We start from the raw sequence: 283,195 nt of genomic DNA on the forward strand, positions 1-283,195 counted from the left end.
TTTGTGACGGACGACACTCACGGAGGCTGTGGAGTCCTGACCGCGCATGCGCATTGCTTCGGCCAGTAGTCGAACAAATTCACAAAACATCATTTTAGCATGAAAAAAAAAGTTAACCGCTAAGAAATAACGGGATCAATCGGTTCAGGTGATGTTGACATAAATTATTTTATAAAATAAGATCCTATTTAAGAGCAACGTTGTAGTCAGAGTCAGACGCAAACTCCTTTCTACAAGTTTATTGAACTACAACACAGCGACTCACGTACAACACAGCGTTGTGACCTAAATATATATTTATATATATACAGAGATTCATCAGGGTGAAGTCACAGAAATCATGTCGACGCTACAGTATAGGCATACAGGAACCAAACCAAACAAATATTGGAGATTTCTCTGAACAGAGTTTACAAGTGCCGCTAACTTACTTTTTTTTTTTTTTATTATGTACTGGCACACGTTTTACTTACAAGATTAACAATATAAAGCACATTTTCAGATGTGAAGAAATGGGAGAGTGGAGCAGCAGAAGAGAGTAAAGCCCTCGATCTCCTCACCTTCAGGTTTATTTCACTGGAATATTAAAATTATAAAGTGTTGCAGGGACCATCAAGTCATAACTTGATGCTTCTTGAGTGTCAAATAATGATGTCAGGACAGATGAAAGCATGAGAGGAGGATGGTGCCGCATGACAGTGTTAAGCCCTGAGATGTTCTCTACCACCAGCGTGTGAATAACAACATCAAATCCTTTTTTTGCTTGAGAAAGAATTTAAAAATATGACTGCTGAAATACAAACCAGAATGACTCTATTTACAGCTCCGATTTCTGGAATGAATATTATTTTATCGCAATGAATAAAATGTTTTTAAAAAATGAAGTGCATCATTTATAGGTGCCTGTTGATTCTGACTGAAAAGCATTTATTTATGGTTATTATTAACTTTATTTCATGTAGAAATGGTAGATATCTGCAACATAGCAAGAGCTTCCTCAGGCCGACACAAATGTGCTGTTATCAGGAATTAAACTCCGACACTTATTCTTCGATCCTGACTGGCTGATCAGGATGTCCTTCAGAAGGATAAGAGCGTGACTGGACGCCCAGACTGCTGGCAGGTCAGTTGGGAGCCAGTCTTGGTTTCACACTGACAACACATCTGTGGGCCTGAAGTCCCCTTGTAAGTGTCTGGAACACCTTCAGTGCAGCCATTTTGTTTGTTCAATAACAAAGGATTTGTGTTCCACAGTGAGCTTCTTAAAACATGTTTCACCTCATCATTGCGCCTGACTATAAACTCTGATTGTTTCAGAACAGCGTGTCACCAGTGACTCATTTTTGGGGAGGTTAGTAAAAACTCCCACTGGACAACATGAGAAATGTAAACACATGACAACATACTAGTATGTTTGCAGTAATGCAGGGAGCTAGAATGATAAAAGTATCAAATAACTCTCACTGTAGTCGGTTCAAAAAAGAGAAGCGTCTCTCTAACATCTGTCCAAGTCAGTCAGTGGCTTCCACCAGGAGCATTCCTGGAGTCATGCAAAGATTTGAAAGCAAAGCCGCCTGGAGACATGCATGCGGCGCATGGGTCTTCTGTTGCAAGCTGGCGTTACACACGACGTGCTTCAGTCATGACAGAGGAGGAGGTCACGTCTGTCCAAAGCGTGTCATCAACATGAAGAAGAGGTGAGCGGGGATGACGGATGCGCCGACACACAGAGGCGCCGCTCTAGTGTGCCATCAGAGCTCGAGTCGAGGGGATTAAAATTCAGCCGAGATTTGTTACTTTAAATGAGTAGAGCAAACCTGAGGGGAAGGAGGAGGGAGCTTCATCTAGCGTGGGAACTACGAGGCTACAGACGGCGACGGGGAGACAGGCTGCATGCAGAGGTGTGGACAGATACAGTGGTTGGTCATCTCCTAGAAGAGACAGGGGAGAATGTTAGTCACCTGTGTCCCAAGCAAATCCTGCCAGAAATGTGTGGCGCTCGAACACACTGTGTTGCTTACCAAGCTATTAACTCGCGGCGGACTCCTGCTGAATGATGTACTGTCTGTTTGAGTCATCCACCTCGCTGCCACAGTGAACGTCACTCCTGTTCAAATGAACAGCAGGAGAATAACACCTGAATCTGAGGCAAGTCATACATTAAAAGAGATCGGCTCTGAGTTGAGCTCAACTGTCCGAAAGAGAACTTGAAATCAGTTCCCACCTGTTGTCATTGATGTCTCTTGTTTCAGTGATGCTGTTTCCTGTGAGGCATAAAAACATCTTATTTAATAGGGAGCTGGACTTTAACTTTTGCTATTGAGTCGATTCATGACCGCTCACCATTGTCAATATTGAGAGGGTAGGACTCCAGTATGTCCCCGTTGTATCTGCCTGCTCTGTAGCCGAGCGCTGTGGATACTCTGAAGGTTGAAAAAAAATAAAACAGTGAGCACTTTTTAAACTTCAGATATGCAAAGCTGGTGACGGACAAGTGAACTCACGTGTTGCTCTGCACAGAGTTTGGACTGCAGTTGACGCTGGCTGCGCTTTGGTGCACGCTGCTCTGGAAGAGGGCGTTGCTGTAGGTGTTGCCTTGCTCAGTGGCACGGATGTAGGCGTAGAAGGGGTTGGTGGGAGAGCAGACGGGCATCTGCTTCGGTCTCACTGGCTTGGCTGCGGTAAAGCAGTTTAAACACGACCGACAGGTTGAACACGGACATGTGAGTATTTACCGATCTGTGCCGCATGCGGGCGCCTCATGGCACTCTTTGCCCTCATGGCGTCCTTGATGCGGTCCACCTCCTGCTGGTAGCGGCGGCGGTCCATCATGGCGCCTTCTTTGGCGTCCCTCAGTGCAGTCTCCAGGGCCTTAACTCTCTCAGCAGTAGACCGAAGACGTTTCTCCAACTTTGGAAGCTCACAACGCAGATCTGCATTGTCACGAACCAGCTGGACGACAGGGTCGCCGATTATGACCGCCCAAAATAAACACTTCATTCTGACGCCGCTGTTTATGTACTCACCTGCTTGTGAACCTTTGTAAGTTGGTCAAGGTTATTCTCAAGAAAGGAAATCTTCTGCTTCTGGGTGCTAGACCCCCCGCTATCATCAGGTTCCATTTCGGAACTCTGCGCAGGCACCACATGGATACCACCTTAACTTTAGCTCTAAAAAAAAGATTGTTTTCGTTCGCTCAAAGAGACTTACTTTTTTAACCCGCGACGTGAGGTCTTGAACGAACAGCTTGCGCAGGTTGTGGAGGGTCTGGAGTTCGCGGGCCTGAGCGAAACAATTCAACGTTTTGAGAGGTGGAAGGGCAGGTAAATGAAAAGACACAGGAGGGGAGTATTACTTACGACAGTCTCCTCCAGACCCTTCAAGTCCTGTTTGGTCTGCTCGTGGCGTTCGTGCAGGAATCTGACAAAAAAAAAAATATGTAAGGTGAAAGGGCGTTTGTGGATTCTACAACAAACCACCCTCTACTTACGAGAGCTCCTCCAGGCGCTCGCTCTTGGTGCTGTCCTGACTCTTCAGGCGTTCATAGTCAGCTCGGACCTGGGCCAGCTCCAGCTCCAGTTTGGAGTTACGACTGGAGCACAGCAAAACAAGTCAGTTCAGGAATGTAATGGAAGAAAAATGTGACATGAACGTCAACATCACAACGGTTCTTTGTGGTGACTGACTCAGTGAGGTCGTCGATGATCCTCTGCTTCTCGTTGATCTCATCCCGCAGGCGTGCAAGCTGCTTGTGATGGAGGCCACGGTGAGACTCCCCCTGCTGGCGAGTCACCTTCTGCAAGAGAGGACAGATGTTAGTGTGGTGATACAAACAGCACGAACTGGATGCTCTGACCTTGACATTTCCATCTTCAGTCTCTCCCTTCTCTCCCTCCTTCTCCTCCAGCATGGAATTATCTAGAAGGAGAGATGAGCGAGCCTTAGAGGAGGCTGAGAGAGACGGTGCGTATTAGTGTTACCCTGCTCCTGGAGCTTGGCCAGCTCCTCACTCAGGGAGTCATGACTCTCCTCCAGCAGCCTCTTCTTGTGCTCCACACTCTGCATGTACTCGGTCAGAGAGCGGATCTTCGCCTCATGCTGGGTCGAAAACAAGCACCACATGAATCAGATCTGTTTTTAAGAACAGTTTCTGAGTTTCGATGAGTCCAATCTGACCTGAGAGATGAGGAGCTGGCAGGAGGAGAGTTCCCGTCCAGTCTCCTCCATCTTGCGGTGGCACTCCAGCTGCATGTTCTCCAGCTGCCTGCAGCGCTTCACCATGCTCTTCACCTCTGACTTGATCTTGCTGATGTAGAGACGGGCCACCGTGAACTCCTCCTCGATGGCTCCGCTGATCTCCACCGGCTGAGGAGCGAGGAAGAATCGAGGCTCAACAAAACCCCACTGCAGGCCATTTCGCTGTTTCTTTCAGTCTGTGCTCACCAGCTTGAGTTCACCATTGCCCACGATGGAGCTGAACTCGCTCAGGTCCCTCATCAACCCGTTAAGCACGTCGGCGATGCGCTTCCTTTGCTGACCGCTCACTTCCTGCATGCGAGACAGCTCCGCCTCCAACTCCATCAGACTCGCCTGACAGACAGAAATGTTGTTCTTACTCTCTTGCATTTGACACAGGACATATATGTTTCTTCACACTATAAGTTCAAACTAAAATATTTACTTGAAATTTAAATAATTTCAGAGGAATCCTCTTGTGTATTTTAGATAGAAAAGTACAAATGTATGTACAAAAGGACATACATTTTTTAGTAAATAGTTCAACTTTCTGACACCTAGAAAGTTAGTGAGTAAAATCGTCTCGACTGATAGGTATTGCAGCGTTGATGAAAACCGTGTCCTAAATTTCAGAGGCCACTAGATGGCGCTCTTGTCTGGTGCGGTTTCATTGAATTCGTGGTTTGTCGAAATATTTTTTACAGCAGACAGCGCCCTCTTGTGGCCTCTGGACACTGCGTCACCTCACCAACCCACCTCTAGGGGGCCTCCCAGACCTCTTGGGGAGCCACATGATGAACACTCACATTCCTGGCCTACACCCGTTCTCCTGCACTCACCATCTTTTGGGCCAGTTGGTCAGCCAGGAGCTGGTTTTGCAGGCCCTTCTCCTCCACCTCCTGGCTCTTCTGGTCATAATTGATGGCCAGCTCCTCCAGCGCTTGCAGCACCTCCTTCACCTCAGCCTTGGCGCAGTCGCTCTCCACCTGCAGCCGACCAAGCTCCGCCTGGACCTTGTCTCCATCGCCGCGGGAGGAGGCCAGCAGCTGAGGAGAATCGGCGTGTGTGAAAAAAAATCCAGATGGGTTGCAGTTTGCAAGTGGACTCACCTCATCCTGGTCCAGCATCTGCTGCTTCAGCTTCTCCACCAGCTGACACTGCAGATTAATCTCATCATCCTGAAGCAGACAGAATCCAAATCAGGTGTTCACCCTGTCACTTCAGAGCTCCATTCATATCCAACCTTGTCATCCAGCTGCTTGTACAGCTTGCGGATCTCCTCCTCGTACTTCTGCCGCTCCTCCTCAGAGATGCGGACCACGATGGAGGAGTTGTCGTTGTCCAAAATGGGACGCTCCTCGGTGGTCTCGTAGCGGGTCACGATCTCGGCCTGAGTCCGCTCGGTCTCAGGAACCTCCTCTCCTGTTAGCAAAACGGGTCAGCACAGAGAGCTTTGAAATGATCAGGGAAACTCACCGTTCCTCCAGCGGTTGAGTTCAGCCTCCAGCTTTTGGATGGTCTCCTTCATGGTCTTGTTCTTCTCCTTCTCCTTCTCGTACTTCCTCTTCCACTGCTCGGCAGTCAGCTCCAGGTTGATGGAGGCAGTGTTCCTGATGGTCTTCGCACTGTGAAGGTCAGAGAGACCCGAGTTTGTATCGATCTTAAAACACCTGTTCTTGTCTATATCATTTACCGCTGTCCAAACATCAGAGTGGACTTGGTTTCAGTTTCATTGTAGCTGGACGGGGAGCAACAGATGAACATGGTGGTGCGACAGTTTCCACCCAGAGAGTCCTGCAGGATCCGGGTCATCTTGCTGTCACGGTACGGGACATGGGTTTTCTGTCACGCAGGGATGAATTTGAGGCAGAGGTGAGTGAGAAATAAAGGTAGAGGACAGCGCCCCCTGTCGGATTGGCAAACTCTTCCCTATTTTTCACTCACAGTTCCTTCAGCCAGAGCAGAGATGACGTTCCCCAGCGCGGACAGAGACTTGTTGATGTTCTTGGCCTCGTCCAGAACCGCTCCAGCAGCGCCGGTCTTACTGACCTGGGATGGTACGATGCAGAGGTCAGAGAGGAGAGCTTCATTCACCCGGCGCGTCACCCACCTTCTCACTGCCAGCCAGATCCACCAGGTAGAGCTTCCCACAGAGCTTCTGCTCCGTCTCCACGTGCTCCTGCTTGATGTTGATCAGGAAGATGCTGTGGCTGCGGGAGCTGTGCTCGTTCATGTCTGGAGGAACATACATTATTATTATAAATTCAAGTAAAGAAAACACTTCTATATTCACAATAAATGAATAACTGTGGAAACAAATGAGCCATAAATGTGGGACTAAATACTGAACATTATTCATTATTGTGTCTGTTTATTTATTTATTATTATTTATACATATTTTTATTTGTGATGTAATCCATAATTTATTGTCACATATATTTCCTCATGAATTTGAAACATGCTGTGTTTCTACAGTCATAAAATATGTAAAAAGACTTAGTTACATTTAAAATGAAAACAAAACTCAACACATTGTTTCAGTTTGCTTAAAAGTAATTATTATTATTATTATTGTTATTCCTAATCTAAAACTGCGCTGTCATCCCACATCTCAAGGTACTTATCCACCTATTTCACCTGGAACAAAACGTTCGGGTGCCCTGAAAAGGATATCTGAGTGTCCCATTAGTGGAACAACCGCACCACCTGAGTCAGCAGGAATCACACGGGACAGGAAACAGACCCGACTGACCAAACCATAAATCGATGAGTCAGCACTTCACATTATAAGCCGCCCATACTCCCTTCAAAATAAAGAATTTTGCTTCACTTATGACTTACGCTGGTCAAAATATATGGCAAGCTGGAGAACAGTTGCTGACAAATTCATCTTTAATAATTCAAGTGGACATTCTCGGCGGGACAGGAATCGCCCTGGGGCGAGCTGTGAGGTTTAAAGTAGGCCAGAGAGTTATTTTACCGTCCCGGCTGCTCTCAGATCAGAATCATAATTCTCGACAACATCCCGACTTTCATCTTCACTGAATGGCGGATCAGTAATTCTAAAATCTCAGGAGGGATTACTTGCTTTGTCCACATTAAAATATGAAATGTTTACATCATGGTCACAAGTTTATTTGCTTATTTCTTGACAAAAACGAGGCAAAATAAAGCTGTGAATTGTCAATTTAGATTTGACTGGAATGGCATCTGTATAACAGCAGGCCTTATAATATTTCATGAGAATACAGAGCTTAGCATGAAAGCATCATGATGCAAATATTACATAACAAGAGAGGCTGCAGTCACGCTGCACAGGAGTCTTTTGTACGACAGTGCCTGGATTACATTTTAATTTTAAATATTCAATGTATACTGAAGAACAAATGTTGTGAATAAGGAGTACAAATGTTTAATAAATACTTATTGCCAATCATATTCTAAATGCAGTGAGGTCAAACTGGCAGCAGGTGGCAGTAGCGTCACGCAGCCCCAAAAAGAGAGACTCAAAGAAGAGGCCAGCAGCAAGGAATGAGTGAGAAAACTGGTGGAGATAATAATTCACAATAACTCACTGGTCACAGCAACATGGCGGTTGGCTTTGCCCTCGTCGATGACATCCATGACCTCGTCGGGACTGGAGACAAAACGCTCAGTGCATCCCTGAGGGAAGACCAGGAGTCAGAGTTGCGGATGAACGAGAGCAAAAAGGCTCCTGAAGTGGTCACCCACCTTCACGTACGGAACCCTGTTCTTGTCCTCGTGGACGGACAGGTTGGTCTTGGTCACTGAAAGTGAAACAGTGATGGTTTAAAGAGTCTCACAAGAGATAACATGAATAAAAATAACATCCACAAACCGTCCAGCAGGTCACGGATTTTGTCCATGTAGATTTCAAAGTAGGAAACCTTGGGGTGGGGGGAGGACACAAAATCAGGATGTTGTTGACAGTGTGGTCGAAAAGTTTCAAGTACCTTGATGTGGAACTCAAGGTTTTCATCCATGGCAAAGATGTGGTTGAAAATGTCCTCAGCGATACGAGGGATGATGCCCATCTGGTGCGGGTCGTGCAGTTTACCCTGAGAGACAAAGAATGACGTGAGGCTGGAGTCTTTGTTTGGTAGCAGTGCGAGTGCTGTACCTCCATGGTGTGAGTTTTCCCAGAGGACGTTTGTCCGTACGCAAAGATGGTGCCATTGTAACCTCCAAGGACATCTGACACACACAACACACAAAACATCAGCGCCTGCCTGTTTCCACTTCCCATTGAGTTGCCGTACCTTTGACAATCTGCTTGGCGCAAGTGTTGTACACCTGCTCCTGGGTGGTGTTGGTGGGAAAGACGCGGTCGAACGCGTAGGACCGCCCCTGCAGACACACACAGCCAACCCCTTCAACATCCTGACGCCAAAGTCCACTATTGCACAGCGATAACAATCTAAATATGACATGCAATATCAGAAAATTCAAATTGAATTTATAGAGGTACATCAACCAGATCGGTTTCAGGAAATGAGCTCAAATGCTGTGATGTAATCTTTACATTGCAGACAGTGAGTCATCATTTGTCACCCTGTATTACTGCTTGGTCATCATTCAGCCGGGGTCAATAGATAAACTGGGCTTCAGAACTTATTTTGGCTGCTACTGTTCAGGTTGGAATTGAGATCACGGCTGTTTTTATTCCTCAACATTTCCAGTCATAACAGCATAAAATTAAATATTAAAAACCTTGTAAATTCAAGTAAAGAAAACACTTCTATATTCACAATAAATGAATAACTCTGGAAAAAATGAGCCATAAATGTGGGAATAAATACCAAGTCTATTTATTTCTGGAAAGTATTTTTTATTAACGATAAAATTTTTAGGCTATTATTTGATTTCATACTCTACAAAATTATTGGCTCATCCATAATATATTCTCACATATATTTCCGAATGAATTTGGAAGATGCTGTGTTTCTATAGTCATAAAATATGTAAAAAAAAAAAAAAGTGAGGAAAAATGTTATGAGGACCTTGGAACTTTTTTTCAGTTTGCTTGAAAGTAATGCACATATTTGTCATCTTTATCATATTTTGTCACCAATAAATTCAAATACTGTTTGAGTTTTGAGGCAATAGCGGCGGTTACACATGTACTGAGAAGTGCAAGTCCTCTCGACTACACAACAAAGATGTTGCCAGAAGATGAAGCGTGTAATGCCATTAGCAAAGTGAGTCATGGACTGGCCGACAGCGAGATTTACTACATGGTGGTCCGGGTAGGGGGTGAGGGGCGGACATGACACGCGGGGGAGAGGAAGAACCAAAAAAGAGGGACGGTCCAAATGGGATGAGAGGAGAAAGCAGGTCAGCCGCTGTGGATTATTGATCATCCCGGCCTGCAGTTAGTGAGCTCAGATTCAGAGTGGACAGACTGGTGACACACTCAGACAGACAGATGAAGGTCAGGATGATCTCCTCTGCCTCTTCATCTTCACTTTACGAGACACGCACACAGGGTGTTTCCAGATGAAAACGCTCACGCTCTTGTGTTGTGTTTTGCCGCGTTGCAAAACAAAATCAATTGAGTCTAGTCACCAAATGGGAGTCATGTTTCTCCCACACCGACCATCCACGTTCCATCCTGAGAAGGTCATTTTAAGGCAAAAATAAAAGCAAAGAAAATACAACAAGGCAACATACTGGACAGTGCAAGCAGACCTTTCTAAAACTCAATGTCTTCTGTCACTAAAGCAAACATTACGCACAATAATATTGTTTATATCAAGCCTGAGGAAGCTCAAAATGAATGAAAGTGTGGCTTATTTATATCCAAGCCAGCTGATGATTTATTGATAAGGGCCTGCAGGAACAACGGAGGACTCACCCCGAGAGTGACCGTGTCGTCCCCCTGGAACTTGGGCAGAAACAGATCCCCGCGGAGGATCTCGGACTGGTTCAGTGGTCGGAAGCGACACAGCACTTTAATGTTGCATTCGGCTGGGACGTCGGCCATTGCGCAGATTGACGAAGAGGAGGATGAAGGATGCTGCTGCGAGGAGAGACGCTGCTCGGCCTGGACTCAGGAACGCGACGAGGAAAAAAAAAGGCTTCTTCGTCGGGAATGTTGTTTTATACGATTTAGGCGCGAGCTCCACGCAAAAATGGACGCCGTTGGGTGTCGCAGTGAAGGCCGGCGGGTTCAACGAGCGGTGAGAATTCGAGGAAAAGATCGTCTACATCATTGAAATAACCTACTGGGACTTAACTGAGGCGGTCCTGCGGCGTTTCGGGAGACTGTCCGTCGGTTCGGTTGGTGTTTTTGCGCGTGAAGGTGAGATGCTGCTGGAAGGACAGTCAGGAAATAGCTGTTTCGGGTACCGCAGCGCCCCCTGTCGTCTGGTCCAGGAAGGGCGTGGTCAGCACTCTTCAGAGTGGTACCCAGCTCAGCATCCACAAAGTGCTGCGTCATATCCGATCGCAACAGCGATGAGAAGCAGCAGCCTGCCCTCGGTGATGACGTCACGGCCGCCCATCCTGAAAACACACGTCGCCAACCATTTTTAAAGGAGCAGTCGAGACAGATTATAAACAGTGTTTGGTGGGAAAATCATGTAAAAACATCCCGTTTTTTTGTGTCTGAAACGACATGCTTTTTAACATCAGCTTTATTTTTCTTATTCTATCAACTTCTAATTTTATATAGCATATATAATATATATAGTATATATAATATATATAGTACTCAAATGATATATACTAATTCTATTGGATTTTATGTGAAAATGCAATAGAATTGGTATATATGTCTTTATTTTTATTCTTTTTTTTATCTTGCATGTTTGTTTGAGTGACATTCCATGTTGCATACTCTCTCTGTTTCTTTATTCCTCTTATTTTGAGCAGGAGTTGAGGATGTAACAAAAAGCAATTTCCCCATCGGATAAATAAAGTGATTCTGATATATAGATATATGACCCAATGTTTTTTTAGGTTATGTTCGGTTAGGTAACTTTATTGTCAAATATTCTACAGTACCAGACATATAGCATGGATGAAATATCTCAGAACAGAATGTTTTTAATCTACTTGACAATTGCAAGCATGTACTTCATAAATAAACACCTGAAGCAATAATTGAGAATGACAGCAGCCAGCAACCTTTTTTTTGTAAATAGTTTAATTTTAAATAAAAAAAGACTCCCATATAAAAAAAGAACGCTACAGGTCACAATTTTAACCATCTTTTTTTTTTTTTTAAACAGAAGTATTGAAACAAGGGGGCAGAATGAGAAAAATACTTGAGTTACAATTCCCAGAAAAATTCACAATTTGTTTTCTCATCTTTCTCTCTAACCATATAAAATCAAAATAAACACATTGACTGTACATATGTACACATTTCCACATGTAGAAATTGCATAATCTTCTTTTGTTTATTTTTTAAAATACAGCTAGAGGTGCCAGCACTCTTGGGCAGGGCAGTGTGTGGGGAGACAAGAGGGAGGATTTTTACGCCGAATGCACAGTATCACACACACACACGCTGAACAGATCCACTCAAGACCTCAGTGCTCTCTGTCTTTTTGCCGTGCAAAAACTAACGTTGCACACAGGTGGGTTTCCTGATTTATAACATCTTAAGTTCATGTCAATTTATTCCACCGGCATATTCGCATGACAAGGAATCAAATTGGCTTGTGTCGTGTAAAAGTTATCCCTCAGTTTTGTTCCATTTGAAAACATGAGAACCTCTTTTTTTTCCCAAATATTCCTGTGACTGCAGATAACCATTCATCCTCAAACAGACAGTGTCTTGTTCATTAAATACATTTAATTCGACTAAACCACAGTGAGGGGCTCAGAGATAGCGCTCTTCTTCTAGTTACATACACACATTAGTCACACACATTAAACACACTTGCAACTGAGAGCATCGTTCAAGTAGGTGGGCTTCATTCGGACTCACAGTGGCACACTGATGAGAAGAAAACAGTACTCTTGTTTTGTTAACACACAGAATCGTCCTAACACCAAGCATCAAGCAACCATGATGTCAACTAGAGAACTAAGAGATGACCCTAACTGAAAAAGTATCCACACCATACTTTGTATAAATTAATTTTGACTAGATCTCTCCTAAGATTTTCCTTAACAGTGGAAGCCATGACAAAAGCGGATGGCGTCAGTATATTAGTGCAGTTGGATTAGGGTGGAAAAAAGGGGTTAAATAAAGAAGGTCTAAACAGTGGCAAAGCAGAGGCACGTCTCCATGCCTCGGCCCACCCGTCACTGTCGCTGCGATCTGGCTCCTCGTCTCCTCCGGCCACGGACGGACCTCTCCGGCTTCAGCAGGGCAGTCTGCGGCACAAGTCAGCTATTACTCATTTCAGTTTAGTACCATACAAATCTAAAGTGCCCTCTTAAAAGCAACAATATATTAGACATGTCATAAAGAGAGTGAACTGCATTTACTTTGCTGTTACTTTTTTTGGGCTCATTTCACCGCGGTCAAACTCACATACTTACCGTTGCCTTGGTTTCCTCCAGCGTGGCAGCATCCAGGTCTCTGAAATCTTCCAACACGTTCTGTAACCTAGACCACGAAACATATCATCAAGACCATACTTTTGAACGTAGACAGAAAAACGAAATATTAAAGGAAATTCTTTAAAAAGCCAACTGACGTCTGCTTCCTTTTCCTTCCCCTTCTGGCTCCACCCACAGCTCCAGCGTCATCCTTGGGTACAACAACACAAAATAAATAATGAACAACTTCAACTGTGACAAATACTGGAGTAACAACTGCGATACACATACTCGTTCCTGTTCTCTGTGCAGCAATATCTCTGACATTTCTTCGGTGGGCATCCCACTACAACTGTCCCTGGGCTGAAGGTATCCTGACTGTGGAGGGTGTCCCTGTCTGTCCGCTCCTGCCACATAGGGGCACACGGCTGAAGCAGGTCCAGCGTAGTCTGTTTTAGCCTCCTCGAAGAATATGGGAGGTAATGGGGGATCGGGATGAGTGTGACCTTCCTCTATGACCTGCTTTCGTTGCAAGGGCGTAATAGCTCCCTCTTCGCTGGGCTTGGGGGTGCCCTGGGCAGGAGAGTGGGCAGCCGCCTCTAGACTCAAACGGGACAAGTCTGGGTTTCGTAGTGAACAGGCCAGTCGCGGGCTTAGCGAGACGGGTGCGCTCGCCTGAGGCATAACAGAGGCCGGTGTTGACGGGGCGTGATTCTTGAATGGGAACGGAACCGGTGGTAAGGCACAGAAGGGGGAAGTTGGGTCAGATGGTCCAGTGTCGCCACCGTCTTCCTCCTCTTTCGCATTGACTTGAAGAAAAGAGGTATAAATCGTGTCCATGAAAGAAGTGTAGGGGTCGATGACAGTCCTGCCTCCGGGAGCTTGCTGTGGGGAGGGAGTGTGTTTGGGGGTTGAAGCAGGGCTGGGATGGGCCTCAGAGGACAACTCCATGGCTGGAATGTCTTCGTGCGGGGTCGGACTTGGCGTCTCCTGCAACGTCGCACTCTTCTCAGCCTCGGAGGGCGGCGAAAGGTTGAGCTGGAAAGTGAAAAACCGGACGCGATTTAGGATGACAGAGGCGCTGAAATACTACTCCTCATGAACAACACCTTTTAGTTAAAGTCAAACACTCTTAGTTATATTTTTTGACACTGATGTAAACCACACACCTGGATGTTGTTGAGTAGGTTGATGGCTCCATCAGGACCGTGCAGCAGAGGCATGCCCAGAGCTGGATTGGGGGGTAGAAGGATGGAGCCCGCTCCAATGCCCATGATGTTGTGAAGGCCGGTGAGGCCAGATGGATCTCCTGAAACAATCATTTCTTATTTTTCTTTACAAATACTAACCTCATAACCAAAATACTAAGTAACATTTTGCTGTGGGAATTTACCTAAAAGGGCAGGATTAAGCAAAGTGGGCAGAAACTGTTGAAGGATGGGGTTGTCTTTGCTTTGGATAGACAGAGGGATGAGGGTGTCAACACCGGCGTCAGAATGCACCTGTGGGTTACATCAACAACTGTAAACAATCACACATGAAATGCATGTTGCAGTCACTGATATAGTCAGTGCATAGGATGAACACCTCGCATACTAAAAGAAAAGGCTGGATAATCTGTTTTTCTTCTGATCCATCGACAGACACAGGGAAAAAGTACAGTATAAAGGAAAGAATAGATGAAAAAGAGTCAAGGATCTAGCAGCTAGGTTTCTGGTAAAATAGGAATAAGCTAACAGGAGGTGGGAGCCTACCTGAGGTTGGGTATGTTGGGTTTGCTGTGCGGTAACTAAGTGGGTGTGGGGAGGTGGGTGGAGTTCAGCTGAGTTGAGGGCAGCTGTAAGTAGAGCAGGGTTGAGGGGCAGGAAGGTTGCAGGGTGAGGAAGAGCAGCAGGGAATAGCAGAGACTGCAGAGCTTGGATGGAGCCCTCGGCTCCAGGAGGAATCGGCAGGAGCCCCGGTGGCAGCTCCAAGAGCCCAGGGCCGGGCAACGCTGTCGGGTCAAGAAGTCCTGAGGCCTTTTCGAAGTTGAGGCTCTCTAACGTAGAGATGTGCTGCGGCGGCTGGAGAGGAACTTCCAAGCTGACCTGGTTCAGCTGACTCAGCCCGGTTAGCGGTAACATCGCACCCTGCTGCTGCAACAGGGACGCCATGAGCAACGCCTGCAGGTTTTGTTTTTCTGGAAGCCCTAAATCGCCGTCTTGTCCAGTGGAGGAAGTGGAGACTGGGGTTGGGATTGGGTTCAGTAGGCCTAGGAGGTTCAGGGGCAGCTCTCCCTGCACACTGTTCAACATGGGCAGCAATGGAAAGAGAGGGCTGTTGTGCAATAGCGGCTGCTTCTGTTGATCTGGATTCTGCTGTTGGACATCCTGCTGCTGAAGCACGATTTGCTCCGGCTGCTCTGCAAGATTCTGGGGAGACTGCGGGGTGGAATTGGTGGAAGCCAACTGCGCATGCTGTCCACAGAGCAACAAGCCCCCCAAGTGTAACGAAGCCAGGATAGTGGGGTCCAATATGGATGGGAGGCCGCCTGTGGACGACAGCAACTGAAGCAGTTGTTCTTGATTCATAAACGGGAAAGCTTCAGCCAGATGTAACGTGGTAGCTGACTCCGCCATCTCTGAAGATGACGGAGGGCTGTGGTTATTTTCAAGAAGAGAAGAGTCTGTGTTTTCGGTAGCAGAATCCTTTTCCTCCATTCCTCTGTGCTCCTCTGCTTCTACAATGTAACAAGATATCTGGACTTACTAACCACACAAAGAAACACACGCAACACTGTAACTTAAGGAGTAACGCATAACAAAAGTCTTACCAGGAAGTGGGTCTCCTTGTGCATCTACTGCATGTCCACAAGTGTTGCCTTCCTCTTGGGGCGCCGCAGAAGTGGCTGCTAAAAGAGCAAGGACGTGATTGCTAAGATCCAGGGGCTTGGGGGAGGTTGATAGTGTCATAGAAACGCAGTCCTGAGTGATGCTCGGTTGTTGTTGTGAGTACTGAGGCGAGCTGCTCCGGCAAATCCCTGCCACCACACTGTCCACCGGTGACCCGAAGTGAGCCTGGGACGCAGGGTCGATCGCTGGAATGTGATTTTCAGTTTGTTGAGGGGTTTCTTGGAGAGTCTGAGTCGTCGACAGAGACGGGGTGCTACAGTCCAACGCAACATTTGAGTAGGGCTGCAGTGCAGGACCAGGAGAGCGGCCATGTTGGGGACTAAAATTAGCTGAGTGACACTGGGCTTGAGGCTGAACCGCTCCAAACTCTGGGACAGGTGAGGACATTTGAGGTGCAACCAAGCATTGGGGAGTAGTGTCGTCCGGTTGCCTTGGTGACTGAGTCTGGCTGTTAACTTTACAGGGAGGATTTGCAGGTGGAGGCGATGAGTTGGCACTCTGTTTATTAGTGTGTCCGTCCTCTTGTGACAAAGGTATTGGCAGAGCTGAAGCAGAATTCGATGCCGAGGCCTGAGCATTCTGTACACTCAGTAAGTGTAACAGCGCGGATAATGGCTGAGTGGGAGGATCCAAGCCGAGAGGTATAGCGGGGTGACTTGTAGTGAAATCCAAGGCTTCATTCTGGCGATGTCTGGAAAGGTGTGCTGTCTGCCGCGTGTGAACCAGGCCAAGAGTTCTACCAGAGCGTGGCTGATTTTCTAACACGTCCGTGCTCTGACCCAGCACATCTGAGGTAGAGGAGGGATGTGCTACAGGAGGTGAGGCAGAGGATGAAAGGTTGATAACACTTGAGGAGGCAGCGCCTCCTGGTGGGGTCTTCCTGGGCCCGTTGGCGAGCTGCTGAGTGTTTCTGGTTATTGCGAGCATTGTTGGAGATCGCCGATGCCTCTTCCTGTGCAGTGCGCTGCGCTCTACTGAAGAGGGTAAGTCGGGCAGGGAAGGAGCTAAAGACGGGGCTATGGACTGGGATGTAGGGAAGAGAACTGAGGATACTGATGCGAGGGAGGGATGGTGAGCTCTAGCTTGAACTACAGGGGAAGGAAGTTGGCTATTAAGTAAAGTGCTGTTTACCTTTGTGGACTGCTGCTGCTGAGTCTCTTTCAATTCCTCAGTGGAAGTGGAAGCGCTCTCTTGGTTGTTTGCCACATTTGAACCTTGGACCTGGTTTAGCTGATGAGCCAGCTGGGCCTTTGCAGCTGCTGACAGAAGGCTACTCGCAGGAAAAGACGCCGGGTGTGGTGGCTTGCTCTGGTGACCGTGGTGGTTCTGAAATGGCCCCAGAGGTGAACTACATCCTGCTGCAGAGGTTGAAACGAAGCTGTGCAGTCCTGTGCTAGGGATCGGACTCGCTGTGCTCTTTAACGTTTTGAGAGAGAGAGCGTGGGGGTTAGCACTACTTTGGTTGCTGAGGAAGGTGTTAGTGGGGATCAGAAGGTGGTTGCTAGTGCTAATGTTGTTCTTAAACTGCTCCAAAACCTCTTCCAGCTTGTACTTTGGGAAGTGGGAGTTGGGATTCGAGGAAGAGCTAAGCGGGGGTTGTGGGGAAGAAGACGTGGACTTCCTTCTGTGCCTCAAATTACTTGCCAGCAGTCCATCTCCAGCCATCACAGGAGTCGAGCCTTGATCTGAGAGAGGAGAGGGTGAGGATGACGGATGTCGTGACCGCTGGTGTGGAGATGCGCAGTTCACATTATGAACAGACGGAGACAGGGAAGGAGAAAGAGATGAAGGGGAGCCTCCAATAATAACACCACGTGGGTGATGTGCTGCAGCTGGCTGTCCAGTGCCTCCACTCCCAGCGGGTACAGGAGGAGGTGAAGCATGGAGTCTAGACCGAGGAGAGCTGGGGACTTCAGGGGTTTTGGACGTTCTATGACACTGACTGACATTTTGAGGGGTGGGATTGCGTTGGGATCTCTGGGAAAAACAGTGTGCTGGGAGTGAGGAACTGGAGGACGAGGAGGAAGGGAGAGAAAAGGGAGGATGTTGAAGTCTTTTTAAAGCCTCTAGCGGGTGGTGAGCGCTTGTGTCGGTGTGAATGCCAGGGGAAGAGCCGTTGTAGGGGTAAACAAACTGCTGCGGGGATTTGGGACTGGCCACAGGGTTCGGATGCAGGTTGTTTTGTGTCCGGGATGGTTTGGGAAGTGGTTTCGAATGGCAAATTCCTCTGCCTTCTTCTTCTCCTTTAATATGTGTCCTCTTTGGGTTACAGCTATCCACGACAATGCCAGGTTCTGAAAGTGCAGTCAAACAAGAAAAACCATTATTCATTCACTTGATCGCTACAACATGCCACAGCAGTGAGGAAAAACATCATGTTAAATCCACTTCAAACCAGTCTTTGTGAGACATAGACAACAGCACAGATACCTGGATGGTGAACGTTGGCAAAGGGCAGTTGTGACGCCTGCATACTTCGACAGAGAGCAGCCATGGCTACAACTTTCCTGCGATGGTTACACAATTTGGTCATGTCCTGCTCCGCTTTGCTTAGGGGCTGGTTGTGCTGCTCTACTTTAACTCCCACAGTGAAGTTAAAAACCTAAGGCAGAAAATGAAAGGAATAAACCCATGATACTTTCACATTAATACAATGTCACAAGTAATCCACTAAAAAGTAATTTTTTTAAACTTAGAAACATACCTTATGAATGATTAGTGGACACTCAAGACCACATTTGCAAGTGCCATCAGATAAGAGGTAGGTCTTCACCTCGTCCAGAGAAGAAAGGGCAGTACCATTTGGACTGAGGGGAGAAGGGAACAACAACACTTTCAACACACAATAATGATCAGAATAGTTACGCTTCAGACTGAGAATCACTTAAACCACATCCAGAACAAAAATATGGCAGTTCAACACAGAATGTAAAAATTATTTTGCACCGATATTTTAAGATTCTTGTGCTGTTTATTGAAGTATCTTTGGGATTAATGCTGCAGAAAATGAAATGGCACGATGGAGTAGTCCAATGCAAGAAGTACACAGCCAGCATTCATCCATTCTATTCACTGTCCAGCATGAAAATTCAATCGAACAGACAGTGTGACTGTCCTGGAATAAAGAAAACCAACCCGGAATTCAAGTCTAATATCAACACACAAGAGTGTGTAGAAAACAAACCCACAACTATATGACTGAATAAGAGCATCTTCATTGGTTCAGGATGACTAAGCTTGGCAGGTCATCTTCCAAGTAACAATGAAAAACTTGACCTCAATCTCAACACATCCAGGTGTGGTTTCTGTGATCAGATTAAAATATGTATTGTGCGTCACACTGGTTAACTAAAGTGTGCTTACAGATAACCAATACGCAACCTGAAGCTTTAGATGTCCCAATGTGTTTTGTCCGTCGGTATATTGGGGGAAAAAAACCTACCTGACATAGACCACTTGAACACCTTCCACTCTCCTCTGCCAGCCAATAGGGACATGTATTGCAGCAGCATGAACTCCATCCTTGTCCCTACTGCCGGTCTCACTGCCTCCCATCATTTTGATGTTGCAGCCTTCCAGCACCTTAGAATTTTCAGAATATGAATATGAGCAAAGTGGCTGCAACTACGCCTGAAGTTTGGGGAAAAGAGATATGAGTTCATAATGTTTGTCTGATACTATGTCAGTCCCTGATAAACAATGTCCACATCATTGAACGTAGTATGCTGCAAATAAATAATCAAAATTTACAATAAATCCTATGTGGATATGCATAGCTCAGAGGTAACGTTTGCTCTTGTTTATTTCTTACAGAACAGATTGGAAAACAACTGAATCCCAACAAGTTTAATTCTGTGCTAATGCAGAACAAGCCAGGTTAAAGTGACTGCAGCTGCACAACGCCTGACAATATTTGCAGTAATAACAGCATAAGAGAAGGAAAAAAAATTCTTGACACATTGACATACCTTGTCATCTTTGGGAAGCCAGGCTCTGTTTTGGCTATTGTATCAACTGTCTTGTGTACATGCTGATGGGTATGAAGCACACAGACTGCCAGCAAAAAACTGACTCGATGCCTCGTGGCGAAACCACCCGATGTAGTGAAGATCCGAGGGCGACTCCTCGAGTTATATTTGTTTAGCTCACATGTGAGATGAAGCAGGCAATGGAGAGAACCTGGAAAAGCAATGAAAGCTTAGTTTAGCAAACGACAGATCATAACTTACAAGCATAAATGCAAATATTACGCAGTTGAATTGAGGCAGACTCTCACTGAAGGCATCAAAACTAGGAATAAATTTTGTAGAAATAACTTAAAACTTTGCGTAATTTGGACTGTTTTTGTGCTACATAATTCTATATATCCTGCTTCATATAATTGATGTCTATAGTATGCAGAACGTCGCAAAAATACAACACTGAGTGAGGATATTCAAACGTTTACCAGGCAGTGTATATCATTAAAATGATGTATGCGTTATGATGACATAATCGCAATGCATAACAGTGGCATGTAACAGCTGCTAACAACAGTTTAACAGTAAATTTAAACGGAATACTGCAATACATTTGAGCTGCACATTATTATATATTGTTAACCTTAAAGGCAGGTGGTATGAACATGTTGTAGCCTTAAAAATCTTGGTGGAATATCTGCTTTCTATAGTCACTGGTGCCTCCGCCTTTCACGTTTTCATGGAGTCCTAGGCTTTTTCAGAAACCACAAGAGGCACATTTGGTGAAAACTCACTCCGACTCATGACCTCCGCAGATGTAACCATGTCCGAATAAATAAAAGCTGGCAGCTAACAGCTAAGCTAACCGCTAGGCTACTTGGTCGTGACAGCTGTCAGGCGCACAAAACACTCCGATGCACAACTCATACGAGTCACGCACAACACTGCTTACTTCAAAAGTACACGAATCCCGCACGGGGCTGTGGCGTGTGTGCGTGCTGACGGCTATTCTGCGACGCTGCGGCTCACGGCCGGGATAAAACCAATGTTTCTTGGCTGCAGGACCTTCAGTGTTGGCGAAGTTTTGGACTCGCGGGAGAATCAAGTTAGCAGGCGAGCTAACGGAGTAGCCAGGCACCGCTGAGAAACGCACAATAGATCGCCGGTTTATGAACTACAGCCAAGTGTATTAAAGCACAGCACAGGCCGCCATCGTCACCTTTACGAGGGGTTTAATCACAAAGGGCCTCATTTTGCTGCGCGTCTGATCTCGGCTAACGCTACGTGCTAGGCTAGTGGAGCTAACGTTTACTTGCTTCTGAAGAGTCCCAACAAGAGTCCCGCTCCAGGGCCACAGTTACCCGACTGCTGTTCTGGTCTCCGCAGGGCGAATCCGTAACGCGTTCGTGTCAATCCCGACAACCATTACGCCCAGTGTAGTCCAAAATTCACAGTTGCGGACTATATTTTTCTTAAAGAATCCGAGCAAAAAAAAAATAATGGAGTTTTCCCCGGGCGCATGCGCAGAAGGCGCACGGGTGTACCTTTGTAGTTCTTCAGACAGACGTGAGAGCGGAGCAAGACAGAGGACATGACCGTGACATCACAGCTGCGCGCCGATACCGATCAATATCGCTTCTCGTGTGCGATCAAACTCATCACTCGCTGTTGTGTATGTTTTTTCCGAAATGTATTGTGTGTCGCAGGGCGCTTTGAAGAGCAGTCATCTTGCCTGTGGCCCGATTTATCCCCTCATACTTTAGTGTTACATAATGTGGGAAAGATGTCCTCCGAGGATGTTATGTAATTCTCTGCCTCTGTGTGGGTTCAGGGTATTATGAATTATGTGCGAAACTAAATGTAGTATTTCGAGTGTGTGTAAAAAAAAAACAAAAAAACGCATTACAAGCATTGCAATGCAGAACTGGAATGGCCTTTTTTATTATTATTTTTTCATGTTCAGTGTTATGATAAGGTTGAAATAAACCCAGCAACAACATAAATGAAAGTATTTTTTCATCCTTAAATATAAAAGGCAACTATTTAACAATTCCTACCTTCAATCTCTGTACTTACAATGTTGTGTTTAAAGGCTGTCTTAGTGTAACTTTCAACAAGGGACCTCACCTCCCATCCTCCAGCACCTCCTCACCATGTGTTCAAAAAACCTTAAAAAAAAAACCCCAATTTTCTCTCAGATAAATACAACAGTGATACACAATCTTAGTTATTTAAACCAAAAAGAAGTTCAAAATATGACTGTGCCCGTCCACAAACAGCAAACCAAAGCTTCATTTTGTGTGTTAAAGTGGGTTAAGGTGCGAACATGTTCCAAGGATAGAGGGTGGATCTGATTTCCCCTGGTCATCGCTGCCATGCCGGAGTTCACCAGCTGTCCCAAACAGTCAGGCTGACAGAGCAGCCCTCAGCATGGCACGCGCATAAACACTTCCACAAACCAAACACAGTTGCACTCGCAAACAGAGACGCTCAAACTCCGAACTGGAAATCACCGCCAAAACACTCTGAAACGGGACTATAATTCCGACCAAATCGGAGGTGAGGCCTCGAGATCTGGAAGATCCAGATCCACTGACCTACAAAGCTCCAGTCGCCACCAACAGGGAAGCCAATTCACGCTGGCCTGAACAGGTACCGTTTACATCTCACTGGTCCTCAAGTTTGATGTTTTATTAAAGCTTGACAAAGCAACACTTGCAGACCTTAACACTGGTATATTTTATTTGTTCGGTGCTGTCCTTAGTCGCGCTCCTGATGTCCTTACAGACAGAAGAACCCAAATTTAGCAGCGATGAGATTCAATTTCAACAACCGAGAATAGTCTAGTGAGCACTGCGCTGAGTGCTGTTGCTTTCTGTTTAGACGTGAGAGATGCCCATCTTCTTCATTGTGTTCCACAATGTATACATAGGATGTATGTGTCTCACTGAAAGCCCTGCCTCTTTCTTGTTTATTTTCATAGCTACAAAGTCAAATCCTTGATTTTTTTAAACCTCTACTGCTCTGAAAACCATGTAATGTTCCACTGTATTAAAGCAATGAAGTCAGCATGCGAAGTAAAAGAACCTTCAGAGCGCTTCTCGATTCATATACAAGATATCTTTAGACTATATTGGCTTGAACTGAATCAAAACAAGACTGTCAACAGCCTCACATGCTGACAAATATATATATTATCTGCTAAATGTAACCACAACTGTCTTTCTAGGAGCACCCCTGCTGAAATACTTCCACTAACAACATGGACCAGTGAGTATATTTTCAGCTGTACTGCTGTTTATCTATGTATTGCAAGACCTGGCAGTGCAGGTCACCATCATCTGTCTTTATTGAAGAACATTTGAAAATAATACAGTACACAGAGCCACACTGAAATACACCTAAAATATTCCGATGATGTATTTATATAGTGTATTTGTACTTCATATAGTGAAACTGTTCAGATATATGCAGACTTCAGGTAAGTTTTTCCATTTTTAAACAGTTCAGATGGAGAGACTACATCGCTGCTCTAAACATTCAGCGCTTGTTCTTTTTTTTGCGGAGCAGTAATAGAACTATCGAAGGGGCAAATATTGAGCTTCTCTTCAGTCTCACTGCACAAACCCATGCAGCTCAAACTTTAAACTTTGTGGAGTTTGATTTGAAGATATTGAACATTCCTGCAGAACTCTGCCTCACCGGTGGCTTTTTTTTTTCCCCTTCAAATGTCTTCGTGGCAGGGAGGATGACAAAAACTCGGTGGATATTCATGACAACCCGCCGGCTCCTGACAACGTAGTGCGGGAGGACGGAGACACAGTGAGTGACAGGACCACGTCGACCCCCCACCGGTCTCAAGAACCATTCCCAGGCGGTTTAAAATAGCCACCAGCTGGGGCAAAGCCTGACAGAAAGAGATGCGCCTTGAATAACAAACTTTACCTCGCAGAGTAAAAACATCTAGAGTTAAAGCCGAGGCATATATTGGGAGAAGTGAATACAGGTGGAAGTACATTCTTTTGGTCTGTGTATTGCAGGTCTACTTCATATATGAGGAGGAGGTGGAGGTGGAGGAGAAGGAACCAGAGCCTCCTCCTGAGCCCGTCGTGCTTGTTAATGACAAACCCCACAAGTTCAAGGACCACTACTGCAAGAAACCGAAGTTCTGCGACGTCTGTGCGCGAATGATTGTCTGTAGGTGGCGCAGCTGGCGGGCGTTTTGGAGTGACTTGAGCGGCTGTGTGATCGTTTTTTGACTTTCTTTCAGTGAACAACAAATTTGCATTGAGGTGTAAAAATTGTAAGACCAACATCCACCACTCCTGTCAGTCCTACGTTGAATTCCAGAAGTGTTTTGGTAAAATAGTAAGTTTTTTTATATACTTAAGTGTACCAGGTGTGTCTTGGGTTCACTTTATTTTTTATTGTAGCCACCTGGATTTCGGCGGGCGTACAGCTCCCCTCTGTACGGCAGTGACCAACCAGATCCGAGTGAGTCAAAATCGAAGTGCTACACTACACAACTGTATTAAAGCATCAACTATTTGACTAATATCCAGATAACCCAAACCGGAATGACCCCGTCTTCGACACGCTGCGGGTCGGAGTCATAATGGCGAACAAGGAGCGCAAAAAGAACGAGAACGACAAGAAAAACGTGAGCCGTTTCTTTCGTCTTCAAGCTCATTCAAACCTAAGGAAGAGTGAAATGCATTATGATATTGTGCCAGATGATGATGATGATGGAGGAGGAGGAAGAAGAGAATCAGCAGCCCAAAGAGAATGAGGATGGGGGAGAAGGTACGTGAGATTGTAAGTGAGACGTTCAATTTTAATAAAGATATGCGGATGACTCGCGCAGGGAAGCCGGACGATAAAAAGGAGAAAGGAGGGGAAAAGGCAGATGACAAGGTATCTGAAGCTGAAGCCTATTCAGTAGCTTGTGGGATCACTAGGTTCACGCTTGTGTTGTTTACTGACCAACAGAGCAAAGGAACCTTCTCCCAGTCCCACTACTACCTGGCCTTGTACCGCTTCAAAGCCATAGAGAAGGATGACCTCGACTTTCAGTACGTTCAGGTTAAAAAAGTTGAATGAAGCTTATTGGTATTAAAACACTGTTGTGGGTTTCAGCCCCGGTGACCGGATCACAGTTCTGGATGACTCCAATGAAGAGTGGTGGAGGGTGAGCTTTTTCCTTCCACTCTTTATGTCTTACAACAAGTTTAGCCGTCGACATAAATGCAGCTTCCATGAGCTTAAAGTTGACTACAGTCGGTTTTTCCTCTTATGAACTCAACAACTCCAGGGAAAAATGGGTGAGAAGACTGGCTACTTCCCCACAAACTACCTCATCAAAGTGCGAGCAGCAGAGCGGGTTTTCAAGGTGACTCGCTCATTTGTGGGGAACAGAGAGATGGGACAAATAACCCTGAAGAAAGATCAGGTAACTCCACCCAAACTCACGCATGAAAGCAGCCGCTGCATACACGGCAACGTGCTTTGTATTGCAGATCGTGGTGAAGAAAGGAGACGAGAAAGGTGGCTATCTGAAAGTCAGCACAGGGCGAAAGCTGGGCTATTTTCCAGCTGACCTGCTGCAGGAGATCACGGTGGTTTGAACAGAAGCGATCGGCGAGCAGTAAAAAGCTGGAGCTCTTTGCCGATTTCATTTGTGCCTTTGACAGTGCTGCTGTCAGTGCAGAAGTTTTCCTAGAAAAGGGAAATAAATAGAATGAATAAAAGCATCAAATGTAGAAACATAAATAACACTGTATAAGACAGTTGAACAAAAAAACCCCTGCCACATAATAAAGAATGTTTTATAGAAACGTTTAGTTTTAGCTTGTTCATATTTATATTTTAAATAACAAAGGGTGCCAAAGCCATCTACTTTTTACTGTGCATTTCCCAATGTAGGAAGTCGAAATGAATGAGACCATATGTTGCACTTAGAGATTTTTTATTTTTATTTCAAATGTCATAGTTTATTGTGTTGAGATTTACGCTATTTCACTCCCTAGAAACATGTACAGAATTTCCATAAGCAGTCCGACTACATAAGGAAGATTTACTGCCACCTAGCGGTCAAAGTGCAGTAACCTTACAATTAGATTTTTGAGATTTGAAAACTAAACTGCCGCAAAAAAATAAATGTTAAAAGGGAACATTTATCCACTCACTATACTCATCTTGAAAATGTAAACGTTCCTACGTAACAATTCAATTTTGTATATACACAATCACTATGTATTTTCATTTCCCTCAATAAAACTCAAAAAATGCAAGCTCTACTTCAGCATCACAAAGGTGTGTTGTACGTCCGGAATATTGAAAGTGACTTCAACAGCTTCTATATATGGCAGAGCAGGGTGCATCATTGAACAGGGTTGCAGGTTTGATTCTCAGTTTGGAGCGAACCTGAGCTTGAATCCTCCCTGTGGCAGCATGAGTCTCCACCAGGCACTCCGCTTTCCTCCCACACAGAGGTTGACTGATGAGTGTGCACCCTGCCTCGCACCCCAACCCGCCTGGACAAACTAGAGAAAAGAGGAAGACAATAATGAGTGAACAACTCTTAGTCCAACCCTCCCCAACGTTAGACTCTATCCAAGAGCCAACTTGTCAGTAGATTCATTCCAACCCCCAGAGAGAGGCCTTGTCATCTTGTCAGCCTCCCTGTGGCTAAAGGAGAAGGGACATCCAGGAGAGCTGTCAAATGGTGAGCGGAACCTGGACTGGGTAGATGAGCAATAATAAGACCCGGCTCAAGCAGGATGGCGAGCAGGGATCGCTTTGTCTGGCCTGAGGAAACACTTTTCAACCTCTAAATAAATGGTTTGTTGTGGCAGTGATTATGGCACATCTGAAACCTTTTTGCAGGTGTTTTTTTTTTTTTTTGAATAGCTGTTAGTCGGAGAGAGAGGGAGCGAGAGACAGGGAGGGAGGAAGCAAGAGAGAGAGCGAGAGGAAGTATCACTTCAGTTTAGGATTCCTTCCTCGCTGCAGCTTCTTTTCTTCCGAGTGTTATATCTCCCGACTCTTCGCATGGATATCTGCGGCCGCATTTGTCACACGATGAGGACTTTGAGTTTCAACTTGGTGATCACTTTTCTCTATTTACTCTCCTCGTCTGTAAGTATTTCACCCGATAACCAAGCAGGATTTTTTTTCGCCTTATTTCTGAGATGATTGACGCTGCTTCTGGCTTTACAACTGCTTTTCGTGTCACTATATGATTTATTTTTATGATTCCACATCACCTCAGGTCGCACAATCCATCATCAGGTCTGGAGAAATATTATTTTAAGCACTAATTCCAATATGATTTTTTTCTAAGTGGTTGCAGCGCTGCATAAGAAGCTTTCAATCATTTGTAGCAGCATAAAGGTTTTTCTTCGACAGAACCCACCCTGAAATCACAGACCAACTACAGGCAGATGATGCGGAGAACATTGTGGCATTTCTTTAGATCAGACCGGGGCAAAGCCAGGGGCCGTATGTGGCCCTGTAAAAGAATAAATCTGGCCCTCAAGAGGTCAGTGTGAAACTCATCATGCAGAAATATATATAGCGCTCATCCGCTCCTCTTCTATTCTTCATGTAGAAAATGTATTTGTTTAAAGACATCAGACTTTAGACATCTTTGCCATTTTGCTAAGTTAGCTACATTAAAATAAATATACCTTCATGCAAGTATTTAAGTCAGTATTTTAAGTATTTTGAGTCCCCTGAAATAAATAAAGAAATATTGATTTTAAAAAACCCTGCATACTGATGCTCACATGTCAGACGTTTACCAAGATAGTTACTACTTTCAGACAAATAATATATTATTTGGATCCATTGATTTTTGCCTAAAAATGTTAAATTCAATCTCAAGTTTTTGGCAGTCTTCTTCCTTATTGAGTCCTTATTTACTTCAATAAAAACATGGAAGTGAATCATTAAGCCTCGGTCTCTGAAGAGGAAACAAAGTTTAGTCTCTGCAGAAGATATGAGCAACACTTCCTGCGTAACTGGTTCGATAAAAACCCTGCAGGATACAGGTTTTGTTGACTCAGACAAAAACAAACCTAACCGTCTTCAGATTTATTCTAAAAACATTTCAAGTCACCAATGAGACATGTGCGTCCACATGTTTTAAGTCCAGCTCTTACTGATGTCCTATGAATAAGGGCAGTGGTCTGGTTTCTCCGGGTGTTTCTCTCGTGTTGCAGGTGTTTTGCTCGCATCCACTTCAGCTCGGTTGCAGTCGCTGTCGGCATCTTGACACACAGCCTGTGACATGGTTGTCACACAGCGGGCTCCAATTAGGGACAGTGAGAAAAGCACACAGTTGAGGATTTGGATGAGTAACAATGAGCACAGCTGGAGTCAGGCGAAGGCGATTGAGACACAGGCACCCAGCGCTGTGCTGGGTGAGAGTTGATGAGAATTCCACTTGTTGGTGAGAGATAATGATATCCAGCGGGGTGTGATCATTCAGCCACCTTCAGCTGAGGAACCCTGCGCTGCCAAAACTTGGCTCAAAAATGCCCTATCAGAATTCATTTTATTGGAGTTGCAGCAGGAAGCATTTCCGAAGGCTCTTATGTTAGAGGTCATTTAGCTTCAAGTCATTGCTCATAAAACGTCCATCACTCTGCTTCACAGTCATCAACGAGACCTGCGGAACCTCCTACTCACTGTTTTCAACAGACTCCTTAACTACACTTACATAAGCAAAAGTCTTTTTTAAATGGAATTGTGCAACGGTTTGAATTCGCTGGAGTCATGCAGCTCATCCACCGTTGCCATCCAGATGATGTTGATCTGGACTTATGAAACTCCTCCTGACTTCCACCCATCACTGCGCCATCAGCAAACATCACGGTCCACGGAGACTCCGCCCACAACTCGTCTCCAAGCATCACTCCTGCAGCACCACAGTCTCGCGTCATGACTCCATATAGCTGCTCACAGACAAATGGAACATCCAATTGCCGTCGTGATAATATTGCAGAAACCATCTCTTTGATGCGCCGTTTAGCCGCAGCATATCGATGAACAAGTTGAGCCAAAAGTCTCTAAACAACCGCAGCAAATTATAATGTGCCCGGCATCAAGAGTTACAAGTCCTTGCCCGGAGGTAATAACCTATTGATCACACTTCCATGTTCCTCTCCGTCAGAGGATGAGGTGCATGAAAGTGTAATTATTTCCATTGATTCGCTTCTTTTTATATATCACAACAGCAGTGAAATTGTCCTTCAATGGGCGGCGTCCTGAACTGGCTCCGGGCTGCAATTTCTTGACGTGTTTGTTGCTACGTCTGGAGAACCGCGCCTCGCTCCTCACCTTGTATATAAACCAATAAGACGGACTACATACGTGGAAGTACTTTAAGTTTTGTCACGGCAGCGTGCAGTCAGCGTTTTTCTGGAATTCTAAACAAAGCTGAGTCAGTTGAGGCAAAAATAAGCCTCTGGCTGTGAGTGTTGAGGGTGTTACCGCACTAATGCAACAAGCCAACACTGAAAATTGTGAGTGTGTGTTCTTTAATGCTGCTGGATAGACTGCAGCTTTTGGACCTTCAGTGTCTCCTACTTTTGGAGTTCTCAAGTTGCAACCCAGAATGTGGCTCCAGGGCCACATAATGTTCTCCAGCTCCTTGTTTGGGCTCATGAATTACATCTACATTTTGCCACCCTCAGGTCCAAGACAGTCCGACACTTTCTCACTTGCAAAACCAACCAGTTGGTGAAGATGAACAAGCTGCTGGAGCTTCACTGAAAGTCAAATACTTCACGAAAGACCTGCAAGTCATTTCCACAAAGCAGAAAACTCCAGCCTATGGCACCCTGGGGCCGTACGGGTGGCCTCAGAACTTCTCTCAGGCTCTGGATCAGTACCTGAATAGCCCACCCTTGAAGTCAAAACCCCACGTCAAAACCTCCCCGAAGGCGAAGAAGATCCTCGGGTGGGGCGACTTCTATTTCAATGTGAAAACAGTCAAGTTTAGTCTGCTGGTGACTGGGAAGATCGTGGACCATATCAACGGCACCTTCAGCGTCTACTTCCGCCACAACTCCTCACGTCTAGGCAACATATCAGTTAGCATTGTCCCGCCATCCAAAGCCGTGGGTTGGGACTTCCTGGATCCTACTGGTGACGCCATTCCCTCACAGTCCACGGTCTTGGTTCCGGATCTAACCTCCTCATCGATCCCTGTAGAGAAGCAGCAGCAAGACGTGATGACCGAACTCAACTGCCGCGTCGAGTACCAGAGAACCAACCGGTCCAAAAAAACCAAGCCCTGCCTGTACGACCCGAGTCAGACCTGCTACACGGAAAACACTCAGACTCAAGCCGCCTGGATCTGCGCCAAACCATTTAAGGTCATATGCATCTTCATCGCCTTCACCGGCACCGACTACAGGCTGGTGCAGAAGGTCTGCCCGGACCACAACTTTCAGACGGACCAGAACCAGCAGCACTTTGGCTGAAACTGAAACTGAAATCCATCCTTCCATTCCAAGTCATTTCACCCTCATCTCCGTGCAGTTTTTGAACCTCATGCGTGTAAATGTTTGAAGCCAAATATCTTTTTTGCAGTAGCTTTGCTTGACTGACAATCTCCTTTGGAAAAAATGGCGGTGGTAAAGTTCACCAGGGACACAGACTGCGCATGTCCCGGCTTCTCTCCACTATCAGAGCTAACCTTTTGCTCCCTGAGAAGGTTCCTGTTGATCCAGCTGTCAGACATGATCTCTTTGCGGCACTCAGTGCGGGTGAGTATTCCTAATATTACACACCATACCTCAAAACGCACCAGGAGAAATTCGCTTTACGCTCTGTTTCGGTGAACCACACTGTCGTATATTCCACTCTCAAAAGCGTTTGTCTAATAGCTGTTGTTATCTGAGTCTGTCAAAGGAGAAAATTCTACCTCTATTGTGCCTCACAGCTTTTTTTTCCCAGGCGGTTGTAAGAATTAAAATACCAGAGAGAAGGAAAAGATGAAAGGAAATGCGTCGACGTATGTACACGACGCAACAATAATCTCAGTATTTGGGCAAAGTAGCACACAAGTTACGCAACAGCAGGTTTCAACAAACAAGTCCCTGATAAGTAAGTCACTGTGTGTCGGTCCAGCCCACGTTTTACTTTTCATGTTGGAGGATTTCTGAAGCAGCTGCATTTTTTGAATTCACTTGCTTTCATTTAATGGATTGTTAGAACATCAAAAGGCACATTTCTTCAACTCCCTTGTTTCCAAACCTCCCCCCTCATGCAACGTATTATAATTTGGGGTGATGAAAGTGTTTTCTCTACGGCGCGTTCTTCGTAATGTTTTCAAAAGACACCGGGGGAGTAATCTTGGACAACAACAACAACAACAAAAAAACAGAATCCTTGCGCCCAGTCAGTGTGTAGCTGCATCAGATCTTGCACAGCACACAAGTCTGTCTGCTGCTTAAAACAATTGTGTCTCTCCACCAAACCTGGCAGCCTCTCCTCCTCCGGGCCTCGGGATGTTTGGGGCGACAGGTGACAGCTTGGTACAGCAGCACCAGCGCTGGAGGGTGGAGGGGCCAGGAGAGTTTGGCCCAGGACGACCCAGAAATGTGGAGCCTCCTTCAGCAGGAGAAGGACAGACAGTGCAGAGGACTGGAGCTCATCGCATCAGAGGTAGAGTGGATCTCTCCCCTAACATGACCAGCCGAGTCATTTCGTGGCTCAAGAAACTTCTAAAAAATGGATGTTTATGGACAGGGATTTGAGGTCACGTGTGAAAAACAAGCCATAAGAGTGCTCATTTTAGACAGTTCTATTGCTCCAGATTCTGTACAGCAGGCGCAAAACGGATCAATTGCAAGGACTTAGAGGTCAGAGTTGTGTAAACGCAGTACTCTTTACTTCTTTTATAAGCTTAAACTGAACATTTTTTCTGTCTAGAACAATGTTTTTCAACCTTTTTCTAGCCACAGCACCCTTGGTTCATTGAAAAAAAAATTCCGTGGCTCACCACCGAAGGTACCTCAGCCAAAGTCCACTTGTGCTTAAAGTCCGATAGAAAATCCCTTTTCAATAGTGAAAAACTGTAGCTACTGACACTCGCTTGTTATTTTACCAGGCTACTTGCAGAAACAAATGGCAGAAAATGTATTTGTTTCAAATGTGTCCAGAAAGCAGTGGGCAATTTGGCAAAATATATCATGATTTATTTATTTCTTTACTTACTTTAAATCACTGTTTGGATTTTATCACTTCTCTTTTGCATGATTTTATTGTAGCTTCGAGTTTCCAGACAAATCCTTACCATTCTTTGCCTGAACTTGCTTCATAAAAACAATGATTCTTTCTCTCTTTACATTTTGGGGCGCATTTATTTTGTTGTGCATTTAGTTTGTCGACAACTTTTAGATCACAAAGCAAACTTTGACAGTCCATGAGTGTCAAAGTTTTGAAGTGAGACGTCACATTAGCCGTTAGCTCTGCGGTGCAGACAGTCTTTGGCATCACGGGTCCGACAAGGATCCCTCCCTCCCTCCCTCCATGGTTCTGTGGTGAAAGTGTGTGGTCAAGTTAGAGGTGCATCAGCTTTAAAAGCAGCTGGAAGTTGCGCATGTGAGCGGCTTCTTGGCTGTGAGTGTGTGGGAAGAGGAGCGCCGCGCACCACAGCAGCGCTGCTTTGACTGACAGACAGATCAGCACATCAACACACTGGAGCTCTACAGTAGAGTGTACAGAAAGAGTGCGAGCGAATCCATGTGATCTCCTCACCTTGGTCTCCACACCTCAACACCTTCTAACTGTCACGATTTAATGGCATCATATCGCCCACCTCTATCTAGGAACTGGATCATTTTTCCACAGCACACTAAAAATGCTGGTCTAGAAGACCTTTAACCTTTTCTAGACATCATCCAAGATCCCACTTTATGAAATATTAATCTCCAAGGTTCACTGAATAAGCAAGACAAGTACATTTTATCCAAGAAACACTGGAGTTTAAAGGGAGATGTGAAGAGTCATGAGAGCTGCTCATCTCACCTGCCTCAAACATGAGCAGGAAAAAGCTGGAGTCCCACGACGATGGTTAGAAAAACTAACCAGCACTTACACGTCACCTTCCAAGTGGGGAAAAATATAGATATTCAGGAGGGGAGACCGGAATCACATCACTGCAGGTCAAATGGTTCGATGTCGCACCTCAAGATTTGATCCTTGAAAAAGAGAACACAAGTAGAAAAGTCAGTTTCTAAAACTGAGAAAGAAAAATGGAGTGATTTGAATAAACGACAAAAATAGCTCTGGAGTCAGCGAGGTTAGACTGAAAGAGATACAGAGCAGCTTGGCTGAAGTACGCGGGGGATTAACATTTTAAAGGAGGTGTATTTGAAAGAGGTCAGACGGTTAATTCCTGCTTGAGCTTTTTTAGCATGACCTGTGCAATGTTGTGGGTTTGCTCACCATCCAGTGTGTAGATCCGATGCTGCCGCTACTTCGCATCTCCTGACTGTATTTCCTGTCGAGCAGATTCTCTCTCACCTCTCACAACTCCAGACTCAATATCATGGGTAAAATCTCTCATTTTTGAAATCTACAGTGACAATAAGTGACTTTGATCCAAAAGATCTGTCAGTCAAACACCACTGCAGGCTGACTCCCAGAGGAGAGGCTTTTTTTTGCCCCTTTCTTCCGCTGCGTTCAAATGATCCCATTAGCTCTCCTGCTTATTTCATTGCCACTGATCTTCATAGATCTTATCCTTCGAGAGAACAGGAGGAGCTATTGTGTACCTAGTTGTGAGAAGTGTCATGTCACACTGGAGACTGATTCAGATTGAGGTTTTCCTTCAACAGTGACAGGTTTGCCATCATGACAGTGTCTTCGCATGATGAAACAAGTCGGAGTGACTTAAAGAGTGAAGCAGATAAAACAGTTTTATAAATACTTCTTTGCGCAGCTCATTCTTCCACCATCTGACATATCTCATTCGTTCAGCTAAAACCCACCAGCTGTTCATGAAGTCAATACATTTAGAATGAAAAAAAGAGTCAGAGATGTCTCCTGTGGACAGGAGGTGTCGAAGTATCTCGCTCAGGTGCAGGTTATTTTGGGATGTTGACATTATTCGGAGCAGGATCACGGCGTGCGTCTGTGGCTCTGGAGCTTGACAACATGTTTGCTTGTCCTGTCAGAACTTCTGCAGTCGTGCGGCTCTGGAGGCGCAGGGCTCCTGCCTCAACAACAAGTACTCGGAGGGATACCCGGGACAAAGGTAATGAGACAGGCGCACTTAAACCAGACTCCCGGTTGTTATTTCAGAAGCTTCCACATCCATCTCCAGTGACCACCTCTCACAAACATCTCCACCCTGCCTGCATTCTCTCCTTCGCCTCCCTCCATCCTGAATGTCCCAAACATTTGTGTATATTCCAGGTACTACGGCGGTGCGGAGATCGTGGATCAGATTGAGCTGCTGTGTCAGAAGAGAGCGCTTGCTACTTTCAACCTGGACCCAAGCCAGTGGGGCGTCAACGTCCAGCCATATTCCGGATCTCCGGCCAACTTCGCAGCGTACACCTCTGTCCTGAAGCCTCACGATCGCATCATGGGACTGGATCTCCCGGACGGTGGACAGTAAGGACTTCAACTCACTCACGTCAAGCGGCTTCCAGTGAGGGTCCCATGACCACAGATAAACGCAAGCATTAATCCTTGTTCTGACAAGTCCATGGACAGGGGTGGAAGTATTTATGGGTATTAACGTCAGAAGGGATTTAAGTAAACACACGGCTCGGGAGTCGTCACAAGAATTCCACTTTACCTGGATATTCATTTCATATAACAAAGTCAGGCAGCCTCGGCGAACCTGCTCTTGGTTGAAGATAAACAGTGTGTGGTTCTGATGTTCAGCCTCACTCATGGCTACATGACAGACGCCAAGAGAATCTCCGCCACCTCCATCTACTTTGAATCCATGCCTTACAAACTGGACGTGAGTCACCGTGATTCCTCAGTGGGAGACTCAAATGTGAATATCTAACTGACCGTTTTTTTTTTTTTTTTTGGCAGCCACAAACCGGGCTGATCGACTACGAGCAGCTGGAGAAGACCGCCCGGCTCTTCAGACCCAGACTCATCATTGCAGGAACCAGCGCTTACGCCCGCCTCATCGACTACGCTCGCATGAAGAAGGTGATTCATGAGCGCAGCTTTGAGATCTATGAAATATAAATGTCAACTGTCTCTCAGCTGTGTGAAGAGATGAACGCCTACCTGCTGGCAGACATGGCTCACATCAGTGGCCTGGTGGCAGCAGGGGCCGTTCCCTCCCCGTTCCTCCATGCGGACCTGGTTACTACCACGACTCACAAGTCCCTGCGTGGAGCAAGGTACGCGCTGAAAATACAGACTCCAAATACAGTCTGGAACAGGTACATACTAGCGTGTTCTCCGCAGAGCTGGCCTCATCTTCTTCCGTAAAGGCGTGCGATCTGTGGACAAAAAAGGCCGGGAGGTGATGTACGACCTCCAGGATCGGGTGAACTTCGCCGTCTTCCCATCTCTGCAGGGAGGACCTCACAACCACGCCATCGCAGGGGTGGCGGTTGCGCTCAAACAGGTGAACTCCAAACCGGAATGGGATGAATTAAACAATGCATAAAACATGAGGAGCCATGAGGAGGGCCGACTCACAAGACGCGGCGTCGTGTCTCCGCAGGCTTCCACTCCCATGTTCAAGCAGTACATCAATCAAGTGCTGCTGAACGCCAAGACCATGGCGGACGCCCTGCTGAAGAAAGGCTACACACTAGTGTCAGGTGCTTGCGACGCGAGAAACCAGCAAAGCAATCATTGTTTTATTCTGAATCTGACTTTGAATTTCAATTGAGAACACGTGTTTGTTTCACTCAAAACATTTCTGGCTCACATTTTTTCCCCATTTAAATCCACTGTAAAACAGTTCCTCTCTCTGCAGGTGGAACGGACAACCACCTGGTCCTGGTTGACCTGCGTCCTCGCGGGATGGACGGCGCCAGGGCAGAGCGGGTCCTGGAGTTGGTGTCCATCACTGCCAACAAGAACACCTGCCCCGGCGACAGGAGCGCGATGACTCCTGGAGGACTCCGGCTCGGTACTGACGCCAGTGAAGTCAGACTTCAGTGTCGGCCGATTGATTATTCTTTCATGAAGACCCATGAATGGAGGCTGAATCTGTCAACCAGTCTTCCTCCCTATGTGAAGTCTGTCTCCTCTCTTTGTGCATCCGACTCTGTGATGTGTCTGTTTTCCTTTCGTCTGTCTTGTGCGTCTTTGTCTGTGTGTCAGGGATTCTATACCACTCCCCGATTCTCCACTAAGTTTATATGCAGTGAAGGCTGCGCTGTGTTTATTTCCTCACTGAGCTTTGTTTATTTCGTTGTTCACTCACTTAGAGACGAGAGTGTTGCTGATACCGACAAACAAACTTTTTCGATAGAAATGTAGGTCTTAATTCTTTCAATTCTGCAACTCTCCCTTGTCATACACAAACTTGAACTTTCTGGACTTCTATATTTCCACGAGAGATGAACAGAGGTGAAGAAGAGAATGCAGGGTGAAATGGACAGGTGGGCAAAAGAAATAGTAGAGGGTGGAGAAAAATTTAAGGACGTGTAAGAAGGAGTGCACAAGTTGTTGGAGATGGAGAGACCATACGGATGCACACAATAAGTTTCGTTTTCTTTTTCATGAAAGTATGGAGGGCTAAATGTTTGTCTCTGCTGTCTTTCAGGAGCCCCAGCTTTAACCTCCCGACAGTTCAAAGAACCAGACTTTGAGAAAGTGGTGGACTTCATTGATGAAGGAATTCAGATCGCACTGGACGTAAAGAAGAAAACAGGCGAGTGAATGCCTTCAGTAAGTTTGGAACAATGTTTTTATGACTCTACCTTTCGTCCATACCTCTCCAGGAAACTTGTCAAGCTTTAAATCTTTCCTGCTGGAGGACGCCGGGACTATGTCACGCATTGCAGAGCTCCGCCAGCGGGTGGAGCTGTTTGCAAGGCCCTTCCCCATGCCAGGATTCTCAGACCACTAGCCCAGCCCCTCCTCAACACGGGGCAAGCAGGTGGCACTACATCAACATTCATCTGGACAGCGTTGTCATGGAAACAATCTTTACTCTCAGGTGGAGACCAGCAACAAAGAACACTCTACTCATGAATGTGCTCTCCGAGACCATTGGGATTAAAAACGATGACCATTGTTTACCGTTGTAACACTGGAAACGCCACTCTTCGCCTGCAGATTTAACTTGATGTATGACTTGACAGCGGTCTCAAGAGTCTTCAGCCAGGCCTGGCTTCCCTTCTAGGGGCCTTATTACCATCAAGCTTTGTTGAGATCCCAGTCGTCTGGGAAAACTCAAAAGCCTGGCTTTCTCAATTGAAACCAGGACCGACTCTTTAGTTTCCCAGTTGGCTTGACTCAACAAGACAAACAAGGTCAAAACACGTGTGCCATTTACAATGAAGTTACTACCAAAAAAACGCAGAAAACCTTTTCTTTATGTTCAAGTCAATTCATTTCCTCACTTTAAATTGTGTTTACTGTGACATGTTTATGGTCTTAAATAAAGAGTGATTCATCCGAGTTCCAGCGAAATTGATGGAAGAATGAAGGAGCGATGGTGGTGCCACAAACAATGTATTACAGACGTAACAAATGACAGAATCCAACCACAATGTATGGAGATAATCTGCCTTAACTGGCCATTGAAAACATGCTGTTCCTCCTTGCACAGATTCTCCTTCTCACCCTTTATTTCCCAGCAACTAAGAGCTTCCTCTGACCCTCATTCCCCGCACCAAAAATGCTTCATATTTTAGGTCTTATTTTCTGAACAAAATAATCTATCTCAGTTCTATTTCTCCCAATGAGCGAGAAGGAAATGTGTCCAGCTGAAAGGTCAAGATAAACAAACAAGCAGCAACACACGTCCACAGAGATGCTAGACAATAAAACAACTCCTCTCCTATAAGTTCATAGCACTTTCCCATGACCTCCTGGCGGGCGGGTTTTAAAATCCTTCAGGGAGAGGACATCAGTTGAATGTGCGACTAGTCTGTTATTTTACATTCATGCGTCAGAGAATTATGAAGAATCCAAAAATAACAGGGTGGAATATTCCTCCTACATCGAAACAAAATCCCATTTTCCATGTTGAAGGTTGACACGGAGACATAGTGCGGTAGAAAGGTGTCAGTGATTCTTTGTGTGTGGGACTATAGACTTCAGTCGTGATGGAGGACAATGAGCCACATGTCCTGTTGAGTGACAAGTGTTTTCAGTCGGTGGAAAGAGATCGTATCATGAAAGCTGCTGAGATTTTTAAGGAACACAGATCTTCTATTCTCTGTTGAGTGAAAAAGCAAAACACACGAAGGACACAAGACTCCCGTTTCAGACATCATTGTGTATTTGTTGCATACAAGTGAGGATGTATAAATACTTGTTATGTTTCAGCAAGAATCCAAGCTGGTCACTTCAGAAGTCTGGCCCTTCCTTCTTTAGGTTCTTGTAGTCAGTGCTGATGGAGACAAGCTGCGGGAGCAGGAAGATGCTGGTGAGTCATTTTTACAGTGGCTCATCTCAGGAGTTACTTCCACTACCTTGTACTGGTATGTCGGGTCAAGTTTATTCCATGGCTCAGGGTTGCTGGACTTGTTCCAGCTGGAGGAGAAAGAGAGGAATACAGAAGGTGGCTGGTGATCTGGAAGTTCAGGTGTCTTCACTGCTGTTCAGTCAGAAGAGATTTGTGCCCAGTTTGTTATCTTTTCCAGGGCGAGTTAACAAGCCTCACTACAGAACAGTGATGAAAAGGAGACAGTCATATGAGCTCTCCTTCCATCCTGTTGTTGTTAGAAGTGCAGATCAACAAGCCCATCAGCGGGTGGTGAGGCAGGAGAGCAGGAAGAGGAGCCGTGTTGTTCCACACGTCCTCGCAGCTGCTTCATCAATGCAACTTATCTCATTAGTTTCAAGGTGCGACCACATCTTACAAGAGGGATGAAAGTGTGCAGGAGGGGTCTTGTTGGCTTCATCTGTCGGGAACCACGGCACCGACATCAAGCCACTCCAGAGTAGCAGGATGTCTGGTTTTGCTCTTCCACTTCAATGGCACAGAGAAGGTGCAGCGCTCTTGGAGCAACCTCAGTACGGGAAAATATAAATACATGTACCTCCTTCCTCATTCAAAAGCTCAAAAATTTAGCTATATATATATATATATATATATATATATATACAAAATATTTTTATTGTAATATAAATATATATCTCAAAGTCTGTTACAGTTAAAATATTAGTGTTATTTGAGGGTGAAATGTTGGGCTCTTACGTAACGTGGGGTCCTTTGGCCAGTCGGATCAGATACAAAGTGGCTCCGCCCATTCCCAGACAGATGAAGAAGAACTGGGGGATGAGCTGGAGGGAGACGTGACATTTCAATTTTGAGGAAAATCAAAGCAAAAGAAGCAAACATCGTGACGATTATGACCGCTGTCAGCGACGTCAACAGGCTTTAAAAGAGAAACTCAATACAGTGGTGCCTCGGTTTTCGAACGTCTCGGAATTTGAACAAAAATTTCAAGATTTTTTTGCTGTGGATTTCGAACGAAAATCCAGAACTGGAACGCCCCCGAAAAAAGCCAGAAGCAACATAACGCGCGCGGACCGATCAGCTGACCCATGACGTGCTTTGTCATTGTGTATAACGCAGCCTGTGTATGCAGACGTGTCCCGTTAGCTACATTTACTGACTGTTTTTTCTTCATATTGAGGTGTAAAACCTTTCCTGTCTCCGCACTGGACCCTGGTAGAGTGTCACAGGGGAGGTGCAGAGTTTGATGTCCTGTTGTGGGCTGGAGCTGGGACAGGGATGAGGCGAGTCTGGGGCAGAGCGTGACTTGGTTTATGACTTTGTCACAGCCAAACTGCACAGAAGCGCACATTCAGAGCTGGACACGCACCGGGCACCTCTTCCCTTCTGGAGAGACGTCACTCACTCGGCAACCCCTCCCACATGCAGCGGCCACACACATAGAGGAACAGCGCACCTGCAGCAGACACTCTACATTCACTCCTACAAAAGACTATTTTAAGGCTTGGAACGCATTAGTTCTTTTTCCATTCATTGTAATGGGAAAAATCGATTCAGATTTCGAACAAATCGCTTCTCGAACGGCCGTCTGGAACGGACTGTGGTCGAGAACCGAGGTACCACTGTACTCAATTTCGGTAGGAAAAATGCAGTAGAAGGAGGGAAAAAAATTGCAAGTACAGTGTTGAACAAGAGTAGTGATGTTTTTAGTTAATATCTGATCACATGATCACTACAACGCTTCTTCTAATGGAAGGATTTCATTCTTTTGCTACTTCTGGCAACTTAAACAAAATGAAATAAACAAGTTCAAATGAATCTAAAGTGACAGGCGCTTGAGTGAAACCTCATTGCACGCCATCAGAGACAGAAAGAAGAGGTCTATTTTTAAGATCCTAACTTCTTGTCAGCAGCTTTAATTTGATCATTCAGTCTTATAAAGTCTCCCTGCAGTTTCTCCTCCTTCCTCTCCATGCGTCCCTCCATCAGGATGATCAACCCCCGTCACCGACTCTCTCTGGGATTTCCTCCCCGCCGCTTCAGACTTTATCTCCCGGGAGTTGAATGATGAGCAGGAAGAGGTGTGGTGTGACAGTCGAGCTGCATGAAAACACTGAAATGATCCTGTCCCCTGCAGGGACGACTCCCCAATGTGGTTTTTTTATGCCGCCATGACACTTTGTCAGCTTGGATGGCAGGGCTGTGTTTGGGCTTCATTTCAAATGGGCCGCAGCCTTGGAGTTAACACGCGCAGCTAATAAGATTAATTCGACAGAATTAGACTTCGGACTGTTCCATGAGCTGAAAAACACTTCAGGTCTGGCAAGTCCGGTGCCAGCACTGTCTGGAAAGTGCCCCAGGAAAAGGTGGCCATCAAGACGCCTCAAGTAAAAATGTTATCTTATGTTTTCACCGGATTTTACCGTGTAAGCACAGTATTTTTTTGGTTCAATTTTCTTTTAATGTCAATGTTTGCAGTGCTATTATTTTGCGAATATTTTATGCACAAAATGAATGAAAAGTAGGCGCAAGTTGAAGGTTAAAAATATCCATCAAACTCACCCCAGGGTGTTTTTTGGCGTGCTCCACCGCTGTCCGGAATATCATTGCTCCAGATTATCTTGGAATGAGCGGTGAGAATGGGACCTGCGGCGCCACAGACGGACCTGTTGCACTCAGAGGGGAGGAGGGAGGAGCGGGGCGGAGGAACATTTCCGTCTGACTACTGCTCCCTGTCTTCCTTCGTTGGTCAGTGAACTCCACACTCTTGACTCGCGATGATGTTTTGGGAAATGTCCACAAGATCCTCAGGTCTGATGTTTCAATCTGCATCTCACGGCACGTTATGTAAGCGAAGGGAGTTTCTCTGTCCCGTTTCCTTCGCTCAGCCTGTCTGACTGTTTGGCCATTTGGGAGCTAAAAGGAGGAAATGGGAACAAATACAAACATGCCGTCCTTTTCAATCTCTCCTGAGAATACTTCAAACCTCAACATCAGCTCGGCTACACTGCTGGTCAACACGTAGAGCCGAGGGAGGGAGCGGCACTACGATGATGTTAGTGGGAACAAAAGAGGAGAAAACAAACAAAAACTGTCCAACTAAACAAGTGGCTGCTTGCGTAAACAAAGTGTCATTCAAACCCAAGATTACGGGATGTTATGCAGCACAAAATCATGGAGCAGTTTAGGTTTATTCGTGCAGCTCTGTGCTTTACAGAGGCTTGAAAATGCTCTTCAATCTTCATCAACTCAAGGGTCAAGACGGACGACTGATGGCAGCAGTCCAAATAAGTGGCTGCTTAAACTGACTCGCCAGGATGACATCCATTCCAACTGCTGCTTATTGACCAAGTCGCTCTCTTTAACATTCAAGACAGACTTATACTCAAGAGCTCAAAAGAATTCAGGACCTACAAGCGCCCAATATCCGTCCACCATCTAGAACAACAAGCTATGAAGTGAAGAGCAAAGCGCCTTGTTATTCAAGATTCCCCACTGACCTGACCACACACCCTTTTCCCTCTTTCGCATTTGTTATTCTTCGTTTTTCTCCCATGCACCCTTTCAGTTCTCTTCCTCCCCGTCTTCTGCAGCAATATCTCCTCTGGTCCTCATAAGTCACCTTTGGAACCTTTGTAAGAGCAGGAGTTCCTGGTCCACTGATCCCACTGATGCACAAGACACGTGGCAGCTAGGATGAGAACAACAACAACAAACATGGAGGAATCCCTGAACAAAAGCAAACAGATGCTTTTGTTTGCTTTTGTTCAGGGATTCCTCCATGTTTGTTGTTGTTGTTCTCTCCAAGGTCTCATCATTTTCATGACAAATTCATTGGCGGTGATCCCGGTGATCGGCAGCATCCCGAGAAATGAATTCTCTAGAAGCAAGTTTTGAATATAAAATACAGACGATGACTGACTCAGAGATTGAGTAAGTCCGCCAATAAAATATTTAAATTAACCCGAAAACACATTGTGGTGAGGACTGACCCTTTCCCAGTCACTATGACAACGGCACATTCGGGATATTTAAAAACTGTGGAAGCAGGGACGAGGCAAAACAAGTCATTACTTCTCAGGTTATTATTGTTCTAATGATGAAGACTGGTGACAGCTGTGAGTCGCACAGAGAGGCACAAGTCAAATAAGACCATCTAAAGTGCTCAAGCTCTCGGATCCGCCACAAGGTGATCTGGTCCCTCCTGCTCAAACCCAGTTGATCCAAACCTGGCCTGCACTCGGACGCATGGCTGGTTAAAAATAAGACGCCATGGTGACTGTAATAACTGCCTTCTTTCAAGCTTGGACTGGACAAATATTCCCAACAAAACCGCTTCAAAACAAATTGAAATGCTTGTCTTCTTGCCAGCGGTGAGCAACAGCAAGCAACGCTTTTAAGTGTCGTGCAATTTCAAAGATCCATTTTGTCGAAGTGGCTGTGCGACACATGGGTAATTGGTAGAACCCCGCAGAAATGAAGCGGTTGCCATAGAAATAATTCATGTTTCCACATAAAAGCTGCCTTTGTTGGGCCCCTTTTAATTCCTCTTGTTAAAAAACTGAGCTAAACACTCACCGGCCACATCCCTGTTTCACCCATGATCAGGTGCCTGAGTGTGTGCTCAGCCTCATCTGGCCCGCAGCTTTGACTCCATCGAATAAAAGCAGCGCCCTGTGGAACAATAGAACAATAGAGGGGTTTAAATACTCAACAAGTCACGATGACACGCAGGTGTACGGTTAACTTCTATTTCACGGTGATCTAGTGGAAAGTATAAGAACATGACGTTTGTATTTTCGAAGTGATTTAATATATGACATTTGTAACATTATAAGTGAAGGTTGAGGACAATACTGAGCCAACTTTTTAGTCGTTCAACCTTGAAATGATGTAGTATAAACATGTATTTATTTTCCTCCGGCTTTTCAAATACGATTTTTTTATGATGAGGAAATAATTGATTTAGATTCCCCTTTATTTGTCTTAAATCTTTCATCGAGAAGTTGAAGTGTTCGTCTAAAATAATGGAAAAACCGAAAGTAAAAGGAAAGACGTGGTACTGAGGCGCGTGAAATTGAGTTCTGACTTCCACTGGACCAATGAGTTGGATTTTCTGAAACAAAATAAACAAACGGCTCATGCAAACCCTGTTAAACGGTCTATCACTCTCCCAGATCAAGTCCTGGTCAGAGCTTTCGGGTCGGCTCCAGTTTTACTTTTGCTTCACCATTGCGTCTCTGCTGGTGCTGCTGGGTCTCACCACTTCCAACATCAACAAGCAGCTGGACACTGGTATCTCAGAGGAGGACAACCTTGCTGTGTCTCTCATCCAACTGGTTGGAATTTGTGAGTGTTGCACTTGTGTTTTCCAGTCACTCTCATGATAGAGTTAAACTAGTCAACAGTAGCAGCCCTTGTAAGAGCTGCTTATCTTTATGATAAAGGTCAGCAGCGGCTACGATTGTGGACTCCTTTCATCGACTAGACTCAGGAAATGTTCATCATAATAAATGTTGTCATTGCAGTCATACAGTCTCTCTGGAAACTGCTCGATGACGAAACCTATTAGTGGACTTTGTATCCACCATCATTTTTCTGTTTATATAAACATGTATTTATTTTCCTCCGGCTTTTCAAATACGATTTTTTTATGATGAGGAAAAAATTGGATTCGATTCCCCTTTATTTGTCTGAAATCTTTCATCGAGAAGTTGAAGTGTTCGTCTAAAGTAATGGAAAAACCGAAAGTAAAAGGAAAGACGTGGTACTGAGGCGCACCGCTAGATGGCAGCAGTGTCACAAGTGGAAGTGCACTGAGACTTAGACTTTCTTTATTGTCATTGCACAAAACATATCACTCTATTATGGCAACGACATTTCGGTCTGAGGCTTCCGGTTTCCAAAAACTATACGTCCAAAATAAAAAAATATCAGATAACTACTAACAAAAAAATAAATACATAAATAAAATTGAAGATTGAAAATAAAGAGTGAAGCAGTCAAGTGACAGCTCAAAAAGAACGATGAGCTGAGTGAAGAAAATAAACAATTTCCCACGAAAATGTAAGATTGAGGACTAGTGATGGGTAAGTTAAGCCTTATGAAGCACTAGGGCTTACCGGACAATCGTGCCGAAAAAGGTACGAAGCGTTAAAAGGTCAGTGGCGGTCACATCTGGTGAACGACTGAAGTCATCGCAACCTCTCAAGAACAGCCTTTTGCACATTTGGATCTTATACAATATGCAAAAGCACTTGAAAAAGTAATTTATTGAAAACAACAAGTCATCTAAAATCGTCTGTTTGTCGGCTAAACAAAATTTTGAGAAGATCGCTAAAAAAAAATGACAAAAAAACTCTCCAAACCAGAACAAAAAAAAAACTCTCAGTGAGTTTTCTCAGTGAGAGTTTTTCCATGAGGCTGTTGCTTCAAGTGGTGAAGATGGCTTCACGAAGGGCATCAACTGTCTGGGACTGATGGCCATTTTCATGAACTTCCCTTGCCATCCATCTCCAAATGTTCTCTGTAGGATTTAAGTCAGAGCAACATGCAGGATGGTCCAAAAGAGTGATGTTATTCTCTCTGGAGAAGTCCTTGGTCAAGCGAACATTGTGAACTGCAGCGTTGTCCTGTTGAGACACCAGGCTGTTACCCCAGGGTCGAGGGCCCGTGGCAACAGTTGCACATAACCAGCCGCTGTTTGACGTCCCTCCACCACCTGAAGCTCCAGTGAATGACCATGATGGACCCCCTGAGGAAACATCTCAGGTGGGATCTCCTTGTCACGCCAGTAACGTTGGAAGCCATCTGGTCTTTCTCATCAGAGAATAAAACTTATTTCCACCTTTCAATGTCCCATTTTGCGCTCCCTGGCAAAGTCTGAAGGCGGTTTTGTGGCGTTGAAGGAGACATGGTCTTTGAATTTGCTTTTGGTTTTTGAAACCCTTTTCCTGCAGATGCCGTCTGGTGGTTATTGCGCAGCAGTCGGTACCAGTCAGAGCCCAAATTTGGGTCGAGGACCGCCCTGTGTTTTGACGGACAGCCGATCGGATCCTCCCACTCAACGCCGGTGTCATTTTTTTGGGTCTACCACTTGACTTCTTTTGTTCCATAATGCTCAGGATCTTTCAAAAAATGTCTTGCAGTATCCAACCTCAGCAGCAATGGTCCAGCCACATTTAAGAAGAGAAAGCTTCTTCACTTCAGCCATCAGGAGGACATGATGGACATGACAGTGCCTGACAGAAACTGAGAATTTTGAGCAGATTTTGGCTTTTATAGCCTGTGGTCTTACACTTTTGATCAGGTGTGAATATAGGTCCACTCTTCCACAGTAGCAGCCCTTGCAAGAGTCGCTTATCTTTAGGGCAAAAGTCAGCAGCGGCTACGATTGTGGAATCCTTTCATCGACTGGTAGCTGTTACATAAAACATGACCACACTCTAGGGATGGGCGATATGCATAAAAAAATGATCCTGATAAATTTCAGCGATAACAGTAACTGAATGCAATGAGCCAAAGACGTGCACCGACAGACTATGAGCCAATGAAAACCCTAGAAACATTTTGAACCAATGAAGAGCGAAACAGTGCAGCAATGAAGTTCAAAGTTTCCAACATCACCGATCACGTGACGCTGACATTTTTATAATCCATAGTTCGAATCACTCCGCATCAGGATGAGCCACACAAGCTCCAAAGCCTCGGGATCATTTGCCTGTCACTGTCAAGGACCAAAACCTTGTGTAACTCATGACAAAATGGACGAGACAAGGTTAGTTGTTTGATGGACCTTCTGAAATAATACGTGTGGCTTAGTTGGTTAACCATGTTATTTCAACCACAAGCCTTCACCAGCACCAAAACGGACCTCCGCAGTTCCACAGTGCTCATGGTCAACCTAAGAGATTCTCCAAAACATCATAGTAAATATGTACACATCCACATTCAATACGCATTCAGTTACTTTGAAATGACACATGAAATTGAGTTCTGACTTCCACTGGACCAATGAGTTGGATTTTCTGAAACAAAAGAGGACATTTCCGTGTCTTCCGGCTTTCATTTTGCATGACGAACACTGGCTTTACGCACGCACTGTGGAATTGCGGAGTTTCGTTTCGGTGCAGGCTTGACTCAGGTAACCTACCGGTACTTCTGTCTTTGATGTGTTACTAAATGAAACTTCCTTCAATTCACTGTATAAAATTAGCAACTGGTCGACCAAACATCTTAACGGGAAGAAATAATATCATTTAAATGATCTTTTCCCAGTCCACTGCTTGGTTACCGGGCTGACGTGGGTCCAGCGATTCCTTCTCCCAACCTGAGACCCAGACACCAAGAGCTAATCCCGACACCATGTGGGCCGGTGAGAAGACCAGATAAGTAATAAACAAACAGCTCATGCAAACCCTGTTAAACAGTCTATCACTCTCCCAGATCAAGTCCTGGTCAGAGCTTTCGGGTCGGCTCCAGTTTTACTTTTGCTTCACCATTGCATCTCTGCTGGTGCTGCTGGGTCTCACCATTGCAAGCATCAACAAGCAGCTGGACACTGGTATCTCAGAGGAGGACAACCTTGCTGTGTCTCTCATCCAACTGGTTGGAATTTGTGAGTGTCGCACTTGTGTTTTCCAGTCACTCTCATGATAGAGTTCAACTAGTCAACAGTAGCAGCCCTTGTAAGAGCTGCTTATCTTTATGATAAAGGTCAGCAGCGGCTACGATTGTGGACTCCTTTCATCGACTAGACTCAGGAAATGTTCATCATAATAAATGTTGTCATTGCAGACATACAGTCTCTCTGGAAACTGCTCGATGACGAAACCCATTAGTGGACTTGGTATCCACCATCATTTTTCTGTTTTTGTTTAAATATAATAGCTAACCAGATGAGAGATTCAAAGTTTCATATCTCTCATAGAACCCTGTTGTATCTGACAGGCTGCTCTGCCAGCTTTATTTAGGGGTTAAATTGAGTATCTGTATCTCATGTCGACTAACACAGTTAACATTGACTGTGGACGTCACAATTCTGCATCTCACGTTAAATTCGATAAACACACGACGGACTCGCTGCATTGGACTTGTATAAATGAACATGATGAGACTTCGACGGCGCGGCGCGCACTACAGCTGTGAAGCGTTTGAGAGCCGACACCGGCGTGTGAGAGTTGTGGAGAGTGTGGTGGACTTTGGTTCACTATCGTAGTTTCAACCTTATTTTTAATGCAGGGAACCTTTGATAGTGACACTGGTTGACTCTGAGTCTCTGGATCCCTGTTTATTTTATTAGATGGAGTGGTCCTCATCGGTACTCTGCCTTTGTTCACATCAACACATGCAGGTCTCCTGCAGCGCTGGCGCCTTGGCCAAACACCCTGGTTTAAACAGTTGGATGTTGGACGGAGCTCCGCTCCAGTACTGGGACGGCGTCCTCTTCCGCGTCCCCATTAGGGTTCATCGCGGACACACTCTCACAGGCAGCGCTAATGCTACGACCCAGCATCAGTTAGGGACCATCAACAAATTCTAAAGCGCTCAAAGTATGAGTGAAATCTTCAATAGAGCAATGGAAAACAAGCATTTTAGGAGAGAGATTTGTGAAAAGGTTTTTCATCACACGAGACAAAGGACTGACAGTTTGTATCATGAGTTGGAGACTAGAATATGACTCAATGGTCATTTCTTCACATGATTTCTAATATATCTCCATCTCATAAAACAAACACAGAGACTCAGTCGACCAGCGCCGTCTTCAAAAGTTTCCTGCACCACGTCACAATCTCGTCTTATTCACGTATGCAGGTCCAATGGAGCGAGTGAGCCGTGTGTTTATCGACATGCAGAATTGTCATCGGGGAAATTTATGGCGGTCTATCGTGTACCATCAGTTATTGCCCATCCCTACCACGCTCCAAGTTTATTGTTGTTCTGACAGAAGTCTCCTAATGTTGCATTGGTCAAGCTGACAGTCACCAGGTAAGTGTCACACTTCATGCTACACTGTTGGTGGTAATAACCAACACCACTGCCCCTGTCTGTCAAGATGAAATAAAAGCCAAGAGCAAATATTCTGAAACTACACACAGCTGCTTTCATACATTTAAAGCATTTCAGTCAATATCCAAACATGCTAAGGGAATTGCAATCGTAAATCGACCTCTCAAAAAACTCTTCTATAGGAACACACATTCACAAACCTTTAGTCAGCATTTGTTGTAAAATGTTTGAGTATAGCAAGTACTGTGTGCAGATAGGTCTGGTTTTTTTTCTATCACAGTGTTCTGCATCTATTACATCGTCCGAGGCATCCTGCAGGACAACAGGCAGGAGCTGCTCAAGTTTTTGCTGAGTGTGTTGGTGCTGATGGTTCGGTCAGTGGTCAACTACTGTGAGCTAAAACCTCAGGGAAAGACGGACCTTCTGGTAGGTTCATTGTACGATATCTTCAAAATGCACACACACGCACGCACACACACACACGCACCACGGTTCGCGACCACAATCCGTTCCGTTCTGTGCAGTTTGGCTGTGACAAAGTCATAAACCAAGTAACTTAGCTCCAGCCCACAACAGGACATCAAACCCTGGAGTGGTCCAGCGCTCCAGCCTCGGAGGTGTGGAGAGCGAGCACCTCCCCTGTGACACTCTACCACGGTCCAGTGTGGAGACAGGACAGGTTTGACACCTCAATATGAAGACAAAACAGTCAGTAAATGTAGCTAACGGGACACGTCTGCATACAGAGGCTGCGTTATACACAATAACAAAGCAGGTCGTGGGTCAGCTGATCGGTCCGCGCACGTTATGGTTTTTCCAGCTTTTTCGGGGGCGTTCGAGTTCTGGATTTTGGTTCGAAATCAGAAGCCAAAAAAATCTCTAAATTTCTGTTCGAACTCCGATTTGTTTGAATTCCGAGACGTTCGAAAACCGAGGTACGTGTGTGTGTGTGTGTGTGTGTGTACAGGCCTACAACCATACTCATGCGATTTGAGAATCAAGATGACCTTTGACCTTCTGAGAGAGCAACCAGGGAGGTCCTTTATGAGTGACATGAGTATGATGACCATCAGCCTTGTAATTATGGAGCTATTACAAATATGCACGAAAATATGATGACAATATTTGTTGTTTTTTTAAAGGCACGATTTGTGAGCATCATGATTTTTGGCGTCATCCACCTGGTCTGCAGCACTCTGCTCATCCGTACGCCAGGCATGATGGCGTTCCGAGTCAGTGGAGCGCTGAAGATTCTTCAGGACCAGTACTTCCTGCTCAACCGGTGCTTCTCGCTGGTGACTTTTGACCTGCAGGCTCAGGTGAGAATGCGGCCGGAAGACAGCGTGGGATCCGCAGTTGAAGTGGCTGTAAAAGCACTTCGCAATGTGGACGCAAAGATTGTGACACTGTGAATAGACCACAGAAAGTCGCTGTTCTGAACGTTGCAGTTGTCCTTATGCATTCTGCTGACCACGTCGGACCCCAGCGACAGGACCAAGAACCACATCATCCTGGGAGTGGGAGTGTTCTGGGCCTGTCTGACCGCTGGGGTGGGAGCTGTCGGAGTGAGTCACACGAATAATGACAGTCAGAACACCCACACAGGGTCACACCATGTGGAATAATTTAGACACCATCATGAAGAAAAGTACACACAACTTACCGTCACGTCCAAATTTGTGTCATGGGTTTCAGGTTCTGAGAGAGTCAAAGCTGCTGGTTGTGGTCTTCATGGTCCAGAACCTTCCTCAGGCGGCCTTCTTTGTTTACGTCATGTGCGAGGTCAGTCGAACATAGACAAATATGTGAAGGAGTGGGTCCACCATTAATGTGAATGTGTGGCTGCAGATTGTGGATAAATGGCACAAGGACACAGCTGATACTCTGTGGGCAGCTGCCGTCACTGAGGCGACCATCTCACTCGTTGTCAAACTGGTTTTGATCTGGAGTCTGGTCAGACTGGTCAAGAGTTTTGGTCAAGGCCTCCGAGAGAGAAGTGAGTGTCGGCGTTCGTCTTCTGACCCTCACGAGAATCCAGGTTTAACTCTGATCTCTTTTGACCCACAGTGTCAGCGCCGGGAAGAGCTCCAGCAGACGGATGATGTCACTGAATGTTTAACACTGTGTTTCTCTTCCTAGAGGAACAACTTGTCTCCTTGTTCAGTTTTTTTCGGTTTTATCTTGATGTTGGTTGAAGTGTGTCCTACCCCAGATCAAGAATTATATACAAATCTTTACAAAATGTGGTATGAATGATTGCTATTCGCACAGAGAATAAAAGTTGTCATGTGTGAGTGATGTCCTGGCATCACCTGATCGGAGTAAAATCAGCATCACAAAACCCCTTTTCTCCTCATCGCAAAGAATTGTGAAAGAACTGGACACTTCTGTCAGGTAGGAGTTGATACTTTTTACTGTAGTACTGTAATCTTTACTTCACACGTCAAGAGTGGGCTGCTCAAGTTTAAGTATATTAGCAGTTGGAAGTTGGAGCGACATGCAGATGAACAAGGGGCTGTTAGAGCGCGGCAAGTCTCCTCACCAACCTTCCACAAAGAGTGTAGTCTGAGTCAGGCTCACCTTCTACGAATGCTTGACTAGGTCCTGCACAAGGGCCAAAAGGGTAGGGTTCACAAGATGGCGTCCAACGTGGGGCTCGAGCTGCACAGACTAGTTTTATGGACAGTGAAAGACTCTCCAGGTGCAAACACCCGGAGTGAGGTTTGCAGATTAAAAAAAGAACTCCCAACAGGCCATGCAGAACTGTTTACCCAACAAAAGGCCACAGCTGAATAACTGCTACTGGAATACAGGAGCTGCATGTGGTGAGATCGACCTTGTGCTACTTTCCAGCAAAGCACAGAAGCACTTTTGGGGCTTATCCAACAAATTCACCTCCAAATTATCGTGGTGGACAACAATTCTGGGTGGATCCCAAGTTTGAACTTTGGCTCAACAACACTTTCACCTGGGTGTGGGCGACGAACCTCACTCACTTTCGAGCGAGTTCCACTTGATTCTACGATGCGGACGGTTTGGTGGGTCCTACGAACTCTGAGTTATACAAAACGGAAACATGTTCATGTCCACTTTGTTCCAATGGAGGGTGGCAGCGATAAGGGGCTGATCATGCAGCAAGTCATACAAAAAAATCCCAGATATGTCGAAACACATACTGAAATTAATTCATGCAGGTTTTGAAAATAAAATACATGTCCTGAACGAATGTCAGAAATACAGTAAATCCATCAATAAAATATTTAAATTCATCCAAAACACATTGAGGTGAGGACTGACACTTTCCCAGTCACTATGACAACGGCACATTCGGGATATTTAAAAACTGTGGAAGCAGGGACGAGGCAAAACAAGTCATTAATTCTCAGGTTATTATTGTTCTAATCATGAAGACTGGTGACAGCTGTGAGTCACACAGAGAGACACAAGTCAAATAAGACCATCTAAAGTGCTCAAGACTGACTGGAGCTCTTGTATCTACCACAAAGTGATCTGGTCACGTCGCTGTTCCTGCTGACCTGCAGCTCAAACCTGCATTCGGACACACGGCTGGTTAAAAATAATGGATCCATGCATCTTTAGGCTGTGTCCCATCTCTCACCCTAACATTCGTTTTTGACACCAACACTCGGTGTTGCACGTTCGCGTGTAAGTGTAGTGTGTCCCAATACTCCTCAGAGCGAGGGCACTTGCCATTCACCACTTGAAATGGTCCCTTCAAACTGAGGGGGCTGGTGGGAATATGAAGTCTGGATAGATTTCCAGGATACCAAAGTGCTTTCTTTAAAAGCAAAGTTGGATCAGACAACAGGGAGAGTTGAGTCGTGAAGACGACTCTTCCGTTTGTTGACTTTCTCTGGTATCACACGTTAGCGAGCCAAATGCTCGACCGTGTCCGACAACATGAACAATACAACATGTATGTACAGCAGTATGTTTTCATGTCTTCTTAACAAACAACAGTGGGCTAGCATCCAGGCTAATGTTAGCATCCTCATACAGTGGTGCCTCGGTTTTCGAATGTCCCGGACTTTGAACAAATCGGAGTCCGAACAAAAAGTTCGAGATTTTTTTGCTTCTGATTTTGAATGAAAATCCAGAACTCGAACGCCCATGGAAAAAGCTGGAAAAACCATAACGTGCACGGACCGATCAGCTGACCCACGACCCGCTTTGTTATTGTGTATAACGCAGCCTCTGTATGCAGACGTGTCCCGTTAGCTACATTTACTGACTGTTTTTTCTTCATATTGAGGTGTAAAACCTTTCCTCTCACCACTGGACCCTGGTAGAGTGTCACAGGGGAGGTGCTGGAGCGCGGGCTCCAGGGTTTGATGTCCTGTTGTGGGCTGGAGCTGGGACAGGGATGAGGCGAGTCTGGGACAGAGCGTGACTTGGTTTATGACTTTGTCACAGCCAAACTGCACAGAAGCGCACATTCAGAGCTGGACACGCACCGGGCACCTCTTCACTTCTGGAGAGACGTCACTCACTCGGCAACCCCTCCCACATGCAGCGGCCACACACATAGAGGAACAGCGCACCTGCAGCAGACACTCTACATTCACTCCTACAAAAGACTATTTTAAGGCTTGGAGCGCATTAGTTCTTTTTCCATTCATTGTAATGGGAAAAATCGATTCAGATTTCAAACAAATCGCTTCTCAAACGGCCGCCTGTTCCAGCGGTGAGCAACAGCAAGCAAGGCTTTTAAATGTTTGCAATTTCAAAGATCCATTTTGTCGAAGTGGCTGTGCGACACATGGTTCATTGGTAGAACCCCACAGAAATGAAGCGGTTGCCATAGAAATGATTCTTGTTTCCACATAAAAGCTGCCTTTGTTGGGCCCCTTTTAATTCCTCTTGTTAAAAAACTGAGCTAAACACTCACCGGCCACATCCCTGTTTCACCCATGATCAGGTGCCTGAGTGTGTGCTCGGCCTCATCTGGCCCGCAGCTTTGACTCCATCAAATAAAAGCAATGTGGACTGAAGCATTAAAATGACTGACGCGACGATTAAAGAACAATGGAGGATTTTAAAAACTCAACAAGTCACGATGAAATGCAGGTGCTCCATTAACTTCTATCTGATGGCGACATCTAGTGGTGAGCATGAGAACATGACGTTTGTATTTTGTGAGCGCTCGATTTAAATACATCACATTTCTAACATCACAACTAGCGGTTAAGGACAATACTGAGCCAACCTCAATGCAATGATATGACATATTTTATATATATATATATATACATTTTTTTTATAATAATAATCGTTCAAAAATGATGCATTGAATTTATTTTCCTCTGGCTTTTAATTTCCGATTATTGCAGCAGTATAATTATGAGGGAATACTTTGATTTGATTCCTTTTTATTCGTCTTAATTGTTTCATTGAGAAATTGAAGCGTTCAGCGAAAAAACGGAGGAAAAAGGACAGACGGCAGTATCGAGTCGCACCGCTAGATGGCAGCAGCGGCCAACGAAACAAAACAAAGTGACCTCCCTCGACGTCGTCGAGCAAGAAGTGTCACAAGTGGAAGTGAAGCAGTCAAGTGACAGCTCGAACAGAACGATGAGCTGAGTGAAGAAAAGCAACAATATCCAACGAAAATGTAAGATCAAGGACCAAAAGCTCGTGTAGCTCGTGACAAAATGGACGAGACAAGGTTAGTTATTTGATGTGACTTCTTAAACAGGTTGTGTGGCTTAGTTATTTATCAACCACAAGCCTTGACATACTTCTGTTTTTCATGTGTTACTCAAGAGGCAAATTGAACTTCCTTCAATTCACTGTATCAAAGTGGCAAACTGGTCAACCAAACATCTTACTGGGTAGAAATAATGTTGTTTCATGATGATCATTTTATTATTTAAATGATCTTTTCCCAGTCCACTGCTTGGTTACCGGGCTGACGTGGGTCCAGCGATTCCCTCTCCCAACCTGAGACCCAGACACCAAGAGCTAATCCCGACACCATGTGGGCCGGTGAGAAGACCAGACAAGTAAAAAAACAAATGGCTCATGCAAAAAGTGTTAAACAGTCTATCACTCTCCCAGATCAAGTCCTGGTCAGAGCTTTCGTGTCGGCTCAAGTTTTACTTTTGCTTCACCATTGCATCTCTGCTGGTGCTGCTGGGTCTCACCATTGCAAGCATCAACATGCAGCAGCTGGATCCTGGTATCTCAGAGGAGGACAACCTTGCTGTGTCTCTCATCCAACTGGTTGGAATTTGTGAGTGTCGCACTTGTGTTTTCCATCATAGAGTCCAACTATTCCACAGTATCAGCCCTTGTAAGGGCGGCTTATCTTTATGGCAAAAGTCAGCAGCGGCTATGATCGTAGCTGTCACATGGTAAAACATGACCACAGACACACACATACACACACACAAGTTTATTATTGTCGTCTCTGTTCCAACGGAAGTGTTTTGGTCTCCTCATGTAGCATTTGTCAAGCTGACAGTCATGAGTTAAGTGTCACACTTCACGCTCCACTGTTGGTAGTAATAACCAACCACACTTAGACTTAGACTTTCTTTATTATCATTGCACAAAAACATATCACTGTATTATGGCAACGACATTTCGGTCTGAGGCCTCCGGTTTTATAGTTTCAAAAACTATATGTCCTATAATATGCAAAATGAGCTTCTATTGGAACCCACTTTCACAAACCTTTCGTCAGCATTTGTTGTAAAATGTTATTTGAGTCTACTGTTTTGTTTTTTGTTTTGTTCTATGGCAGTGTTCTGCATCTATTACATCGGCCGAGGCATCCTGCAGGACAACAGGCAGGAGCTGCTCAAGTTTTTGCTGAGTGTGTTGGTGCTGATGGTTCGGTCGGTGGTCAACTTCTGCGTGTTAACTCCTCAGGGAAAGAAGGAGCTTCTGGTAGGTGTGGTCGCCGACGAGCTCATGCATGAGGAAGGGTGACTGGGAGTCACGTGGTTGGCTCAGTGAAAGGGCTTCATCCAATTCGCAAATTCAGCAACCGCGAGCTCATGAATTTCAAAACTCATGTTTGGAAATTGCGTGTTCAGCTGTCATGAACACACCCAGAGGGCACCAGCTATTCTTCCCCACGGCCTCGTCGGTGCTCAGAAACATTTCAGCGACATAAAGAAAAGCCAAAACACTCACCACGACGCTGAATTTCCTCAAACAAACGCCATTTTTCCTTCAGAAAACTCTGCTTGCTCTCGTCCGACTGCTCTCAAAACGTTTCTTGAAAAGACGAATGTGAAGTTTTCCTCCGACAGAGCCACTTTTTCCTCCTCCGTTCGCCATTGCGGGTGTCACAGAATGTAAACTTAAAGCGTGTAAACAACTTGGCGCCCGCCAACTAACCAATCAGATGACGTCACAATTAAGCGCCGACGTCACGATGCCACTGCAAAAAATAAAATAATAATAAAAATAAATATATAGAATAATATTTAATTATATATATATATATATATATATATATGTATATATATATATATATATATATATAAATGTGTGTGTGTGTCAGCGCTTTTGGTCGGCAAGCAGAGAAAGCGTTAGGTCCGTATTTCACCACTAGATGGCAGCAGAGCGCAAGTGTACGCGACGTAAGCAGAATATACTTTTAAATGTTCAGGGTGGGTTTATTTATTGTTTTATTAACAACGTGTCTATTAGAGTAGCATGTTTTACAAATAAAGTTAGGCTGACCTTTAACATTTAACATCCCCATATTTTCTGTGTTAATATACGATACTAAGTTGTGTTTTTTTTTTTTAAAGGTACGATTTGTGTGCATCATGAGTTTGGGCGTCGCCCACCTGGTCTGCAGCACTCTACTCATCTGCACGCCAAACATGATGGCGTTCCGAGTGGGCGGAGCGCTGGAGAGTCTGCAGGACCAGTACTTCCTGCTCAACCGGTGCTTCTCGCTGGTGACTTTTGACCTGCAGGCTCAGGTGAGAATGCGGCCGGGATCCGTGCTACAGTTGAAGTGGCTGTAAAAGCACTTCGCAATATGGACGCAAAGATTGTGACACTGTGAACAGACCACAGAAAGTTGCTGTTCTGAACGTTGCAGTTGTCCTTGTGCATTCTGCTGACCACGTCGGACCCCAGCATTACGACCCAGAACAGCATCATCCTGGGAGTGGGAGTGTTCTGGGCCTGTCTGACCGCTGGGGTGGGAGCTGTCGGCGTGAGTCACACGAATAATGACAGTCAGAACACCCACACAGGGTCACACCATGTGGAATAATTTAGACACCATCATGAAGAAAAGTACACACAACTTACCGTCACGTTCAAATTTGTGTCATGGATTTCAGGTTCTGAGAGAGTCAAAGCTGCTGGTTGTGGTCTTCATGGTCCAGAACCTTCCTCAGGCGGCCTTCTTTGCTTACCTCATGTACACGGTCAGTCGAACATGAACAAATACGTGAAGGAGAGAGTCCACCGTTAATGTGAATGTGTGGCTACAGATTGTGGTCAAATGGCACAAGGACACCTCTTTCACTCTGGAAGCAGCAGCGGTCACCGGGGCGACCATCTCACTGGTCATCAAACTGGTTTTGATCTGGAGTCTGGTCAGACTGGTCAAGAGTTTTGGTCAAGGCCTCCGAGAGAGAAGTGAGTGTCGGCATTTGTCTTCAGATTCAAGGTTTAGCTCTGATCTCTGTTGACCCACAGTGTCAGCGCCGGGATGAGCTCCAGCAGACGGATGATGTCTAACACTGCGTGTGCCTTTCAAGAGGAACAAGTTTTACAAGTTTCTCCTTGTTCAGAGAATTTATTTTTAACTTACCCAGCATATTGTCTTCACAGAACCTTCTCACTGCTGAGCATCTTTTAAGGACTGTTTTTAAATAAACAAAACACCCTACATTAGTTTTGGTCACTTTGGTCACACACACACACACACACACACATATCCTAAAATGATCACTCCCATCTGGATCATTGTTTCCATCGCTTCTTCCTCAGCTAGTTTGTACTTTGTGAAGCAAAATAATAGAGTTAGTGTCAAAGCAGAAGTGTACACTTCACACTTCCTGTTTTGATTATGACATCGGTAAGAATCACTGCCCTTTTCACATATATTACAGGCAGTGAGGGGAAAAATGAAGTTGCGGTGACACACTGTAAACAAGCAAAACAAGTTTGTGAAAAAAAAAAGTAGCAAACAGTTTATTGGTAAACTGGTTCTGAGACATATCTTACAAAAACAGATTCGGAGGAATGATTGTTTCGAGATGTTGGTCCATTTTCAGCGATTCATAATATTTACACAAGGACAGAAAGTTTGATACAAAACTACAACTATGGCTTCCAGAAGTCTCCTGCCAAAAAAACAGACTGATGAAGCTCGGGAATCTGGTTTCAAATTTCATGATGTAAACGTCTCCTTCCGGATAGATGCAGAGACTAAGGCACGAGTGTCTGAATCAACCATTATTCTCAGATTAAAGTGCATCTGAAACTGAAAAAAGAGACATTCCCGCCACCGAGAAGAGACTTGAGTTCAGCTGTTCCTTCTCATCTTTGTGCTCCGTGAACATCCAAATTTAAAGTTTGACCTGACAGACGTTCCCTCCTTTAAAGCATGATTCAACTTTATAATATTTCTCGAGTGTAGTGCAACAAAGCTGTTTTTAAGGTCATAAATACGCCTGTTTCATGATATAAAAAGGCTGGCAGTTTCTTTCTTAGTCACGCTTGTCCACATAAATCTTGTTACCAAATAACAAAACTCTTATATACACCGACATTTACACTAGTCAACTATGAGAACACAGCGTTCTGAGTCTTGGGTATAAAATGTACTTTCGGGGGAGCGGGCGTTTCGGCAGCTTCTTCAGTGACATCACGGACGGTACGTGACTCAGAAGTGACCTGTGGAGATCTAATCCTAGCCTTCATCCCCGCCTGCTACTTCTGCTCTGGTTTGGGATGCTGCGGTGATAAGACATGGCCTGAGGGTTCCTGAGAGAGTCGTGGCTCAAATGAGAGACGCACAACAGCGACGACAGTCAATCTGGATTCCTTAAATTACAGGTGTCGGCTTGACAGTCAAGAGGAGGGTTCGGTGACGCGAGTGATCACTTAAACACGCACTCACAGTCCCAGTTGTACTTAAATGATCTTAAGTAGAGCGTCTTTTTGATGGTCCGAGGTTCTGCTCCCGTCTGATCGATTTCAGACTTTTTTTGAGCTGATAAAAATCTCTGTGTAGTTTCATTTCATGTCGACAGAGATTCTAAAATGAGTCATGACACTCTCGGCAGTGTCATGTGACGCAGCCAACACCGCTAAAAACGAAACACTCCACTGACATTGCAGACAGAATGGCACGGAAGTGGCATCGAGGGACTCAGAAGTCGTCGTCCTCGGAGCTCATGCAGTTCTGCTTTTTCCTCACGTTCCAGTGTAAACAGCGGGCCAGGCTCTCGAACCAGTCGTTGACCGGGTCCCGTAAACAGATGGAAGGAACGGGGAAGCAGGAAGTGGTGATGGTGATGCTGTAATGGCCGAGGGGCCAAGAAAAAAAAAGAGGAAAGCGAACCTCAGGTGTTGTCGAGAACAAAAGTGGCGACAGAAACGCAACTTCCTCATGAAGCAACCAGATTGACTAACTGCAGGGTTTCCAGAAGATAATCTGAGGCTGAGTGACGGCTAATAAGGTTAGGTAACAGGACAAGTGGCTTGTCATAGGAGAGACATCTTCGTGAAAATGTTGACCGACCTGTCTCCATGGGAGATCTCCTGTCGTCCTCGGCCGTCAAACGACACCCAGGCGGTGTTCCTGGCATCACAGGAGAGCATGATCTGAGGAGGAGGAGGCTTTGTTAGGGGAGAGTTCAGAGTCGCCTCCATGAGCCTGTACAGATACTCCAGCAAGTAGGAGCGTGGAGTCACATTGACGCCAAAATTGAAGCGCTCAATGTGACTGTTTTAGTTTGTGATTTCAAGCATTTGCATCTTGAACACTTGCAGCGAGTAAATGAATAAAAAAATCAGTCTATGTGTTTCTCTTGCAAGGAACTTTGCACATTGACTTCAAAGTGCGTGCATCACTCCAGCATCATTTTACTGACACGCATAAAGGGTTAAAATCCCCAGACGGTTTGCGACACTCGAGATCTGAATCTTTTATGTCCTGGCTATGAACCATGACTTACCCGGAGCTCCACTCCAGCAGGGACCACGATGGGTCTGAAGGACAGCGAGTGTGGGCAGATGGGAGTGATCATGATGGCGGGAACGTTGGGATGGATCATGGAAGCTCCGGCGGCGACTGCGTACGCTGTGCTTCCCGTCGGCGTAGACACAATCACACCTAATGGCCCAACGGACATTTCACATTTGAATATTAAGATGAAGAGCAAACTATTTAGATGGGGTGGAGCCGTTCATATTCATCACACTGTCAAACCACCAAGCAACAGTGGTGAACAAAACAATGTGAAGACACTGCTGAACACCAAGACAGTTCCAGCTCCGCCCTGCTAACGTGAGGGTGTGACTCACCGTCTCCCTGCACAGTAGTGATGAGATGACCGTCCAGGAACAGGTCCACATTCGAGAGGTACGACGAGGGGCCTCTGTCCACCACCACCTCGTTCAGCACCTGAAACAGGAGGCGTTTCGTCAAACAGTCCATGTCAATGTGGATATTTCACTGTGTTTTGGGGGACAGAATGACAGACCGTGTTTCAGCTTTGACAGGAACCTACCTGGTAGTTGATAGCTTTGTGACTCTCAATGTCTCCGTTGGTCATGATGATTCCCTTCTCATCCACCCGAGGCTTCTTCTCCCAGTTCTCCTTCTGCACTCGGACCTTGAGGCGGCTGCGCAGGATGATGCCAGCGTTACCTGCGATCCAGACATATTAATGCAACGTGAGAATTCCTCAGTGAGACTGTCATGTGCAGATGTGCTCCAAGCCTAAATACCTTCAATAACTTGAGTAACCTGAGACTGGTAGGTGTCGAAACTGAAAGGGGTGAGGAAGCCAAGCGAGCCCAGGTGAAAGGCCATGACTGGAGGTACGCTGTCCTGGAGCAGCAACAACAGCACACACAGTGAAAACACTTCTCTCCACATCGCCGGACTTGAGTGGACACTTGTCACGCCTGCTGGATACCTGGAAAAGTGAAGAGGCGTACAGCAAGGTGCCGTCGCCACCAAGGCAGATGATGAAGTCGACACGATTGGAGATGTCATCCAGATCTGAAAGCAGAGGAACGCTTAATAAGACTCAATGTTTTCTTGTTCAAGAATCCTCAGCATGGAACCCTAGAGCCTCAATGGAGAAGCTTCTTCAGTGAAAACGTCCTGATTTTACCTTCTCTGAAGGTGCAAAACTTTTTCGTAATGGCCGCAAAGTTATCATCAGCAGACATTGCAGGGTCGTCCAGAACCTTCTTCTCCACGTAAACAATCATGTTTTTGACCTACAGGCAAAAGCAAAAAAAAAATTCACAAGCTGTGCCGCCATTTCACTCAAGCAAACTCCCAACACTTCTGCCTCACCTCGGTGAGAAATATGCAGAGCTCTTTGAAAGGCTCCAGCAGAGCAGCTTCTCGGATCTTCTTGATGACAAGGACACTTTTTGGAGGCTTGTTCCATGTTAGTCTTTGGCTGGCCGGGTCCTGGATGTGCCTGGACACGACCAAGGCAGTGTGAACAAACCACAACACTTGTTTTTGTGGCCAGCTGTGTCAGACTTTGAGCGGCGTCATCACAAATAGGTTTCAGTTTGACATATACAGGATGAGTGTTAAGGCTCCAACACAGGACAAGCAACAGCTACTTAAACCCTGTCAACAATGAGTCACACGATTAAGTCTGCTGAGTTTTGCACGCCTCTCCAAAATGAACCATAAATAACATACACAAGATAAGCGCCTGACATGAACTCTGACACTGTAGCAAAACCAGATGAGACAATAGTGGTCATAATTGATCAAACAGTCTCTGATAGGTTTGGTTTTGTTCTTATGCTCACCAGGAAATATCAGCCTTTAAAACACTATATAGTTAAACACTTTTGAGCTACTTTAACTTGAACTCATCGAGAGACTTTTAGCGATTTTATTTCCAGTTTCTGCCTGATATAGCGGTGACACAAGCAAACCCCTGTTTTGGGGTACCGTTAAGGGTGTGATCAAAACACAGGGTCAAGAAATAAGGCCGACCCATTTGATTCTGAAGTCGAGCACTGTGGTCGACCGGAGTCCAAACAGAAGACTGAACAGTAACTTGCCAGTGGAATCAGGTCCACGGTTATTCAACAAAGTCTGTCGACGTAAGTTAGTCACAGTTTCAGTACTTATGGCAATGAAATGTATTTCAAAAAAAATAGTTGCACAAGATTTTATGGGATGACATTTTGGTTGAAATACCTCCCCAGTGTGCCAAGCACATTATAAGTCGTCTTATATAGTGCAATAATAGAAACAAAAGACTGAACTTTGGCGCCGGTGTTTGAGCTAAGTCTGTTTACAGTTTGGAGTTTTAATAATTGTCACTGCAACCTTCCTTTCTCGACCTCATGTTAGATGTTTACACTCTGGTTTATTTCAACAAGAACAACAAATAAAGAAAAACGACTACAGGAATAAATGATAAGATAAAAAAAGTAATAACATGTAATGATAGAAACATAAATCTATCACTTGCAGGACCAGATTAAAGTGCCATAAACATTCTAGCCCTGGAGGTCACATGATCTGCAGCAACATGCTTCTGCTCGTGCCCTGGGGGAGAGTTCAAATTGAAAGAATTGAATTTGTCATCGCTGTAATTTAAAAACTAGGACGAGTACAGCATGACGACAGGTGACAATGAGGTGAAAAAAAAAACAAGATGGAAGCTGAAACTGCTCAGACTTAACAACCTAAACATTAAACTTCGTCCCACTTCCTGTAGCTGCTGTAATAAACCTCAGCGTTGCCACACATGCTGCGAGTGAGTATCGCCACAACTCTGTTAGGAATCGTCTGAATACAACCTGAAACAGTACGAACCAAAACATCATTAGCATTTGAAGGGGGGGGGGCAAACCTTGATCTAGTCAGAGCCGGTTTCACTCTGGGCACCGGTTACTTTCATCATGATCCTAGATCATCTCACAACATCTCATTGCTTTCACAACTTCAAATCTTTCCAACCTGACATGAACTTTGAGTCTGACATTTGGCCCAGCCACCAGTAGAAGAAGAAACTGCTCACCATTTCCAGACTTTGTTCTCATTAGGGTTTCCAGGAACCTGCTGCATCACATTGAATTTCATGATTGACGGTGAGCTCAGGTGGATCGATCCAGCTGACAACCTCTTCAAGTGTCGCACATTTTAGTCGGCTGAGGAACCTTTGAAGGTTGACGCTGGCGCAGGACTATATTTGTCGGATGGAAGACTTAACACTAAACCGTCCTGCAGCATTCTGCTGCTGGATTACAGCACCGCCACTTATCTGAAGGCTGGCCTCAGCTCCCGCCCACTCAGCCCAGCAGAACACACCCACTCTGAGAACGGCTTTCCTCCCAAACACTGGTGTGACAAGTTAAACAACAACTGATCGTTCCTGCAGCATTCCGCCCAAATCTAGCCTTAGCTAAAGGCACTTTTTCGAGGAAACTCAGTAGACAAGAGACTCAGCTCATTGTCATCAACCCTGTCATTTATCATTTTTATGTGCAAAATAAACCTGACTCATCCGATCCCTCTTGTCAGCATAAGGAAGTCCAGAGGATGAAAGCACGTGTCCATATTTGATGTGAATATTCAGCTTCATGAATCTTGAGTAACTATAGAATGATTATATTATGATTATAAAGGAGCGCAGTGTTGCGCTCCGTGAAATTTGACATTTACCGGAACATCTGCTTCTGGAAGCTGATTTGAAACACATGACGCCACAAACTGCATCGTCACATTGACAAAACCAAAATGATTTTGTAATCCATAGGAATAGTCGGAAAGACAGCTGTATTTTTATGTCAAGAAAATGTCTTGCATCAATATTTAAATCATTTTTCTGGCTACAAAACTATTCTGAAACATGAGCAATTAATGAATAAGGAAAAGAGAAACTTTATGGAGACAAAGCTCCTCTCATTCCTGAAGGAAGTCCTCCAACAAAATATAAGGAAACACGGTTCTTTGAAGAAGATGATTCTGGGAGATGACTATAAAAACCAACTATTCTCTGAGGCCAGAGGAAAACCTCAGTGGGGCATGGTGTTGATCTGTACTACACTTGAAGATTATACAAGACCTCCCTTCACACAATGTCCCACGTCACAGAGATGACGATAATAGCAAGACAATGTCACGATGACAAGTGATAAATGCGAAATTGTTTGTCTGAAAAGTCTGATAACAGTGTAACTGGGCCATTCTCTTTTATGGAGCAACACAACAACAAATTTGTTTCTCAACACATTGTTCCACTAAAAAGGATGCTACTTCATGATAACAAAACATTAAAAACGCAAGGAAAAATTAAAGCCTTATTCCAGTTCTGTTGCATTAACGGACTGCAACAACAGCACAACTATTTCAGGTTACTATAACAAGGAAACAACGCTCACTTACATGACCGCTTGAGGATTCTTCAGCATGCACGCCTTGGGACCAAATGTTGTCACAGGGCTCGGTCCATGAAGAGACTTGGTCCTCCTTTGAAAGAGAATAATGAAGAATGAAGTAATCTTGATGGGAAAACCCGGGAGCAGCATGTTGTCCCTCGTATAACTGATTTAAAAAAGGGACTTTTTTAAATTATTCCAATGTTTCATTCATATTGAAGTTCACATATTTGCTGTGATTATGATTTGATATTACATACTTGAATTCCACGATTCATACGACACATTTACTTTAAACTGCACTGGGGTTACCAGTGTAGAAACATGAACATGTTTTTGGGACAATATACTTCGTCAAAGTAAAAGTAAATTACAAAATCTTTAAAGTCAAAGTAAAGCTAAATTCTTCTGAACTCAGTGATGATTGCAATATTTGGGGAAAAACCAGCAGAGGCGTATTTGAGCCACCACTGACAACCCCACACTGGATGCAATTTCACTTCCTCTTCAGTGCCTGCTCAATTTGAGCGCGAAGTCTTAACTTCCTGGAACTTCAGATGATGGCCTCTTGCCTTACATACTGTAAATCCTCCGTCCCACTTGCATTAGCTCTTGTGTGGTGTCTCATGCCAGCAGTGGCTGGTACCAGGTAAACTTAAACCGATACGCCTGTGCACACACAAACAATGGGTGAGGTGATGTTTCTGGAACCAATAGAGAGGCTTTGAAAAAGAGTGATCCGCCGAGTCCATTTTTTTCTCGCTCCTCAGATGCCTATTGTGCTGTTCTGCCTTGTGGAATTACGTCACTGAGCCACAGAGATAGAGAGATTGCGCATTTTAGGGTTGGGTTGATAGTCTTCTCTTCTCTCTAAAGGTCATTTGAAAAGGAAGTCAACTTTGGCACAAAGACAGCTCTGTGTAGCAGCATTACGTTGCTTGCACCGCATTCCATTAAAAATGTATCGTCAATGCTATGACTAATATTTGTATCTAACATTTGTTTTGAAGCTTTTGATCTCTGAAGAACCAATGACAAAGGTCATGAGCAGACTGTGTGGGAGCATGTAGCAATACGTTGGTACACAATGTTGCTCAAGTTTTTGAATTGTCTCCTTGTGCCAAGTTTCATGTTCTTGCTTCTAATATGACGCTCAAGGCCTTGACGCCTCCAGACACGAGAGTGACATGATGTTCACGCCAAGCAGGTGCAAACATGTCGATGAACTCCATGGCCTACTTTCCAGCAGTCACATACATGACGGTGATGACAGGACATAAAATGAACCAGACAAGACAACTTGAAAAACTGCATAACTCCAAGATCATAAAACTCACATTACACCCTAATTTTGAAATCTCTTGCAGCCCCACTGAGTCCACACAAGTTTCTGAGAATGAAAATACATACTTGACTGGAAACATTGGTTTGTAATGTGACGTCTGTTTGTATAGGAGGATAAGATATTGAATCATTATCACAATTATCATTTACCACTTATCCAATTTAGGATGACTAAGAGGGTGTTTCATTGTTTTATTTAAACACTGCACGGAGCTTTAACTGCAATGGTAAAACGGCTGTCACATTGTAGCTCAGCATAAAGTTGTAAGACAGCATTGTAGGGAAAGTTATCGGTGATGCAGCAGGGTAAAGAATGAGAGAAGACAACAGTGTATTGTACTTGCAATAACCAAACGTTTGGAGAAGGTAAAACATATTGCATTGTTACGGCTCCAGGAAACAGAATATCACACCCAGTCTTAAATGACGGATTTTTCAGAAGAGAAAAGAGAAACAGAACTCTAGCTACCTGTATTCAGATGAACCGCTGGCCGAGGAGGTGCTCAGGCTTCGGGCCTTTCTGTTACGTCGAGCGAGGCCGCGGATGCCATCGTCTCCTCCGTCACAACAGCAGAAAGGAGGAACGTCCAACCTCACTTCATCTCCCGCATCCATCTCACACAGCAGGGCTCACGGAGACACTAGCAGAGTTAATGAGGATGAAGTCAAATGTTTGTTCGCTGAATTATTTAGATCCATGGCTGTTTGTATACAGCTTATCTGCTCACTCAGCCAGTTTAACTTATGGAAGGAAACATAAAGGCCACACTACAATAAATATGTCAATACAAAAAGGGATCCATTGCAAAAAAAGATTTCAAAAATCACAATACAAAATAGGTTATATGATCCTATCATAACTCATGAGTTTCCTCCGCAGGGTGGCTGGGTGCACCCTTAGAGATAGGGTGAGGAGTTTGGTCATCCGGGAGGAGCTCGGGGTGGAGCCGCTACTCCTCCACATCCAGAGGAACCAGCTGAGGTGGCTCGGGCATCTGATCCGGATGCCCCCTGGACGCCTCCCTGGGGAGGTGTTCCGGGCATGTCCTACCGGGAGGAGACCCCGGGGAAGACCCAGTACTCGCCGGAGAGATGATGTCTCCGGTCTGGCCTGGGAACGCCTCGGGATCCCCCGGGAAGAGCTGGAGGAGGTTTGTGCGGATCGGGAAGTTTGGGCTTCCTTGCTCCGAATGCTGCCTCCGCGACCCGACCCCGGATAAGCGGCAGGTGAAGGTGAAGGTGAATTCTATCATACTTAATAACTATGTGAGGATCACCTAATAGAACAGCAAATATCAGTGCAAAAGAGTTGACATTTATTATGAGAGGCAAAACATTTTCACAAAAACATGGTCTAAAGCCATTACTTGTCAAACTGGACGTGAAGTATTGAGCGTTTAGTCGTGCAGAAACACACCGTTCACCTTTGCAATGTTTAAACAAATCCATAAATCCTTAGTGTTGTAATGCTGTGACAGTATTGATACTGCATTGAACGGAAACCAAGGCAAGTAGTGACGGGCAGGAGAAATATGATTTCAAGGCAGTAACATGATAAGCGGTCAGCTGCAGTGACAGGCGATGCTTATCACAATGAAAAGCAAAAATCCCTCCTGACATTGGGTTGAGCACTGTGTCCTCACCAGTCAGCTGTCACTTGCCTGCTACCATGGTTTGATGGACATTACACGGCGATTTGTACATTTGGACACAAAACCAAACCGCTTCAGACAGCATTTCAAACAGGCGTGAAAGCAGCAGTTACACAGAAGACAACGCATGTGAAAAAGCGACTGGAACCCAAAACAAAAAAATATACTGTAACCTGTAAGCAGGGTCATGTGACCAACTAATGGGTTTAAGTGTGTCAAATAAAACACACCACAGACGATGTGTTAACCGACAGACCCTTCCTTCCGTCTGTGTCAATCATATAACCGGTTAAGTTTGTCCAGAAAGCTCCACGAAAAAGCTAAAAATAGGCTAATACAACACGAGCTAATCCAGCTAATGTGAGCTACTTAGCGAGCCGCAAAGCTATTAGCCTCACACAGTTGAAACAAAGCGTTTCTCCAACGATTTTTACCTGTCATTCACACTGTTACACTGGACGGGAGGGAAGCAGAGTGCAGCGTTCAGCCGCGACGTTGGTGTTTGGCCGTTAATTCATGACGAAATGAAGTTACGACATGTTTCTTCTGACAAGTCAAGTTAGCACACCGCTTCCTCATAGCGCTCAGCCAATGGGAAGCAGCTATTGCGAAGACGTCATGTTGGGCGAGCAATGAAAACGACCCACCCGCCTCTGGAGCGTTATTTCCAATATGAGGTCAAAATAAAGTTTTATTCGCTTCAGAATATCGACTACAAAACGTACCGTCATAAAATATTTAATGCGAGAACTTGGCCTGAACTTTAAGCAGTCAATATTTAAATGCAAACAGCGTGTAAATGTATTTTATTTCTGGATTCATTCATAGTAAAAGCAAACAACAAGTGCATGGTTATACAGAGGAGCCAAGCTGAATTAACTGTGGATAAGAAATTGTTTATTTGACTTGAACATAATTACAAGAAACCATACAGTCTGCAACATTCTAGCTTCAGTGGGAACCACTCTAAGTGAATCACACTCAACACAGCAGGTCATCTCAAACTGCTTTTTATTACATCTTAAATAACAGTACATTTTAATATAGTTTCTATCTTGCATCCAGCTTTCGGTTGTACACTGACTGACTTTAAAATTAAATACAAAAGGTGAAAGGGGGAGAGTGGGGGTGCAGAGCTCTACAGTTATTTGATGGAGAAAGAGAAAAAAAGGGAATTTAATTAACGTTTTAATTTCATTTATTTTGCCAACTCCAGGCCTAACGCACAATTACAGCACAGTTTTTTTTGTACAGAATGTCGCAGAGAAAAGAACAGAATGGAAAATTTCACTACTGCTAAAGAAAGAGCGTCTTTGTTTACAAGGAAAGGGGAACAACAGAAAATTCTGCCATTCAGATGCTGCAATATTTTTTTTTCTCTTTTTTTTATTATTTAAGGACAGAAAAGAACCTGTTATAAAATGTTTTTTTGTAAGTGGAATCTTTGTTTGCTACAGTAGGAATGAAAATGTATTTGTTCCATCGTGTGTGTTCAGGTGAATGAATACATGTGTGTACGCGAGTTTTATTAGTGGAATCCCTCCTAGGTATGGACCAAGTAACCATTTGATGTCGCAGGGTTTCGCTCCTCGAGTGCATAGCTTTGACGTTTGAGTTGAATCATGTATGCACAGAGTAGCCAAAACAAAAAGGGAATAAAAGAAGAGGAAAAAAAAGAAAAGAAAAAAAATATAAATATCATTGTATTGATATATTCAACAGGTTATTTTCTTAAAGGAAAACATCAAAGGACTTAATTCCATATAGACCTTTTTAAGCAATTCTACAGCATGCGATTCTAAGAGATAACCCACCCATGGCAGACAACCAAAATCTTTTTTTTCCGTTTTTAACTTAAAAAGTTTCAATATCATTATTTTCAAACATTGATTTATACAACATATCATTCACAGAGTAGTAACTGCATTTCCAAGCACGGAATGGGCACCTCTGTTGGAGAGAAAAGTCCGCATTACAACCGGGCTGAAGTGGTGGCACTGCTGACCCACTTTCACCGGTCCCGACCTCGGTCAACAGAATTTAGGAAAACGAAACTAAAGGAGGAAAATAATGCAGTAAAAAGAAGTGGAAGGAGGGATGAATGGTGGTCCAAAGGGTTAATCTTTATATTAGTCTAGACTGCGGCCAGACGAATAGGTGTAAGAATGATTAAAATCATTTCTGTTTTTTGTTTTAGAAACAAGCATTCATTATCATAAACAGCATGTGCTTGGTTAGTTTACGTTTTTTTTTTCTTTCGACATTATTCTATATATGCAAACTTTAATTTTTGTGCAAACAAAGATTTGTGGACTACACTGGAAAAAAAAAAAAGAAAACAAAAGTCATAGGACTAAATGTACAGAAGGAGCAGAAGTGGCTTGAGGACTCCCTGTTGAAGCAAAATTCTCTCCTTTAGTTCTCCCATGGGATAAAGCCGATTTCTCTTTTGAATGACTCGATCTGGAGCGTATGTTTCCGTGATCAACTTAAAACATTCTTAAAATGGGTAAAGACCAGGATATAAAACGAAGCTTCCGTCCTTATTTTTACATCGTCTGACAGCTGCTGGACATTTCGTGGACAAAAAGGAAAACGGAGATGGACGAACGCTGCGGCGGTGTTACGACCTTCGCTGGAACCTGGAAGCGATGCGCTGGGACCAACTGTCAGGGGCCACAGGGTGACTTTCTCACATACTACGATACCTGACCTAAGTCATGGGAGGAATGCACTTTTTGTTACATCTCAATTCCATTTTTATAGTTTTAGATCCTTACGATTTTTAGTTTTATGTAGCTGAATGAGTGACAGACAGTTGTGCTCTTTTAAATGAGGAGGATGGGAGAGAGAAAGAAAGAGAGAGGAATAGATAGAGACAGAGAGAAAGATCGTTTTTGCCCTTGACGGTTTGCGGGGGGAACTTTGAGTCAGTATCATGGTATTTTTTTGAAGAGATTGGATATGCAATAAAATTGAACATTGTGATGTTGGAATGGTCTTCCACTCAACTTTGGAGTCCAGGCGCCACCTGAGGAGAGAGACGGTTGTAATCAGATCAGATTCTCCATCCAAAAAAGGAATTAAATCTAAAGCTTCGGTTGACAAAATCATGCAACATTACAACAAAAACGTTAGACTAACAGTCCACAAACAATGTAATTACATGAGCACAAAATACATAAATTCCGCACTTGCTTGATCAACCGCCAGATGGCAGCAACAACACCTTCCTGGTGGTGCTATATTAAGACAAGCCTAGAGAGGGTGCTCTTGAGACGCTTCATCCATTATTCACCTTCAGACACTAGTTCCAGATCTTGAGGAAGCTGTCCCAGGACCCTGTCGCCACCGCCATGCCGTCATCGGTTACACCCAAGCAGCTCACCCGGTTGTCATGACCAGCCAGAACGCCTGCGAGACAGATAATGTTCAGCAACGAAAACATCCCATGAAATCCCCCTAGAAATTCCCAAATAAGAAAATACAGTCAAGTTTGGCCCCATAGTGCACGATGAAAAAGATGCGGAAAGATACTAGCATACCCACTGATGCAGTGAGCAAGCCGGTGTGAATTTGAAATGGCTTCCGTGCTAAAGGACCTCCTCTGATCCCTGTCCTACCAGCAAGTCAATAACTGTTAAGTATTCATGCCTCCACGAGGGATGATCTTTGCAGGTGCAGGGAGCCAGCTGTCCTCCCCGATGAAATGTGACATTCACACTTGCCCACAAACATACCAGCTACACTGGATAACATACTTGTTACTAACTAATCGTATTTAAAACAGTATCTTTATCCATATCAAGTCAGAGTTCTCAGCATGAAGGAAATGACATGTACAAGTGGAAAAGGAGGTCGGATAGTGATAGTGTTTGATAGCAGATGACCTTTGAAGACACTCCTTCACATCACTAGAAGAGCAACATGGCTCACCTGCACGGTCAGCCTTCAAAGTATCCCAGACATTACAGTTGAAGTCGTCATAACCGGCCAGCAGGAGTCGTCCACTCTTCGAGAAAGCGACGGAGGTGATGCCACAGATGATGTTGTCATGCGAGTAAACCATGAGTTCCTGGTCGGCGCGCAGGTCGAACAGCCGACAGGTGGCATCATCAGAGCCCGTGGCAAAGGCGTTGCCATTGGGGAAGAACTGCAACAGGACCGGAGACATGTCAGTCAGCCTGCTCCATTGGAGCAACATGAAGTTCAGAACAGTTACAGAAGAACCCCAATACTTACACAGATGGCATTGATGTCTGACTCGTGCCCGGTGAAGGTCTGTCGGCACATTCCTTCTCTGATATCCCAGAGCTTGGCGGAGGCATCGCAGGCTCCGGAGACAAACAGCCTGGTGTCAGGTGCCAGAGAGAGACTCATGACGTCACCAGTGTGACCAGCAAAGGTGGTTGTCTGTTGACCGGTCTCAATGTCCCAAAGAGCACTTTGAAAGAGGAAAAGAAACGAGTGAAACCACATGAAACACTCACTCAAAACGCTCAATGAACTAAAGATTTTACTTTACGACACAATAATTACAATGATTTCTGATCATTGGGAAACTTTAATTCCTTAACTAAATATCCAACTGTTAAACTTATGGCTATAACTGGTCCACTTAAAAGGAGGTGGTGTGGAGGTGTGGTTCTTCTGCTGCACTGTGATGCATTGGCTGCAGCTCCAAAACTCACCAGGTGGTGTCTCCAGAGCTGGTGACAATCTGATTATCATCCAGGAAACGACAACAGGAAAGATACCCTGAAAAACGACAAGAAAAGAAGATAAATATTACTTTCAGGACGCACTCATGTATTCTTATTGGCAGTTTTAGAAAAGACCATGTGATCTTTCTCAGTAGCCAGAGAAGCTCACACCACCCTTTTTTCTTAGCTAAAATGCTGACACACTTCCTGCACCATGTGACTGATCAGATGCATGCTTCTTGGCTTCAAGCGCAACTGTCCTATTTGGGTTTGTGCTGAAGGTCCAGCCTTTTTTTTAAAAGGCAAAGACCATGTGATAGACTTGTCTGCGGCTAAAATGGAATATTTAGGCTTATTGAAACCATTGTCAGCAACAGTGCAACACAAGGCTGACTACTCGACTTTGATGGTACATATTTTTATGCGTCGAGATTTACACTTAAGCTAGCGCTTCAATGCAACAAAATGAGCGAGAAACCTCGAGTCAGGAACGGTGGAGCTCACCTGTGTGTCCAGCCAGCTCGCGGCTGACGCGCACATTTCCCTCACGAGTCTTCAGATTGTAAATGGAGCAGATGTTGTCCAAGCCTCCACAAGCCACATAGTTCCCAGAAGGAGCATAGGCGCAGGTCATGACCCAAGATGAGCGCAGCGGGATAGCATGGACCTGGAAGAAGAAAAAACAAACTTAATTTAAACCACTAAACAAGATGCAAAACCACACTTGTTCCAGAAGCTCTGTCCCAGGCAAAGTTCAGGCCCCAAACTAAGCCCCCCCACTACCACTGACTGCATGAAAGCTGAATTTAATTGCCGCAAGCTGCATTCATTGACCACATTATTTTGTCAACAGCATTTTATTTTACCTTGTTTGTGGTGTAGCTGTCCCAAATAATAAGTTTTCCATCCTGGGAGGCGCTGACCAGAAGCCTGAGGAGTAAACAGAGTTAGGAATGTTATTCCACTGTATCATAATACCTTTGAATGTTTCTTCCAAAGAGAAGCTAAATTTCCTTTCTATTCATCAACTCCAGTGTTGAGCTTGGAGTTTACAGCACGACATTTCACAACTGGAGCAGTAACAGCCACAGTTGCCCAACGTCGCCCTTGCCAGTAAAACTTCTAAAATAAAAATGTCAAAATAACGCTGCTGTGAATGGCTAGTTTTGACTTTGAATTTGCTCAAGAATGTGGTGCTTTGACCATCATGTTTCACTTTCCTCCATTTTGGGAGCCTGACTGGCTGACTTTATTTTACAGAGGAATCCCTTGACATAATTACATTTCCTCATTTAAAGCTAGTGTGACCTGAGCTAGAGTGACCCACTAGACTGGTGAACCTGGCAGGAGTAACCACAGCGCTGGTCCCAATGCACTGTGGTGCAGGGGTAGATGGGACACATGGCAGTCAGCTGGGAAAAATGCACGTCTTAACTACCGAGCTGTGAGGAGAGCACCCACATGACTACTCTATCTGTGATGAGCTGGAAGCTGACCTAAATACAACTACACTGTGTTACAGAAACAGTTTACCTGCCAGACTAAGAACACACAACTTCATTATCATGAACAAATAATATCTTATTTACATACATTGTCCCTCAATTCACCTTCTCTTTTAAGTGACATTTATTGGAATCGACATACATGGTCAAATCACTTCCTTTTTCGTAAGCTTCCCGATATCGCTCTGTTTCAAATCCATTACTTCATATTACAAGGTCATTTGCTTTTTTACGAGCCAAAAGTGGGTCGCTATCACAAAAAGAAAAACTATCAATCGAGACAATAACATGTTGAAAAAAAAATAAATGCAGCATTTAACTCATCATTCACATCCAAGAGAAATAATAATCTTCCTCACAGCTCATCTTCTAAGCTAAATGGTGGAGCAAATTATTTCAATGGAAAAAAATATTAATAGTTGGCTCGTGCAAAACCAGATTGCATGGAAAGAGTAAAGAAAGTATGTCCAGAGAATACGCACACTCATGTATTAAAAACAAAAGCGAGACCACCAGAGAAACTTTGGGAAAGGACTGAGAGAAAAGTGGCAAGCACAAAGGCAGTTGCTTTTAATCCCATTTCCGGTGTGTGTGGAGGGCGAGGGCAATAAGGGATGAAATATTTAGATAATAGAATGGAGCTCAATGAGATTACCTAGAATCAGTGCCCCAGTGCATGGCGTAGATTTTAGCCAGATGTCCCCTCAGTGTCCGTCTAGTGCGCATCTGAATTCGGCCGACGGGGTCGATGTTGGCTGTGATCTGAGCAGCAAGAGGAGAGGAAGTCATTTAATGTTCGTCAACTTATTTTAGATCAGAATGAGAAGATGAAAAAATACACAAATGTTTGCACATGAGGGGTAAGGTTGAAATCCGTGAGCGTCTCACCTGTGACAGCGTTGCATCTGCACATGCTTTCCTGGCATCCTGGCAAAAAACAAACAAATTGCTCAGAAACTACATGACTAAATGGAAAACCAAGTGAATTCTTTGCAGATCCTTACTCTGATCTGGTTCTTGAGCTGCTCAGCCTCCTGGCGTAGCTGATCCAGTTCACTCATTTTCCTCTGCTAATGGTCTCCTTCACTCCACGGCGTAGACTCTGTTCTGGAAAAGACAACAGAAATATTCATGACTCCATCACGCATTTTGAAAACAGGAACCCAGGATAAAAACAATCTAGTTTCAGTAAATCGCCATCGAACAGAGGCTACAGAGCTCAAGGTATCCTCCAGACAAGTCTAAATACAAGCATAAATAGTTTCCCTTCAACGGTGGACAAACATCTGGCTACATCACCTTCAAATACCAGTTATCTTCCCGACGCGCAGCTCAAATGCGAAATCTTCAGATATCACCCGAGCGGCAGACTGGACGGCAACTCTGGGCGACTTTTTGGAAGACAAATGGAAAACCTGCTTTGGACAGGTGAGGGAGGCGAGTGAAGACGCCGACGCTGCTCAGGCCTCTGGACTCTAACACTCGCCTCCAATGTCATTCCCGTAATCCTGGGACACAGTTGATTCAGCTCCTCCAGCCAAATCCGGTTAAGACAAAACCTGCTGATGATCCTCAAAGCAGTGGCTATCCCGCTGACCCCAATCCTTTGGTTAACACCTTCACTTTCAACAAGTGAAAGCTATTTCCATTCATCTAAAATATGAAGGTACAAAACAGGAAAACTGCTCCACAAGTCTGACAGAATTTGACTAGTCAAGAGGGAACAGAAGACCTTCTGTCCACCAAGAAAGAAACAAATATCTGGTGTTCGATCACCCCAATATGAGCTTCCTAGTGTTTTGTTATCATTTACCAGGCAGTTTGTCTTAGTCTAGCAACAGATGCTTAGTCCAAGGGAAAGCGACATCAACATATAGTGCGGCAAATACCAAATATCTGATTCAAATATCTGCAACTTCAACATCTCCGAAAGGCTCGTCTGTTTCTCAGTGAAAATTAAACCTCATGGACAGTTCCAACAGACACGAAGGTGAGTGAAGGTAAGTCTCGATATTGAACCAATGGCTTGGAATCAACTTGTGTTTTCACACATGCTGCATTAAAGCCTCGGCATGATAGCATGTAGAAAAACTGTGCAGTGGTTGCCAACTGGTTTTACAAGTCTCTCAGCAGCCACAGTATGACCGTCAACCCCGCACACAGGAATGTTCACACTTGTTGACCCAGTAATGTTTTGCAGAACGGCTCGAACTCATGCAGCCCATGACTTCTTGTGCCTGTCCACGAACGTCTCCAGAACAATTCTATCACAGGAGCCACTGAATCCTTTATATATATGATAATAATGATCCTTTTCCATCTTAGCAGCATTGAGTTGTGTCTCCAACAGCCAGATTGACTCGGATTTAAAGCAAATTAAAAATTACAGATCGCACAGACAAAGAAAACGTGGGAGTTGAATGTGCTTTTGAATAATATTAGCGTTAGTAGCATGAATCAGAGGGCTCTTTCTTCCCTCTCTTTACTGCTGGTGGGAGTGTTGAAACCGATGGCAGCCCCACAGAAAAAGCTTCGACTTTGCAGCCTTCTTCCTCTCTCTCTCTGCCTGCTATTTTTAGAGAGGTGGTGGGGGAGGAGGAGAATGGAGGAGGGAAGAAAGCAGACATTTTCCAGCCACTCCTATCAGCTGCAACATCTCAAGCACAACACAGTGACAAGGAGAGAGGAAGTGTGACTTGACCGCACTTCAGCTCACAACAGCATTCTTCCTTCTCAATCGACCAAAACCATAGTTTAAAAAAATGGGGATCATTTCAGTTTCAAATAATTCACTACGAAACAAACAAAAAAAATTCATCATCTTCTTGGATTTAAAGGGCGGAATGACAGGAGACCACATGATTATGACATGAGAAACCTCAGACAATGAGATGTCCTAGTCCACAAGAGGATAGAGGCAGCAGAGGCAGGCTGGAGGACAGAGCCAGATTAAACTAATGAGAGTGAACAAGCAGAGGACAATTGGGAGGGGAGCTTCTAATTAGCCCCTAGGTGGAGTGGAGGAAGGTAATGGAGACAGAGACGCGCACAGGTTCGGTTCCTATTGTCCCTTAGCATGAGGCCCATAACCGGCACTTATGTGATCACCCCGACTCAAAACAGGCCCTTGTTTTCAGAGCACGTCGATGAGAGGTCACCCTAGTCCACACTGCTACTTCATACTTAATACAGCAACTGCTTTTGAACAGCTAGTGAAGTTTTACTTGCTCCGACAGCCATATTCCCAGAAAGAAAATTATAAGCCATGTTTCCTGCAGGCCCGTATTTAATAGTGAGGCAAGGGCGGTGCCAGTTTATGATATTTCCTGTTTGCGCCAGCACGTGCGAGGTCAGTGTGAAAGAATGGCCCATTTTGGTGACTGCAAAAGGGACGTAATTCGATGGTGTTAAGGGAACTACTTTCTTAAGAGAGTTGAAAATATGACAAGGCTCTGGACCAGTCAGCCACTGAAAAACACCGACATACAAACCATGTACGCGAACTGCTTTACGCTGACACCAAGAAACACCACACCGCTGAAGTTGTGCTCCGCTGCTTTGGCTTTGTTCAAGGTTTTAAGGCAGGGGTCTCAAACTGATCCACAATGGAGCAGCAGCGGCTGCAGGTTTTCGTTCCAACACATCATGCACTACAGGTGAAGCTGAAACAAGCAGCACTGGACTCAAACAACTGTTTACAGTCTTCAGACGCTGGTTGGAATGAAAACCTGCACCCACTGTGGCCCTTTGAGGACCAGTGTGAGACCCATGAGCAAAAGTGCAAAGTGAAAAAAAAAAATATTTTAACAAAAACATTCGGCTGTAAAATTAGAAAGACATGACAGCATGTCAAGGTACTTTGACTTATGGATCAGATGGGCACCGACTAACTAACACCGTCTACTGGCACCAACAACCATGCCCAGCTATTCTTGATATTACAAGGCTGCTGTATGTGATCACTTCTCTATTAACGGAAACCACAGGAGAGATTTTGCTGAAGTAACTAAGAATTTAAGCCCAAAATATGACATAATATGGGCGGTATCCCGAAGCTAAGGTGGCTAATGCAAGTCTATCAAGGGGACAAGACAGCGATGCTTCTTTTTGTGAAGAAAAAACATCGTCATACATTAAATTCTAACACTTTGGTTGTTGTCGTCATTGGTTGTTTGGTTATTGTTTCCATTTTGCACATCATATTTGATCTTATTTTTTCTTTCATCTCAATTCCAGATTCATATATGAGCATTTTGTGGCAAAAAAAAGAAAGGGAGCAGCAGTAGAGGAATCGATAACTAACAGCCCCCAGCCTCCAGAACAGCTGCTGAACTCTGATTCAAACCAGTTGTCTAACTGGTCCAGGTGACCAGTCAATTGAACATAATCAAATGAAGGCGTCTAACACTGACTCCACTGGACGCAACAGCAAGCAGCCTCCACCTTGACAGAAGGAAGGGTTGCATCTCTGGAGCAGGAAGGTGTTCTTTCTCTGGTAGGCCAGTGTGCGTACTATAGAAATACTCATCGCTACCTTGCTTCGACAAACACCACCACAGTGTGAGTGAGTGGTGGAGAATGGGCAGTGTCTCACGCCTCTTGTTCTGTTGTGTCCGTGACCTGAAGACTGCGCTGCCAGTTTAATTTTGGGGTTAAGTTGTGCTGTCACTGGTATCAAACTAGCTTCATTGTGGTCTTTTGCAAAGGCGGCAACACTGCGGGAAACCCGGCATGTGCTGCTACGACCCAAACAGTGCTGATCGCATGCAGGTGTCAATGGAGAGCATGGCATGCACTTCTGTTTATTGAACTTATTGTGAGATACTACATTGCCATAGTAGGGATTGTTTTCATTGATAAATTGTGTACAACAAGTTATTGCAGTAACTGCTACTGTTTACCTTTCAGGTTATGGTTTAGTTTTTTTTCTTTTTTTGCCATTTACGTTCAAGTGACAACTTGGGAGTCACAATTCTAAACATCAAAAACATGTTCTACTAAAATGCACTTTTTGAAAATGGATTGAAATACATATTGCGAGCACCAACAAGATCAGGGCTTCATATTTTAGCAGACAACATTCCTGTTGTGTCTTCAAAATAGTTAAAGAATATTTAGATTCTTAGTTTTAGGTACTGAGGGTTATTATTTGAAGGTGTTCCTCAAGAATACAGTGAAGAAAACAATCATCCTGATTCAGGGGTAAAAACAGGAGGCTCCTCCTCCTCCTCCTCCTCTTGGTGTGGCTAACATTTCCATAGAAATGCGTGCAATATTTAAAAGGCATCCTGGTTCTTCTGCCCTGAATTTCACTCACCAGAGTGAGGCCAATGGAAACCACTCGGGCGTGGAAACCCACCGCGTTCACTACTCACCAACGAGAATCTCAGTAAACCAATCGTGTTGTGTCAAATTTTTCTGGACCACCCTTTCTCCCGATTAATCGTGGGTGGACCGGTGAGTGATGGGGGTCCACCTAAGTGCTTGTGGGAAGCGATGCGTGGTAAAATGCAGCTTAAACACAACGAGGTCAGAGAGATAGATGGAACAAGGGGGCTAGTGATGCACAGCAAGGAGACAGAAGAAGATGGCTTAGAGACATATCTTAAAAGCTCGATCTAATGCAGCTCACTTTGTCACAGAAGCGCAGACACAGGACAAAGCTTAGTGGCAAACTTATAGCACAATATTGAAAGACCAAGTGAAAATAAAACAGGAAGTCTGCAATAACATGATGCTGGAGAGATACTCCATCAGAGCACCACATTATCCTGAGAAGTTAAGGGAATGAAGATTGTTTTATTAAAGGCCAAATGCAACTGTCATTATTGAAGATATTTTGAAAATACATGTGAAAATGTAACGGAAATGTGTGAGACCTTTTTACTAATGTAAAATAAAAAAAAAAAAAGTTACGATGCATCAAACTACAGAGAAGGGGAGAATATAAAAGCAAGCGCACCTCCAGCAATAAGCATTTAGTTCATCTTAAGTCCACAAAAAAAGCTTGTGTTTCGCACAGACATTTCTATTCATCCACTCCCAGCAATATTCTTTGGTGACATTTAGGCTGAGACAAAAACATCCCTTTGCGTCAGCCTAGTTTTCACATGGAGCAGAAGTAAAACACAGTGTTTTTAGCACAGCCATATTGAACATACAGCAACACAGTACTGATTTATGTTCTGTAAGAAGATACTGTGACCAACTTCACAGCATTGGAAACTGAGCTATAACTTGATGTGGATTCTGTGAATGGGCAGGGATAAAGATGTCTGCAGGACGCCTTGAATGGCCATAGAATACAAATATAGAGTGGTTGAAGTGAAAGGTGACCAACAATCATCTTTCACTGCAACCAAATAGAGTATGTTTACTAGTCTTGCAAAGAAGCACTGAATTGAGAATGAAAAGCCTCAGGGTCAATAACCCATTTTGTTCCATTGAAAGTAGAGCAAAATCCCCAGGCAACCATGAGTGTGCAGAATCTGACACACTTCTGATCATGATCTTCTGCTTGACATTTTCCCCCCCTACAAGTAGGACCATGTAAAAGTGTTTCTCAATTTCTGTGAATCTCATTTTTCCCCTTTTGGGGCAGCTTCAGTTGTTAGTTGGAAGGTTTTCCCCGTTTAAAAAATGAGGGATGAAGGTTTTGCTCCACTTTCTATTGCACGGCTCACAGAAAACTTCAAATTAACTGACTGCATTTTTTTCACAAAAGACACTCCCTTTTATTTTCTCCACTGGAGTCTGGGGAAGAGTGTAGAGAGCCACGTGGTATCCAGCCTCCCCTTCAGCGCAAGTGATCTGGGCTCTCTCGTGTTTTTACAATGTAGCCTGTGCTTGTCAGCGAATCTTTCAGTTTGGTTACAGTTTCTTCAAATCAGTGAACTCTGAAGGTGGGGGGTGTAAATAAAGTACGTGCTGACGGTCTGGGTGCTGACAGGCTAACTATTTAGGCAAAGCAGATTTCATTAAAGCAACAGCAAATCCTCCACTGACGTGTCAGAGAGAAAGGAATGGCCAAAGGAACTCACAGCACTGGGAAGAGGTGCATCATTCACAAGAGTTTGCACTGGAATCCTCTTTGTTTTTGGCTTGTAAACAAATAAATTAGAGTTAGGAGAGGCACTGGTTTCTCTCTACAGCAACGTAACAAGTGATGTAGCGACATGTCGTTGGCATGACATGCGACATGCCGAACCTCACATGGCATCCGCCTGCTTTCCCTCCAAACATCACCTCAGCATGAATATGGGTTAAGGCTTTTAGCGAGGATCTTGAGACAGGGCGCTGAGATGTGAACAGCGGGCTTTCCCAAAAACAAATATGGTGCCCGCGATGGCAATGCAATGGGTTTATGACGAATGGGCAAATGTCCATCCAAAGTCAGTGAAAGTACCAGGAAGAACCAACATCTCCACAGCCTACTTGCTGAAAGCCCGAAGAATGTGCTCAGATTTTAACCACATCGAACAATGTGGAGTTTGACAAAGAAAAATATCACTACAATCACTATCAAGTACGGCATGATTCAGTACATTGAAACAGAAACTGTAGCAAAAAATTGAAAAGCAAGATATGCCAACAAAGATTCCTCAGCAGATGATAGAGCTGGTAGATAAGTTGTACTTTGAGCACTTATCATTCAATATATCTTTTCGTCCGTGGAAGTAAAAGAGCAGGAAAACAGTGACACTGTTTGATGTCTCACAGAGGTCCATTTTTCACTTGCTGTTGCTGGCAATATATGACAAAAGCTTGAAACATGACTAATGCTATGAATAGCAAACAGAACCAGATCGTTTGGATCACACGACAAGAAATTTGTTGCACATTCCTCAAAATTCAGATGGCGTCAACCAGTGTGCTTTAAAAAAGGCCACTGTGTTCCTGGGAAATGCCACTGGTTAAAACACTCAGGTTTTCTAAACACAAAACTAACTCTTTCCATTACAGTGTTGCAACAACTCGCTGCATGATGAAGACGTAAACAAGTCTGGTGTCACACCATTACTGGCCGCGTTTTGACCAAAACAAAACTTTTTTTTTTTACATTCAACGGGATATAAGGAACACTTCATGAAAAGACCATGAGACCAGCTATACATAACTTTTCCCTCAAATGCTAATCATAAACTTGGAATCTGCTGTTTATATTATTGGCATTTTTGGTTTTAAAATGAACACATTTTTTGTTTGCGTTTGTAAGACAAAATTCTTGTATGAATGGCACAAAACCTTTAAAGTTTTAAAGGTTCTTAATCAGTTCCCAGTCTTCCCAAGGATTTCAAACCAGTTGTATCAAAAGTAATTCCACTGAAACAGCAAACCAAAAAGGAGATACAACTTAGGGAACTAATTCTAAATATTTTTCACCATATTTTTTCAATGGAAAAGCAGATCTGAAGTCAGACTGCTGAAAAACAGGTACAGGCCTCATTCTTGACTTATCTACTCCAATGCAGCCTCATGTGACTTCATTTCACATGGCCACCCATCACCTGTGAGCGGTTGTCATCAGTGGCTGAGTCAGAACGGAGACCAGCAGAAAATGCCAGGTTCTGACTTCATGGATGCTGGGAGCATTTCATTAACATCGCTGACTCTCAATGCCTTCAAAATATAAAACCAAATAGCAATAAAACTAACTAAAGTCACATCAAATAAAGTGGTTATACTTAACTTAATACAGCAAAAATTATCTTTCAAAACACTCTACAGGAAGAAGACTATTCAGAGTGTTGGCTTTTATTTGCTTTCAGACAACACCATCATTGAGCCGCATCAAAGATGATAATGCATCCTGTTCCTGTAGTGAATATTTGACAAGTATTTATGATGGTTCACACTGTAAAAGGCATGTTTATTTTCCTCTACATTTTACAGGCAGAAGTGTGACTTATTCACTAAGATCAAGTACCAGGTATATATATATATGGGTTCTTCTGAGCTCCAAACTCTGAGTCACAAATAGCGAAAGATCCACTGAGAGAGTTGGAACAGATATGTGTCGGATGTAAACTTAAAATAGGTTCATCACCCAGTTCAAAATCATATAAACTCTGAAAAACTACATTACATACTTTCACTATAACATCATCACAGTGCTACACTTCATTTCCCCACACAAAAGGACGCCATTTCTGAATATTACAGGGGTGATCGGTAATATTTCTACATTTCCCAGCACACATATCAGGAGGACAATATTTCCTGCTTCCAGTGAATTGAAAAAAATGGCTGAGGTCTAGACTTGTTTCACTTCAGGGATGAAATGGAAAAAAAAACCAAAACACAGCACTATCACTGACCAAAGCTTTATAATCCAAGCGTGCTAAACCCACAGACTAAGAATTTAATCCCATTTACATACTGCACTTATGGATTAAAAAAAAGTCAAACACTAGCTGGATGAAAATCCAGCTTCGCCAACGATAACACAAGAGGTCAGTGGCTCCGTTTTGAAACTTGCACTCATTAACCAGCGTTGACACTTATCCTGTCAGACTCTGCTGCACATCCTGGGACCTTTAGACGAAAAAGCTCAGGCAGGGTTCAGGGATTTCCGTGGCCTAAGCATCAATATTTTACTCAGAAACATCTGCAGATTTTCTGTATCTGTCATTACATATGTCACCTTCACCAATCTGCCTCTTGCATGCGAGTATTGCGACAATATTTACTTCTTTAGGTTCACAGTCTGGAGAAGTACAACAGCCCTGCCCCACCATGTTGTCCTACATCTGCTCCTGCATCTCCTGCTACCGATTCCATGAAACACACATCGCTATACATATCGATTTCATATGCTTTTGTGACGCCTGGACAGGTAAACGAAGCCTGCCAAGCCTGAGCCCATCCGATGCTCGGCAGATGCCTCTCGCAGTCGGAGAAAAGGCGGCGATGAAAAAGGCTTTGAACGCCATCTTGTTCATTGCAGCTGCTTGGGCCCTGAATACAGGAACCCATTCATTCGAGGAGGCGGAGGCAGGGAGGGGGCATACTGGCGAAAAAGAACCGAGACTCCAAATACGAAGTGCTCGTTTTCAACATCCAACCACCCCGCAAAACGCTTCGTATCGTTGTCAAACACGTCGAAGGTGCAACGACCGCGGATCGAGAATTGAGACTCGCTTCCTGCGACAACACGTCCAACTTCTGGATTTCGAAACGCCTAAAAACACCGACTCCTTCGCGACATTTAAAACGCTTTATTTGAGGGGCGTTTGCTTGCAGCGGCCCGGAGCTGGTCCGCGCCGCTGCGAACATCTCAGACCCGTGACCGAGATAACCAGATTGACACAATCCAATTAGAAGAATCTCGTTTTTACAGCTTTAATTAAAGCAACGCCGAACTGTCTCGCAACACAATCCGAAAACCCAGGTGGGGAATTGACATCGGTTACTGTCGGCCCTTTTACAGTAGGTTCACGTAACTGTACGAATGTAGTAAATATCATCTGAAATGACGTAACTCAACATGGAGTTACTCAATGAGTTACAACTTTTTAGACCTGACAGTCAAATAAATAACGCGGCAGCACACCAGTCCACGCAGAGCGGCGTGTGTTCCGATGATATTCGATGCATTTGAAGAGGAGCGGAACCGCGGTTGGCCAGTTGTTGACAGTTCAGCTCCAGCGGGATGCGGCTAACTTGCTCGGCTAACTGGCTACGACGAGTGGGGGTGGTGATGTCTGTTGGCGGAGTAGCCATTTTTAGACTCCGCTCGTTGTCATTTGCGCTGGATGCAACCGACTAAGCCCCGAAGAGTAGCACCCAGCCCCAAAAAGTAGCGCTGTAAGCGTCGCTTTACTTCAATACAAGCCACTGCTCCACGTATAAATCCTCAGACTTGCGCTGTGGATGAGCGGAAGATGGAACCAAATTAGCTCATCGTGATCTGAAATGGGGGCCGAGGAAACTGGGGGGTGGTTGGATTCAGCTTTTGGATAACGGTAAAAAAAATAAGTGTTTCAGATACACGTTTAGATGAGGCAGAAATAAATGTTTAACTCAGCAACACGAGGAGGTTTGAGGCTTAAACGGGGCAAGCCCCGGACGTTAGCTGAGGAAGGCTAATTAACCCGAACACTGCGGTTTTAGTGAAATATTACCAGTTCATAAAGTCATATTTGTGCTGCGAGTCTTCACGCTGACCCCCACCCACCATCCCGGCTAGTTAGGAGCAGGCTAGCCAACAGAGGAGCCACTCAACCCAGTTAACCCCTTTGGTTCGGGCCAGCTAACCGCACATACACCCAACGCCTATGCATTTCCCGAAAGCTGTTATCGAGCAAAATCGAGCTGCTTACCCGCGTTCACTCGAATGTATCCGTCGTGTAAGTCACATTGACTGGAAAGAGCAAAAAAAGCGTTCGTCTCCTCGCTCTCAGATTTAGCTGGATTAGCTACCGAGGAGCGGCACTCCCCAGTTTTTTTGACCCGCCGAGGGGGGGAGAAGCACCGGCACAGAGGAGAGGAGAACAGGCGGTGGACACCCGAACACACACGCTTCTGAGTCCACTCTTCCACGAGGCAAATTCCAACTGCAAAAAATTAAAGTCCCTTCTCGTCTTTCCCACCGTCGACGTCCCTCTTTTTCTTCCTACACACCAGAATCTCAGCGGCTTCTTCCTGCGGCCATCAAACAGCAGAGATGGGCGCGGTAACCCTGCACTCAGGTCTGGGAAACCCCACGCTGCTGCACGCTCACGCAGCGTCACCACGCACGGTGGAGGGTCGCCGACCACTCTTCTCGCAAGAAAATAGTGCCATCTTTGGTAACTTAACGCTGTTTACCTGCGCAAACACGGGCGATCGTGATTTTATTTGAAGAGCAAACACCATCTCTGTTTGCTGTATTCAAATACAAAAGCACAGTAGTCGTGATAGTGTTTGTTAAAGTCTTCAACATACAGGTAACATAGCAATAATGTATTGCATGTATTCTGTATTTTTCAAAAGTACTTTTAGAAGTCTTGAATCATTGGGCAATTTTAAACTAGGACTGCAACTAACCAGTTTAGTCACAGACTACTTGAGCAATTTGTCGGTGAATGATTTGAACAGATGATAATAACAATGTTATTATACTGCAGTAGTCATGAGAAAACATAAAAAAATATGTCAGTTGTAATAATGAATGACCACCGTATTGACTGGTCAGGACAAGTCAACTTGTTGACATACACAGCCTGGCCAAAAAAAAAAAAATCGCCACCAAAAAAAAAGGGTCATACACACCATACACACCAATATTTTGTTGGACCGCTGTGGCATTGTTTCGATAAGCTTCTGCAATGCCACAAGATTTACTTCCATCCAGTGTTGCATTCATTTTTCACCAGGATCTTGCATTGGTGATGGTAGAGTTTGGCCGCTGCGCAAAGCCTTCACCAGCACATCCCAAAGATTCTCAATGGGGTGAAGGTCTGGACTCTGTGGTGGCCAATCCATGTGAGACAATGATGTCTCATGCTCCCTGAACCAGTCTTTCACAATTTGAGCCCGATGAATCCTGGCATAGTCATCTTGGAATATGTCCGTGCCATCAGGGAAGAAAAAAATCCATTGATGGAATAACCTGGTCATTCAGTATATTCAGGTAGTCATCTGACCTCATTCTTTGGGCACATAATGTTGCTGAACCTAGACCTGACCAACTGACCTATTTGCTTAGTTAAATCCAGGGGGCAACTTTTTTTTTTGGCCACACACAGGTTGACAATCACATGACTGGTCCGATTGTAATGTTGTATTGTCACACTTCAGTGTTTAAGTGACGTTTTGCAGCTTAACATTTCAATTACTCAAAGTAGTGTGATGGTCCCGGAGCCTCAGCAGTCGGGGACTAATCGATTTGTCGTGACCGTTCCAGCTCTAGTGTAAATACACCTGTATATTTATGCTTGAAACAACGGCAGCCATGTTTGGACATGATCTCTGGGACTTTCTGATACTATTGTGTCAGAAATTTCAGGAAAACCCTCAAAATAATGCCAGACTGCAAACAGATTGAGGGTCGTAACCTTAAGATAAATACAACATTGAATGTATTCAAACATGGCCTGTTGATGGAGAAACTTATTTAGTCCTCCTCGCATGGAAGTTTATTTAAATAAACAACATTCTTCAGTCGTAACTTGTTACTGCCAACTCATTTGGTTAGAGGCAAATGCTCCACAACTGCACACTAAGTGGAGCAGCAGCGCGACAGTAAATGGTTGAAGCTTGTTTGCAAAGCAACCTCAAATTTGCCTACTACAACTGAGCCACATTTGTTTTGTTTGGCAACATGGCGTGATCAAATATGACGCAAAAGCACTGCGAAACAAAAGAAAACATTCCTCTTAGTGAATAAAACCAAGTACTGGATGCGGGGTCGTACATTTTAAGAGTCGACGTCAGAGACTTGACCTGCTAATGTACTTGGTTCAGTAGCTGTTCAATCTAAAAGCTTAGTTTGGCAAAAGAGCATCAGCACAGATGATAAGAACGCTCTTGTCGAAGAACTCTGTGGGGATTGACTTCCTCCGTGAGTGTTTGTGGGTGGACTGTGGCTGCGGCGTGGAGAAGACTCGATCATTATCAGCAGTAGTCTAGGTAGAGTGCTCAGAGGAGGGGTTAATGCTCGCTGGGTTAATGCGTTACTTGGAGACATGGAACACTTTGTTGTCTCGTGGGAAAGTAAAGAGTGTGGGTCTCGGCCCGATGGGGGAAGACAACAGCATCACCTGCTATGGAGGGTATTTACTTCGCGCTAAAAAGCAAATTTGAGCCACCTATTTTCGGATCATATTTTATGAGACTGGAAATGTTTTACATAAATTATAATTTTTTTCCTATTTTGAGACATTTGATGGGGAAAAATACTGTGGAAAGAACCCTTTTATTTTAATGATATAAATACTAAATGGAAACATTGGGCCACAAATAGAGAAACAAAAAAATGCTTTTAATCGACCTACTTATTGAACACCATGGATTTATAAGCACCTCTGATTTTACACAATGAAAGGACCTTCTTGCTTCATCAATCCACTGAGTCAGTTGTGGTAGTGAGTTTCCACTGAGATTCATGGGGCCAGGTTAATGCAGGAGAGATTTGGTCTCCCCTGGTAACGCCCCCTACCTGTCTGCATACAAGTGTTGTGAAGCTCCTCTGGGGAGCAGCTTGCTGCCGACTCTCACCCCAACGACGAGGGTGGAAACATAATATTCTGCAGGTTCTGTCTTCGCTCAGGTCAGGATGTAAGTGTGAGTAAACTGGAGCCAGGAAACCTGACCTGGTTACGTTTGATCTCTTCCTCACTTCACGATAGTTATTTAATAATTCAGTAGCCGGCAGGAGAACAGACACAAAACTGTCCGCGCATCCTGCAGCGTAAGTGGCTCAATCCCACAGCATTTAAAAGAGATCAGTGGAGCAATCAGATTAGAAAAAAAATAGAAAAAAAATATCATCCATTATCATCTTACAAGCATTTCATAAAACACTACACAAAGCTAAGCCAGTAATGACCTTGCGTTTCACAGGCAGGTTGTAGTGCAGTAATCTGATTTAGCATAATCTCCCACAATCTGTGATAAATGCTTACAGCGTGTATCTCAGATCCTCGTGGACCACTGGAAACATAACTAACTGATCACAGCTGTGGATGTGGCATAATTGGTCTGAAAAAAAAGTGATTTGTCAGACCCAACACCATCAGAGTGGAACAACTGTGAACCATTTTAGGTTTTTATTGGAGACATTTCAACATTTTTCAGTCCTCTATAAAACACATTAAAACAATATATGCAGCAAAAATAGTTACTATTTTATTTTATTTTTGTATTTATAAGATAGAGGTAATATTTTTATTTGTTAAATAAACCACGGCGGAGACTTTGTGACTCATTTGCACCCCCTACTGGAAAAAAATGAAGTATCGACACGCCACCCTTTTTTAATATGGTAAGCTTTGGTCATTTGTGGTGAATGTCACAGAAGCATGAAGAACTTGCTTGTAAAAGCATGTGTGAGTGAGCAAGGGCCGAGTTTACCAGCAAGAACCTGCGTGGTAGTCAGTGAGCCGACACCAAGGCCATCAGGGTCACGTTGTAAACATTTGTCTCTTCCCCCTTTACTGTAAGAGACACGCACATCTGCACAACATCGTTGGGCTGACAGCACACGCACACAGACACACACAAACATCAAAACAACAGAGTTTTTTTTATTAATTTGATTCATTTTTTTGAACAAATAATTTATCCATTTGTAACGTACCATTACATACAAGAAATAAAATCTATTTCAAATATAATTGAAGATTGTATTTGAATAACTTTATAGAGCTAAAGCTATAAAGTTACGAGGACATTTCTGATGGTTCTCATCCTCACCTTGTATCCCGTCTGTGGGGTCCATGACAGCGTGATGAGGACACTAGAACCGGCCTCCACTGTGCTTCTCAGTGGATGTATGGAGAAGCCGTGCTGCTGGATTGCTGCCACATTATCCCAGCTAAACTCGCCGCTCTTAAAACAGAATAGAAAAAACAATCGGATATAAAGAGCACATAATTATGTCCGCACCTATGCTTTACCTTCTTCGTCTGAGCGGATTTGATGCAACCCACCCTCAGCTCTCTCCGCGCCGGCGTGATGGCCCCGTCGCTGAAGCTTGCCAGCAACTTCACCAGTATGATGTGTTTCTCTGTCATCTCTGTCCCTACACAGCACACACACACAAAACTCTAAACATAAAAATACATCGGTTTATATCATATATTTCTCTCTGATGTGACTTCACTCATCACCTGGAACTATTAAAGTGACTGTTTCTGACAGCTGGGAGACCAAATGACACGCAGAGGTCGAACCTTCATCTCATGTCAGACCAGGATAACAGTTACCTCTGAGTTGGAGAGGGCTGAACAAAATCTCCGGTGACACCAGTGATTCAACCGGCACCGTCAGCCGGTCCGCTCCTTGTATATACATGTTGTTTTCCGAGGCTGCACCTTTCAGTTTGATCTCACATAATTTACTCTGCAGAAACAAACAGTGAGGATTCATTTCAGGATTAAAATAACAGATCAGGTTTGCTGAGGCACAACACAGACCCCATTCGAAAGCTCGATGACAAGTCTGTCGGAGTAATTTGCACAGGGGTGGTCCGGCTGGAAGGTGATGATGACATCCTGGCCCTCTCCTGGTTCGATGGTTCCCTCCATTGGAATCACAGTGAACACGCTACAACCGCTGTAGTTCTGGGTTCCTTTGGAGAACACAGAAATAAGCGAGATATGCTGGAGACAGTTCTGCAATACGCAGAAATGTGCGCAATATCTTACCCACAATGGGCTCGATCTGAGTGTCAAGCAGACAGGCAACCTTGTCCACCTCCACTTGTTTACTGCAGGTAGCGAGGCTGGCAAGAAGTACTTTGAAACCTACTGTAACAGTCGAAGTGTTTTTCAGCTACAAACAAGGATGGAAAGAGTGTGGATAAATACATCTAGATACACAACTTGAGAGTCTTCAGACTTACCTTCAGAGCTTGCGAGAGACTCTCTTTCTCCAGCACATACCCGTAGTCTAAAGTACCTCCAGGACGGGAGCAGGACACGGCGTGATTGACCCCGTTACCCAGCAGAGTCACTTCGAGGGTCATTGTTTTGCATCTGATTTCTAGAGTCTCAGAATACTAACAAAACACAGGAGGATTTTGGATTTTGATGAGACATTACAGTTAATCATGATTTTATTTTGACACAATTGAAAGCAGCAACATGGCACAGAGTGAGGTCGAGAGTTCACCTGTCCTTCTCATGAACGTTTTGACGATTTAGACTGACACACCTTGTTCTGAACGGCTGGAGAGAAGGCCAGAATCAGAGTGAGTTCTTCTCCAGGTCCAATCTCTCTGAGAGCATTGAGAATTGAAAAGGGTCCATAGAGGTCGAGTAGCGATGAACCCAGCTGGAGAAAAAGTCAAGTGTTTTTAATGGCTGAAACATTCCACAAGACAAATGAATGTATTTCTAAAGCAGCGCTTTTCAATTGAGGTGCCGCAGAACACTACTAGTGGTATGCCATGAGAGTGTCAGGTGTGCCGTCGAAAAATGACTGTCCGTCAGTCAAAGCAGCGCTGCTGTGGTGCTTGGCGCTCCTCTTCCCACACACTCACTGCAAAGACGCCGCTCACATGCACAACTTCCAGCTTGTTTTTAGACCAGGTGGACTGTCAAAGTTTGCTTTGTGGTTTAAAAGTTGATGAAAAACCAAATGCACGACAAAACAAATCTGCAGTTCTTCACAAATTAATAGGGATTTTCTATGGGACTAAAGCACAAGTGTGCTTTGGCTGAGGTTCCTTAGGTGGTGTGCCCTAGGGCTTTTTGAACCGAGGGTGCCATGGCTAGAAAAAGGTTGAAAAACACAGGTCTAAAGGGTCATGACTTGAGAAATGATTGATTTTTTTTTACCTCCAAAGGCTCTGTAGATATATTCTTGACAGTCAGTCGTTTGATCTTTTTCTCTCCTGGAAGTAAATGGTAAATGGCGACAAATAAAACGCATGTCATGCGATCATATGTAGAACAAACGTCAGCAGAGACTCCTCACCAACTGCGACCAGGTGAAAATCAACAACGTTGTGAGACTCACTGGACACAACTACTAAGGAGGGTCGAACAGCTGGGCACTGCAGCCTCAAGAACAGCGTGTTGTGGGACCTGAAAAGAAGAATGTTGCTCACACACTCACAGAATCATTTTGAGTAAATCTGTCACCCTTTGAGAAGGTGAATTAGATTTAATGATGATTAATAATGGGTAGTTAATTCGTCATATTGCGGAAGCGAGTGTTGCAGAGAGACTCCTCTTACTTCCATGCTGGTTGAGCAGTTCTGTCTTCGACTGGAGGGTCTCCATCAGAGACTATACAGGGAACTGTGTACTCGGAGCAATGCTGAGTGAAGGACGTCAGCAGAGAGAGACGTGCCTCTTCCAGCAGCTCAGTGTTTCTAGGAGAAACATGAATCATTTCTTGTTAGTGATTTCATTTTAGAAAAAAATCCAAACGGCCTACCGAGGCACTTTTACAACAGATTTGGGGGATTCATGGACGGTTTCAGGCTTGACAGGTTCTGGCATTTTGGTCGTCTTTGAATTGGAAGATTTGGGTGCCTTTTTGCTCTCCGGTTGAATCACCTTTTTAATCTGACAGCCAGAAGAATCTTGAAACATATAGTTATGCAGGCACAGGAAGTAGCCACCCAGGTCTTCATGTTCAGGCACTTACTTCCGGCTCCACTGGTTTGGTCTTCTCCAATTCAGTGTCAATGTGTGGCTTGGCTTGGAGAAGAAGGCGCTGAAATTTATCTTCTATGTCTTGTTCAGCCAGTTTGGGACTGAAAGTGACTTGCAACAGACATCTCTGCAAAATGGACGGAGATAAAGTTACGGAGAAGTGAACATCTCACATCAGCACTTACCTCTCCAGGGAGCAGGCGTCCAGCAGAAGGAGATATTCTGATGTCTGAATTCTCGGGTGGGGTGAAAGAGAAGAGCCTCGGGGTCGCTGTTTTCAAGGCCTCCCTCGCTTCAGAAGATAAGGGTTGTTTGGAACAAGAGTAGAGGTTGCTCAGGTAGAGCAGAGCAGTGGATTTGTCTCCCACTGCGGTCGCACCGAATAGAACAAGGGAATGGGAAAGCTCCAGAGGTGGGTGGACCCCGACTGCACGGCAAGACAGACGAAACTCTCTGAGGGAAAGTGAAATTGATAAATGTATCCACCCAAAATGTAGTTTCAACAGAGCTCAGCTAACTGTACCTGTTCATTATAGATTTACAAGTAAGCTGGAAGTTATATTCCTTTGCCTTTTTGGCACTGAATATTAAATCAATCTTCAGTGTCTCCTGCGGCAGGATGATTCCAAATCCATCGTTAGGTTGGATGTCTATGAACTGAAAACATAGTTAGAATAGTCAGTTTGAATGTCTTGCATGATTAAAATTACCTCTGGGATATTCAAAAAGCCAAACTCCTGAGATAGAAGCGACAAGTTGGTCAGCTGCACGGTGCTTTTGAGCGACTGGTAAGTGGAGCAGTAGCCGAAGTCCAGCTCAGTGTGATCAAACTTCAGGTCTGATGTGGTCACAACAGCCTGGACGGTGAAACGGATGGGCTTCACCTGAACACACCGACACACACCTGATAAATAAGCAAGGCCTTCTGGATGAGAGGCACTGAAGACAAAGCAAACCTGGCCTGCGACTCGGACTGTCATGGGAACCTCCAAAACTCCAGTTTCTTTGTCAAAATACTTCTCAGCATCCTCAGATAAGGAGGGTCTGTGTGATCCACACAGATTAGTTGTACATGAAAATCAAGCGAAAAGTTGTTCGTCACATACCTGGGCAGGAACTTCAGGTGGGCATCAAAGCTTGACTGAGCCTGTATGAAGCCAGTTTTTGGTAAGATCTCCATGTGTTTCTTCATTTCCTCACACATGTCAAAGGTCAGGGTCAGAACCGTGCTGGCCCTTTCATGCGAGTGAACATAAGTGAGCGTAAAATTTCAAAACATAAACATACAAGTCATAGCTTTTGATAGATAGATTCAAGGATGATATGTATTTAACTCCAGATAGCTTCCCCCGACTCAACATGGGGGAAAAGTCTTTCACCCCCAAACTCACCTAAGGTTGGGGCGCTTTGGGGGCAAAATGAAGTGCAAATAGAACCACTGCAGGAGCACTTTACACGAGATTTGACCAGACTAGACTGCCTTTATTCGTCCCACAGACGCTCCTAAATTTAACAGACTGAACCAAGATTATAGAGGTGAAACTTGAAGATGATGGATTGTCAACTTCAATTACACACTGGCCGGAACGTTGACAGCTCCCAGGACTGAACGCCTGTCACGGCTAAAACATTTGGGACTGCATTAAGGAGTTGCAAGCCTTTTATAAAATATGCATGAATGCACTAACATCTGACTCAGCAATATTAAAAAAAAAGTACCTGCTTTGTATTAATATCATTTCTTGATAGAGGGAATCGTACATGCAGATCTTCAGGTCGACACTAGGCTGAACCACCCACACTGGCAGACTGATAGCAAGGCCTCTCACCTTGACGGGAATCTGTTACATCAAATCAAAACATGTCATGTCTTCTCAAGTTAACTGAAGGTTGACTTACTGGTATGCAGTTGGGGTCAGAGAACTCAATCTTGAAGTCCAGTTGTTCCTCTCCAGGGATAGTTGGGGTGAAAAAGATTTGCAGTTTGATACTTTCAAAGGGTCCAATCTCTCCTTCTCTTACCTGTAAAAGACAAAAATGTATTCATCTTATCTCCCTATCTTAGTGAGGACAGTCATTGCCATACATTCAATTTCCCCAGGCTCTCCCCCTAAACCTAACCACCTCAAACAAATGGCTAAACTTAACCTTTACACTTAACCAAACTAAAACCCAATTATCAAAACTATTTTGGAGTTTTAACCCTCAAAATGAGGCTTGACAAAGTGAGGACCGAAGTACAAGAATGCACACACACACACAAACACTAACCTTAACCAGGACTCTGAACCAAAAATTTTGAACTCTCCATCCTCAAGTGAAGTACTTTACACACGTTTGAGTATTATTTAATATCATACACAAAGGAAGTAAATTCACTAGAACCAAAACTTACATTTCCTAGACTTATATCGCAGTTGTCAGCTGGAATTTCATCAGGTGTTGTGTCACCTTCTACTGGCACACCTGAGAATAAAACATATCCGTCATCGTCACTGCAGACTGAATAACAAAAATCATACTGGTATAAATTCTTCTTTAAAATATTTTTTTCATCTGAGGACCAAACTATTAAACACAGTAGAGTCACCGGTGGATGTGTCCAGGCGGAAGAGGCTCGCCAGTGCACCGCTGTTGGTCAAGGTGACGGACCGTGTGAGGATCTGGCCGACAACATGTGAGCCGAAGTCCACAAACTGGCTGTCCACCTTGAGCTGGAACCAATGTGTCTCATTACAAAACCGCTAACTTGTTACATCCACATTGACACGGCAGCACATAGATAAATGCGAATGCTGATGACTTACCTCACATTTCTTGATGGTGCACCTGACAGGAACAGAGAAGGGGCCCAGTGCTGATGAAAACCTGACTTCCCCTTCCAAGTTTTTATTGATCTGAGGGAAAAGTTGAACATAATTGGAACTTTTAAAATACATTTCAGCAAATGATAGATTATAAATACTGAATAACTGTGTGGTGTTTGGTTGGAAATATAATACTGATATAGTTTAAATTATTGTTTATCATTGTATAACTAATGCTTGAACTTGAACTTTTAAATCTAAAATTTCCATATTTGGATCAAATGTGAATACATATAACTCAGTGATGTTAATGTGTTTCGTCACAAACCTTGGGTTTGAAAATGGCCACCATTCGACAAGATTTTCCGGTCGACAGCGGGCCTGGCGGGTCAAAGCTGTCGCATAATGAAACAAGAGGTTATAAAGATTAATCTTACATGATATTTAGAAGGATAAAACTAGAGTTAAATTAAAGCTGCAAAACTTCAAATTGCATGTTGTTCAACTTGCTGAGGAATTTATAAGCAGTTCTTCTCTTACTTGATCGAAACAAAATCTCTCATTTGACCGAAGACGCCTTCCAGCTTGCACTGGTTGGTGATGTAGCTGATGTTTTTAAGGATGACTTTTTTCTTATAACTCTTTCCCAAGTCAAAGTCCTGCACCAAAGAGACGTTTAAGTTCAAGATCAAATGAATGGTAAAACAGAAAGTGGAGCAGCACCTTAAACACGATGACCTCCGGTTTGCTGGCGAATGGCGGTCCTTTCATTTTACCCCCACAAACTTTTTTAGTCATGGCGGGTTTGTCTTCCGTGAAAAAAGGCAGAGTTGTCTGCTGCGGGGGTAACTGAAAAACACCAACATGGAGCAGAAACATGGCAATGCTGGCAATGTTTCAGTGTTCAGTAGATGCTATAAATAGCTTCCGACACTTGTAAATTTCAATATGAATTAAGCCTGATAAAACTGTTCGGTCTGGTGACATGAGGGAAAGTAACTTATTTCACCTCGCACCTCATATTTATGGTCCCACAGCCCAGGGAACTCGGGCTCCGCCGCGCACTCATCAGGTTCATCTTGCGATACTTCGTCAGACGACTCGGAGGAGGAGCTGGCTTCACAAATTGCTCTTAAAGGCTGCACACAGATGCACAAATACACAGTTATTTCCCCTGAAACTTTGAAACAGAACTGATATTCCGAACACCTTGCATACCTTTGGGGGAGCCATCAACTTGTGTGCAGCCAGGGTTTTAGACAAAAGGTCCTGTCGACGCATCTTTGCAAATTCACCTGTTGGACCAGCTGCTCAAATATGCTTGTTATTCTGTTGTAAACTTTGCTCTGTTGAAGAAAGAAAGACTTATGGAATAGATAACCAAGACATAAACATGACAACAATCCAGAAACTTCAATTGTGGTGAAAAAAAAAATCAATGGGGAACTAACTAAAAATTAAAACCATTGAAAGACAGACAAGTCATTTACCTGGAGAACTAACTCACAAGCTGATACAGTTGAGCTGACATGTGTATTCATACTGACTTGTACAGAAGCAAACAAAGACTCCAGAATTTGCAGGTTCTTGTGCAATAAAGACACGATAACATCCATGAAAGTAAATCTCTTTGTCCACCAAGATTAAGAGAAGAAAGCAAGTGAGTACTCTCACAAAGACACCTGTATTTACAGTATCTATACTTACCAGAAAAACACCAACGTCACAACACCAGATCTAAAAATTTCCATTTACAATGGAGTCTTGTTGTCTCATGCCTTCAAAGTAAGGAAAACAGGCCCTGAGAATCCAACTAGAATTTTTGCACGGCAGAACTCATGACATGTACATCGCAGAATCAAACACACAAAGATTATTGAAAATATTTATTAAAATTTAAAAAGAAACTTCAGTGTTCTGGCTTCAATGCATCGAGTCGACTAACATTTTTTCATCATGGTTATTTCATGTACCGGTAAATGGTACAGCGATTCATATTTTCAACATGCGTTTTTCATACATGACCGGATCTTTGGGCTGATATACTTCACAACAATGCAAAATAATTTCAACCTCAGCAGTTATACTCAGCTATAAGCACAATTACTGGTGTCCAAATTTCATCAGCTTGAACCCACAAGTGTCACTGTGGTAAAACCTGAGCCATCAAGGTGACGTTGTAAACAACAGTCTCTTCTCCGATGACTGTGAGCCGCACCCACATTTGGACCATGTCATTGGGCTGTTGAGCATGAAAAGAGAAACATATACAGACAGATAAATAAGAATCCTCTCCGTGAGATGGTGAACAATGCTCCAATATTTCTCTTAAATGACCTGAAGTGATGAATGAGGTTGTTTTGATGATGACTTACTTTAAAAAGAAAGATAGTCTGCTGGTTTCACACTGCTTTTCTTCATACACTGAGTCTCCTCACTGGCTTTTCTTATCCTCCGCTTCCAAGCCTGTTAGTCACTGCTCCCTCACTGTACTTGTCTCTTTTTAACCAAATATACAAGTCTCAGGATAATGTAACATTGCTGTCGCTCCCTTTCTATCCACCTTTCCTGCTTTTCTTTTGGCCACACACAAGGTACAAAACAAAACAGCAAATATTTAAGTTAAGATTTTTACATTGTACAACAAACAAAATATGACATTTATTTAATTATTACATTAAGACGTCGCAAAACAAGTCTTCTCACCTTGAACTGATTCTGGGGAGTCCAAGTGATCGTGATGATGGAACTCTGTCCTGGCGCAACACTGCCCCTGCTGGGCTCCACAGTGAAGCCCTGCTCCTCAAGCGATTCCACATCCTCCAAGATAAACTCCGCACCCTTTGAAAAACAACAGCAACTTGAAGTTCCATTAAATCAGCTTGTTTTCAATGCTTACCCTTTTATTAGATCTCTTAGATTTGATACACCCCACTTGCAACTCCCTGACCGCAGGCTGGACTCGGTCCTGGGTGCAGATGGCATGGAGCAACACCAGAACTGGGATCCCAGACTTTGTAGCCTCTTGTGATTCTAAAAAAGAAAACACATGAACTAAAAGTGTACCATCACTTATGCATCAAACATTCAACTGTCTGATATACTATGAAAGGTTGCCACTTGATACTGATCTCAGTGAGGGAGCTGAACTCCAGCTTTAAATCTTTATACATTTGCCATTTCCTCAGACAAGCAGTGTCAAGGATGATCAGCAGTGGTGTATTCAATCATTTTAATGGCGTTCGATAAATCTTCATAAAGCCAGAGGAGGAAAGAAGCCAGAGTACCTTCAAGCTGCAGCCCACTGAATGTCAACTGAGGAGGGATGAGTGATCTAACTGGCACCGTCAGCCGTTCTCCTCCTCTCACATACACGTGATGTGAGGAAGCTGCACCTTTCAGATTGATCTCACACAATTTACTCTGCAACGGACACAAGTGACAGGACCAGACTGGTGGAGTTGCTCTGCATCACAAACACAACATGACATGCTAACGCTGCAATCTGCTGACCTGGTTTGAGGTCTGGACGGTGAGTCTGTCTGAATAATGAAGAGATGGTTGGTCAGGCTCAAAGGTGATGGTGACGTCTTGGCTTGCGCCAGCTTGAATGGTTCCCTGCATGGGATTCACACTGAACGCACAACAGCCATTGTAGTTCTGGGTCCCTGTGTGGGACAGAAAAATTTGCTTTGACTGAAAATCTGGCCACTTCTCCGTCGGTAAATATCAGTAAACGTCTTTTGGGGCGGGGATTTTGAATTCATCTTACCCACGATAAGGTCACGCAGATTTCCCAGCAGCCCTTCAACCTCACTCTGAGGATCGGAAGGGGCAATGCTGGACAGCAGCATGACAAAATCCACAGCAAAAGACGATGCATTCTGGAGCTAATGGATAAGATCAGTTTACATATGAAAATGTTTTGCATCTCGTGCATTCCTTTCTCAACAGAAACTGACCGTTACGACTCGCGAGGCGCTCTCTTTTTCCAGCACATAGCCGAAATCAAGAGGTCCTTCTGGCCCCCCAGGGTGGGACCAGGAGACTTTGTGCACCACGCCCTCCCCTCTCAGAGTAATCTCCAGAGCCATCTTCCAGCAGTGAACCGCAAGAATCTCACAGAACTGAGAACAAGAAAATATTCACACTTTGACCAGAGATATGTTTATTTGAACTACTGACCTTTTTCTCTGAAGTTGGACAGAATGCAAATGTTAGCGTTTGTTGCTGTCCAGGTTTGAGCTCTTTGAGAGTATTGAGTAGTGTGAAGGGCCCGCAGAGATCCAACAATGATGACCAAATCTAACAAAATAGACATGAAAGACAAGGTTATACACTTGAGAACAGAATATTAAATCACAGGGTGATTACTGCAGGCATAGATAAGATATTTAAATAGTCAAAACCGAGCTGACTTGCTCTCTTTCACGCAACAAAATACAAACTGTGGCACACTACAACATACCTTTATGGTGTCGTTGGAAATATTCTGGAGAGCTAAACTCTGCAGAACTCTCTCTCCTGAGCCAGATAAAATAAAGAAAACACTCAGCCACGTGCCATTCTGCAACATCCTCAATAAACAACTCACCGACGGCTACATGCTGAAACTCAATGGCATTATTGCGATTGTTGGGGATCACCACTAGAGGGGGCTGAATGACAGGACACAGCAGGTCCAGGTACAGAGTGTTGCTGAGGCTGTGATACAATGGAGATGGAAACAGAACTGTAAAGGCTGATCTAGTAGTGTAGATTAAAACTATGATGTGTTGTGGAACCTCCACTCTGGTTGGACTTGTCCGTCTTGTGTTGGTGTTTCACTATCGGACACGAAACATGGAACCCTGTAGTTAGTGAAGCTTTGGTTGAACGATTTCAACAAGGAGAGCCTTGCTTCTTCAAGCAGGAGCGGACTTTTGGGGAAGACAGAGTTAGAAGGAGTCAGACTAATGTGCATAACTGAGGAATCTGAAGTAACTTTTTCCCACTGTACCGCAATCCCAACATAAAAACATCAAAATAGAATGCAAATATCTACCTAAGATGAAGATCACAACTCTTCAAGTCAATTTCACTGTCTGTCCTGGAGGTATCTGACACTTTGCTGGTTTTTGAACTCGCAGACAGTTTCTTTCCTCTGGTTTTCACCACCTGGCTCTCCTGAATAACATGGAGATATTGACAGAATTGTTGTGATACGTGACAATGACAGGGAATGTGCAATCCTTTACATCATCGTTCTTGTTTGCTACTTCATTACTATGCCTCTGTGCTTGTTGGATGAGTCTCACTGCCTCATCTTGGATGTCCTGGTAAAGCAGCCTGGGACTGAAGGTGACCTGGACCAGACATTGCTGCAAGAAAATAAAGTCCCTTAAATCCTACAAATATGAGACTGATCACAATCCCCAGATCCAAAAATTCATGAGCATTACCCAAAGAATGTTCCCATATTTCTTATATAATGTTCAATATATAATGTTCAACTTTATGATTGCAGTTCTGCGTAGTTTATCCACATATCCACCAGAGGGCAATATAGCACTATTTTTAAGTCGTCAACGCAGCCTAACAGACGCAAAATATCAATAGAAAAACCACACCTCTCCAGGTAATAGACGGCCAGCTGAAGGCGAGATTCTGAGGGGCGAATCTGAAGGAGGACAGAAGGAGAAGAGTCGGGCCGATGCAGCATTGATCGCCTCGCTTGTTTCAGCAGATAGAAGTTGTTTAGATTTCTCATTGCAGTGGTTGCTCAGGTAAAGCAAAGCAGTCGATTCATCCCCTAAAGCAGTGGCTCCGAAATGAACAAGCGAGTGTGAAAGCTGCAGTGGTGGATGGACACCCACTGCACGGCAGGTCAGAGGAAACTCTCTAAGAGGAAAGACAGTGGTCAGATGTAAGGGAATGATCATGAAGATGGGTCACTAGACACTTCAAACCTGTTAGTCGTAGTTTTGCAAGTCAGCTGGAAGTTGTACTCTTTGATCTTCTCTGCACTGAAAATCAGATCAATTTCAAGTGTCTCTTGAGGAAGGAGTGTGCCAAAGCCATCATTGGGTTGGACATCAACAAACTGCAGTGGGGAAGAAGTGTTCATGAACTTCACTTGACTAATAACCAGACCAAATATGCGACAAAACACATGCCTCCGGGACACCGACGAAACCAAACTCTTGAGACAGCAGCGACAAGTTGGTCAGCCTGAGGGTGCTCCGGATCGACTGGTCGACGGAACAGCAGCCAAAGTCCACTTCAGTGGGCTCAAACTCCAAGTCTGACGTGGTCACGACGGCTTGAACGGTGACTTGCATGGGCTCCAGCTGAACAGACAAAAGCATCTGTATGAGTGTCAGCTTCACTGCATGTCTACACACAAGATGCATGTGTATTTGAGTGAGCACTGTCACTCTGGTGAGCCAAGTCAGTGCTCTACTTCCACTGTCCTGAATTAATGAGCCATAGAACAGGAGGTAGTAGCAGTGAGACAGAAGGTGACAATTACTCTGTCAAGGTCCCAAATTAGAGCTGCGGTGCCTGTCCAGACTCACCGCAGCTTTCGTATATTTTTAACAGCAACTACTATTGTTTAATTAGACAGATTTAAGCTGTCAACACTTTTTTAAGACCCTGACGGATTTATATTTATATTCCAGGAGAGAAAAAAATCAAAGCACATTTAAGACTCCAGAATAGCTCTTAGCATCTCCATAGCAACAGAGGGGACGTATAATGTGTTTGCTTTTCTAAACCACGATTTGCCGGTGAAAATCACAGTGCTAATTAATTCAGGGTTTTAGAATTGAGTCAGGGAACCTGAGCGGGTCAGTGCTCCCTCATGTGCAGTGTTTTAAGGGAGAATTTTTGGCTGTTTTGGCCATTTGAGGTTTACAAATAGGGTGCAAATAGAGTGCACTCTTGATGACTATTTCAAATGAATCGTGATCATAGAAGTCCAAGACACAGACCTGATTTTCCACTTGGACTCTCAGTGGAACTTCAAGAACTCCAGTGTTTTTGTCAAAGTACTTTCCAGCATCTCTGGACAAGGAGGACCTGTGACAATAAAGTGGGGAAAAATCATTCATTTCAATATAAACAGTGTTTTTAAGGAAACAATGTAAACCCAGAAGATTCTTTACCAGCACTGCAGGATGGGGAGAGCTGCAGAGCGCGCCTCCACACCACTGTAGTTGTAGCCATAGTGATGGGAGACGTAAGTATGACTCAAAGAGGCTGAGTAGTCATGCACAGGCTTATATAAAACTTGAACGTGTGCCGCTCATGATCAACTTACATGCACATAGGACTGATACAGTCAGTGGTCAAACGTCAAACACAGTTCCAGGCAACACACCTCCACCACTTATTTTAATTCTAGGATGCTTTTCTTCACTCTCTTTCTTCTTATTCGGCTCATATCAACTGTCTTCTCTGTCTCGTCCTCTTATGCTCTTAATACAGGATGAAAGCGAAAGAGCTAATGCGGTAAATGTCAGTAGTTTTAAGGCTTTCAAGACGTCAGCTTTTTCCCCCCCAAAGAACCGTGTCCTCTTTAAAATTATATTCACTACTGGAGACATGTTCTCGACTTCCCAGTCTCCTTTGATGTGCAAGGAACTTCTGTTCACCCGCATGACTCCAAACGAATGGGATGTCGGAAAATATAGAGCAACATGCAGCTCACTGAAACACTTGTATTTACTGGAGTCAGTTTGTTTCAAATCCAGATGGCTGTATATTAAGAATTGCAGTGGTATTTTTGGATTCAATTTTGTTTAAAAATGAGAAACAATCCCAAGATGAGCTTCATGAATGGTATTGTATATCATTTAAATTTGGTTTGCTAATAAAACGCTAATGGAGAATGGCGCTTGAATTAACGTGGCAGGGCAAAGTGGAAAATCCTGGTTGGACGTCAGGAGGCCCATATGCTCTCGGGAAAACTGTGGACGGACGGGGTTTCAGATTTGTTGGTGTCCAGCAGAGATTTATTTATGTGTACTTTCTCTCTCTCTCTCCTCAGATTATCCAGACTCATCCAAAAGTAATTTTCCCTTCCAGTCAGTGATGATACTTCTGAGATTAGTGCAAGAGCTGCAGTGATAGTCACACTAAATTTGCAGGAGGGTAGGGTATCACAGTTTCACAGACAGTTTAAACAGCAGATGAAAACAATTCAGATGGATTTCAGAGTCCAAATGGTTTTAAACTCAACGTTTGGTGACAAGAAAGCTTGTAAAAATTATATTTTTATTTACTAAATAAATGGCGATGTCATACCGGAATATTTGATTCAAGCATTAACTATTTGATTGTTTTTCTTTTAAAATATGGGATTTTTTTTTTTTTATAAAGTGACACCGACATCCATATTCAACAGTAATTTGAACTGTGTGGGAGACAGACACTGAGTGTAATCTGCAGACAGTCGGAAACCATCCATGTAATCTCGCATTTATCAGCCGGAACTGCCGGCGATGAGACACATTGCCGCACACTTTAGGGATTAAATCTAAAACCACTCATTCAAGGGGAGATTTTTCCGAATGATCTGACCAGCAAGCACAGCAAAACAGAAAACAAATGCGTCACCATGAACCTGGTACTTATCCTGACTCATCTGGACGTAGTAAATTATCAGAGTTAACTTTCAAGTCAATTCTTGCAATGCCATCTAGAAATGCCAGGTGACCAGTGCCTTTGGTGAGGAAGGAGGACAGTAACTGACTTCGCTCACTGCTTTGTTACTTGGTAATAAGGTCAGAAGAGGTCACTTGAGCTGCAGCAGGTCACAAAAAGACCAACTGTTGGTCTTCATTTTGAGAGAGGATTAGAGCACATGTGGAACAATGCACCGGATGTGTGAGGGAAAAAGTGTGGGTTGTTGGTGACAAATGAAAGTGGAGGAAGACAGGCAAAGAGGGATGAAGTAATTGAAAGATGGTGAAGGATGTGGGCAGCGTGAGCGCGATCCCACAGAGCAGGAAGCAAGACTGTGCTCTCAAAAGCCTGAAGAGGAACAGCGAGAAGCAAAAGCGAGCACCTGTGTAAAGCATGAAAGCTGTGAGTCATTGTGGAATTTGGCTCGATGGTGTGTGTGTAGCACTGCTGCTAATGAGGATTTGGGGATCAAATTACAGGCTTTGGCAGGGAAGTCTTGGCAGCGCCTTTTTAATTGACACACCATCAGTGAATTAACAAAAGTGATCAAGTCAGACATTAAGCTATCAAGGTTTATAATCCAGCCGTGACAGAAGTGACCCAAAAACAAGGCAGAAAGGAACATAATGGAGCAACTCTGCCATACTGGGCTCATTAATGATGGAATAGTCGCATTAGTAAAGAAGACAGTAACATCCGACTTACGACCGGGATATATATATATTATAACAAAAAATATTTCTTTTAAAAAATGCTCTGATATTGTAAAGTGTAAACCTATGATGCATATATATATATATATATATATATATATACACACACACAAGAGTACAAGAGTAACATCCGACTTACGACCGGGATATATATATATATAAATATATATATTATACATGTTATAACTAAATTATAACTAAAATATTTCTTTTAAAAAATGCTCTGATATTGCAAAGTGTAAACCTATGCGATATAATAAAATAATAAATATAATCCTCATAACCATTTTAAATCAGAATGATCACTCCAGACAGGGCAGTGAATGAGGGGAGAGTGGTCGGGTTCTTAGGTCGGGGCAAGGTTACATAAGCAGCTTCAGCATCTAACCGCCGCGGCTGGGAGGACTTGCACGCAGCATGAGAGGTTTGACAATAAGGGGGAGAGACAAAAGTTAGTCAGATGCACGATGAAACACAGAAGAATGCGAGAGAAATCGCCAATGAAAGTACAGCTGGAGTTTAAAGGCCAAGACGAGAAGGTAAGAAGAGAGTGGGAGGAGACAGAAACAAATGAGAGGGAGACAGTCGAACCAGTGTAATAAGAGGGAAACGGAGGGGGTGGAGGCTGCGTTAGCACTGGTGGACGCTGCGGCATCTCAGCAGCTGCCGAGTAATGTTGCAGTTTAATCCTCACATTAAAACCTCTGCTGATTCACTAAAGCAGATTACATTTTCCCCACTTTTCTCCCTCTGTCCAGCTTCCCAAAGAGCGCCAGTGGATTTGGCTAACTTTGCTGTGCGCAAGTTCATGTAGATTTGCAGCACAACAACTGAACTAGAAGGATAAAAATAATATTATTTAACACCCACGCGAGGACTTAACATTCAAGACGCCTTTCATACTTGCCCTGTGGGTCCCTGGTATACCATTCTGGCATTCAATCCATAAAGTTCACATTCTCCTCTCCATCTAATTTTAGACGGCGGTGAATAATAATCATGCACTTTACTTCCATCTGCTACACCGAAAAATGAGAGTAACGGTTGGAAACAACCAACAATTTCCTTGTTTACTTTTGATTGGAGGGCAAATTACAAATCTGTTCCGCAAAGGCATGAAAAAGACACCAATATTCGCAACAATGTGGCGAGGAGCTCAAACAATAACATTCATTAGTTTTCCGTTTTATCATTGCTTTGTACCGTCGCTGCTATTGTAAAAAACATCTCGATGTTTGTTGTTCAACTGCTACTGCTGGTTTCTCATTAGCCTGCAAGGCAGTCAGGGAACAGTTGCCACTGACCGAATGCAAGCCAAGAGACGGTGCCTGTCCTGTACAAACGGCAGCGCTCTTTAACAAGCTTAAATTCTGAAACCAAATTATCACTGCTTCAGCGATTCCATTATCATTGGCGGTGCTCCCTACCTCGGGAGAAACTTCAGGTGGGCATTAAAGTGGGATTGAGCCAGGATGCAGCCGGTCTTCGGGAGGACCTCCATGTGCTTCCTCATTTCCTGGCACACCTCAAAGGTCAGCTTCAAAGCTGTGCTCGCCCTAGAACAAAAGAAAAGATGCTTTATATAGCAAATGCCATGCTAACGATGTTAGCGTGACCTCCGCTTTTAAAAATATGGAATCACTCGCCAATATATTAAGGTCAAGGTGATCAGCCTTGAAATGGCACAGTAGGTCCACGTGGAGCTCAAACAATGTCGATAAAGATGCTGTAATACATTAGTTTGAGTGACACCAGCTGAAATTGCAAATTACAGTGTGATGTATTCTTCGTTCAGACCCTTTATGTGACCCATTTTCCAGAAGTTCCAACAGATGGATGCGCCTGTGGCTATGGAACTCACATACCGAGCAGGGTGGTGGCATAATTGAGTCTTCATCATGGGAATTCACAAACATCCATCACACCGCCTCATGAAGTTCCTCTATATAAGGTGTAAAAAATATGATTAATATAAAATACCAAGGTGGGGAAGAAGCAAGCGCTGGTTCGATTGGACAAAGCAAATCAAATGACCCATTTTGCGCAGTGGGTTCATCCAGATGGCTGCTTCTCTGAGGCTCAGGGACACTTCAGGGACATTTCGCTACTATCTTTACCGGGACCAAATGTGATGGCCCCCTCTCCCAGGCCTCTTTCTTGCAATTAGGTAGTTCTATTTAATGCTTTAGCAAGCTAATGTTGTTACTTCTCACAGCCAAAATATTAACTTATGAATGACTAACTTAAATTCAAAACTATATGACTTGGACCATTGGTACTGTTTGCAAGCGCCCCTGTTAAACAGTGCTTCGAAGAAATAAAAGTCAGCATTATAAGTTTTTTTTTTCTCTCTGTGAGTCGGGCAGCAACTTGCATACCTTTATTTTATTTTACTCCACTGTCACCTTATTAAAGCTTGCAATATGTTTAAAAAAAAAGAGCTAATCAAATCAGCATGGTTTAGTGCCACTTGGTTCAGACACGCGGTGCAGGAAAACTGTACAGGCGCCAGTCACAGCAGTGCATCTACCCTTTCCTTGTAGGACCAGGTGGCGCTCCACATGCATGCCAGAGCGTTATGGGACAGCAAGCAGCATCATTCCCCAAAAGAGGTCTGCCAGAGAACATTGTATAGCTGAAAATAATGTCAGGGAAAATGAACCGGAACAGTTTTTTCCACACGTTTCCAAGAATAGATAAGAGTCAGCTTAGGTGAGCAACACACTAGTCTTTCTTACGCCAGAATAAGGCAGGTGAATGATGTAACGTTAGGTAAAGGTATGATAGGTCTGCTTAGCAGGTAGCGGAGACAAGTTTGAATCCAGGAGTAAACCAAGAGAAAAACAATGTTTTCAGGTTCAGCGTGATTCGTGACAAGAGTCTCTATCTTGCAAATACAAAGATTCCGGACTGAAACGCCTGCTTTAAAGGTGTGTTGACATCACAGTTAATGGGCATCTTTTTGACAGTCATGAAGACAACACTCATCTTTACCAATAAAAGAAAAAAAGCAAAAATACTGGTGATGATGACAGCAACATGTCTTTCACTCCGTACCTCCCTTTTGTGTTTTAATGAGTGTGTTGAAGGCAGAGTGACACATTCCGGGTTTGTGACTGCATCTCCTCATCCTCCTCTTCCAGAGCTGTCGTTCACACTGATGCTGTCATGTTGTCACATGTGCTGGTTTGCCAGCACAACAGATGGCAGTTGTTACAAATCCTCCACCCCTCACATATGCACTCCCTCCCCCACATGATGCGTCACAATAGCTGGCTAGGTGCTGGACGACACGCCTGCAGATGTAACTAACCCTGGCGTGCCCTCAACCTTGCGTGCGCATGATGACCTATCACATCCATAATCAAAGGGATGCTGTTTTTGCTATTGTAAGGGGAAGAGAGGATTGCAAAGGAGCTTAATGATGAGAACATTTTATAATCCTTGTCTGTGGCAAAAGCAATACAGCCACTCTTTTTTCCCGTATTTACTACAGACTTCTATAATACAGTAATGTCGACTGAGATGGCCCAATTAAATTTAAGAGCTTTCCGTGAGCTGTTTTTCTGCCTGTTTAGGCAGAAATCAGAGTTTGACTGCTGCATTCGGGGGATAAGCCAGAATGCAACATCAGCACTTCACTTTTTCAACTTTCTTCCAGGAAATGTTTACAAACATGAAACAAAATTAAAGACTAAGACGACCCTCCGCTCTTGAGAGGAGAAGCTTGACAAATACAGATATACAAGAATGCAAAGAGTGAATGATAAAAATGCAAAACAGAATTATAAATCATGAAAGAAGCATACATGTAATCGCAAATACTGTATACAACTTAATTTCACGCCTATGACCTTGAAAACTAATTTAGAAAAGTGTTTCCGGATAGTCTCATCTGTAAAAACAAAACAAAAAAGTCACCGCCGTTTCATATCATGAACTTTGCACACTGCTATTCTTGTCTTCTGTACACACATCCATGCAGCTACCTTGACCACATGACTGGTTTTTCCCCCTTCCTCTCATAACCAATGATGAATTGCAAACTGTTATGATGAATGGAGAAGAGAAGAAGTGATGGTGAAAACTCGACATGGAGAAATGATAGAAATATGAGACTAAAAAAATATTCAATTTGATATAATCTAATAACTTAAGCTTGTTTTTAAGACAGACATTTAAAAGATATTGTCCCTAAAAACAATCTGCATCCTGACAGTAAGTATGCAAGTCAAACCCACCTGCTTTCGATCTGTATTCTTTCTTGATAGAGATGATCAAACATGCAGATCTTGAAGTTAATGCTTGGCTGAGTCACCCACACTGGCAGCGTGACTGCTAATCCCATCACCTTGATGGGAATCTGTCCAAACCAAAGTGCACTTTCACTGATTTTCCAAGAGAAATGTTAATGAAACCGAAGAGAGGATTCTTACTGGACTGCTGTTTGGATCAGAAAACACAATTCTGAAGTCCAATCTGTTCTCCCCTGGGAACGATGGTGTAAAATAAAAGTCCAGTTTAACACGACCAAAGGGTTCGAGTTTGCCCTCTTTCACCTGCAATGAATGATGAGCATTTTTAATATGAATATCTTGTATCATTTAAACACACACACGTCTTATAATTGCTACAGCCTGAATCATTGTTACTAAAATAACACAATGCCATTATAAAGCCCAGCCTTCAGTGAGGCATTGTGAAGTATCATTCCATGACTATGATCGAGCCCACAGTATTACACTCAGCTGAAACAGGCACAGAGGGAAAGGCGATGCACCATTAGCCCCCCACCAGAGAGATGTAATGAACCCTGAACAACTCGAGAACACAGAAGTTTTCTGCAGAAGGGGAATATCTTCCATCAGAGACGGAGAAACTAACTCATAAACACACCATCTATGATTTTAGCATGCATGAAAACGATGATAGATGCTTGTTTAGAATTGTGGATCGATGTATATGTGATGGTCAACTTGAGAAATATGAATTAAAAAAGGCTTTTTCTGAAAATATACGGTACACTTACACTGCCAAGATGTATGTCACAGCACTCTCCACTGCTCTCCTCCGTTTGAGGGTCAACATTGGACGGCAAACAAGCTGAAATAGAGAGCCAACAAACCAAAGTAAGTTTGTTCCTAATGGCGGCATAAATGTGCTTACAGAACTGAAACATGTAGGCAAATAGATCAGACATATGCCAGCTGGGGTATGAAAGAGTTCATCAGGTTTGAATCTGCACTTTAAAATTGAAAACGATGAGCAATCTGGCCACAGAATAGAAAAATCACTCTTCAAAAAAGACAAAAACAAAGACAGAGCCACCTCATAACAGATTGTTCCTAAGTTAACACGAGAGGGAGAACTGACTGAACGGCTTATCAAAGCATCAGCAGAGGAAAATGCTGAGTCCCACGATGAGGGCTTCAGATTGGAGAAAGCATTAGAGAGACGACGGCGGCTTGTCATCAACTGTGAGAGCAAGGTGAACCGTATTTATATATTTATTTTCGTTTGAACTGTTCATTGCTTTCATCTTTCATGGTTGTATACAGAACTTGATTTGTCTCATGTCTCGCAATCATCCATACTTCATCTGAGGTAAACACTGGTGTCAGTCAGCAAGTAACACAAGACAGATTTTTGAGTCTTACCAAGTATGTTTTCCTGCGAGACCTCACACAGATCGTGCCTCAGTTTATTCACTTCTTTGCTTCTTACAGATGGAAGAATCATCTGCTGAAAGTCAAATTCCTGTGTGAGTCCACACAGTCAGCATAAAAAAACAGCATCATTAACGTGACAAATACCGAGCCACTGTCTCCAGGGGTTTGGGATGACATCTGGACATGTTGAGTCTCTGAAATGACGCATGAAGACATGTCCAGGTGGAAGTGGGTGGCCAGTGCGCCCTTGTTGGTCAAGGTTATAGTCCGAGAAATATTCTGACCCACCAGCTGGGAACCAAAATCCACAGTCTGACTATCCACCTGCACCTGAGTGGACACACAGATTCAGCCACACACAGGTATACACTTCATAATAACGTGCTTCAACTTACTTCACATTTTTTTGTTGTGCATCTCACAGGAACGGAGAAAGGGCCTGCTGCTGCTGCAAACAGGATTTCTCCTTCCATGTCTTTGTTTATCTGGAGCGATAAGGAATTAAATGAATAAAGCTCCTCCCACCACAATCCAAATAAACCACACATTTATATTTAAATCAAATACAATACATTGAGATATGGCAACTCGTAGTTTAGACAAAGACAGTCACTGACCTTAGGTTGGAATGTGACGATGAAGTCGCAGGACATACCAGAAGACAAGGGGCCTGGCATCTTAAAACTGAAATGGTTGAGAGAGACAGTGAAAGTATTTAAAAAGAAAAGCAAAAGATGAACCACTTTAAACTAAATATTGAATGAAAGGCCGTGAATAAGTTCAGGAGGTAAACCAGTAGAAGGAAAACATTTAAAGGCAAGAAAAACACAGTGGGTGTCTAAATAAAACGACAAAGAAGTTTTTTCTTTTTTCCATTGCCCCTTCACATTGACCATAATGAGCATATTTAAGCAGAGCTATAGTCTTTTTTTGAAATATATAGCAAAGTAAATTATCTATTCCATTGCACATGTTTACAGGAAACTGCCAGAGGTGCTTTGCACAAGCGGCTCTGACAGCAGCAGCCAATCAATATGAAAATAATGAAAATAAGCAGCCAGCCGCAGTGAGATTCGATGAACTTGGCTCTCATTTACCAAGTGCAAAATTTTCTGGTCAACCTGAAAAGTAGCAAAAACAGTCTCCCAGCCGTGGTTATCACTATTAGTTTGGAACAGGAATGGAATGGTGTTAAATCATAAAACCTTTCAAGCAGCCGCTCCACAAAATATTGCACCCTCACCCCAGAACACAAGATGATTTTGCCTTGAATGTCACCTGATTCAGGATGACTGTGCCATAAATTCTAGTCAGCTGTAAGAGCAAAAATGAAATCTGTTCAGGTTTGATTGAGCACAAGCTGCCATGAGTCACAGAGGAGATTAACCTTGCGTTTAAATAATTCTGATGACTTGCTTTAGTGCTTCATTTGTTCTCCATTTCAGCTCATTTTCTTTGACTGCTCCTCACTTGTAACTCCATAACAGAAATGAAAAGGCACATAAAGTAAAATAGAACATCCCACTTGGGATTCAGTGCCAAGTGAGACAATGTTTGAGAAATTGCACAAGCGCTAAATAAAGTGCAGCAAATTAGGCCATGCTGCATAAAAGCTTGAGTGATGAAGCTGGAACTGAGTCGCCACACAACACTTTGGTCATGGTGATTATGTAGCCTGGAAGATTGCACTATACATCCTGAAGTCAAGAAAAAGAGGTATCTGACTATAGTGTCTTGGAAAAAAAAAAACACACGTCAATGGTTTTAAAAACACTGCACAGAATTCAGAAGTAAATATTTTAGAGCTGCTCATCTTCATCCATTAGATTAACTGCTGAAGAACATACTGCATTTTGACAGCAATAGATGATAAATAAAATAGCAGGTCACATTTTCACATTCACTCAGATGAGAAATAAAGACGGCTTTGACACACGTCAGGCACTTGAGGACATAAAAAGACCTCTTACCAACAGTAAGGAAACATGGCTGCCAAAACCCATGACTGTCATCGAGGTTTGCAGATCCAAAAAGAAGAAAACCAACATGAAATCAGTCTAAAAAGATGAAGCTTTCTTTCTCCTAAAACTGTTTTCAGGCCTTTCATGGGAGGCGCGTGGACTGCCAAAATTGAAATAAAAAAAACTAAGAAAAAATAAATACCATTTCAGGGACCACATTATGTACTGAGCAAACACTTCTGCGCAATTCCAAAGCCCATTCTGTTTTGATAAATCTGCTCCTTCTAGCCATCAGCTCATAAAGCTCCCTCACAACTGTTTCTTAAATTTCCAACTCCAGCTGAGACAAGCTGCCGTGCATCCATGCAAGTCAATTTTCTGAAATTAAAAATTTCTATATTCAGTTGATGCATCATTAAAATGAAGTATATAAGCTTATTTATTCATTATTTATTATTTTATTTAGGATAAAAAAATCGTCAAACTCTCAACAGAATATGTTTCTGGACATGAGAACTACTTCATTTTTTCAATATATTAAGTGTAAAGTTCATATCTGAGCCTTTGAAAATCCTTCAACACATTTATGCTGTCACATTTATTTACCCGCATTCACTTCACATCAGAACCAAGCAGAGCACTAATCGACCTCTAAACAGTTCCCAACACATGCCAGGAAGTGACGCATCATCTTATCTGATGTGATTCGTAACCAAGTTTGGCAAGCATGGGGTGCTGCGATTTTTTTTTCTCCCAGCACTGAAAAGATACAGAAGAGCCTAATTTGGCTGAGCATGGATGGTGCTGGATATTTATAGAAAATCAGAGGGCGTAGAGGGAACCATGGGCTGGTGAGAAGGAGTCCAGCGTGTTTCCATTTCACATTTCTCCCTCCTGTTTGCTAATATATTCGCAGGTTTGCAGCAAATATCAAACAACAGGTTTCACACACATGCCTACACACTTAATAGTAACTAGATGTCGTGAGATGGGAGACTACTATGTTGCTCTCATCACAGCATTTTCTCTGTTGTAAGCATGCATCATCATAACTTGATAAAACCGCAGCTCAGATTGACAACAAATAACATATTTTTTAAAAGAATGTGTAGCTCTCAACCATTAAAATGCTATGGGTTAGATTGACAGTGATGTTCAAGAAAGTGAGTGGGCATAATGAACAGTATGTGTGGCTTCTCCCACTTGCAGAGAGAGTGCACGTTTCCTACATGTGAGTTAAGAATAGAAGCTGGATGGTGATGCGCTAAGACAAGTGGTGGACCAGCCACGGCTCCTCGACGGTATCAGTGGTTTCCAGTAGACTCTGATGTAGCCTGGGATGTTCTTCGAGCATCCAGGCAGAAAGAGGAGAGATGCAGGAACCACATCAAATCATGCGAAAGATGATGGGAAAGTGATACATAGCGAGTGACCTGGAGAACAATGTATTGCTGCCTGCTTGTGGGCTGCTGGCAGGATGAAAGAGGAGAGCTTAGACGTAGACTGACTCATAAGTAGAGTGGTGGTGATCGTAGATGGAGTCCACATGTAGGAGGACAGGCTTTGCTTTTGTGCATCATATAAAAGGTTACTTTCTCAGCGGTGACACATGCAGAAATGTTTCAGTCAGATTACAAATTCATCTAAGACTAATATTAATTCAGGTTTTGATTGACACAGCCTCACCACAGGTGAGGACGAGAGCTAAAATCAAACAGCTTTGACTGAGCAGGCTCAACCGCTCAAAAACCAATAAGCCAAACACTGGAGAAAAAAACTCACCTGATCGTGATGAAGTCTCTCAGCGGTGCAGAGACCCCGAGGAGACGGCAATTGTTTGACAAGGAGCTGCTGTTGGTGAGGATAACTTTCTTGGGATAAGTTTCTCCAACCTCAAAGTCCTGAGGGAAACAAATGAATAACGCTAAATTCAATTACAACCCAACCATTATTTCTAGCTGGGCAGATCGTGGCAACTCACCGTAAACAGGACGACCTCAGGTTTACTGAGGAACGAGGTTCCTTTCAGTATTGGCTCACACAGATTTTTCATGGACAAATTGAGCTTTGGAGTGGCTGGGGTTTCATTTTGGGTAAGTGAAATTGGTGCTAACTTCGGGTGTGAGGGTGTCTGTGATGAAAGAAGAGACCACAGAATGAAAAAAAATTATATTAGACATGTAGCAACAATGTTATATGATGGAAGTATAGTACTCTATACACAATACATTTGGAGTTGGCTTCTACGATGGAAAATGTAAACATGTTGGGAACCAAGAATCCAAAGGAGAAAAATAAGTTTTTTATAAATAGAATGGTGATTTTTATTGTTCTACGTTTAGTGCTTTAACCCCCATCCCATGCATCTTTTCTTCTTGTCATTATCAGCTGACATTGTAGCACTAATGTGTTCATCCATCCCAGCAGCCACTGCGGCCGTGAAGTGGCCTCGCATTTCTGGACGAGTGTAATTTGTATGTTTGGATCAGAGATCGCTCGCACTTGACTCGCACTCTGATCTGCGCTCGCTTCCAGGCGTCAGAAGCACGAGATGGAGTGTGAATTACAGAGAGAGAGAGCGAAGCAGACAGTGAACTTTTCAACATGACCGTCCGTAGTCATGTGATAGCCCAGCAGCAAAAGGCTTTATTCCAAATACATGTTATCACAGAGGCTGGTGGGGGTCTTCACCCTGGAATCTTGTCACAATCTAATCGCACCTGTCAAGTCTTCAATAATAAAAGTTTTCAAAAAATATTAGACTCATTAGTGATGCACGTTTAAATCCCAGAATTTTCAATAAAACGTTAAGGTGCGTCCCACTTTCAATTCAATTGCTGCATCCACAGACCTCTTTTCAACTTATCATTATCTGTGTAAAAGCAGCATCACCACGGATGAATGTCGAAGTTTGGGAGTGTTGCAGTGATAATAATCCAATGACAAATACATAATGCCAATAAAGCACCAAAATCTACCGTAGAACATTTTTAAAAATTTGAGTTAATGAGCATTTTATACAGTATTCGAAAAGATTTTGATAAAATTCAAATTATTTGATGAAGAAAATCTTTGTATTTATCAAAAAAAAAAAAAATACAAATCTTAATTCCTAGTAGGTAGGAAGCGACCATAGAAGACTTTTAAAGCAGTTTGGGTTGGTACAAACACCCCTGATTGATATGTTTAACCAAGATATGTTGTGTTATTGGTATTGGAATTCACCCACTTAAATGATGCGTCATTCACACCTCTCAAATAAATGCTTGGTCTGGGAATAGAACCCGATTTAGGAGTGTGAATTTTCATTTTAGGTGCTTGAGAGGACATTTTGGCATCGATTGCACCTCATATTTCTGCTCCCACAGTCCGGGAAACTCAGGTTCAGCCAGGCAATCATTGACAAGCTGGTGGTCCACTTCTGAGCGGTGGGCTTCCTCCAGGTCAGATGAATCAGACGAGGAGCTGCTTTCCGAATACTAGTGGAATAAGCATGTAATTATAGCAGAAATGCAGACTTATGTTGAGATGTATCTGTGAACTGGCACTCACGATGCGGTCTACTTGTTTAGAGGCAGAAACAGGGCCTGGATCGAGTGAACACCAGAGCTTTTCTTTCAGCCGATTCTCCAAAAACTTTCCAGTAGTTTCCAGTTTCAACTTTATAACTTCCTTCTGGCTCCTCTTTCTCTCTATTGGCTGTTGTTGTGGAAGCATTTTGGTCACAATCTTGACTCTGTTTGACCTCTGCCACTCAAATTCCCTGAGAAGGGCAAATCAACAGTTCTGCATTATACAGAAATGGGGTCATGTATACTGAAGCACACAGCGAGAAAAAAAACACCCACACGCTGCTGCATTGAGTAGGAGTGGAGGACATGTATGTGGGAGTAGAGAGGAGCAGAGAGGAGAGGAGAGGAGAGGAGAGAAGCAGAGAGGAGAAGAGGACGTACACTTGTTTTTGTTGTAGCTGTAATTGTTTCTGTCTACGGCTGCCGTTGTTGATGCCTTGGGCCTGCGGGGATTCTTTCTGTTGATTCTGCTGCTCTTTCTTTTGGGCACTTACTTTGGGTCTGCTCAGCTGGACTTGCATGCTCTCCTGAAGTAACAAGACAGAACTGGTGAAGCTATGATTATCTACAAGCAGCCTGTATTCCTCTGTAAGGCAGGTTCTATGGCAATAAACACAAGAAACCTGTGGGCTCCTCATAAAATCATTACCTCGTACATAAAGCTTCATGAGAGCATAATATGAGACAGAGCTCCACGTGTCTTTATTCATCTGCATTGCATCAACAAATATAGTACACATTTATAATTCAAAGTAACGATGTAATGCTGAAAATGAAACTGAGGACCGTTTGCATGAATAAATGATAGAATATGCCAAAGGAAATTTAAAGCAATATATTTATCTGTTGCTCACGTGTGTTGCTGCAATGCTCGACTTCAGCGTTTTGACAGCATTTATCCGCTTCTCTATAATCATACTCTTCTGCTGCTCCTTTTCAGCCTCTTCTTGATGCACCCTATGTATGAAATAAAGGTTTGGGGTTGAACATTTAATTGAGAAAATCATTATCGTTCACACGCGGAAATCCTCTGGTGATGAGAGAAGTGGATTAACTCACTGCATTGAAACCATTCAATAACTATTCATTTCAAGAACGTACCTGAATTTCTTTGCGTCGTTCGGGTGTTATTACTGGCAAATACAGAAGGATCTTCAACCCAATTTGCTCAAAAAAGGACTAAATTTAGCAGCTATGAAATGACATGTTGCTCTATAATTACACTCATCTGCGGCTCCAGAGCAGCATCCTCTCGATGTGTCCTATATAATCTATTTTTCAATAGAATATTGAATTCAGTGGATTAATTGAAACAATAATTCATAATTAATTTGTACAATATATATAATAACATGCGTAATAACATGGTATTTGACACACATCAAAATACATTATAGCGCTAAACAAATGCAATAATCCTCCATCCACCATCAATGTTTTCTTCATCATGGGACTCAATTCCATCTTTTTTCAATATTTTTCAGCCAGAATATTAGGTTTTTCTTGCTGAAATAGAAATAAAATCCAGTAGAAGAAGTCGAAGTTAAGTGTTAGAGGTCACATAAAATGGCTGGCCCTCTACACTGTAAGCGTTTCTTGGATGTGTAAGAGGTCACTTTATCCATATATTAATGTGTCTCATCATGTCTAACCGAGAGCTGAGATAATAGAGGACACAGGAAGTGTCTGACATGGTAGGACACCACTTGGCATGATGTTCTGGGGAGGAAGTAGGGTGCAGCTGGTATGAGACCATGGAGCAGATGGGCTGATTAGATCCCGACTCTGGCTGAGGTTCAGACCTGACCATCGTCCACTGTCATCCATCATTATGGCCTCAAACTTCCCTCTCTCAGACAAAGAAAAAAATTACATAGCAATGCAATGTGATGTCACTGGCTTCTCATGTACTTCTCCTGCTTTAACCTCTTAATACAGTTATCGGTGAAGTATGCTTTGGTTGTTCACTTCAACATGTGTTACCTTCTGATGCTCTCCTTCAAAAACTTGACCGCAGTCTTGCGATTTGTTCGCTCCTCCTTTATTTTCCTCTCATTTTCACTGAAGTCCATGACGGCTTGTTGACTATGAAAACACAAAAACAAGAATTCACATGAGAAACTGTTCCAACACAGGTACACATTCCCGTACTTCTCGAGTTGTTGCATCTTAAGCTGCAGGCTGTGACTGGCTTTCCTCTCCTGCTGCAACCTCTTCTTCGCCTTTTGGGTTTTAATGCGCTGAAAGGCCTGCTCATCTGCATACAACTCCTGCTGAATTGAAGAGAACCTTCCCAGCTCCACCTCCAACTCAGAGAGATCCAGCCTGCAACAAGAGAAATGGAATATTAAGCTAAGGCAGGTGCATTTATGAGCAGCAGTTTGCAGATTTAGATTTCCTCATACTGTAGCTATTTTCAGGCAACTGTCAACTTTTCTTGCCTCATAATAAAAACTGAACCTGCCTAACTTTCTCTGGAGCCATCTGTGCTTCTGCCCACCTGAGGTGTCGTAGCAGTGGTTCCACTGAAATAATAATTTTCCTCAGAGTGGTAGTTGGTGTCTGAACACCTATACTTTTTTTTTCCCAGAAACTCACTCTCGTTGCTTCAGCTCTGTGTTGATCTGTGCCTCTATCTCCGTTTCCCTCTGCAACTCCTGGTGGAGGCTTCTATGCTGAGCTTGCAATCGAAACAAAGCAACACTGCAAAACAAAACATGCAAACACTTGTTTGTTTAAAACGGAGAAGATATTCAGCAGTACCATCGAGCTTACCTTGACTCCCCAGCTTTCTCACCCTCAATTTCTTTCTCCAATTTCTCCTTGTGTGTCTGCAAACTTTGAATATTTTGTTGAAGTAGTTTGAGTTCTTCTCTGCAAAATGAGGTATTTCCATGAGGCAGTCAGGTCGGAGAGTTCAGCTTCAGGTTTATGATAACGAAAAGCTGTTGGCTGAAAATTTGACACACTTCAATAGCAACAAATTGCCCTAAGTTCTCCTGGCATAATGGTGGAGCTCAGCCCACTGAATTGTTCAAAAGGCAAACGTGGAAAGGTTCCATTAGACACATGTTTGGTCAGAACAGCTGCACACTGACCTGTGATGTGCTAGAGGAAAATTACATTTTTGTTGGGCAATGGCTACACGGGTCATCTGCTGCTTAATGGCTTGCATTGCAGACAAAGAAAAAAAAGCAAGAATAGTGGAGAAAGAGAGAGAATGTTATGGGGAATGCTTTTTTCTTCAGCTGCAACGATTTCCACCAAATAGCTAAATCAATCTCAAAGGCAAGATTGTCTGTGCAAACAGGACAGAATGGAAAACGGCACAGAAGAGAAGCTAAGAAAAAGGCAGTAGATACATGTGTTGGCTTCTACATATTACAGTGAAATTGTGCTTCTTTCTGTCTTGACTTTTAAAGTGCACAGATAACAGAGTTGTAGAGGTCAGACAGTTGGTTGGTCCGAACCTGGCATTCAGGATGTCACACTCCTTCTGCCTGCGAAAGCAGTCCAGCTGGTCCAGGTTTCGTCTCAGCTTGAACATCCGCGCCGTCTCCACGTAGGACATCCTTTTACTGGCGCTGGCTGCAGCCGCAAGGTCATCGTTTTCATTAGTCTCCCTATTAACAGATGCAAATAGAATCAAAAGGTCTGGAAGCTGTCATCTGCTTTAAGAAGAAACGCCAAAATGACCAATTTCTGTGCACATTTTCCAAGACATGTTAATGTTGGTGAACACAACCTTAACTTTCCATTTAGATGTCTGCACCAAAAATACAATCCTACGGAGCCCTGGAAGCGACATGCATGACTTCATTTTTTTTTCCCAAGATAACAACTATCTTGAGATAATTTTTATCTCGTGATAATTTTTATCTCAAGATACAATCCTAAATGTCAGCGCATGCGTAGCTGCCTCTCTGGCAAAGCATTTTGTATACGTCCTCCTGGAACCACTATGTGTCCCATGGCTTCGTAACTGTACGTCAACATTGTCAGTCACTGTCTGCAAGTCTGTGCGCTTTTAACACCCTGATCAAGTGCCTTCTACTCAAAATATTACCATATATGTTAAAGCTGTACGTATTACGCGTCCCTGGAAGCGACATGCATGACCTTATTTTTGTTATGCCGAGATAAAAATGATCTGTTATCTCAGGAGAAAAAAAAAATAAAGTCATGCATGCAACATGTGGTATTATTTTGAGAGGAAGCCACTTGATCAGAGTGTTAAAAGCGCACAGACTTTGCTGTCGGCAATATTCTGACTTGCAGACAGCGAATGACAACGTTGACAGACAGCTACGAAGCCATAGGAGACGTGGTGGTTACAGGAAGTAATTGTTTCTTGAGATGAAATTTATCTCGAGATAACTGTTATCTCGGGCTAAAAAAATAAAATAAAGCCATGCATGTCACATCCAAAAGAATAAACACATGCATGTCACTTCAAGGGCTCCGTACAATCCACTCTACATCCAGACAAACAAAAGCAATGGTCACTTACACATCCAAATACTCATTACTTGATTCTTCATCGTTGAACACGTCATTTTCTGGAGAAATAAACGGCAGCACATGGGTCAGGAGACTGGTATTATCTACTCAAATTAATTGCGACACTCTTACCGTTTATTTCTTCGTCACTATGCATGGAGCTAACTTCAGATGTATGCACAATATCATCACCATCGTCGTCCATCCGAGTTTGACCTGTGTATGACGCCATGATGCTAAACTGCTGATGCTAAAAGTAGCTGCTGGAGAATGACGCTTCAACTCTAATTTCCCAAGGCTGCAAAGACAAAAATGACATTAAAATGCAAAGCAAAATATTTACTTTCTTCTAGACACAAAACAAATGACAAATTGTGCCCATACGTTCCGTTTTTAATAGTTTATACCAAGTCGGCGCTTCAAAAGAGTTACTAAGTTAGATGCTAATCGTCGCGCCACACATTACACCGTCACATTATAAACTTAAAAAGAGAAAACTAGAAACATTAGGTCTACTAAATTCCAATAAATTAGTAAGTTACCTGACTTGTTGTTCTTTTTAAAGTTATTAATTCAACTTCTCCCGTGATGTCAAGCGGCCATGTTTGTTCAGGTCGCCATGGAAACGGGGAGGAGTCGTGAGGCGCACCTGAATGCGCGCGCAGCAAAATAAATAAAAACGTTTATTCAACTATTATAATGCAGACAAACATGAAAATCATGTAAAACATTTCGCAACTTATATATATATATATATATATATATATATATATATATATATATATATATATATCTTTCTCTCTCCCTATATATATATATCTTTCTCTCTCTCTCTCTCTCTCTATATATATATATATATATATATGCGTGTATATTGCGTGGATTGGATGATCAAAATCAGATATGTGAGCAGTAGCTTGGTTGGTGTGTGGTGTGCTAAGCCACAGCGTCAGGAAGAGTGAACAGAGTAGGCTGAATAAATAAAAACGAAGAATAGCAGGGTCATGTATAAAAAGAAGAAGTGAATAAAAATATACATTGACCCCTCAGTATTCACTCTTGCCTTATTTTTTGGTGTACAATTCATGACTTTCCTCAAAGCTTTAACACAAAGGCTCCTTCGATGATCATCGCCAACTTATATGTGGGTCACCTTAAATATATCTCAGCAAAAAAAAACCCAAATGGGTCATGAGAAATAGAAATCTGTGTGTTCAGCAAAACCTATTGTAAGGCATGAAATGTAGCGTATGGTGTTATCTGATGTTAACGGTGAGTGTAAATCCTCGATCCTATTGCACAGCACTGAGCTTCACTTTTAAACAGTCTGAGAAAGGGTTTAACACATTCCTCATGACAAGAAAAGACAGAAAATATTAGGAATATTTTAAGCTCTACCAGGATAAAAACCCCACACTTGTGTGTCCACACAGAGGGGCTGGTGTTATTTGAGGTAATAAGGTAAAGAACGGGATAAAGACATTAAAAAAACTGTGTGGATATGAAAAATGCATCAGATAGAGAGAGGCAGAAAGAGAATAAATGAGGGTGAGAGGAATAATTTGTGTTTGACAGATAGAGAGAACACAAGCCCCAACAGTGAATACATCAATGTGGTGCAGTCTTCCATCTCTATATCAGAAAACACAGATTCATATTCATGTGGGGAAAGGGACGGAGAACACTGGTTCAACGCTTCAGGTCTGTTTATGGTCCCAGGAGTGAGGCAGGAGAAACCAGGACAGGTGCTCTGCTGCAAGACCGCACATAGCAACCTGCACATGCTCTCTCACATAACGGTTACTGTAATTCTGATAAGATATTTCAGTGACTGAAATGAATATGAAATTAGAGATCACTTCTTTTTAGTTAATGCCCGAATATTTAGGCAACACATTAAGCAAATAACATTTAAAGAAAATCCTCTGTACATTGGAGGAGAGGTTTCATATAAAGAGAGTAGTGAACCCAAAACAAAACTGCATAAATAAAACAGTGGCTATCATGATGAGTGAAGTCAAGGAGCCGAGCTATCCAGTGGGAAACATGGAGCTGTCGATGTTTGAAGTCCACTCTGCCATGATAGTCTGCTCCACTTGTCATAAATAATGGTGCAAAATCCAAAATGGCAGCTGCTTCAAGCATGAGTGCATTTTTTCTACAATAATTTAGCAGATGATATTTACCTACAGTTTACACAACGGCAGCCTTGCTGAAATGAGGACTACAAAAATGGCCGCAACTCTGCTCTGACTGAAAGTATGAGTGGCAGAATAATTTAGAGCAGCGGTCAGATGTGTCACCCCAAAACCATATGATGCCGCATTAACCCCCGACGGAGAAGCGGTTTTGAGGGGGCTGTGTTTCAGTTTATCGTCTTTTCTTCCCTCAGTTACCTTCATTCTTGTAGTGAACAACATGAAATTCACAGTTTTATTAAATCAAAAAGGTGTATATTGAAAAGCACATTTTGGCCTCTTTAATAAAAAAAGCTAATTATGGAACAGGCTACATTCTATTTTTAGAGGTATCAGATATAGACTTGATATGGCAAATGTTGATCACTTGCTTGGGATTATACACCTTGTCATAGCTGGTTGTCAATCTACACCAGACCTGAACAAAACGTGACTGTATTTATGTGGCCCTCATAAAGTGTATTACTCAATATGATTCCATTCTAAATATAATTTGTGAAGTATTTACAACTTTTTTCTTTTTTTTTCTCCTTTTATTATGCATAATTTTGTATTATATTAATTTGACAAGTTATGTCTTTCAGTGGCCTCAAAATAATAATAATAAAAAACACATTTTGTAAAAAGGTTTCCTGTTTTTCCACAAACAGTAACTCTTGTATTTTCGACTTAAATAGATATTCATTGATTTCCATTCCATAGCAAGTGGTCACACTTTTCAAATCTTTATTTGCTGCATTTTTTGTTCACATATTTACTTCCATCTTAATTCTATATAACAACTGTTTTAGATTTGAGGGCCCCTCAAACAGTTGCGGTACATCATGTGGCCCCTGAGGATATGTAACAGCTCGCCCCTGATCTACAAAACAAATGAGGATAAAAACAAATCCGCTCATTTAAAGGCAGAAGGTCAGGGCATTAGCAGAGATGCAGAAATGTGTCAAATATTGCATCATATGACTGAATAATCTGAAGTCCCGGGCTCGTGATATGGCGTCCTGTCCCCCTCAGCCCCCTCATCTGTGGCCAGATTGAATCTGATGCCAAGCAACTGTGCAATAGATTAGTCTCTCTCTCTTTCTCACTCACTCCCTCTCTCTCTCTCTCTCTCTCTGCTGACACAGTCGAGTATCACAAGCGTTGAATCCCCCTCTTAATTTAGTGCGCTTGGAGGGTCGCCTTCCTTGAACCTCCGCTCTCTTCTCGGTCGTTTCCGGGACGCAGGGGAGACGCTGGAGGCATCCGATCATGGGGTCAGGATCACCTTCATCCTCAGCTTCTTCCGCAGCGTCCGCGCCAGACTTTACTTTCTTCTCCGCAGCGCCGGATCACTACGGGAGCGCACTATAATCGTCCTCCGGGGCTTCACTCTTCTGCGCACTCGGGGAAACTTTTTTTTTTTTAATCCATTTGTTTGACTCTTCTTCAAACTAAGTCAGTGGAATGGAGGTTCCAACTTTTCTATTGGCGACTCTGGCTGTGCTCTTTGTTGGCGGGGATATTTTCACCAGGTGAGCGCTGATTCTTTGTTTTTGTTTGATATTTAGTTCACAGTTTCCTCCGATTATTTGGTTAAATGTTGCCAGTCCTGAACCAAGATGATGATAAGAACCTCACATTCTGTTGTTGACCTCCGGGTGAATGCACACGCAGGTGAGGTCACTGGCTGTCTGCTCTAATGTCAAGCATCTCCTCTCCAGTTGAGCTTCACAATAGATGCCAAAATGTGATTCTATATTTTAAGAGTCAGAGTGGTCTGTTAAAAGCAATGAACACATTTTAAATGTATTTTCTCTAGCTCTTGAATAAATGTAAGTCTTATATTTTCACTTAAAATGAATGGGAATTCAGTTTCTCAGGAAAAGAATCACTGCAAATGTTACATAAATGTAAATCTACAACACAAATTCAACTACACGGCCTTCATTGTTTCAACTCTGGCACCAAGCTTGAACCCTCAGGTTGTGTTTAGGGGGAATAAACTGCTGATGGTTCGGGAATTTAATGAACTTAGCATTGCCACGTTGCCGTCAGAAGAGAAACCTGACCAGAAGGGCTTCTTTTCCCACATTATCATCATCAGCGTGGCAACACTTGTAAACATGTGGGTGGTCGGTCCAACGCCGAACAGCTGCTTTGTCCACCGCCCCTGAATATTACATGCAAGCTTATATAACGCTGATGCTTATTATTAGTGTGAGCCTTTCTATACATATCTCTTGTAAAATAAACGTCATAAAGTGAAAAGAAAGTTGGGTGTTGTTGAGTGAAAGTCTATTTTTTTGGTGTCAGTTTTGCTAAAATAAACAAAATGGAGGATTGATCTGTTATTGATGTCATGAGAAGTCCTTCCCCAGCAACTCAGCTCTTGCGGTATGGACTAAACTGTTCAAGGAAAATGTTCTTTATCACCATCTTTCAGCTATCAGACGTCACAGGTTAGATTTCTACTAGTATCAAGCAGCCACCAAAATTGACCATTTATAACTGCTCTGTGTGAAATGGGTTTTGTTGTTTTATGAAATCAACCTGATATTTTAAGAAGTTAGATATAAATCAAATTCATCTCATTTCAAATTTATGGAATATTTGACTTGCCTGTCTAATACTGACAAATATAGATGGAATGAATATTAATTTCGTTCTATCCAAGATGACGTAAGATTTTAGGATGTTTGCTAAAGGCGTGAGAATGGGAATAGCTGGAAAAATAGTGTTCTGTTAATCCAACTGTCACCTATTCTGAGTTGTTTGGAAAAAAACAATGTTTTGACAAAATCATTGTTTTTCACGAATATTATGTAAAATATTCGCAAATCCAAATCACATCAAAGTTCATTTATTAGAATTATTCGACTGTCTGCTGTGTTTTAGTTTGTAAAAATGTCCAGTTTCTTCCGATTTTAATCAGAGCTTTCACATGAAACCCTCAGAACACCACAAGTCAGCAGCGTTGATCGTGAATTGAAATACATTTTTGTCCGGCAGAAACAGCCATAATGCATCTGGCACACTGGGATTGGTGGGAATAAAAATAATATTGCAAATAATAACCAGTAACATCGGCTTTGCTTTCAACTGCTATATTCGCCTTGATCAGTATTTATTTCTTGTCGACCTCATCTTTTTTTAACATGAGGATCGGAAAAATAATAATCATGAAACACTCATATAGAGAGGCTACACAGTTGAGGATGGAGGAGGTGCACAGCAGTGGAATATCCAGTTTGAGATCCTCCCTAACTTCTTTTGAAGTTGCCCACCCTTGTTGAGATGCACCCGTGTAGTGATGCACTTGAGTATATGCTATTAGAATCAGCACCACCAGTGGTTGCCATGTCAACAAGCCTGCTCAGTTTCTTTCAGGTAACCGGGTTTTGTTTCTCTGTAGAAATCACCCTGGCAGAGGGTTTTGGTGTCGACGACTCCACTACAGTATATTTTGACTGCAAATGTATAATCCTCGAACCGCTAGAATTTGGCAACACTGTTGTTTCCCTCTTGCCAGTTCATCAGCGCGGGAGTTTAAGCTGGCGTAAATGGCTTTCCCTGGCCTCACTCACTGTTATGATCATTTCCCTCCCAGTGCAATGTGGACTGTGGGCTTTTTCCTGCACCTCATTATGTGTCAGCTCCCCAGTTCTCTCCTTGTCACAAACTGGTGTGTGTTCAGCTCACAAACCACTGCTGGTCTTGTGTACATTGTAGCAAAAAAAAACTTACTTCCTAAAGTTGCCGCAGAGCTGTTTTGGTGAGGGAGTCTTCATGAATTTGAGTTGACAGATTGGTATAATGGCTGTAAGAGTAATATAATAGATGCCACCTTCACCTTCTTCTGCCGCTTATCCGGGGTCGTGTCGCGGAGACCAGCATTCGGAGAGAGGAAGCCCAAACTTCCCGATCCGCACAAACCTCCTCCAGCTCTTCCTGGGGGATCCCGAGGCGTTCCCAGGCCAAACCGGAGACATCATCTCTCCAGCGAGTCCTGGGTCTTCCCCGGGGTCTCCTCCCGGTAGGACATGCCCGGAACACCTCCCCAGGGAGGCGTCCAGGGGGCATCCGGATCAGATGCCCGAGCCACCTCAGCTGGTTCCTCTGGATGTGGAGGAGCAGTGGCTCCACCCCGAGCTCCTCCCGGTTGACCGAACTCCTCACCCTATCTCTAAGGGTGCGCCCAGCCACCCTGCGGAGGAAACTCATCTCAGCCGCTTGTATCCGCCATCTCATCTTTCGGTCATGACCCAAAGCTCGTGACCATAGGTGAGGGTGGGAACGTAGATCAATCGGTAAATCCAGAGCTTCGTCTTGTGACTCAGCTCCCTCTTCACCACGACGGTCCGATACAGCGACCGCATCACTGCTGCCGCCGCACCAACCCATCTATCAATCTCACGCTCCACGTTTCCCTCACTCGAGAACAAGACCCCGAGATACTTAAACTCCATCACTTGGGGCAAGAACTCTCCACCGACTCGGAGAGAGCAAACCACCTTATTCCGGTCGAGAACCATGGCCTCAGACTTGGAGGTGCTGATCCTCATCCCGGCCGCTTCACACTCGGCTGCAAACCGCCCCAGTGCATGCTGAAGGTTCCGGTCCGATGAGGCCAGCAGATCTATAATAGATGTAATAAAATAAAATAAAAATGAAAGAAATTGCATTACTGTATGCTTTATATCATAAAGTGAGGAAAATTCTTGTCAACAATATCATGAGGATTATGGATATAATAACGTGCAAACACGACACAATCACTATCTACACTTTCTACACGATACTTTTTATTTCCCTCAATAGGACAAACACAATCTTAGTTCAATGTATTAGAGTAATAAGATACTATGTCTGATAGATCGGGAGCAAGGCTTTGTTTGACAGCACTAATCTATAAAACTTCGAAGGTGCTGTGACGAAAACTATCGAGTGACGCATTAAATAGGATTTCTGCTGCAGCTTTGCTCTTTAATGTTGATAAATCCTTGGCGCAGGCAGGTTTGAGTTTACTGGAGGCTTAACTAATGACATTAGGGGAGACTGTGTTGCATTTTCCTTCAGTTTTCAGCGCTGCGTCTCACCTGGGGAAACAGTTTTTGGCAGCTCCGTTTTGATGGCAGATGAATTACAGATAGAGACAAAGATGCGGGTTGTGGGGACAGAAAAGTCTACCTTTATTTCTCAGAGTTAAAGGTTGACTAAGTCACCACAATGGCTTTATATACTCTCAGAAAGATTCTAGTCAGAAGGGAGGATTTAGAGAAGCTGTCGCCTCCATCTGTAACGCTTAAGTTGTTACTGAATCGTGTGAAAATAAATGCAAACACTGCAGTAGGCTTTAAATTCAGAGCTCATCCTGACAATTCACGCAGCCTCATAATTGAGTTTGGCTAGTCTAAGCTCAACAAAAGAGACAACGATAAATGAGCGGCCATATTGAAATAATTGGCTTGATAAAATCGACCTGGTACGTTCACGCAGGTGTCACTTTCCTTGTAATCTGTGTGAGAGCCTGAGTCAGCGGACGAATCCGTTCGACGATTCTGACATTCACCAATAACACTGCGAGCTTCTGTTCCGCAGCTTGAGTCGGGGATCGACATGTCGGTGGCAGAGAATGTGATTTTGACCTGTTTGTCGTCGTGCGTCCTACCTTGCTATCAGAGGATGCAAGACTGGATTTTGCTTTTTTTTTAACAACACTGGAAATAACACACAGCACATCTGCTTGTCGCATTCCTTTGCATGACACTGGCCTTTATTTAATGTCTGTATTGGCTTTCGCCTGGTGAGGATTTCCTTTGACTGATCCGTCCTTAAACATGACTTTTAATACACTGCTAACAACAACATAAACAAGTTGATGTGTGACTCCAAAATAGTCAAAAATGTGCCCTTCAGGAAGCAAAAAAAGACTGCTTTCATGCACCACTGAAGACAGTCAAACCCTTGTCGAGCTCCACTGACCTGAACATAAACCCTCAACGTTTCCACCAGCCTGTGTGGCGCCCTCTTTCTTCTTTTTCGAAATACTCTTTTTCCATAGCTCAGTTTTTTTTTTAACCTACTGTTTTACAAATTGTGTGGGAAAAGAGTATGAAGCTATTATGTGACCCCATTAAAGGACTAAACAGAGGGGAATGAATGTGTGAATGACTGAAAATTGTAAGTTGCACCACTGGGGTTTTAGTGGCGCACATTATCATCTGCACTGACTCCTTATTCAGAATACAGGCTGAAGTGAAGGGCTGCTTATGGCTTTTATTTTGTACATTTGAATTTCTACCACATGAGACTGAAAACTTGCTTCTGAATTATTTAATTGAATATTATTATACGATGTAGTTTGAATCTGAATTTGCAAGCTACTGAATAATATATGTTATTTATATTTAATTTATTTCTTTAAACATCTGCTTAACTATCTTGACTTAAAGTGTTTCTGATTTTCCCTATTGAATATAAAAATTCAATAGGGAAAGAGAAGGAAGAGACAAGTGGCTCTGTTTTGACAGAAAAATTGTTACACTTAACTGAAAAGAAAACAAGAGTCAATGCTTTTATGAGAAACCAGATTCACCAGTGGATAACCGTGGTCAACACGGAGCAGAGCAGACCTTTCTGGGTGGTGATCTACCCCTGGTGATCTGAACATCACTGACTCTGACTCCTGGTTCATGACCTCAGTCTCAATCTTGACTCCATCAGCATGGACGTGGAACTGGATGCTACTTCCTGTTGTGTAGTGAGTGAATAGATTCTATCAAAATCAATTCAAAACAGTAAAAATGTTAGGGAAAAACTGCTGCCGGGTCAAAAAAATATGAAAAATAACTTGGTTAAGAGTCCTGGTTAAGGTTTTGGTTGGTTAGGTTTATACAAGGATACAAACAGAAAATGCATTGAAAACTATCTAATAAAATAATTAGCTTTAAAATACTAATTCTTTCATGGAGGAAACATGTATGTCTGTTTCCTTGTGTTATTTGCTGTGATCATTTGTTCTGGTGACATTTATACAAGCATAAAACAAACGGAAAACTGACATCCGATCCTCCTTTTGTGTTCACACTGTCAATGTATGAAGCCCTTTCTTTAAATATCATGGACAGAAAAAGCATCATGAAAGTGCTCTTCCTCTCTTCGCTCCATCTGTTTAATGTTATCTCATAACCCGGCGCCTGTGTGCACAGGCCTTAAGAGAGACATTACGGTTCTTTAATCTAGAAAATTAGAAATGTCTTGAAATACACATGTCGGCGAGGAAAGGAGATGTGCAAATGTTGGGCCCACCAGGGGAGCAGTGAAATAAATACAGAGCTCTTTTATTACTTATTTATATTCTCCTCAAGATGCAGCATTTCTTGGAGAGGAGGAGAGCTGGAAGGTGTGAGGTTGGGATGAAGCTTTATCCATCTGAAGAAATATCTTCTAACTGCTGTCAATGGAAGCTGGACTGCAGTTTGGATGTCCAATGTCAGGATTTGCATGAAGCTAGACACTTCTTCTTAAAAGTTCTATTGTAGTATGAGTTCAGAAAAGTCGCAAATCGAAAAATATTTTATATTTATGTAAAAAATATGCTATGTAGTAGTTTGTAAATAGATTAACTTGGAACGGACCAATATATTTCAGTAAAATTTGAAGGTTGGCTGGGAAGTTTCTATAGGTTTGTCAGAAGTACACATGTACAAGTTTGACAGGACCCAAAGAATCTTTTCCACAATTCAGAGGGCTATTGGAAAAAAGAGAAAAAAATAATAAGGCTGCCACTGTTTACATTTTCCTCATGTGTTGTTCAGTGCTGCTAGGTTTTGACTGTTTAGAGCAGTTTAAACAGAAAAAAAGCCGAAAAAAACAGCTGAAATGTTCAACCTTAGGGCATGGTGCTGTCTTTGAAATGATGATGAATCAAATCTTTAACCTGTCCTCTGCATATACAAGAAACTTTGACTCCAGGACTCATGTTATTCAGTTTACCTGGCAGTTAAAGAGAATTGAAACGTCCTGGATCTGGACAAGCCTGTTCAGGACTGAGCAGCGTGGTGGTCTCTCTTTCAATGACTGCCGTGGCCTTGTAGTTTTGAGAGAGACTAAGACTCAACACTCCCAAACTATCTTTCTGGCAAAGATAAAATCGTTGCCGATTAATTAGTAATGCAACCTTGTTAAAGGAGAAACTCAATAATTATTTTATAACTTACATGTCGAATAAGATCAAACAGCATTTAGCCCTTCATTTTATTCATGGACTCTTAAAGGGAAGTATATATATTTTATTTGAATGAGGATAAGCTTAAAACTACATGTGGCACTTTTCAATGAAACGTGATTTCCATATTCCATATTTCCATCTTCCATACTTGTTTTTTAAAGTTATTTATCAAGCAAAAAGTGGGGGCTGTGTTGTTCAGAAGAAGGGGGAGGAGTGGTATAGTTGATGGAGCTGCTCTTCTAAGTTTTCTGAAAGGTTTTTCGTATCCTTTGGGATCGAGTAGCCTCGGGATCCCCCGGGAAGAGCTGGAGGAGGTTTGTGCGGATCGGGAAGTTTGGGCTTCCTTGCTCCGAATGCTGCCTCCGCGACCCCAGATAAGCGGCGGGAAGAAGGTGAAGGTGAAGGTTTTTCCGATCACTGAAAGATAGATCTGTGCTTGTGTTGCCGCAGACCAACCAGGGTGTCGGTGCTCACCCTTCTACATCGCCTGCGAGCATCAACAGTATTATAATAAAGTCAGAAATGTGGAGCTCAGTGTGCCACGCCATCTGTAACCTCGCAAGTGTGACTGCTTCTCTTCAAGGAAAAGCTCCAGTTTTCCAGCTTTAGCAACTGCTAATGAGAGAACAGAACCCAGGAGTCATGGCGTGATTAATGAATTCGCTTGTCTTCTCCCATTCATTTTCAACCTGACAGTGAGCTATAAATAACAGCACACAGCAGAGGCAGCCAGGAGACGGTCATGAAAAGCAGAGGCAGAGACACACACTATTTGGGTGTCACTCAGCAATATTCAAGACTCAATCACTTTAATGTCACTATGAAAACATGCCTCTGTTTGTCAGCTGGAGTCAGGTCCAGATTTACTGCGTTGCAAAGCTGCCACCTGGTGGTCATTAAGTGGTGCTGCAGCTACAAGAGTTGACTGAAAAACAATCCTGTCATCCCAAAGGAGCCCAAGATCAAACAAACACGAGGCTGACGGGAGTGTAAAAAGGTTGTGCTCTAATCCAAATCAAACACGCCTCTCAAGTATTGATGTCTTTATTTTACAATTAAAAGGTGCGCACGCTTGTAAATCAGAGGTCGCGTTTCATAAAAGAAGAAAGGCTTGAGCTGAAGGCTCACTGCAAGATTTGAGAGGCCCGGATTTGGATCAAAACCAGCTGCTTGGTATCATTGTACCTCATGTAAATGGGAACATAAAATAGAAATAAGTCTATTACTGTCTTTGTTTTTAAAATCACATCACAACCTATTTTATTTTTAATTTAAACTTTTTTTTAAATTTATTTTTAGGTTATTAATATTACTATTTTTTTTAAATTTATTTATTTTTTTCTCTGTGTGATGCTCTTCCTGACTGCACGCCCTTTCTTGCCTCTATTGCTGCTGGAAATGTAAATTTCCTGGAGGGAGTCATCCCAACGGGATCAACAAAGTCTAGTCTAAGTCTAACATATGTTTGACCGTCCAGATTCATTTTTGGAGTATTAGCACAAGCATGTCTTGCAAAAAAAAGTGATTTGGAAGGCTTTTACTCTCTTTGTGAGTGAGTTTCCTGCTCTGTCTGAACAAGTTTGTGTTTGGGATTTCTCCCGTCCCTGTTCATATTTGGATTTTTCTGCAGTGGAATATTGATGCGATTGAATGACTGCTGTGTTCTGCTGTTTGTCTCCTGCAGGGCCATGCTGAGTGACATTGGAGACTATGTAGGTACTGACATTGAGATATCCTGGTTACCTAATCTGGATGATTTAATGAAGGGCTATGCCAGAAATTTTCGCCCTGGGATAGGAGGTGAGTATGAGATCTAATGCTCGTGACATTGGGCTACGCTTCACCCCCTCACATTTACAGCCATCCTTAGCAGACGTCACCACAAAACCACTGTATTGTAGCGCTGTGCGTTTTCAGATTCTAGGGCTGAATATATGGAGTGACATTTAGCAAGGTCTTGTGAAGGGATTACAGAAGACAATTCATCCAAGGACAATGATGTTGCTAAGAATGGCTGCAAGATGTGAAACACCCAATGACCACAGCGATAGATTTCTCAATCTCACAGCTTAACTCAGCTGAGCCAAGAGGGAGCGCTACACCGGGCTTCCAACTGTGTTCCACACACTGACCATACCGCTTTCTCATCGGCTGACTGGAGGTCTGCGCCCCGAGGCTGTGGTGGCCATTCAGGAATCATGAATGTTGTACGGCTTCCTGTCGTTCAACTGCTTCCATATGTCGCCTCATTTAGCTGACGCTCAATTCAAAGATAACACGAGGTGCTTGCAAGCTTGAAAATAATTTCTTGACTTGATATGTCAGTGAGTATTTTGGTTATTAGGTCTGGGAATAATTCATTAAAATGGATTAACAATATAAAAAAGCAGGCTTGAAAGTGCCAGTGAGAAAATAAAAAAAATACTGTACTTTACAACTATTATATTATATTATATTATATTATATTATATTATATAAGATGCGGACTAAAATAGGGAAAGTATTCAATAAAATAAGGAATTGCATTGTTATTATTTGAATTATTCACCAGGGAAAAAAGCATGTCATATGCAACATTAAAATATGCAGATATTTGTAAAATTAAATTAGAAGAAAAGTTGCGGTTGAAAAAGTACAGTTGTGGATCATAAACAACAATAATTAAAGGGTCAAATAAAACTTAAAAAATACATTTTCATAAAAACGCATAAGTAATAATGTAATAATAATGTAATAATATAAAGAAAAAAGGTTGAAATAAAAAGCGTATTTCTTGAAGATCAGTATGCAAATGGTTATAGATTTATTGTTCCATGAATAAAACAATTATCTTAAATGACCTTGTTTTGCTGTCATTTATTGTTGGCGTTGAAGTCGATGAATTCATCTTAACAACCTCTCTGACGTGAGAGGGAGCCGTACGAGGTTGTTAGACTCCGATTCCTGTGGTTCTCCGCTGACCTTGGCGGATGTAACCGCCCGCTGAATATCACCACGCAGGTTTACAGCCAATTGAGCCCATTTGCCTGCCACGATTATGGGAGCGTTGAAAGGTGGCGAATGTTAATGCATGATTCCTTAATGTTCAGCATAAAGAGCCTCTCTGTTCCACGCCAGTGGGCATCCGATCGAGACACTTCATGCTCATCGTATGGCAGTACTGTATTGTTCAAGTGTGTGTGTGTGTGTGTGAGTGTGTGCTGGCAGAAGCTCACCCGCTGCAAGTCCATGATAGCTCAGTGCTGTTTATGAATACCCACAGTGTGATGTGCCACTTAGCTCTCTGAAACTGCATAACGCTTAATCTCTACGCACGGCAGGAGTGTTTGGGGTGATAGTGGGAGGAAGTGAAACAGATGGGAGGGGAAATCCACATTGAAAGGGGTGTTTGTTTGAAGGAGGGAGGCTTGTTTTCTCACTTCTCCACGCCACAGGTCCGCCAGTCAACGTGGCCATGGCGATTGAAGTGGCCAGCATCGACCACATCTCCGAGGCCAACATGGTAACGTCACCCTCTTCCCTCCGCGCTTGAACCATTGCTGGAAAGATCAAAGATCCGCCATTTGCATAATCCCGATTTATCCCACTCCAGGGTTTGGAACTGCTCAGTTTGAACATGTGTGACGCACCGGCTGATTTGTTAGATCATTCGATACTTTCAGGCATCTTGTGTGCGCAGCTCCTGAGTATATTTGCATGAAGCATTTAGCTCCCCCTCTATTTACAGGAGCGGAACATTTTAAAGATAGATGACATAAAGAAATGGGACAATTTCAAATGTTTCTCTACTCTCTTGTCAGAAATGTTATCCCATTGTTTTGCTCTAGATTTATGTGGATCCTGTTTTGCTGATTCATTGTTGGTGTCCTCTGGCAGGAGTACACCATGACTGTGTTCCTGCGGCAGAGCTGGCATGACGACAGGCTGTCCTACAACCACACCAACAAGACGCTGGGCCTGGACAGCCGCTTCGTGGATAAGCTGTGGCTGCCGGACACCTTTATCGTGAACGCCAAGTCCGCCTGGTTCCACGATGTCACCGTGGAGAACAAGCTGATCCGCCTGCAGCCCAACGGAGTCATTCTCTACAGCAGCCGGTACGAGCCCGTGCTTTTCAGTCCTCTCTCGGTCCCTGTCAAATAAACTGCGAACATCTCTCTTCTTATAAAAAATGAATGCCCTCCCTTGAACCACACAATAGCGCAAACATTGGCAACATCTGAAGCTCCAAAGCTGCGGGATCTTCTGAAGTCTGTTTAACGCTAACTTGGCTTGGTCTTCGGGGCCTGGCTGTCATTTCAAGTTCTGAAAGTCTGTGAGTTCTGTGTTGCTATGATATTCACTTTCTGCAATCCCAATCGTAGACGCTGTTGGTTGACTGCTACAAAGAGGGAAAACAGAATAAAACATCAGTCGCAATTCTTTTTTTTTTTCAGCTTTGGCTTTGAGTGACCGACGCCTGGTCTGCAAACGGGTCAAGCGCTGTAAAAACGATGGGAAAACATAAGCATAAAAAAAACAGTTTTTGAGACGCAAACTAAAAACTAATGTATATTAAATATTACTATGGTAATAACTAGCTTATTACAATTCCATTTTATGTTAGGATCCCTTGGCTCGTCCTACAGTTCGTTTTGTAGAAATCACGAAAGAGTTTGGTGGTTTATACAGAAGGGGACAGCCACATATCTGATTTCATTTGGCCTCTGGCATCTATGCGACTTTCAGACGTTGCAGCACAATCTCCCTTTGAGATACTCTAATCTTGTAGGTGCTAAACTCCCTTGTGGCGATGCCATTCCTGTTTGACACAGTGTCTACTGGCTGCGTCCTCCTCTGGCTTAGCTCTTCTTGACATCATGAGTGTGAGTGCTCCTAGGTCCAATAGTGGAAGAGTCACAGAGTTTTATTTACACAACAAAGAGTCCAAGATAATCCAAAAAGCAATAATCCAGAATGGCATCGGTTTACTAGAAAAGGCAAACGTACAGTAGGGATCCACTGACACCTAAAATAATAAACACAGGAGGTGGAGAACGGCTGGATGCACTATGCAAAAAGAAAAAAGGAGTCACTTACTCGATGAAAAACACTGGCAACACCAGGAGAGTTTGCAGCATAGATTCCAATAGACAAGAACACAGAGGAGTAAATGCACGTCCATGTCTAGTGCCCCGGCCTGACATGCCATCTTACTTCACTCCAACCTCATTTCACTCGCAGTTTAAAAACAGAGAGGACCCCACCCGGTGGCAGAGTAGAAGATTACCACAGTGGCTCCCAGCGTATCATCATCTCCCTGTTTCCCTTTTTATTTTTGTTTGGCCAGTTTCCATCCTGCAAGCTGTGTCTGCTTGCTGCTATTACAGAGCAGCTCATAGGAAACCAGCTGGGGATGATGAGGCGCATTTGCCTCTGAGATGCCAAAAACAATCCTGAGAGAATAAAATGTCATGCTGTGTCCTTCCACACAGGTGCAGTTTGATCTTGAATATTAGATACAGCTCAATAAAAGTTTGAGGAAGTTTGGGAAAACCACTATCTGTGTGGAGTGAGTTTCCTACAGTGTAAAAAAAGACAATAAAATACATGTCAGACGAATAATATGTCTCTCAACTATGGCCAAATATGCGTGTCGGCACAACAAAATTGGAAAATTCCCATCATGCAGTTCTGATTTTGACCCACTTTACATAGCAAGGCCCTGTGTTCCCGCGTGGTGTGGTCACACACAAGCGGAGCTTCACGGTGAGAGTGCAGAACATCTACCATTGTCCTGGAGAATGTGCCTGATCGTCCATCAGACTTTGATACCCTTTTGGATTGCTCTCGATATCTCGAATCCAAAGGATCTCATGTACACTTTTGAGACGTTTCAACATGTCTTCATGGAAATTGGTTCTCATTGTACACAGCGTGTACGGTTGCTGCAGAAGAAACTCCTTCTTTAAACCATTTGTATCTGTTCTTCTCAACCGTTCCACTGTTATTGGTTCCATCGTCTTGCATGTTGGCTCATCATTTTCTTTTGTTCTTTAAACTTTATTCTACCATGTAATTGATACCAATATACCTGTGGTGGTTTACAACTAAGCAGATGTGTCATGTTGCCGCATTATTTTCTTTCAAACCTGTTTTTTCTATTAAAGTGGACACTTATACACCCATAATGGTAAACTGATGTCATGTTGGCACACTCTTTTTATTTAAACATTCAACAATTCTTGACAGTTTTTTGCACAGCAAAATAAAAGTGTGGATATGCTATTTGGAATTTTGTATTTATTTGAATTTAGGTAACTAAAATATTATGCAGCTTTTGCTAATAATACAAATCATGCTGTTGAGCAAATAAATATAGTAATATTGGCAAAATGAAGAGGTAATAGCAATAGAAATTCACAGAACAGCAGAAATGTAATTGGTACAACAATGAAATGTCACGTGAGAATTTTTTTTTTACTGTGTACGAACATCAAACATCAATGTTCATGCATCTGTTTCCAGAATTACTTCGACTGTGGCGTGTGATATGGACCTCACCAAGTATCCCATGGATGAACAGGAGTGCATGCTGGACTTGGAGAGCTGTAAGTTTCCCACGTCAGATAAGCGTGTGGTCTATGACTGTGCTTGAAGTGGCAACATGTGTGTTATAAAGGAAAGTGATGGTTGAAGATAGAAGCTTGCTGCAGAGCTAATGGCAGAACGTAGACTTTCACCTGGCTGTGATTTCTTTCATGTCTTCCTCAGACGGCTACTCATCCGAGGACATTGTGTACCACTGGTCGGAGAGCCAGAGACACATCCACGGGCTGGACAAACTGGAGCTCTCCCAGTTCACCATCACCGACTACCGCTTTGTGACCGAGATGATGAACTTTAAATCCGGTGAGCGCTCCCGGTGAACTTCATCGAGAGAGCCTTTTTTGAAGCCGGCGAGTGGTTTTCTCTGGTCATATTCTATGCACAGACGGAATGGGAGACGTCTGACTTGCAGCTGAGCCAGGCAGGAGGTTGAGGAGATGATAGGACGCGCGGCTGAAAAGATGCAGACTGATGCAGTTTTCTTTTCTTTTTACACATTTAGATTCTCTCTGTAAGGTTGGCTGAACCTTGTGATGAAATAAGAAATAATAGAAGGCTCCTCTCTTTTCACCGTGCAGCTGGAAGGTTCCCACGGCTCAGCCTTCGATTCCAGCTGAGGAGAAACCGAGGCGTCTACATCATCCAGTCATATATGCCTTCTATATTACTGGTGGCCATGTCCTGGGTTTCCTTCTGGATCAGTCAGTCGGCAGTTCCGGCTCGAGTGTCTTTGGGTTCGTGCGACTTAACCAAGTTCATATACAGTCCTGTTCTTCTTGACATTGACAGCGTTTTTTATGGAGTAAAAGGTCTTTGTTTTTGCTAGGTATCACAACTGTCCTCACCATGACAACGCTGATGGTCAGCGCTCGCTCCTCTCTGCCACGAGCGTCAGCCATCAAGGCGCTCGACGTCTACTTCTGGATCTGCTACGTGTTTGTGTTCGCGGCCCTCATTGAGTACGCCTTTGCTCATTACAATGCTGACTACAGACTCAAAGAGAAGGCCAAGGTGAAGGCCAACAAGCTGAGCTCGGAGGTGAGCCACTCATTCCCATCATGCTCCTTTATCAGCAGATAACAATGTGCAGCTTCAGGGGGGTGTTGTTGCCAGTAATGAGCATGTCTGTCAAACACAGACCTGGGCCGCACTTTAAACCTCCCCCCAACCATTGACAAGCTTCCACCCACCTGACCTTCGCAGGGACTGGGAAGTGTTGAAAAACACAACGGGGGAAGAAGCTTTTACCTGCGTGGAGACACAATATCCACCTCCATTCACCGATGGAGTTGTTACTAAGGCGCTAGCTGTTGTTCTGAAAAATGCCTGAAGAAGAGATTTTATTTTTATTAATGACTAATACACTTTTAACTTTGAGAAAACAGAGATGATTCGCTCACACTGATTTGCTGATCTTATCCATTTCTAAACACACAAAGCGCTCATTTCCTTTGTGTGTTTTTTGACAGTCCTAAACTGGTGAAGCTCTTTTGAATAAAGCTGCAGGTCCAGTTGTCTTGAATCCTCAAAGTACCGTTTATTAAATGCATATTTAATCAAGGCGGTCTGTAGCTGAATTCTTATTAATAAAGTATGCATGAACTGGAGGAGATAGTTCAGAAGAATTTCAGGAAGTGAGACCAAGACTGAGACCAAAACTGAGCGCAGACCTGACAGTCTATTTGTTGGACTGAATCGCATCAGACACACTGTCATTTGCTTCGGAATAAAGGTCTGTCATGAACAAACTAAACATAAATAAAATAAAATAAAATAAAATAAAATAAAATAAAAGAAACAAAGGTTGATCTCAAATTCAACAGTCTGATGGCCGAAAGCTGTTCCTGTGACGGGTAAGAGGGATAAACAGTCGGGTCGGCTCTGGTCCGACCTGCACGTCTCTGACTCCAATGTTGGGAGAACTAAGGGTTGAAATGTGAAACAATAAAAAGCAAAAAACTCAATCGACGGTTGAATGAGTGAGTCGGCGGCTAGAGTCGTGACATCATCGCTCTCTTTTCAGTGCTTGTGTGAGTTAGCAAGAGGAGAAATGGCATATACCTTGAAAGTATGGGGTCAAAGCCTACTGTTTAAACACTACAATCGGATGTGTTGGCATGTTTCTTCTTGCACTCTGACAGTCGGGTCGACGATCAAAATCGCGGTTAGCTGCAGACTAGACCAGCCTCACAACGGTGTGATACAGTATAGCACAGAAACTTCACTTTTGACCTTGTTCCTGAAAGTCAGCAGCCCTTAGGACACTCTTGTCTCTCTCTGTTTCCCTCTCTGTAGTCTATTGTGAAGAATGGCAAACAGGCAATGGTTCTCTTTTCCTTGTCTGTCACCGGCATGAACCAGGGGGTGATGATTTCCAACCGCCACGGCCGAACTCAGCGCTCCAGCAGCGAAATCCCCGGGGAGGGCAGCACAGAGGACACGGAGTCCAGGAGGAGACAGTCCAGGCAGGCAGACGAGGCAGAGGACGAGAAAAAGTGCTGCTCCAAGTGCGTGTGCAAGCCCATCGATGCCGACACCATCGACATCTACGCGCGGGCCGTCTTCCCCTTCACCTTCGCAGTGGTGAACGTGATCTATTGGGTGGCATATACCATGTAAGATGTGGGCGGGCGGCTGGCTGTCGTCCAGGGCTGTATATAAGACCCTGCTGGAGCCCAGCCACCGACGCGCGGGATTAATCGTTGGGCTGAAATATATCGCAGGCTTCAGCAGAGAAAAACAACTTCTGAGGAGTCAAATGGAAATGTTGCAATTAATGGAGTGGTGAACTCAGACGCTCGCGTCACACCGAATATATGAGGCGGCGTTAAAGCAAAGAGGCAGCCGCCTGCTGAAGGCTCACGTTTCCTACTGTCATTTCAACACAACAGGAGTCCGAGTCGACGACGACCCCGCGTCTTGCAAGGACAAACAAAGTCGGAGGGGAAAGCACTTGTTATCACGAGCAACAAAAGGCACCACCAAACCAAACTATTCGGTGTATTACTCTTCTGCATGGCTGATAACAACCCCACTCTCACCGCCCTTTTCAACTTTGGCTCTCCCGATTTGTTTTATTCCAAATCATTTTTGGTTCCGGACACAGACTGCGGTGTCTTATCTCCTTCTTCCAGTCCTGCCTGTTTCCTCGCCATTAAAAGAATTTCTGCCACTCTTTCTCTGTGTGTGCTGGAGTTCATGCTGAAACTTGAGTTGTTTTGCGGTTCACCTTCATGTGGAGGAGCTCGCGACGTCAAGTGTGTCGTCACGACCTTCGTAAAGACGCTAAAAGTGCTCGGCTTAACTTGTGAACTTCTCCCGTACGGCCCGAATTAGCACAACAGTGAAACACACCGGATTATTTTCTGCTGAAAATTTGCAAAAGTCGCAGACTTCAGGCGCTCATTACATTTCCCCTGGTGGGTTTTCACACCAACAATTCTCTTAAATATCCATTCCATAAAGAGGAAAACTGCCATCATTAGAACATTTTGTGAATGAAACAGCAAACTCTTCCTTGAGTGTAAAAGCTTGGAGTGCTGAGGGCAGCAGCCTCACTATGGTGCAGCATGGAAGCAGCAGTAATGATCACTCAAGAGAGCATCAGCGTCGCCATCTCTGCCACTTGTTAGTCCCTGTTTTCGGGTGTGGAGGAAGCAGGGCTGGAGGGTTGTTATCAGGAGCAGCAGTGTGAAGACAGACCGAACATGGGTGGGATTGGGCAGGGATGGTCGCTCTCCGTGCCGCGGATCGCGCCACGCCGAAGAGATAAGTTTGTTCTGGACCAGTGGAGATGACATCATGACTGATGGTGACGAAGATACAGTCGCCGAAGGCAGGAAACGCTATCGCTAGCTGTGGCACAATGGGAACACGATGGTGACGACACACGTTATTCGGCTTGGTTTTAGTTGAAAAAAACAAAACAAAAAAAGGTTGCTCGCCTGTTTTCATTACGATGTTGAGAAACCTCCTCTCATTTCAGAAAAAAATGATCCAAATATTAGCTTCATAGCATACAATAATTGTACGCAGGGAATATTTGTTTTGGATACGTAACATAATGTGACGTCATAACCAAAACATCCTTGGTAAAGGAGATAAAATGACGTTTGGAATTTCAAGTTTAGAAGACTTGGCTCATCATTGAAGCACTTCAAGCTGATGTTTACGCTGAATTTAGATCATTCTGGTGTCAAAATTTAAAATGCGATTAATCGCGATTAATTCACTATAAAACCTTTTATTAATTCGGTTTTTCTTTAATGATATTTATACACTATTTATACACCATATTAATATTGACACTGTTTTTAACTAGTTTTTAATGGTTAAAAGTATCAGAGAGCAACACAACAAGTCAATGCCAGGAAAACAAGACTGTTTTGCCTTTGTTTAATGATCACTTTGTTTCGTGGTTCTGACGTTCAAGCTCATGAAAATTCATCGGCCAGGGTAATCAAACTGAAGGGGTTTTTGGCTACTGTCCATCCGAGACGATGCAAGTTTATTTCGGGACACTATATTGGCGCTGGAGAAACGTGCATCAAGACTGGAACTGTGGCTGCAAATAAAACTAGAACCCCAACTAGCTTTCAACATACAGTATGTTGAAAAATAGCGTCATAACTCCACCGTCATTGTTGTACTTTTTCTCCCTCTTCTTATGCTCTGAATACCCATTCAGAACCTGTTTAATAAGAATATTTTTTCATCTTTATAGTGTTCGCAGTCTTCTAAAAAATCTGTGAGAAATGATTTCGCCAGACTTTCTGAACCTGTTTTGCAGGAAATAACTCCTGAAAACTTTATAACCCATTGCTAAGACGTATGAGCGGCAGCTCCTAATATTCCCTGCCACTTTATTCTCCGCAGCCCTCCCTCTCTTAAACTGTCTATCAAAAACAAATCTACTCCCCTGCAGTTTTATTGCTCTCGTCTTTCACCGGGTTGATGTCCTCCATCCAGCCTGTTTTTCGGACAGCCGTACGCGTGCATCTCGCCGAGTTACATTTTGGATCGGTGGTAATAGTTGCTGAAAAGTAGGAGGCCTCTTTAATGCGATGTTTGGGCGTCAGCATCAGGAGGTGAAAGCTGGAGCTCTCCGGCTCTTAGACTCGCTGAACATCATCAGAGGAGGCAAGCTTTCTTCAGGCCTCCTGCTTTCTTACTGGGTTTTACTTTGAAGTCCTCTCCTTGTGGAAAAGGCTTTGCACTGTCAAGTGGGATTTGCATTTATGATGAGAATAATTGCCCGTCTGAAATGCGATGCTCCTTTTTTTCTCTTACAGTGCATCAAAAAAAAAAAAAAAAACAGTCACTAAAAATAACTACAAACATTGGCAGTCGACTTCTAGGCTCTCCCCTATGCTTCTCTCAACCTCAGCTATATCATCCACTCCATTTGGTGGCTGGAACCGAGCCTGCCGCTTTCCAAACTGCCCATCGACAATTCCTCAAGCCTGGAGCTGTGTTCGTTGGCTTGCATCCCAATGTCAGCAGCAGGTATTACGCTTTAAAGCCACCGACCTCCGCGTGGCTACGTTTAACATCAGCTGAGATTTAAATCTTTCTGAGGAGGTGTGAGAACTGTGAGGTGCAGGTGACCCTCCCTGTGGGCCCTTATCCTGTGGTTCGGGCACAGCAGCTTTCATGTCGGAGTTAAGAGAGTTGTTGCCCTCAGCGATGCTTCAGGACTGGTGGCTGCTTGGGAAAATAGAGAAGGAAAGTATTGTTATTTCATTGTAATAAGCAGACAATAACTATGGTCATTATAACTGATACCAAGCTTCTCATTTACGTCCACATTCTTCCAATATTATTTCCCTACTTTTACTTTGTTTGGATAATATCTGCAATGCGCTCAGCCGGACGGCAGGTGGAGGTAGCGTGGCAAAGCTCCCACAGCGCGCACAGTGGAGGAGAGTGAAGAAAAGTAGAATAGAATATCAACCTTTGCAAATCCGAATGGTGGTTTTACATCTTAACAGTACACATTTCTAAGACTCCGCTTGAGATAGGTTGCTGTATGGAGCATTGAGAGTCTGCTCTGAGATGCTGAGGATGTAGCCGTCCACTCTGGAGAGCAGCAGCGTCTCTCAAGCGAAAGCTCCGTCTGTCAGTGTTTGAGTTATTCAGCCGAACATGAGCCATCGGAGTCAGAATAAAATTCTGACCCAGAGGACTCTGACCTACCAGGTCTGCATGCAACGGGCCCCTAAGGCAGGATCCTGAACCCATGGCTCTGTTCATAGAAGTTTGAAAAGACACACGGTGAACCAGGACAGTTGGTTGGAGTTCAGCTAAAGTAATTGGGATGCTGCAGTGTATCTCTCTTACTCAGGGTGGGGGGCATGCGTTTGAGGACCATGGGGTCACAGTTACACTTCTCCCAGGGGTTATTTTCCACGTCTTTGGCTTCACCTCATGGTCCAATAGGCGGTACTGAAACGCCAGAAAACTGTCCTCCTCCTGCTGGAGTTTTGAGTTACGTCAGGGAAGTGAGCCGCCCTCAAGGCTCGGAGTAGAACACAGGAGGTCGCTGAGGAAAACAAAACTGACCGAGAAGATAAAGGAGAGTGTCACTGTGAGCGGCGCTATAAAGCACAACCAGAAGGAGAAGCTGAGGTGGGGAGAGATCAGAGCGGTATAGAAAGAACTGCTGTCATGAGAAATAACCACGGATCTCTCAGGAGCAAAGACGGCGCAACTTTCTCTGCTCCGGAGAAAAGTTGAATTTCTTAGCCACCGCTCTCTGCCTGGCTCAGAGCCGGTCTCTCTGGAGGTTCAGTGACTAGAAATAGACCACAGAGGCGAACAAGTCCCAACAGAGAAGATCAGACATGCATTTATGCAACGGCTTTGATAAAAACCTGTACTCTTTCAGATACCTTCTTGGCTCGATCTGCGCTCAGAACTTCACATTGCCTCTAAGAGCATGCTACTTGGAATATTCTCAGTGAAAACAAGGCATTTGTTGTTTTAAAATTGCTCAGATGGTGTGGCCGCCATGAGATGGCAGTGTTGCCAAGACAACAATGGAGCCTGTTTATGAGCGTGTGAAGAAACAAGTGCCATGGCAACGTCATTTTACTTGCTGGTTTAAAGTATTATTTCAGTTTAAAGCTTCAGCTTTTGGAATATCTGCTGGTTTTGGATAGAAGAAGACAGTTTTCTGTTTCTTTCCTGTTCTGAGACAGAAAAAAAACAGCATCTGCAGGAGCTCTCTTGAATAAGTCAGTGGCTGCTTAATAGAAGTGTTTGAGCTCAACCCCAGCTCTCAGCCACTTCAGATTGGACACAGGTGTGTATCGCCGCATCCCACTCGGACCAGACGATGCCTCTTCAGCGAGCTTCAATTCAGACCTTCTGCATTAATGGATGACCCTCTTCCACCGGTGGATCACTGCTGGTGGCAGTTCAGTCTGGAGGCCTCTCACTCTCTCTCCGCCTCGTATCTGTGTCCATCAAATGGCTGCCTAAAAACCCAAGGTGAAATGGCATCTATCAGGAGGAGAGAGGAGGCACGAAATCTCCGGTGGTAAACACTGTTATGGATTGATTCATGGAAGATTATAAGAACAGGATTTGTGATGTTCGCTGCATCTGCAGAGGGCAGCGCTGTTTTTTTTTTTTTGTGGGAGGACACTGCCAATTCAGAGGAAAGGTGACAGGCACGTTCAGGAGGTGACAGGAGGGTGATAGAAGGCTCTCCAAAAGTGCCACTTCCAAACCGCCGCACACACACAGCTACACTTGCGGCCTACCTTTTCATCGAGTCTGTCTGTTCTTTTGCAATACGATGGGTTTGTTGAGAAAGCAAAGTGCATAGGAGGAATGATTGACGTGGTAAATGCTGAGATGTGACCTGCCATGGATGTTTCTGTCAGGTGACAAAGGAGTGGAACTTCAGAAGAGGCCATTTGATTGACAGCTATCTCCCTCAGTACAAGAGCAAGCAGGCTATGACTCGCTTGGGCGAGGAGCAGTCAGTTGCGCTTGATTCTGGCGCAAGTCAGTGCAACCCCAGGAAAGTTTCAGTGTTCATTTGTGGATTGGACTGTCGGTTTGCATCAAAGTTCAAACTAAACTATGGACATGACAAGCACATAAAAGAAGTGAGGGAAATCCAATGTCATGAGCCTTCACTCTGCCGAGGACCTGAGGTGATGCCCGAGTCATGAGGGACGTTTGACCAGCGTCCAGATGGCAGGATGACCCTTTCCGACTGTGACCTCTCACTCCCAAAGGGGGATAAGAATTTGTGATGTTTTTTTTGTCAAACAATTGCATAGAAACGTGTTTAATGCACGTATAAACCAGGAAGTTTTACTTATCAGCGAGGGAGGTGGCTCCTCAAAAGTATTTCCAGTTCAAAGGATGACGTCGCTACCCAGGCTTCAATGAGTTTAATCGCTTATGTTTTCAGAATCTTTGCACCACGTTTTGATGCCTCAGTTGGTGAAAAAGACAAGCGTCTCAGATGCACAGTGATGCGCTGAGTTAGTCTATTCAATAAAAGATGGCGACTTATGAGCACAAAAAGTTTTGTTGAGCAAACAGTGGTCTCTCTCCAAAAATAACTTCCAAACTTGACCCGTCCAGCATGAGCATTGGGTGGTTGGAGGGCGCCATGATATCCATGAAACGGTTACGCACCGCACTCCCTTCCAAACACCTGAGTTTTAGGAGATTTGTATATGTGTGTGACAACGTGAGGCAGGCGGTACAATGGGGTGATGAAAGAGCGGCTTGCTTGAGAAGAGAGTCCTTTTCCTCTTCAGATTAACTGCATGCTTTAACAAGATTGTGTGGGCATGTGGGAGGATGGGGATGTCAGCTGATCCACGGGCTGCCCTACATAGATAGAGTGAGAGGAAGAGAGCGTGGAAGCTAAAACCCGGCAACTCCATGCACATGGATAAGATGTTAAAAAAAGAAAAAAAAACACCCTCAAACCTCAAAAGGCTGTTCACATGAAAAGAGCAATGCTGCCTTCAGGTGCAACTTATGAGCTTCTACATTGCTTACTACATGAATTAATTAATCTTCACATGTAGGAGCGCTCTTGAGCATGACCCAAAACCCCTTTATTGTTCGCCTTAATTCTATTTCACACTGAAAGACGGAGGCTCACGCTTGTCAGTGAGGAGGCAATAAATAGTTAACGTCCACGTGACTCTTGTCTGAAGACTGTTCTCTTACGGAAAAACAGACATCATTTAAAGATGTTTGCAGATAAAAAACGGGAAAGAAATAGAGACAAAATTGACCTCATAAAGTTGAGGTTTTAGAATGAAATGAATTGTGAGCAGTTGCATTTTAATATTTGAAACCAGAGCAGTTGGATTTAAGGTGAATCTTTATGGGTGAGATGAGCTAGCATTTGTTGCATTTACCCTCCTTCTTCATGTTTATGACGCCACATGTGGTGCACCTGGAATTGGTGCCCTGAAAAAGAAAGACAGTACAGTACCGTAGTTGTCAATGTGTCTCCTTTCCATGTTTCCAAACCATCCTCCCTTTCCACCCTGCCTGCACTCTATTCTTCACCCCTGTCATCTCTATCTTTCACTTTTAATGCAGCTTTTCAGGCGGATATAAGCGTAAAAATAAGGTGAGAATTTGTCTGTGACTCAAAATAGAAGTCATGAACTTCCCTCCGATGTTCCTCTAATGATTTGCCTCCATCTTTAGACCTTTTAATCACCTCGCCGGGTTGATAAGTGTGGCGCCGCTGTTTCATAAACCTGGAGTTTTAATGAAGCACGCCGACAAGAAGACAAACACGCAACATTCTTCAGTCTTTTATCAACATGCCACGATTTTGTGTCAAATAATCAAAAAGCCCAAACAAGGTGTTCCTCATCAGCCTTCAGTCCTCCAGATAAACCTGTCAACACGCCTCAGATATGTTTCCACCAGAGCGGGAGAGTGAAAACAAAGGCAGCATTTCACTGAACTACACAACTTTTTGACAGGCAGCTGAGGATCCAGGCAGAAATAATGAGCTTTACCTCACCGGTTGTGCCTGCTTTCTAACAAGACACACAACATTTGCTCACACCAACAGTCAACATGGGCTAAGGGGGCAGCAAGAATTACCTTTTCAAAGCAAATATGGATTATTTTCCTCTTCCATGGGGTCAACAATCGGCGCCTGGAGGGAAGTGTCAGATTCAGAGGAGATCTTGGGCTCATCTTGATGAAGAAATGCACCTCCCGGAGAGGATTGTGAGCTTTTTCTGTTGTCACACTTGCTCGCCTTCACGCCGCTTCACTGCACATCAGAAATCTCGCAGTCGGCAGATACAGTGTAAGATTCCTCCCTGGAGATGCAGACGGAGCAGCCGGCCAAACTTGAAAAACTCCAGCTTTTTTTTTTTTTTTGTGAAATTGTGGTAATATTTATAGACTTTAAAGGCAGTGTTGCACACCTAGATCTGTCCAACATTATTAGCAAGCGTTCAATACAGTTGGGTTGAGCGTGTCTTTTTCAAACGTAATGTTAAAAAGCATCTTTAAATACTGTCCCTGACCGTTGCTTTCTTTCACTGAGTCTCGTGCTGGGCTTGACTTCAAGTGCTTCAGTAGATGTACTGTGTTTTCAGGCTAATCTGATAAGAGCAGGTTTTGCTTCGAGGAATCGATAACTGGAAAACTCCAGTCTAAGTCTGGTGGAAAAGCATTCGCCGATAAATTGCACCATTCTGCATTTTCCTTCACGCTGTGTGGGCAGAAAATTTTGGATGGAACACGGGGGGCTCGTACCAAGTTGGTGTTCAGTTCTCCATGTGGTCTCAGTCCGGCCGTAAATGTCCGTGTGGAAGAATCAAGGAGGTGCTTAGGCGGAGCTGAGTTTACTCCACCGAACTGAGCTGCAGGGAGAGTAGGTTTGGGGATTACGGATCGGCTGCCTGGAAAACATGGAGCTTTACAGGACCGGGTGGAGGTCGGTGAGAGGAATAGTTTGGAGTCAAAGTTGGGGAGAGAAGAGGCAGAGCTGGACTGGAGATGGAGATACCAATGAGGCGTTGGTTGGAGGAGGCCCCTGGCTTCAGCAGAACTATTTTTTGGAGTTGTTTGAAGTAAAAGATGGCTGGTAGAGAGAAGTTTTTCACTGGGCGCGGTGAGAGATGTCTTTCCTGATAGTGTGGAACAGTCAATGTTCATTTCATTTGTGTTCCGCTCCAGTAAACACGTCTTTAATCATGTTTTCGCTCCATTTCAGAATCAAATCAGCGCTTTATTGCTGAGTCATTTGACGCCGGTGTTGAGGATTAGTCACCGCTCCTATATGACATGATGAGTAAACTCCAAAAGATGATCACAAAAACTCTTCATGTATTTAGCCACCCCACTATAAACAACGCAGATTGCCATGACCTTTTCTGTTTATGAATATTGATGCAGATTTGTGTGAATTATGTATATTTTAATCAGGTCCTTGATCATTGATTTATTCAAATAGTCCGTCGCAAAAGTGTTTTTGTTGCCTGATTTGTATTTATCGATTTGCACCGGCTGCTAACGTCCATTAGGGGAGCTGTTTTTCTTAAGGGCACTGTAAAGCAACCAGAAAAACCCAGTCAGGAAGCTTCATATTGGTCTCGATCTGTCATGGCTGTCTGAGGTTAGACTCAGGTGCAATGTGTGCTGGTCGACAGAAGGCAAGGCGACAAGTTGATGATGATTTCATGAACAAGGACGAGGTTCTCACACGACCAGGAACGAAGAACGAAAGGCGCCGGAACCAGAACATGGACCGGGAACTACACGTCAGGGCTGGGGAAAAACCTGTAACTAAAGAGAGGCGAATTATAATGAAGCCAAACAAACAGGGACAACGCAAACACACTCAGAAGTAACTCACGAGACCCATGCTTGGTGGTGGAAAACACACACACACACACACACACAAGGAAATAACTATATCAATGAGACTATATTTATGAGAAAACTATACAAAAATACAAAATACTCACACGTGGAATCTACGGGAGAATGAAAGTGAAAACAGAAGCGAAACAAGAAGGATGAGAAATAAGAAGGTGGCTGAAAAGGAAATGGAGCGCGCACAGGATTTAGAATATTCAAGGAAGCTTAGGGAGAAAGAGAAGTTTTGGGAGAGTTTACCATTGGAATGCGAAGAAACCATCTGGCGACACAAGCTGGCATCGAGGCGTTGATATCCGGGAGAGTCAGATTACCAAATGCACGCCAGCTGTGTCGCGTGGAAAGCTGGAGAGAGACAAGGAACAGGAAACATGGGAACAACCAGAATCACAAAAATAAAAGCATGGAAAACGCGGACATGACAGTTACAATAAATGCATGGAGAAACGTGGGCATGACACGATCCTGCTCAGTGATGTGTCTGTGTAGCTGCTCCACAATACTTATTTGTTCACTCCAACGGTCCTCGTGTCGCCGAAGTTTTGACTGGCAGGTCCGGTGAAATCTTGGCCTCCTCCCATCAAATATAGACAGAAGAGAATAGAAAGTGTTTTAGAATTTCTTTTTCTCTATCTATTTTGCCTAAAGAATACATTTGTAGGAAGATGTTTCGGTTGGAACGGCCAGGCAGAAGGTGGAGAGGAAGGTCAAAGAGGAGATGGATGGAGGTGGTGAAGGAGGACATGAGGTTTGTAGGTTTGAGAGAAGAGGAAGCAGAGGACAGAGTGAGATGGACAAAGGTGATCCGCTGTGGTGACCCCTGAAAGGAGAAGCTGAAAGAAAAAGAAGATTTTTCCTCAAGAACAAAATGTTTCCTCGTGCTTTCTGAATTATTCCGGAAGAATTCTCGAGAAGAATACTGCTACTAATCAACCCTAAACGCGATTCGGAAAAGAGCTCACCTTCCACCTGTGAGGGGTGGATGACTCTTCCGTCCTGCGCCCAAGGCAACCACTTCATTTGTTCCTCTGCAAACTCTGTCAGATGTTCTACAAGCTTCACTGTCTCCAAAGGTGTTAGATATTGACTGGCTTTCATTTACCTTTGTCCTGGCCATGTTGCTTTACTCAAGCATTTATTCCTGTTGTTCTCAATTCGGTGTGGAACGTAAAAAAAGTGATCACTATTACAGTCCCTCTTTAAAATGGTGCTAAATCACTTAGCAGTTTGGGAGATAGCGGTTTCATCAGTCAAGCTCAGGCCTCAGAGGATGCATTGTTGAAATATTAATTGTTATTTCTCCCTCTTAGTCTTTGCCGTGAGCGCCGCCACGACGCTCATTTGCCATCCGCGACATGACTCCTGGTCATTAGGCTGAGGCCATGTCGGGACAAGACTTCTGGTGGTGACGTATGAACAGCGTGGCAAAAGTAGGACAGCTGAGATATCGACTATGTCCTGTGTTGAACAGTATGGATGGTTTTTACTTCAAGACATTACACTGGAGAGAGGCTAAAACTATCTTTATTCTTGGATAAACCTTGAACACGGCTCACTTCAGAAGCTGCTCTATCATTATTTGTGGGTTGTTCTTTCCTCCTAAAACTGCTGAACGTCAAGGATCGTGAATCTGACTCAGTTTTTTGTCCTGACTTTTTTGGGGTAAAGGTGAGGCGTCATAAAGACTCTAATAAAGAGCATCCAACCACGACCTGGAGGAGCATCCGGCTCTCATGAGGTCAGTCTGAAATGACGAAACTGTCCATGTGCAAAATGTGCTGCATCTGATATTCAATCGGTTATTAACAATAATGATTTCCAATATGCAGTTTTTGCATTTTTATCATCACTCATCATCACAGTATTTTGAATAACACAATTAGTTTAAATTATTTTTGTTTTGACCTGTGTTCATTTTCTATTCTCTATAATTGTATAATTGTTTTTTTCTTAAAATTTACATTCAAAATCTCACGACGTGAGATCGTCACGACTTCTCTTGCAAAATATTTATTTATTTAATTAAAAAAAAAAACATTTTGTATGAAAAATGTATTACGGAAGAGGATTAGGTCCAGTGAAGAAAAAAATAAATAATTGGCAGAATTCGGCCTTTTTTTCTCAGAATTCTGACTTTAAAGTGAGAATTCTGAGAAAAAACGGAGATTTCTCACTTTAAAGTCAGAATTCTGACTTTTTTTCTCAGAGTTCTTTCTTTAAAGTGAGAATTCTCACGAGAATTCTGACTTTTTTTTCTCAGAATTCTGACTTTAAAGAGAGAATTCTGACATTTAGGTCAGAATTCTGTCTTTAAAGTGAGACTTTAATGTCAGAATTCTCCCTTTAAAGTGAGAATTCTGCGAAAAAAACTGAGATTTCTCACTTTAAAGTCAGAATTCTGAGAAAAAAAATTGAGATTTCTACCTTTAAAGTCAGAATTCTGACTTTAAAGTCAGAATTCTGCCAAATATTTTTTTTCTTCACTGGCCCTAATCCTCTTCTGTAAAAATGTAACAACTTTCAGAATCTATTTTTTTTTAAACTGAGGGCTTGTAAATGCTCTAAACCCTTCAAGATGCTCTCACCAAAGCCATAAACACATCTACCCACAGATGATTTGTTCCAGAAAGGATCTGTCAGCGATTGTAAATATTATTTTTATGTTGGCCCCTGCAGCGTCTCAATGCAGCTCTTTATCCATAAAACCCGATCGATTGCCAGCTAAACAATGATGGCAGGAACGTGATAAAACACGGAGGCAGCCTCAGGAAGGGCACTGCGATGCGACGCACATCCGAACCGAGGTGCGCATCCAGGCATTGACGTGGACTTCCATCTCTCCCGGTGATTACCCAGCATCGATTGCGTGGTCGATTGTGTGGTGTGCTGGTTCTTCCTCTTGGTTTGGTTTACATAATTGCTCTATGTAGGACATGGGCAGCCAGAAGCACTTCTATTTCTTTGGAACACTTCAGAGAGTGAATGGAGCCAATCTATTTCAGGAAATGGGTTATGGTGAGAGAAAGAGGCTGGATTCACAGAATAGACTCCGTTTTTACGCATAGTTGTTGTTTCACGCCGCAACCCGCTGGTGTTCCTGTTTGTGGCGGGATTAGCCACTGATACGCGCCTCAGTAAGAGCATTAGCAAGTGTGTTTCTGTGTGTTTACATGTCATGCATTGTATTGTAAGCCATTTTGAAAAGTTAAGAGGCTACAGGTCTCCAAGGAAAAGGAGGAAATATTTACTTATATTTACAGTTGCTGGCTTCAGAAGCTTTTTCCTGCTCCTGATGGCTACTACTACTACGACTGTGGAAAGCCCTTTGGTTATGGAAATCCCAAATCCTGCTCTCTGATAGCCAACTGGAAGCCAGAATTAACCTTTACGTGCCCATTTATTCGTAAATAAGGTTAACTAGAGAGTGAGTTTTTTAGTTCTAGTAGCACAAGTACAATGCTGTTTAGTTCACTAGTAGCATTGTTTAGCTCTACTGGTAGTACATGTGACACCTATTGCTGTACTAGTAAGGTGTGCTTGCGCACGAGTCTAACAAAATTGAGGAGTAGTACACAAAAATGTAGTACTTGTAGAGCAGAACAGGGCAGATTTCGAATTTATGACCAACGGCTTTCAATAGTCATTGCATAAGAAAACAGCTGTGAGACCTCGGCAGTGAATTGTTGTAGTACTCGTAGTTAGCAAAAATGTAGTACATGTAGAACTATATAACAAGGTTGATGTTGAATTTATGACCGAGCCGCATTCCATGTGGGTGGTATCCTGTTGACTACATTTTTGAGTACTTCACAACTACTAGTCTACGAGTGCTACCAGAGTCAAAAACTCTTGCATGCGGATAAATGGGCAGGCAAAAAGTGAAATCTGGCTTCCTATTGGCTACTGAAAATATTTTAACCAATCAGAGAGTGGAATAATCCCTGCCCCTCCATTTGTATTAGGTCTACTAGTACTACTTTAGATATTACTAGCAGTGCTCGAGAACTAAATACTGTCTACCTGTGCTACTAGTTAACATTATTTTTTACTAGCCAAACATGTATCACCAGTGTTACTAGTATCACTAGCGTTACTAGTATCACAAGTGTTACCAATATGATGCCACCTTCTTGTTTCGCTAGAAGGTGTACTTGCGCACTAGTCAACCATAACTGAGTACTCGTACTCAAAAAGGTTCGTAGTGGTAGAGCTAAAGTAGAGCTAAAACATAGAAACATAAAACATACATATGATATCAGCCATGTTGAATTTATGACCAAAGGCCTTTACTACTAGATTACTACTATTACTACTGTGATGATAACATCTAAGTCGCTTAAACATGACATGACTGAAGCCTGATTCCAAATGAATGAGCTCTATCCAGTGAAGCAAAAAGAACCAGACGTCGTAGTCCAGTCCAAAAGTGGAATGTCAGACACCTCAAAATTCCTCGGAACATGAAACATTTCCATTTGGATCCCAAGCTGTCAGTCTACACTCGACTGCTGCATGCATCCCTTCGCTGCTGGCGGGGGAAATTCGGGGTTATCTTCCCTCTGAGTCTGAGAAAGCCTACTCCGAAACAAGCAGTGATCAATGTAGACAAGGCTTCCTCTAAAACAGGATCCCGTCCGAGTGAATCGCGGCATCACTTCAGTGAATACGATGCTACTCCCACGTCGTAAGACGTGTCAGGCACAACCGCCAATGCTGCTGCTCCGTTTAGCAACCTGTGGGCTCGGATTATTTTTATTTTTTCCAGCGAGAACAAACAGAAAGATGTGCGACCGAGCTAACATGAGTTAACGTCACGCATATCGCTTGTTTAAAGACGGCTTCCTTGCCTGCAGGAGTTTACCACAGGAATCTAAACACCCTACATGTTTGGGTAAACATCGAGCGACTCGAACAAAGGCCGGCACGGCACTCGAGGACTTGCGGAGAGTCTCGATCGAGTCTTGAGAGATTGCTTTCATGGTAACATGTAATCATGTACGGCATATGGCGCTCATTCAAAGAAAGCACGCGTGAGAAAAGAAAATGTTTATTCCCCACTCACCGGGCGACGGCAGGAAAAATGAGGCAGCAACCGTGCGTTCAAATCAAATCGACCCTCGACCGATTGTGAACCGTAACAATCCAGCTGCATTCGCTCAATCGCCGAGTGCCCCTGAAGTATTGCCGCTCCTGCCCTTGAAACCCACTTACGGAGGAATGATGAAAGCACATTGTTTGTGATGGCGCACTCAAAGAAGCCCCACGCAGGGAGCGACAACTTTGCTTTTATCAGACGAAAACATCGCATTCTTGACAAGTCAAGAATGGAAAGAGCAGGAGTTAAGGGGCCATTAATAATTTCAGTTGGTGCTTGTTTAAATGAATTGCTAGGAGAACCACAGTGCGGCTCGAAGCTTGTAGTTTTGGAGGGAAAATCATCACCATCTAGCATCCAGTGAGCTAGTGGCTACATTAAAAAAAACAGATCCAAAATCTGAAATCCTCACCATTTTTTAACTTCAGCCACATTGTTCTGTAACTCTGGAAAACACCTGTTTAACTGCCGAAATATGTCACTGCCTGTGATACTTCTCACCTCACATCTGTTTCAGCAACCAGGACTCATATGTCACTGTCACAAGTGGCCCCAATGTGCATCAGTGAGAGGGATTATTTTTACGCTTGCCTCTGTCTGCGTCTATCCAAAAATGGAGCAGCATAATTGTAACCCCGAAAGTAAATCTTTGCGCCCCACAGCCAGTTTATAAGGATTACTTAATCCAGAACATAAGCCTGGCTCCTGTGATCCTTTGTTTCAGAACAAATAATTGCATTCGTCTGGCTTACGCTCTGGAGATAAAAGGAGAGGCGCCTGATGGGGAGCCACATCCAAATAATTGGCTCCCCCCAAAAAAAACAGATAAACATCACCCCCCCTCCCCTCCACCCTTTTCAATCAGAGGGAGCATAGGAAATGGAATTGTCTCTGATCCCAACAGGAGGTGGCTTTTAGAGGAAACTTTCCTGGCCACTGAAAGCAAGGCAGATACATGTTTAATCCTTTGATATCTGTTAGGAGGATTGAGTGTGTGTGGTTCCCTTCTTGGCCGACGTAGACACCTCGCCCTGCCAGATGGCCGGTGCTAAAATTTCCAGCTGCTAGTGCTGATACACGTCCGCAGGCCTCAGCAGCTCCGCGGGAAGCCCCTCTCCCGCTGCTGAGCCCCCCCCTACATCCAGCGTCTGGCCTGTCCCAGGTCGTGCATCTGAAGCCTCCTCACAATACTGTGCAGCCGTCCTTCAATTCACAGCTCGAGCTCAGCAGCGAGGGCCACCTGAATTTACTCAACCTTTACCTGCACACCTCCTGCCGCTCTCATGAAACCACAACCACCAGTTTGTTTTCCATTTTCCGCTTGAAAACAACAAATTCCGCCCACAAACCCGCTTCAGGATCGTGACTCTGGAGTTGCGAGACGCTTTAATCCGCTCGGCACCACCACTCGCAGCCAGAACGTTTCAAATCTCAAGCCCTTGAGTGGAAATAGTGATGCCGCGAGTTAAACAAAGTTCATACATTCCCGTCTCAGCCAACTTCTGGGAAACACAAGAAGAATGCGTTTCTTCAAAATGATTCGATGAGTCAGAGGGGATTCGGTCTTTAGACTGCTGCATCCTTTTTACAGGGAAATGACTCATTCACACTGAAATATTTGTCGCACTTTTAAACCGAGAATCGGGGTTGTTTTGTGTCAAGAGAAGTGGCAGTGGAATTTAATGAGACGCTTCTCACCGCTCAAAGTTTCATCTCACTGCGGTGCGCATGGCCGAGTTCCCTCGGAGGATGATCTAGCGTAACACTTAAAAGTCATTTGACTGGCTTCATAACCGCATAAATCATCGCGGCTCAGCGCGCCCCCCGCCTGCACACTTGTGGAAGGGAAGCGCTCAGCAGGAGCTCTGCCCTAATAAGAGCGAAGGCTGGTCAATGGCTCGGTCAAGCTTGACTTCACTCGTCTCCTGGAAAGTCCGACCTTGGAGTTTGGCGAAGCGTCCATTCTGTGTCCAAGACACACAACTGTACGTCTCCACGCTGACTTCATTCTTATGTATGTCGGAAATCTTGGGAGGAATTCTGAGACAGAAGCTGCTACCAATTCGAGAGTTGTTGTGACGGAGTAAACAGCGCTGGGTGCTGTAGGACTAAATGGCTGCAGCAGAGTTTACAAACACATGAGCGGGAAGTGTGTAACAAAGGATCTTTGTCTTAAGGTATTTGCATGAGCTTTCGCTGCAGTATTTTCTTCTAAAACTTTGCTAAATTTTAAATGCTAAAGAGGCAATAATAATAAAGAATAAAGAACTTCATAACATCTGTATCAAGTTAAAGGCTGCCAGGTCCAATAAACGCACGAGTGAGGTGAGGTTGTCACGAGTGTTCGCCTCAGAGCTGTGTGTGATTGGTCAGTGTGTAGCCTGCCGCCCCTCGCGCCGCTGAAAGCGATCATATCCAAATGTTATTCTGACTCCCGTCTCCAAATAAAGTCACGCACTGCCAAAAATATAGACAAACCCCTTTCATCTGTTGTCACTGAATCCGTCACATTAGCATACGGCTATTATTGTGATATCGCGACTGTCCAAATTCGGCGCGGACATCAAGTGCAATTTCAGCGAGTGTCAAACAAACACCAGCCTGCAAAGTGACGCTAATACGACTCTCGTATTTACCGTCGGACGCATCGCATTTCCGACGCCCCGCCGCTAAAGTGAACACATGGTTGAAGAGAAAAAAAAAAACAAAAAAAAAAAAACAAGTCTGACAGTTTGTGTTTTATGTTAAAATTACCTCCGACTTTCATCTTCTGTGTTCGGATGGCGGCTTTTGCAAACACACAATTTATGCATTTATTCATTTCCTCCGCAGCTTGTTCAAAGCGATGTACACATCAACCACTCCTGATGTGTGAAGCTTTTTAATTATTCATCCGGCTATATCTAAGGGAGATCAGGAGATTTTCTGCTGACAACCTGACCCAAAAGTCTGCGAGAGCCGACTTCTCCTACTGATAATATAATACCCATCCAGACCGTCTGTCATGAGGCGAATAATTCAGAATATTTTTTCTTATTATTGCCACCATGCTCGCGTACAGAGAGGGATCTGAATTTGGGGTTAAAGTTGTCCCCAGGCTGTGTTAGCATGTAAGCTCCAGAGCGGGACACGCTGTAATGCGTCTTGGCTCACTAATGGTCGGCAGCACTCTGGGTTCACGGCCATTACTTTGTATTTGCCTGCAGTTTTTCCGCGCCGCGATAATGCACGACGCGTTTTTAGCAAGAGCTGCTCTTTTCCGAGCGACGCTCTGGTAAATGATGTGCGTGATGCACGGGGAGACTTAAGGATAACTGCCTGCAGCTCACAAAGCCTCTTTGTGGGAACCGTCATTTTGTGTCATTTGTTTCAAAAGACACACAGATTAGCTCTTCGGGTGTCGACTCTGTGTCAACAACGCCGCTTCCGTCGGAACCTGATGTTTGACTGATAGCTCGCTGTTTTGAAATGATCATCCTCACGCGCTAGGTGGGCTGGGAAGCCATTTGTTTTTGGACAGGAGAACGATGACTCTGTGTGAACGCCATTAAGCAGCACACAAAGCTGGGATGGCTGTGCACACAAATGAGTCCCTTCAGAAGCAGGCATCAACTCCAAAAATGCCCACTATGATTCTGTTTTAGCCAGGAAGAGACTGATCTATTTCCTGGATCATATTTATTCAGAATGACTTGCCGCTCTCGCACTACATTAGGAAGCTGCGCTGCAATCAGTGCGCACCATCAGCAGGAAATCTCTGGTTCAGCAGACCATAATCTGTGAGGGGGGGAAAGTTTATGCCCTCCTGGCTTGCTGTGTGCAACCAGTGACTTGGCAGAGCCTTTCAAGATGGATCAGATAAAGTTATCCAAACAAAGGATGAAAAGGTTTGAGTGAAGAGTGAAAAAAATGACACAAATAATACAGATTAACTGAAAAAAACATCCATGATGAAGCAGCTTTTTCGTGGAGTTCATGCATGAGCTTTGGGTCATGACCGAAAGGATGAGATCGTGGATACAAGCGGCTGAGATGAGTTTCCTCCGCAGGGTGGCTGGGCGCACCCTTAGAGATAGGGTGAGGAGTTCGGTCATCCGGGAGGAGCTCGGGGTGGAGCCGCTGCTCCTCCACATGGAGAGGAACCAGCTGAGGTGGCTCGGGCAGGGATGCCCCCTGGACGCCTCCCTGGGGAGGTGTTCCGGGCATGTCCTACCGGGAGGAGACCCTGGGGAAGACCCAGGACTCGCTGGAGAGATGATGTCTCTGGTCTGGCCTGGGAACGCCTCGGGATCCCCCGGGAAGAGCTGGAGGAGGTTTGTGCGGATCAGGAAGTTTGGGCTTCCTTGCTCCGAATGCTGCCTCCGCGACCCGACTCCGGATAAGCGGCAGAAGAAGGTGAAGGTGAAGGACTTGGATGGGATCCTTGCATCCCTGACATCCAATAGCATTAGAAGAGAAAAATATAACATGGGTCGTGTGTTGCTTCAGTTTGGTGGCAGTTTTTATTATTTTGTGCAGTTGAGCTTAATCCCAATAGACACTTCGCCGCTTTATAGCCTGCAGTGGCCCGACTGAGGCTTCCTCAGATATCTGCCGACCAGGTTGAGATGCTTCCGCTCGACTACTTCTACTTTTGATCACCTGTTCCTTCCTTCTGAAAGAAGCGCACAGATCTAACAGTATTGGAAGCCGACAGTCTTGATCAATGGAAAATGATCAGAATCATCTTCAACCTTTGGCGCTTCTGCTGGTCCTCCCTCTGCTTTGAAGTCAAGACTCGGCCATATTAATAAAGCTATTAAAGTAAAATGTGAATGTTCAAACAGGATTTCATGGGAGCAAGATGGTTTCCTTCTGTCTGGAGGCTCATTCCAGCAGCTGTGAGCCGAGCCTCATGGTGCGGCGGATATCTGTAAGCGGTTGATCCAGTCCTCTGAAGGTGTCAATAGGATAAACAGTGCAACAGGTTATTTTTCTCCAACATGTGTGTCGCATGTCACATCCCTCACTGATGCCTGTTTGGACACAACCTATCATTCCATCTGCAGCCTCACTGTCTCTGCCACATCAATACAGATCGTCCGTGAGGACTTGATTGAATAAAAGCTATGTTGCCGCCAGTTTTTTTTTCCCATATAAGACAGAAATCGCACCAATCCGCCACAATAAACAACAGCTGGCTGCAAGACTGACGGCAGACTGTCAGCTCAGTAGTTGCCTGGCAACTGAGAAACAAAAACGCGGAGCTGCTTTCTCAAGCGTTTCCCACAAAAACAAAAGTCATTTGTTCCTCCCCGCGTGAGCCTCTTCCAGAATATGTGTGGTTTTATCTTGGACTTTTAATTCTTGTTAATCGCTTAGTGAGATGAGAGTTCTTATTAGCGTTCATCACTTCCTCCGCATGTTACACCCATTATTGTCGACATGCAACACACGACTGAGTGGAGCAACACGCTACCTTACCTAGAGCTCGACAACGAAACATCCCGAGTTACAGGAGAGGAGGCAGTGTGAGCCTTATAAGGGTGACATTTGTCCCGCAGTTGAATTATTAAAACATAAAACTGAAGCAAAAATTGCAGCCTTTTTCTGAAGGGAGGAGAGTCCAGTCAAAGAACGGTCAGTGCATTCAACTTTAATAGTGAAGGAACACCAGTTTGCAGTGTTTAAAGTGAGCACCCAATGAAGTTTTATAAACAGTGTAGTTCCATACATTTAGATGGTATTAAAAATGGCTTTTAAATTCATGGAAACTCAAATAGTTCTTTTTTTTCTGTCAGCTTCTCCCTCTAGGGGTCGCCACAGTCGATCACCCTCCTCCATCTCACCTTCTGCTTCCTCTTCTCTCAAACTTCATGTCCTCCTTCACCACCTCCATCCATCTCCTCTTTGACCTTCCTCTCCACCTTCTGCCTGGCAGCTCCAACCTCAAGATCTTCCTACCAAAGTACTGGCTCTCTCTCCTCCATACATGTCCAAACCATCTCCATCTCGCCTCTCTGACTTGGTCTCCTCAACACCTGAGCATCTGATCTACTGCTTCCTGATCCTATCCATCCTGCTCACTCCCAGAGAGAAGCTCAGCATCTTCATCTCTGCTACCTCCAGCTCTGCCTCCTGTCTTTTCCTCAGTTGTTTCCAAACCATACAACATTTGGACACTTTCCCTTTCATCCTCGCCGACACCCTTTTGTCACACATCACACCTGACACTTTTCTCCAATGATTCCATCCGGCCTGCACCCGCTTCTTCACCTCTTTCTCACACTCTCCATGGCCCTGGACATTTAAGTACTTCAAACCCCTCACCTTCTTTATCTCTACATCCTGTAACTTCACCTGTTCACTTGGCTCCCTCTCATTCACACATATGTATTCCATCTTGCTGCGGCTAACTTTTGGTTAGTGGTTAGCGCTCTCACCTTGTTGCAAGAAAACTTCACACTTTCTTCGCAACGTGTCTCATTTAAAGGTTCCCCCAAAACATTCCCCTTCATGCATTCAGTTATTTTAATGAATTTACTACATTCCTGTCATGTTTTGTTTCTCGTGTGCTCTTATTTTGTTATTTCCTGAGTTCCTATGTGTCGTTTCCTTTTCCTTCTATTTCCTCAGCTTCATAGCAGCGCAGCTGGATCCTCTTCCACTGATCAGACTCCACTGATTTATACACTTGGCTTCCAGTCTGCGCTGCCAGATGGTTGCTTCGCGTCCTCACGGTAAACTCTCCCTCGACCCTCTGTTCTCTCATACTCCTGTTTATATTCCAAATTCTGTGCGTGCTTGATCTTCTTTCTGCCGCCTCCTTAGTTTGTTCTCCTCGCTCAGTTTCTTGCTTCTTGCTATTTGATAACTCACCTTATGCTTTCCTCTTGTCAGTTATTTCCTTGTGTGTGTGTGTGTGTGCGCCTTCTGTTATTTGGGCCTTTTTTGTTTCAGGATTTCCCCCTCCCCTTGAGTGTATTTTCCATTCTCGTGTAATTGTTAATAAACCTTTATTAAAAAAAAAAAAAAAAAAAAAAATCTTGCTCTTCCAATCCTTCTGTTGGTCCACAGCAATTCAGCAGCTGGGTCGGATCCCACAGACAGCCATGATACTTCCACTCTATCTTCACCGGATGATTAATTTCCAAATATTTTGTGTATGGAATGATTTCAAAAACTCAAGTGAGGAGACAAACCAGAGAGATGCAGTCACCAGGCTGTGATCCGTCTGCTCTTGATCCTCCGTGCGCGTTGCTCAGTGGATGCCTCAGACCTGTTATTGACCGGCTCTGGCTGTATCTCACGGCTCCAAGAACAAATGTGGAAATATTCGGAAACTATTGTGACTGCACCGAGGAGGCACAAAACAAAAGAGAGCTGAGGAAAGTCAGCAGTTTTCCACTATATTGTGCCCCCGAGCAAAAGCACCGAAACACCACAGAAGAGTATATTACATCCATTATTTTTTATGGCTCAAACGCATTTCCAAATATGTAGTGAGTCATTCAACACTGAGAGGATTAGCTTTCCCGAAAGCTCTGCAGCAATCACTTCAGGATGCTTCAGCTCCCCGAGACTGATGTTTTCGACTTTCTGCTCTGGTGTCTTTCTAAATAAACAGACCTGAGTGAGCGGCGCCGCGCGGCCTCTCCTCCAGCCTGGGTCGGAAGATTAGCCGACTTTGCTCTCTGCTCTTTCCGTCTTTCCAAATTGGGATCCTTTTTTTTTTTTTTTTTTTTTAGTCGCTGGAAAGGAAGGGATGGAAACTAAAAATGTGTCGACTCATATGAGCTCATCTCCTTGAGTGAAATAAACTCACATGAAGTGGCATGAATAAGACATGAAGCGATGTTGGGAGCTGAACGGCGGCAGCATGGAGAGTCTGTCTTTTCCAGTGAGGCGCCGACGTCGGCTCTCACACACACACACACACCTCTCCGTCCCGATCAATCTTGATCGTTTGACGACTGTTCCAAACAAATTTATCTCAACTAATGAAGACACTTAACAGTGTCTGCCAGGCGGAAGGGGCCCCGGTAGCGTGCGGGAAAAAAAAAACTGCTTGTCTGGTAACTCATCTAATTGCCACAGGGCATCACCTCCGCGTTAGATTTCCTTTATTAGTTTTCCGAGGACGAAATGAGGCTCATTAGGCGGCGCGCTCTAATTAGAGGACATACATCAGGGCACTCTTGGGTTTTCCCACATTGCATGCTGGGAAGATGAAATGCCATGAATCAATCCGGCTTGGATGTTTAATGTTCCGGACAGTGGAAACAAACCTAATGCTCACAGAGTCGCCGAGGCGGAAATGGAGTTTGTTCAAGTGTCACGGACGGCGACGGGCAGCGCTCGGAGGCCTGTAGCGTCGGGGATGTTTGACTTTCTTGTTATGGTTCAAAACGTGCAGTGGTGAAAGTCACAGGAGGCAGGAGCGAGTCAAAAACAATATTTTAATCATTAACAACAAGAAAACCACAACAGAAAGCGTCACTGAACCGGGAGAGTCAAACAAACTTAAATCTGTAAAGAGAGCGACAAAAACACGATGAACAGAAATAGTAAAATCACAGAATAAACCAGGAAACACGCGGAAACAGAGGAAGGGACTAAACTAACTCCACCAGGGAGAGTGTAGTCAAAAATGAACAAACTAGAGCACGGAGAGAGAACAAACAAGGAAAGCCGATTTACCACAGGGAACAAGAGGAGACAATCTGGCACACGTTGCTGGAGTCCAGGTGCTCTTATACACAGGTGATCAGGGGTAGATCGGCTCCAGCCGTGGGCCACAGGAACAGGAAGGAAGGCGGGAGAAAGCAAAACAGGACTCACTTTTAAATGGTCATGTTTCAACTTGACTAAGCTGCTTCATGCTTGTAGACCGCTTAACTGTTTAACCATCCTTCCTCTTGCAAGCAAAGGGAGCTACCGTCTTTTATTTGGTTTCTGAAACTTTGACATTTTGGGATCTAAAAAACAAACAACAAAAATTAAATGAAATTAAATTCTCCAAATATTTTCAAGACATTCAAAGAGCTTTAGTTTAAATAACTTTGTATAAATTTTTTTTAAATCGAATCCTTCCCCTAAAAAAAGCGAACCCAATGACGGCTGGCATCAATATGAATTGTTTTAGGAACTCCGGACTCACTACAAACTCACACTACAGACACACATGCACTTTATCTATCTATCTATCTATCGATCTGTCTGTCTGTCTGTCTGTCTGTCTGTCTGTCTGTCTGTCTGTCTGTCTGTCTGTCTGTCTATCTATCTATCTATCTATCTATTTATCTGTCTGTCTGTCTGTCTGTCTGTCTGTCTGTCTGTCTGTCTGTCTGTCTGTCTGTCTATCTATCTATCTATCTATCTATCTATCTATCTATCTATCTATCTATCTATCTATCTATCTGTCTGTCTGTCTGTCTGTCTGTCTGTCTGTCTGTCTGTCTGTCTGTCTATCTATCTATCTATCTATCTATCTGTCTGTCTGTCTGTCTGTCTGTCTGTCTGTCTGTCTGTCTGTCTATCCTTCATCTTAGTTTTCGATTTGATTTTGATCCAGCTGTTGGTGTTTTATAGCTCTTAAAAAGGAACAAATTGGGCCCTCGGAAATTTCTCGACCCAAATATCATGTGACAATAATACTTGCTTCACAAAACAACTAGTTTTGAAACTGTATTTTCATCACTAAAATACACAGTTTGCTCTCTCATTTGTTTAACTCCATATACACAGGAGTTTTCCTGACTTTTCCTGGCATATTCCGCAATGTTCCTCTCCTTTTATTTGCCATCAGAAACACTGACTTGCTAAATTCAAATGTTAATAAAGTCAAATCATGCCGGTAAACTAAAACAAAATCACAAGTTCGAGTTTTAACAGTCTAAAAATACTTATGAAAACAGAAAGAGCAGCTGAAAAAACACCAGAGAAAGCACTTGAGTCAAAAAGTTTTGCGTGTGGTATAGTGGCAGCATGTGACCGGTCATTCATTTGCAGTGAAAATCCAAACGTTTTTGCTGGAGTAGCATAAACCCGTTCAGAGATACAACACTGGTAACAAACCAATTTCACCGTCTGTCACTCACTCAGCTGTTGGTGTTCTCTCTCCTGACCACAGGCCGCCTTCCTGCCTCCTGCAGGAGGGAAAATGCAGGAGTGGATATGTAATCCAAGCTCTCATGACAGGGCGGCCCCACCTGAGTTCACCAGGAGTTCCTCCAGGACAGAGAAGGTTTTTTTCACGAGTGTGCCTAGAAACAAAATAGTAAAACCCACGAGCTCCTTCTCGTGTGCGCCTCAACATAACTCACCTCCTGTTGAGTTGTCAAGCCACTTCTGTCTTTCAGAAACGCACAAAAAAAGCGTATCAAGTGAGCAGTTTGATCAATGTTAAGTTGACAAATGGAGATAAATGTCGGCTTTTAAGCATTGTGCGGCTAAAAATGCAATCATACATCCATGCAAGAGCTCATTTGTTTTCATTGGTGCAAAGATTACGGCTATTACTGTCACTGGTTTGAGCTAGAGGCTGGGACGGTCGGGGAGGCGTCTCCAGTCCTGGAAAGCATTGAAGCTATTGAACAGGCCAGAGGGGCTGTATTGACTTTGATCGTAATGGAGTGACTTTCATGGTCAATTTTACATGCGCCGCTCGCTTCGTGCTTCGGTTCAGCCTCAACCTTTTGGCCGAGGGCAAACAAGATTCTCTCCACACTTGATCTACTTCGGCGCGGGGATCAGTGATGCACGGTCAGTGGGCTTGCTGCGGCCTCAATGCAACTTTCAGCCCGGAGAATAATCATCCTCCTGACTCACATTTACATCCGTGTATTTATTCAGCAAGTCGAATTAAAATTAAATAGATGAAAATCACATTATAAGAGAATGATCGGGGCAGTGACGGATCCCGCTGGTGATGTCACATGACAGCCACTCCGCTGCACTTCTTCCTCTCCCGGTGCTTTTATCGCGGCGTAGATATTTCTTCATCAGTTGGACGGTCGACAACTCATGTGAAACCTGCCCCTGTCAGAGGGAAGAAGAGAGCAAAGACTTTTAAACAAAGACGGACTGATCCTATCGCTCAAATGGACTGTAATGACTTTTCCACCTGAAATATTGAAAGAGGTGTAGGGCAGGTTTAACCATCCCATCGCTCTACCCACTGGCATGTGTTTTATTCTCCAAGTTTGGGAAGTGTTTAGCTATTTTGAGCTTTTTTTTTTTTTTTTTAATTGCCCGCAGAAACCAATATATTTCATATATATAGGTGGTGGGACCCTCATGGGATCCAATGGTTTAAATACTGAAAACAAATAAAACTTTATTATATAAACAAGTGTTTTAATAATTCATGGGAGGTAAAAAAAAAAACCAGAAGAACATACACAACTGAATGCAGAGAAGAGGATCAGTCTGCAGTCCTGACCCCACCACAGTTGTCCTGAACCCAGCTGACAAACATGCCGCCAAATAAACTTCATGAAAAAAAACATTTTTCAGTCAATAATAACAAGCTAGAAGTGGTTTCAGGGAATGTATTGAACCCTGAACCTTGCTTGAGGGGATCAGGTCAGAATAACCCTTGAGCTCATGAATCTTCTGGAAAAAAAATGTTTTCTAAAACCACTATATTGTTTCATAGAATGCAGCAAACACTTTCTCACTCTTCTTGTTAAGAACTTCGGAGTCAATACATGGTGATAGATGAGGAGCTGAGAGGCTTTTGAAGCTCTTCACCAGACCCCTCACACAGCGGAGCGCCAAACTGAGAATTATATTACGGAACAAAACATTGACACAAACTAGTTAAAATGTGGAACAAAACATCATGAGCAGCAGAGTGGTTTCTCTTGTTGGCTCCCTCTCACCATCCTTGGCTCCGCCCTGCTCCTCTCCTGCGCTCTTAATGACAAGAATACATTCCACTGTCAACACAATTATGTGACTGCAAAACAATAATTGGAAAGCAAATGATAGGTGACGTTCCACGTCTTTTCAATTTACTCCCATTTTAAATTGCTTTTCATTTCAAGTTTGCCACCACATCTGAAGTATTTAGCCTGGATGGGAAATACAATTCCACATTGGGGGTTTATTGTCACGGGAACGAAGGGACGAGGGAGCTAAAGCCACGTAGGGGGACGTGGTGTAGGACCCAAGTGCAAGTGGTTATAGGCACAGGAGGCAGGAGGGAATTATAAATAATATTTAATAATTAAACAAACTAAAACAGAACAGAAAGCGTCACCGAACCGGGAGAAACAGAGCGAACACAGAATGTAAAAACAGAGTAACCAATACTAGCGGAAGTGCACAAACATAAGTAAAAAGTCAAAACAGAAAGCGTCACCGAACCGGGAGTTAAATGAACTTAAATCACAAATGAAACCGAGAATAAACTACAAAAGAAAACAAAGAAACACGGCAAACAGCAAGAAACCAAAAACACTAACTCAAGGCAGCAGGGTTAAACAGTGTAACAAAAGAACTAGCAATCGCACAGAAACAAGAGAACGAAAACAAAGAGAGCCACGAGTTAAATTAACTTGTTAGCAAACAGAACTAAAAGCCGAACACAGGAAGAGACACGAGAACCAGGAGAGCTAACAAATGGAACGAAAGAAGCCGAACACAGGGAGAGACACGAGAACCAGGAGAACTAACAAATGGAACGAAAGAAGCCGAACACAGGGAGAGACACGAGAATCAGGAGTTACCACGGGGGAACGAGAGGAGTCCAGCAGCACAGGAACCAGAGGAAACATCACAGGGGAAGTGGAAAACACACAGGGCCTTGGAGAACTGGCAGGAAACAATGACAACGATCTGGCACACGTTGCTGGAGCCCAGGTGTTCTTGAAGACCGTAATCAGGGGGTAATCGGCTCCAGCCGTGTGCCAAAGGAAACAGAGGGAGAGAAGCAAAACCAGGACTAGGAGCCCGGAAGCGGAGCCATGACAGTACCCCCCCCTTAAAGAACACCTCTTGGTGTTCCACCAGTCCTGGATGGACGGTCGTCGTAGACGAGGGGAGGAGGAGGCCCATTGGAGCGACTGGAAGAGCCGGGCTGCAGCGACCCGGAAGACAAGCTGGGGTACTGGAGAGGTGGCGGGTGGGAAGTTGCGGCTGGGGTCTTCGGGAGGCCGCGGCGGCGTGGCTTGGGAGCCACGCTGAAGACGTCGGGAGGCGGCGGCGGCGGCGGCTTGGGAGCCACGCTGAAGACGTCGGGAGGCGGCGGCGGCGGCGGCTTGGGAGCCACGCTGAAGACGTCGGGAGGCGGCGGCGGCGGCTTGGGAGCCACGCTGGAGACGTCGGGAGGCGGCGGCGGCGGCTTGGGAGCCACGCTGGAGACGTCGGGAGGCCGCGGCGACTTGGGAGCCACGCTGGAGACGTCGGGAGGCCGCGGCGGCGGCGACTTGGGAGCCACGCTGGAGACGTCGGGAGGCCGCGGCGGCGGCGACTTGGGAGCCACGCTGGAGACGTCGGGAGGCCGCGGCGGCGGCGACTTGGGAGCCACGCTGGAGACGTCGGGAGGCCGCGGCGGCGGCGACTTGGGAGCCACGCTGGAGACGTCGGGAGGCCGCGGCGGCGGCGGCTTGTGAGCCACGCTGGAGACGTCGGGAGGCCGCGGCGGCGGCGGCTTGTGAGCCACGCTGGAGACGTCGGGAGGCCGCGGCGGCGGCGGCTTGTGAGCCACGCTGGAGACGTCGGGAGGCCGCGGCGGCGGCGGCTTGTGAGCCACGCTGGAGACGTCGGGAGGCCGCGGCGGCGGCGGCTTGTGAGCTACGCTGGAGACGTCGGGAGGAGACAGCGGCTTGGGAGCCGCGTAGGGGCCATCGGGAGGAGACAGCGGCTTGGGAGCCGCGTAGGGGCCATCGGGAGGAGACAGCGGCTTGGGAGCCGCGTAGGGGCCCTCGGGAGGAGACAGCGGCTTGGGAGCCGCGTAGGGGCCCTCGGGAGGAGACAGCGGCTTGGGAGCCGCGTAGGGGCCCTCGGGAGGAGACAGCGGCTTGGGAGCCGCGTAGGGGCCCCCGGGAGGAGACGGCTTGGGAGCCGCGTAGGGGCCCCCGGGAGGAGACGGCCTGGGAGCCGCGTAGGGGCCCTCGGGAGGAGACGGCCTGGGAGCCGCGTAGGGGCCCTCGGGAGGAGACGGCCTGGGAGCCGCGTAGGGGCCCTCGGGAGGAGACGGCCTGGGAGCCGCACAGGAAGGTTCGGGAGACGGCGGCCTGGGAGCCGCGCAGGAAGGTTCGGGAGGCGACGGCTTGGGAACCGCGCCGGAGTTTTTGGGAGGCAGCGGCCTGACCAGGGGAGGCGCCGGCTGGAGAGCTGCGCCGGAGAACAGGGGAGGCGCCGGCTGGAGAGCCGCGCCGGAGACCAGGGGAGGCGCCGGCTGGAGAGCCGCGCCGGAGACCAGGGGAGGTGCCGGCTGGAGAGCCGCGCCGGAGACCAGGGGAGGCGCCGGCTGGAGAGCCGCGCCGGAAAACAGGGGAGGCGCCGGCTGGAGAGCCGCGCCGGAAAACAGGGGAGGCGCCGGCTGGAGAGCCGCGCCAGAGACCAGGGAAGGCGCCGGCTGGAGAGCCGCGCCGGAGACCAGGGAAGGCGCCGGCTGGAGAGCCGCACCGGAGACCAGGGAAGGCGCCGGCTGGGGAGCTGCGCCAGAGACCATGGGAGGCGCCGGCTGGAGAGCCGCGCCGGAAAACATGGGAGGCGCCGGCTGGAGAGCCGCGCCGGAAGACACGGGAGGCGCCGGCTGGGGAGGCGCCAGCTGGAGAGCCGCTGGCTGGAGGGCCGCGCCGGAGACCACGGGAGACGCCGGCTTGAGAGCAGCGCCGGGGACCACGGGAGGCGCCGGCTTGAGAGCTGCGGCGGAGACCACGGGAGGCGCCGGCTTGAGAGCTGCGGCGGAGACCACGGGAGGCGCCGGCTTGAGAGCTGCGGCGGAGACCACGGGAGGCGCCGGCTTGAGAGCTGCGGCGGAGACCACGGGAAGGGCCGGCTTGAGAGCTGCGCCGGAGACCACGGGAAGGGCCGGCTTGAGAGCTGCGCCGGAGACCACGGGAAGGGCCGGCTTGAGAGCTGCGCCGGAGACCACGGGAAGGGCCGGCTTGAGAGCTGCGCCGGAGACCACGGGAGGCGGCGGCTGGAGAGCCGCTGGCTGGAGAGCAGCGCCGGAGACCATGGGAGGCGGCGGCTTGAGAGCAGCGCCGGAGACCACGGGAGGCGGCGGCTTGAGAGCAGCGCCGGAGACCATGGGAGGCGGCGGCTTGAGAGCAGCGCCGGAGACCACGGGAGGCGGCGGCTTGAGAGCAGCGCCGGAGACCACGGGAGGCGACGGCTTGAGAGCAGCGCCGGAGACCACGGGAGGCGAAGACGGGGAAACACAAGAGTCACGAAAAAAAAAATCACGGACGGGAACAGACAGAATTGGCTCCGACGGAAGAGCAGAAGAAGCAAGTGGAACACCGGACATAGCAGAGCGGGAGGAAAGCCGCGTGACTGATTGAGCTATTGAGTCCAACACCTCAAAAATGGACAGAGTCATCCTCTCCATATTACCTATACTGGTGGCCTGAGCGTCTAGTTCCTCCTGCCAGCCTTTCACCACTGCTGGGTCCATAATTATGGCCAGATCGTTTCTGTCACGGGAACGAAGGGACGAGGGAGCTAAAGCCACGTAGGGGGACGTGGTGTAGGACCCAAGTGCAAGTGGTTATAGGCACAGGAGGCAGGAGGGAATTATAAATAATATTTAATAATTAAACAAACTAAAACAGAACAGAAAGCGTCACCGAACCGGGAGAAACAGAGCGAACACAGAATGTAAAAACAGAGTAACCAATACTAGCGGAAGTGCACAAACATAAGTAAAAAGTCAAAACAGAAAGCGTCACCGAACCGGGAGTTAAATGAACTTAAATCACAAATGAAACCGAGAATAAACTACAAAAGAAAACAAAGAAACACGGCAAACAGCAAGAAACCAAAAACACTAACTCAAGGCAGCAGGGTTAAACAGTGTAACAAAAGAACTAGCAATCGCACAGAAACAAGAGAACGAAAACAAAGAGAGCCACGAGTTAAATTAACTTGTTAGCAAACAGAACTAAAAGCCGAACACAGGAAGAGACACGAGAACCAGGAGAGCTAACAAATGGAACGAAAGAAGCCGAACACAGGGAGAGACACGAGAACCAGGAGAACTAACAAATGGAACGAAAGAAGCCGAACACAGGGAGAGACACGAGAATCAGGAGTTACCACGGGGGAACGAGAGGAGTCCAGCAGCACAGGAACCAGAGGAAACATCACAGGGGAAGTGGAAAACACACAGGGCCTTGGAGAACTGGCAGGAAACAATGACAACGATCTGGCACACGTTGCTGGAGCCCAGGTGTTCTTGAAGACCGTAATCAGGGGGTAATCGGCTCCAGCCGTGTGCCAAAGGAAACAGAGGGAGAGAAGCAAAACCAGGACTAGGAGCCCGGAAGCGGAGCCATGACATTTATCTTCCGTGATATGCTTAACTTCTTATCCTCCTCTCTGTTGTGTGATCCAGCGCTGAGCCGCGACCCGTCCCGGACGTCCCACACCTCTTACCCAGGGACAGTGCTGATTAATTTTGGCACCATGTGACCTTGGCATGAAGGGAGATGATAGATGAATGGGGGCGGGGCTTCTAAGGAAATGCCTTGCCGACACTTACGGTGAAAGGGAGGGACAGGAAGTTGATTTATTTATAGTTTTCTAATTCATTTCTCTGTTGTGCAGGGCTGAATATGCCCCCATCCATTATTGGATGGGGGCATAGCTGATTCCAAGGCTGCTGCAGAGATGCAGAACAATCTTAAGGGCAACTAAAGAATTACCTAGTGTGTGACTCAGCCGCACAATAATTTAACTTTTCTCCCTGGAAATATTGCTGGTACTTGGCAGGCAAAAACTGCATGAAGACGTTTCTTTTTCACTCATTTGTCTTGCACCAATCCATTGAATTTGACCAATATTTGGTGGTGCAGCCGAACAATCCCGTCTCATAACCTTCTGTGAACCCGTTGACAAGTAACAACCATTTCGCTTTCACCTGAATTGTCTCTGACGCCAGCGCAATTTCTCGAGAGTGGTGCTTTGCAAAGTGCGCCGTGAGGTGAAAGAAATTCTTCATGTGGCAGTCCAATATCTTTTTTGTTTTTTTTTTTGGACTGAATTTCTTGGCTTCTCAGTGAACAATTCACGATTGTTTCAGTGTTTATTGAACACTGGCTGGTGCCAACGCAGACATCAAATACCCACGTAAACCTTGTATTGAACCCTGGCGCGCTGGATTAGCGTTCAAACCAGCGATGTGGATACAATGGAACGTAATCTGGGAACTCAAAAGCTGAATCGTGTGCAGTGATACATCTGTGTCATTGCTGACTGTAATTGATGTGCACAAGCTGATGCAACACACACCAGCGTTCACATGTCTCTCCTGCCAACCTTTGTTTGCTATAGATCAATACTCTTATCAGAATAGGGCTTCATGTGCAACCCCAGCCTCACTGCAAACACAGCTCTGCTGCCGCAAGTCTTGTTTCACAGAAATCCATTTATTTATGGCTGGAATATTTCAATTCTGATGAACAAACTGCACCTGTTATTACAGAAATATGTCGCTGTCTGTAGCCTTATACTGCTATATTTACGCATGTCAGGCAGAGGTTAGCAACTTGTATTATTGCGCTTACTGTACAACACAATAAATCACAATGGTTATTCTTAAAAATTATTTTTAAAAAATCTATTGATGGTTGTTATTAAAAAGGCACAACATTCTATTGCAAAAAATGTGTTTTATTTTATGAAATATATTCACAAGTCATAAATAAATATGCACTTCATAATCCAGTGACTTTTATTATGCTTTATTGGTGCATTCAAAAGGCATCGTAATGCATTTATAAGGTTTTATAAAACGTGTTATGAATGCTCATAATGATGTATGGTAACTTAGGACCAAGTATATGTAGTGTTATGAGCTATGGACTTAACTTAACCTCGGTACAAAGACTCAAGAGCATCATTGTTATACGTTGTCATACGTGACATAACATCTTCTATAAACCCTTATGAATGTACTAATAATAAGTTATAGATGGGAGTGTTATTTTTTTAAGAGTTATTTTTATATTGAGTTTTTCATGAATTTATTTTCTATTGATTTTTTTTAACCTGAATGTCGTGTTTATGTCAAACAAACAAACAAAAAAAAAATATGAATTCTATAAATATAGATTTCCAAATATGTGTGGGAGGCTAAGTTTGGTGGAATGTGGGGGAAATAATTTAAATAATGTCAATAATTTCAATAAACTGGAAGCACTAAATTGCCTGGTTTATTGTGGAAATTTTAACATCTCTTATTCATCATGTCGGCAGTGTTGGATTGTATGTGTCTCCCGGTCTATAGGACCCACATATATATATATATACATATATGCTTCTTGTTGACGGTATCTATGACAACCCGTCGCTGCATCTCTCTCCTCTGAAGATCTTCGGCATCAGCGGGGGTGAAATATGTAGATGAAATTAATAAAAAATGCAGAGGAACATCGACACTCTTTTCATGCAGCAGCCTCCGACGATGTTCTCTGGCAAGTGCCACTTTAAGTGCTTTATTTTTTCCCTACCGCACCTGACGTGTGGAGGAAGTGGAGAAAGATAGAGAACATCTTGAAAACTTGTTTTTGTAGGCTTGCCAAGTAACTTTATGGCCGTCCTCCTGTGACGGCTGAGCCGGGTTTATCTTTGAAACGGGAGCCCCACGAGGAAAAGGTATGTAACATCACTTGCTATATTTACACCCGAGCTCTCAACAGGAAGACGATCTGGTCGCCATGGCAGAGGATGTGATGTTCTTTTGAAGACCGACTAAACCCTGAATCAGTTACCAAGACAATACATGACTCAGTTCAGCCTATTAGACGTATATTCCAGTGACACATCAACACTCATTTGAATGTTTTAGAAGCAGCTCGGTGAGCTCTGAACGATGAGGTGAGGCCCCGGTGTGACAATACATATCCTTTCATTTCATTCATTTTCAGCACTTGGAAACCTTTATGATAAACATGAGAATTCTGTAGCTTTCTGGGTGGCTGGTTTCATGTAAATGGAGGTCACGACAGCAGACACGTGGTTCCAGTTCATCTGCAGAGGTTTGGAAATGATTCCACAGCTGCCAAAGAAACCTGCCTTCAGTGGTGATACAGATGTTTTCGTCAAACACCAACCATGACTCGGGCCTGACCTTCATCCTCTCTCAGTCAGTCAGTTTTCTTTGTGCTGCTGTGAGTCGGTCTAACTGTGATGCAACGGCAACCTGTCTGCCTCCTGCCCTTGGTAGCTGGGACAGACTCCAGTCCCCATCCGCTGGGAATTACAGGCATAAATGAATGAATTAATGATCGAATCACTGCTGAGCAGATTTCTTTGTGTTCAACCATTAGAAAGGAAAGAGCAGCAGCTTGAGCTTTTGACCTTTCGTTCGGAAATCCAATTCTATCGACCAGTGATATTTTCATTTCTCAGCGAGTGATGCAACTTTCTCGCCAAAGAAACACCATGTACTTGAATGAATGAATAAAAAAATGAAACATCTTCCCGAGGGAACATTATCAAGCCGTGCGTGGTTTATTTCATTCCGAGTCTCTCGCCTTTTTTTTTTTTTGGCGTAAAAGTGGCGTCATCCTCGGAGTGAAGATTGCACCCATCGCCAGGGAGTCATGCTGTTGCTAAGAGCTTTTTGCACGGATGTGACCCGGCTTCCTTGTGAGTTGATCTCTAAATATTAGGGAGCAGACAGACGGTTTCCCTCCTCTAGAGCGAGAAAGCACCTCAGGAATACTTCCAATAGAAGACTATTGAGTCAGTGATAATAACTACTCACAGCAACTCCTTAAAATCCAATACAAACTTTATAAACCCATTTGCAATGTTCTGCTTGGAGAAATTGGATTTCCATGAAAGTAGAGGTCACGCTTGCCAGCCAAGACCAAGAAGATCCAGCTGGCCGTAAACAGTGACTCCATCTCACCTCGCTGGACTCAGTTCCTCACTGATGAGACGCTCCTCGGGGCGTAGCAGCGACAGCAGTGGGGGGGCCTCTGTTGAGATGATGCGGCTTGTTTGCAGCCTTTACTCTATTTTTTTTCTCTCGTGACAGATGGTGGCTCAAGGGCGACCTTTGTTTCAGCTACAGCCTGATTCATTTCACTGACAAAAGTGTGCCTTCCGTGAAACACATCGAAAGACTCGGTCTGGAAGCGTGTTTTTTTTTTTTTGTTTTCTTTGTTTAATTCAGCAATTTCTCTGCTACTCAGAGGGGCTTCAACACCACTACAACACCTGCTGGCGTTCAATTTCATCCGAAATATTTGCTTTATTTGTCAAAATCTGAAGTTTAGTAGAAGAACCGCTCACCGCAAGGATTCAGAGATCAGCACCATGGACAGCGACAGACGCTGCCGTCATGTCCGTGCGGAGGAGGAGCGCGTGAAAAGTGTCCAGGATTGCTGATGTAATCTCCCAAAAAAAATGTATCTAGATTATCATCTGAGCTGTTGAGATTGACTGAGGAGAGATGAGAAAGCCCAGGTAATTTCATAACCTGGGAGTGAAAAAAGTTGAGCGAGATAATGTCAAAAGTACAGTCACCATCGGGGTCATTGAAAAACTCATAAGCACGTCTGTCTTTTTCCCTCCAAGACAAGAACATGAAATGTAATCCCAGACAGAGCAAACATAGACTGCGTTGAGCAAGCAATTTGAGAACGCATTTCAACAAACAACCTGTTTTCTTTTTTCCTTTCAGGGACCATCAGCGATCCAATGAATCACCCGCTCAGCCGATACATTCTTAACAACTGCAGCATGAAAATTTGAGCGTCGGCTGAGCTGGTGAGGGAAATCAAATCCTGTTGGTGGGAAGAAAAAAAACAAACAAACAAACAGATACGGCATGCTTCCCTCTCCGTCAATACAGAGCTGATGAACAACAAACCCGACATTGACCTTGGAGATTAAGTCTTGTTAAATATTTCATCAAGTCTGTCAGAGCAGCTGGATCGATGCGAAGTGGAACACAAAACTTCCGCCGGCTCACCTAGCAACAGACATTCCCCCGAAAACAGGCTAAATAGATCTATTACAGCGCTCCAAATTTCATCTACATGGGCTTTTCCTTTTTTTTTTTTTTTTGTACAAAGGCTTTAGAGAAACCATAAAAGCAGAGACTTCATTGCTAGGCAACTAGTCTCTGCGCCGTGGAGGGGAGGGTGTTTACTGTCAGAGATATGCTGCTAGTGGGAGGGCAGCATCACAAAAAGAGAGCAGAAATGATTTTCTTCTTTTCCAGATAGAAAAAAAACCAACATAAAGCAGTCGATAGTGCAGGCTTTAATTGCTGCAGGAACATGTGCCGGCCTTGTTCACATTAAAGGCCTCGCAGACGTGCCGCTCATCTACACGGTGGGAAGACGACTCTCTGGAGAGAGAGAGAGAGAAAAAAAAGAATGATGAGATAATCATTCGACCTCATCTGAATTAAAAGACCTTCCTAAACAGAGCCATGGTATGGATTCATCAAACCGTCTCCTCTGCTTTGGGATTTGTGACAGTTTGCCACTGTCATAATCTAAAATAATAAAATTATAGCTTGTATTTGCACCCCACCGCCTCCTCCATCTTCCTAGTCACCCTTCACCTTAGGTGTCCAACATGTCAACTGTCTCTCACCATGTATAAAAGGGCAGAAATAAACTGCTGCTTTCTCCCGGTGAACATCTCATGAAGTAACAATGCAATTCTAGGTCAACTACCATGCGACCTGGCGACTTCCTTCTGCTCCCGAACACTAGAGGAGCTTCTCCACCGTCTCTCTGGCTCTGGATCTGATCGTCCTGCTTCTTCTTCGCCCCCCTCTTGAGAACAGTTGAGAGAATTGCTCCATGATGTGGAAGTCGGTGTGTAGCAGACTTGAAGGTACGTCGGTTCACGGGGGGGGACTCACTGTGCTTCCACTGAAGTGGATGCGACAGGTGGTTTATACCAGGGGAACAAAATCAATGGAAACAATACTAAAGTGACAGACACGTACACATCAAGCTGTCTTTTGTTGCAACCTTGTAAAATGTGATTTACTCCCGTGTTTCCTCACATTTCCCCGAATACGACCCAGATTTTTTTTTTTATGAAGCGCTCATGGTCACGTCAAAGTTTCAGAGAAATTTATGGTGAAAGAAATGATCCCGGGAATATTCTCACGCCGGGCTTCCAAAGTTTTCAGCTCATAATTTAAAATGGAGCACAATGCTAGAAAGAACCTTGTCTTTAAAAGTCTCGCCCAACACTCTAAAGACCCTTGTAGGAGTAATTTAATTTGCAGCGTGACCCAAATTCTCCAGATCAGCGGCTTCATTCAGCAGCTTTTTAAACGGTCAGATATCCAGTTCTGGACTGTGAACACTGTGCGTTGAATGGTGACAACAACCAAGGTGAAACTCTGCAACCACACATTTCCGACACATTTATTTGGGGGGGGGGATTTTGTCTGCGAAGCAGTATAGGGCTGTGAAGAAGAGGGTGAAGACAGGGTGGAGGTGAGTGTCTGTTATATTGTGACCTTGAAAGGGGGACATCAAACTCAAAGAAAAGAGGGTAAGAGGAAATTTAAAATAAAGTGATGACATCATGTGTGAAATTACGCTTTAAAAATGCGCAGAAAATGTTGGTTTGTTGTATTTCAGTTCATTTTAACCCCACTTCATTTAAAGATTCTCGATGTGTCTCATACATTTCAAAATCTGCTTTCAATTCTGATGTATTTTAAGTGACAAGAAATACTCCTAAAACTATTCAAAAATAAAACAAGAAAGTTATGTTTCTATTGCATCATCATGAACAAAAAACAATGCACAAGACAAAAATGTCGGAGTAACTTTTATAGTTTTTCTCTAACTTCAGGAGGACCACATAAATACAGTCAAAGGGCCGCATTTGGCCCCTGGACCGCACTTTGCCCAGGTCTGCTGCAGGAGCTGGAGTGAAAAGGTTGTGGCTGTCTTTATTTTTGGGAGCACATATTTGTGTTCGGGAACTGACCCAAGTGCAAGAGTGAGGGTTGAACAAGGATTTAATCCAGGTGAAAACATTGAACAAAGGGGGCGCCACAAAAGGTCCAACTGAAACGCCACATAACTCCGACAAGGAAGGACTATAAACACAACTGTACTGACAAAGTCCATGGATTGGAATTGGCTGAACATAACTTGACGTGACACAGACTTAGGCAGCTAAGTAAGACACCAGGCAGAGGTGAGATGCACACAGGAACACAAGGCAAATCTCACCAAAATAAAACAGGAAGTGGACGAAAACAAGACAATAGAAAGTTCAACAAACCCTGACTCAACAGAACTGGAGAAACTAGACCTCCGGTGTGGTGTCGATCAAAGCCATTCAGCTGGAACTCCAAGAGTTGCAGCAGCAAAGACAGATGGAGGCGAGTTTAGCCCGGAGAGAGACGCGGCACCTTCTTTAAGTAGGCACAGTTAAGTATTCATGATTTCCCAGCAGCCACATGACACACATCATTAAGACTCAGGTGCTGCAGAGTCACAGGCGTGGAAGAGAATCCAGACATCAATCAGACTCTTAACCGGGATTTTTTTTTTAACAGAAATGAAATGTCACATGGAAAAAAAACCTGGAAACTTAAACAACTCAAACACTCCCCAGTGCCTGACCATGCTTCTTTCAGCCACTTTGACTTACCTGAGCGGCGCAGGAAGCGGAGGGAGCATTGATATTCTCGCGGATGGGTGCCATGTACAACATCCATAAATAATCCAAAGGGTGTGTTTAACAGATAAATGGCTTTTTGCTCAAGTGCTGGCACTCCTGTTCGGGCCCGACGGGACAGCCACGGTACAATCTCCCTCTTTATACTGTTTATCCCCGCTGCCCGCCGCTCTAATGCTCAGTCACTTGCTTCCTCATTCATTACTCATGAGGCCGTTCAGAGAAGGAACCGCAGAGTCACTTTTAAAACGCTGCTTCTGATATTCATTTTCATAACCACAATCCCAGCCAGTCCATTATGAATTCCCGGACTTTAATGGTCCGCCTGTTATCGTAGCTGATAAAGAAGACATGAGCAGAAACCAGGCTCAGGTTTTCAGGAGAAACAGTTTATTTAAAGTCACTTTGCCTTGTCCATCACCATCTGGTCACCTGCTGCATCCTCCATCCGACGAGATAGTTTCCGTACAAACACCTGAAAACCCGGTTTGTCTTTACCACAGACCTCCTCTTGTAGAGCAAAAGTTTCCCTCATTTTCGCAAGTTGTCAAGTGACTTGTCATTTATCAAGTTTCAAATATAGCCTCCGGAGGGAGACAGAAAACATCTCACAAATTCACAGCGGGCTGCTCCCGAGAAAAGATTTGTATAAGCCTGTTCCTGACTTCAACCCAATTCGCTTCCTAAAATATACGTGAATTTCATGAATGCGAGTTCAGAGGGGAGCTGGGACGCTGTGTTGTCACACCCGCCGCGACAACACCGGGGCGAGCTCATGCGGCGCCATTGTTTTCTGACTGAATAACAACAGTTTGTTCAATAATTCTTCACGGGCCATTAGTGTGTTTGGGTGGTCCTCGCGTCAGATGGGAGCGGAACTGAATGTGCAATTAAGATCGCGGGGAAAAATAATGGTGTTTACTTAATTTCACATCAGAGCAGTGATACAAGGAGAGAGGGCTGCGCACAATGCGCTCGCTTATCGCCCGAGGCCCGTTCACGGCCTGCGCGCCCGCCACTTTCCAAACCCTGCGTTTAATCTCCTTATGATCATGCAGGTTTTCATTTCATCGCAGCAGGATTTGAGATGTTCCAAGGCCAGATCAGAGATTTCGTCTGATATTGGATTCGCTGTCGTCCTGTACCACCCGGAACCTCTCTCATTCGAGCCAAAGAAGTGAAGCAGATGTGGATCCCAGCTTGTAGGTGAGAGTCGAAACCCATATTTCAGTCGCTTTGAATCTTTTAATCTGATCTTGTGTCTAGGGAAATCACAGATCGGAAACTTGGAATTGTCACTTGTCTTCCATTGGGGGATGTTTTTAGTCAAGTTTCCTCAATCCTTTTGTTCCTCTAGAGGGCGCCATAACGTGGGGTTATAAGTAAATTTAATGTCAATTGATGTCTTGGATTTCTTAACATGGAATGCCATCTTGTGCACTTGAGCAGCCTCAGGTCACATGCTTGCATGCATTTTCCAACTCATCTGTCATGGCTGTCTGAGGTTAGACCCAGGTGCAATGTGTGCTGGACGACAGAAGGCACGGAGACAAGATTAAATTAAATCATTTAATAGACAAAGACGAGGTATACATGGACGAACAGGAATGAAAAACGAAAGGAGTGGGAACCAGAACACGGACCAGGAAAACCTGGAACAAAACAGAGGCAAACTATCATCAAGCCTTACAAAACATAGAGACGCACTTGGAAGTGACTCGCGAAGCCCAATGAACATAAAATGCTCGGTGGTGGAAAACACACACATACACACGAGGAAATAAATATATCAATAAGAAAAATGAAATCTACAAAATACTCACAGGTGGAAATCTACCAGAGATGGAAAATGAAAGCAGAGACGAAGCAAGAACAAACAGGAACAAAGGAAGCGGCAGAAAAGGAAATCAAGTGCGCACAAACTTACTTGAGGGAGCTTTATCTTCGGAGAGTTTTACCATTGGAACGTGAAGAAACCATCTGGCAACACAAGCTGGCGTTGAGGAGTTGGGAGTCCGATTACCAAATGCACGCCAGCTGCGTCGTTCGGAAAGCTGGAGAGAGAACAGGAATCGGAAATGAAGGGACAACCGGGAATCACAAAAATCAAAGCATGGCATGACGACAAAAGCAGCTCCCTCTTCAAACTGGACACTCAAACATCCTTAAACATTCACATTTTCAAAACACTCAGGCACAGAAAGCCACCTAGTGGTGCTCAAACAAATGCGCTTTTACCCTCTTTTTGCGGACCCCTTTTTTATTCCTTCAGAATATTAGCAATTATATTATCAATTCCACCCGACTGTAATATGATATTTGAGTTACTTCTAGTAGTAGTAGTTGTAATGCTAAAAAAAACAGCAAACAAGTTGTGCGACCGCCTGAATCAGGATGAACTGATGAAGCTTTATGAAACAGGATTCTAATTGTCTGAGCTCACCAGGGGGCGCTCTTGGTTAAAAAAATAAAGATAAATAGAAATGGTCGTTCAAATACAAAGATCTAGTGGGCTGTGAAAATGAGGACCGTTTCACACCATCGCTATTCCTGACGTTTTTACGGGTATATTTTTGAATGCATTTATAAGTCATTAAAAAGCACACAATGTACTTCAGAGTGGGATTCAACTCTATACTAAATATTGAGCAGAATTTTCAGAATAATTTTCAGCTTTTTTTTCCTTTAAAATGTCAACACGCGTCAAGACTGTACTTGAAGTTCTACCATTCTGTGCCAGTCCCACAGCAATAAACCTAAAAGAGTCACAGGTCAAGGTTCATACATCCTCAGACAAAGGTAAATAATGTCAGGCATGAGTGAAATCTACTTTCTAAAGAATCAAATCTTTCAGAAGGCTGGGAGGAAATATTTTTGACTGAAGAATTCTCAGTGGGACGGAGGACGCGCGTGGAGCGGCGAGAAATGGCAGGTGATGACATTAGCTGGTGCAGGTGAGCAGCTAGGTGACAGTGTGGTGGAGACAACGCTGAAGGCTAAAAGGGAACAAGGTTAGTCAGCAAATAAAGGAACACCAGGGAAATATGAGTGTTATTATTTGCCAGGAGGCATGTTGAAACAACCGTGCTGGTGATGAGACGATGGAGGACGGGTGCTCTAAGATTTGGAAGCAGAATAAATGCGTTTTTATATCATGTGACACCTCGCTTTTTCATGAGGTTGAAAACAAGTTGAAAGATCTGAGTGGAATTTGTGTCGTCTGGTTGCGGCGGGAGACAGGAGGGAAGCGGTGTTTCATCAGAGAATAGTTCAAAGCTTCTCCGAGTGTTTGTCTTGTGTGACCGCAATCAGCCGAGTCCGAGCCGGAACATGACGCATCACACTCAGGTGGAATCAAGCTGTCCGCCGGTGATAAGGTCACCGTGGCAATTCAGTCCGCTGATGTCACCGCAATCCAGCCAGTGTTTCCAGTCGCTCTCACACACACAAGCACACGACGGTTTAAACATGAACTGAAATAGAAGATCGATACTGACCACGCTTTAGACAGAAAGCGCCAGAATTACACTTAAGTCACGGCAGGAGTGAGCATTACCGTGTTATTAATGTTTCAGTCACCGTCATCGCGGACTTTCGAAGCAGAAATATATATATATACATCATTATAAATAAATAGACTAATTTATGATGAATTATTTAGTGGTGTTTGAACCAGCGATGTAGCTCCGCCGCGAGGATCTCTATTAGCTTAACTAGCAAAACACATTATTTATACATTCAACATGCTTTGAAACAGCCGCTGCCTGCTCGCGCTAGTCACGCCAGCGGTGAGTGGTGTTAGAAGGCTCTCGCTGGTGAGGTGAGGGATGGGAGGAACCTCCTGCAGAGCGACCAAACATGTCAGTACAGTGCTGTGTTACAGGTTGGGAAACCTCAGGGGACATTCGTGGGCACTTCTTCACTCTTTGTTTGGAGTCACAGCAGGATTGAGAGGACGCAGCTCTGAAGCGAGGTGAAACATTTTCCGGAGGTAAGTTTGAGTAAGACTTCCAAGCCATCAAACCCTCATGAAGTGCATGTCAGGCGTCTCCTCCAATAAAGATCCCTCAGTGAGGAGTGTCACCTGACAGTTGTGTTTGGCCCCACTGAACACACTATTGTAAAACTGTCAGGAACCTGAGAAATGGAGTCGGCAAAAGACCAAAATCATGGTGATCTATCCCCCAACCAGTTCAGGGGGAAGTGGTTTTACTTCCCACCATCATAACCGCCTTTTTTCTGCGACAGCTTTATTCAGTATAAAAGAAACCAAGAATGTGAAAGACTCCCTCGATGCTCACTGTAAACATGGCAATATAAAGCTTCCTTTATTGCAGCAGCCATTTCTTTGCTAAAGTTAAAAGGCGCTCATGTTTTCTCATGTTTCTTCCTCCAGCGCTGTGAAACATGATCCCTCGGTGGCCTGTTAAAGGAACTTTAAAACTATATATGTGTTGATACAGTATATTTCTTTTAACCTCAAAAAGTGTCAACATCATTCATGTCATGTATATCCTGCAATGACAATTAATTTGACTGTATTTGATGTATTCACTTTTCATACAACGGAACTACACCATCGAGGTGTCACTGTATTCAACTGGGGGGTGTTCAAATTATACACATTTTTTTTCATAGTCACGTCCTCATTGTTCCCTAAAGGAAAACCAGGAGGTCCTGTTCATATTGACTCTAAATTTGATGTGTGACAAGCTATTCACCATTGAACTCATGACACTGTATTGTTTTTGCCCCATATTTTTTCATTGCTACATAAAATGTGTAATTATTGTTGTTGTTACCATTTTTATCATTATTGCCTTTGATGTTGTTGTTTTGTTGTTATTATTATTGCAATGATTATTGCTATGATTATTGTTTTTGCCAGTATTATTGATAGCATTGTTGTTGTTTTGTTGTTGTTGTTCTTTTTATTATTATTATTTGTGTTATTATGATATTTATATTAGTATTATTAGTACTGTTATCATTATTGCATTTCTCATTATTATTGTTGTTTGTTGTTATCATTTTTTTTTCGAAACTTTTACAAACAACAACCAAAAATTTAGATTATATTATATATTTCATATTATTACATATCTTATATATATTGCATCACCTTTATTAATAAACAACAACCACAACTGTATAATTTACTTCAGAATGAAATGAAAAGACAACAACAACAACAACAATAATAATAATGATAATAATAAATTGAAAACCAACATTAACAGCATGTACAGAAATAACCATCAAATAAAAACAAACTTATTCTATCATAAATAATAATAGTATGCAGTGTATATAATGAAAAAAACAATAGAAACTCATATTGAGCCCCCATACCCCTCGCTGCTCGGTAAAGTGGGTATGTTTTACATGAAGGACTGTGGTGGGAACAATCGCCAGCTGAAGCAGCGGGGTATTTAACAGCTGGCTTTTAAGATATTACTGCTCCTTGGCATGTTTCAGGAGGGGCTCCCCATGAAGAGAACCCCAGTCGATAAGCCACATTGCTCATTCACCTTCACAGCACGACAAGGTTAAACTTCACACGGCCGGACCTTCTCCCACATTCATTACGGCGAGTGCTGGCGACAACTCGAGTGGAGCCCAGCGAACTTTCCAGATCTGCATATCTACCTTTCTTCTCTTGACAAACTCCGACTTGTTGTTGTGGACGCAGCACTCAAGTCGAACTGCGTGTTCCGAACTGATGGTGAAATGTCACCCGCTGACCGTGAATCACACTTGAAAGAATGAAGAAGAAGAAGAATGGAAGTCTCTCTCAGGGGGACGCTCGGTGTCGTGCACGAAATCCCGTCTGAGTGACTTTTCTCCTTTTCCGATGTCAGAGTTTCATCGTCTCTGAAAGGTTTAAGAACTCATTTTCTGATCTTATTAAGGTTCTAATGGCCTCGGTGAGGAATGGCTTGTTAAAAACAGATTACGGAGAAGAATGGAGCCCCACAGTTCAGCGGGGAAACCTTCACCTCCGTCTCACCCGCGCCCAAGTGAGAACATTGATTTACGATAACAAGCTCACACTTTCTATCGTTCTATTTTTCCTCGTTGACGCTCCGGAACGTGCTGCAGACCCCATTTTCAGGTTCAACTGACACATCCATGGAGGTTTGATGGAGCCAGCCGCGCAACATAAGGACCCCTGCTGTGGTCGGCCAGTTTCCCAATTTGTCCTGCTTGTATTCGGAGGGTGGAGCGGCTCTCTGTCTTAGGAGCCGCTCGGATTCGCTCGGCTTTCGCTGAGCTCATGGGCCGTGACTAAGGCTTCAACTTTCCTCTGACAAACTTTGGTCATTTAAAGTTCCTTTGTGACTCAGCATGGCCCATTGGAGATGGGATGGAGAATCATCTCCTCGCTCAGCTGCGCCTGAAGCCAAATATGGATTTATAAGACGCAAAGCAAACGTGAAATAAAAGTCATGTTAAATTTTTAAAAACGCACGAGTTCTGCTCCTTCATACTGAAGATGCTGGTTGACGCCACCTGCTGTCCTATTGAGGTAATTTCTATCAATGATATTTCAAATCGATTAGCTAGAAAAGCAACTAAAAAAAAAAGTATGGATATAAGTGTTAAGTCGCGATATCGTGCTCCACCTTCAGCAGCTTCAGTGGAGTGGAAAGGATCATTCAGACAAGGAAACCAGTCTGTGAAAAGTGAGGTGAATCTGTCAAAATTTCACATCCATGCGTTATTCGCATTTTACTATGAGAGGAGCAACAGGAACATTACGATATGGACAGCAGCTCTGAGGGACACACAAGTGTGGAGGACATCTTCATTGTGGTTTGACTTGAGACTCGCCCCGCTCAGGAAATGGAACTTGACGTGACTCTACCTCCACTACTTGATCCAGTCTCTGTGGAATTCCAGAGCCACATTTTCGTGCTGCAACTTTGCGGAAACACTTGGAAATAGCGCCCACTATCAAGTAGACTGGAGGTTAGCTGTAGCAGAGAATTTAACTTCACAGTAAAGCGTGTCACCTTGAATGAACCAATGAGAATTGCTGAACCAAAACTGGTTAAACTTATTGCCAAATAAGAGAGCAGCCTAGGGTCACATGCTTGCCTGACGTTTTTTATGAGAGTGGCGCATTACACAGGGAATTGAGCAGTACTGAACATTCATCATCTATGAGGACTGAAGTTGGGTCCCCACATTGTTATCTAGAACCCCAAGATGGGACTACTCCCTTCAAACAGATGGACGCCATCGCTGTCCAAATCTCTATCCTCGACACCTAAGACTAAACACGATTCGGTGCACTCAAATTTGCAAAACAATGGGGCTAAACTGCAGCCGCCGCGTGCACCATCTGACGCCAACCTCCACCGGGGATAAAACGATTAGTCCAATCCTTTTGTGAGTGATGAAGGAGGACGCCGAGGCCTCTGGAAACTACAGTCCAATGATCAATGAAATGCGTAGAACGCGTTCCCATTTGGAGGAGAAAGAGATTTAGATAGACAATTCAATAAAAGTCTTCCAGTGGAAACGGATTGACTAATAATAGAGGAGGTTAACTTTCTGGAAGCAATTACGGCGGAGCACAATCGCAGCCCTCGCACCTAAGCATGGTAATGCAATATGGAGATGTGGAATATGCTGATAAGACAGAAAATGTATTTTCAAGGTTACGCCGGAGCACCAGCCTGAGCAGGAAATAAAAGGGGGGTTCTTCAAGATGGACATCGGAGTCATCGAAATTATGAAGGTGAATCGCAGTGTGGAGAGCATGGCACCCATGTACCTTGTTAGAATTTGTATTCCAGCCGAGGAGCCCGTTGATAAGTGACCTCGGCTCTCATGCCAGGGAACGGAATGTTTGTCCCCTCACTGCTGCTGGAACACAAAGAAGGCCATGCAACAGCTGTGTAGCTGTTGTGAGAGGGATGGAAAATAAGGAGCGTTTTAAACCGTCTCTGACCTTTAGAGCCAACATTTTGGCCGTGGCTGACAATAATGGAGTTTTTATGCAGTTTACTGCTGCAAGTTCGGCAGCATACTGGTGTCACTCATGTGTGTGTGTTCTGGACACACAAGTTGCTCGACTGACCTCTACAGTGACTCGTAAATCAGGCAAGTAAGTAGGATTTAGTGTGCTTGAATACAGGCCTCGTGAAACTGACTTGGTGAGCCAAATATGGCCCCGAAGCCATGGGTTTGACACCTTGTTTGAGGGCGCAGAGGAAGGTGGAGATCCAGGAGCAGGAAGAAGGCACTGGCAGAGCAAGAGCAAAGTTCAAATATAAACAATTGAATCAAACACGGCAAAGCCAACACAAAAGGGTGATAAATATCCAAGAAGTCGAGAAAGAAAAAAACAAACAGGAAAGCAGAAAAAAAACGCAAAATGGTGGAGGGGGTCGTGACACCTAACTTGCTGCTTCCACCACAATAACAATGACACATTTTCACTTGGATTCTTCATCACCTTGAAATCATTTTTAAACGTCTGCAACTTACCAAGAACAATGGAGCTCTTGAGCTGATGTAACCTTTCGCAGGTTTTATTTTCTGCTACACAAGGAAGCCTCGTCTTTGACGTCTGCGCGACCCAAACTGTTGCATTGTTGTGGGTAAATTCTGACGGGACAGAGAAGAAAATGTGTCGGGGGAGACCTTTGTTGCGCAGGTGACTGAGAGGTGACTTCACTCACATAACCAGTTAAAGGGGGTAAAATGGCTGGCATCGGTACAACAATACTTGCATCTCAAAGTGAGAAGATTACGCCCGTCTCTGGAGTGAATTTTCCAAAGTCTGAAAATATCTTTCAGTCAATCTAAAATTATTTTTTGAAGATCACAGACTACACATTTGTCAGTTTTACCTTTCATGAATATGGTGTTATGAAGTGCTACTACTTCATTCTTTAATAGATTTCAATTGTTTGTTTGCACTTAGTCACATATGAACTGAGACATATACAAGGTTGTGTGTCGCTGTCCCATTCTGATGACATCATACAGTTCAGTTTCCGGCAGAGATTTTCAAAAAGTTTTTATTTTTAAATTACACTTCAAACTAATGTTTTAAAAGCATTTTTTGTTGCACATTTTTGGCTGCTGAGTCCAGTTCTCCTGTCGCCATGGAGAAAGACGTGTGATAAAAAAGTGAGTTTCAGAACCAACTGTACTAACTCGGAGTACAAGTACGCGCAGAATGCGATGCTAGAAGTCCAGAAAGTGTGTGGTATTTACTATTTATTTCCGGCTGGACATCTGAGAAACCATGATGGATGGCACCTCACTGGTTTGATATCACTTCGCCTGACTTCTGACCTGCATCGTGTCCCAGAAGTGGGCTGAGTGGTCAGCAACTCTCAAATATTAGCTCTGTTATAAAGCACGTGACCTTGTGACTTGTCCTTCAAGATTGCTCTGGAGCCAGGTCGGAGTGGAATATTGCAGACTGAATGTGTGTTTACCTCAATATATCCGTTTGAAATGTCAAAAAACACCTTAAATCGTAATGGTAAAGTGATTCTGCGGGGCAGTTCTGGCTGTCTTCGCATCTTTGAAACCTATATAATAGAGGCATCGTTGCCCAAGTGGTGCTGAGACTCTCCGCCCACACTGCCATTAACTGCTGGGTGCATCATTTCTCTTCTAATTCCAGCAGCGGCGATTGAATGAAGCCGAAAAGCAGCGGTCACGGCGGCGCAGAGGACACATTCCTGCACAGCTCCGGTGCGATGGCTGGGAGCTCACACCAGCATCTGTTGAATGTATTCAAATGTAAAACCCAGCCAATTACCAGAGAGAAACAGGGCTCCTGGCAAGTCTGTCCTCGGTCCATTTCTGGTCAGCTGTTGATGACTGTGGCTTGTTTCCATCCTCCTTCCTGCAGGCGTGACTGGCTGATTCAGCTCCAAGGACGAGGATGTGAAGAGCCACAGAGGCAATAAAAAGCCGACCCGACTGACTCACACTGTTTATAAAGGAACCCATGTTGAAGTGGGCGTAAGGAGGTGAACCTCTTTGTTTATGTTTGTGTCGGTTAGAAATCTCTGGCAGCCACTGAACAGAGGTATATACATCTGTTCTCCCCGGCACCGGGGTGTTTTGAGGACCCGCTTTTATGTATAGATACCACACTCTGGGAGGAGGAGGCAATTATTTTCTGCTTGGACGTAAATTAAAGGATGACAGAATGGATGGGTGCCACGGCCGACTTTATGGCGTCGGTAGCTTGACACCGGATTAAAATGACAGCAGATAAAATCCTGTTCCAAAAGAGACATAATGCTGAGTGTCAAGCGTTTAATGTTTCATATCTCGCGCGTGGAAAACTTAACTTTGTGAAGCGTTGGGCAGAGAAAACATGTATTTTCTCCCACCGAAGCTGCAAGTGAAGAGAAATCGACTGGTAAATCAAGAGCTTCGCCTTTAAACTTTCTTCCCCGAGACTGTGTCCTTACGCTGCATTAAGTCTGTCAATCTCTTGCTCCATTCTTCTTCTGTGAAAAGAGACACAAAAGCAGTCCACATTTAGCACGCTGTGGTCTCCACGGTGTCGATTCCAGGTGTTCAAAACACAGACATATAAAGTTTTAAGCAGGTCCATGATCTGATTTCAAAGTTTGGATCGTCTCCATGTCTGTAATGTTTGATGCTCTCACTTGAGATCAGAACTATTTTGAAGGTTAGTGTGAAGCACTCGGGGAACTTTCAAATATTAATCAAAGACAGTTTGAGCGAGCAGGAAAAAAAAAAAAAAAAAGAAACAAAGAACTGACAAACGACTGGAGTTGGTCGCACAACGTTTGTCTTCTCGCCACGTTGTGACTTCACATCGGAGGGATTTCATTTCACACTCGCCGGCGTCCAGCTGACTTCCGTCTATGCATTGCTCTGTTTCACTCACCGCAGGCGACTCCATTATTCAAACGGCGGAAATGCAAGCAACAGCGTCAGGCGGAGTTCTATGAGAGCAAACTCAATTTTATCCTTGGAAAATTCTAAATTGAAACAAAGCTTCAAGACTTTAGAGGACACTGAACCAACAGTTGGGTTATTATTCAAATTCACAGCTGAGTTTTGGAAAAGTTTTGGCTGCTGATGTTTAAGTTTTCAAGAATCCGTACTCAAGAATTCACAAACAATATATATATATATATATATATATATATATATATATATAACTTTCTTTCATATATATATGAAACAAAGCTTCACTCATATATATATATATATATATATATATAGGCACTTTCAAAATGTATTTTTTCAATCGTATTGTTTAGATGTCTCTATTCAAAAATGGACAAATGAATAAACCTCCAGTTTCCTCCCACTTTTCAAAACATAGCGGTCCATTGTGCTGTGTAAGCCTCCAGAACCCAAAGAAGGAAGAAAAAGAATCTTGTTTTTCCACCCATTTTCTCCCCCTCACTGTGTTGCGGCGAGAAACTCTCTCAATATTCCATTATGTTTTATTTATTAGTACCCATTTTCAACAACATTTTAAAGCATTCTTCCATCACAATTTTATAATAAGACCTCCCACGTGTCCCTTGCGCTACACATCCCTTCTAAATTCCAACGGTAAAAATGCTTCAAAGCTCAGCTTAATTCCCTTTAAACTTCTCTCCACACTTGCTTGACCTTCAGATTCAACTCGATATTCCAATGCGGGGCTCGTGTGGCTGAGCAATACATTTCCTCCGGTCCTCACGGCGCCACCGCTGGATTCCTCTGACGATTGTTTGTTTGTAGCGGGCAACAGCGGCTATCAAACTGTGAAAATGCTTCACAGGGTGTCCGTCAACCATATCAAACTCAATTATTCTGACGGAGGTCCCACACTCACGCCAACACCAGAAAAGTAATTTCACACCAATTAAAAGCTGCAACAGGGAGTTGGACATAACTGTAGTGAGGACCCCTTGAATTCCGCCCCTGGCGCTGACAATATGATACAATGAGGTCAGTTTCACGCTGCGCATGATAGTCATTAAGGCTCGGCGTTCGGTGGAGCGCTGCGTTCCATTCGTGTTTGCGGGACACTCCGCTCCACAGGAAGGACTTGGAGAGCTCTTCCTCTCCGCAAATAAACAGCATATGTCGAGCGCTAGCATGGAGATAATTAAAACCCGCCGACTACCTGTCTCTACCCCATTGCATTTAACAGCTCCGGTGAAAGTGCCAGATTATATTTAATGGATATTGGATTGTCAGTGCAGCCTGGAAAGACAGGGAACAAATGAGTCGATCTTCCTGAATCACCTCGCTGGCTGTGTGGATTGTTAAAAGCTCCATAAAGGAAAGGTGAGATTTCCTGTGGCCATGAGCACAAAAGTCAGTGAGCGCTGTAAATCTTTGGGTTATGTCGCGCCACGGGGACGTGGCAATCATTTCCCGTCCCATTGGAGCCGTCGCCAGGATTCCGCAGGCTGATGTGTTTTCCAGACGCTGCTCTCATTTGAATATAGGTATCTCACCCCTTGTTCTTCAACTGGAGCACTTATGGAGCTCAGAAGTGTGGGATATTTCAACACGGAATGCATGAAGGAAGAGCTGGAGATTCATGATCCTCTCGTTCCTCATGGAGGAGGAGCGGTAGAATGTCCAACATGGAGCTGAAGGACTTATTGTTTGGCTGTAAAATAGAAATATAACAATGTATTATTGGCACAAAATCAACCCACGTTTACAGCAAAACAACCAGATAATTTTCGAGTCCAGAACCGCGAGCTTCAGAGAGCTTTTCATTTGGTATCTTTGATCACTACAGCTGCGATAGAAGCTGAAAATCTGTGGATGTTTTTCTTAGAGAATCCTAAAGGCTAATTGGATTGTGCCCGGAAAACAGAAGCATCTGAGCAAATGGTAGTTTTGGAGAGGTTACTTTAGGGCGTCCGCCGAAAAACAAGGGGTCAGTTTAGAGAGTGTGGAGAGAGCTACATATAGGGTAGGTCATTTCCTAAAGTGGAGGGGGTTAAGAAGCCCCCAGTCTTGTTCAGGAGTGAGGAGAGACAGCTGAGCCAAAAGGCTTGGTTTGTTGAAGGTCCTTCATCTTTAGGTAAGAACTGTTGAGGCGTCAGCCTTAGGGATAGGGTCAGGAAAGCAGAGAGACTCTTATTAAAACCAATGGCGATTGAGAGGAGGAGACCATGGGGCAGACCCAGGAAACACCAGGGAGCTAGTGTCTCTCATCTGGCCTGGAAAGTCGAATTTCACTCATCCATCACGGCATCCACAAGGTTTGTAGGGCAGCAGAATCCAGATAAACCTCCCACTTCTTGAAGCCCATACCAATCCAAGGACAAATGGAGAAGAGCCGGACCTTCCCCCATCGTCGCTCCCTTGTCATGGTAGCTCAGGTGAACAGACCCAAGTGCTAAAATTGTAGCTGGCTCACTGGAGACTCGAAAAACACAACAAGGTTAAGTTTAACAAAATTGAATGCACAACAAACAACAAAATATCTAGGCACAGGCAGTGCCTAGGAAGGAAAGACGTTGCCACCAAAACGCGGAGCGAGGGAAACACGCAAGGTCGGGGAAAACCCTGAAACAGAAGAGAGGCGGATTACAATCTAGCCTAACTAACAGGGACAACCAAAAACGCACACAGAGGCTCAAACAACAAACAAAAAACGCTTGGTGGTGGAATACTCATACACACAGGAAGAAAAACCCAACAAAAGAACACAAGATGTGAGTACAAAAACTGTCACACAAAGCACAAACGCTGCTAGGAAAGGACCAAAAATAAACTCGGAAGAAACCAAGGAAAAGGCACGCAAAATCTAAAGTGAACAAAGAACGCGATAGAACTAATCTGGAGGGGATCTTTACCAGCAACCATCTGGCAGCGCAGACTGGAACCAAGGTGGAGAAGTCAGCGAGCAGATGAGTTCCAGCTGCGCTGCTGTGAAATTGGATTGAACAAAGGAAACGACAGACAGGAGAACAGGAAATAAAATAAAAGCACACAAAAACCGAAACACGACATCTCTAGCCAAAGTGAGTTAAAAGCACCACTAACCCCATCTTTTCACATTCACCAGGAGAATGCAGTTCTCCAGACTGTGAAAACTTTAGAATCCCGCAGTCATTAACCCGGACTATGATATCACAAACCGGGAATTTCTTGAGTGGAAACTTGACATTTGGCGTGAAAGCCTTGACATTTGGGCGAGTCTGACGGACGATCAACCTCGACAGTTTTGATATTTCCACCGTTGCAAAGCAAAACATCGTCACCGTCAAACACACACTTTAATTCACCCTGAAATGAGTTTTTACCAGGCTCATGTGGGTTATGAGTTTTTTTTCTTTAACCGAGGAGCTTAGCTTCGACTTCACTCCATCCCAGCTAATTAAATAAGTGTTAATATTACATGCCCACATTCCAGACGGAATTACCTTGATGCTCATGAATATTCCAGCAGGGTGAGGTGGAGGTTTCACAGCTATCGCCTCCTCCATCACAATGTTCCCAGCAGGCAGAAGATTACATGTAACATCATTCTCTTTGAGACAACACAGCCCAAAAACAGAACTTGTTATTTCTATCCTGTCAGCGCGCTGTATCAATAATGATCAAGTGTTCCAGGGCTCTCTGTACTTGCTCTGCAAAATGCATACATGTCTTTTTTTTATGGCTGCAAACCAAAACAACACTTCAGACAGAATGGAGGAGGCGCTCTGACAAGGGTTGTCTTTGGATTCAAACACTTGAGCTGTTGGTGGATGTTTGAAATTGCGTTAAACGCATTCGACAGCTGGGGTCGAGCTGTTGACAGAGGCAACTGCTCATATTTATGTGCTTGAATTGAGTCATTCCGGGGTTACATTGACTCATCCTGAACATGAACTGACACACATTCTGACTGAACACCTGTAGGAAGGGTGCTTCAGGGTTGAATGGGCAGAGGGTCAGATGGTTTAAGAGCTTTAAACATGCGACTGTTTAATTCAGCACCGCCTAAAGACAGTCCTCCGACAATGTCCATGTTGTTCAGGCTGTTTTCTGTTCCCCAAACATTGAATTGGAAACTTGACTGATGGGAATTTCATGAAACCAGGTGATGCAGACAGGGTCACTGTGGTGTGGGAAACCAGCACGACTCAGGTGCTACCAAGTCAACATACCATTAGCAGCTTAGTCATCTGGTAGAGACACACTTCAGAAAAGCTGTTCCTCCACTTTGAGAGAATCCTATTTGGGTGGAGGCACCAGGGCAGACCTGGCATCAACACATCCCCACTCCCAATAATATATTCACATTGGGAAATGGACTACAGCGTCTTATACTGACGCCATGCGCAGCCTTCAGCGTTGCATGCTGATGCATAGCTTTTAAATTGACGTTGTGGGCAGGGCGTCCCATAAAAGAAGGACGGAGGTTGGGGTTAGGTTTGCCATAGGATGGTGCTCCTCTGTCAGTATAGGAAGCAAAAGTCCCAACGTCAATACATTAGGCCAGTGATTCTTAACCAGAACTATGGTTGGGCCGCAAAGTTTTTTTTTGTTTTAGACCTATGAGAAGCTCTGTTTTAATACATTTGCCACCCATGGTGGCAGTAGTGCGTCACTGAACTGACTTGACAGCTGCAAATCTGTGGTAGTAAACAACAATCGAGAAGTTCTTGACAAGAACTTGTCCCCTCCAACACAAGGGAACTGTTCATGGAAGCAACTGTTGAAGCAGTTTTGATGGCATTTTACGGCGATACTTTCATTTACACTTTACTTATATCTTCTTTGGAGTTTAAATAAAATATATTGTTTTTATTATGATATATAGACATATTTTATTATATTTATTTTATTCAGAATTTAATTCGGTTGTTCCAATTTTCTCAACATTTTGCATCAACTGTTATTTTTTTCTTTTTTTTTTTTGAGTAAATCTGATGAACATGACTTGCACCTGGTTCTGCTCCTGGTTGGACTTTTCAATGACAAATATCGTTGCAATGATCACATGGTTCCATGTCATTTCACAAGGTTTTGGTTTGTTTACATGTAAGTAGATTAAATATGGTTGTTGATCACAAATGAAATCAAGAGTCATGAATCGGTTCTATTCCTTGAATGGGCCCCGGGTCCATTTGTTCTGGGAAAAGTGGGCCCTGAGATGAAAAAGGTTGAAAAAGGAAAAAGGACCCTTGTATGAGGCCATAGGAGTGAGGATTGTATTGTATTCCCCCAGAAAGGAAAAGGCTGGGGCAGTTTCTGGATGTCTTTGCGCCACCTGCTGCCCCCATGACCTGACTCGAGGATGGCATGAAGATAGTTTGAAAGTGTGTGCAGCAGCTAACCCTGTTGATTCAAAGCAGACGGACACACAGAGCAACACCCGCAGCGTCTCAAGCTTCTTTGACTTTCATGACATGAGAAATCGATTTCTGAGCCCAGGAACATACTTTGCACTCAGGTGCATATGCTTCCTTCTAATGGTTCCCATCTGAAGAAGGCGAGGGAGCAGAGTGGAGACATGAATTGGGTCGGCGCTCGTGTACGTGGATTAGATTCCAGTTAAATGTGCTGCAGCACTGATAGGGAAAGTGCGGCTCCCTTCCCACTGTTGATCTTGCCATGAATTGCTCTCCCTGAAATAAATCCACTAACCTATGACAGTGAAATATATCATCTCAACAACCTCTGCACTGATGATTTGTGGCAGCACAAGGTCATGATGGTGATATATCTGACTGCCAGCTTTACTGCCAACAGGTAGCTGTCTGCCGCATCACTCACAGGTTGAACTCCGGCGCTGCGGTGAGGCGGATAGATGAGGTGATAAACTTGATGTTCTTGGTGAAGACAAGTGAGATCTGAACCAAAAGAAGAGGGAGAGTCTGAAAGCAAATTTAATTCCTCTTGCAACGACTGGTAATGTTTGATGAATAGCGGCCATTTTAATTTGACCTGTTCTGTCTGAACAGAATGAGCTTCCTTTATGAGTTGAACCACCCGCCCTGCAGCTTGTGCGTCCGTCCAACAGGTGCCCAACAGCCGCTACAGAGCAGGTTATGCTCACAAGGGGATTTTCTATTCAATCAAAGGAAAAAGTTGGATCATCCGTGGATCATCTGAGGGGATAGTCTGCCGAAAAAGGCTTCTTCTGATACCTTCAGTTTAGCACAAATCAGTGCAGAGTTTAGTTGTAATTCAGTTTTCATCGGCGGTCGAGACAAACCACGCAAAAATATCAACCCGCGTTGAAGAAAAGCTTGAAACGGAATTAAACTCTGAGTGCCCCATCAATATTTCCAGTCGTCGACACCCCAAAAGTGACAAAAAAATGAATTTCTCCGATGAAATATTGAAATGGTTAATGTAGTGTTGTGAGGCAAATGCGCTCCTGTTAGCGCCGGTGAGCCACCAAACCACTGAGTTTGGTTCAAATAAAATTCCAGTTGAAAGTGATGTTTTTCTCTCCTGATGCTTGAGACTGTCGTGGCTGAACCTCCATGGCCAGGATTTATAGTCCAGTTGGGACAGTGTGAGGGTTTGGTGAGACCAGACAGCTGCTCCTCACATGCACTCTGTTTGTCGTCACTGAAGGTAACTCACATGGCATGAAGGAGGAAAAGTCAAACAATAAAAAAGACTCCATAAAACTGTCATAAAGCAGCAGCTTTTTTAGAATCAAGTATCGGGAGTCACATGACAAGAGAGACCACTGGAGCATTCTGTGGCAGCTCACACTTGTTTTTGCAGGGGAGTGTTATATTTCAAGATCATTTCCACCTCCCTGCCTTCATCTTATCAGCACATTTGCATATACTGTTGGGAAAGTTTGCCAGGCACTGACAGCTGTCTAATTCTGCCGAACGACAGCGTCTGATAGCAGCGTGTGTGTTCGTGCTGCTGGCACACAGCAAGGTAAGTGGGAGACGGTTACATCACCGAATAACAAAGCCAATGACTCATGTGGTATTATTACCATCCATCAAGTTTCCTGAGGACTAAAATGTCTTGATGGTTAAATGAAGCAGATCGACAAGCTGGGCCCTGTTTTCTGTTTGGCTTTTGAATGGTCGAGACAGCTCCTCTGGTTTCACTTATGAGGATGGGGCAGGGCTAAAGTGACCGTGAGTTTTTGCCCAATCCCACTGTTCCGTGTCAGAAATCATGGACGCACAACATCAGTCAGGATTATAAGGAACTTTATAGGTAGTGGGTATAAGGCGTGGTAAAACTTGTCAAGTCCCATTTTCAAGTTGCTCACAAGACAAGCTGCAACATGGAGAAGTGGTTTCACACAAATTGAATTTGGCTCTTATAAATCTGTCTTGGTCCGTCAATCGTTTCTAATCGAATTTTTTTATGGAAAAGCAACCTTCGTATTGATCTGCGACCCAGATGGGCCCCGAGTTCCAGGATTAAGGCGGGAATGCTTCATAAAAAAGGAAGAGTGCGGCATGCCATTTTGATTCATGACATCCTCCATTGATGGCTCATTGAATTCCCCCCCTCAAAGGTCATCTTCTCTCCGAGGTTGTGCTACTTTTTCTATGTATTTTCTCTATCATTTGTCCTGCAACTGTAAACCATGTTGGGTTTCTCTCTATTCGTCTGGTGTGGACCAGTGTTTTATCAGACGGAAGCTCAACACCAGAGGAACTGCAAGCTTGTTATTACAAGGGGAGTTTTCACATCTGCCAGCAGGAAATGAAAATGCAAGCGACTCGTGTAATAAATAATAATAATAATAATAAAAAGTAATAACACCTGCACATTGTTTCTGACGCAGATGCACCACCTGAACTAGCTTTTCATTCTTAGCTCCGTAACACTGAATCAAGAGGAACGTTGAATTAAAGCGAAGGCAAAAACGGTTTGCAGTTATGAACCAACCAGAGTCAGCACGGCAGTAAATAATGATCCGGAGTTATGGCTGCAGAGCTGTAATTGTGACGGATTGTCACCGTGACGAACGGCATCATTCACGGACGGTGACATGTTTATTGTTGCCGTGTTGTACTCCGAGTCTGCTGAGTCACAACTCATTCTCAAAGTACGTGGTTGAGCGATGATGTGGACTCTTAAATTTAGACTCCAAACTGCAGCGTAATTTCAACAAACGGTAGAATGTGGAGCGTCCGGGGAGCGCGGCGCTTGTGTTTCCTCTGATAATTCACTTTGGCGCGGCTGCGACTCCACCGTCTCCCGGCACCTGGGGAGTCAGGCGAGTGAGCAAATTGAAGCCTGTTATATGTTAGAATCCCCCCGCCACCGATTCTGATCCATATTCTTCTGCTTCCTCTTCCCCCTTGCTTGTCTCTCTCTCTCTCTCTCTCTCTCGGTGTCTTCCTGTTTCTCTCCCATCACAATTATCTCTTATAGCCCATGAGGTGATGAATGGGTTTCATTCGACATCCTCTCTACCCTTCGCCGCACGCTAACAAATAAAACCGTGGCCCAACACACAAATTGTCCCTCAGAAGGGCCGTAAAAGGAAGGGAAATACGGGGGCTGCGAGAAACAATGAAGCACAGCGATCTGGCCGTTGGAAAGAAAAACATTTGCAGAGGAAGGGCCTGGAACCATTTCCTCAGTAGCCTCGCTCTCTCCAGAGAAATCCCCCGACTGCTAATCTACAGTTATTGCGAGTGCTGTCGGCGTGCTCCAAATTAAACAAGGGAGGGGAATAAAAACACTTAAGACCTTATTGTCTCTCCACGTGTTATTGTTCAAAACACTTTGCTTTCTCTTTATTTCAGTCGGACTTGAGGGCGCCGTTATTTGGCTTCAAGTCGGCTTAGTTATTCTGAATGAGAACGACAGGGCTGCTTGACTCAGATTAGGAGAATTTGGTTTGATACACCGTGATGGGTCTGAAGTCGGCGAGAGCTCTCGCGGGAATTCAATGTGTTACACTTCAGATCAATTGTGCCCAGAAGGGATGCGGAGATGAATTGACCCTCTTTTCATCCATTAATAGAAAAGAAAATATTGCAGGTTTACAAAGAGGCGGTGAATGAGAAAAGCAGACGTGAGATCCTGCTTCATGTCAGTCGGTGGGTCTTGTTCATGAGTGTGGGTCAACTAACCAACTAGGAACCACTGTTCTCTGGTACTTCACGGTTGTGTTGCTTGTGTTACAGCCCAGGGCTGTTTAGTTGTGAACCATTTCGCAGGTGCTTTTGGTTTGTCCTCATGTCGGGAACCTTTAAATTCTCCAACTTAGGGGTTGATCTTTCCGACTGAATTTATGTCATTATTTTGTTTGTGTTGTATTTGTTATTTTGTTACACTTAATTGAATAACTTTATGTACAACAACTTGCTTAAATATATATTTTTTTCCTTTTCACCCAAGCAGGGACAAACAATTGGGGGCTCGTCCGGGATATCTTGAGCAACGTGCAGGACTCCTGTTAAAAGGATCCTGTTGTAAAGTTTCTCTCATTCTGTTAAGTATGTTATGGTTCAAGACGTGGGGCGGTGATGAAAGAGTCACAGGAGGCTGGAGTGAGTCAAATACAGCGATTTAATGAAAAAAACTATATAACAAAAGGCATCACCGAACTAGGAGAAAAAATCCAGAGCATCACAGAAAACGGGAAGAGTCCACAACAGAATGAGTCCAAACAAATAGTGTCACTGAACCGGGAGAAAGAATGCAAGAAGAGTCTGTAACAAGAGAAGGCACACACAATGAGCAGTAGAACACAAAATACGCTATCGAGGTTGTCAAAACGAACGCAGAAGTAGACAGAAACAGAGAGAAAACCAAGAAGCCACGCGGAGACAGACGGAGTGCGGGACAAAAGGAGTGGATCTGGTTGCTGGAGTTCAGGTGTTCTTAAAGTTTAATCATTAGGGGTTTATTGGCTCCAGCCGTGTGCCACACAAACAGTAAGGAAGGAGGGAGAAAACAAAACCGGAGTCAAGGGAACAAAATAAAAGCAGAATCATAACAAAGTAGTAGCTTTTCGTTTCTGTGCATTTTGGCACAATTTTATTTGGGGTGGAAGGAGGCGGTTTTCCTCACCAGGCCACTCTTCACAGCCGGCACGTGTTGCTTAAGGCAGCTGTGTTTGATGGAACCCGAGTGTGGTAGGTAGATGAGCAGGCCACGACACTGGCCCCAATAACTTGTGAACATTTTTGCAACTTAGCCAAGGTGGAGCTGACAAGTTTCCCTTGAGCATAGCATCTGACATTGAAGGTGAGCCGTGAGACAGCAAATGGTAAGAGTGAGAAAAGTTCCTTTTTTCCACCGTTTTGATAAACTGTCCGTTTGACCTTTTCTCGCAAGTTTCTTAACTGTTTTTTCCTATTTAGAAAGGACACAGCAATAAGATGTCCCTGGTCGTGACAATAAAAACAGTGGAGGGGGGCTACGACGACTGGGGACTGGAGCTTTTTATTTTTTGGTCAAAAAATTGATCATGACGTACAGCCGAAATAAACACGTTTATGGGCCAGAGCAAAATTCATTAGCTCGGCTGCATCAGCTAGCGTTGCGACCTTCTGCTCATTGAGATAAGTCACAATTTTATCAGGGAGTTGATTCTTAAACTCTTAAAGTGCTCCAATTTTGTCACTGGACTGACACCATTTATCAAAAAGGGCAGCTTTCTCCCACTCTAAATTCCACAAATGTCTGGTTGGCAGTTTTTCCTCACTGAATTTCTGCCTGTATGCCTCAGACATGTCATAGTTTGTTTTTTAGGTGCTTTTATTTTGTTACTTGCTGTGTTCCGTGCCTTGTTTTCCTGTTTTTCATCACTCTGGATATCTTCTCCTGAGTTCCAGTCAGCTTTGCCAGATGGTCACTTCATGTCTGACGGTAAAACTCTCCCTCTCGACCCTCCGATGTCCTGGATTTCCAAATTTGATTCTTGTTCCCCTGATTTTAGTTAGTTGTTGTTTCTTGTTTCATTCTTAGAGTTCCATTGATCGTGTGTGAGTGTTATTTTGTACTCTCCATTTGCGCTTCTCTGCGTTATTGTCTTCCTCGTGTGTGTGTGTAGAACCACCACCGAGCGCTTTAAGTTGTTTGGCCTCGTGAGTTTAGTGGTCGAGTGCGTTTCAGTACCTGTTTTCAGGTTAGAGCTTTGTTCACCTGTTTTTTTCTGTTTTCAGGTTTTCACCCTTCCCTACGTGTGTCGTCCTCGCGCCGCTTCTGGTGTCGACGTCTTCTTTTGATCCTTATTGTTTGTGATTTATTTGTGTTGTTTGTATTAAACTATTGTTAAACTTTACTCTCGCTGTCTCGAGTCTGCTGTAAACCAGCATCGATTTGCAATTGGGTCAGACTCCTTTCGCGATCATTTAGGCCCACAGAACGGTAGTTTTAACAATATAATTTAAGCTTTCTTCAATCGATAAAGAATTACACACTTCCTGTCCTGCACATAACAGGGAATGATGTGTGTACAGCCCGGGAAAGATTCACATTTTCCCAGAAGAACTGGCTCCAGATGCTCCAAGTCCCAGCTGTTTTCTATCGTACTACACCAGCGGAACACTTGTAGGCGCTCTTCGGTGACCTCTAGATTTGTGTTGCCGTCTTGAAGCTCCTTTCCGCACGCACACGAAAACCTTACAAGCAAATGCCAGCCACTGGCATTCAGCTCAGAAAAGGGTATATCAGTCCATCTGCTTGGGCGTCCACAGCTGTCCGACCACTCACCAAAGCCTGTCTGGGCATCATTAGCGTATGTTCATTGCCCTTCCCACAAGTTCTGCGAGACATACAAACATAGCTCAGAGGTCGCACACTTCTGGAGAGGGAGCGGAGACGTTCAATGAAAGGGTTTTTCAGCTGGTGTGCGACCTTGCATGCCAAGTACTGCTACCTTACTGATGACATTTATTTCATGATATGATCGGCATGGAAAATACCAGCCAGGTTTCCAGGCCACAGTTCAATACTGACTTGCAGTGGAAGGAAGGGGATCCACTGGCTTAGACTCAAGACTGTAGCAGACAGAAATGCTCACCGGAGCACAACAATACTATTTTAGAAACTCCCATGTTCTCTCATGTTACTCTATTATTTATCATCCGCTGCATCGTCGCTGCGAGCCACGCTATCCCCAGTGACCCCAAGACAGACACGGGCGTCACCCCGCACAGCTGTGAATGGAGAGACCCAACCAGTCGACCATCATCATGTGCCTGTAAACACTCACCAGCGCCATTTTACTCAAGGCAACAGCAGTTTAACATTGAACCTGATCACAACAAAAGCGTTGTCTATTTTTTTTACTTTATATTTATATATAATTTATATTTTGAATAAAGTTTTCCAGAAATATTGGAAACTCAAATGAAGGAAGGCTATTTTCCCCCTTTAAAATCTGAATTCTTCTTCTCCTTGGTCTATCAACTTGTGTAGTCACGAACCCACGTCATGCATCACCAGAAACAAGGTGTTCAACATCTCCGATCAGCATAATGGAAGTACATACCTTGAGGTTTGCATTACAGGGGAAATGAAGTGCGACACACATCGTTTAAACCACCTGTCTGGCAAACGTGAATGATTTTATTGCGGAATGTCCAATATGAAGGCTGAGAGGAAGCTTTATGATCCACTAAATAAACATACGGCTGATCTTGACAGAGTTGTTAGCACCGCCGGCGGCCTGGTCTTAAAATCGATGCTCTGTGGATCAAGTAAATGCGACGGAGAGAGAGGTGAGGAATGGAGCGGAGGTAATATTACAAGGTGATTAAAACAGTGTCTCTGCTGGGAAGCTGAATGAGGAGGTGAAAGAGAGAGCTGGAGATCATCTTGATCCCGCCGTCTCCCATTGTGAGGGAAGCAGTTTCCACCTTGACTGTGCAGTTTAAAGGCTCCATTATCAGGTGTTCAAAGTGTTTCCATGAGGTGCTGACATCAGCTGGAATTTCAATATCTTTGGAGTGAATTTGAGGCTGAATCAGAATCCAACAGTGACCAGAGTGGAAGGGACGTTCTGTGCCGTCGAACCTGCTGGCAAATAAAAAGTAAAAATTGCCAAAACTTAGAGGTAACTGCTGATAAATCCCTCCCAGTCACGTCATAGAGAGCACCTGAGTAGTCTCTCCCAGCTGACTGAGCTCCTCACCTACTAGCGGGACGTGCAGCCTGGCTACTTGCCGTATGACTTGCACCTGACTTGAGTCTTTTTGTCCGCTTGCTGCTCGAGACGAGTCGGTTACTCTAATGGGGGCGGAGCTACAGTCAATGGAAAGTCAACATGGCGGATTGAAGAGACAGATTTTCACCCTTTATCTCTTCTTAAAGCAAAAAAAGATTCAATCTCAGTCATCTTTAAAGATGTTTGATGCAAAATTGCTCCCATATTATAATGCGACAGGTTCCTCTGTGCATATAATCTATAATGTTTTGACAGGGATTTATTTTATGGGCGACAATATCAACCTACACTGGCGTTCTTGAAATGCTAGCTTTAATCTTTACGCCACAAAAAAAATTGCTTCCATGCCATGACCCCTGACCTCAAGTTCACTTTCAAACACTCTTTATTAGAATAAACTTATTTTTATTTATTGATATTTCATGTGGATACCTGCATTTGAGTCACTGTTCCCTGGCGCTGGTGTTTCAGGAGCGGTCTATATTTACTGGTCGCGGAGTCGACTGCTGCCGTTGACTGGATTAAACTAATTTGATTTGAGCCTGCGATAAATATTATTGGATTTATGATCCTTGCGTCACATCCAGAGGTACAACCCAGTGGGGCGGGGCCTCAGAAGAAGTGGAGATAAGGCATATAACAAGATAAAAAAATTACCTTTTAAGAAGCCCTTCATTCAGAGGTCTGCTCAGATTGTATCAAAGCATATGGTTCCGGCGTCCAGGCTGATGTCAGAGCAGTATTATGGGATGGCAGAAGATGCTACGAGGCAGATTGTTACTCTGGCTCCAAGCACCCTGCTGGCAGTAAATGTCATATTTATGCAGCTTGCAAAGAGAAAAGGAAAAAAAAGTTCATAGCTGGAGTGTCTTTAATCCATCGGCTGACATTTTTTTATTGCTCAGCAGCAAAGTGATTTACACCGTCCCGGCAGTGCAGCCCGAGGAGTAATACCATCAATTTGCCCTTATTCAGTTTCAGTGACAAACCTCCCACACTGGGTAAACTCATTCACTCCCATCAAATCTCTGCTTAAGAGGCCAGCAGTCGGAGTTTAAAAGAGCTATAGAATGCATTCTTCCGTGTCTTGAATTACTCTCTAATGTCTTTGTAGACATCCCAGACAGTGCTCAGGGGCAGAATGGCCCATATGTGGCTTTATGTGTGCATTTATAGACAATGGTTTTGCTTATGGTTGACAGAGGTCTTCTCACCGCCATTCAACCTGCAGCTAAAGGTGTTTTAGCAGTGTAAACAAAGCCGCAGTGTATTTGCCGTAGCGCAGAGGTTTATCTTTTTGAGAGCATTATTTGATCTCCCATGGTTAGCTGTCGTGCCTCCCCTTTTTATCGGGGTGTCTGCCTCCATTTCCATCCCTTGAATTCCACTAAAACACACCTTTGTCTGGAAGTTTCAGTTACACGTGTACCTCTCTTCCTAGCCAGAGTCAGGACAAACCATTTCCTCCGAGTTAAATCCTCATTCCAATCTACTTCTGTCCCCTCCGAAGCTATCTCACCCGACATATTGTGGGAGTCAACCATGTGTGATATTGCCAGAGCCGCTTCCTTCGATGCCCACTGCACTTGAGAGTTTCATTCTGCTTTGCCAGTGGCCAGGAAACTCTGGCTCAAATTTGGTTTGAAGAGGACAACATTTTGCTGTTAAGCCCGGCTACACGAGTGACTGGAACCAAATTGAACATGATGTCTGTATCCTTGGAAGCAGGGGAGACAACTTCCCTCCACTGAAGAAACCTTCTATCCCTCCATTGGCGTCTATTTCATTAGAACAAGGCAGCCTTCGGGGAAATATCCGGCTCATACGTGACCAGGGAGGACCAAGCAATGTTGCTACCTTTCTCCCTTTGTTGCTATTGACTGATCAATTAAAGTCTGCTCTCCTGGGTGGTGCACCTTCTGCCTCAAAATCATGCGCCGTCTATGTCTCTCTCAGTGTTTTGCTAGTTTCCATGGCGATGACTCCATCTCTCCCACACGCTTCACTTTCAGGTAGGCACTGTTGGGGCGACAAGGAATTTCTCATCATTATAGCCTGGCTGTTAAAGCAAGATATTCCCCACTAAGTCCCTTTGTCATCGCCTCTCAGATCCATTGACATTTCAGCGATGACGCTGAACAGAAGTGGCTTGATCTGAAGCAAAAATGAGTGTAAAATCCAGCAAAAATCCAGCAAAACTCATTCACTTGCAGCTCCCCATCTTCCACCTCTTCCTCCTCCATCAGTGTCTGGTACTCTGCTGCTACTCACACCTCTAAACTGTGGCTTCAATGTAGCTTAAACATTTATATCATTGGTAAAGGTTTACAAATATGGCTACCTCGCTCCAAAGCTAGAGCAGCTAAAATGGTACGAGCGACCAGGACTACAAAAATGGCTGCCCTCACAATATAAAAGCGCAAATCAAAATAGAAAGTAGCGCAGCATTTGGACCAACAATATTGAAGCATGTTGACTCTTTTTTGCTGAGTGTGTTTTATGATGTAAACAAAAAGTCACTGGACACTGAGGTGCTATTGTGTTTTGTTTTACACAAACTACCCAGTTTTTCCACAGAACAGAGTGATAAATTTGTTCATACCTGAAGGTGTTCTACTACATGAGATAAGCATCTTCACTTTGGTCTGTTGTTTTTGTTTTGTCTTTTTCCTTTTTCCACATTCCATTGTGTGCTCACATGACATTTCACCAAGCTAACACTCAAAACACCGAGGAAGTCACTGTGACCCACAAACAGCAACTGCTCAAAATGATCATTTCTTTCTGAAATACCTCGAGAAGCCGGCCATTCCGGCTTTTGCAAAACAAAGTTCTTGGCTGGATTTCACCCATCACTAACACAAATTGAACATTTCCTCAAGGTCAGCTTCCCACATTTCACATCGCTGCTCTCCCCCTTCAAACAGCTCTGCTGACGTTGCTCATATTCAAACTCATTTATCTAGCTGCCTTTGTATGATTCGACAAAATGACAAAATATAAGAGGCGGCGGAAGGCTGAGACAGTGAGCTGCAATATGTAAAAGCTTTTGAAGTATTATTACAATAAGCCCTTGATGTGTGCCTTTTGCTGCGCGCACTTTTTTTGGGGTGGAGGGCGGCTTTCATTTGTGCACGGAGAATCAGCATTCACGGTGATAAGGGTCTCGCAGCAAGTCAGTTAGCAAATCGAGCTTGATTTAATGTTCTCTCCGACATCGGATCATGTAAAACTCTGAGCACTATGGTGATTTATCATGTGCCAAGCTGCTCCAGCTCCAGCGGGGACCGCACAGGCTGCGAAATGGATCACTGTGCTTTTGTTTCCTCCATCACTCGCGGCATATGTCTGTTTGTGAACCGCGAGTGAACAATGCTCTTTGTGTGTTTTGGTCGCAGGTATGACGCTGTGGACGGCGCGAGTGCAGGGTCAAGTTCACGATGACACTGTACTGGAGGAAAGTGAGAGTGGACGGGGGGCAGGTGACCTGCACAGATGCTGGAGAACACAGTCACACACACCACTCTCCGGAATATGCTCTGTGGAGCCTTTAAATCCATGTAATGTTTCCCGATAACTCCCGGATATTTTCTGTGTTGGTGGATTTTGTTGCTGAGCTGGAGGGAGCTTTGAAGTGCACCTTGAGATCCACACAAATTTCCTGGACGGTCCGCTGCCAAGGAAACAAACACTCGGTTTGCAGGCGTCCTGTGCAGGCAGATGTGTGAACGCTGCGGCATAAATAACAGTTTTTAAAAGCGTTTTACAGCTGAGCTGTTATGTACGTTCATATTTTATATCTGACCCAGATAAGACTGGGAAAAGAAGAGACGAACAAAAGGTTGTCAACTTGATTCCAATCTCAAAGCCACGGCTCCATCCAGCCACCCAAGATGTGTCATTTACAAAAAGAAAAAAGGGCTTCATACTTTTAAATCAGGAATAAATGACATTCTCTCCAGCAGCTCTGGGCACCGGCCCAGTGTGCTGACAGGGTTCCTCTGTCTGTCTTTGTGCTTCTGTGTGGGCGCCTTTGTTCATTTATTTAGAAGCTGAAATAAGTGCGTTCAGAAGAGGTTCATGCCAAAATCTTGCTGATGAGTGGTGAGGATCAGCGCTGCACGGAAAGCCATGAACCCACCGGCAATTTGCACACACTCCTCTGCATCCATGAAGGTAGCACATTCAGGAGCGAAGGCTGCGGCTCAGGGTCCCGGCAAACAATGGAGCAGGTTTTGGTTCTAGTGTAAAAGAGATTCCCGGGAATGTTCTAGTGGGAATATGGTGCTCGCCGAGGGTCAATTTCAGGACCATTGCTAATAAAGTTTCTGTGAATGAGCTTCGTGACAGATCCTTTTGTACATTTTACACCAATTTTCTGCATTGAAATAGCACATTATTAGATAATTATCAATAATAACGCCTCGGCTCATTGGTGCGGTAATTACCGCTGCGTACAGGTGAATAGAATCTCCTTCCTTTCACTGAGTTTTTCCTCTTTGGCACCAGTGTGTGCCTGTTTCCAACTTTCACTTCATGAATCTATTCATTTCTCGCTCGGATTCCTTGATGGGATTGTCTCTGTTTCCTTGTCGCCTTTGCTTTGCCCGGTGCTTCACTGTCAAGCGGCCAGCACCGACCCAGCACCCGTCCCTGCCTGTCTTGCTGTTGACGCGTATCCCAGCACAGCTGTTCCTCATTAGCTTGTTAGCTCCTCTGCTGATCCGGAGAACGGTAGCCCACACGCAGTCACCTGTGCGGGCTAGTGTTTCATTTATATCCGTCATATCGGATATGCTTCTGAGCGGTTGCACCCCGCGTCGTGAGCTCCATCGACTCTCTGTCACCGACTGCAAACCTGGGGGTGTCGAGGCTTATTCCGCTGTGGCGCTGCGAGGGCTTTCTCAGCAGCCTACTAGTTTCTCTAACTTAATTCACCAGACTGGAAACTGACCGTTTAATCCAGCCCCAGTGGAATCATTTATCAACAGATACCCGAGCCATTCAGGTACTAGGACCCAGTCCCACAGAACCAAGGACCCAAGGCATCCAACCAGCCAAACCTCTGGGACTCAGGAGGCATAAGCCAGACACCACGGGAACCAGGACAGTGGCAGGTAGATGCCAAAAAATAAACTTGGACTCACACCAGGAGTCGTCCTGAAGACATCCAGGGCCCATCAACCGGGACTCAACCAAGAGAAGTGAATGCAAGCATCCATAAGCCAGGGGGCATCACCAGGACCTAAAGGAGACCGCTCAACAAAAGTCCACATAATCATGAGACATCACAACATTATGTAAATAAATACAGCCTGCATGGAGTTGCTCTAAAACTGTGCCGTCCTCCCTCACTTTTATATGACAGGTTGGATCGGGAACTCACTTTTTCTCTCCTATATTGTAAGCAGCGATGTCGAAGTCCAGTCAAGACAGATGAATGGAGGCTGCCAAAAGAAGTTTAAAGGGATTATTGGAAGCAAATTGTTTGGCAGGAAGTCATTCATCTCCCTCAATTATCTGGCTTGTGCACGTCCTCTCACTTCAGAGCGCAGGTCTGCGTGTGATGCGATCATTCATTATTCAACTGCGAATCAAAGTGAAGAAAAGTGAATTCTGAATGTGTGACTTTATTTTGTTTTATTTTTTGCACCTTTTTCCGAATCTCTTGTTTTCTGTGTTTGGCTGAGACTGAGCCTTGCCGTTCCTGCTGTGTAAAGTGTCTGTGGTTGGGACGAAATGAAACTCAACAGTCATTCATAAAGTACCTATAGGGAACTCGACAGCCGCTGTGCTTCCCACTCAGCTGTTCGGCTTAAATATGAAGGAGCAGTTACAAAAATGTTTTGTGTTGTGAGTCAGTTTCTGACTTCATTGCAGCCGCTCATCAAAAGTATAATTTTCAGAAACATAATTCATGACAGAGATCACATTGTTCGCCATCACAAAGCGTCTGATGCAGGAAGCTAGCTATCGCTTTAAGATGAAAAGAACGGAGACATTTGCATTCTTATTTGAATAATTGTGAGTGATCAGAGAGGAGCGTGAGTTTCACTGTTGAAGACCAGGCAAAGCAGGATGGACAGATCCCTGGAGTCCCTGCTGTCCAGTTGAATTCCAACCATCATTAGGAAAAAGACTCCGACTCGGCACGGACGACCGTCGCACAGAGCGGCACACATTGTCCATACACTGTACATGAAGCGACATCACTTGTTTATGCACATTTAGAAGGTAAAACAACCACCTCAGCTCCCACTGACATGTTCACCCAAGATGATAGTGTTGCCATGGAAACACATCAGCTTCTACAGTCTTATGCTCCACTTTATTCTGCCCTTTGAGATGTAGTGATTATGTGAGACTTAATGACACACTGTGAGGCTTGAGACGTTAAATGACTGTATCACGAATGAGTGGGCATCTGAGTCCAGATCATCAGTTCATGTTGAGCAACGTCCTCCTACGGTGGCTTGTCTGCGACAGCCAGGGTGGAGGAAGCAGCACAAATCAATGAGCGCCCATTACACCGACGGGAAGTATAAAATTATAAATCAAAAAGTCTGGAAAGGTGATTTGTTCCGGTGTTTCTTCTGGTTCCCTCAGCACTCTGGAGGACCTGAGTAAGCAGAAACAGAAAGGCGTTTCCTAACTGCCTGTACTGTGAGCGTGCAGTACAACAAAATAGCCGTGCTACTTCGCAACCTTTTTCCACGACTTTAGATGCGACTTTCTGGGGGTTGAATTAATCCACTGCAGGGTTTTTGCTGCAAAATAATTGGAAGGTGGCCAAGGTGGAGCCGAGGGAAAAAAGTGCAGGAATGAGGGTACCACTGCTGTCGCATCAAGAGAAACCAGTTGGGTGGCCTCTTGTGAGGTGCCCGAGGCATGTAGAACTGGCATCTGGACACACTGGAGAGAGTCTCACTGATAAAGTTGGGACTCTAGTGAGGCCCATCTCTCACCCTAAAACTCGTTTTTGGCCCTAACACTGGGTTTTGCGCGTTCATGCGCAAGTGTAGTGTGTCCCAATACTCCATTCACCACTTGAAATGACCCCTTCAAACCGAGGGGGCTGACTTGAAACTAAGTGGGAATATGAAGTGTGGATAGATTTCCAGGATGCCAAAGTACTTACTTAAAAAAAACAGTTGGATAGGACGACAGGGACATTTTCGTAGCGAGGACTACTCTTCCGTTTGTTTACTTTCTCTCGTATCACATGTTAGCGTCCCAAATGGTTGACCGTGTCCGACAACATGAACAATACAACATGTATGTAAAACAGTATGTTTTTATTTCTTCTGAACAAACAACAGTGGGCTAGCATCTAGGCTAACGTTAGCATCCTCATATCCTTACAGATCTATCAGCAACATAGCAGCGAAGCCGGCTTTGGCTCTGCCCATTTTTTTCTCTGTTGGTTCACCAAACCAAGTGAGATTATCAGCACTGATGCAAGAGGTTGCAATAACTTTGGAGCTAGCTGGCATTTCAAAAACATCTCCAACACTGGATATGTAGGAAACAAAACACAGCACTGCAGCCAATGATACATTTTCTTAAGCGTCACATCATGAAGCGTCATCCCAATTTTTAGGGACGTCAATCACGTCACTTCGTTGTCGGAGAGCACTTTATCGTGGAGGGCGCTCAGAACCAAGTGCTAGTGTTGGGGTGAGAAATGGTCTTTGGGCCTCTTAGCTCCGCCTGGTGCCCCCGTCATTCACCTTCAATCTGTTGACAGTTTCATCAAATGCCAGAACCTATTTCTCTGCCTTCATTCTTGAAGTCAAATGTTTGTCTCAAACCACCACAGATGTTGGCATATTCCGATAAAATTACCTCAACATATGCCAGATCATGGATGGCGAAGTGCGCAGTGTGAGCTTGTCAGAGCTCTAAATGGTGATTGAAGTCAGTTCCGCCTCTCCTCGCGCCCCTCTTCCAACACTCTTGGTGGGGTGTTAATGGCTTACACAGCTTAGTATGCAGCGATGATGTCTGTATGTGCCAAGGCGACGCATGTTCCCCATCATGCATGACAACCTGTGACTCAGTCTCCGCGGCTAAATTAGCCCGCACGCTTGGTGTCACACCTATGTCGGGCACGGCATCACGCAGACGCGGTGACAATAAGGAGGGTGAAGACAGGCGCGGCGAGGAAAACGGTGACAGCCTCCATCTGCTGGAGGCAGTTGATTCTGACCCCAGCAAACATCAAAAGCAGAATTGTGGCGGATGAGGTCAATGTTAGCGACATTCATTCAGGTAACTAGGTGCGACACTGACAGATTTGAGGCGTAACTTGTGTACACTGCGTTTTAATGAATCTAGAGGGATCGCCAGTTAATATACCTGTAGAAATAATTCATAAAGTGACTCGATAGTCAACGTGGAGGGTCGCGAGAGCGTGAAGGAAAACACGTTATTGTGGCGACGGCCCTTAAGTTTACACTTGATAACTCCACTCCTGCAATGATGCAGCAGTAGTTACCCTAAGAGCTCATTTACTTTCTGCCTTGTTTATATCTCGGTTGAGATGGATGACGATGGCGGCACCGACTTCAAGGACAAACCTCGTGCGCTGTTTTGTGTTCAGATCTGCATTACCACTTTGGGATTGTGCCACCGCCTAAAACCTTGAGGTAAACACTTATGGCACCTTTCCCACTGACTCGGCAGATAATAAATTGGACGCGGCCGGTGACACACCACTTACGCTCATCTCGGATGTTGAGTGGAAGAGCAGCCAGGCTTGGGGTGAGGTCAGCAGGGTCTTCTATGTGGAGTATGCATGTACTGATGTGATGAGCTAAACATAGTCTTCTGTGTCCGCTGGGGGAAGTATGTGCAGGACTGTTGGAAAGTTTGTCGTGCTGTTTTCTTCCTACTTTCTCGAGAAAAACCAGACTGGTGCTCCCATCTTAGCTTTTTTGTCCCAGTCTGTCCAGTGAAAACCTTCTAAAACATTTAACATTGAACAAATAGAACTGTAAATAAGACACTGTTTTTTTAAAATACAGTTGGGTCGTATGAGACTGAGCATTACGTAGAAACAACACTGTGGTTGTGACCCAGGAGGGGAGTCAAAGCAGCCAACCAAACCAAGCAAAAGGTTTGAAAATTCCACTCCACTATCCTTGGATTTCCTGGCTTCTTTTGCTGCTATAATTCAGTCAGTAATCAGAGGCGTGCTGTCGGGCAGATGTTGTTTTATTCAGCCACGTCGGAGAATACTTTCCGGACATTTCTGCCATTGAAGGACAGCCGCACTGGTCAGCTGTGCCGAAGCCAAACCTCGTATTACCTTCACGCATGACAGCCTGTCAAAATTTGAAAATGTTGCTCAAAATCACAGCGACTGTTTTCACGCTCGGCTTGTTCTTCCTGCGCTGGATAAACAGGACAGCTGATGGTGCGACGCTTTATTTTTCAGTTGGCGACTGAGAAGACCATCAGCAGCTCGGCACGGGCCTGGGTCAAGAGAGACGTTCAGGAAACTCGGAAGCGACAGCAGGAGCCGGGAATTCCAACCACAAACGTGAGAATTAAACTGAACATTATTCTGATTTCACTCCACAGACTGGCTGAGAAAACTTCTGAGGCGATGGCCGACAGATGAACAGTGTAATTCTCGACACAGTCAAAGCGATGCTGAAGACAGTCGTGTCGACAGAGAGGAGGATTAGCTGAGATCTGATTTGGACAGGACAAGATTCCTCATTCTGAGAAATCGAAAAATAAGATCCAAAGGATTTTCTGTCTGAACTGTTTTGAGTCCACAAAGATCGATAAGAAATTGTCACTTATTTCATCCTTCTACAGGAAAATGAAACCGCTTTTTCTCCACTACAAGGGGGCGTTGTGCCGAATCCAGAACAGAAATATCTCTGTAAGAACAGACTTCTGAGAAGCAAAAACATTCCATGTGACCCCAATTTTTTCTGCTCAGTTGCTGCGATTTTCACTTTCAGAAAGAGCTATTTACACTTAACAAGCGGACGGCTGAACCAAACCACAAGACACTCGCTGAGAAAACCAACAATCAAATTGTGGACTTTAAGCTATTATACCAGTGGAACAAATCTCCAGCTGAAAAGATGAGGCAAGAATTGCTGCTCGGTCAAACCGTCGACGCAGCTGCCAGCAACTTTTCCAAAACACTGAGTAAAAAAAAAAAACATGTGGTGGACAGGTTTTCCCGCAGACTTAACTACATGCTAGTACAAGAGACGCTGGCGGCGATTGAAGTCGAGGCGGCAAAAAAGTCGTAACAGGAGCTCAGAGGCTGATGGGGGACGCGCCGGAATGAAAACCTCTGTGAATGCTGACTGCTGACGGTGACAGGAAATCTATGAAAGCAAAACAAAATACAAGCAATTTAGAGACGAAATTGCCAAGTGATGATTCTGCAGAATTGAGCTCCTGAAACGGCAAAAGTCATTATGTTCGAGGGAGTAAAAGACCTGGATCCATACGTGATGATACGTAATTTGCTGTGATCTGGGACTGTGGCGTCAATAGATGCTGAGGAGGAAGCCACGAGCGGAAAAAGAGATGAAAATATAGGCTCAATATACATATACGTATAGCTGAAAAGGTATGTATTAACCAAGCTGGGGACTGTTTTTAATGGTTGCTCCAAAGATGAGAGCATACACCGGATACCAGAGTGCAAAAATGAAGCTCTTGCTTGGTGTTCTATGTAATCGGTTTCAGGTATCACCGGATGACGTTTAGATGTGAATGGTATTTACTGCCTAATAACCCACCGTATACTCACTTTAAATATCACGTTTGACCCTTGACATTTCAACTGTAGTGACAATAGTAAACACTTTGTTTTTTCATTCATGTTTGATCCTGAATATGCAGAAAAAGACGCTCCAAAAGGAAAAAACTTGACTGTTGTGTTGGCAAATGTGTTGCTAAGCTTGTACGACTGGGACATGTTTCGCCCTCTTAGAATAATTCACGTGCATTTTAAAGGCTAGCAAACCTTAAGTACATTAAGATCAAGGCATTTAAACGAAAGCAGAAAGTAGAGTTTGGTCTGAACCTCCGATGTATAACCATTAAATGGATTATTGAGTGCTGTAGAACTCAGTGGAGCGACTCCCTGGTGAAGGAGCTGAAGCAGGGTGAGCAGTGATGGCGTCCTCTCATGATCACGGGCGGAATCATACACTCTACTGCAGCTTGTTTTGTGAAAAGTCAAAAGGATGTTCTGGGGGTGCGCTGTGCGAGGCGTTCATCCGGTGGGAGAGTCCACAGCGACGAGAGGGGGAGAGGTTCAAAGGAGAAGAGAGCTGCCGGCGACTGTGCGATGAATATTTTGATAATCATTATATTTCACCTTATCAGGGTACAAGAGCAGTTTCCTCACCTCAAAGAGGCAAAGACTTCTCTCCGCTCCATCTGCTGGTGGCTCATCCAGGCATGACACGTGATGAAGGAACAGAGCCACTGTTTCACCTGGTGCTTTGACTTGACTGTAACATTTTTTATTTTTTTTTCCTTGAACATAAAAGCAAATAAAGCAATTTGAATTTTGTATATTACTGAATCAAATGTTGGACCCATACATACAATTAAACAACAAAATATTGCTTATTTTGCATCAGTTTGACAATAAATCAGGATGGTGGCTATATTCAAGTTTTTATATCACCATATTTGAACTAAAGCTCTTTTAACGTTTTGAAAATATTTGTATAAGAATTTCAATTTTATAAGAATTTCAAGTCCATTCAGAGTAGTGGAAACCCTGACCATTGTGTAGCGAAAAACATCCCTGAACAAAAGCAAACAGATGCTTTTGTTTGCTTTTGTTCAGGGATTCCTCCATGTTTGTTGTTGTTGTTATCATCCTAGCTGCCACGTGTCTTGTGCATCAGTGGGATCTATATATATATATATATATATATATATATATATATATATATATATATATATATATATATATATATATATATATATAAAACATACTGTTTAACAATATATTAGAGAAAACATTGTTACAATGCCAACAAATGGTCAGTGGTAAAAAAGTGAAGTACTTATTATAACAGTCCGAAATATTTACTTGAACATTTATGTACCATTTTAATGTATAATTCTGCAAAACTAGAGGAGACGGAGTCGTACCCTGAGGTACCCCAGAATCAGATTGTCCATGGAGCCTCGCAGCAAGATCATGGTTCCAGCTAGGCACTCTGGTTTCCTCCCACATTAAGTTGCGTGCCTCTCTCCCTGTGTTGCCGGGACAGACGGTGGTGGATGAGTTTGTTATAGTCATTGTCTTTGCAGGTCTTCAAGTTCTCCCATGGAGTGATGTCACACTCAGCCACATGACACGTCGGGCTTTAAAATGACGTCACGGCAGCACGAGGCTCCGCCAGCAGGTCCGCTCCGTCAGTCTGAGAGAAGAGGAGCAGCAGGAGGAGCAGGAGCAGCCACTCATCCTCCTCTCTCCAACTCCACTGGAACAAGTCCGGGATTCTGCGCCTTCGATCTCCATCGACTCTTTTTTTTTTTTCCCCTCCTGATTTTGATTCGTTTTCTTCACGCACTGAGATGTTGGTGGATGACGAGGACCCCCCGTCGACACTGACTTGTCACCTCTGAAGCTTCCACCCCGATTTATTTTGGGGGGGTGTCGCTCCTCTGTGATGCAGAAGAAGGCGTGCAGTCTTTTGCGACCATGAGGACCACGGTCGTTTGCGCCTCCGCGAGAAGGTCTCTTCATGAAGGCAAACTTTGAGGACAGCGACTGTCGCTTTCCCACTCACCTGTCCTCCTCCGCACGCGTCCCCTCGTTCTTTCCAACTGGTGAAGTGACACATCGGCTGGACAATTCACCTGGCAACTTCACTAGAGACTTGACATTTGTTGGAGTCCGCCAGCGCCGTCGGAGGAATTTAATGTGCGCCACGTCCGCGGATATTTCCTAAACCATGTTCGCGTTATTGACAGCTGGAGTAAGGTCTGTTACCTGAGTGTTTTCATCCGCTGCTGTTCGGTGGAGACCCCCGTCTCGATGGGAGGCTACCTGGACGACTGAGTCCGATTCGGCTGTCACGGAAAAATGTGGATTAAACGCAGGTAGGAACATTTCATTTCATCGCAGCGGCGCCTTACATTGCGCGCACAACTTTTACGCAAAGTCTCCTTGAATAAACGCGGGCGTTATGGGGACATATTCGTCTTTAATGCAGCTTTGAAATGTGGTGTTAAAAAGAGAACAAAACCATCCCCAAAAATTCAGACCCTGCACGCTGGGGGTCGCCAGCACGATGAAAAAGAACGCAGACGCCGGCGGAGCTAAAGGTGAGGTCTGGGCTTTCTGTACCTGAGCCTCACCCGATTTGACAGTTGAATTTATCCCCAAATCTCGGCATCTATTTTTAAATCCGGCTGAAAGACGAGACTGCAACTAAAAATAAACGCTGTTGGTGCGCAGTTGAAAAACGTGGTCCATGTTTTCTTCACAGAAATGTGACAATCCATCGCTGCTATTTCAATCTTTGAATCCATGTTCTGGGGGAATACATCCAAATAAATGTTAAACAACAGCCCAAAAATGCCTCCAGTTTAACTGGGAGTTTCCTTTTCATTTGAGCTGGTTGTTTTGAGAACTTCTCTGTTTTGACTAAGTGGATTCTTCTGCAAGCCAAATGGCTCTATTGGTGATGACATACAGTGAAACAAGAGCAGTGGTGGATCTCCTCTCCGCTGCCGGATGTAATGGCCGTCCATTTGCATCCATTTATTAAGCATCCTTGACTGTACATGCAGCGCCTGACCTCCTCTGGCTCGCACTTGCATGACATCATGAGATGAAACACTTCAATCTGAGTGGAGGAGAGGCTGAGACCTCTGGAGGAGAAGTCTCAGCGTGGACCTAACCTGAGGTGCTGCTCTTGTCTGTGGCGCCACCCTTGGCCTCAGCAGTGTTTTTAGGTGCTTCTATGCTGGTTTCATGAAAGAAATGGATTTTCAGGTGGCAGAACTTCTCAGAATTGACTGGTTCCTCTTGATGGTAGGAAGGTGACTCGCCCTGTACCTGCTCAGTCTGTCACCCAAGTCGGCAACATCATTGTTAATCTCAAGCAAAGAAAGGACTAACCCACACAGCAAGACTCAGTCAGAGCGTCCGCCCAGCTGTAGGTGACACAGGCCATCAGATAGCGCTCAGATTTCGGAGCCATCTTAACAGCCTCCACGAGGATTATTAACAGCGCCTCTCTGGAGCGTGCTTAACCCAATTTGCGGTGAAATAGGCTGTGTTACGTCTCTAGGATCCTTTCCTCCAGAGATCCGTCTGCGTGCGTGTGGTAAACATCCTGTGCTCGGCGCTCGGATAAACCCTGATGGAGCAGAACAGGTTGTCCCTGTGAAACTGGAAACTGGAACGACAAAAGGGAAGTTTGTCTGACCAGGAGGGAGAAGTTGATCTGTTTTTTTGAAAGAGTCAACCGCAAATGACTTGTCATTGACTCGGCATTGTAATGAGGACATGAAGAGACGCGGGCAGAACTAGCTCATAACAGCTTATTCATATTCATGAGTTTGTCTTCTCACCACAACAAACAGAGGTAGGGAGGAAGAAAACCTGCGACCAGAAAAATGTTCCACCGCTGGTGTGGCGCGGGACTCTGTGGAAGTCTGGGAGGAAGAGAAGGGGCGGGACATCAAAATTTAATTATCAGATTTATTTGGCGCACATCAAAATAAATAATGCAGACACAGTGAGGCGAAAGCAGTCCAGAGAGCATGTGCTGTGTCCCCCCATGTTTGAATCATTGATCGGAGGATAGAGCTCTCGCAAGTTTATTGTTGTGCTCGCTTTAATAATCTGCTTTTCTATTATTCATGCGTATTAAGTCACCAGGAAAACAGTGTGTCTCTTCTGGGTCGACTGAGGAAAGTGGCACCTTTTCAGACATGAAAGTTTCAACACCTACGTAAAGTGAAATAGAAGTTTGTTGATATGAGGGTGGTGAGCTCCACAGAAGCCAGTTGAGATCCAAGCACCTGGAACCAGGTCTGTGGGAGGTTTTCTCACCCAAAATTATTAGTTTAAATTCATTCTCTTGGTGTAATTGAAATATTGTTGATCGCAATGAGCTGAGTCGGACTCCAGGGGGCGGTAGTGCTACAAAGCTGCCTTTCACACAGGAGGGAAGATGAAAACTGAACACAGCAAGAAAGTGAAAGTCAAAACCTCCGAAACTGTTGGAAATTTCCGACTGTTAAAAATCGCTCATAATACTTGCTACTTTTATCAATGGATACAAAGGCGTTTGCCTAAAAAAAAAAAAGGTCCAATCCTGAAGATTCAGTGGCGCCGCTCCAAATCTGAAATTCCTCCTCAAGTGTGATCGTGTGATACACTTTTCATGGCGAGCTGTCAGCACCGTGGTGTGAGAGTGGGCGAGCGAGTGTTGGAGCAACAGGAGTGTAGGATAAGCTGTTCAACTCGTGTGTATTAAGCCATAAAAGCCATGGGTTTTTGAGGCAGCAGCCATGATGTTTATGAGGCTAGATAAGGCCTACCTCCGCTCATTTGTCTTGTCAGTCGGCGTCAAACTTGGTCAGGGTTTTCTATCAAAACCACGTGTGTTGTTCTGAAGAGAACGGCTGTCATTTATCAAATCCTGACCCCCGGAAAATGACACTCCCAGGTGAGCAGTGTTGCTCCAGCAAGGCAGTAGCTCTGGAGTCACAGCAGATCTGTCACTCACAGGCAGTGTATAGCGGGAGACGCAGTGAATTCATTGACAGAGCCTCATATGATAGTGGCTTTAAGTGAGTCAATTCCAAAGGGTGGCAAGTCAAGCGGCTCGGCTCCACACCTGGATATTTTCAGCTCCTCCATAATGGCGCCAGCCGGATTTTAATGACCATCTTGTTCGCTCCGGACTGTGCTAGACTGCACGTCCCTCTTCCTCTGAAGCTCATCCATCCCTCAGAGTGAAGGAACCAGCAGCTCCCAGCTCATACTTGATTCATGTTGTGAGCTTTTTCTGGATCAATACCGACTCTCTTAAGGTTCACATTTATCCGTCATGGACGTCCCCACTAACTGGCCTGCGTGCCATGCCTCAGTGGGCCATTTCTCAACCAAAATAGTCCTTAAATGAATGGCAAAACATCCTTCCACCCTCTCTATTTGTTCACAGCAGCAGCAATTGGTGTGGAATGAGGCAGAAAGTAGAATTGGAGAGCGAGGGTTTGAGTAGATTGTGGTTTTTGTTTGATCTATTTTCCCCTCTTTCAGTCTAATTCCCTGGCTTTTTCGAGTGATGCTTATCTCCCAGAGCATGTGGGTCATGGCAATGGTGTCATGGAGGTTGTGCTTGGATTGTATCTGTTCTGTTTGGGAAAATAAATCTCTCACTTCCCCCATTGTTTTCGTTGACAAATAAGCTCTTGTTTTGAGTGGATGTTTTGTCATGTCATGTGGTGATAAATGCATTTATTGGCCTCTGATCTATGACAACAAATGGTCGAATTTAATCTTTTTCTTTGCTCAAAACTGTGCTCAAAACATCTCAAACACATCTTTCCTCTTTCGCGTGCGGTTTTTCTTCTTGCAAACAGGACACTTGTTTATGAAGATCTTTTTTATATTCGGTCAATGCGCGCTTGACAAAAGCTTTTGTGAACGGCGCCATCTTCTTTTCCGACCCTGATCAAGGGAACGCACTGTACTTGGGTCGGACTTTCAAATTCCGAGGTAACTGGAACACAGCGTTAGGGTGCGGATTACATCCCATCAGGAGCTACATTGCTCAGTGGGCATTGGACAAGGAAAAATAGTTTCATGGTGTTTTTATTACTTTATATTTCAATATGAATCATAAAGGAGAATACATTTAAATGTGATACAAGGGCACACAAAATATTTTCTTTGAATTTCAAGAGACATGAAATACCCAAAAAAAGAGAGGATAAAGTCCCGGAACAAACTGATAACAAATAATAAACATAAGTAGACACTATATTTGCCAATCATTTTGAGGAAAGTCGCCCTCTGGCTGACCTGTATTCAAGTGGAGTTCACAAGTTTTTAAGTGTTTTCAGTCTTAAAATGATCATTTTCTCACTACAGTCATGTAAGTACAGGTACAATGTTGCAGAGGACGAGGGAGTCAAGAGTAGAGAGGAGTTGGAGTCGGATGCATCTACTCTGGAAAACTGTTGCACCAGTGAGGTCCAGTTTTCCAGGAGAAGTGGAATGAAACAACCACAGCTTTGTTTCTGATTTTGTGGCTGATAATTCAGACCAACAATGTGCAACACTCCGCCTCTACAGTTGGAGCCTATTCCTCAGCGTGGAGCAGTGTGTGCCAGGTGCTGCTAAAAATGTCCTTTAAAGGGAATAACGGAGGAACGGTGAAGCCCTCTAATTCATAAATATCTAATATGCACTGCCATTTATCAAGCTGGAAGCCAAGTCTTTGCTGCGTTTTGTATACCGTCTGACATTTTCAATTTACTTTATCATCAGCAGTTTATTGAGTTTATTCGACTGGAAAGGCAGCTCCCACGTATTTTTCATTTGAATTGCATATTTTCTTCCGAGGTTCTGGCTTTGTTTCTGCCCGACTTTTCCTGCCGGTGACAGCTGGGCTTCTGTCTCCGTGAAGTAGAAATGATCACAGACTCATCCACATTCTACCTCAACGTGTATGATCTATGAATATATCTAAAAAAAATCATTTTTAGACGTATATACAATGGTTTTACTGTTAAATAATAAATTGAGAAACACTTGGTGTGCTTCTCTCTGAGCCTTATTTACAATGCAAGTGGCAAATGCATTTAGTTAAAAGAAAATAAGGAGATTACCATATGCATTACATTTATACGCGCTTCCATACGCTCCATGTAAATACAGGTCTTGATCTCTATTTCAAGTCTGATCCATGTTCTGAGATTGGACATGATCTGTGCTGTAGTTTTCCGCCACATGATGCCCGCCCACTTCCCACTCCCGAAGAGGACATCACTGTAAGCGATACCCAGCGCAGCTCACTTCCAGGATCAGGCCGTCCTTTACATAACAGATGCGCAAGTCGACTTGTGAGGAAGCTAAATTACTCTCCCTCTTATTATTTCTGACAAAGACTGCTGGTTGCTTAATGCACTACTCGGGGCAGTTTGAGCTGCGGAACATTTCTGTCGACCTCGCCTTGAAAAGAGTCATTACTCCGGGTCAGGAGCGCTTAAACTACACGCTGGGATTAATGAAATTTGGAAGGACAGAAAAGCAGTCTTACAGTGCGAGTGTTTCGGAGCCAAAAAATACAAGTCGGTTCTTGATAAATAATTTAGAGGCTCGAGGAATTGACTCTGGAGTGAAGTGCGATGTAAACAAGTGAGAAGAGGAATGGGAGGAGCTGTGTACCTTGTGGCGCTCCATTCCTCCTTGTATGGTGCGAAAAATTGGAATTTTTGGGGGTGATTTTTTACAGACTCCAGTGCATCTCTTAGTGCACCCTTCTCAACGTTCTCCTTTCCCAGCTCGGGCGGAAAGGAGGAGAGGATAGGAATCATTTGAGGTCTGCCTGGAAGAGTGCAGCTCGCTGTAAAATACAAGTCTTTAAATATTTTATCAGTAATTAGTAGGTCACAGCGAGTTGCAGCACTTCAGACACGTCTTGAGCCTCTTTGGTAAGCCACTGTTTCATTAATAAAAAGCCAGGAGCTCAGCGGATATTTTATGTTTCCTAACAAGGGAAACCGGAGATGGATGGCCGCAGATGAGAAGAGCATTCTGGCTTTATCACTAGCTCGGGATGAAGACATGTTTGTGGTGTGGAATCTTTCCTCCACTTTGCCGCCAATGAAGTGCCGCACCGAGAGAATCGATTCCCACCTGTGTGGCGGTGCAGAACACAAGTTATGGACTTGTAAAAGTCTTGCCGAGTCGTGTTTAACAACACGAAACACTATAAAGCGTCTGCGCAAGTGTGCGGCGTAGAAGTGACCTTTTTATAGTCAAGAAAGACGGTATAAAGTGTTTTGTGGCTGCGGTGTGAGTGGACGGTCCGGCATGCCCCGGTGTGTGCCCTCCTTCCCGCTCCGTGTCCTTATTTCCAGGCCTGAGTTTTTACCCCCCAGAGGGGCGGGATTGTCACACAGCTTCTTCCCTGTTCTCCTTTTCCCCTCCATCTCTGTGGCTCTCTAAGGGTGATGTAAATGTATAGGCCCATGTATCCCCCATGTCTATTTTAAGAGTCTCTCTACAGTGTGAACAGTTTGTCCTGGAGGCTGACACAATCGGGGGAGGTGGAATGAATGGAAGCACATTGTACGAGCTCCCACCAGCAGCGACGGTCTCCACGTAATTATTCTTTTCCACTTGCGCGTTGGATTGCTTGCCTGAGGGCCTTCAAACAATTAGGATTTCCCCCACGGTTTTGTGAAGAAATAATCGTGAAATGATGTCAACCTCTTTTTCTTTCTCAGTGTATTTCTATCACTGTTAAAAGCTCTTCTGTTGAGTCGGCGGCTGCGAGTTCTCCACCTTAGCTAATGGTCGCTCCAGACGTATGAAAAAGACCTTGAAATATGAGAAGCCTTATGTTAGTCTGGCTCCTCTTCCTGGTGCCGGTGGTGTTTACAAGTCTTTGATCAAGCCGCAGTGTTCTTTCATGATAAACACAGCTACGGCCCCAGCCCGCGGGGAAGTCTATTGTTGAGTGTTTGTCTAAGTCTGGAGGGTTGTCTTCCTGACAATGGCAGATAAAAGAAGGGATGAATCATCGCCGATGTTTGTGGTTGGCGGGAAGTTTTTTGTGAATAAGCCACATGTCCCTTCATGTTCTGGCTGTCACTTTGAAGAGGTGGCGCCAAGGTGATGCCAACTATTCATGAAGACTGGGTTTTCAAAATGGATTGGATTTGTGCCACAAAAATCACTAGTTTGGTCTTACATCACAAGAAATATGGCCTTTGCTTTGAAGTCAACGTAATACAGTATATGATATATGTTTCCAAGGAGCTACATGCATTGGTTATTGAAAAGATGCTTTTGAAAAAATGACGTTCTTTAAGTGTCAGGATGAAAGTCTCCATTGGTTTTATCTTCCGCCTTCCTTCCTTCTTCCGCTTATCCGCGGTCGGGTCGTGGAGGCAGCATTCGGAGCAAGGAAGCCCAAACTTCCCGGTCCGCACAAACCTCCTCCAGCTCCTCCCGGGGGATCCCGAGGCGTTCCCAGGCCAGACCGGAGACATCATCTCTCCAGCGAGTCCTGGGTCTTCCCCGGGGTCTCCTCCCGGTAGGACATGCCCGGAACACCTCCCCAGGGAGGCGTCCAGGGGGCTCCACCCCGAGCTCCTCCCGGATGACCGAACTCCTCACCCTATCTCTAAGGGTGCGCCCAGCCACCCTGCGGAGGAAACTCATCTCAGCCGCTTGTATCCACGATCTCATCCTTTCGGTCATGACCCAGAGCCCGTGACCATAGATGAGGGTGGGAATGTAGATCGATCGGTAAATCCAGAGCTTCGTCTTGTGACTCAGCTCAAGATCTTCCGCGTGGCTTCATTGAAAACAGTTGAGGTGCAAAAGTGAGAAGGGAAAGAACATTGTCAGTAACAGACACACAGTTATCTGACGCAGGTTTGCTCTGAAATCTAGCTGGAAAATCCTCACAAATTCTTGTTTTGACCCCTGATTTCCAACCCACCAGAGAAAACCACCCACTGCAGTTAGAAACACCATGAACTGTAGCTGCTGAGCTGCTGGTTTTTTTTCCCTTCCCTCTCCCGTCAGTGCCATTTTCAGAGCTGCGTGGGAGTGACAAGGTTTACACAGTTCCACGTTGAAATGTCCTATCAATCATTAGCGCTTTTCTGAATGTGAAAATGCAGGTTGTGTCGCGCGCTGTTAAACGGTGAATAAGTGTCACCGCCTCTTTGGTTTGAAGCCCCTGCAGCGAGGAAACAAGAACACTAGTGTTTCAGTCGCAGCCCTGTCCATCATTTTTTTTTCCTTGCAGGGCTCGAGTCATGACACATTTGAGTCGCTGTGTTGTCCAAAATTGAAACTCAGTTGCAGAGCTGTCAGTTGCATGGCTCTCGATCCAGGTGAGGACACCTGTCTTCTTCCCGTCCCTGAGGGGGGGAGCTCATCTGCAGACAAGTTCTAATTAAGACGCGCCTCTCACAAGTGATCACAGTGTGATGCCGACACTGGAAGTCAGCCACAAAAAGGTAGATTTAATTTAATCCCATGAATCTGTTGTGTTATTCAGGGTTTAATACCCCGACAGAAGTGCTAACATTTCTGACTAGGGGACTTTTGTTTTTTTTTTATTTAAAGGTAGTGGAAGCCTCATGCAAATAGATACTTAAATATGAATTTAGTTTGGATAGCAGCGGAATTTTTGCCTTTTTGAGGTGTCGAATTTGAGAACTCTGCTCTAGAATTTTAAAGTCGACCATGCTGGCTGCATCTTTACACTGTAAAAACTGAAACTGTGCTGCACTCAAACATTTTCACATTTTAAATGATCAAGTCAAGATCAAAGACATTTGTGACATATACACAGAAGTAGATATGAATATTTAATACTCTTCAGTCGTAACTTTGAGAGTTTTTAGTTGCCTGAACTTAAAGAACAGCAAAACGAAAACAAACAGAACTTTCAGATAGGTCCCAAGATTTGTTTGTGTTTTTAGATTTCATGCACCCACTGCTGTGCCAAACAATTCCCAAAATCCTTTGACTAGTTTGTGTTTTATTATTTTCGCAACATAATCCTTCCGATAATAGTGAGTTAATATTCTTAATTCTCCCTCCCCTCCTCATTCGGTTCTACCCATCCATTCATCCCTTAGCTTGTTACTCACTTCCCCCGGGAATTCTGAGGCGTTCCCAGGACAGCATCTCTCCCGAGTGGCCTGGGTCTGTCCCAGCATCTGACAAGAGGCAACACATCCTCCTCCTCCTGACTTCTAAGTAAATCCAGCCCTCTCTGCGGAGATAGCTGGCTTTTCCTCTCTATACTAAGTGAGCCTTTTGGCTCAGCTCTTTCCAGCTCGACTGAAGAAATGACATCCTGAATAAGAGTGTAGCAGAGGTAGAACCGGCTGCGGAACGTGCGATGATCCGATACATCACTTCTAATGCCAGCAGTCGTGCTCAACGGTTGTATGAAACCTGTTCTGACGCGCGGCACTGTGTACTGTCAAGGCAGAGTGCCTTCTGTGAATGGGCTTTTCTTCACCCTCTGCTCGAGCCTTTTATTCACTCTTATGTGTCGGACCTTTTTTCCTCCCCAACTTCAAAGGCCACTCTGTATTCAATTGGCCTTTTGATGGTATTATAGGTCGGATATTTCCGAGAAATGCTACTCGGTATCATGTGCTACCCAAGTCGATAAAGTTAGCCCAGATGTTAAAGGCGAGCTTCCATTCTCTTCAGCTTCACTTAAATTCGCTGCACATAAAAGGTGTGCTAATTTGCCTTCCTTATTATTTGTTGCCGACTCATTCTTAAGTATGTTGACGTATGACGACGTGTTTTATTTTGAGTGCCTGTCAAGGCCTAATCCTAACCCCCCCCCCCCCGACAGTGGCATTTATTGGAAGCTGCAGAATAAGTTGAAAGTAGATTTGCTGAATATAGCAGGGCTTAAACTGGCGCCGCCGAGAGAGAGAGGAGTCAAGCTCGGCGAACCCTCCTCCACTGCTTTTTCACATTTTGGATGAGAGGCATAATCCAAATTTACTGCTTAGAAATAACATGTCTTTCATGTGCTGTTACATCATTTGCTTATGTTGAAGGACAGTCAAGGTCCAGCCTCTGAAACGGAGATGTCTTAGAACAGAGAGAGGAGGCAAGGATGTGTTCCCATTTATTCTTCTCTTGTCAGGAGAAAATCCCGCGTGTGTGTCCCAAAAGTGAGGTCTCAATTCCTGGTGATGATGAGCTCACTGTTTCGGGTGTAGCCGAATCTCCTTACAGCAGCATTTGGGGGTTTAGCTTGGTTCTGAAGCTGATAATGACAGCATGACGGTGCATGAGCTTAAACAAACGAGCTCAGCGGGGATAAAGGAAGTATTCTTCCGATATTCAATATCCCTTTATCAGCCATCTTTTTTATACTCTGCTAGATTGATTTGCCGTCGGGGTGCAGTTTTTACAATCCAATATATCTTTCTTTGTGTGCTGGCAATGGTTCCTGTTCAACAGGCTGCGAAATATGTGGTCAAAAGCACGGCACGCGCCTCTGCCAAGGAGCGCGCTCACACGGTTTCGAAAATACAGCATAAAATTGAATTCAAGAATAGTGCTGGCTCACAGTAACACTGGCACTGTTTGTGTGGCGTAAATACGAAAGACATCATTTCTCACCTCAGTCACATGAAAGTCGGTCTATATTAGTGATTCACTGTGCAGGGGAATGAGGAAACGTTCCGAGTCAAGTCTTCTGCTTGCAGTTTAAGCAAGTTTGCATCTGAAAATTGTGTCTTTAACTCGCATGTTTCAAATGTAATGTAGGTTGCCAGGAAAGTAGTGTGGATTCACCTGCAACTGGCGGCTTCAGAGTTAGCTCTTGATCTGCCTGTGTGTTCGTGTGTCTGTGCCACAGCGACAAACGTTATCATGCAGATGGAGATCAGCTATTTAGGCGATTCACAGTGCTCTTGTTCTGGAGCTGTCCAAGGTGCTGAAGGCGGATCATGCAGCAAACCAGGAAACAAAAAATATCTGACTATAACGCAGTTTTAGTAAATCTCCCTTCAAGCCCAGCTGGTTATAATCATCTACCAAAAAGAGGCTTCTGTTTTAGTGTGTTATTCAGCTATATTTAAGATGACAACACCATGTCTGCTTCTTCTCACCACATGTGTTTGATGTAGCATGAGAAACAGGGTTCTACTGGACCTGCAGGCAGTGCTTTCACAGCCTACATCTCGACATGTATAAGCATCGGGCTGGTCTCTCTGGCTACTTAATGATGGACAGTTTCGTAAGAAGAGCAGGTCTGAACGTCCACTACAGTGATCTGTGGGGTTTCCTTTCAGGCTCTTTTCCATGCTCCCACTCAGATGAATCATTGGTAGAAGCTGCATTTTGTCTCTCCGCTGACTTTCTGTCAGCGCATCCCACCGATCTCCATCTTTATTCCTTTCAATATACACCGAAGCAATGCGTGCCTCCAAAAACAAAGCCAACTAGAGAGTTAATACCTGGAAATAACTCGCTGATCTCACCTCGGCGATGACATGATATGGTTCCAGACATGTCAAACAATAGCGACAGGCATGTTCTGAGATCATGGAGATTATCGCACCAAAGCATCACCTCATATTGCCTCTGAGACTAGATGAGCCGAGTCACCGTTTCCCACACGTCATCACCTTTTCTGACGCTTCAGAAGTCTCCTGGGTGGATGCTCAAACTGGCCAAGGACAGCAGAGATGAAAGATATCCCGTAATGAGGTCCTCCCCTCAGAATCAATGTGCGGCTTTGTCCCTGGGGTCAGTGAAGGTTGTCGGTGCAATCGGTCGACTGTAGGGTCCCGGCCTCAACCATCGGCAGCTGCGTCCCACTGCTGATCAGGACTTGTGTTTGTTGAGCGCGAAGGTCGTTTTGGGACTCGTGAGAAGCCAATCGATACGACAAGTGCGACGCTGAAGACTTTTCTGAGGCACTTCTGCTGCGTCCGGCTTTCTCATCCTCGCGCTGCGTGTTGTCTTTTGGGAATGAGGTGACTTTGTGTCTGCGGGAGATAATGCTGAATATGATGATGAGCTGAACCGGGCCCGACCTTCTGTGGCGGTGCAATCATCCCTGGATTGATATGAATCTGCAACATCAGGGATAAATCCCTGGAGCTTCAGATCGCAAAGATCAAATCCATAATCTTGGACATATTTTCTTCACTCCGACCTTCCTTCATCTTGTCTTGTATTTTTACTGCGAGTCAAGATGTGCAACACATGGTGGTGGGCCGTGGTGCCGTGGTTCGCATGCAACCTCGCAACAAGCTCGAAACACCTCCGGGTTTGGAGGAAACCAGTGACCTTATTTATGTTCTGCCTGCGTGGGTTCCCACCGAGCACACTGGTTTCCTCCCACACTACATCGGTTAATTGATGACTCCACACTGTCCTCAGGTGTGTGTGGTTGTCAGTCTGCCCCTCGGCTCCACTGGAAATCTGGAGGCGCCACATATTGTTTATTTTGACCGGCCACTAGGTGGTCAGTGAACGTCTCATCGGTTATCTAGGTCACCTGCTCCTGCCATGAAGAGATGCGAGCACACCGTTTCTGACTCTCTCTTTCTTCTGAGAGACAAAAGCCTGTGCTGGTTTGTTGGACGGATGACTGGGTGTGTTGTTAAGATCAAATTAATCATCTGTTCTTCTCCCTTTTCTCTCTCTGCAGTCTGTCTGCGGTGAGGCCAGGCATCCATGTGGGGCACCGGATGTGGCTCTTGCTGGCTATGACCCACCTAACAATGGACTTCTCTGTGTGCAGCCCACTCAGTCAAGGTCTTGGGGTCAAAGTAATGCCTAAACCACTGCCTCGCTCGCGGCCTCGCTTGCAGCCCATTTGGGACACGCCAAACAAACTCCACTGGAGAACAGTGAGCCCTCTGGCCCGTCGGCTCCTCAGCCCTATCTCTTCTCCCCAAGACATCCGGGCTGGGCTTGGCTCGAAGGTCAAGGGTCAGAAGTTTCGCAAGCCACCTCATAAAGGACAGACGGCATGTAAGGAGTGCCGGTGGAGAGTCTCTCAGGTGGAAAGCGGCGACGAAGGAGCTCCTATATCGAGTCGGAGCAAAGAAAACCCGGTGAGGTTGTTGCTCAGAGCCAGGAGGGAGTTCAAATGGGACAGCTACGACAAGTCCCAGGAGGGTCGGACTACGACGGTGGCTGGATTTATTGACTGGGGTCCCACAGGAACAGACAGCATCGATGATGATGGAAAACCGGGGCCAAACACAACACTGTCTACGAGGGCCTCCACCACTACAGCGGCGACGACCGCGAGCACTACAAGACTTTTCCAGACGACGTCGACTGTAGTGACCACACCTGAGCCCAAGAGGATAAGCACCACCACGAAAAGCTTCGGGGAGGCTGTCAAACCACCAAAGCCATATGGGGAAACCCCCGGTAAGAGCACGGCGATTTTTATTCCGCAATTTCCGCGAATGTAAAGCGAATTTCAAATCGCCATAAGGCTGTAAATATATCTTGTAATTGCTTCTGGCATCAACGCGGTGTCCTCAGAGATTCCAAATTGAAGAGAGGCTTACCTGAAAAAACACAACATAATTTACTCGTCCGACTGTCTCACCTGTTTTCTCTAATGATGCAAAGATGGCAGGAGTGGATCTGTATTACAGCGATATTACACTCTTTGATGATGCCACTTCTGACAAAAGTGTTGAGCTTCTAATGTTGGAAACATTGACTTAGGTGGGCTGAATGGACGGGTCATTTCAGATGAACAGCGAAGTCATTCTGCACCACTTCTGAGTTCCACAAGGAGTTAAAAGGGGGGTCAGTATGGATGCCTTCGCTGACCTTCCTTCCCCTTAAAAGTGTGCAGAAAACAGCATCTTATGGGATTTTATTTACCCTTGAATGAACATCCATCTTAGCCTAAACCCTCTCTCAGGTTGCTCTCTCTGGCTCTGTATGAAATTGTAATGTAACATGGAATGTAATTTTTCGGGAACTGAGGTCAGTTTTTTTTCGCTGCTCCGACAGACAATTGACTTCAAGGATGCAGAAATATGTGTCAAAACCGAGTGACTTCCCTCCATGAATAATACAAGTCTATAAAACGTGTGAAACTCCAAAATGAATCCTTAAAAACTCCCAGCCGAATTCGCTCGCATGACTTTCGCCAGTGGCGTGAGCAGCTGTTTCCAGCGAGAAGAAAAGAAGTTTGTCAAGCGATCCTGACATTTTAAAGTCTCTTAAAGTTAAACGTCCACGCAGATTACGTCAAGGTACTCTAGCGTGCACAAAACTGCACGCACTTTTGTGTCTTCCACAGCTGTTCTATTACACAACGGTAGATGATACCGAGCAATGGATGCTTGTCTTCATGAGATTTGCGAGGCACACGTCAGCTTTGGGATGCAGGCTTCTCCCGATAGAGACACTCTGGTGGAGTGAGTGACTGAGGAGAAGCTTCTGAGAAACACAGCCGTGTCTGTCAAGCGCAGTGATGAGGGGCCAAAACTTTAAGCACCATTGAACTGAACACAGGAAGTTATTTATGTACCTGTTTATGGGTATAAATGTAACCTCCATAAAATAGCTTAGTTTGAATTTTAAGATCACTATGTGCATTTAAAGTTGCGGGCCACTTAAAGTAAGTTGGCAGGGCATATTTGGCCCACAGGCTTTGGGTTTGACACCTATGATTTGTATAATAGTTCAAAACAAACTCGAAATGTGAGCCGAAAAAAAGTCCCACGCAGACCGGAGAGTCATTGTTCCTGGCAGCCGTTCATCACAGTTTATTCAAACAGAGTGAGTCGCGAGATCGACCGTGGCGCTAACAGGGGCATGTAAAATGCATGTCGCGTTTCTAAGTATCTATTATTAAAGGAGGGGATACATTGCAACGCAGCACGTGGCGCCATGCTAGCGAGCCGCGTCTTACACTTCACCGCTGAGCGACGCTGACAGAGAAACACTTTTCGCCACAGTCGCCATGGCAATCCTGTAAATTCCAACATCACACTCGCTATTGAATCCCAATAAAGTAGATAAAATGAATCTCCTTTTCTCGCACGTTAAATCTGGACTTAAATGCTGATGCCTGGTGACAGGCGTGCGGAGTCTCAGCCCCTTCGCCTGATTTACAGGAATCCCAGCCAAGAGGAGATGAAGGGACCAGACTGAGCAGATGCTCTTTCTTTCTGTTACTCCGCCGCTCAGCACTTTCACCAGGACTTGACGCATCTGCCTGCAGGAGGAGAAGTGCAGATGTTGACTGACACATCGTTTTGGATAAAGGACATTATGATGTCCAGCCAATCTGCTCGGTGTCAGTGCACGGGCATTAGCAGGCCTATGTGCTTCTCATGCCAGAGCAGGGACAGATCGAGAGGGAAGTGGAACGTCTAGATGGCTGGGATTGATTTTAACTGTGACTCTCCTGAGAGTTGGAATATGGTAAGAACAGTAGGCTTCAGCTATGAGCCTGGATAAAAATGACATTTTCCTTTTGAGCTTTGTACCTCTGTAGCATGCGTCTCTTGTGTTGGCTCTCCTCCAATGTGTGAGCAGTGGTTGTCCTGTACATCACCCATTGTGTTAGAAAAATAAAAAAAAAGAAAAATAAAACTAAAAAATAATGTTGTTTTAGGAATATATGGAGAATAAATATTTGATTTTCGGGATAAAAAATGTTGAAAAAAAGTGGAGGATGAATTATGCATGTGATGGTCGGTGCCTGTCTTCAGCATATTATTATGCCCTCAGCATATTTTAAATTTCAAGGCATTCAGATTAAGTGTCTTGGCCCATGAATCGCTGTTCTGTGAAAGCTGCTTCGATCTTCGATCACTAGTTCCTAGAGGCTACTGCCACCTGTTGACCCCACAAGCGAATTGCAAGCAACAACATTTCAAATAAAATAAATCAAATTGTTTGGTAGAATACATTGCCACTGTGTTTGTGTGGACCAGATAGGGGGCGTCAGAGGGCCGGTCCTGGCCCATCATCACCGGTGGTCGGGTCCAGAAGTGCATTAAAACTCCAGCCACTTCCATGTGTCTCTTAAAGGAAAGCGCTCTGTCAACATTAATGCTGGCAGACACACAAGACAAACATGCTCTTGGCCACTCTCTTGTTATCCGCCGATGTCTCTGACGTGGAGGCTTCAAAGTCATCGTTTCTGATCCATTTTCTTCACTGTGTTTCCTCCCTCCCTCTCTTTTGGAAAGTGTTTTGGGTTGCTCGGCGGAAATCCGTGTAGATTGACACTTTGACACCGACGTTAATTGGCAATTCTTTACTGTCAGCATGCCGCCATTGATGGAGGTTTTTGCTCAGCATCTGCCTGATGTTTGCAGGAATCCGGGTGAGTTCATGAAGTGTATCAGGATTTATGCCTTCTGAAACAAATGTGCGTTGTGTGGCGTGGGTGTCCAGGAGCTCGCCCTCGGTATGCTGCAACTAGATTAAACAAATTATAGGCCTTTTCAGCATTTTTATGAGGCTTTTAAAGCAGCTCCATGTGGGCGTAGGCTGCAACACTAAATAGCTCTTCTGCTGAGGATGTCTGCTGCGCCACTGCCGGGCTGACAGTCATGACAACCTTTTCACATATTTATGCAGCAGTTTAATGCGCGCGCTCCTTTCTTTTCACATTTGTTTAGCAGCGATTGTGACGTACGCTTCTCTGTCTGGATGTTTGCCCTTTTCTCAGCTACTCTGTGAACAGAGCCGACCCATAGGTCTGCACCTTCCTCCCAGTTAGATTTTACTGACGGACCTTCTAGTCTCTATGTTGCTTTTCTTTTTGCTAGCTTAAGGCCATACGTACAAAAGTGTACCCAACTATCTCAAACAATGTCACTGATCACATACTTCTACGCATTCTTTAGGTCAGCATTGCTGTTCGCCAGTATATCCACCGGGGGGAGCAGCCCACAGTCAAAAATTCATGACAACAACAAACACCAAAACAAACATGGCGACTGTGGATGAAGTATCAATAATGTACCTCTTGCACAAAAGAGGCAGCATTGTAGCAGGTTGTTGAATATATTGCGACTGGAGGATGGAGAATTCTTCTTTGTGTCTCATTGGAGTTTCCATGGTTTCCACTGGTACTGCTCCGTTTGGCCCATAACCATAAGCTTTGGGGAAATTTGGACAAAATGAATGCGGAGCACAGACACAAGGCCTCGTCTGTATTCGGATCTATATGTAGCATTGATCATGATGCTACGAGGGTCATATCGGACCTTCCCGAAATTGAGTCAAGGGCATAAAGACCTAAAGGGCTGGTAAAAAAACGACTTTTTCTCCCTGTTTTAATACGCCTGCCTGCAATTTTATTTTGGTGGTAGTAGTGCGTCATTCAGGTGACCGAAGAATAAAAGAGTGGCCCACATTTTCATTCCAGTTGTGCACCCTCCCGACCAAGGGTTATAAGGCAAACGTGCAAGAGGATTCTTAGGTCTGTGGGGTGACTCAGCCCGATTTGTGACTCTGAATACGGAAATGTTAAGCGTCATAGGTGCCACTTGAACTGCCTTTTTTTGATGTTCCTCAACAGTGTGCCAGATGACTGAATTCCTCCAATGACAACTGAGTTTTGGTCCCTATCCAAGGTGTCTGTCCACCGTTCCGTCACTTGGGAGCAAGACTCCGAGATGCTTGAGCCCCTCCTACTTGCTGTCCTTCGACAGAAGCTGAATGAAACCAACATTTCCTCTTATCTCTCATCACCCAAAATATAAGACTGTCTAATAGACTGCAGTAAACGCTGAAATATTCCGCCCTAACAAGGCGCCCCATTAAATAACAACCATTTCTGTCAGCAGTTTTTGGCCACATAAACACTCAAGCATTATTAGTTTCCCATATATCGCCGGGACAAAGACTCGCTGATTAAAACGGGAGCATCAGAACGGAAGGTCCGCTTAATTAGCCGCTGAGAGGTTATGTTGCGATCCCCCAATGTCACATTCAACGTTTCATTTAGAACTGCTGCGACTGCGCGGCGAAAATAAAACTCATGCGGCTTCTTTATGTGACTTAATCCGATGGGTTCTTGGTGGACAAAAGAGTGCCGGCTGTCTTTTCTGCAAGAGTAGCTTCTCACTCATGCTGGAGGGAGTAATTCTCAGCTGAGGGCCACGGCTATTGATCAAGGTCAAGGCCAGACTCTATTATGTCTGGATTTAGATGTATATTTATAAATGGGCGCTTTTAACTTGTCGTCCTCTGACGTCAGCTGGGGGCAGGCGGGTGGAGGGGCGGAGAGAGGAGGAGATAGAAATGCTAAGGACTCCACTGAAAACTTCATGTAAAGATCTCAACCTGAATCCAAGTTGTGTACCATGGAGCTCGCATCAGTCTTCATAAAGTGGCCAAGACTTTTGAAGACATATTGTCTGAGACAGGCAGCTGGAATATGAAAAGGAGATAGAAATGCTAAGGACTCCACTGAAAACTTTATGTAAAGATCTCAACCTGAATCCAAGTTGTGTACCATGGAGCTCACATCAGTCTTCATAAAGTGGCCAAGACTTTTGAAGACATATTGTCTGAGACAGGCAGCTGGAATGAAGACATATTGTCTGAGACAGGCAGCTGGAATATTAAAAAATATGACAAAAATAGAGAAAAATATTGTGCATTTTTGACATAGTTGTGTGGATACGTGAACCTCCTTCCGCTAGATGTCAGTGTTTTATATTGACGCTGAGGATTCAGCGACTGACCCTGTGTTCAAGTGAATTGTGTGGGTGGTCTGAACATGTGTTTTTTCCTGGTGTGCGCGCAGGTTTGGCAGTTCACCAGATAATCACAATCACTGTGTCCCTCATCATGGTTATCGCAGCCTTGATCACAACACTCGTCCTTAAGAACTGGTAGGAAAGATTCTTCTTTTTCACGATTCCTTCGCTCCTCTGTGGGAGCCAAGTCTGGACTGTCGCCACGGAAGGTTCAAGGTATGATTTTATCTTTGCTTCTTGTCTTTGGTGCGTGTTTTTGTAGCTGTGCGCAGTCTGGAAATGGCCGCCACAATAGCCATCAGCGCAAGATTCACCAGCAGGAAGAAAGCTGCCAAAACCTTACAGACTTTACCCCAGCTAGGGTGCCCAGCAAGGTGGACATCTTCACTGCCTACAACGACAGCCTGCAGTGCTCCCACGAGTGCGTGCGGACTGCCGTGCCCATCTACTCCGACGAAATGATCCAGCAGACGCCTGTCTACAAAACATCATACAACGGAAACAGGTGGGAAACTCCTCTGTTGCCCTTCAAAACTCCTTGCCGACCCAAATATTCCGGCGCTCTCCGTCCTCTGCAGGACTTTGTGAAGGCCAAACTTAAAGAATAGCTTAGCTCAAAGACAAATCAATGCTTCCTTATATTCTCCTCCTAATGCCACAGATGTAAAAGAATAAAATGCTACATTTACATTTCTCAAATGTAAGATAAGCAGCGCTCAAAAGAGTTTGGTTTTATCTCCCATATCTTTAAGGAACTTGTTTATCTTTCTGAACCAACAGTGAATTGCTTTCAGTCAAGCGACTGAAACAGGAATTCTTGCTTCTTTTTAGTTCAGTACCACTGTGTCAGGAGGCATGACACCACTGTGTCTCCTGATGCTTCAGCCCTGACTAACTGAAGCCAAGGGACTCATAGGTGATACATAGATGATAAAACGGACCTGAATTCCTGTCAGAAGATCACAAGCCAGACATCTGAGTGCATCTTTGAAGTTTCTATTTTTGACACGTGGAATCAAATCTGCATATTACCCATCATCTCTGCTGTTCTCCCACAGGCTCTCCCCAACTGAAAGGCAACTCATTCCTGTGGCCTTTGTGTCAGAGAAATGGTTTGAGATTTCCTGTTGACGGCATGAAAGCTTTCTTCTCTTCCGTGGGAGATACTGAGTGAATTCATAATCTGGTAGGTACCAAGTCGCTTTGTCACTGTGCAAATCATTGCCCGGGTAATGGGCGCATCCATCCCGCCGGTAAAGCTGCCCCACTTCGGGAAGAGACGGGAAATTGACATCTGTTTGTTGTTTGTGACACTATTATCTCCCTTTCACTCGTATTTGAAAGCGGATTTAGGGATGTAATTCACCGCTATATCAGTGGAGGAGAGACTAACAGGCTGCATGCCCTCAGCCAACACACGTTGTGTTTAAGATAGTAAAAGAAATTAAGCTGGAACATCATGCAAATGAATGCCAGAATGCCCAGCATCAAAAGTTAGTGCCGGCGTCAGCGAGCTGCTGGACGCCCAGGGGGAAGTCTCATGTCGGCTATTGACCTAGATTTTAAGAAGAATGTATCGCCGGCAGGGATTGTTGTGAGACTACAGTGTCTTGATAATGTCTGGACTCACATTCGGCTTCGGCACTGTGGCATAAAAGCCTCTAGATCTCTGCAGGGTTATGGGTTTTTATTAGCACCTGGTTGCAATATAAAGGAACTCTCAACTGGAACATGTTCTGAGATCACAGTGTTTGTGGAATCTGGCCTTGTCATCTTTCCATAAAACATGGTGATACGATGTGTGTGATGTAAGTGCCATGCGCTGAGTTATGATGGTCATGTTGCAAGCAAAATAATGCTGCTTCTTCTCAGTCGCAGTATTTGTGTACCTCATAAAGCCAGCTAATGAAGCAGATAATAATGGCAACAAAAAAGACAATTTCATTATGTTGCAATTTAAAAAATGCCATACACAATGAAAAATAATAAGGTGCACAATTAAACATGTTATGTGAGAAAATATATATTTTTCATTTTCTAACTCAGCACTGTCAGCAACACTTTAGTTTAAGTTGCCATCAGTAAGAGATGAAGATGTTGTGAATGTTCATAATACAGTGGTGCCTCGGTTTTCGAACGTCTCAGACTTCGAACAAATCGGAGTTCGAACAAAAACTTCGAGATTTTGTTTGCTTCGGATTTCGAACGAAAATCCAGAACTCGAACGCCACCGAAAAAAAACCTAATGTGCGCGGAGCGATCAGCTGACCCACGGTGCGCTTTGTTATCATTATATTGAGGTGTAAAACCTTTCCTGTCTCCGCACTGGACCATGGTAGAGTGTCACAGGGGAGGTGCTGGAGCGCACACTCCAGGGTTTGATGTCCTGTTGTGGGCTGGAGCTGGGACAGGGATGAGGCGAGTCTGGGACAGAGCGTGACTTGGTTTATGACTTTGTCACAGCCAAACTGCACAGAAGCGCACATTCAGAGCTGGACACGCACCGGGCACCTCTTCCCTTCTGGAGAGACGTCACTCACTCTGCAACCCCTCCCACATGCAGCGGCCACACACATAGAGGAACAGCGCACCTGCAGCAGACACTTGACATTCACTCCTACAAAAGACTATTTTAAGGCTTGGAACGCATTATTGAGTGATTCTGAACATTCATAACATCTTCTATAAAGCATTATGACGTCTTATGAGTGTATTAATAATGTCTTAAAGATGAGACCTTAATATAAAGTGCAGCATCAATTTGGGCTGTTTAAATGTGAACACAACCGTGGCGAATAATAAGATATATAGATAATAAGATACAAAATGTGCGATCAATTTTCCATTAATCGAGAATTAACTCAGCTTTAGTGCGACATTTTTAATCGACTGACAGCCCTGGCACAACACAATGTGTTTAAGTCAAGTCAAGATAAGCCTTGTGCTGACTCTGTTGCTGTTTTGCAACTAGAAATATGTTTGAAAAAAAAGCGCATTTAACTCTCCCGTGTTGTGTTTTTACCGTGTTGGTCATGGATAATGGTGTTTTCTCTGCGTGTCCACAGGATCCAGTCGGACACCAGACACACAACACTTCTTTTGTAAAATCGCGTGCTCACTCTTTGGACGCTGGCGAAGATCTTTATTTTTCTAGAATCGACACGCAAAGCAGCTAAGACGCTGCCATTCCATATTCCCAAGAACTCCAGATAAAGGTGACACGTCGGTACATTCACAAGAGGAGCCGGGACGGTGAAGATTTTCAGGGCGGAGAGAGACGGCGAGATACTTACGGTTGGACGTCGTGGGCTCCCGGGGAAAACCGCCGTGGGTGGACGAGGAACTGTATTTCTGAACAATGTGCCAATAATGCCGCTATGTGCCACAACTTGGAAAAACAGAACAGATGGACAAACAGACAGTTTTACTCCAACTACATAGTATGTTGTGTTTTTTAAAGAAATGTGACAGTTACAAATTACAAATGTATTATGTTTTTGAAATAGTTTTAAGAGGAAATGTATCACAAACAATTATTTATATGAAGCGCTATTCTATATCGGGGAAGAACCTTCGGGGAGATGGAGGAAACGGAAATGCTTTATTTCAAATTCTCTTTGGCTCCCACTTCAAGATAAAATCAGGATAGTTGTTTCTATTTTTTTACACTGAAACACCCCACGCTCTGGTTCGTGAAGAGGAAGAACCACCTGAATGAAAGTTGGCTGAGTATTTTCCCCATGTATTTTTTTGGTTTTAATTCAGAGTAGACCTCGAGGGCAGGTGAAGTGAGGGCGAGTGCACGGAGCTGGACAGGACATTTTTACTGCCTCAGGTCTGTCTAGCTCTGTTGCGCACGTTACTTGGGTTTCAACCCAGCAGCTTTGTGTTTGCTCCCCTGAGCTGAGATTCATTCAAGTCAACCAATTTTTGCATATCCGATTACTTTGCACATTGTTAAGCTCCCGCCAATAATGTGTCACCGGAGAGCAGAGCAGGACTCGATGTGTAATCTGCTGCAGAATTTGAGTCGAGTAAGAATCGAAGTTTGACCTGCCAAGACTGCAGATTTGTGTTCTCTTAGGGCCTGATTTATTAAAGCGGAAGGAGAAGAATTGGCAGAGCTGTTTTTGGATGCCGAGGTTTGTAGAAAGCAGAACAATATTAGGTCGAGGAGTGGAAGCCAAAAACGACACTTGTTTTTCTGCTTGTTGCAGTGCATTATGGGACAGTCACAGTTTTCCTGGCAACACATTGACAGCTCAAAGGATTTATTTGGACTGCAAAAATTGTATTTCGTCGCTGCGTTATTCAGGTGTTGTCGTCCATGTTGCCATGGAAACAGAGCCAACAGGAACAGGGTTTTTCAGCCAGTGAGTAGAAAAAAATATTCAATTTCAAGTCATCCACTTCCAAAGAACGGCTCGCGTTGTATGAGGGGCAAAAAAAAAAAAGCGCATACCAAAAACGTTTGTGACGCGCCTTTACTAAATCAGGCCGGTCAAGTCGAACATGTTGGAGTGAGATCTGTGGAAGTGAGAAAACGTCCCGTGAAAAACGCCTCCCTCTTGGGTGAATCTTCGCTTGTGCGATGGAAACAGCCATCTCTGGCTGCTGTGCTGTACGGTTAAACAAAGCACAAAAACGAAACGTTCCTGGCTGCAGACAGCAATATGTACAGAGCAAGAGTGGATGAAAGTCAATTCGGCCAGAAGCACAGGACCCTCCCTGTGAGACAAGTCTTTGTCAATTCCTCCGTCAGATGGTTGTGGATTAACACTGTGGTACCAAACTGCTTTCGCCCATTTAAAAACCAGACGGACCCACATCAGCGTCAGGCTCTTTGACATACCATATATTTTTGTGAATGAAGAGCGCAATCGTCCTAGAGAGAGGGTTATGAACACTTAATGTATATTATACACATGTAAATGTATTTTCTATATATTTGCTTCTATTTGTGTATAGGTGTGTTCTATTTTTCGAGACCTTGCCCGTTTTCCGGGAAGGTTTTAAACTAGGTCTGGGATAGTGTCTTTGTTTACATGTGTAACTACGGTATTTCTTTGGAAACACAAACCTTGTGCCAAGCTTCCTACCTGCACTTTGGAGCAGTGTGTGTGTGTTATATCTTTAGCGACAGTATAATACTTCAGTGGACGCTGCAATAGTTTCTTGACCGGAGCGGGACTTTGAACTCGAATGTCCGACGAGCAAGATCACATCCGGTTGTTGTGTCTGGCGGTCGGAGGGAAACCTGTTCTTCATTTTTACATCGATGCTATAATTCAGTGTTTCCTTACATTAATAATAAACAGTGTGTATCGAACTGTAGCTGCCAAGAAGAACTTCATTTGGTCCAGACCGGGATTCATTCATTCATTGCTCAGTAGTGTCTAAAATACACACACAGAATATGAATTGTATATGTTAGTAAATACTTTCAGATTCAAGTTGATGCTGCGGATGAAAAATATTCACAATAACTCAACTGAGAAGCATATTCATCATAGATTTCCCCATTCAATTCTATATGATCTTAAATAACACGTTCTCATTTGAGAAGATGTTGCCTTATAAAATCATTTAGATATAGATATATGTAGTTTCTTCGAGCTCATATGAGATCATTTATTTTTCTTCCAGAACATTCATAGAGGTTTTATCTAGATATTCAAAGTACGTTTCGTGCCGGTGGCTGTTGACATGGACTGCAATGACCTATTTATATCCATGTTTTCCTTGAACTCCGACCACAGTTGCTTGCTTCCTTATTGTCTGTCTAAACACACAATGCAGCCGCAGATGAGTCTGTGTTTGTGCATCTGAAACGCACAACTAGCTGGTGCTATTATTTGAGCTTTATTTGCTTCACAATACGCTCAGATTTATATTGGCTGTAGTTCTTCGGCAAACACAGATACACTTTTTACCTTGCTTGAGTTATGAGGCTGTGGTGTATGACATGGATTAAAATGTCACCTTACACTTATAAGTTACAAATATATTTATTTTATTTTTATTGACGCAATTCCATGCGAGTTCGCCCATCCATCTACGCAGCATTATTTTCCCTCCCACCTTGTTGCGATGGACTCATTCGCGACACCAAACGCAAATATTTCCGCTGAGGCTCGCGATTCAGACATGATGGTTCTGAATCTATTCTTAAATGTCCAAATTCCAAACAGACAGAACAAAAAAGCGGAACTCACTAGTGCAGAGGACGTAAACAAACATGGCTGACCACTAGATCCGTCTCTCTCAACGCTATGTCTGACACCCGACATCCCACCCTGTGGAAAATGCTATATCAGACGCTCTTCCAAAAGTCTGTCTGTCTCCAAGTATCATTCTGATACTTCTATATAGATGCATTTAAATTTTTTTTTTTCAAAAATATTTATGAAATTGAAAACAAATATATTTGCCCGTATAGTTATATTTATGAATGTACATATTTATACATAATTCTGAATCCACATTTCCCTATTCTAAAATATTCACCCGTGTTTTTTATATTTCCGTCGCAACTTTCCTGTGGTTCCACAAGCAGCATTTGCAGTCCATGTTGATGATCACAGTGATAGAGAGGAAGGTGTTTTTCCACATTGCAGAGCAAGCTATTGTTGACGAAAGCCGCGAGCCCGACAGTGGGAGCCTGTCCACTTCCTGTCCCAGGGGCGCATCTCGACAAAAACACACCAGGAATGAGCAGTCGTGAACGCAAAGGGCACATTAATCTGCAAAAACATCTTTTACCTCAGCATAAAATCCCACTGATGTTCAGCGAAAACGCCTTGTTGCATACTTGCCTGTTCATTTTATGTCTTTCTTCTTCGCCGATAAGCTTCGCGTGTGCTATTGCTGTTATCAGGTAAACAGATTTCTCATTTAAGGGTCTTTTCACAGACACCAAAGACTCAACATGCCTTTTCCACGCGCGGAATGAGTACTTTGCAGATCCTGTTTCTGTCTCCTCAGCAACCCGTGAACCCCTCAGCACAAACAAACTGTCAATCACGCAGCTTTTGGTGTCAGGATGAAGCGTCACGCGCTGATCTGAGAAGGCTGTGATTCAGATTTGCATGTCAGACATGCCGAGTGCAGCACATCGACATATGTGGTGTTTGAACGGACTATTAGCTGCGGTGGGTTCTTATTGACATAGTTTAATTGGGGAAATCGCGTTCTCCATCAGCTCAAACAGCCTGATCGACATCTTCATTCCTCCTTCTTTTGAAAGTGAAGCCTTTAAATGTGAGTTCTGTTGATGGGAAAAACAGACGTTTACAAAGTGAGCCAGTTTGAGTCCAGATTTTCAAGCTAGAACAAAAAAAATATTGCATAAAAAAAGACACTCTCTCACTATAAAAACAACCTCACTAGTATAAACACATGTTTAAACCCACAAAATGGATTCACAACAAAAAAAACAAAGCATGTGTGTGGTGGGAAACTAGTGTGGGTGGAAAGGGTTTTTTTTTTTTTTTCAAATCTAATGTAATGCCTTGTCGGTCAAGAGCATTTTTTCACCAATTTAAACATGTTTTTTTTATGGCTTTATTGGATTATTTATACTTAAACTCCACCACTTGGGGCAAGAGTTAAAGTATAAATAATCCAATGCTGCTGCAGCGGTGGTGAAGAGGGAGCTGAGTCACAAGACGAAGCTCTGGATTTACCGATCGATCTACGTTCCAGCCCTCACCTATGGTCACGAGCTTTGGGTCATGACCGAAAGGATGAGATCGTGGATACAAGCGGCTGAGATGAGTTTCCTCCGCAGGGTGGCTGGGCGCACCCTTAGAGATAGGGTGAGGAGTTCGGTCATCCGGGAGGAGCTCGGGGTGGAGCCCCCTGGACGCCTCCCTGGGGAGGTGTTCCGGGCATGTCCTACCAGGAGGAGACCCCGGGGAAGACCCAGGACTCGCTGGAGAGATTATGTCTCGGTCTGGCCTGGGAACGCCTCGGGATCCCCCCCGAAGAGCTGGAGGAGGTTTGTGCGGATCGGGAAGTTTGGGCTTCCTTGCTCCGAATGCTGCCTCCGCGACCCGACTCCGGATAGGAGGCAGAAGAAGGTGAAGGTGAAGGTGGACTATTTATTATTTTAAATGCAGAAAAAAATGTATTGAAAAACTAATATACTGTATCCCTAGTTGAAGAATGAATTCCCACTCAAAAATGCTTCTTAGATTTTCCACAATTTATTTTGAAAGTTTAAAACTGAAGCCACTTGAACACCCACTTGAGCTCCTTCCACTGACTTGAACAGAGTTGCATTTATTTATTTTAACTACCCAGAGCTCCACCTCAAAAATCCATCCTGCTGACTGAAAACATTTTATTTTCTTTTTCCGCCTGGTCTTTGTTCAGGCTGTCGTCGTGTTTCACCGCTACAAAGCCGTCACTCACTCTGCGCGACGTCCTCATTTCCACGTCCCCCGGAATGAGCTTCACGCCGTTCCTGCTTATCAACTCAGACTTGAAGATACCAACAACACTGTTTCTAAATTCTCCCCTAATCCCTAATCTAGATGAAGATGATAAGAGCTCGACCCAAATCTGCTTTTCATTAGTGGAAGAGGTTTAACAACGGAAGACAAAGCGCTTAATTCACGTTGACTCCGGTGGTGACAATAGCATGAGCCGTCACACAAAGCAAACAATAACATGTTTTGAGTGAGTGTTTTATATGAGTTATTTCAATAAAAAAAGGGGGGGTTGGGGTCATACTTAACATGAGGGAAGTCGTGCTGTCGCCATACAAATAAAGACTTTGTACCTTGTGACTCTTTTACTTTTTATATTTGTGTTTAATATATCAATGAGTACCTCTGTTCACTTTTGTACAAGACTATAGTCACACACACACACACGCACACACACTCAGACACTCCTCCGCGAAGGAGCTGCAGTCTTATATCTGTGACAGCTAAATGTTGTACAACTTTAATTTTGTGTCAGATGGACAACACCTCTTCCTTTTTGTAGTTATTGGTAATTGTTGAGATTTTTTTTGTTTCCGGTGACATTTGATTTGGTTACTCTTGTACTACTTAAGCTCTGTATTTGCAAGCACTGTAAATGCGATTCGGGTTGGACTCGTCCTCTGTACATTTAATACTCCAATGTTGCTATAAATAAAATGTGAAACAACAGCAGGAGGCTCCAGGAGGGTTTGTTGAACACACAAAGTAACCTATTTTCATTTGATTTGAATTCACTTGGATCATATTTAAAATAAAATTGTCCATATTTTCTAAAGATTTTTTCCAAGGTATTTTATGAAAGCAACATGATTTTTTTCAATGCAAGGAGTGCAACCTGTACTGTGCTTTTGTTGCCCAATATTATTGCCTTACATTTGTTTTGTTCATGTGATTTAAGACATTGCGCATTTCAAATACCATTGATAGCAATGAGGTCGATGGAACAGTAGGTGGCAGCGTGGAGGCGATTCAAAAAGTAACATTCATGATAAAAATATAGCAACTATTATTGTCTGTAGTTTATTGATCATGAATTCGATATTACAATTCTAAATGGTACAAAAAAGCTTAAATGAAAGATTTAATAGGAAAACAAACTGAGTGGGAAAGAAAGCAAAATGATTTATTAAAACAAAATGTACATTACTATAAGTGTCTCTTACATTACTCAGTAGTTCATATGAGATAATATTTATCATGATTGATCAATAATATTCATATGTGTCATATTTTATATTTTATTTCAAAATCATATTTTTAAATATTTCAAAATATGATTTATTTGTCGAAGCAAAAGTCACATTATTAACATAGTTTATAGAATTAATCTGAATATTACTATTGACGTGAATATTTTTTGAGTCCTCAATAATATATAATAAAAAAGTGACAAACTATTCAGATGCAAGAGCCACATTACCACCATTTTATTTGTCTTTTCTTCATTTTTTTTAATTCTTTTTTTTTTTAAAGACATGTCCGCAGAATCAGTTTTGCCTGTAAATGGAGGTAAAACATGTTGATATTGTATAGATGCCCAAACGCTTCTTTTTTCTTTATATTTTAGATAAAAAAAATACATATATTTGTGTGTGTGACTACTTCTTCACATGCAGTATGTTCAAACCGCTGCATATATGTGAGATTTTATCAGAAAGAAGAAGGATTTAAACCTGAATATGTGACCTGACTGTGTACTCAGATGGAATGGAGAAACACTCAGGCGAAATAGAAGAAGAGAATATCTAGTTTTGAATTCTATTTCCATAAATCTTTCCATTAAAAAGTGAATCAAAACGACGCCGCACAGTTCTAATTTGACTTCTGCTGGCAGAACAACCCTCTTCGCAGTGGTTACCTGAACTGATAAACCAAAAACAGGAGTCAAAGGGGGAAAAAAAAAAGTTCCTTATCGCAACAGCATCTCTTAGTGTCATAAATCACAGCTCCAGTGCAGCGCTGCTTTGTACAGTGACAAAAAAAACATTGGTTCCATCGCTCTTGTGGATAAAAATCTCCGAAATGAGCGCTGGCATATTTGCGGGCCGAGCCACAAGTGCTGGAAAAGCTATTTTTCTATCTGATTAAGGTGTGAAATAGCTTCTGAGCGGCCTTTTCTTCCTCTGCAGAGCAGCCAGCCATTAATAATGGCATCGATTAAAGCTTCATGAAGCCGCTATTAGTATTCTCGTCACAGTTGTCTCCCAGCCGATTGCCGTTTAACATTCTAACAAAGTTAAAACCTGATGGCAGCTGCTCTCCTGATGGAGCTTTGAACCGCTTGGATCACGTCAAACATTGTCAGGCCTCCGAAGATGCCATGATGAAGTCACCTTGTGTGGTGGAGATGGTCCGCGGAGCCGTGCCGTCGGCGGGATAGAAAGCCATTCTACGAAACTACGGTGTACTTCCTGGTGAAGGCTCAGGAAACCAGGACGTGGATTGGATTTGCAATACTTGCTCTGAAGATATGAGCAGACGGGGAGACGACCAAGCCTGAGGTAGGAGACACAAACTTCAGACACCAACTCCTGTCCTCGTGCGAAACGGGATGTAAATCTGGTCAGTATTTGACAACTTTGTTGAAGACTTTTCTACTTCTTTTACTGTGATGTTTTTCCATGTTATCATTCTGATACTTAAAGTAATGTTCAACATATATGTGTCAGTGAATCGGGCATCAAGTGGTCTGTCTTTAAAATGTAATTTATGACGCATGAATACTTGGAGTTTTTGGACGGTGCAGTGAGAGTAGTGATATCATATTCATATGCTCTTCTCTCAGTGAAAATACAATTTTTATGGGGATCGATCCCATGAAGTCGACGTCTGCTTCAGCCAAAGCTAAACTTAGCTCGCAGGCCTTTCGGGACTAGTTTATTTATTAGCCGTAGTTTCATTCAAGTCCGCTCACTGGAAGGTGTCACATGTTCTTGAAAACTTTCTGCCTCTCCAGAGAGGAATAAAGCAGACTGCAGCCGCACGCGAGCTCGACAGCGCGGCTTTGACGTCCGCTCAAATCTAACAAGAAGTGACTTGCTCTGGAGTTGTGCATTTTTAGTTCTGAGTTAAAACTCTTGAAAAAAAAAGAGAGAGAACACTGTATTCCCTCTGACGGATCAATATTTCATAGAAGACATTCAAGCTCCGTGTAGCTTCTCACAGGACATTTTACTGCCGTTCTTTCTACCAAGTTTGACCTTTTTTTTCCAAGTGTTTCCCTTGACCGTGGAGTAAAAGAAAAATGGCTGCTATGTGCGATTCACTCGCATCAAAATCGGGTTGTTTGAAACAGTCTGTTGTTTTTCCTCCACCTGCTTTCTTCTCCTGTTTGATGAACCAGTGTGGGCAGAATGAGTCCTCCTCTGTCCTGCTCTCTCAGCCCAGACTCGGTCCTCTGGAGGGCCTGCCAGGTCACATTAGCGAGAGCCCTGTTGGATCACTCCACGCAGACCGTGACGGGCCCGGAGTCCCCCCCTTTGCACCTTATACATTAAACAGAATTATGCAGTCCTGCCCGCACCGACAGGCCGGATCAATGTGGTGGACAGGACATGCCAGCAGCTGCCAGCGAGATACTTTAGCGCGTTGGGATCAATCCTGCAGGCGAACTTGAATCTGTCAAAGACTCTGGCACCACGAAGCTCAGACGGTTCAGTCAAAGTTTATTAGCCCATGACTCGGTGAGTGTGAGGTAGAGGAGCTTTGGCAACTTTAAATGGCAAGTGGGGGAAGTACAGAAGTGCAAGGGCGGGTCAGAACTGACACCAGAACTGTTTGGGGAAAAGTACAACCTAAGTTGCAAATGGCGGAAGAGATTTCACGCGACTTTTGTCGCCATATTGGCGTTCTGAAACACAAACATCGCACTTCATCATCACTTTAACACTGCCTTGACTCACACGACAGCCACATACTATGTCGACATGCTGTGACTCACCGACTAGAAATAACTCGCATATGATTGACAGACTCTGAGGTGCGATCACAGGTTTACTCTGCTTAATGGCGGTGCGATTAGCAGCGATGACTTGTCACCAAACTCCTCAAGTGGATCAAAAGTTTGGGCCCTGCTGTCAAGGACAAGTGGTGTCTCTGTGGCCTCATTTTGCCACAGTTATTTTCCACTTTTCCAAAGTAATTCAACCACACTCTTGAAATGTCTTTTGTCAGATGAATTTTCCACTCACTACCTTCATTAAAAAAACATTCAAAGATGATCCTCCGTCTGCGCAGCCGTATGGTTTCCCAAGTTTTCCAGTTAACAGGGAACATTTTAGTGAGCAAACAAGACTTATTTTCTCCCTTCAATCCCTTACATTGTTGTTCATCTCTGTGGCATCAGTGACCACCTGGATGCTTTTAAAACTCCCATGTCTCCGAGGATTCTATTGAGGAGCTGAAACGTATGGCAAGCATGTGACCTAATCCTGGTTTTTACAGGGACAGCAATAGAGGAAGGAGCCCCTGTGTCACGTTCTGCACTCTCATTCTGTCTGTTCCGCGTGCTTTTATTTTGTTAACCCCCTGTAGTTTCCTTTTCCTTTGTCCCATCTAGCTTAATGGCAGCGCAGCTGGAGCTCATCCCGTCATCAACCTCTGTGGATATCACCTCACAATCTCCAGACTGCTGGCTGCTAGATGGTCCCTTAATGTCATTCGGTAAATCTCCCAAGACAAACCTTCCTCGCTGTTGTTCTGAATTTTTCTAGATTTCACTTTCTCCTCCTTGCTCCGCTTCTGTTTTCAATTCTTTAGCCAGCCGGCGTGTGAGTGTTCTTAAACTCACTTTTCATCGATCGTGTAGATTTTTCCTTCGTGTGAGTTTGAGTGTTTCACCTCCACCTAGCGCTTTTAGTTGATCTGGACCTCGTGAGTTATTTTCCGAGCGTTTTTGTGTTCTCCCTAGTTTTGAAGGTCGACATTGATTCCCCTCTCTTTTGTTACAGATTTTTCCCCAGTGCCTCTGTGTATATCCCGGTTCGTGTTTTGGCTCCGGCGCCTTCAGTTCCTGTCTTTGTGATTTTTGTATTAAATGTATTACTTTAATACCATTGTCCGTGCCTTCTGTCAGGCTGCACTCCTCTGCACCTGGGTCACTTCTTCGGCAAGCATGACACCCTGAATGTCATGGTTCCAGTCAAATGCCATGCTATTAAAACGCACTCATCCTCGGCGCCTGCAGTCACTTGCAGTCAAGTATTTAAATGGGGAAACATTTGCGGGCGACAGGACGAAGGAAATAGTTAAGGAGTTTAAAACTGTGGATGAGAGTGTTAAGTTAAAGGGCAGAGTTCAAACCTGGAGGGAGGAGAAGCCGGAGGGGGTTGGCAGTGATGTCACCCAGCTAAAATAGGCCCTCATTAGCACCTAAGACGCAGGTTGTATGACGAAGATTTACAATCTAATTAGAGAGTCAGGGTGCGGAACTAATGACGCACCTTTGAGGCAAACATCCGCAAAAAAAAAAAAAGACCCAAATGGGCTTTTTGAGGGAAGTTTTGTGCCCGTGGCTGATTGATGTCAGAGGCGATGGCTCATGTCTCTGGGACTGCGGATGTTTGTCACATCTATTGGCTATCACTCATCGCCCTTGGAAGCTTGTCGACAAACCGCGGTTCGTAAGTAGATTCACCGCTTAGTCTCACATCAAACACTTTGGTAAAGTGATTTTATACTACACTCTGTCAGCGGCAGGCAACAGCAAAAAAGAGGGGCTCATTTTTTATGACGTTTGTGCGATGGCGTGCACGTATTTGCCCGGGAATGTGTTGCCGTGGGAATGACTAATATAGCAGCGAGTGCCTCGCCGCTCTCCAGCCTCGCCTCAAGTTTTAATCCCCACATTTGCATGGCTAAACATAGATCAGCCTCCTCACATCCGGAGTGGATATCGACTCAAGGAATATAAATGCTTGTTTTGACTGCACGTTGGAAGTGTTTATTAAACTTTTATGAACCTGCTCCTCCTCAGTCTCCGTCACTACCTGTGTGACGCTATAAAGGGAAACTTTCCCAGTGAGGTGAAGGAGTTTTATGTCTCTTCTAGTTCAGGCCGCGCGTTGTTCCAGAGAGTGATTCAATTCCTTGCAAATGGGCTTCTCCTGGAGCGTTTAAGGGAGAATTCATAGGCGCAGAATGAATGCAATAACCGCCAACTCACTGACTGATAGAATAGCTTTATCAGACAGCGCAAGCTATCATGTTTTACCATGCGGCATTTCGCTCCCAGAAAAGGAGCGAAATAGGAGTTTTGTTTTGTGCGTGGTGAAGCTTGGGTTCAATCGACTTGTGTTTCTCCACGCACGACTTTCACAGGAGGTTTACAGATGCTTCCAAAAAAGGAGTCTATGTTTACATGGGAGCCAAGAAAACACCCATTCATTCTCAACGTTGCATACGGATACAGGTACGGATGGAACTGTCCGCGCACTTCAAAGTTCATTTCAACCGAAACTTTCCCTCCTCCAGTCCCGATATATTTTACAGCCATTGCCTCCTTCAGTGCTGCCTCTGTTTTCCTCTTTTGCACGGTCAATACTTTGTTCTCAGTCCCCATGTTGGTTTTGGAGTTGTCAGAAACTTTTGACTCTGAGCTGCTCCCCCTGGTGGATATATTGGTGAACAGCAATACCAACAAAAAGAACGCATGGAAGCATGCGATCAGTGATGGCAACGCCATTTGAAATGGGCGGGTACAATTTCGGGGCATCAATGTGCCTTTAGTCTCAAGATATGTGGACACCAAACACGATTTGAGAAGCAAACTGTTTCGCTAAAAGTGAAAAGTGTTTTGGCCGACCGGGACGCATTTCCAGTCACACGTTTCAGGCAAGAGTGAAGTTGAAAATATTTAGATTTTACTGCGACGTACGTAGCAAGGGAACATTTATCATCACGAGAAAGAAGCGAAATGCGAATGACTTTTTAAACGTGACCTCAGATGCAGGGACTACTCTGGTGCAAGTAGCGCAACAAGTGTCGCCACAAAAAAAAAAAAAAAAAGATGGTACAGTCCTTTACAGGAGAAGTGAGCGGGCTGTAGTCTGATTGATCCATTGTATATTTTGATGTTTTTAAACACATTGTTTAAGTTCTTGAGGTGTTTAGGGTCTGTCAGTAACTTTCACAGGTGTGGCTCTTCATGTCTATCATCCTGCCTCTCTGCACCTCCACTACTTTCTGGTTGGACTTGGCCACCCGGAAGGACTGAAGCAGCCTGCAACGAAATGTCAAGACAGCAACGGATTATCTCCCCTCAACTCAGGACAGAGTCAGGAAACCGACGGGCAGCCCAGTCCTCACCGACCGCCCCTTCTCTCTTCTCCACCAAACACTTTAAAACGATTCCGATTCCATAGAGTATTCTCATCATTGATGTCTTGATGTTTGTCATTGTCTTTAATATCGCTGCTGATCTTCACAAACCAGCTCTCCTCAGTGTCATAATCACCAAGCGGAGCCTTTTATGTCCCAAAACGTATTTTATATTCTGAAGCATCCTCATCACAATTCCCTGTTGCCTGCTGTAGAAGTAGCACTCTGAGTTATCCTTGTCACCCTGTCGTCTCCAGACACCCAGGAATGTATATATATAGATATACATATATGGATAGAAAGATAGGTAGCTAGATAAAGCTAACAGATAATCCAAGGCGAAGCGGAAGATAAGGCGCACGTCTCAGTTAATCTGGTGACCGAATAGAAAGTGAGGTTCGCTTGATCATCTCTGACAACGCCCCTACTGGGACTGTTGTCCTGTTTCAGTCAGAATCACAGTGAGTCACTAAAATTCCACCAGATCAAAGGCAAGAGAAGAAGAAAGATTTTGAGCAAACTTGACGAGAAAATGTGTCGACACAAACGCGGCGTCATGTTTCCTCTCATCATGTGTATTCTTCTTGTCTTCTGTCACGGTGGGGAGAGAGGACGGATATAGGCAGGGCAACCTTACATTAGCATGTCCACAGCTGACTCACTCGATAACATCACCATCGCCCTCCTTCCTCCGCGTTTTTCCTTCCTTTATGAAATAAAAGCAAATTCAATAGAAAGGTGTGCAGAAAGGCAGTGGGGCGATATCCTCTCCTCTCACAACAGAACTCCACCTTTCATCCACTTCTTCATTCTCTTCAGTCGAGTGAACACAGACTGACTTAGGCACAGAACAGATCAGCTTTTTCCCATTTATCTCCGAGCTGCAGCCTGCTTTTCTCATCATGCTGCTGTCCTTCTCTCGTCCGCGCAGAACTTTGATTACTTTCTCTCATCCCAGTGACTCTGAATGTCAGGAGCAGCAGGCCAGTTTGCCAAGTGACAATGCGGGGAAAGAGAATGGAGAGTCGCTGTGTTCTGTTCGCCATCGGTGAGGATATGACTTCTTTTTGTCTGGCGGAACAGGTAAGTAGAACCGAATAGCGCGACTCAAAAACGAAGGATCACTCAAGCTTTTTACAGGTTTATAGCAAGAAACAAGTTCGATGAGGCCACAGTGTCCGAGGACACACTTATCACACCTTATCTTCACCTCCATACTGGCGCTCTGAAGCACCACAGGGAGTTTGTTAAACATTATGAGATCTTATAAAACCTTAAAGTTCTCTTTCAAGTGAAGATCAAAGAGACCGTAAACGTATTATCGCCTCACTACAATTAGAATCTGCCTCTCTTCTTTTGCATTAAACAACAAAATAAAATTGGCTGAAAATAGAATGGAAAATCCCATAGAAGTCTGACTCAGATGGGAGTGAAGAAAGAGGGCTTCGTCCGCTCCGTTCACATCATTTTTGAAAAGGCAATCTCACCCTCATCTGAAGAAGACCTTCGTGGCAGGTGCCTTGGGCAACAGAAGTCTTTTTTCAGATGTTGTGTGAAGAGAAATGGAGAAAGTTTGAAGGTAAAGATGAAGGACCATGTGAGAAGAACCCAATATCATGAGGCATACCCAGCCCAGTCTTCAAAAGCCGTCATAGTGGATCTATCAACCCCATTTCACTTTTTAGGGTTAGAAACACGAACAAAATCTCCTTTAGCTTACTGAAATTCTGCGGTGTTTTTTTCCAATTGAAGGCAACCCTTTGTCTACCAACCATAAAAACTGCACGCGCTGCCTACGTTTTCGCGCGATGCTCAAGGACTTGGGGATCATCCAGCGGCGTATTTGTTATGGTTCTAGACGCGGGGCAGGACCCAAGTGCAGTGTTGAAAGAGTCACAGGAGGCAGAAGCGAGTCAATACAATAATTTAATGACAAAATCTAAAATATATAACAAAAGGCGGCACCGAACCGGGAGTAGAAAACAAAAGAAAAGTAGTGACCAAAATAAAAGCAGAATCATGACAGTATTGTTTATAGCTTTGGGAGTCAGAATTCCGAGTCATTTGCCAGGACTGTTGCAATGATGATCGCGCCCTCAGCTAATATAAGCAATATATAATGGAAGCATTCATGAATATTATCCCCTCTCTGCTCAAAATCCACTCTATATTAGGAGTCAACTATATCATGTTACACACATTTCTTAGTGCTCAGTGAAGTGGGTGTGGATTCAATAGCTCAATAACTTGAGAGGAGAGTGTGAATGGGCCAGAACAAGTGTGGACGACTGTCAGGGTAATCCATGACAGTGAGTGAGCAGCCAATGACTCAAATAGAAACTTTTCTCCAACAAGCCAAAGGGCCATTTATTAAGTTTATCAGGTGACAACAACAAAAATAGAAAGCAGGAGGCATGAAAACCTGTGTAACAAGTGTGTCAGTCACTCAATATTACTGTAGGTTTTTGTCAGTTTACTGTAATAACAGTTTAAATTGGAAACAAAAGTCAAGACATAACTGGATTTGGAACTTCATAACATAGTAAGCACTGTCTTACTGACATATTTTATGCAAATTAAGACAATGAATCTAAAATTTGAACTATTCTACATATGTACAACAGCTAACTTTCACTCCTGGAATTTTAATATTCAGTTATTCCACCACTTGATCAGTGCAATGTTGCAGATGTTTGACTCAGGGTAGGAGTGAGCAGCCTGGTGGTCTCTCCACTCTCACTGACTGTGGCTGCACGGTTTTGAGTGGGACACTAAAACAACTGTGAAACAACCCTCCCAAAGAAGCCTGCTAACTGAATACAAATGTAAAATAAAATTTCCGACATGTTTTCAGGCATAATAAACCTTCACTGGTGCCTCCAACACCACTCTCTTTTGGTCTTGCTACTTGTCTGAGGAGTCATGGCTGCAACTGTGTGCGCTAAACCATTCTATTTACAGTCAATATGCAGATGGTGTCACACGACCGTCCAGGTGTTGTTGTACTGAGAAGCCTGCATCATTCTTGAACCATTTCAATGCTGTCTGGGATCATTAAATCCTTCCACGAAGCCTTGTGGTTGATGTTTCTAAGTGGCGACAGGGTCAGGCGAGGTGACTCCAGTGTGATTATAATCACAGATACGTCGAGGATTTTCATATCTCACAGACACCGCCGCGCCGACTTGACCTTTAAGTTGTTTTCAAGCTGCTTCCTGTGTCCGTGATCAATACTACAAGGCTCCCGTTGAGTCTCCGGTCGTGTTCCCGGAATACTTCATCGCATGAGTCATACCTTTCCTGAAAAAAAGTTGTTTTAAATGCGCTGCTCGAGGTATTAAAAGTGAATGTCATGTGGAGATCGGCCGGTGCCGCATAATGCCACCGCGATTATCACCGTCCCTGACCCAGACCTGCAGCGGCACAGAGCCCTCGCCTGCCTCAGACTTTTTAAATCACCATTTAAAAACACTTTTTCCTGAAGTCAAAGTAGCATTCGAGAGAGCGATGATCATCATTTGTGTTTGTTTGCACTTGACGTTCCTCATCCAGTGTTCTGCAGTTGTTAGCACAGCCCCGTTGCGTGCGCCGCGGGACTGAGTTTTGGGGATTGTTTGTCAAAGTGTCAACTCTGCGGCGCGTTTATCACATGCGACTGTTTAGCACAAACAAACCCAAAGAGTGGATTTGCTGATGGTTTGGACTCATGGTGAGCGCGGCGCATTGTAACCGAGAGCTCTCGCACACTGTGTTTAATTGCTCGATTCATCAGCGCCCCTTGATCTCCGGCAGCACAGGTGTCTGGTCGCAGGCAGTTTGTGTTGCTGTCTCATCCCTGCAGTGGCAGCACATTTCCCCACTCCAAACATGATCCAGCAAACAGTGTTCACCTGTGGGTCCTGGTTCATTCTGAGCTAAATGGCAGAAGACGTGGGGCAATTACTGCAGTTGTTTTTTTTGTAAATTATTTGTTTCTTTTGTAATCTTTGGTTCGCAGGAGGAACCCAAGGTTGACATTCCGTGACTCAAATGGCTTGGATGGCAGACTCCGGAACGCTTTCCCGATGGCAGAGTCAAACTTCCCAGGCGAAGAAAGAGAAACTGTTGCTTATTAACAGTGGAAACTCACTGAAACTTTAACTGTGGTTATACAACAGGTGGGCAATTACATTTCCAGTGGGGACACAATGTCACTGTCTTGAAGGGCCGTCGCATAACTGGAAAAAATAAGGGGGGGAAATATGCATAAACAGGTTGGTGAATTAACATGACGCACGAAATAGTTTCATATGAGGCCAAGAAACTGGAACAATACTTTTTTTTCTTTTAAATAAATACATTTAAATTAAATAAATAAAAATTAAATGCAGTACATAATATGGAACCTGATATAATGTAAAAAAAAAAAAACAGCAAAATTAATATATATTAATGAATTCAGATATTATATGAATATATGTAGGGAAAATTCATTAATTGTTAATTGTACAATATATAAATAAAAATAAAATCCAGTAAATAATATGGAAAATGATATAATGTAGAAAAATAAACATCAAAATTAATATATATTAATCTATTAACATATGATGTGAATATATGTTGGAAAGATTCATGAATTGTTATTTACTATGATAAAAAATAAAGAAGGAATTATATATCCAGGTACTATATCATAATATAAAGTAAGTTCCCATTTTTCCAAATAAATAAAGTGAAATGAATCATAGAAAGTCAATAGTGTTTCACTATTGGATAATAAAGCTTGAAATAATTTTTATAAATATTATACGAAACCTCTCGAAAATAACATCGCCGCCCCGCTAGATTTCGTCATGGTCAGTTAGCGCATGAATTGGCAGTCTAGCAGGATCTGTAGGTTAATACCGTCTCATCTGCTTCATATCAGGCGCCGCCTCTCCCTCTTCACATCCACTGACTGTTGTTTCATTAGCAGCCAACTGAAACGACTAAATGAAGTCTCAAATAAGTCAATGATTCGGCACTTTTCCTCCCTGAAGACTTGGTGAACTGGAGTGGCTCTCTGTGCGTATTTACATAAGTGACTCCGAGTGGCGGGGCTTCGGGGCTTCTTCAGAAGCCCCGATGACAAAACCAAAAACATCAAGGACCGTGACGTCGCCCGGCATGGCGCAGCCGGGGCCCCACCCTGGAGCCAGGCCTGGGGTTGGGGCTCGAATGCGAGCGCCTGGTGGCCGGGCCTCTGCCCATGGGGCCCGGCCGGGCCAAGCCCGAACGAATGACATGGGCCGTCCCTCCTGCGGACCCACCACCCACAGAGGGAGTCATAGGGGTCGGGTGCATAGAGAACTAGGTAGCAGTCGAGGCCGGGGGGCCCGACGACCTGGTTCGTGTGGACATTCTCTGGCTCTTGGGACATGGAATGTCACTTCGCTGGGGGGGAAAGAGCCTGAGCTTGTGCAGGAGGTTGAGAGGTACCGGCTAGATATAGTCGGGCTCTCCTCCACGCACAGCCTGGGCTCTGGAACCCAACTCCTTGAGAAAGGCTGGACCCTCTACTTTTCTGGAGTTGTCCGCGGGGAGAGGCGGCGGGCTGGCGTAGGCTTGCTCATAGCCCCGCAGCTCTGCAGCTTCGTGTTGGGGTTTACCCCGGTGAACGAGAGGGTCGCGTCCCTACGCCTACGGGTTGGGGACAGGTGTCTCACAGCGGTTGCGGCTTACGGGCCGAACAGCAGTGTAGACTACCCGGCTTTCTTGGAGTCACTGGGAGGGGTACTCGACAGTGCCCCAACCGGGGACTCCATTGTTCTACTGGGAGACTTCAACGCCCACATGGGCAATGACAGCAAGACCTGGAGGGGCGTGATTGGGAAGAACGGCCTACCCGATCTGAACCCGAGCGGTGTTCTATTACTGGACTTCTGTGCCACCCACAGTTTGTCCATAACGAACACCATGTTTGAGCACAAGGGTGTCCATAAGTGCTCATGGCACCAGGACACCCTTGGCCGGAGGTCTATGATAGACTTTGTGATCGTGTCATCTGACCTTCGGCCACGTGTCTCGGACACTCGGGTGAAGAGAGGGGCAGAGCTGTCAACCGATCACCACCTGGTGGTGAGTGCGATCCGCTGGCAGGGGAGGAAGCCGGTCAGACCGGGCAGGCCCAAACGTATTGTGAGGGTCTGCTGGGAACGCCTGGCGGAACCCACTGTCAGTGGGGTCTTTAACTCCCACCTTCGGGAGAGTTTCTCCCAGATCCCGAGGGAGGTAGGTGACATGGAGTCTGAGTGGTCCATGTTCTCCTCCTCCATTGTCAGTGCGGCTGCACGCAGTTGTGGTCGCAAGGTCTCCGGTGCCTGTCGCGGCGGCAATCCCCGAACCCGGTGGTGGACACCGAAAGTAAGGGATGCCGTCAGGCTGAAGAAGGAGTCCTATCGGGTCTTGATGGCCTGTGGGACTCCTGAGGCAGCTGACGTGTACCGGCAGGCCAGGCGTGCCGCTTCCCGTGCAGTCTTGGAGGCAAAAACTCGGGTCTGGGAGGAGTTCGGAGAGGCCATGGAGGAGGACTATTGGTCGGCCTCGAAGAAGTTCTGGCAAACCGTCCGTCGACTCAGAAGGGGGAAGCAGTGCCTCACCAGTGCTGTTTACAGCGAGGGTGGGAGACTGCTGACCTCGACTGGTGATGTTGTCGGGCGGTGGAAAGAATACTTCGAGGGTCTCCTCAATCCCGTCGTCACGTCTTCCACTCAGGAAGCGGGGACTGAGGACTCGGATGGCTCTCTCATCACCCGGGCCGAAGTCACCGAGGTTGTTCGTAAGCTCCTCGGTGGTAGGGCCCCGGGAGTGGATGAGATCCGTCCGGAGTATCTGAAATCCCTGGATGTTGTAGGGCTGTCGTGGCTGACACGTCTCTGCAACATCGCGTGGCAGTCGAGGACAGTGCCTCTGGATTGGCAGACCGGGGTGGTGGTCCCCCTGTTTAAGAAAGGGGACCGGAGGGTGTGCTCCAACTATAGGGGGATCACACTCCTCAGCCTCCCTGGAAAAGTCTATTCCAGGGTACTAGAGAGGAGACTTCGGCCAATAGTCGAACCTCAGATCCAGGAGGAACAGTGTGGTTTTCGTCCCGGTCGTGGAACACTGGACCAGCTCTATACCCTCCACCGGGTGCTCGAGGGTTCATGGGAGTTCGCCCAACCAGTCCACATGTGCTTTGTGGATTTGGAGAAGGCGTTCGACCGTGTCCCTCGCGATGTCCTGTGGGGGGTGCTCCGGGAATATGGGGTGCGGGACCCTCTGCTAGGGGCTGTCCGCTCCTTGTATGACCGGAGCAGGAGCATGGTTCGCATTGCCGGCAGGAAATCAGACCTGTTCCCGGTGCATGTTGGTCTCCGCCAGGGCTGCCCTTTGTCACCGGTTCTGTTCATCACTTTTATGGACAGAATTTCTAGGCGTAGCCAGGGGGCGGAGGGGATCCGGTTCGGGAACCACAGAATTTCATCTCTGCTATTTGCGGACGATGTTGTTCTGCTGGCCTCATCGGACCGGGACCTTCAGCATGCGCTGGGTCGGTTTGCAGCCGAGTGTGAAGCGGCCGGGATGAGGATCAGCACCTCCAAGTCTGAGGCCATGGTTCTCGACCGGAACACGGTGGTTTGCTCTCTCCAGGTTGGTGGAGAGGTCTTGCCTCAAGTGGCGGAGTTTAAGTATCTCGGGGTCTTGTTCTCGAGTGAGGGAAAAAGGGAGCGTGAGATTGATAGACGGGTTGGTGCAGCGGCGGCAGTGATGCGGTCGCTGTATCGGACCGTCGTGGTGAAGAGAGAGCTGAGTCACAAGACGAAGCTCTCGATTTACCGATCGATCTACGTTCCCACCCTCACCTATGGTCACGAGCTTTGGGTAGTGACCGAAAGGATGAGATCGCGGATACAAGCGGCTGAGATGAGTTTCCTCCGCAGGGTGGCTGGGCGCACCCTTAGAGATAGGGTGAGGAGCTCGGTCATCCGGGAGGAGCTCGGGGTGGAGCCGCTGCTCCTCCACATCGAGAGGAACCAGCTGAGGTGGCTCGGGCATCTGATCCGGATGCCCCCTGGACGCCTCCCTGGGGAGGTGTTCCGGGCATGTCCTACCGGGAGGAGACCCCGGGGAAGACCCAGGACTCGCTGGAGAGATTATGTCTCCGGTCTGGCCTGGGAACGCCTCGGGATCCCCCGGGAGGAGCTGGAGGAGGTTTGTGCGGACCGGGAAGTTTGGGCTTCCTTGCTCCGAATGCTGCCTCCGCGACCCGACCCCGGATAAGCGGCAGAAGAAGGTGAAGGTGAAGGTGACTCCGAGTGGCGTGCAGGGAAACGTCCGCGTGTATTTTCGTTTCATCTTGCCTCCGACTTCAACCTGCTCAACTGTACATTTGTAGAAGCGTTGAATGAAAAAGCAGCCGGCGCATGGCAGCACTTGGGCTCAATCCTCTGTAAGCCTCTTTGAAGAACACCACCACTACAAATGATTCCTATCATTTGCTTTCCGAGGCCCTTAAAAACACGTAATTTATTTCTTCCGTGCTGCCTGCGTCTCCAGAGCCTGTAAAGCCTTTTAAATTCACCTGCATTCCACTTCAATCCCCCCAGAGGTGTCGCCGCCATGGAGGAGCAATGATCCCCGCTTTGGTGGAGTGGAGTGGAGATGACTGCCACTCAGCTCGGCCTGACACCTCACTCGCCGCTGCCTTGACCTCCCACTGGCGACAGACGGAGACATTCAAAAGGTATATTTTGAATGGTCCAAAGTTATGCAGGCTGATCAGGAGGAGAGGGTATGTCATCCATCCTCAGCCCATCCATCGTGCCACTTCCTCCCACCATCCATCCCTTCACCTCACGCCGCAAAGAACCCATCCATTCATCCGCAGGATGCTTCCGCGCCATCATCCATCTTCGGTGGCCGGCGACGGAGCATTAGCATTATTGGGTGATTCTTCTTTGTTGGCTTCAGAATGCAGAGCAGCATTGTTTCCAAGAGGGGCGGATGTCTTCATGAATGCCGTGATAAAGACCATCAGTAAGAGACGCCAACACACAGCTTGCTACAAACACACTTACACACCTGGAACATGTGCAGCCTGTTTGAATTAACTGCTTCATTCGCAAGTGAAAGCCAAGAACGCAAAAGATACAATTCGGAAAACACGCCACCATTCCCTGGTGAATTTAGCCATAACTTTTTTTTTTTTTCCTGAACTCTTCTCGTTGAAGTAGGTCACCATGTCTGGGCACACAGGGACGAGACAGCCTGATGAAGAGCACTTGAAAACGCCCAGAGCGCCGCAGACAGCGTCTTTAAAAAAGAAAAAAGAAAATAACCATCAGGCGCGGTTATCGAGGATTTATCTGAAGGTTCTGTTTACTCGCCTGTGGAGCAAAAAGGCAAAGATACAATGTCATGCAGTTTATCATATCAGAAGAATGTCGACAGCACTGTCTTGTATCACTGAAACTTGTGCAGCTTTGGTGTTATCGCTGCCACTTGTTTTATCGAGGCTATTTCTCTTGCTGAGGCACTGAAATAAGTTTCCTCACATGTCTTTAAGTAGACAGTAGGGGGCACTTTCCACAGTGGGAGACTTGGAGAGCGCTTCTGAATAAAAGTACGGAAAGGTAAATTTGTGCCACGAGACACTGAACAGCTCCATTTTACAATTAAAACGGCGAAAATTCTAATAGTTCAAATCATAAAACAAAGTATTAATGTTGATGGTTGGGAGAATGATACACCAGGGGTCTAGTAAGCATAAAGAAGTTGTACTTCGCTAGTCAGTTTGTGTACTTTGTGGCACGACCCTTAAAATATTTCCCAATTTTAGTCACGAACAGAGGAGTGTTTTCTAAGGAGAAGAATGTATGACTCAGATTCACCACCTTCTATTGACATGATGAAATTCTATTTTCAAACGACAGTGTTTTATAGGCTAAAGAAATCACCCTGGAAAATATGTCTGAGCCGTCGCTTGTTGATGACATCACGCAAGGCACAGTTCACAAGGATTTGAAAGACTCTCATGCAACGTCTACTCTGCTGTGTCCCTGCGAATGTGGTCTACGGTGCCAGGTTGACTCATAGTGGAATTGAAACGTGATAAGATGTGCTGGGCGAAGATGTTGCTGGCAGGTGCAGGTGTTTCTAGTTTCTGGATTTCAGCCCAGACCAATAACACCCACAGATTTGGTGACTCCAGGTGCGTTCATGTTTCAGCTCACCCAGAGACTCCCTGTCTTTGATATGGCTCCCTGAAGATGTAGTCCTACGTTGCTTTGCTTGGGTTTTCCAATTGCAGTGGCTGTGGAAGAGCATCCAATGTCTTGTTTTCAGCAGCTGCTGTGTGTGTCTCTGTTGAGTTTTTCCTAATTGCCTCCCAAAGGAGGCGCGCTGCTGTCAGACAGACAGAGTAGGAGCGCGATAGAAGGCTGCGTAAGGAATGGGTGGTGGAGGGAGAGGGGAGGGGGGCGCGCCATGTCACCGGCAACAGGAAGAGAACAATTACAGTAAAAACAAGGCGAAAGATGGAAGAAGTACAGACCGAGTTGGGGATTGCATGCAATATTCCATTTAGCCTCGCTCCCTGTGTTGACTGTCATCCCGGTTCCTGAAAACAGGTAGCAGACTTCTGAGTCACGAAGAGGGCTCCTGAAAAATGCATGCCGCGACAGTCTCGCCTGGAACGCTAATGGCTTATCATAGAGCCGCCGTATAATTGTTTTGTTATGTTTTGACACTTCCTGACAGTGACGGCCCCCGTGTGATGAGTGAAATGGCAAGGTAGCATTACTCAGATAGCAGCGGGGTGACATTTACGCAGGTTAAAAGCTGGGGGAAGATTTATAAAGCTCTTATCTGCTCTGGCAGCTTTGGCACCCAACTTACTGTACTGAAGGCCGGATGGTGTACACTGTGTTCAGGGCCGAACTAGCGGCCGATGAATATCCCATTGTTCCTCAGGGGTCCCGAGTTCATATGTTCGGCTCTGCTCATGTGTGACCAAACACATATCGACATACAGGTGGATGAGGATCCCTTTAAAAGCTCAGCTCAAGTCCGGAACAGAAAGTAACTTTGAGATTTTTCTTAAAGACATTTGATGAAAAGTTGCTTTGACTCTGAGTCGTGGACAGTGTGGGGGGCCTGGAGGAGCACATGACAATGCCTAAAATGAGTGAAGTGCAAGTGTGAACTGGCCTCCATAACCCACTTTGAACTCTTCACTCGTAACCGGGTTACTGGACAAACCAGGTCAACAATTAACCTAATCTTTATTAGAATTGAGGTCAGCGTGGGATTTGTGATTCAATTACGGAGGCAAAAGACTCGTGAATTCAGCTCAAATTTTCCTTCATCCAACGTTTTAAAACAGCCGCCGCTTCCCTACGGGTTTGGCAACATTGGAAATAGATCTCAGCACGACGTACAAATCCAATAAAATGGTCCGTCCGCGGAAAGACAAAGTGTTGAGCATCACCTGCGTCATGCGTGTTTGTTGAAATCTTCTCTGAAAGTGGCTGCATCTCCTCAGAGATGCTGCTCAGTGAAACTGACTTGGACAGAGGCGTTTGTTTATGATCACACCAAACTCGGGGCATTACCTTAGTGGCATATTATTTTCTCCCGATGACCCCCCTCCCGTCGACCGACGGAAAATGTGTGCTGACAGCAGAGGTTACCTTGAGCAGGCCGCTGGACCCGGGGGCTGTATGTCTTCATTTACCCCGGTATCTGCAGATGCCAGGGAAAAGAGAAAGTTATTTTCTGTGTCTGGCCCGCGGGGAAATCTGAGGCTAATGATCTTGGCCATGTTGATTGTTACCTTGCTCCGAGAATAGCTCTTCACTTTCAGGAGCCGGCGCAAAGGAATTCAAGCAGGGAGGAAGCAAAGACAAGGGTGCGGCGAGAGGAGCAGAGAGGGGGTCACCCTGCGCTCGCCTCACACTGTGTTTACACACACAGCAGGAGAGACCAGGTGGAAGTCAGGATCGTGGGGTGGTTATACTGAACCTGGGCGTCCGGCTATTCATCATGTTCAGGCGGACTATTTGGGTCAACCTTGCGTTGCTTACACCAAGCAGCAGGAGCTAGAGTGCTGGAGTTTCCTCTGCAGATGAACTGATCATAGCTTCAGGGTTGAGTCAGAGATCAATAGCGCTACTGAAAAATTGCTGAGTCATGAAGCCACAGACTGTGAAGAAGCTTGTCATACTCCAAGTCCCATGATGCACCACAACACATCGCGTCAGCCTCGAATGAGCGTCGGAAAACATCTAAATCTATGTTGTGTTTGACAGGTCTCTGTTTTTAACCAGCAAAATGAATTGAATTGTCACGATCATCGCGAAGGAAAACATCCGCCATTTAAGCGGCGTAAATTTTACGCTCCTCCGCGCAAACTCCGCTTTATCTCAGCGGTACAGGCATCCTTAAACACGCGCAAATAAAAACACACGGCCATTTTAATATTTCTATTTGCGCCTGGAAGACAGGTGTGTGAATCCCCAGTGGTTGTTTAAAGGCCCTGTCGCATCCATGCTCTTATCCATGCTTTTTTAATTCGTTTTATATTTACAAATATATACTGCATTATTCCACCCTGCTTTCCAACTCAAAAAGCTAAAAAAAAACATGAGTTATTTTGCTCCAAATAACCTCGACCAGTCGCCATGAAAAGATCAATATAAAGTGCCACTAATGTGCTCAGTCACATTGCTGCTTTCTATTCAGGATATATTTGACCACAATACAAATGGAACACTACCCAAATGTCCTTATTGTATGAGACGGGCCGATGGACAGACAGACGGACAGCGAGAGCTCATTTGATTTTCTCATACAATGAGCGAGATAATGACTCATGCTGATGACAGGAGCAGGAGTCTGTGTTCAGACACCAAATGAAGGGTTATTATAGTTAAATACAGGCTGACACTCTCTCAGCTAATCCTCGGCGCAGCCATTACCGTGGAAACGAAGAGACTTGTCAATAGTCATGGACAAATCCACTGTCTCATCGCTGCACTCAACACACCCCTCAATAGCACTTTAGCCACCTCACGTTGGATAAGTTCCTGGACTTTAGAATTAGTTCATGACCCTCTGTTGCGCTGAGTACTTCCGAAAATAATCATAAAATGAGAGAGATGTGTACGGAGGCCTGGAAGTGACATGCACGTGTTTATTTTTTTGGGATGTGTCATGCAGGGCTTTATTTTTTTTTTTTTAGCCCGAGATAACAGTTATCTCGAGATAATTTTTATCTCAAGAAACGATTACTTCCTGTAACCACTATGTCTTCCATGGCTTCGTAACTGTCCGTCAACGTTGTCATTCGCTGTCTGCAAGTCAGAATATTGCCGACGGCAAAGTCTGTGCGCTTTTAACGCTCTGATCAAGTGGCTTTTACTCAAAATAATACCACATGTCGCATGCGTGACTTTATTTTTTTTTCTCTCGAGATAACTATTATCTCGGGAGAATTACGAATTATCTCGAGATAATTTTTTTATTTTAGCGAGAATTTTTATCTCGGCATAACAAAAATAAAGTCATGCATGTGGCTTCCAGGGACGCGTAATACGTATAGCCTAGCCACATATGGTATTATTTTGAGTAGAAGCCACTTGATCAGAGTGTTAAAAGCGCACAGACTTTGCCGTCGGCAATATTCTGACTTGCAGACAGCGAATGACAACGTTGACGGACAGTTACGAAGCCATGGGAGACATAGTGGTAACAGGAGGACGTATACAAAATGCTTTGCCAGAGGCAGCTACGAATGCGCTGACATTTCGCATTGTATCTTGAGATAAAAATTATCTTGAGCTAGTTGTTATCTCGGGATAAAAAAAAATAAAAATAAGGTCATGCATGTCGCTTCCAGGGACGCGTAATACGTATAGCTTAGCCACGTATAGTATTATTTTTAGAGAAGAAGGCACTCGATCAGAGTGTTAAAAGCGCACAGACTTGCAGACAGTAACTGACAACGTTGACAAACAGTTCTGAAGCCATGGGAGACATAGTGGTTCCAGGAGGACGTATACAAAATGCTTTGCCAGAGAGGCAGCTACGCATGCGCTGACATTTAGGATTGTATCTTGAGATAAAAATGATCTCGAGATACGCATTATGTCGAGATAAAAATTATCTCAAGATAATTGTTATCTCGGGCAAAAAAAAAAAATAAAGCCATGCATGCCAGATCCAAAAAAATAAACACATGCATGTCCCTTCCAGGGCTGCGTAGATGTGGGAGGAAGGAATTGAGAATATGTCTTGGAATAAAGCAACACAACAGACTGATCCAGGTTACAGTGTTTTTTATGATTTTTCTGTATCTGCACTGTTATTTTATCCCTGTTTTCCATAACTTTGTGTTTTAAATTCTTGTAGTTTGTTAAAAAAGAAAAATAAATACATTTGGAAAATACAAATATTCATTATTATTAAATCAGAGTGAGAACATGTTTGTGTTTGTGCACAGAGAAGACAAAGAGAATTGGTGTATCGAAATGAAAACACGTTCATTGTGACAGTCAAATCGAGGAGTTTTGGTTTCAGGTGCGAGCGGTCGCTCAGCCAATCGGAGCCGCCGCACACCAGCTGCAGGTCATTACACTGTCATCAGCTCATCCTGCTTCCTGCATGTGGCGTCGAAATGCTGCTTGGTTCTCCATTTTAAACACATTACCTCACCAATATCTAAGCAAAGTTCCCTCTGCCATACTGTGGACGGTAAGTTGACGTCAGCTGCACGAGCACTTTAGCTGCTATACATTGTTTATGTTTATCACAACCGTATCACCTTCACAGCGGTTTCCACTTTTTCAGTCAATGTTTATTTTGTAATCATTTCTGCCCGTCCATTTTCCAGCTTAAAAGCACCTACTTTTTTTTTACTGCTCTGGTCATTCGTCTGATGCCATTTGTCTATGTTGTTGTCCCTAATGATTTATTTAAGCAGCGCCACTTCATCCTCACTTTTAACTGTATTGTCCCTTCCTGTTCAGCGCGCTGACCACCTCCCTGACATGCTGTCATCTGCCATCCATCTCCACTGTCCTCCAAACTGAGCCCGGCACCTTGAGCTTCCTGATGACTCCCTGTTCCTCTTCATCATGAGTTTACAAGGTAGGAAGGTTCAGTCTGTTTTCAATTATGTCGTCCGCAGCCTAAACATTTGACCCTGACACCGGCCAACCTTGTTTGCCAATCGTCAATGTATTGCATTTAAATATTATGGAGCCCTGAAAGTGACATGCATGTGTTTATTTTTGTTGGATGTGGCATGCATGACTTTTTTTTTTTCCCAAGATAAAAACTATCTCGAGATAATTTTTATCTCGTGATAATGCATATCTCGAGATGATTTTTTATCTCGTGATAATACGTATCTCGATAACAGTTATCTCGAGATGATTTTTATCTCGTGATAATGCATATCTCAATTTTTATCTTGTGATAATGCGTATCTCAATTTTTTATCTCGTGATAATACGTATCTCGATAACAGTTATCTCAAGATGATTTTTATCTTGTGATAATGCGTATCTCAATTTTTATCTCGTGATAATGCGTATCTCAAGATGATTTTTATCTCGTGATATTGCATATCTCGATTATTTTTATCTTGTGATAATGCATATCTCGAGATGATTTTTATTTCGAGATGATTTTTATCTCGTGATAATGCATATCTCAATGATTTTTATTTCGCGATAATGCATATCTCGATGATTTTTTTTATCTCGTGACAATACGTATCTCGATAACAGTTATCTCGAGATGATTTTTATCTCGTGATAATGCATATCTCGAGATGATTTTTATATCGTGATAATGCATATCTCGAGATGATTTTTATCTCGTGATAATGCATATCTCGAGATGATTTTTATATCGTAATAATGCGTATCTCAATTTTTATCTCATGACAATGCGTATCTCAATTTTTATCTCATGACAATGCGTATCTCAATTTTTATCTCGTGATAATGCGTATCTCGATAACATGCATGACTTTATTTTTTTTAATCCCCAGATAAAAATAATCTCGAGATAAAAATTATCTCACGATATCTGTTATCTCGGGAGAAAAAAAAAATGAAGTCATGCATGTCACGTCCAGAAAAAAAAAAACACATGCATGTCACTTCCAGGGCTCCGTAAAACAGAAATAAAGGGAGTTTCATTTTGCAAATAACATGCAGAGAGCGCTATCTTCAGACACACCTTGGGGAGGTCATCAACTCCTTTTAAGTTTATTGATGCTTTAAAATGTGACATATCGACCAGTTAAACACAAAGTTTTGAGATGATGAAAAGGCCTGTGCATTTCAATGCCTTTCCACTATCAATTCTGCTCACCTACATTCCCCAGAATGCCTTTTGGCGAGCTCATATGAGCGTGCCTCGCTGAATATTATAGAAAGTAGGTGGATGACGTAACTGTGCTGTCGGAGTTCCCGAATTGCACCTTCCTGGTGGAGTCAGCTGTCTGCACTTCTGCTGGATGAATTCAAAAGAGTCACGCCTGATACAAATAAAGAAAAGGCGGGCAGTTAAACAAAAGAGATTGGGTTGAAGTACCCACTTATAAATGTTCACCTCTGTTTTTATGTCTTCATTTTTTTCACCCATAAACCAAACAAGCGTGAATGATTTATAGCCGACCTATTTTTAGAAATGGCTGCCAAAGTTCCACACCTGTGTCTGGATGTTTGGCTCTTGACTGCCGGAGGGCAATAAGGAATGTTCTGGCCACGGTTGGCTTCCCTGTTCTCGCAGGGCTGCCTGTGAGCGGACTGACCATTCACTCAAGTGCGCGCCGCTTCCTTGCCGAGCATTACCAGTCGACTATAAAAACCCGAGTGGCGGTCGCCGCCGCTGTCTGCTGCAGCCACGCATCCTTCAGCTTTTATTGCAGTTTTTTTTACTCCCTTCCCTCTCCACGGCTTCTCTGGTTCCCCTCGTGTCCCATCGGAAGCAGCAGGTGCACTTTGCGGGCGACAAGGGTCCCTGCCAGCAGCGTGAATGGAGCCTTTATGGAGACTCTTTCAATGGCTCTCCTGTTCACTTTCTGTGCAATGCCATCACTGTTATGATCAACAGAAACATGTCGGTGAGGAGGAGACAAGGGACTGAGATTGTACATTTCAATTATGTCTGTAAATGAGACAGCGTTCCTCCGACCGTGCCGCCTACACTCACCATGGAGACGGAAGCTCTGTGTTCCTTCAAGGCCGCCGAGTGACTTTTAAAACACTGGAGGAGTCAGACACCAGTGAAGGTTCCGCACACTAGTTACCTGCACTCTGAGTATTTCTATCATTTTACTCAAGGAACTAACACAGATTTGTTTCGTATTTGCTCATATCTATATGCGAGTTTGATGTATTTGGTTCAGTGCTGTGTAAACTGGGTCTTGGCATCTTGGAAGTGCCCTGTGCTAAAAATTGGACGCTATGAAAATTTTGTTGAAACGTTTTCTTCCCACATCACTGAATGTATTTCAAGTCTACGGAGGTGAGTCAGCTACATGGGCAGAACGCTACAATGAGGAGCCCCGGTGTCAAGTTAGTAGTGACTTGGCTTTTTGCGTGACTGACAAACATCTAATAGAGAGGTGGGCAAAGTGCGGCCTGGGGGCCGCATGCAGCCCTCGACTTCGAACCATGCAGCCCTCAAAACTACAAAGTATATTTCTTCATCATCATGAAACTGTTTTTTTTTTTTTTTAAATTTTACTTCTTTTTAAATGCTATTCTTTCTCTGAGTAACTGTGTAGAAATAAATGCTATATGCTGTATTTTTGCAGCAGAATGCTGTCATAATATAATATCACTATTTAAGGTACAAAAGTTACAGAATTAAGAATTAGTTTGGTTTTTTTTTTATCCGGGAGGCACCTCACATCAGTCGCACAGGTTTTTACAGCATCATGCTGTATAAACAGACAATGACAAGGCAGTCACACAATAGAAACAGAACAATATAACAAAAATCAAAATACCAAAATAATAAAATAAATATAAAAAGACCACCTAAGGGATTAAAGAATCATATAATCTGGATTAAACGTAGGTAAAAAAGAGTTATCCTTCTCTCAAGAAGTCTCTGTTTTGATGGTTTCCCCTTTTGACTGATTTAAAATTGAAATTCTTCTCTGAAAACAAGAAATTTTCTCCTGAATAAAAGAGTCAAAATTGCCGAGGATGCTGTGTGATCTGCCTCGACTGCGTCTGCCGTGAATCCCTCAGATTACCTCAAGCGAAAATTGAATTATACAAGCACCTTATGCATTTTAAAGTAAAAGAGGTCACTTCCTCATTCACTCAGAAGTGGGTTTCTCCACTTCATCCGTCGTCACATATTCGATCCTCATTGCGGATGCTGTTTTAAAGGAGAAAGCCCCGCGAAGAACAATTTCTTAATTATTCATTGACTCACGCACTTAGAGATGGCTGTAATGAAAGGAAGGGGCTTTTAGAAGACCCGCCGTGCCCTTTTTACAGATTCAAAACATGGTCCGAACAGAAAACATTGATGGAAAAACAATGTCTGATGAATTCTGTTGACTTTTCGCAACAGCCGGGGGGAAATCCAGCTGCGCTTGAACTTCCCTGGAACAAATGTATGTCGCCCTGCTGCATCGATTCGCTTATCAAACAAAGCGACGACATTTTCCTTCTATCAAAGTGAGAACTCCTCAACCATCTTGTCTATATCAGGTTCTTATGGTTTACCCTCGGCTGCCCGAGAAGCCCAGATCCGGCCTACGACTCCAACGTCTTACTAAACACAGAGGTGTTGGTGACAAGTCAATTCATTGCACCACTTCTGTAAATGATTTCTCGAAATGAAGATTGAAATTCTAAACAAAGGTTCTTCCCTGCTTTTCAGGTTTCTCTCTGACTGCATCTGAATTGGAAAAAAAATAAATAAATACAATTGTTGTTTAAGCTTCTTCCTCCTGCCTTCTCTAAACCAGAACCACATTTAACACTTGCAGTGTTCAAACTTGAAGATGAACAATAAAACCAAGCAGAACATGAATTTGATTTTTATTCTCACAGTCGTATGTGTCACTGCAAAATAAAAGCAGGAGGAGTGAACGGTCAAAGTGAATAAACAAGAAGCTATTAAAATATTTTATAAATAAAGTACAAGGGAATAAGAGGCTCAAACTGTTGGGAAGTGATGTGCAACAAAGATTGTAGCACCACTGTAATGCTGATATTAAAGGTCTTATAGCCTCAACCTGCAAAAGCTCAAAGTTCTGCCGGTTTATTTGGAGTTTGTTGGCTTCTATCAATTTCGCATTGGCAGAAAGGTCAGGTGTCTGAGTGTCTTTAGATCACAGCTGCTGGGTCGGAACCCAAAATTGGGTCACAGGCCATTTCCCTTGCAAAGTAATGTCAAACAATACAGTTTTTCTGACGCACAGGTCAGTTTTATTTCCCCTCCATTTGGGTCACGGCTTGTCATTTGAGGGCGATAGTGGTCTGAACAGTTGAGACCAATGCTGCGTCCAAGTGTCCGCCACTTTCAACACAAACAAAGTCCGCTGCTTGAATGTGCTTTTCCTTTTCAATGGCGCACTGTTGCAGCATAGATGGCGTCTGTAATGGAGAGAGTGGAGAGTTTTAAATACCTTGGCGTGACCATGTCACAGTGTCTCTTCTTCCTCCGTCACCTCAGAGACTTCAAACTCCCTGTCAAGGTGCTCAGGAACTTCTACATCTGCACTATTGAAAGCGTCATGACTGGGAGCATCACCACCTGGATGGGTAGCAGCACTAAACAGAACTTATTGGCTCTCAAGAGAGTAGTCCGCTTGGCTGAGAGGACTGTGAGAACAGCACTTCCAGAGCTGCAGGACACCTACACCAGACGACGCAGGTCGAGAGCTCAGAGAATCCTCGGTCAGCCCCACCACCCTGGACATTCCCTCTTCTCCCTGTTACCATCATGAAGCTTCCTGAGGACCAACACTGAGAGGATGAGAAGAAGCTTCTTCCCTCAGGCCGTCTGGCTACTCAACCAAGTTGGATAGCCTGGTGTCATACTGTCACTTTACATATTTTTATTTATGCTCTTATGACTTTATTTTTACTTTGCACAGTTGTTTCATACTGCTGTTTCTATAATTCTTTATTGTTATGATGGTATGCATCCTGTGTGCACACTTCTTCTTCTATTGGATGCAGGGACACAAAGAATTTCACCGTGCATTTTACCGGGTATCACTGTATCTGTGACAAATAAACCTCTTGAATCTTGAACAGCTTCTTAAGCAGAGAAGGTGAGATTATCTGGATCCCGCTACGCACCACTGGTTTCCCGCGATTGGAATCTTCCTAATTTTACTGTCGAATGAAGGCGTGATCATTGACATTTCTTCGATGCCACATGATGAATATAAGCAAGGGACCCCATTAACCAAGCGTCTTAAACAATCCCTCCCGAATTAAAACAATTGATTTCCTGAAGGGAGAAACATGGAAAGTGCAAGCAAAGCACCCTTGAATTGCACCGCTGCTGGAATGCTTAATTAGTCGCCCTCCTCTCGGCAAACCGGCGGATATTCGGCGGCGGTCCGCGGATGGTCTGGAGAACCTCCGGGATGGAAAGGCGAGGAAGAATACGGGCGCCAACTCTTCATGCCGGCTCTCAGCACAATTCATCAACCTTTACGGTATTGGGGTCGCGCTCCTCGCGCAATTATTGAAAGAAGCTCGCGGATGAAAAGCCACCGAGTGACAACCACCCCTGACCTTTCCACTTTTCTACAACTCCGCAATTATGCAGCGCGGCGCTGAAACTCATTAGCCACCTAAATTGACTTCGCAGTTCTCCAGGCTGAGTGTTGTGTCACCTCATTTACATCATTTGAGGGCCACGACTATAAAGGTGTGAAGGCCTTTCTTTGGAGGTGAGCGTTGGACGTCGCGGTTGTCTGAAGTGGGCGCCGCCCTGGGGCTGCGTGGGCTGTGCATCCCAGCGATATGCGGCGTGTAAGTCATCGAATTGCAAGCTGCTCCATCAGCGTCACCGGCTGTCGAGTGATCTTTATCACAGAATCTGATGTATCATACACAGGAACGTCTCATTTCCTCGACAACTAAAGGCCATGCGGTTGAGTTGTCCTTGTAAATCGCTAAGCTGTGCGTTCTAGATATACGTGTAAAAACACAGTAACCAGGCGCCGCATCGCTGGGCAATTTGCACCTCTCCCCAACAAACAACTTGATCCTCTTAGTGCTGTGGATTTACCTTGACTGTTCCCCAACTTGTTTTACATTTTGAAGCAAAGCGGATCCAGTCTGCCACGCGAGGATGCGGCGATAAGCGGAAATACTGACGTGCCGGAACTCGATTGAGCCCTGCCTCGAAACGTAGCATGCAACCTTCAATTTGCCTCTGAATACTAAGCACATTCAAAGGCCATTTCCATATAAATACAAAAGCACGAGAAAGTTAAAACACCTGGGATGGTGTCCACGGTGTTGACACAATATTTGGATTATATTTCAGGCACCGGATAAGCCACCTTTTTTCTCTCCGCTGAAGGATGTGTACATAAAATGAGTCAAAATAAGCACTTCTTGGCAACTGGACCTGCTGCACTGGTGGGACGATACCCTTCCCAAAACACAGGTATGAATCAAAAAGCGTCCCACCAGCGTGAGGGGTGTCTTGAACTGCCGTAAATGGACCACGTATATTTCACAGAAGCAATGAGGCGCTGTTTTTTAAGGCTTTAATTCTGCTCAGAACTGGGACGTGCGGATGACTGGAAGTAAATTCAAGTGCTTCAAGGATGATGAGAAGTGCGAGCGTGAGGACAGCTCAATCTGTCTCTTTGCCGGAGTTTGCTGAGCTGGTGGTTTGTACTTAATAACTCAAGCACTGGCAGACAGAAGTGGACATCCATGACAGTGAGCAGTACCGCGCACAGAGATTGCGGGGCCGCCCGAGATGAAAGGAAGCAAGCGGCCTCTTGGGATTTTGGTGCTAATACAAAGCAAAAAGTTGTCGCGAAGAGGCAAGTCTTAATTTTGAAGAAAAACTGCCGACATAAGTATCAACTCCACATGTCAGCTGCAGTTGTATTTCCCCCTCATCGGCAAGGCTGTTTTCTCCGATCAGCTGGCAGCCATTTAGGATAATAATGCTGCCGTTCGCGTGGGATTTTCAAAACTGATCTCCGCGGGACTTGTTCGTGACACAAAACATAGCTGTGCATTGCTTGAGGTGAAGATTGTAAATTGCCGTGTTGACATCTTCACTCTCGACAGGAGTCCGCTGTGCTGAGGAATCCACGACGCAAGAGTCACAACAAATTGATGTGCTGCTCATCTGCATATTGACTGGGAGCTCCATCAGGCATCCGTAATAAGCACGGAAAAAAAAAAGACCTGGAGATGAAGGTGGGTGATTATACAGACGCTGTCATTCAGGATGACTTTTCAAAAGCGACTTGGCGTGGAATGATGAATGTACAGAAGCTGCTGCTATCAAATGGTCAAGTTCGGGTTTGAGATGGATTTGTTTGAGTTCAGTGGGCAAAGTATTTCAGTGGTGTCACTGAGAACTGTTTATTATGGGAAGAGAGTGTTGAATTGGGTGGTGTTTTGAAGTTTCTTCTGGATTTCATGTGCTTTTGGAAGGTTGCTCATTCACTTGTTTGGCCTCGAACCACTGCCGTGCTCGTGAGCCATCACACTTCTGGTACGAATAAACATATCCAAAACTGGTTATTGAATCAGAATTACATTTATTGCCATGGTCAGTGGGGAGCCCACCAACTAGGAAAGTGTTTGGGAATAGAGTGCTGACAGAAAATAGAAAATAATAATAAAATAAAATAAACAACAAAGGCTGTTCACGAATGCCACAGTCTGACGACTGAGGGGAAGAAGCTGTTCCTGTGACGGGAGGTTCTGGTCTGGATGGACCGTAGCCTCCTGCCAGAGGGAAGAGGAACAAACAGTCCATGACCAGGGTGAGAAGGGTCGGCTCTGATCCGACCTGCACATCTCTGGGTGACTCTGGGAGACATATAGGTCGTGAAGAGGTGGCAGGCTGCAACCGATCACCTTCTCAGCAGAACATACGATGCGCTGCAGTCTTCTCTAGTCCCTGGAGGTGGCGCTGTTGTACCAGACAGTGATGGAGGAGGTGAGGATGGACTGGATGATGGCTGTGTAGAACTCCACCAGCAACTTCGTCAGCAGTCGTAGTTTCCGTAGCTGCCTCAGGAAGAACATTCTCTGCTGGGCCTTCCTGATGAGGGACCTGATGGTTGGCTCCCATTTGAGGTCCTCAGTGATGGTGGTTCCTAGGAAGCTGAAGGAGTCTACAATAGGAATGGGTGAACCAGCCAACATGAGAGGGGACAGAGAAACTGTTGCTCTCCTGAAGTCTATGACCATATCCACTGTCTTCTGGGCGTTGAGCTCCAGGCTGTTGTGGCTGCACCAGGACACCAGCGGCTCTACCTCCCTCCTGTAAGCCGACTCATCTCCATCTGAGATGAGCCCGATGATGATGGTGGTCTCATCCGCAAACTTGATCAGCTTCACAGACTCGTGGCTGGAGGTGCAGCAGTGTACAGAGAGAAAAGCCATGGAGAGAGAACACAGCCCTGAGGAGACCTGATGTTGAGGGTCCGAGTGTCTGAGACAGTCGTCCGCACACGCTGACTCCGGCTGGTCAGGAAGTCTGTCATCCATCTGCGGAGGGAGTCAGGCACGTCGAGCTGGCGAAGCTTGTCTTCAAGCAGAGCTGGAAGAATCGTGTTAAAGGCAGAGCTGAAGTCTACAAACAGGATCCTGGCATAGGTTCCTGCCCAGTCCAGATGCTCCAGAACGAAATGAAGGGCCTGGTTCACTGCATCGTCCACAGATCTGTTGCCTCTGTAGGCAAACTGCAAAGATGATGATTGATGCAACGTAAGAGAAATATTCGTGTCTACATTTCTGTCACACCAATTAATGAATTTAACATTCAATAACATCCCTCCCCAGGCCTGTTGTCGTCATGACAATGGAGCCCAGGGGCAAATAAAGCAGCGTATTCCTGCAGTAGGGAAACCCCTGGAGCATAAACTAACAGATCTCTGTTGCTTCTAACCAACCCCCAGAGCCCTCTTTCCTCACACAGTCTTGTGTTTGCTCATTGTATTATGCCAACAAAACCAAACACACACAAACACCCCATATGGAATCCCAAATCCCCTCGCTCAACAGAATCCGCTGAATAGGTTTTTGAATTTTCCGGGTAATTGTTCGGATTTCAGTGCTGCGACATAGTTGGTGAAAAAGTCTTTTCCTTGTGCGGCGCTCCCAAAATGCTGTCCCCTGATGTCCAGCCAGTTAGCTCTAGCAGTCTGAGGCACCATTCCCAGAATACGCTCTCGCTTTGAAATGGAATATCACCTCAAGCTCCAGATCACTTGTGGAGGGGGATAAAAAAAAACCTACTATTCTGCATCGTCTATACAACAGCTATTTTAGTAGTCATTCGTGAACGTCATGTTTTTTGTTGAACAGCATTTAGTTGCCTTAAAATGACTTGTTGAAATGAAAATAAACGAACCCAGAGGATGGAGTTGTGTAGCGTCTTGGATTTATGCCAACCAAGCCTTTGTACTTCTTAATACTCTGAATGAATGCAGTTTAACAGGGTTGTGAGTCTTGGTTTTGAAGGAGCTTGACTAGTAATGAGGTATTGTAGTGTATTTTATGACTCTGCCGTCTTTCAAAAGGGCATTGAATGAAGTGCATATTCATCATTTGCTGTGGTTTAATCCATCGAGAGATGCCTGTGTTGCAGTCCTTCAAAATTTGAGAACATAAAGGAACATCTGTTTTTTAGTTGCGCTTTTATTGCTGTATCTCTAATGTAATGTACAGCAGATATACTGCTTTGTTTACAGCAGCACAACACCGATAGTTTACTGTAAACAACATGCCTCTGTGCCTGAGTTGGACTAGGAATGTGTGCATGTGCAGACCCCTCTTTGGAGGTTGAGGTTGCTGGTTCATGTTTTATTTTCTTGTTGTGAATCAATACGAATTTGTCAGTCATGGGAGTTGTTATATATTTTTGTGGAGAATATCCCAGTGAAGTACAGTCCCCACTGGGGGGTAACAACCTCAGTCAAGTTGTGACGTGTGGTACCCATGCCAGTCGTGTAAGTGGTGCTTCTTGTCTGCAACATCCCTGTTGATACAGCAGAAGACGTGTCTGAAGATATGTTCGACGTCTGTTGCAGTCTGGAGATTTAGGATTTAGTCAAGTCGGTCGCCTTAACTACAGAGCGCTGCGGGCAACTGATCTGTAATAGTTTTCCACGGCTGTTTTTGAAAAGTGTTTAAGGCGCTCACTGAGGAAACACGTTGAGCATATGTAAAGCCCTTCTGTCAATACATTAAAATGGAGGATTAAGACTGTGCTAAACAATTATGGCTGCTAATGAACAAGTTTCTTTTTATGTGAAAACTAAATCCCATAAGATTCCATGAATGCCAGTCGGTTGCCACCAGATTATAGCATTTTTTTCCCCCTCTATTTACCGTCTATTAACCACATTTTTCCACCCTTCTCTCTTTTTAATGTTGACCTTTGGCTGCACATTAGCGCTGCCTCTTTCTATTTTCTTTTCTATTCATAAGCATTTACACATGGAGCTTTGGTTCGACGTCTTAGTCACAAATATGAACACTGTTCATTATAGGCTTCAGTTAGCAGCAATGAACCTTCCACAGCAGCTCTCCTCCTCAGGAGCCTGCTTCACATTTTGGCTTCATTCTTACAACATCAGCACCCGTGTATTTGAAAACAGATCAATATTGTCAGACTTTATTACCTCATTTTTAAGGTGCATGAGACATCAGTGGAGGGGAAGGTGGAGAAATATCTTCGAGCTGTTATGGACAGAATGTTTTCCGAGACATAGCTTGCCTTGTTTTACCCTTCCTCCTTGACCCTGATCATGGCGCTCTCTTATTCAGTTCTTCTCACTCTGGGTCCGGGCTCCTTATCGGAGTGTGAGGAAAAAGGGTGTCTCCTCGCTGCATGAAGACCAGAAAAGATGTTGCACTTACTGATGGAATATTGGTAATTGATAAATTGGTACGGCAGTGTCAGTTTCCAGTTGCGTGACGACCCAAAAATGTGGTTAAATAAACAGACTTTCATACAAAGACAAATCTACAGGAGGGAAATTCTTGCAACCAATTGAGGTCACCTTGATTCCGCCATTCCGACCCCTACCGAACACGGTAAATGGGTAAGAAACCGGGGAACTGACTCGGCCTGAGGCCTCAGTTTTGCAGTTGCCCCACAGGGCGTTCCAGTGGTCAGACTCAAAATTGCTTTTGAAGCTACCTTTCGAAACAAGGTGTATGTAAAGATCTCTCTTGGCAATGCAAAAGCACTTCCATCCATTTGAAGAAGGGAGGAATCGTGGGGAGAATCGCAGGACAGTGGGACCTCCTAACCCTAACAAGAACAAGGCAACTACCTGACTCATTTGCAGTATGGCATCCTCAATGGAGGGCCATCTTTAAGACCTTCTCACCCTGGGGTGGACTCCCAATGTTTGGTTGTGTAGTGTGAGAAAAATGTCCTGCTACATGAAGAAATGAGAATGCGCTGATTCAGCCCAACGCTCATATCGGGGTGGACTCCTGTAAATTAAGGTAGTGCAAGAGTTTCACACTTTGTGGTCCAAAGATAGCAAACACATTGCTTCTTCATTTGGTATGGAGCTCAACTTTAAATTTTGATGGGAGTGTCGCGGAAAAGAAAAATCAGGTTCAACCTCCCCTGTAGACTGGAGGGTATTGTTTTTGTCTGGCTGCTGTATTAGCATCCACTGCAGGCAGTGACCATCCTGTAGAAGGTGCAGAATAAACTCATGGACAAGAGGATGAGACAAGTCCATTTCCTTGTCGAAGGAGGTGGCATTGAAGAAACGATTGATCCTTCTTGAACTATGATCCCCCTGACGGAGTAGGAAAACCGAGGTCCTTCACGCCTGAGACAGCAATCTACTGACAGGCTTCCACCGTTTCTGCTTTCACTGAACTTGGGAGATGACTTGCCCTAAAATGGCTGTGCAATCTAAATGCCTCAATTGTCCAAACACACTGCACTTTGGGAATGAAGAGTGTGAGAAGAGTGTCTCCTTGCTGCATGAAGATTTGAAATGATACACTGAAAACTGAAACTCTGACAGTGGGATGGACTCCCATGAGTCAAGGGAGTGTGAGTTTCTCTTTCTGGTTGTGTGAAGACCTGGTATCCACATGAACACATTGCTTCTCTATTGAGGCAGAGTCCCTTTACATTGGAGTATGATGACTGGACTGGAGTAGGACTACTGAAACCACTTCAGGTTGCACCTTTCACACAAGCAATAGATAGAACATTAACTGTCGACGGGCACTTTTGTAGTGTTATTTCGTGTTGCCTTTTGCAAACTGCTCATTGGGGGAGACTCACTAAAATGACAAAGTGAAAGTAGAAACTCTATCAGGCCGAGCTCCCACGAATCAAGGGAGTGTGAGTTTGTCTTTCTGAGTGAAGACCCGGTATGCACACATTGCTTCTCTGTCTGGGCCAGACTCCCTAAAAGTTTTTTGGTAGCTTGAGAAGTGGCTGTGCTGGTGGACTGCAGAAACCACCTCAGGTTGAACCTTCTAAGCAGACAATGGAGGGTTGGTCCTGTCAGCATCAACTGTCAAAGGACACTTTTGTACGGTGGTTTTGTGATGCCTCTGGCAAATTGTACTTTTCACATTCAGGCTGTCTCCCTACAGATTGTAGGAGAGTGTCAGAAATGTCTCTTTGTTGCGTGAAGACCGGAAATAATACACTGAAAGTAGAAACTTTGACATTGCGATGGGCTTCCAGGAATAGTCAAGGGAGTGCGAGTTTCTTTATTGAGGCAGACTCCCTTTGCACTTCAGGTTGCGCCTTCCACGCAAACAATAGAGGGTCAACCCCATAAGCTCTGACTGTAGAGCAACACTTTTTGTACTGTTATTTCATGATGCCCCTTACGAACTGTACTTCTCACTTTGGTACGGACTCCCTACAAATGGTAGAGGAGTGTGGTAAAAGTACCACCTGGTTCCGTGAAGGCCGGAAATGACATTATTCTGGTGGTGTGAAGACCCGGTATCCACATGAATACACGGTTCTCTATTGGGGAAGACTCCCTTAAAGTTCCAGGGGAGTATGAGAGGTTGTCCTCACCACCTCGGGTTCTTGCTTAGTTGCGAGTTTACAGCGGCCACTGTAAAAGAGCACAGAGCCCACACTTAAAGCAGCATGTTACGTGATGAGGGCATTGAGCAACTCTAATAGTTGTTTTGTTTTTTGTTTAAATTCCGAGTCTAACACAAGTATGTTTTCCACTGCTGTTTTCTGCTGTTTGTTTATTTTTTTCCCACACATTTCTCCATGTTATTGTCTATTTGAAATGCTACTACAAACCCAGCAGACGCAACGATTGCTTCATCATGAGCTTTACAGATCTTGTGAATTATATCGCTGAACCGACATGATCCCAGTTGCCTGAAGTTATTTTGCATCCACAGATTTGTACATTGAAAAAAAAATGCATCATCAGTCACACGTGTTCCATTTCCAAGTCATTGAATAATTTAGCTCCATGAAGATGTACTGCCGATGTTTCCTATTCGCCTGTGGCTGTGCTGTACCCGCCCACTTCGTACTCAATCATACTTTCCTAAAAATTGAAGCACCACTTTTCTTCCTTGCGACACGCCACTTTTTTTCTTCTTGCTTTTATACTCCTGGTTACGAAGACATTTTTAGCTTCATATGTGTTATATTGTTTTTATACTGCACTATATATTGAGAAAAAAAGATTTTCAGCTGCATCTCAGTCATTTTTTTCAATGCAAGGTTCCACCACACTTTATTCTCGCGTGTCAAGTGGACGATCAGGCTCTTAAGTCCACGCACATTTAAGAGGACGCGATGCTGCATATTAAATTTCAGTTGGTGTCCCATCAAAAGGCAATCTTCAGCGGCCTCCATATAGCCCACGAGCATGGTGGTCACAAAGTCAGGAGAGGATGAGAATTTTTATATGCAGAGATAATCCGTTCACCATGGCAACAACTGTGTTGCCCGAGGCGATCTCACTGATTTGGCTTCAGAGTGCCAGCGTCGTGGGCAGTCGGTCATTCCTTGGGCCGAAATAACCATCGCTGCATCATCGCCACTCAAATATCCTTCGCCTCTCGTTTGAGCGTTTAATGTGGCTTTTAATTCCAAACAAAAACATGCATAAACAAATGTCAACATGTGTCATCCAAAAAATGAAATCCAATATATGTCACGAGCGCCTGTTTATTGAGGCTTATGAGTCATGGCGACCGAATCCTGTTACCAAGGAATGAAATGCCAAGACTTGGTCAGAGCCACACAGTTAAAGAGCTGCAGCTCACCTTGGTTCTCAGTGCCTTAAAATAGACAAGCAAAGGTCAAGAGAGCTGGTTACCTGGACCAGAGTGTTGACATTTCTTCCTTTCAGAGGCGGCCAGGGAACTCTTCAAGCTCCCATCACCTGTTTACATTTGCAAACAGAGCTTGACCACGCGAGTGGAAATATAAATGTGGCTGTGATCCCCAGCGTTCTGAGGCCTCTTTGCTTTCTGTTCAAACATCATCAGTCACACTCGCTCTCATGTTCCCTCTCCAAGTGATTTCGTAATTCTGCTGCAAAAATATGGAATGCAGATGCTTCCTTCTCGCCTGTAGCAGCGTTCTACCAGCACTCGAGCTTTCCTCGTTTTAACAGGGACATCTGTCTCAGTCAGAGGATGTAACTAAAAACTACATCCAGGTCATAGGGTCAACCATCTCTATAAGGCATGTTCAAATATCCTGTTGCCTTGTCATCTGGGAATTGAAGTTGCTCTGTATGCAGTTCAGATGTTCAGATGTTTGGTGTCTCCGCTGCTTGCTCTGGTCGAGGAGCTTTTCCAGTGCCAGGTCTTTCCTCACATTCTGTTGACCCGGCTAGAAACTGATTCTCTGGAAAACACTTTTTTTCCTCTGGCTGTTACTGAAGAGGTCCACAAAAACAGAAGCATTGCGTGGGTGTGTAACGATACCGCTTTCTCGCCAATAGCAATCTCATCGCGAGGGGAAAATGTTGCCAATAGTTTCTCAATCCAGCAACATTCGGGGTTATTGTTCCAGCTTTTGTTTGCAAAATGCGAGCGGTTGGTTGCAGGCTAAACATGGGCAGACGTCTCCTTCAGACTCTCATGCTGTACGTCCATCGTGGAAATGTTTTGCAGTCCATATTGTTAGTTATATCACCGAGCCTATCCTGAATTCACTATGGAGTGCGACAATGTTGAAGTAAACTTGCATGTGATGACGGAGTAATTGAGTTATTATACTATAGAACACAGGCTTTTATCTGGGGTGGGGGACGTCTGAACAGCAAAATGTGAAAAATTGGACGCCCTAAATTTTTCTTCTTTAGCGCAGCAAGAACTGCACTGGAGAGTTCATGCAGCATTTGCATGCAACGTATGAACTTGAACGTATTTTATTGAGAAATATTTACAGTTGTTGCTGTCCTTTTTTTTTCATGTAAAGGCTATAAAACATTTTCCAAACCAAATCTTTGTGTGAAAAATGAAAAAAACGAGACAGACAACACAGCTTCTTCCTGAAGGAAAAACAGGTCAGCAATGTTTGAATGTTTAAATATGTGTCAGAAAGCCCTCACAGCTGATACAACTCTGTGCTTGTCTTGCATAAGTATACGAAAGAAGATGAACATAACTGTTATTATTTTAACTAAGCAGGGTCAGTTATCTGAAGGAGAGAGTCCCATCCCTTCATCAGATCAGGAGAGCGAGGAAGAGGCTCCATCATCACAAAAGAAGAAGTGGATTTGCTGAGTTTGACTATGCAGCTGCTCGAAAAATATACCTCCAGACCCCCAGGCGTTTTCTGCATGATGTTGTGACAACATTTATGATATAATATAATATAATACAATATATGTTTGGTTAAGTTATACGTTTCTTATGTACAAATATAGGTTTACAATATAGTTTTTTTTAGTGGACAATATTCGTCCTGGTGTGTCGTGGAAGGGAATGCGCTGGGGGTGGAGTTATGGTTTGGGGGCGGGTCATGTGGGCGTGGCTATGGACGCCCTGTTTCAAAATCCGAGCTAAAAGCCTTATAGCATAGCTGTATATAGTTTTTGATGTTCAGCTGGATGGTTCAGGCTTGGTGGTTTAGTCATACAGGATCAGACGATGGTTGTTTTGATAGTTCATAACCATGAGCTTGTTCCTTCTGGCACACTGTGGTTTTCCACTCCGCGAGATGATAGCCGCCAATGGTGAGGATGAATAAAGCCCAGTTCTTGTAATTGAATGTGAGACATCCGCTCAGCAACTTTTCGCATGCTCACGCTGAGAATTGGGCTGCTGGGATCTGCCGAAACCTGCGGTGGGGAGCGGCGGAGAAGGCTGCTCTACAACTCCCACCGTTTATAAATAGTCTCTTATTAATTAGTCACTGAGGTATCAAGTGCAGCACAGACAGCGAGACGCTGCTCAGCTGGAGAGTGTCTTTCATGCAGCTCTGCAGAAGGCAAAGCTGGCCTTGGAACAGCTGCTCAGGCCGCCAGCACCTGAGTCCATCCACTGTGGTGCAGAGCTGGCTTCTTAAAACGCCCCGGGACCTTATTAAATACAAACATTCGCAAGCATAAGATGCTTTTGTTGAGCATCTTGGAATGGAAATTGTACTTTTTGTGAGGCAGCCGTGGTCTGAGCTATTTCCTCGAGTGGAGAGTCAGTTAAGGTGTTACTGGCTCTTGTGAAGAAGCGGCTGGGGCCCCTTTTTTTTTCCCCCGCCATCTTCATAGAGAGTGATTCGGATGTGTGATGCTACAAAGGAAACCCTGTCCACCAGATGCACTCCGGCTCCTCGGGTTCATAATTCTTGAATGACTTTTGCATGTGGCCATCAAACTGCTGTCAGCAGTGATGGTCACCAAAATGTTCAAGCGCTGGAGGCAGATGATGTAAATGCACATCTTGCCTTTCAGCTACAGCAAAATGCTTTTACGCTGTGGCAGGGCTGTATGTTCGCAGTGCTTTTATTGTGAGGCTAATGTGCCAGTCCACATTAGAGCCCCAACGTAAGCAGCATGTACAGCAAGGCAGTGGGAGAGAGTGTCCTGCCTGTGTGAAGCATCTGTTCCGCCTTTTGTTTCCCCGGACCGCTCTCCCAGGAACAAGCATCTGGGCTCACCTCACAGGCAGGTTTCCAGATGAGTGGTGTTCAATAGGAAAATACCTTGCTACGCTGTTGACAAACACAATGCTGACCGGGACAGGCACTCCAATGAGCTTGTCATGCTTGACCCCCCGAGTGGCTCATGGTGCGTTTTAATGGGTCGCCGACCATCACGTGAATATGCCGCTTGCCGTCCACGCCATCACTATCTGACCCATCTCAAATTTGAGCACGGCAAAACGCCTCCCTCCGCCGTCCGCTCCATTTCTGTAACCTTTTGTGGAACGCGTCGCGGGATCAATGGAAACGCAATGGCTGGTAGCACTTGCGCATCGATCTCAGGTTGTCTGTGGCCTGTAGTCAATAACCTGTAGATGTGACTGGAGACTGGAGAAAAATGGAGTGGGGAAAATCCGCGCGGTCCCACAAGGCCGCAACAATGGGCTTTTCAACATATGGCGCGCTGTGAGCTGATGATTGCATTCCTTCTGAGACGCTCGATAACAAATCTGAGGCAAAAAGTTCTTTCTTGAAACGATTACATCGCCACAATATCGCTGCTATTCCGACCATACATTTCCACTGCTTCAACTGTAACAAAATAAAAAGCCTTTATTTCAATCCTATATCTTCTAAACCAAAAAAAAAAAACAATCATGTCATAACCGAGTTGAAAATCTGCTTGACAATTGTTGACATCCACATTGACTTGTAGGCTTAGTTCTTTTCTATGAAACCCATTGAAATATTGATAGAGCCCCATATGTTACTCCAATAAAGCAAACGGGGACATCAAGTTTAATCCAGCAGAGTAGTGGAAATGTCATAAGCAGTAAGTCAGGGATTTTACAGCCTCATTGACATTTATTATTGCAAGTAAATGGAGGCCACAGGGCTAAGAGGCCAAAGTGGTTCCGCAGTAATTGGACGGTTACTTTCATTCCTCCGTCTTGTTGCACGCTGGCCTCAGGTGGAGACAGTCGGAGATGCTTTCTCTCGCCACAAAACAACGCTTCTGCTCAGAAATGCTTTATTGAATCAACCATGCTGGCTAATAAGCTCAGCATGTCCCGAGAAACGCACCAAAAATGCAATGCATCGGACTGGAAGAGTCTGCAGAGGGTGGTGAGGGCAGCGGAGAAAGTCATCGGGACCCCGCTCCCTGCCATCCAGGATATAGCAGATGGTCGCTGCTTCTCCGACAGACGGTTCCGTAGCATCCGATGCAGAACCACCAGATTCAGGAACAGTTTCGTTCCTGGTGCTGTCAGGCTGCTGAACGTCAGTAGCTGCAATACTGTTTATTTGTACATTTTCCTGGTTAGTATTTATCTCACAGTTATTTATTTTTGGACATATAGTTTTTGTTTTTGGAAACCGGAGACTGAAATTTCATTGCCATAATATAGTGATATGTTTTTGTGCAATGACAACAAAGAAAGTCCAAGTCAAAAAGACCTTCAGTCGCTTCTTTTATTGACCTGTTTTCTGTTTTTATTTTGCTTATTAGAAACAGTTTTCCTGTAATTAAATCAATCCTGTGAATTAGGTTTTCACTGTATTGAAAAGAAACCCAAGTTAATTAGTAGCAACCTCATTTATTCCGAGCGTTTTCTTCATAATTAAAATGACAGTGTTGTCGTGTTGGAGGGTTCAACTGTGGGTGTGTGTTGTCCTCGCCGCAGTTATCTCTTTAGCGTGTTTGTTTATCTCCTTGTTTCTTGCAGTCAAGACTGATAAATATGGATGATCCAAGGAGCAGGTCTTTTGTTACCTCATGTAGAAGTAATAGCAATGTAATGACAGCTTTTTACGATGACGGATCTGGTCGCCGACACATTCCATGAGGGATGTTTTTCTGTGTTCAGCGATTTGTTGACACTTTGCGCGGCTGCTACCTGTTGGCATAGTGGGTTAGCTGAGCGTGTCTGGCTTCGGAGGCTCCATTTGGATCTTGAGTGAGTCTGTCTTATAAATGTCATGATGGATTTTAAGATCATGTTTCTGGCATTAGAAAGTCTTGTTCTCAGATCATGGAGTGCGGAATTTTGGTTTGTACGAAGTGTTTCATCAGAAACCTTTGATCTGCTTGGTCAATTTCTCGGACTGAAAAAGTCGAGTTCACAGAAGATTTTTTTTGGGGGGTTGTTAATGTGGTGATCCATGCTGCGTTCAGAAGCTTTTTTTTTGTGTGAGATATTGTATTCATGAGGTGTGAGTGACACTCCACTACGGCCCATTAAGAAGTCAGTCCGTACCTTTTAAGCTTCTTCCTGAGGAAGCTTTTGCTAAATATACATAAGTGCAGAGCGCCGCAGTGAAATCATGCAGCATTTGAGGAGCAATTTAGCTAATTTAGATGTGGGGAAAAAGGTTAGTCCCACTCATATTACC

At 44.4% G+C, this 283,195-nt stretch overlaps 14 protein-coding genes across 42 annotated transcripts; 7 read left to right on the forward strand and 7 right to left on the reverse strand.

Annotated features, from left to right (window-relative positions):
• Positions 1-230: 230 nt before the first annotated feature.
• On the reverse strand, positions 231-10,640 carry kif5aa (kinesin family member 5A, a). Of its 2 annotated transcripts, none has more exons than XM_053849056.1 (29): positions 10,113-10,640; positions 8,518-8,605; positions 8,379-8,452; positions 8,212-8,316; positions 8,097-8,145; positions 7,970-8,025; positions 7,813-7,900; positions 6,347-6,471; positions 6,181-6,285; positions 5,930-6,078; positions 5,713-5,861; positions 5,480-5,658; positions 5,346-5,414; positions 5,076-5,282; positions 4,444-4,590; positions 4,177-4,365; positions 3,981-4,098; positions 3,857-3,918; positions 3,687-3,796; positions 3,491-3,592; positions 3,360-3,420; positions 3,211-3,282; positions 3,027-3,131; positions 2,736-2,952; positions 2,505-2,676; positions 2,344-2,423; positions 2,225-2,264; positions 2,022-2,143; positions 231-1,931 (listed from the first exon to the last, which is right to left on the reverse strand). In XM_053849056.1, exons 1-28 carry the CDS (start codon positions 10,239-10,241, stop codon positions 2,029-2,031), a joined length of 3,162 nt encoding a protein of 1,053 aa, XP_053705031.1. In that variant the 5' UTR covers positions 10,242-10,640; the 3' UTR covers positions 231-1,931; positions 2,022-2,028. The 2 variants fall into 2 exon arrangements, with proteins under 2 accessions (XP_053705031.1, XP_053705032.1); XM_053849057.1 differs by having other exon boundaries at positions 2,022-2,107; positions 10,113-10,639.
• Positions 10,641-11,368: 728 nt separating this feature from the next.
• Positions 11,369-21,330, reverse strand: mbd6 (methyl-CpG binding domain protein 6). 5 transcript variants are annotated; one of them, XM_053849054.1, is made up of 13 exons: positions 21,149-21,330; positions 19,614-19,824; positions 19,088-19,227; positions 18,350-18,452; positions 18,076-18,247; positions 15,567-17,939; positions 14,509-15,473; positions 14,148-14,256; positions 13,924-14,063; positions 13,046-13,792; positions 12,913-12,965; positions 12,755-12,821; positions 11,369-12,586 (listed from the first exon to the last, which is right to left on the reverse strand). In XM_053849054.1, exons 3-13 carry the CDS (start codon positions 19,201-19,203, stop codon positions 12,515-12,517), a joined length of 4,917 nt encoding a protein of 1,638 aa, XP_053705029.1. In that variant the 5' UTR covers positions 19,204-19,227; positions 19,614-19,824; positions 21,149-21,330; the 3' UTR covers positions 11,369-12,514. The 5 variants fall into 5 exon arrangements, with proteins under 5 accessions (XP_053705029.1, XP_053705026.1, XP_053705027.1 ...); XM_053849051.1 differs by lacking the exon at positions 21,149-21,330 and adding an exon at positions 20,917-21,137; XM_053849052.1 differs by lacking the exon at positions 21,149-21,330 and adding an exon at positions 20,966-21,126.
• Positions 21,331-21,575: 245 nt separating this feature from the next.
• On the forward strand, positions 21,576-25,969 carry LOC128749293 (SH3 and cysteine-rich domain-containing protein 3-like). Of its 2 annotated transcripts, XM_053848732.1 has the most exons (13): positions 21,576-22,256; positions 22,834-22,874; positions 23,348-23,426; positions 23,645-23,801; positions 23,875-23,972; positions 24,038-24,098; positions 24,167-24,264; positions 24,338-24,407; positions 24,469-24,518; positions 24,594-24,676; positions 24,741-24,792; positions 24,916-25,053; positions 25,121-25,969. In XM_053848732.1, exons 2-13 carry the CDS (start codon positions 22,867-22,869, stop codon positions 25,226-25,228), a joined length of 1,002 nt encoding a protein of 333 aa, XP_053704707.1. In that variant the 5' UTR covers positions 21,576-22,256; positions 22,834-22,866; the 3' UTR covers positions 25,229-25,969. The 2 variants fall into 2 exon arrangements, with proteins under 2 accessions (XP_053704707.1, XP_053704706.1); XM_053848731.1 differs by having other exon boundaries at positions 24,916-25,969.
• Positions 25,970-26,603: 634 nt separating this feature from the next.
• LOC128749294 (neurexophilin-4-like) lies at positions 26,604-30,229 on the forward strand. The gene is made up of 2 exons (XM_053848733.1): positions 26,604-26,741; positions 29,303-30,229. Exons 1-2 carry the CDS (start codon positions 26,655-26,657, stop codon positions 30,092-30,094), a joined length of 879 nt encoding a protein of 292 aa, XP_053704708.1. The 5' UTR covers positions 26,604-26,654; the 3' UTR covers positions 30,095-30,229.
• On the forward strand, positions 30,212-37,230 carry LOC128749292 (serine hydroxymethyltransferase, mitochondrial-like). 2 transcript variants are annotated; one of them, XM_053848729.1, is made up of 12 exons: positions 30,224-30,379; positions 31,101-31,280; positions 33,797-33,876; positions 34,038-34,238; positions 34,515-34,596; positions 34,674-34,796; positions 34,854-34,993; positions 35,061-35,223; positions 35,323-35,422; positions 35,581-35,736; positions 36,376-36,483; positions 36,554-37,230. In XM_053848729.1, exons 1-12 carry the CDS (start codon positions 30,239-30,241, stop codon positions 36,679-36,681), a joined length of 1,602 nt encoding a protein of 533 aa, XP_053704704.1. In that variant the 5' UTR covers positions 30,224-30,238; the 3' UTR covers positions 36,682-37,230. The 2 variants fall into 2 exon arrangements, with proteins under 2 accessions (XP_053704703.1, XP_053704704.1); XM_053848728.1 differs by lacking the exons at positions 36,376-36,483; positions 36,554-37,230 and having other exon boundaries at positions 30,212-30,379; positions 35,581-36,343.
• Positions 37,231-38,094: 864 nt separating this feature from the next.
• Positions 38,095-41,090, reverse strand: LOC128749295 (NADH dehydrogenase [ubiquinone] 1 alpha subcomplex subunit 4-like 2). The gene is made up of 4 exons (XM_053848734.1): positions 40,807-41,090; positions 38,983-39,068; positions 38,255-38,315; positions 38,095-38,186 (listed from the first exon to the last, which is right to left on the reverse strand). The coding sequence occupies exons 1-4, from the start codon at positions 40,849-40,851 to the stop codon at positions 38,130-38,132; spliced, it is 249 nt and encodes an 82-aa protein (XP_053704709.1). The 5' UTR covers positions 40,852-41,090; the 3' UTR covers positions 38,095-38,129.
• A 2,361-nt stretch (positions 41,091-43,451) lies between these two features.
• On the forward strand, positions 43,452-50,518 carry LOC128750223 (uncharacterized). 5 transcript variants are annotated; one of them, XM_053850619.1, is made up of 10 exons: positions 43,452-43,593; positions 45,204-46,021; positions 46,522-46,618; positions 46,690-46,861; positions 48,533-48,678; positions 49,395-49,571; positions 49,701-49,817; positions 49,948-50,034; positions 50,101-50,248; positions 50,320-50,518. In XM_053850619.1, exons 2-10 carry the CDS (start codon positions 45,927-45,929, stop codon positions 50,352-50,354), a joined length of 1,074 nt encoding a protein of 357 aa, XP_053706594.1. In that variant the 5' UTR covers positions 43,452-43,593; positions 45,204-45,926; the 3' UTR covers positions 50,355-50,518. The 5 variants fall into 5 exon arrangements, with proteins under 5 accessions (XP_053706594.1, XP_053706600.1, XP_053706599.1 ...); XM_053850624.1 differs by having other exon boundaries at positions 43,458-43,593; positions 45,906-46,021; XM_053850621.1 differs by having other exon boundaries at positions 43,464-43,593; positions 45,393-46,021.
• A 3,287-nt stretch (positions 50,519-53,805) lies between these two features.
• Positions 53,806-57,462, forward strand: LOC128750226 (uncharacterized). The gene is made up of 9 exons (XM_053850631.1): positions 53,806-53,938; positions 54,162-54,258; positions 54,331-54,505; positions 55,019-55,164; positions 56,040-56,216; positions 56,339-56,455; positions 56,586-56,672; positions 56,739-56,886; positions 56,947-57,462. Exons 1-9 carry the CDS (start codon positions 53,925-53,927, stop codon positions 56,961-56,963), a joined length of 978 nt encoding a protein of 325 aa, XP_053706606.1. The 5' UTR covers positions 53,806-53,924; the 3' UTR covers positions 56,964-57,462.
• nadka (NAD kinase a) lies at positions 57,035-67,447 on the reverse strand. 2 transcript variants are annotated; one of them, XM_053850617.1, is made up of 12 exons: positions 67,283-67,447; positions 65,666-65,837; positions 63,860-63,943; positions 60,791-60,920; positions 60,603-60,711; positions 60,402-60,487; positions 60,211-60,313; positions 59,991-60,130; positions 59,785-59,884; positions 59,436-59,593; positions 59,000-59,082; positions 57,035-58,775 (listed from the first exon to the last, which is right to left on the reverse strand). In XM_053850617.1, exons 2-12 carry the CDS (start codon positions 65,809-65,811, stop codon positions 58,628-58,630), a joined length of 1,287 nt encoding a protein of 428 aa, XP_053706592.1. In that variant the 5' UTR covers positions 65,812-65,837; positions 67,283-67,447; the 3' UTR covers positions 57,035-58,627. The 2 variants fall into 2 exon arrangements, with proteins under 2 accessions (XP_053706592.1, XP_053706593.1); XM_053850618.1 differs by lacking the exons at positions 63,860-63,943; positions 65,666-65,837; positions 67,283-67,447 and adding an exon at positions 62,493-63,824 and having other exon boundaries at positions 57,414-58,775.
• A 395-nt stretch (positions 67,448-67,842) lies between these two features.
• Positions 67,843-84,689, reverse strand: LOC128750225 (guanine nucleotide-binding protein G(I)/G(S)/G(T) subunit beta-1). 5 transcript variants are annotated; one of them, XM_053850630.1, is made up of 11 exons: positions 84,378-84,689; positions 74,061-74,158; positions 73,945-73,983; positions 73,712-73,818; positions 72,418-72,481; positions 72,056-72,218; positions 71,540-71,606; positions 71,091-71,292; positions 70,785-71,001; positions 70,147-70,262; positions 67,843-69,879 (listed from the first exon to the last, which is right to left on the reverse strand). In XM_053850630.1, the coding sequence occupies exons 2-10, from the start codon at positions 74,115-74,117 to the stop codon at positions 70,156-70,158; spliced, it is 1,023 nt and encodes a 340-aa protein (XP_053706605.1). In that variant the 5' UTR covers positions 74,118-74,158; positions 84,378-84,689; the 3' UTR covers positions 67,843-69,879; positions 70,147-70,155. The 5 variants fall into 5 exon arrangements, with proteins under 5 accessions (XP_053706605.1, XP_053706602.1, XP_053706604.1 ...); XM_053850627.1 differs by having other exon boundaries at positions 74,061-74,163; XM_053850629.1 differs by lacking the exon at positions 84,378-84,689 and adding an exon at positions 74,366-74,548 and having other exon boundaries at positions 74,061-74,163.
• Positions 84,690-84,881: 192 nt separating this feature from the next.
• Positions 84,882-95,700, reverse strand: cfap74 (cilia and flagella associated protein 74). 3 transcript variants are annotated; one of them, XM_053850615.1, is made up of 29 exons: positions 95,662-95,700; positions 95,390-95,517; positions 95,188-95,310; positions 94,895-95,020; positions 94,712-94,830; positions 94,500-94,566; positions 94,172-94,261; positions 93,955-94,078; positions 93,760-93,830; positions 93,264-93,386; positions 93,084-93,205; positions 92,471-92,599; positions 92,321-92,408; positions 92,075-92,248; positions 91,888-92,021; positions 91,550-91,817; positions 91,357-91,491; positions 91,144-91,274; positions 90,941-91,078; positions 90,679-90,788; positions 90,540-90,595; positions 89,914-90,033; positions 89,603-89,758; positions 89,406-89,532; positions 89,175-89,329; positions 88,965-89,100; positions 88,689-88,780; positions 88,453-88,587; positions 84,882-88,230 (listed from the first exon to the last, which is right to left on the reverse strand). In XM_053850615.1, exons 2-29 carry the CDS (start codon positions 95,450-95,452, stop codon positions 88,132-88,134), a joined length of 3,411 nt encoding a protein of 1,136 aa, XP_053706590.1. In that variant the 5' UTR covers positions 95,453-95,517; positions 95,662-95,700; the 3' UTR covers positions 84,882-88,131. The 3 variants fall into 3 exon arrangements, with proteins under 3 accessions (XP_053706590.1, XP_053706589.1, XP_053706591.1); XM_053850614.1 differs by having other exon boundaries at positions 88,656-88,780; XM_053850616.1 differs by lacking the exon at positions 95,662-95,700 and having other exon boundaries at positions 88,656-88,780; positions 95,181-95,310; positions 95,390-95,516.
• A 323-nt stretch (positions 95,701-96,023) lies between these two features.
• On the reverse strand, positions 96,024-119,876 carry LOC128749639 (cilia- and flagella-associated protein 74-like). Of its 9 annotated transcripts, none has more exons than XR_008412960.1 (40): positions 119,799-119,876; positions 119,389-119,554; positions 119,267-119,315; positions 118,227-118,379; positions 117,532-117,630; positions 117,355-117,459; positions 116,908-117,081; positions 116,740-116,841; positions 115,611-115,713; positions 115,138-115,283; positions 114,737-114,947; positions 114,532-114,663; positions 113,166-113,315; positions 112,967-113,085; positions 109,841-109,907; positions 109,619-109,708; positions 109,368-109,553; positions 109,212-109,296; positions 108,584-108,657; positions 107,991-108,113; positions 107,796-107,917; positions 104,982-105,110; positions 101,146-101,233; positions 100,327-100,500; positions 100,120-100,253; positions 99,781-100,051; positions 99,409-99,531; positions 99,216-99,337; positions 98,956-99,090; positions 98,766-98,875; positions 98,640-98,695; positions 98,357-98,476; positions 98,134-98,298; positions 97,944-98,061; positions 97,685-97,839; positions 97,459-97,594; positions 97,071-97,204; positions 96,878-97,012; positions 96,547-96,670; positions 96,024-96,413 (listed from the first exon to the last, which is right to left on the reverse strand). XR_008412960.1 is itself a non-coding variant. In XM_053849423.1 (39 exons), exons 2-39 carry the CDS (start codon positions 119,486-119,488, stop codon positions 96,315-96,317), a joined length of 4,755 nt encoding a protein of 1,584 aa, XP_053705398.1. In that variant the 5' UTR covers positions 119,489-119,554; positions 119,799-119,876; the 3' UTR covers positions 96,024-96,314. The 9 variants fall into 9 exon arrangements, 6 of the variants coding, with proteins under 6 accessions (XP_053705398.1, XP_053705397.1, XP_053705396.1 ...); XR_008412959.1 differs by having other exon boundaries at positions 96,547-96,739; XR_008412958.1 differs by having other exon boundaries at positions 96,547-96,742.
• Positions 119,877-122,566: 2,690 nt separating this feature from the next.
• gabrd (gamma-aminobutyric acid type A receptor subunit delta) lies at positions 122,567-141,519 on the forward strand. 3 transcript variants are annotated; one of them, XM_053849438.1, is made up of 9 exons: positions 122,567-122,968; positions 131,351-131,466; positions 133,101-133,168; positions 133,543-133,763; positions 136,174-136,256; positions 136,420-136,557; positions 136,833-136,988; positions 137,081-137,292; positions 138,616-141,518. In XM_053849438.1, exons 1-9 carry the CDS (start codon positions 122,901-122,903, stop codon positions 138,871-138,873), a joined length of 1,320 nt encoding a protein of 439 aa, XP_053705413.1. In that variant the 5' UTR covers positions 122,567-122,900; the 3' UTR covers positions 138,874-141,518. The 3 variants fall into 3 exon arrangements, with proteins under 3 accessions (XP_053705413.1, XP_053705414.1, XP_053705412.1); XM_053849439.1 differs by having other exon boundaries at positions 122,568-122,968; positions 131,351-131,378; positions 138,550-141,519; XM_053849437.1 differs by having other exon boundaries at positions 122,569-122,968; positions 138,550-141,498.
• A 72,060-nt stretch (positions 141,520-213,579) lies between these two features.
• ajap1 (adherens junctions associated protein 1) lies at positions 213,580-241,808 on the forward strand. The gene is made up of 6 exons (XM_053849442.1): positions 213,580-214,283; positions 226,595-227,328; positions 232,697-232,784; positions 232,912-233,154; positions 233,708-233,835; positions 235,715-241,808. The coding sequence occupies exons 1-5, from the start codon at positions 214,267-214,269 to the stop codon at positions 233,778-233,780; spliced, it is 1,155 nt and encodes a 384-aa protein (XP_053705417.1). The 5' UTR covers positions 213,580-214,266; the 3' UTR covers positions 233,781-233,835; positions 235,715-241,808.
• The last annotated feature ends 41,387 nt before the right edge of the window (positions 241,809-283,195 follow it).

Source organism: Synchiropus splendidus, chromosome 18 (assembly GCF_027744825.2).
Source record: "Synchiropus splendidus isolate RoL2022-P1 chromosome 18, RoL_Sspl_1.0, whole genome shotgun sequence".
Lineage (NCBI taxonomy): Eukaryota > Metazoa > Chordata > Actinopteri > Syngnathiformes > Callionymidae > Synchiropus > Synchiropus splendidus.

Bases quoted from the DNA above. Each gene is read 5' to 3' on its own strand.
- kif5aa (XM_053849056.1), bottom strand. From the start codon at position 10,241: ATGGCCGACGTCCCAGCCGAATGCAACATTAAAGTGCTGTGTCGCTTC. The intron at 8,453-8,517 runs GTACGGCAACTC...TGTGTGTGTCAG, and splicing joins CGCCAAGCAGATTGTCAAAG to ATGTCCTTGGAGGTTACAAT. The intron at 7,901-7,969 runs GTGGGTGACCAC...GTCTTCCCTCAG, and splicing joins ACAGGGTTCCGTACGTGAAG to GGATGCACTGAGCGTTTTGT.
- mbd6 (XM_053849054.1), bottom strand. From the start codon at position 19,203: ATGATGGGAGGCAGTGAGACCGGCAGTAGGGACAAGGATGGAGTTCAT. The intron at 18,453-19,087 runs GTAGGTTTTTTT...TTCTCCCCTCAG, and splicing joins GTTCAAGTGGTCTATGTCAG to TCCAAATGGTACTGCCCTTT. The intron at 14,257-14,508 runs GTAGGCTCCCAC...TGTAACCCACAG, and splicing joins CCCAACATACCCAACCTCAG to GTGCATTCTGACGCCGGTGT.
- LOC128749293 (XM_053848731.1), top strand. The intron at 24,265-24,337 runs GTGAGCCGTTTC...ATATTGTGCCAG, and splicing joins ACGAGAACGACAAGAAAAAC to ATGATGATGATGATGGAGGA. The intron at 24,677-24,740 runs GTACGTTCAGGT...TGTGGGTTTCAG, and splicing joins AAGGATGACCTCGACTTTCA to CCCCGGTGACCGGATCACAG.
- LOC128749294 (XM_053848733.1), top strand. From the start codon at position 26,655: ATGGATATCTGCGGCCGCATTTGTCACACGATGAGGACTTTGAGTTTC. The intron at 26,742-29,302 runs GTAAGTATTTCA...TGCCACCCTCAG, and splicing joins TCTATTTACTCTCCTCGTCT to GTCCAAGACAGTCCGACACT.
- LOC128749292 (XM_053848728.1), top strand. From the start codon at position 30,239: ATGGCGGTGGTAAAGTTCACCAGGGACACAGACTGCGCATGTCCCGGC. The intron at 33,877-34,037 runs GTAATGAGACAG...TGTATATTCCAG, and splicing joins GAGGGATACCCGGGACAAAG to GTACTACGGCGGTGCGGAGA. The intron at 34,597-34,673 runs GTGAGTCACCGT...TTTTTTTGGCAG, and splicing joins CCATGCCTTACAAACTGGAC to CCACAAACCGGGCTGATCGA.
- LOC128749295 (XM_053848734.1), bottom strand. From the start codon at position 40,851: ATGATATTCCGGACAGCGGTGGAGCACGCCAAAAAACACCCTGGG. The intron at 39,069-40,806 runs GTGAGTTTGATG...GTCTCCCTCCAG, and splicing joins ACGCCAAAAAACACCCTGGG to CTCATCCCCCAGTTCTTCTT. The intron at 38,187-38,254 runs GTAGTGGAAGTA...CTGCTCCCGCAG, and splicing joins ACCCGACATACCAGTACAAG to CTTGTCTCCATCAGCACTGA.
- LOC128750223 (XM_053850619.1), top strand. From the start codon at position 45,927: ATGAGCCACACAAGCTCCAAAGCCTCGGGATCATTTGCCTGTCACTGT. The intron at 46,862-48,532 runs GTGAGTGTCGCA...TTTCTATCACAG, and splicing joins CATCCAACTGGTTGGAATTT to TGTTCTGCATCTATTACATC. The intron at 50,249-50,319 runs GTGAGTGTCGGC...TTTGACCCACAG, and splicing joins TCAAGGCCTCCGAGAGAGAA to TGTCAGCGCCGGGAAGAGCT.
- LOC128750226 (XM_053850631.1), top strand. The intron at 56,217-56,338 runs GTGAGAATGCGG...TGAACGTTGCAG, and splicing joins CTTTTGACCTGCAGGCTCAG to TTGTCCTTGTGCATTCTGCT. The intron at 56,456-56,585 runs GTGAGTCACACG...CATGGATTTCAG, and splicing joins CTGGGGTGGGAGCTGTCGGC to GTTCTGAGAGAGTCAAAGCT.
- nadka (XM_053850617.1), bottom strand. From the start codon at position 65,811: ATGGATGCGGGAGATGAAGTGAGGTTGGACGTTCCTCCTTTCTGCTGT. The intron at 60,314-60,401 runs GTATCCAGCAGG...TTGCTGCTCCAG, and splicing joins ACGCCTCTTCACTTTTCCAG to GACAGCGTACCTCCAGTCAT. The intron at 59,083-59,435 runs GTAAGTCATGGT...CCTCCTCCTCAG, and splicing joins CTGCTGGAGTGGAGCTCCGG to ATCATGCTCTCCTGTGATGC.
- LOC128750225 (XM_053850630.1), bottom strand. From the start codon at position 74,117: ATGAGTGAACTGGATCAGCTACGCCAGGAGGCTGAGCAGCTCAAGAAC. The intron at 73,984-74,060 runs GTAAGGATCTGC...GTTTTTTGCCAG, and splicing joins AGCTCAAGAACCAGATCAGA to GATGCCAGGAAAGCATGTGC. The intron at 71,293-71,539 runs GTGAGTTTTGGA...CCTCTTTCAAAG, and splicing joins AGCTCTGGAGACACCACCTG to TGCTCTTTGGGACATTGAGA.
- cfap74 (XM_053850614.1), bottom strand. From the start codon at position 95,452: ATGCGTCGACAGGACCTTTTGTCTAAAACCCTGGCTGCACACAAGTTG. The intron at 91,275-91,356 runs GTAAGTGCCTGA...TCTGGCTGTCAG, and splicing joins CCAAACCAGTGGAGCCGGAA to ATTAAAAAGGTGATTCAACC. The intron at 91,079-91,143 runs GTAGGCCGTTTG...TGTTTCTCCTAG, and splicing joins TCTGTTGTAAAAGTGCCTCG to AAACACTGAGCTGCTGGAAG.
- LOC128749639 (XM_053849421.1), bottom strand. From the start codon at position 119,488: ATGGCGTCATACACAGGTCAAACTCGGATGGACGACGATGGTGATGAT. The intron at 108,114-108,583 runs GTAAGTGTACCG...CATTCATTGCAG, and splicing joins GTGACATACATCTTGGCAGT to GTGAAAGAGGGCAAACTCGA. The intron at 98,696-98,765 runs GTGAGTTGTTTA...TATCTGGCTCAG, and splicing joins GTTTCAGCATGTAGCCGTCG to GAGAGAGAGTTCTGCAGAGT.
- gabrd (XM_053849437.1), top strand. From the start codon at position 122,901: ATGGAGGTTCCAACTTTTCTATTGGCGACTCTGGCTGTGCTCTTTGTT. The intron at 131,467-133,100 runs GTGAGTATGAGA...TCCACGCCACAG, and splicing joins TTTTCGCCCTGGGATAGGAG to GTCCGCCAGTCAACGTGGCC. The intron at 137,293-138,549 runs GTGAGCCACTCA...CCCTCTCTGTAG, and splicing joins CCAACAAGCTGAGCTCGGAG to TCTATTGTGAAGAATGGCAA.
- ajap1 (XM_053849442.1), top strand. The intron at 227,329-232,696 runs GTAAGAGCACGG...GTGTGCGCGCAG, and splicing joins GCCATATGGGGAAACCCCCG to GTTTGGCAGTTCACCAGATA. The intron at 233,155-233,707 runs GTGGGAAACTCC...GTTCTCCCACAG, and splicing joins ACATCATACAACGGAAACAG to GCTCTCCCCAACTGAAAGGC.